This window comes from Bos indicus, chromosome 3 (assembly GCF_029378745.1).
Source record: "Bos indicus isolate NIAB-ARS_2022 breed Sahiwal x Tharparkar chromosome 3, NIAB-ARS_B.indTharparkar_mat_pri_1.0, whole genome shotgun sequence".
Lineage (NCBI taxonomy): Eukaryota > Metazoa > Chordata > Mammalia > Artiodactyla > Bovidae > Bos > Bos indicus.
Window position 1 is genome coordinate 1,288,301 of NC_091762.1, and position 288,358 is coordinate 1,576,658.

Below are 288,358 nucleotides of genomic sequence, written 5' to 3' on the forward strand. Positions count from 1 at the left end.
GGGAAGGGACAAAAAAACATTTTGGGGGTCAGATTCTGCCCCCAAAAGTGACCCTGTCCCCAGCAGTATTTTGTCTTAACTGTAGTGGCTGTTTATAAGGCCCTAACTCAGTAAGCCTTCCCAGATGGCTCAGTGGGGATCTGCCCGCCAGCGCAGGAGACATTGGAAGATGCCGTGGAGAATAAGATGGCAGCCCACTCCATCCAGTGTTCTTGCCTGGGAAATCCCATGGCCAGAGGAGCCTGGTGCGCCGTAGTCCGTGGGGTCTTAAGAGTTGGATGTGACATAGCAACTAAAAGAACTCATGAAGCCAGCAATTAATATTGGGTAGATTTTCAAAGGACATTGAAATGCAAGGCCATGGCTATTAAAAGCCCCTGAGCATTTGGGATTCCGACAGGAGTGACGTGCCTCTCTGCCAGGCAACTCACAGAGGCATTCGGTCTGTACCCTGGCCTCAGAGGGGAATTGAGTTCCACCCACCAGGTATTAACTAGCACCTTCCTCTTCTGTACCTAGCACTTTGCAAGCTACCAAGAAGGCTAGAGAAGCATCATCACAGACTTAGGGACTTAAAATTTTGTCACTGGATTTCGTCCACACCATGTAAAGAACTCTGCATCATGCTAGTGTTGTGATCCACATGGGACCCTCAGGCAGAAGCAGGGATGAGTGGCCGCTGATGAAAGGGTGTAGACAGAGCTCACCAAGGTACAGAAGCTGTGGAAGGGTTTGTGGAAGGCAAAGATCTCTGAGGTGGAACAGAATGGCTGAAAACTCAACCCTAATTCTGTAACCTGGTCATGGGGCAAATAATACCATGTTGTTTTAGCTGTTCATCCACTGACTGCAGTTCATAAAGACAAGTGACAGCTCTTTTTTGGCTGCTGCTGCTTCATCATCTTATCAGGCATCTTAAAAACTGAAGTTAGCTTCCCTCTGTTAGTCAACATGAATAAGCCTCAACCTCATACCTAGTTTTAAGGTCAGCTAAGTTTCATATAGGCTGTGTATGACCCATATGGCTGGCCTGAAAATAAGAATTTGACCTAATTCTGTCAAGATTTTGACTCAAGAAGTAGGAGGAAAGCTGGCTGTAAGCTATGGGTGCAGGAGCTCGCCCAGGGTGGCTGGGGTATAGGACTCACTGGACTTTGTGCAAGACAACTACACGGAGGCCAGTGGGAGAGGATGGGGTGGATGAACTGGCAGGACAAAGCGCCAGATCAAGATGAGAGTGGCCCTAGTCGTCAGAGAAAAGGCTGCAGTAAGAGAACTCACATCCTTTCATGAGGAATTCGCTTGGCAGATAACCCTGGAGTGGCTTAGAACATAAGCTTTTCACAAAGAACCACAGGGAAACAGGTGGAAATCAGTGCTTTATCTTCAGATCTGCATGTGACAAATGGGTTTTGCTTTCTAAAGTCCTTTTCATGCTTCTGAGCCTGCTGCTGTCTCTACCAAATAGCTGACTCATATTAAAATTGTTTTAAGAAAATAACTTTACAAACTGAAAAGCAAGGTATAAATATGAGACAGGGTGGACTGGGAAAGAGTGAGGCATTCTTTAACATAGGGGAGAAAAAAGCCAGTATTTGTCTTCCATTTGGGCTCCTTTCAGGGCAGCAAGCATACCTTGAGGCCATAGTGCGAGCTCTCTTTCAATCTCTGACTCCTCATTTAAGGGGATGCACAGATTCAGTTCATACACACTAGTTAAAGAGGACACCTCCCAAAGCTTGTTAACAGGCTGAAGTTCCCTCTCTCTGGGAAATTCATTTTGAGATTCCAATTTTCCTTTTTAGGCAGTCAACTCATTGCATTAAGACACTAAATGTTGGCTATAAGAAGCCAGAGGGAGCTAAGTTGTGACGCATCACACAGGAGAAGGAGAGGCCAAATTCAGGATTACCGCCCTTCAGAGGACACCAGAGAATGAGTGTTCAGGACCCAGCAAGAAATGCTAGAGGCACGTGGCAGTTTAAACAATCAATTTGGAAGAAGTCAAGTTCAATGCCAGTTCTGAAGTCAAATACACAGTGAGAGGGGAGTTTTGAAGATTTCTCTCACAGGTCAATCAAGGGCTTGTGTGTTTGATCACACAAAGTCCTCAGGCCTGAAGGAGACCACTGCCTCCAGACTCAGGGTCCCGGAAAACCACTAGGGCCTGGGGAGGGAGCACGGTGGTGGCCACAGGGCCCCATGGAGCAGAAGGGGAAGTGTGCAAGAGGCGGGTGAGGGTGGGGGAGGAGCCAGCGTGCTTACAGGGACCCTGGGGCTCCTGAGAGCACCTGCTGGAAAAAAGAAGTTGGAAGGCTTAGGGCAGTAGTGTGGGAATACGTGAAGCATCCAGAATACCAATACGACAACTTCAGAGAAACTCAAACAATATGAAAACACTTGGAAAATGGTTTAATGATGTTTTACAACAGAAATGAACTGTACAGTTACAGTAAGTTTAATATATATAAAAAATTACAGCAGACAAATGCATCTACACAAAATCTACCATTTCATTCTGATTCACTGTCACCTACACAAGCTTTCCCAAGCCTATAGAGCCCCTGCAGGCAGCCTCAGGAAGGGGATCCTATAAAGGGCACTTTTAAAGAGACAGCACCGCTCATGTTCCCCACCACCTCCTCAGGCCTCAGGAGGTACCAGCTAATTCCCCCAAAAGAGAAGTTGCTTGTGTTTCGGGTTTTCAAAACCAAGAAAAAGTGTTTCCCAAGGGCCCAGATAATGAGGTCCTGAACTCCAAGTTATCAGTTGATTCTTATGAAATATTCCTATCAGAGGGGAAATGGCTAACTAGGTATGCTGGGACAGTGAGGCTATACGATAGCCACCCAGACTGTAGTTATCTAAGCAGAAATGTAGAAGGACTCCCAATAAACTACTTATGAATTGTCACTGCCTCATTAAAGTTGCTGGACAATTTTGGAAAAAAATCATTTACACCACATCTTAAGTTTCCACAAAAGAGAACTCAAACTCACATTTTAAAGTTAAGTACATAAAACAAAACGTTTGGGGAGACCAAGGAGTCAATTTCCCCTTGTATTCCTCCCTTGACAACAGTGGAAAAACACCCCTGAATCAATATTAAAAAAAAAAAAAGGCAAGAAAAGAGAAAGGTGGTAAAGTTAAGATATTTAAAGACAGAGAGAAAGAAAACAGCTTTAGAAAAACATGATCACTGTCTTCTTAAAACAAAATGGAATCCCAATTGGGATTGGTAATCAGCAAATATTCAATCCAAATTGAACCCAGTGGAAGTTTATTACTGAATATTATGTACACTCAGAACTTTTTTGTTTTCTTTTTTATTATGAACACCTAGGCAGTGAAAACTGTTATGTTAATACATACAGAGACACACCCCAAACATACAAAAATACTATTATTCAAACTACTAAGAATAGGACAGTTATTTTCATGCTATGACTTTAAGAGCATTACACTGAAACAAGAAATGACTTTTTTTTTTTAATATCCCAGAAATATACCAAAATATACATCTAAGCTTTGGAATTACTGAGGTTAGACTAATGCAAGTGCTGGGTAATCGTACTTAATACACAAGTCTAAGGTTCTGCAGGAAAGAAATTATCTTTGGTATCTGCATCAGGCTAATATTATTAACATTTGGATTTTGCTTTGGGATAGAGCTTGTATGACCCTAAAACCAAATCCCCCCCTTCCCCAATCAACTGAGATTAAAAAGATCCATGTAAAAAGTTCCTTCATTTGCAACCCCCCACCCCCCAAGTTAAAAAGTCACAGGCATCTACCTAGCACAAAAGGTTGTGAAATACACTGCATAGTCGCACAGTGGTGCTGCAAAAGGAAACAAGTTACAATGAGGAGAAATGGAAAGCTCGATAATCGTTCTGCATGTTTTCTCACAAACAGGACAGCCACTTCCAAGCAGTTCCAGTAAAGGAAAAGAGAGAAAAGGCTCAGAAGGGCAACTTGGCGTGTATTCACCCGCCAGCACCGCCCCAGAGGTTAAAGCACCCAGCAGAGCAGCCAATCCTGCACCAGTGTCTTCAATTTCCCCCACTCTGTGGAGTCCATGGGTGCCCAGCAGCACCCCAACCATCCTAGTCCCTCTGCTAAACCCCCGTGGTGACCACGACTGTTGTAGGGGTGGATCACCGTGGTAACTATAGGGTGTGTTATCATGGTGATGGGCTTCAGTCCACTGTTTTGGAAAATCTGAAATGCCAATTTATTCCATGGCATGTTCACAAGCTGGCAAGAGTCAAGGCTACTGAGCATCTGCCTCTGTAAACCTGGAACGTGGAAAACAGACCCCCTGCCCTTCCAATACCGTCAGAGGCCCCACCTCCCCGCCCCGGCCCCCTCCTCTTAAATGCCAGGACGCCACAGACTGGATTGATGCTGAAGACTTCCCTTTTCTTTGGTTTTTTTGTTTGTTTTGAGTTTATACAATCATTAGAAAATCTTTGGTTTTGGCTGGAAATTTTAAAAATGAAGCAAAACAACACAAAGAAACCACCCTCCCCTGGCTTATAGCAGCAGTAGTAAGACCTGGCAAAGCTTTTTTTTTTTCAACATCGGGGGTGGGAATTGAAGGTTGGGAACTACATTCAAAGAAAAGGTGAAGGGCTGGAGATGCAGCTTCTAGACAGCCCAATGGATATAAGATTGTCAAATAATAATAATAATATTAATAATAATAAAAACTTAAATATTTGGATTTTTTTTGGTCATGTCAAAGGAAAAAAGTGAAATGTATATGCAGCAGTCAGGTTAAAGGAGCCTTTGGTGTGTCTTCCCTTCCACCCAAAGTCCTGAAAATAAGCAGAACCCTGAGGCCTCACAGGGGAAGGGGATGACCTCTCCCTACCAGGGAGAAGGCAAGTACAGGAGGTGATGTGTGGCCAGCAGTCAGAGATGTGGTGGGGGCTGGGGGTGTGGGGAGGGCTGGCCAGCCCCTAAGGGCAGGGTGGCGGGGAACAGATGTTAAAGAGTCCTGGGAAGACCCCTTGCAACAAAAAGAAAGAGACGATTGCAATTTGCCCTCAGCTTGCAGTAGCTTTTAAAGCAGCAACGTTCAGAGGCTTTGGGAAGTCCCACCCTAGGCTACAGGTCCCATGATGCTATAGGCCAGAGTTCAACATTACTCAGAAGAGGGAGGGCAGACTTGGCAACTCTGTAGGGGTTAGAGAAAGTTAAAGCATGTTACTCAGTCACGAGTTAGAAATGAGGTATACAATAGCTCCTGGATTTGTGGTGGGCAGAAACCCCCCACACTTACTCACCTCGTTTCTGCTATCACCACAGCTGCAGGGACTGAACTACAGTCTAATGTAGGGGAGGGCATTTCCTTGGAATGAAACCTCCTGTGGACTGAGCAATGCACACAGGCCCCCTCAAGCAAAGGTAAGAAGCTGGAAGAAGTCGGTCTCTCCCTTTTACCCGCACTCAGGGGAGACACACTATTTATGCTCCCAAAAGCCAATGTTACAACAAAGTCTTAGGCTCTCTCCTTCTCCCACTCTGAACTGTTTGCAGTTTTAAACACAACCAGGCTGGTCCACTCTCCTCTCAGAAAGTCTACGCCTTACGGAGAACGTGTAGGATCAGAACCAAAGACGTTCTGATTGTAGGCACCTCCAGCTGCCTACAACCACAGCCTTTCCTAACAGGACTGTCATTCTGCTTCTCAAAGTGCTTTCCCTTCCTGTGCTATTGTTCAGACTTAGAGACCCTTTGGGACCAGGTAGGAGCAGAGAGTCTTCTCTCCCCTTGGCTCTGCCCTTTTCAATTCAAAGGAGATCCCAATTTTAAAGAAGTGTTTGGATGTCTTATCCTGGAAACAACACTGTACCCAACTGTCTGCCTGCAGACTTCTTATATCACGCGAGAGAGCTCGATGTCACTGCCAAGTCACGAAAGAAGCCTTAAGCTGCTTTTGTGAGGTTGTGGCTGGCTCAAAACAATGATGAACAAGTAAACAAACCAAGCTCGGGGGAACTTTGCATCACACTTCAATGTTTTGCTTGCTTTTTTTTATAGAAAATTAGTTTTGGGGTCTGAACCTTCTGACAGTGTCCTGGGTTTGAACTAGAAGGTGACCCTGGGTGGCGCGGTCCTGTACAGAATGGGCTGATTCAGGGTCAGAAAGGATCATTACGGGACCGGCCCTGCCCTGCCCACCCTCGGAGCTTCGCTTCCGCGACAGCGGAGGTCTGTCACGTATGGTCTGTCTTCCCACAACTGTTTCAAGTGATGTTATCTTTAATAGTCCTGTTACCTGCTTCCTGACCTATCTAGTACTTTGAAAAGTCACATAATATTAATATCACTTTTATATAATGCCAGAATAGGATTACTGGTAAAGCTGTCATAAAGTTCTGCAACCTGATCATTTTTTGATAGAATATGAAGAACAATAAATTTCTTTTCCCTCTCCCATTTTCTGTGTCTTATCAATAGTAAACCAAAACAATGAATTACTCAAGTCTCCAGAGCCCATACGTAGAAACATTCTGTAACAATACAGCTCTACGGAAGAATAAAAGAAGGTCTTTCGGGTCTTCATGTACTCTTGCTCTTAAAAATGCTTATTCTTTACGAGTGACAGAACAACTAAATAGCATCTGAACTCACACTGGTGGTACTTGTTCTCACTGTAAGTGTTGGATAAAGGGAAATAAAAGACTCCTACTCCTATCTTTTGCCACACTCTCTCTAAATTTCCCAGCAATTCCAAGAATATCACTGCCACACTGAGCAACTCTATGCATCTTTACAGAACCAGCAGAGTGAAACTAAATAAATCTCTTTCCCAAAGCTAGGACGACCAACAAGACTTCCTTCAAAAGTGGAGATTATAGAGGCGGAAGAAGAGAGGGGAGAGGAAAAGTAGAGAGACAAATGTAAAGCTTTTTCCAAATTTCAGCTTTTTCTCCTTAATTCTGCTGCTTGTGTGGAAAACATAAGAATAAACAATGCAGTGTCTTTGGTATCCAAACGGAACCCCACTTAGGTTCTGAGAGAAGGGTCACCTACTGAAAAATAGCCTTTCTGGATACAGAGTCTATATCTGAACTTGGGAAGCCAAGAAAGTCTGTCCCACAGTCTGGCCAGAAAGGGCTCTTAACTGTTCCTAAACCACATCATTTCTCATTCAAGGCAGCCCACCAAGAACAATACTTTCGGCAGTCTCACTAACCGGTCTCTAAAGGTCACACCATCACACGTGTCGGGTGAGCTGGTTGGCTTTCAACTTCTTGATCTGGTTTTCTTCTGTTTGCATTTTTGGTCAAGACAGAATTCGCCTTGATATGAGAAAAGGAAGTGAGGTTTTAAACTGCTGTGCTACCTGCACAACATTCAATAATGTGACAGAGGGTGACAAAAAAATGTTTTACTTTAATTTCCTAAGATGCATCAACCACTCATTTCTCTTTTCCTCTCCAAATTAAAGGGTGTTGTCTAATTCTGTCTCTATTTCTCAACTACATACCCCAACATTCACACATTAATCCTTCTCTTAAGCTCTTGCTACATGAGAGGTAATGAATCATCAGAAGAGCCTGGCAGGGTCTGGGGGGCCCAGGCAGCCATAGGAAGGGATGGAAATGCCTCGAGGACCCTGAACTGGATAATGAATGTGTAACCTGCAAGCCACCACACACTGCACTGCAGCCCAGACCTTAGAGAGGCCAAACCCCAAACCCAAACACAGGGATGATCAAGTTTCCTTTGGCAAGACAGAGATAAGGAAACACACACACACACACACACACACGCAATGCAATGTTTTCCTTCTAACATAATCACCTTCTTCTCTTCCCCCCACCCCTCCCTAACCCTATAAACTGTAACCTATAAACAGGATCCCAAATACATATAGCATCAGTCATGTTTATCAATCATAATAAACATTAGTTCCACTAAATGCTACAGCTAGAATTATTTCCACTATTTATAAAGTTTTTCCTTTTTATTTATTTGGTTTTTAGTTTAAACCAGCTCTGTAACAATGCTAAGCTATGCTGAGGTATTTTATGAAGGTGCCAGAAGCTAGCTGTTACCCACCAGCATTATCCTCATGGATTAAGGTATCACCATTCAAAGTGAAAAGGAAGAGAGGAAAGGAGATCCAGATTACAGAATAACATAAAATCCACGAATGTTTACTGCTTTAAGCAAAGGCTGAGGGTAGAAGAGCCTACACATGGAACTGCTTCATGAATAAGGATGTTCAGAAGAAAGCAACTTCACAAATCATATGGAAATCTGGGTATAAACTGGAAAACTGAGAAAAGACATATTCCCTGCCTTCTGGCTGGATCCTTTCAAATATCTTACTGAAAATTTCAGGGGTGTCCCATTTAAGTTCTTTAGATTAAGAAAAGTATATGGTAGAACAGGATTAGTATTAGTTTTTAATGGTGAAAGCAATTTATTTATCCTATTTTTGTCCAAGTTCATATTTGTACTGTGTGCATAGATGGCCAGGGCTGCAATTAAACTAAATGCTTTTCACACACACATACAAAAAGGAACTCGCAATGGTTATGATCAACTGAATCCATCAATTCTTGCCCATTTGAGTCAGCTCCCTGTCCATTCTCTCTCGTTTCTTCCTATTGTAATGATTTCACTTTTCTCTTGGTAAAAGTTTTGTGAGGGTGATATGGTTTGGGAACAACTTTAGACTATGAACTACAAAGAGTTTATTTTGTAAGCCAAGTGTTTATTATATACTAATTGCAATGTTTACTATCAGGATCTACAACTTTAAAAATCTACATTAATTTCCTGTATTTGCAAACGTATCCAGCTTTCCCAGCAATTTAAATAGAAAATTTAACGTTAAAGATTGGGCTGAATTTAAATATTGTGTCAAGCAAGTATCTGTGCTTCTGCATAATATATAGACACGGTTCTCTCCCACCTTCTCTCCCACCAAATAAATGAGGGGTAATAGAACAAAATAACGTAAGAGAGAGGTATATGTGCTTTTCTTCCCAACGATGGATGAACTGTGTAGAATAAATTGGCAAGATAATCTCACTAAAAATCTTTTAATTAATCTTATTTTCCCTTTTAGAAAATGCTAATTTCTAATAATGCTACCATGAAGTACAAATCAGTATGGCCCTAAACAAAATCAAAGTTGGATGCCTTTGGTTCCATTTCTCTAGTAATAAGTTGGGCAAACTGGGATGGTATTGATCTTTCTTAACAAACAAATAAAAGAAAGTGTGTTTTATATCAAGTCATAAATGGATAGGAACAATTTTTTTTTTAATTCTAAAAGACTGCCTATATAACTTCAGAAACATTTAAACTAACATAGCACTCAACATATTTCTTAACTCAAGAACAATAATATTGTTCTTCTGAGAAGCCCTTTTCTAGGTCTTTCTCCTCTGTCCTTTAGATTTATACAGGGTACAAAGAAAGTTTATAACCAAACTGCCCTGCCTGTGATAAGCAGGATTGAGGCAATTACATTCATCACTCCCCAGGCAGGGCCCATTACCATGGGCAAATATAGTATCACTATAAATGCATTTGGAATTAGTCTTTGGCTTAATATGTGTTAACCAAATTCAGGAATAAAATAAAACCTGGATAAAGATTAAGGGGAAAACAAAGAAGGACCACAATGAACTGTGATGACCTACCTGGTCTTTTCTCTTAGAAGCGCAGAAACTCTACCAAACATTTCTTTTTGGCCAAATGGACTCCTTAATTTCCAGACTCTCCCATATAAGGTGGCTAAAAGTTAAGTCTGAGTACCTTAGCTTAGGAGATTCAAAGCATTTCTTGAGATGATAAAAAAGATGATACAAAGTAAAAAAGGACTAAAGGCTGAGTCATCAAGCAATATGGTCAGTAGACAATCTAGGGATGATGACGGGGATTCAATTTTAAGTTAAACACCCATCAACAAGCTGTTTTAGTGTTTCATGTATACATTTCACAACTTGTTTCTTAAATAAGAGAATAAAAGAAAAATTCTAAGAGTTACCTTTGTCTAAAGGATATATTTCTTCTTTCGAACACAGGTTTTTATGCTGGTTTTAAGTTTATCCTCACAAAGTGATCCACACTCATACCCACACAAAGGCAGAATCCCTTTATCCCAAACTGATTAGCGACTACAGACAGGGCAGGGAATAGAAGACCATTGTACTGACACTTAAAGCTTAGTATCTTTTTCTTAATATGAAAGTCTATTGGTGATCTTATTTCGGAGAGGGAGTATTTCTGAGCCACACGGGGAAACAAACACACACGGCCTTTCCTTGCTCCTCCTCCTAATCCACTGGGCTTGAGTCCCTTGGGACTCAACACTTCCTTTGGTAGCGATTTGGGAAATGAATGCTACAACCTCTAACCCAGTCTGGTGGGTATCAGCGTTTTCCTCCCTGAATCCTTCCTCCTAACCTACCACTCCCAAGGGAGGGACCATCCCTGTGGGCAGCTACAGTATAACTGACAGCCCTAAAATCATCTGCACAGACTAAAATTAGAGACGTCAACTCAGGAAAAGGTTAAATTCAACTACATCAGAGAAACAGAGGGATGAAGAGGAGAACAATTAGTAACTGACACTGCCATTCTATTTACACACCAAACTAAATAAACTACTTAAAAAATCAAGTTAATGTCTGCCCAGAGGATATTACAATTTACCAACATAAAAGATTAAAACAAGCAGCAACTTTTATATAAAATTAATAAAGACAAATGAAAAAAAGAAATTGTCAGTAGCATCTATCTCCTCAATGTGTCTGAACTGCACGATATAAACTAGTCCATTAGTACAGCAGCTTGCTAAAAATTGACTTTGGTTCAAGCTTAGTTAAAAAAAAAACAACATTAAAAAAACATACCACACATAATAACGGTGGATGGACATTTGTTATCGTTTCCCTGCTTGCAGTTCACTGATTTTAGAGGGATTTTAGGAAGGTGAAGGGTACTTTGTGAAATAAAATGGGAAGACAAAAGAAACAGAAGAAAAATTAACAAGGGAACTAAAACGTTTCTGGCCTTTTAATATTAATATGCCTGTCTCCAACTTGAATGATCACAAACAAAAACACACACTGTGTCTGTATCACTGCCTTTCCCAACACTGAGACAAATACACAGAATTCAAGCTCCCTCGTGGACACAAGCAGAGCAAGAAGAAGAAAAATCACCTGTAAGCTCTCTCTCAGCCCCAAGCTTGGAAGGGGAAAAAAGTGCAGTCATGGAACCACTGGAGATGTACACAAGCACCCACAGATGCCAGGCGGGAACCTTTAATTCCAATAAGAAGGGAGCTCAAATGAGCTGCATTGCAGCGATCCAGTCTTTGGGAATTTTTTTGGATACAGATACTATAATAACAGAACACTGACAAAAAGGGAAATCCAATCTCCAGGTTACCCTTCCTGGAGAAGGGAAACCTTCATTCCTATTCATCTCCTTCCATAAACATTTCCTTTTCATGGGCTCATTGACATCGTCTAGAAACACCCTGAAAACAATTATAGAAGCTAACTGCCTTCTACAATGAATAAAGAGATGTGTATTGCCATTTAGACCTACCTAGCAGGAGCATCACTAACAAACCAAGAAGACACGTGAGGTGTGTACAAAGTTCCTGCTCAAAGTCTTTCAAAGGTTCAACAGATCCCATATCTGGCTAATTAGTGCCTTCTCCAGTCAGAGAACCAAGGAGAGTATCAGGGTTAGAGGAACCGATAAGCCATCTACTGAAAAGGAAGTCTGTGGCTGGAGGAAAACGTGGTAACCTCACACTCCTCTCATCACACCTCTTTGGGTGATCCAAACCAATGAAAAACAGTCTAGTAGAGTTCCTTCAATAAACAAAAGAAGGGAAAAGGTTCCCAGTTTCATTTTCTTCTTTGCCAAGTAAGTTAAAGGAAGTTTGGATGAAAAACTTCCACAAAGTGGAAAAAACAAACAAACACACCGACAGTAGGAGCATTTCAGGAGATAAGAAATCAGGAGAACCACCAAGTCAGGTGTCTGCAGTAGTCTTTGCTCTTTGGAACCAAATCCTGCCCTGCAACATGCACAGCCGTTTCCATTCAAAGTAGCAGAAAGCAGCACTGTCGCACCACAGGATCTGGGCCTCAGGTCAATGATCTGGGGTGAGTGAGAGCTACAGTTCAGCAGGAATTCCTTCCTACACAAAAGTGCTCCAAAGGCACCACCTGATGCGGGGGAGGGGGCGTGTGTGGAGTGGGAGTGTTTGCACACACTGCCTTCAGCTTCTGCACCAAGCCTCTTGCATAAGTGGCAAAAGAAAATAATTTTCTAGCACCTCTGTAAGAGTCATCAAGGATAAGGAAACCGACAAGAACATTCCCCGCAGTTAAGAGCGTAAGTCCCCCCTCACCCTAAAGCCCTCCCACCCCACAGTGTGGGAGCTCGCTGAAACAGGATCCAGGAGCGAGAGATAAACATGTCCAAACTATATATATATATATATATATAAAACAATAACAACAATAACAATAGAGATACAGTAATACAGGCCTGCCTAAATTGTACCAGTTAAGAAAGGAACCCCCAACACAATTGATATGATTATAAACACCTTGTTATGACTTAATGGCCTGTACAACAGACCCATAGAAATGATTTTTTTTAAAGAAAAAGAAATTTAGACAAACAAGAAATCCCCTTCCTATGTCGGAATTGGTAACCCACCTTAACTCGTCATCATGACTGCTGGAAATGATAAGTAGTCCTTTCACTTATTTTTTTGTTTGTTTTTGACTTTTTGTTTCTGCCTTTTTTTTTTTTTTTTTTTTTAAATTTTTGGTTAGAAAGTTCTCCAATCCATGAAGCAATCCTGAAAAGACAGTGTTTTATTAAAAAATTAGGCAAATTTGCTGTCCCATCTCCATCTCTTTTTTCCGCCGTGTGTTTTCTCTCTTCTCTCCCTCCTCTCCCTTGCCCTCGCAACATGGCAACAGGAAGTCCATCACATGTTTCAGTCTCTGCCAGCAGCGCCGCGCGGCCCAGCTCACTGCGCCTTGGAGGCGGTGGTGGTGGTGGAGGCAGCCCCGCTGGCAGAGGCCACAGTGAAGAGAGAGTTCTGGATAGACTCAGCTGAGGTGGAGGTGGCATGAAGGCTGGCTACAGGTCCAGAATTCCCTGCAGAGGTTGCAGCGGCAGAGACCAAGCTAACTGGATTGCTGGTGAGCAGAGAGAGGTTCTGAGGGGTCAGGAAGAGAGGGGCGGTCACGATGTTGGGGGCTCCTCCTGCGTTGGCGAATACCAGGTTCCCAGTCGCGTCCAGTGACGTTATTGGCAGAGAGCCACCAGAAGCAAGAGCTACAGACAAACCCCCGGAACAGGCAGGAAGGAGAGTGTTAGTACCAGCCTGGAGAAGACCAAGAACGCATCAAACGTCCTAAGCGCTCCTACAACCCTGATGAAAAAAGTTTATCCCTTAGCTGAATTTTTCCCCTTAATCACAGTGCTATAATTTACCAACCAAAGATTACTTATAATTTTAAAAGAGCCTAGAGGACTGAAAACTCTAATGAGCATGAACAGGATAGGAGAGAAGAGAATCAGAGTTATATTTTTACCTTGAAATCTCAACTTATTTCATCTACCCAGAAATATTTGTTAAATCCAATAATTTTGATTTAATGAAAATTACTGACTAAAGTAACTCCATTCAAAAGACTATTTTTTCCTGTATCTGAAAACCCCCAACAATCCCCTCACCCATATAATCACACCCTCACATGTATATCTGAGGGTTTTTCCTAGTGGCATTAAAATTTTGATTTCTTACATAATTAAAAAAAGCAAGAGGAACTGAGGGAATGTCCCTGACTTTGGACATGATCACACAATGAGTACAGAACAGTGAGTCCGGGTGCAGCTTGGCATTCTCTGAGACCCCAGGCTTAGGGGCATAGTCCAGTTCGGTACTCAGCTGTGTCTTTTTAGCATCACCACAGACCAGAGACACATTGTAATGCAAGAGAAAAAGTGATTTACCACAAATCTTACTCCAAAAAGAAATCATTTTATAACAAAAGCTTTACAGATCTAACCAGGAAGCAATTTCACATATGATTTAGTCAATGAGAAAGTCAATATAATGTAAGGTAATCTAGGTGGTATTTTGGATTTGTTTGGAACTAACTGCCCACAGTATACTGTAGAGATATCATCCATGAAACACTAATCCTAAATGAAGTTTAGCAGTTTAAAAACTGTTTTTGGCTCCAAGAACTCTCATTTAAGCACGAATTATTTTAAGAAAAAATTCTGAGATTAGTATAGTGATGTCTCAAAGTGTTTCCTTGAGTCACATAACAGCAAGCATCTTCAAACATGAAGCTCAAATACTAAACAAAGCAGCCTCTTCAATATATAGAATGAGTGGACTTAGACTCATTTTAGACTGGATAGCATGCTAAGGCCAAAAGGGACACATCTGGGCTTGGGAAAGAGATGTTAAAATCCAAGAGAATCTAAGCTCTATAATGATGAGGAAATATAGATGGCAGAACCCAACAAGAATTAGAAGTACTCCTGTAGGCTGCATGCTGCCCTCCAACATTAATTTGTTACAGAGCCTTCCAGTACATGGCTCTTGAGGGTGAGGATGGGGACTGGGGAGTTTTACTTGGTTAAGCTTGCCTGGGGATGGTTCTTGGATGACTATTTAGATAAATTTAGGAAGAAATACCTCCAAGCCTATATTGTAAGAAGATAAATAGTAGCATAAAAGTGCCGGTTTCTTTTTCTGGTTTTCTGCCACACTGTGCAGCCGGCAGGATGTTAGTTCCCTGACCAGGGATGGAACCCGCGTCCCCTGTGGTGGAAGCGCAGTTTTATCCGCTGGATCGCCAGGCAAGTACCATCCTGGTTTCTTAATACACCACACTAAGCATATTTCCTATTCTTACAAACTGACACCTATATTTTTCTTACAAAGCTTTTTATAGGAACACATTCCTGGTCCTCAGGGTAGTCAGCATTATCAATTCAACTATCTCTTCATGTCACTTTCATCTCTAGCAAAGCAGACTTCCTCCATCTAAGAAAAGAAAGAGAAAGCTCAAGTAAGGGAAACAATTCTACTGACCTTGAATAGTTGCCAGTGTACTGTTGCTCATCAGAGCTGGGCTGAGAGCACCACCAAGGGTTCCCGGATTGAGACTGAGTAAGGCACCTCTGAAAGACCAGAAGAGCAGAGACATTACTACAACGCAGACACATGTGTCAATCTGACAACATACCCAAGGGGACAAGAAAAAGGAAAATACAGGTGGGAAGTATACGGGAACATGTGTTATTCTTTTTATACTCTTTACATGGTGCTTCCAAGTTACTGCTTTCCTTGATGCTCACTTATACAAAGCAAAGCACGGTTATGGTCCACACAAAATGTAAAACTTACAGTCATTTTGACTCTTTGAGTTACTCTGTTCTCTTTTTTCCAAAGCAAGAGAAAAAAATGACAGAGAATAGAATATATTTACAACTAATTCTTATTTTTTTGATGATATAAACTCTAGTCCAACCTCAATCAATGTCCCTGTGCTACTACAGAGCAACCTATTTCAAAGAGATTATGGCTTTAAAGGTTTTCTGTTTTGCATTTAAGATAGTGTTGAAAAGTATTCCCTATGAGTAACTCTAGGGATGACCTCCGAGTTGTTTCTCAGATGTAAACAGGTAAGAAAGCACCTTACCCAGCTGCAAACTGTGAGGGTGCCATCAGGCCTGGGTTTAGTCCTGCAGCAGCAGCCATGGCAGCGAGACTGGCATTTGCTGGCAACTGGGCAGCTCCTTGGAGGGCGGCAGCTGCTGCTGTTTGCAACCCTGATGCTGTCACCATCACCTGGCTGGTCCCAAGAGGAGAGGACAGAGGAGCAGAGGTGGTCTGTGTGGTGCTGGTCTCGCTGGCGCTGGACGCCTCGGAGGTGGCGGCTGAGGCGGAAGGGGAGGGGCTCAGGGCGGGGGAGGTGACCGCCGAGGGGGCCGCAGGCGCCGTGGAAATCACGGTTGCAGTGTTGTTGGCGGTGGTATCTGTAGTGCCTGAGAGAGAATCACACCGGACAGTGACCTTCTGGAACAGTTTTTGGAAGGATGGTTGCTTTATTCAGCCATACTCTAGATTCAGCTGCATCATCTACCATCCAGTAACATGTCTTTTTCTATTAAACTCGTTCAGTGTTTCTATGGAAATTAACCACAAAAACAAACATTGTAAGAACCAAAGCCATGAATCCTACTTTAAGAGGCGACAGTAATAAAGTAACCCTGAAACAGAGAACATGGCTTTTCAATTCCAATTTCCTATTAAAAAAAAAAAAAAAATCACAGAAGCTCTAACTATAGAACACAACTGCTCTGGAGAAGATAAGTATAAGAAAAAAATCCAAGCTTCCGAAAAGCATTTTCATTTAGAAATCTGCTTAGTCTCTTTAGAAAAATCAAAACAAAGTAATGAAATCAAGAAAAAGATGTATATTTTTCTAAAATAAATATTAATAACATTTACAGAAATAGTACAAAAAGAACTAAAGGCATATGTCTAGAAGTATAAAAGACTTCAGAAATGATATAAGAACTACACAAATCAAAATAAATATTTCAAACCCATAAACATATTAGAAAAAAGATCTATATAAAAACTTTCTCTGTGATAAAATCTGTCACTAAGCTATAGAATACGCTCTTCTCTATTCACAGCTGTATTAAAAATTTAGTCAGTTTTGTTCTTTTAAAACCTATGCTGAAGCCTTTTTCTGACCTGTACTAAGAACACCTAGAATTCAACTCTCATCATTTTACTGTGAAGAAACGTTTCTTTCACATATCACAGTTCAGTTCAGTTCAGTCGCTCAGTCGTGTCCGACTCTTTGCGACCCCATGATTCCCAGCACGCCAGGCCTCCCTGTCCATCACCAACTCCCGGAGTTAACTCAGACTCGCGTCCATCGAGTCAGTATTGCCATCCAGCCATCTCATCCTCTGTCGTCCCCTTCTCCTCCTGCCCCCAATCCCTCCCAGCATCAGAGTCTTTTCCAATGAGTCAACTCTTCGCATGAGGTGGCCAAAGTACTGGAGTTTCAGCTTTAGCATCATTCCCTCCAAAGAAATCCCAGGGCTGATCTCCTTCAGAATGGACTGGTTGGATCTCCTTGCAGTCCAAGGGACTCTCAAGAGTCTTCTCCAACACCACAGTTCAAAAGCATCAGTTCTTCGGTGCTCAGCTTTCTTCACAGTCCAACTCTCACATCCATACACGACCACAGGAAAAACCATAGCCTTGACTAGACAGATCTTTGTTGGCAAAGTAATGTCTCTGCTTTTGAATATGCTATCTAGGTTGGTCATAACTTTCCTTCCAAGGAGTAAGCGTCTTTAATTTCATGGCTGCAGTCACCATCTGTCATGATTTTGGAGCCTCAAAAAATAAAATCTGACACTGTTTCCCCATCTATTTCCCATGAAGTGATGGGACCGGATGCCATGATCTTCATTTTCTGAATGTTGAGCTTTAAGCCAACTTTCTCACTCTCCACTTTCACTTTCATCAAGAGGCTTTTTAGTTCCTCTTCACTTTCTGCCATAAGGGTGGTGTCATCTGCATATCTGAGGTTATTGATATTTCTCCCCGCAATCTTGATTCCAGCTTGTGCTTCTTCCAGCCCAGCGTTTCTCATGATGTACTCTGCGTATAAGTTAAATAAGCAGGGTGACAATATACAGCCTTGACGTACTCCTTTTCCTATTTGGAACCAGTCTGTTGTTCCATGTCCAGTTTTAACTGTTGCTTCCTGACCTGCATACACATTTCTCAAGAGGCAGGTCAGGTGGTCTGGTATTCCCATATCTTTCAGAATTTTCCACAGTTTATTGTGATCCACATAGTCAAAGGCTTTGGCATAGTCAATAAAACAGAAATAGATGTTTTTCTGGAACTCTCTTGCTTTTTCCATGATCCAGCGGATGTTGGCAATTTGATCTCTGGTTCCTCTGCCTTTTCTAAAACCAGCTTGAACATCTGGAAGTTCACGGTTCACGTATTGCTGAAGCCGGCTTGGAGAATTTTGAGCATTACTTTACTAGCGTGTGAGATGAGTGCAATTGTGCGGTAGTTTGAGCATTCTTTGGCATTGCCTTTCTTTGGGATTGGAATGAAAACTGACCTTTTCCAGTCCTGTGGCCACTGCTGAGTTTTCCAAATGTGCTGGCATATTGAGTGCAGCACTTTCACAGCATCATCTTTCAGGATTTGAAATAGCTCAACTGGAATTCCATCACCTCCACTAGCTTTGTTTGTAGTGATGCTTTCTAAGGCCCATTTGACTTCACATTCCAGGATGTCTGGCTCTAGGTCAGTGATCACATCATCGTGATTATCTGGGTCGTGAAGATCTTTTTTGTATAATTCTTCTGTGTATTCTTGCCACTTCTTCTTAATATCTTCTGCTTCTATTAGGTCCATACCATTTCTGTCCTTTATTGAGCCCATCTTTGCATGAAATGTTCCCTTGGTATCTCTAATTTTCTTGAAGAGATCTCTAATCTTTCCCATTCTGCTGTTTTCCTCTATTTCTTTGCATTGATTGCTGAGGAAGGCTTTCTTATCTCTTCTTGCTATTCTTTGGAACTCTGCATTCAGATGCTTTTATCTTTCCTTTTCTCCTTTGCTTTTTGCTTCTCTTCTTTTCACAGCTATTTGTAAGGCCTCCCCAGACAGCCATTTTGCTTTTTTGCAATTCTTTTCCATGGGGATGGTCTTGATCCCTGTCTCCTGTACAATGTCACGAACCTCATTCCATAGTTCATCAGGCACTCTATCTATCAGATCTAGGCCCTTAAATCTATTTCTCACTTCCACTGTATAGTCATAAGGGATTTGATTTAGGTCATACCTGAATGTTCTAGTGGTTTTCCCTATTTTCTTCAATATAAGTCTGAATTTGGTGATAAGGAGGTCATGATCTGAGCCACAGTCAGCTTCCGGTCTTGTTTTTGTTGACTGTATAGAGCTTCTCCATTTTTGGCTGCAAAGAACATAATCAGTCTGATTTCGGTGTTGACCATCTGGTGATGTCCATGTGTAGAGTCTTCTCTTGTGTTGTTGGAAGAGGGTGTTCCCAAGGCAAACTATTCAATATCACAGTAATCCAAGTCTAATCCCCAACCAGTAACACTGAAGAAGCTGAAGTTGAATGGTTCTATGAAGACCTACAAGACCTTTTAGAACTAACACCCAAAACAGATGTCGTTTTCATTATAGGGGACTCAAATGCAAAAGTAGGAAGTCAAGAAACACCTGGAGTTACAGGAAAATTTGGCCTTGAAATACGGAGTGAAGCAGGGCAAAGACTAATAGAGTTTTGCCAAGAAAATGCACTGGTCATAGCAAACATATCACAGAGCTAGGAGGAAATCAGACCCCATCTACTTCAGTACTGACTCTATTGTCCCCATTTCCTATCACGTTACACGAAAGTGCTATGCAGTCTCTGAATGATTCAGGTAAACATACCTTTCTTACTGTTAACTGAAAAGGGAGGATTTACTTACTCTTCTGCCCTTCGCAAAAATATAAGATGATTCCCTCTTCACTCGTGCTGTCCATAAGTACAAATTACATCTTTGTGGATATTATTAATCACAATATCATCATTCAGTTCTAAATCTATCAAATCAGTTTATGTCGCTGGGCTATTGAAGCTATGTTGGCTCTTATGTGTGGCAGATTCATACACTTTTCCACTTTTTGACACTCTTTTCCTAAGATGTGCACACTGTTCTGTAGGAAGGTAAATGTCTTTTCTCATTTTTCTTCTGCTGCTAGTAAATTTCAATCTTTTCTTGACCAATTTCTCACATTATCTAACTTGATTTCACTTATGGGCACTACTTTCTTTTCAAAGTTCTGAGATGAAATCGCCCATATCTTGAGGTCAAAAGCTTAAACTGACGTTTATTTCACTCTTTCTTCACTCTCCAGAGCCATTTTTAGACTACTCAGCATCACTTTCTTAAAATCCCACATGTATACAAAGAAAATCTGAATAATTTCATCAGTGAATTTAAGATAAGCTAAGGGACAAAGGCAGAGGAACCAAAGATCAAATTGCCAACATCTGCTGGATCATGGAAAAAGCAAGAGAGTTCCAGAAAAACATCTATTTCTGCTTTATTGATTATGCCAAAGCCTTTGACTATGTGGATTACAATAAACTGTGGAAAATTCTGAAAGAGATGGGAATACCAGAACACCTGATCTGCTTCTTGAGAAATTTGTATGCAGGTCAGGAAGCAACAGTTAAAACTGGACATGGACAAACAGACTGGTTCCAAATAGGAAAAGGAGTACGTCAAGGCTGTATATTGTCACCCTGCTTATTTAACTTATACGCAGAGTACATCATGAGAAACGCTGGACTGGAAGAAACACAAGCTGGAATCAAGATTGCGGGGAGAAATATCAATAACCTCAGATATGCAGATGACACCACCCTTATGGCAGAAAGTGAAGAGGAACTAAAAAGCCTCTTGATGAAAGTGAAAGTGGAGAGTGAGAAAGTTGGCTTAAAGCTCAACATTCAGAAAATGAAGATCATGGCATCCGGTCCCATCACTTCATGGGAAATAGATGGGGAAACAGTGGAAACAGTGTCAGACTTTATTTTTCTGGGTTCCAAAATCACTGCAGATGGTGACTGCAGCCATGAAATTAAAGACGCTTACTCCTTGGAAGGAAAGTTATGACCAACCTAGATAGCATACTCAAAAGCAGAGACATTACTTTGCCAACAAAGATCTGTCTAGTCAAGGCTATGGTTTTTCCTGTGGTCGTGTATGGATGTGAGAGTTGGACTGTGAAGAAGGCTGAGGGCCGAAGAATTGATGCTTTTGAACTGTGGTGTTGGAGAAGACTCTTGAGAGTCCCTTGGACTTCAAGGAGATCCAACCAGTCCATTCTGAAGGAGATCAGCCCTGGGATTTCTTTCAAAGGAATGATGCTAAAGCTGAAACTCCAGTACTTTGGCCACCTCATGCGAAGAGTTGACTCATTGGAAGAGACTCTGATGCTTGGAGGGACTGGGGGCAGGAGGAGAAGGGGACGACAGAGGATGAGATGGCTGGATGGCATCACTGACTCGATGGACGTGAGTCTGAGTGAACTCTGGGAGTTGGTGATGGAGGCCTGGCGTGCTGCGATTCATGGGGTCGCAAAGAGTTGGACACGACTCAGCGACTGATCTGATCTGAAGAGACAATGACTCCAGAAACCATTCAAAGTAGTTTTTTCTGGTTTTATCTTCAACCACTTCCCAGGTGGCACAATGGTAAAAAATGTGCCTGCCAAAGAGACGCAATCCAATAATGCCAATCTCCAATGAGACATAGGGGACTCAGGTTTGATCCCTGGGTTGAGAAGATCCCCCAGAGGAGGAAACTGCAACCTACTCCAGTATTCTTGCTTGGGAAATTCCATGGACAAAGATGGGCTACAGTCCACAGGGTCTCAAAGACCCAGATAACCGAGCAGCTAACCGTACACTCCTGCGTCCTCCAGTCACATTCTAAGTGTCTTCAACATGAATGTCCCATAAGCACTAGAGTACAATAACTTAGTAAGATCTTCAAATTATTTCTCCCAGTCAGTAAATCACATTTTAATCAACATATATCTTTTATCTATATTCTTAGCAACTCAATTACTTGGGCAATTTTGATCAGGGAATTGATGTTTGCTGAGCTTCAATGTGCTCAACAACAAAATAAGATGCCATCATCCACCTCACAAGGTTAGCAGAAAGTTACCTGCAAGCATACATAGTGTTTGGCATAACCTCTTGCTTCCCATCTCATCTTTTTTAATTAAAAAAAAATTTTTAAAAATGATTTTAGTTGGTTTAAATATTGCTCAGGTGTACAGCAAAGTAATTCAGTTATACATACGTCTGTATCTATACATACATTCCCCTCCATTCTTTTCCATTGCAGGTTACTATAGGATACTGGATATAGTTCCCTGAGCTATACAGTAAATCCCTATTGTTTATTGATTTTATATATAGTAGTTAGTATTTGTTAATCCCTATCTCTGTATTGTTATAATTTTAGTACATGCGCTGCCAAGGCAAGCACCCATCTCATCTTTTAAAAAAAATAGATTTAGAGAGATACAATTTATATGCCATAAAATTGACCCAATTTAAGTATAAAATTCAATGGTTTTTAATATATTGACAGAGTGGTACAGCCATCACCCCCATCTAGTTTATGACTGAAAAAGGTCCCTAGTACCTATCTGCAGTCACGCGTTGTTCCCACCAACAGCCTCCAGTCGTCTGCTTTTTGATCTGTAGATTTACCTTTCCCAGATACGTAATATAAATGAATCACTTGATTTGTAGTCTTTCGCATCTACCTTCCTTCAGTTAGCATGCTGTTTTCAAGGCTTATCCATGTTGTAGTAGGAATCAATACTTCCTTCTGTCTTAAAAGTATTCCACTGCAGGGACAGACCACATGACGTTTAATTCATTCACCAGTTGGTGGGTAATAGCTTGTTTCCAGTTTTTGATTATTACGAATAATGCTGCTATGATCATTGTGTTAAAGTTTTTGTGGAAATGTTTGCTGTTCTCTTGGGGGAACTATTGGGTAGAAGGTAAATTTATGATTAACTTTTAAAGACACTGCCAAAGTATCTTCCAAAGTGGCCATATCATTTTACATTTCCACCAACAATGCATGAAGATTCCAGTTTTTCCATATCTCCAAGACCTATTATTTTTGGTCTTTCTGATTATACCATTTCGTATTAAGAAGTATCTCATTATGATTTTAAACTAGCATTTCTCTGAGTAATAATGTTGAACATCTTTTCATGTGCTTATTAGTCATTCTTATATCTTTGATATAATGTATCAGTTCAGTTCAGTTGCTCAGTCCTGTCCAACTCTTTGTGAGCCCATGGACTTGCAAAGGCTTCCCTGTCTATCACCAATTCTTGGAACTTACTCAAACTCATGTCCAAGTTGGTGATGCCATCCAATCATCTCATCCTCTGTCATCCCCTTCTCTTCCCACCTTCAATCTTTCCCAGTATCAGGATTTTTTCTAAGGAGTCAGTTCTTTGCATCAGGTGGCCAAAGTACTGGAGTTTCAGCTTCAACATCAGTCCTTCCAATGTATATTCAGGACTGATATCCTTTACGATTGACTGGTTGGATCTCCTTGCAGTCCAAGGGACTCTCAAGAGTCTTCTCCAACACCACAGTTCAAAAGCATCAATTCTTCAGTGCTCAGCTTTTTTTTAAATTTTTAGACAGGTTTATTTATTCACTGCTATTAACCACTAATTAAAAGTCTAATTTAGCTCTTGCATGTTTTCAAAATGAAAGAAAAATTTAAAACTGAATACTTCAGTATTTAAAACACATATATTTATTCTTGCAGTTTATAAAATGACAATCTCTTTTTCCATATTCACACTGAAATTCTGGCCCACTGATTTAAAAATTAACATTTTATATGGTGCCAGTATTTCATTAAAATACAAATATATATACACATTTTCCTTTGTTACCTAAGTGCCAATACCGAAACCTAATTTTTACATGAATATACATCTGAAACAGTTAACCCTAACTTTATGTTGCTATTCTAAAACAGTTTGATTTATTGTAACAGTTTTTTAAGTTCTCTAATAGTGTTAAAGCCACTTAGACAAGATTTCAGCAAAATCTTATTTTTCTTTTAAACTGATGACAGAATTGGCTTTATCCTTCTGACATACAGACTAAATTCCCAATTTACAGCTACATAAATCCAAAATCACTGCAGATGGTGACTGCAGCCATGAAATTAAAAGACGCTTACTCCTTGGAAGAAAAATTATGACTAACCTAGATAGCATATTGAAAAGCAGAGACATTACTTTGCCAACAAAGGTCCGTCTAGTCAAGGCTTGGTTTTTCCAGTGGTCATGTATGGATGTGAGAGTTGGACTGTGAAGAAAGCTGAGCACCGAAGAACTGATGCTTTTGAACTGTGGTGTTAGAGAAGACTGTTGAGAGTCCCTTGGACTGCAAGGAGATCCAACCAGTCCATTCTGAAGGAGATCAGCCCTGGGATTTCTTTGGAGGGAATGATGCTAAAGCTGAAACTCCAGTACTTTGGCCACCTCATGCGAAGAGTTGACTCATTGGAAAAGACTGATGCTGGGAGGGATTGGAGGCAGGAGGAGAAGGGGACGACAGAGGATGAGATGGCTGGATGGCATCACTGACTCGATGGACGTGAGTCTGAGTGAACTCTGGGAGTTGGTGATGGACAGGGAGGCCTGGCGTGCTGCGATTCATGGGGTCGCAAAGAGTCGGACAGGACTGAGCGACTGAACTGAACTGGACTACAGGGAGATCCAACCAGTCCATTCTGAAGGAGAACAGCCCTGAGATTTCTTTGGAAGGAATGACGCTAAAGCTGAAACTCCAGCACTTTGGCCACCTCATGTGAAGAGTTGACTCATTGGAAAAGACTCTGATGCTGGGAGGGATTGGGGGCAGGAGGAGAAGGGGACGACAGAGGATGAGATGGCTGGATGGCATCACTGTGCCAATGGACGTGAGTCTGAGTGAACTTCGGGAGCTGGTGATGGACAGGGGGGCCTGGCGTGCTGCGATTCATGGGGTCGCAAAGAGTTGGACACGACTGAGTGACTGAACTGAACTGAATTTAAAGCTCCGTAAGCAAATCCACCATTTCTACTTCCCTTGTAAAAGTGAGGTTCTTACCCTCTGCCCAAGATACCATTAAGGTATACTTTGTGCATAAACAGAAATGTTTCAAATTGGTTTTCTTCATATGTGTACAAGCAGGTTTAAATAACAGAAATATGCACTAGAAAACAAAGGCATACTTAATTTTTAGAGCCAGAAAAATGTTTAAGTTACAATATAAACATTACTGGAAAAGGAAAATAAAACCAGCAGGTGGGCTCATTTCTACATAATCCTTCCTTTGTAAGATAAATAGTCCCTACAAGTACACTTAGTGGGTTTTACTTTTTAATAGATAAAATGAATATCTATACTTTGAAATGCAAAAAAATATAAGAATTAAAATTTAAGGCCAAGTCTGCCCCTATTCATGATTGGCTGCTTGTCTAGTAAGACCTGGGTCCCTAGGTATGTTATCCGCTCTCCAGGAGCTGATTGAAGCAGTGCATGTGAAATTCGGAAGGATCCAGGAGGAACTAAATAGCGTGGAAGACAATAATACGGTATGATGTCAGTCGAGAATTTGTTTTCCTGCATGTATATTCTTCGTAATTTCAGACAGCCCTTAGCTATGACGATCATGGCTTCATCTGAGATCTTGTAACACTGGCCGAAACGATATCTTTGAGTTCTCTGCATTTCGACCCCAGCTGTTTTGAGTCCTTCATCAGTCAGTTTGTCCTGGTTGCTTACATGAACTTTCTGAAGTAAAGGACAGTGAGAGGCAACTGCAATAATAGAGGTGTCAGAAAGCTGTTTACACCTGTAAGCTGTATACCTATGAAGTCCAGGACATTTAAATGCTAGAACACATACGCCAGTATCAGACATACTGCGACAATCAGAAATGCTGATTTCAATTATATTTTGACTTCTTGGTGCAATTTTTTCCAATAATTCATCAGTGACCTGCTGACAACTACTAAGATCCAGCTGCTTCCAAAACTGGAAATCTAAACAAAGGTCACCACGCGAGTACTTGCAAACCAATGATGCAGAAAGGCAACATTCATCCAGAGATAAATTGGAAAATATCTTGAGCAGGATGGAGGGCGGGAGCTGGTTGATATCTGGGGCGTCGGGGGGCAGCTCCCTGTGGCAGTTGCCCAGCAGCTCTGGGCCCTCCGGACAGTGGGCGTCGTCGCCCCCCACTCAGTCCGAGTCCCTGCCAGCCTCCGCGGGGGCCCCTCCTGGGGCGGAGGGGGAGCGCAGGGCTGCTTACAGAGGGTGCAGGCGGGGACCCCGGCCCCCTTCCGCTTGTGCACCATCTCAGGGGGCATGGGGGGCTTGGCCAGCGGTGCCCGGAAGGGCTGAGAGGTGGTGGGCAGCGCAGGCAGGCCCACGGGCTCCGCATGGGCCCACAGGAGGTTCTGGGCCGGCTGCTCCCGGGCAGCGGCAGAGGCTGGCCCCCTCATCTTTCTTTATAGTCCAAATCTCACATTCATACATGACTACTGAAAAAACCATAGCTTTGACTAGACGGACCTTTGTTGACAAAGTAATGACTCTGCTTTTTAATATGCTGTCTAGGTTGGTCATAACTTTTCTTGCAAGGAGCAAGCATCTTTTAATTTCATGGCTGCGGTCACCATCTGCAGTGATTTTGGAGCCCCCCAAAATAAAATCTGTCACTGTTACCACTGTTTCCCCATCTATTTGCCATGAAGTGGCGGGACCAGAAGCCATGATCTTCGTTTTCTGAATATTGAGTTTTAAGCCAACTTTTTCACTCTCTTCTTTCACTTTCATCAAGAGGCTCTTTAGTTCTTCTTTGCTTTCTGCCATAAGTGTGGTGTTATCTGCATATCTGAGGTTATTGATATTTCTCCTGGCAATCTTGATTCCAGCTTGTGCTTCATCTAGTCTAGCATTTCTCATGATGTACTCTGCATTTAAGTTAAATAAGCAGGGTGACAAAGATACAGCTTTGATGTACTCCTTCCCCCATTTGGAACCAGTCTGTTGTTCCATGTCCGGTTCTAACTCTTGCTTCTTGACCTGCATACAGATTTCTCAGGAGGCAGGTCAGGTGGCCTGGTATTCCCATCTTGTGAAGAATTTTCCACAGTTTGTTATGATCCACACAGTCAAAAGCTTTGGTGTAGTCAGTAAAGCAGTAGTAGATGTTTTTCTGGAACTCTCTTGCTTCTTTGATGATCCAGTGGATGTTGGCAATTTGATCTCTGGTTCCTCTGCCTTTTCTAAGCCCAGCTTGAATATCTGGAAGTTCATGGTTCATGTACTGTTGAAGCCTGGCTTGGAGAATTTTGAGCATTACTTTGCTAGCATGTGAGATGAGTGCAATTGTGCAGTTGTTTGAGCATTCTTTGGCACTACCTTTCTTTGGGATTGGAATGAAAACTTTTCCAGTCCTGTGGCCACTGCTGAGTTTTCCAGATTTGCTGGCATATTGAGTGCAGCACTTTCATAGCATCATCTTTTAGGGTTTGAAATAGCTCAACTGGAATTCCATCACCTCCACCAACTTTGTTCAGGGTGATGCTTCCTAAGGCCCACGTGACTTCACATTCTGGATGTCTGGTTCTAGGTCAGTAATCACACCATTGTGGCTATATGGGTCGTAAAGATCTTTTTTGTATAGTTCTTCTGTGTATTCTTACCACCTCTTCTTTATCTCTTCTGCTTCTGTTAGGTCCATACCATTTCTGTCCTTTATAATGTATATTATATATAATGTATATTAGATGTAATGTTATTATATATTAAAATCTTTGGCCCCTTTAAAAAACCAAGTTACTTATATTCTTATTATTGAGTTTTAAAAATTTATTTATCTATGTGTTTAGGCTGCACTGAGTTTTGTTCCTTTGCGTGGGCTTTCTCTAGCTGCAGCAAGTGGATGCTACTGCTCCTTGAGGTGCACAGGCGGCAGGAGCTGCGGCTGAGTTCGGCAGGCTTACTGCGGTGGCCTCTCTCGTTGCAGAGCACAGGCTGTGGTGCACAAGCTTCAGTAGTTGTGGCTCCTGGGCTATTAAGAGTGAGGGCTCTGTAGTTGTGGCACACAGGCTTCGTTGCTCTGAGGCATGTGGGATCTTCCTAGACCAGGGCTTGAACCCATGTCCCTTGCAATGATTCTTATACATTGCACCAGGAAAGATAGTCCCTTACTATTGAGTTCTAGGATTCTTTTTTTTTTTGCTGAGTGAACTCCCTGGGAATTTTATACATATAGGATGATGAAGAAAAAAAGACAGTTTTAACTTCTCCCCTTTCAAACTGGATGTTTAAAATTATTTTCCATTGTTAAGCTGGCTATAACTAGACTCATTAGAAATCTGTCAGAGCAAACATTCTTCCTTTGTTCCCAATGTCAGGGGGGAAAGCATTCAGTCCTTCCCATTTAGTATGCTGTTAGCTGTAGGTTTTTCAGTTGATGCTCTTTATCAGCTTAGGAAGCCTTCTTCTATTCCAGATTTTTTTAATCATGAATGGGTGTTGGATTTTGTCAAATGCTTTTTCTGTATCTGGTAAGATGATCATGAGAATTTGGTCTTCTATTACTATGGTGTGTTACATTAATTTATGTTCAATTATTAAGCCAACTTTTTATTCCTGGGATAACTCCTTGGTCATGTATAATCTATTTTATATGTTGCTAGATTTGACTTGTTAAGATTTTGTTGAGGGCTTCTGTGTACATTTTCATGAGTGATATGGGTTTATAATCTTTTTCTTATGATATCTTTGTTTGGCTTTAATAGCAAGGTAATACTGGCTTCATACAATGAGTTGTTCCACGTCTATCTTCTGGAGGAGACTGCTCAAGAGTAACTCTTACTTCTTGCTCAAATTTCTGATAGAATTCACTGTTACAGCCATCTGAGTTTAGGCATTTCTTTTTGGTTCATTTACTTATTTTAGGTCTTTTAAAGGTTTTCTATTTCTTGTTGAGTCAGTTTTGGTATTTCGTGTCTTCCTCAAAATTTGTCCATTTCATCTGAGTCACCTAATTTTTGGGGCCATAAGTTGTTTATAATATTTTGGTATGCTGCATAATGCAGCAATTCTACTCCTAAATATATACCCTAGAGAAATGAAAACATATAACCAGTAAAACTTGTAAATGCATACTCATATCAACAGTATGGAAAATGGCTCCAAACTGTAAGTAACTCAAATGACCATCAACTCGTATAATAAACAGAATATGGTATATCCATACAATGAAATACCACTCAATCATTAAAAGGAATGAAGTTCCAATATTACTCTGCAACATGGATAAACCTTGGAAATATCCTAAATGGAAGAAGCAAGACGCAGAAGGTCATGTATTATACGACTCCATTTACATTTGTCTGAGACAGGCAGATCCACAGAGACGGAGCAGACGAGTAACCGCCATGGTACTGGAGGAGTGAGCAGGGAGAGACTGATAATAGCTGTGGGGCTGCACGTGGTTTATTATGAAACGTTACTTCGGAATAAGAATTTGAGGCAGAGCATGTTTAGTTGAGATTATTAAGGGCTGTGGAATTTTTACAAGTTCTTAAGACACATAAGAATAGGTATCTTCCTGGAGCAGTACAGTCATGATCATTCATCTTCTATTCTAGAAAAGTTTACCAGAAATGTTGAATTTAACTCAGGAACACAATGAAAAGAAGTTAAATTAACCAATCATGAGGACTCCAAGGAGAAAATCTTTAGAAAGAAAGTAGAGTGTATTAGATAAACTATAAGATATTGAATGACTTTCATAAATAATATGAGTGAAAGAATATGCTACTTTCATCAACAGAAAAAAAGAAAGGCTGTATAAAAATTTCAGAGCAAAAGAGGCTATAATAAGAAAGTTATGGTCCAAACAGGAATAAAACTAAAACAGGACATGACGTTGAGCTGACAAGAGGAAGAAAACAAAATCCATTTGACATCCGACTCTTGTAATCTTCTCTTTCAAGGAGCAGGGTTTAAGTGCTGTAAAATTACATTTTTTTTTTTTTTTACCCTATCATGGTCTGGCCTTGAACAATATTTATGCAAATTTAATACTATTGTGGGCTTCCCTGCTGGCTCAGTTGTAAAGAATCCACCTGCAATGCAGTAGAGGTGGGTTCGATCCCTGGGTTGAGAAGATCTCTTGGAAAGGGAAATGGCAACCCATTCCAGTATTTTTACCTGGGAAATCCCATGGACACAGGTGCCTGGTGGGCTACACAGTCCATAGGATTGCAAATAGCCAGAAAAGATTGAGCGACTAAACCATCCCAATGCTATCATGCTCACTTTCTATTGCTATTTAACAAAGTACTACAAACTTGGCAACATAAAACACACATTTACTATCATAGTTTCTGTGGGTCAGGCGTGCAAGCACAGCCTAGCTGGTCCTCTGCAAGGCCACAATAAAGGTACCAGCCAAACTGTTTCATTCTGTTGGCATAACTGGCAAAGAGTATGTTGCCAAGCTCACCTGGGTTGTTGGAAAAAATCATTTGGCAGAATTTGCTTGCTACTCTAGACTAAATGCCCAGCTTCTTTCTGGCTGTTGGCTGAAGGTCAACCTCAAAGTTAGAGGTCACCCCCAGTTACCTGACTGGTGAGGTGGGTCTCTGAAGTAAGTCTGCTAACAAGACAGAGTCACAGAAGCATGAACACTACAAGACAGACACCGTGGTGGGGGCTCACCTTAGACTTTGTCTGTCAGAGTTATAAATTCTGATTGTTTATTTAATATTTTGCCTTTGACAATAAGAGTAATGATAGCAAACTTACCCTTATACCATAATAAGAAGAGAGAAACATATGAGAAATGTTTTAAATATGAGAAGATAAGCAGCACAGGGCTGTGATCCCTGAAGAAAGAGAAACAAATGATGTGGGCCCTTTATTTGGGAGCACTTCTATCTGTTTCTTTCTGGCAGCACTGGGTCTTCACTGCTTTGCACAGGTTTTCTCCAGCTGTGGTGAGTGGGGGCTACTCTTCGTTGCGGTGCGTGGGCTTCTCATTGTGGTGGTTTCTCTTGCTGTGAGCACAGGCTCTAGGCACAAGGGCTTTAGGAGCTGCAGAATGCAGGCTCAGTAGCTGCTGCACACGGGTTTAGTTGCTCTGCACTGGCAGGTGGATTCTTAACCATTGTGCCACCGGGGAAGTCCCTGGGAAGTGCTTGGGGAGGAAACTAAGTAGAGCACAGAAATTTCACTGATTCAAGGAGACGAAAACTATGGCTGATGCCAAAATGGCTGGAGTTTGCAGGAAAGAGTAGTGGAAAGGAAGAAACTACATAGAAATGTACAACGGGGTTTCCTAGAATCCTTAGTTAAATACAAAATTACACATGCACAGAGAAACACTATGAGTCTAAGCAGGGGTGGCTATAAGCTGAATGACCCTTGGAATTCATGCAAGACAAGGAGATACTCCTTGTCTAACTACACAGAGAGGAGACACTATTGAGTTGGGCATTCATTAGAGACCCCAGAAGGGTCAAAGCTGAAACTACTGAAGGCTGCTTTAGGCCAATCTAGTAAAGCTTAAAAAATAAGTCTTAAAAGGGTCAAGCTAATCTGTAGTAATCTATCTGCCTGCCAAAACCAACTCAGAAACTCTTTAAAAGAAGACATCAAAATCCTGATGTATAATCCCCATCTCTTAAGTACATGTAGATCTGTGAATATGATGCGAGATGCAATAACTATTCCTTTAACTGGATAATATCATATGACAAGGATGAGAGGACTGATTACCTTATATTTATAAGATTCTCTGTATTAGCTGACTGGATAGAGATTTTCATGTTGTTTTTGAAGAAGCTGCCATGTTTAAGGTCATGGAGCTAGGACTTGGGGTTAGCCTGTGGGATTTGACTGATCTAGCTGACAGCCAGCAAAAAAAAAAAAAAAAAAAAAGGGCAGGGTGGGGGGACTTCAGTCCTATAACCATATGGATCGAATTCTGAAAACTAATGAACTTGGAAGATCTTGGTCGTCATACGAGGTCACAGCCCCAGCCAACATCTTGACTTCAGCCTGGTAAATCCCTGAGCAGAGGACTTAGCTCTAATCTATGCCTAAACTTCCAACCTACACGTGGGATAGTAAATGAGTATTGATTTAGGCCACTAAGTTTTAGTAATTGTTATGCACCAACATAAAACTAATATGGTTGGAAAGAAGACAACAATGTCTATTCTTACCACTTCCCTCAGCTGGAATTGATCAACTGATGTGAAACAAAACCAATGTCACTGTTATAAAAGATGAAAAATGACTCTTAAGTATATGAAATGATGTCCAACTTTACATGATTAAAAAACTGAAATTTAAAGTACTCTGAGAGAACTTCCCCAGTGGTCAGCAGTTAAGAATCCACCTGCCAATGTGGTGGATGTGGGTGCTATCCCTGGTCCAAGAAGATCCCACAGGCCACAGGGGCAACCGAGTCCTCGTACCACAACTACTGAGCCTGCGCAGTACAGCACCCTTGAACTGCAACTGCTGAGCCCCAAAGCGGCAACTACTGAAGCCATGCGCTCCAGAGCCTGTGCCTTGCTACAATGAGAAGTCCATATAGCGCAACTAGAGATAGCCCATGCACAGCCACGAAGACCTAGCACAGCCAAAAATAAAAAAAATAAAGGTACACTGAGACAGATATAATTTATCACATATCAGACTGGCAAAAATTAAAAAGTGCATAGGCTATGGGGAAGCTGGCCCTCTCATGTATTATTCAGTTCAGTTCAGTTCAGTCGCTCAGTCGTGTCTGATTCTTTGCGACCCCATGAATCGCAGCACACCAGGCCTCCCTGTCCATCACCAACTCCCGGAGTTCACCCAAACTCATGTGCATCGAGTCGGTGATGCCATCCAGCCTCTCATCCTCTGTTGTCCCCTTCTCCTCCTGCCCCCAATCCCTTCCAGCATCAAGGTCTTCTCCAATGAGTCAACTCTTCGCATGTATTATTAGTGGGAATGAAAATAAGTACACTCCTTTTGGAAGGCAATTTGATAGTATCCAACAAAACTACATAGATACTTTTTGACTCAGCAATTCTACTTTTTGAAATTTACCCTCAAGACACACTTCCAACAGTACAAAAATATTTATCCACAAGGTTACTCCTGCAGCATGGTCAATAATTAAAAAATATTGGAAACAAATTCAATGTCCATACAACAGGAAAGGAGTTAAAATAAAATGTAGTATATCCACATAATGGAGTCAAAGTTAGTTAAAATGAAAGTTAGGTCTCTCAGTAGTGCCCGACTCTCTGTGACCCCATGGACTATAGCCCACCAGGCTCCTCCGTCCATGGGATTCTCTGAGCAAGAATACTGGAGTGGGTTGCCATTTCCTTCTCCAGGGGATCTTCCCGACCCAGGGATTGAACCCAGGTCTCCCGCATTGCAGGCAGATGCTTTAACCTCTGAGCCACCAAGGAAGCTCCACATGAGGGAGTATCCTACAACAATAAAACAAGATAATGAAGATTTCCATGAACTAATGTGGAGTGATTTTCAGAATGTCTGTTAAGCAAAAAAAGGTCACCTAAGTATGCAGGAATGGCACAAGTGGGAATGGGATAGAAAGGATACAGAGAATTATGATAGAAAGGAATGACATTTTTCCAAGGAGAACTTAATATCGCATAGTCTTTAAAAAAATCACAAGGATGGAAGGAAAAACACTAATACTTAATATGAACAAAAAATAAACTAAATGGAATTTCAAATGAATAACGTAAATACACTGAAGGGTATATAAGAAGAACTAACACAGATAACTTTTGAACACAGTATTTGGACATCATGTCTTTAGGCTTAAGACAAGAACTCTAAACTGAACTGAATTAGTCGGTCTTTTCAGAGGCATGGGTTAGCAATTTTGAAATACCTTTCTTTTCACTAAAGGACTGTGCAATTAAGTAATTTGTAATTGTTGATAATGGGAGCCAGGTTACTTGTCACTGAGAAGGGAGTTAAAATATGGAAAGAGATTAGGATAGAAAAGAATGAACGAGAGGATACTGGATTGGAACTGGAGATCTCAGTATGAACTTGGGGATTTTAAGGAGGCTGATTGTAGGCCAGAGGCAGAGAAACTTTAAGATGAGGCTGAACATCATGTGTGCCAAAAAAATCAGGAAGTACTCAAAGAATGCTAGGGACACATCAAAAGGGCACAGAAGCCACTTTGAAGTAGTTCCCTTTGGCTAAATCTGGAAAATCTGAATACTAAAATAAAAAGTGATTGTAACCTATTGAATACAGAAAGAATTTCTGAGTCCACACTGATAAAGATAGATAAATAGGGGAAAAGGAAAAGTTCATCCTTAGAGTTGAAAGCCAACTAATAAATGTAAAAGAAATGATGAAACTATATGAGAGTCAGAATAACATAGATTCAGGCAAAAATCATCAATGGACACTAGTGTATAAACATTTGAGGAGCAGGATATTTGCAGTCTCAAACTCCTCATAAGATACTAACTGTAAAGAGTAAAATAACTCTAGAATGTTACTACATTAACAATATACAATAACTTATACAATGAAAAAATCTGGCAGATATCACCTTAATGAAATTATCAAAGTTAATAACATTGGGACTAACCAACAGCACACGTCTCCGCATAAGGCACAAAACGGACTCAACACCACTTCTGTGGGGTTCCTGGCCGAAGTACATCATCTGAATCTAATCATGATAAAACATTTGCTACTGCTGCTAAGTCGTGTCAGTCGTGTCCGACTCTGTGCGACCCGAGACAGCAGCCCACGAGGCCCCCCCCCGTCCCTGGGATTCTCCAGGCAAGAACACTGGAGTGGGTTGCCATTTCCTTCTCCAATGCATGAAAGTGAAAAGAAAGTGAAGTCGCTCAGTCATGTCCGACTCTTTGCGACCCCATGGACTGCAGCCTTCCAGGCTCCTCTGTCCGTGGGATTTTCCAGGCAAGAGTACTGGAGTGGGGTGCCATCGCCTTCTCCGGATAAAACATTTAGGTAAACCCAAATTAAGGGACATTCTACAAAATAACTAGCTATACTCTTCAAAAATATCAATGCCACAAAACACAAAGATTCAAATTGTCCCAAATTAAACGAAACTAAAAGACACAGCAACTGAATGCAATACATGATCTTAGATTTTCTTTTGCTGTAAGCAACATTACTGATTCAACTGGCAAAATCTGAATGTGAGTTATTTACTAGATAATAGTAATTGAGTCAATGTTAATAACCTGATGTTCTATAACTACTCTGGTTATATATAGAATTTCTTGCTTATTAAAAAGATATATAGTTAAGTGTTAGGGGTAAAGGGGGCATATCTGTAATTTGCTCTTAAAAACAGTTCAGAAAAAAACCACATACACAAACACAGGAAGAGAAACACACAGATCAGGGAAAAGGAAGAGAGGAAGCAAATACGGTAAAATTTTAATATTTGGAAAATGTAAGGAAGAGATTTGGGATTTCTTGAGACGATTCTTTTAACTTTTCTATACCTCTGAAATGGTATTAAAAACATTAAAGAAAAAGCTGTATGCACAAAGGTGTTCATTATAGTATTCATAATAGTGAAAACTTCATTCATTTAATAATTACTGGGCATCTTACACTCTAGGTGGTGTGCTGGACATGAGAAATACAGTAGTGAACAAGCAAGGCTGGTTATGTGGCTTAGAGCCTTGAGGAGTTTCCTGGGATTTAATATTTGCAGGGCTCAAACTGGGAAAGTTGGCTTCCCTCTGTAGAACTTAACCATGATGTCAGCATATAGAAATGTTTATGAAATTACAGTACAATCATTTGATATTACGGCAAATCAAAACTAGAAAAGTAAAGATTATAGAAACAGAGGAAGATGTTAAAAGATATTAAGTTTAAAAAAAGAGCAGCAGACACTGTAAATACTATTAGAATTGTACATCTATGCACACATAAAAAAAGATATAAAAACAGCACTCACAGTGGCTTTGTCTTTCCAATCTGAATTTCCCATGTTAAAAATTTTAATGATTAAAGAAAAATTTCATTCCAAAAGTTACTAACATTTCAGAAAATTGTCATAATTAAATGTACATAAATGGGCCAAGAAATTGAGTTTAAGAGAATTTGATTAGTCAGTTAAGATCACCAAAATTTTTTAAATTTCCAGCTAGTTTTGAGTATGTTTATCTTCTTAAAATTACCTTTTGCTTCAGGTTTGTGCCATTTAATGCGCCATTTTATGAAATCTGCAAAGCTACTTGTTCTTAATGTCTGAACTATTATGATTTTTTTTTTTTAACAATAGAGAGGTATCTTTAAACCTAATGTCATATGACTTATAATTTGTTTGGAAGGTAAACTACACAATTTACCAGTTAATGCAGTTAGGGCAGACAGTAACTGCCGCAGAGGCAGGAATTCCATGTTCCTGGTGACCATCACAACAGCAACCAATCACAACAGTTTGCTTATGAAGCTAAGGTGCTGAATACTATACACTCTGGAACAGAAGCTTTTAATTTACCTCTAAGACATCCAGAAATGGCAAGCCTTAGTAAGGTGAGAGCTGATGAGGTTTGTCATTTATAAACCTCCTTGTATTTTACTAAAAACTGAGTATGTCTATTTTGTGAGAGGAAAAGTTTATAGCTTTCACCAAATTTTCAAAGAGGTCAAAGGCCCAAAAGTTAGCAAAGGTACTGCTCTGAATTAACAATATTATGAAATTTTCTAACTTAGAAATTTAATAACTACATAAAACCATTTAATCCAATTTTGTCACTTAAAATATGAGTGGAAAAAAAAAATCAAATTTCCCAACTCCAGGTTAAATTTAAGCTTGATTATGAAAGATCATAAATCTATCCAATGGTTACTAGCATATATATCAACCTGGTGAATAATTAGAGAATGTCTTCTGCAATATGTATCACTAAAAAAATTCTGATGACAATACTAATTTATTTTAGATGTATCTGGAAAATCTGCCATTTAAACAGAAAATATTTATTCATTTTTACCATGAATGTGTCAAACACTAAGCTAGGCACTGACATTTCAAAAATGACAGACCTTCTGAGATGTACAAAGTCTACTGGAAAAGAAAGAAGTACAAAAATTGTTTATAATATAGGCAGGTGGAAATAATTTCCTGGAGAAGCTAAACAATATATATCCAAGAAGAAATGATATTTAAGCTGGAGTAGTTTCATCTCTAACAGAAAGATGTGAAGGCTGGGATGGACGTTTTACACTGTGGGGATGTTTACAAAAGGTACAGAGGATCTTTTCCTGTGTTTTGAGGATAGGATCGAGAAAAGATGAGTGGAAGATAAGGTCCAGACAGTAAATGGTTTATAAATTCATGGTGAATTTGGATGTTTTCCTGAATGCAAAAAGCTGAAGCTATTAAGCATTTTTAAGGGGAGGAGAAGTTAATTGGAAAAAAAGTAACTCTGGGCCTTCCCTGGTGGCCCAGTGGTTAAGACTTGGCGCTTCCACTGCAGGTTCAATCCCTAGATGGGAAACTAAGATCCTGCTGCGTGGCATGGCCAAAAAAACAAAAAGGTAACGCTGAGGAGCAATGTAAAAGACAAAGTAATGTGGGAAAGAAAAAAAGATAAAATCTTTATGTGAAAGCATTCTTTCTGGAAAAACGTATTATGCCTGATACTTTTTTAGGAGTTCAGGTTTTGACATACAACTTTTTTTTAAAAAAAGCAATATATATTTTTAGTTAAATCCTTAGTTTACAATTTAATGGCAGATTCTCACAGAAACTTATCATGGGCCTCCTATTTGCCTAACAGCTGCACAGCCTGCTTGCTGCTTACCTGTAACAGAGAGATTAGTTACCGCAGCGCTGGTTAAAGGAAGGACTGGATTGACCGTGAGGGTAGTTGCTGCACTGCTTGTCACAAGGCTTGGTGTGGTTGCCACCTAGAGGCCGGAAGTGAAAACATGCAAAAGCATTTAAAAACCAAAATTTAAAAATTTTAAGTCCATACTGTAGATTTATTTTTCCTACAAACATTTTAAAAATTCCAGATACAACAGAATGAAATTAAACTGTCCAAAATGAAATGATTTTATTAATTACTCTCTGACCTTGGAATTGAGAAAGCTGGCTTATGTTGAAAGGCTGCTTTTACTAGATGGTTTTTCACTAATATTACAAATGGCTTTGTCCAAGTTTTAATGAGAAATTAACTTAAAAACTCCCATATTTCAATTATGTTGAATAAGATATACTCTAAAGCATTAAAAAATACTACACCATTATAAGTGATCTAAACAAGAAAACTATTCAAGGGGATCATAGAATTTGGAGTTCTTGTACATTACTTCTATTTTCAGCTATGTGGGGGCAAGACTGTCTTGATTTTGTTTTTAATGAAATCTCATTACGGAAAGAATATAAAACAAATTTCTTAAAATGGACAGTTTCTTTTTTTGAAATTACATATTGATACACTAAAGTAGCAAATATTGCCTTCCTTCTATCCTTCCTCCCTTCCTCCTTCTAGTACCAATAAATTGAAAACACAAAAGTCATGTACATAAAACAAAATTACCTAATACTATCTTTTTCATAACTACTATCTCATGAACTTTATGATTAAAGTCTTACCAGTTAACAATCAAAGCTTTCACTTAAACTAGGAAGTGCTATTAATGATTACTTTAGTTTGAAAAGTCTCCTTGGCATGGAGTAATATTAAATTAGATATAAATTAACAAGAAAATATCAGAAATGCAAACTCAACAATATTCCCATCTTTGGAATCCTGGTTGGAAACATGGCATCACATTCACAATTGTTCTAAAGATCAAGTGAGTCACATGACAACTATATGTCCCTTCAGTCTAGGAATACTATTTTAATGTTAACGGCAGTGGTTACTCAATAAGGTTATAAATAAAAGGGCCACATCAATACGAACTCAGAGCTAAAGGTTATCTGGGAATTTATTGTATTGTATTGTATCACTTAATCATCTAAGTAAAAGTTTAATAAATTGAGCCTTAGAACCCAAAATGAATAAAGAGCAACTAAAGATTTTTTAGATAACTGATATTAGCTGCAAACTGACTCCCAGTTATAGAGTAACCTAAGAAACCATAGCAGAGAAGAGAATAATGAAACTGCAATGAAATAGGAAAGGATTAAAACTGTTGAAAAAAAAAGATCAGTTAAGTTCTTGGGTTAACAACAAGAGATTTCATTACTTCGGTAACATTTAAAATATAAATGTATATACCTTTATTCAACATGAATATATATAATAGATTCCTATAATGATATAAATTCATTTGATAGGTCACTCATAATGTAAACATTAGCCCTCGAGCACGTACCCTTGCATCCCATCCTTACCAGTGAGGCTGGGCTGGGGAAAACTGCTTTGATAGGCGAGCTGCTGGTCCCACCACTGCTGGGGGGGTTGATTCTTTTTTCCTTCTGGCGGCGGTTACAAAACCAAACACGTATTACCTCCTTTTCCATGTTAAGTTGATCAGCAATCATGGTGATTTCTTCCGAGGTAGGCTTTTGATTCTGAAGGGGAAAATAATAAAATCATCTGTTGGAAAAACTTTCTGAACTACAGGCATAACCATGTCATTAAATGAATAAGCAAACGGGAGGAGAAACAAGAGAATGAAGTTGGGCTATACAGGGCCATATTACTCCACTTCTAACAAAAAACTTCTATATTCTAATAAGCATTTATTAAATGTAGTCATATTAACTTAGAATGTTATTCTTATATATATATATTTTTTTTTTTTTAAGGAAAATTAATCATGAATGAAACGAATGCCTTATTTATTAGTGGGAATTTAAGAATTTTTCCAGTGCTTCATACACATAATCTCATTTGGACAATGTGAGGAAGCCAAGAGTTCTGGTTCCAAACACTAGAATTTAGCCAAACCAAACTACTTGTGTTTCCCCTGTACATAACGTTAGTATTACACAGACAATCCCATGTATATGAAAAGTTAAAACCTCACCAACCTCCAAGAAACTCTTCTCTAAGGCCACACGAATGTTGGTCTCTATGCTGGTGCGTTTCTTCCTCCTACGGTTCAAGCCCTCAATCCCCATCCCTGGAGAATTCAGGGCACTTGGGCTGGAGAGAGCTGAATCAGATGAGAGGTTCTCTGTAAGAAAGAAGAAAACACATAAATCAAATTAGCTGGGTATGATTCATGCACATAATATACATATTAACAATAACAATCAACCAAAATACTTTAGGCTAAAAGCAAGTATGAAAGGTTATTATAACTTATATTAAAATATGTTCACTACCATGGATCTTTCCACTGCTCTTACTGGCATTCTCTGTCCCAGGATGGTTCATTATATTGTCACTGCTAGTCTTTGTTTCTGACAAGGCAGTCTACTACTCCTCTCTTTACTCTAAGCTCTACCTCTTCTGCTTTTATGAGAGTTCTGTTCTCCTGTTTTGGTTTTGCTTGCTCTTTTATTTATTAACTCTAAGGATGAAAGGAAGAAAACATGGAAATTATTGACTGTTAAATGTTTATCTTGCAAATGACCTCTCATTTTATTTCACTGGTATTCCTCTCCTTCCCCTCAAACCAAACAATGAAACACTTTTAAACTAATTAAAGTTTAAACAAGATTCGGTCATTTAATAGTTTAATGACCCTGAGCATGTCAGAGACATCTCTGAGTTTCTTTCCACTCTGTGTTCTACGAAGGGAACAGACCACAGGTTCTCTCACCTGTGGGACTCAGTAAGATTACAGATGCTGAGGCCATATGTAGAACAACGAAATCAGACTGTTCAAAGCTGGGAGTTACAGGTTTGTCTTTGCGAAAGACCTGAATTTTGTTCACATCTACAGTGAGAACCACAGTTTAGGGGATCTCTATGATTCCTTACAGCTCTCACAGTTTATGATTCTGTGACTCAAAAGTCAAAACCTCCAAAGGGAAACCGCAGCACAAAGCATGTAAGTTAAAATTAATAGCTCAATTTTTTTAATGTATAAAAAGGTGGTCATTTAAAAAAAATCAAAGTATAATGGATTTACAATATTTTGTTGGTTTCAGGGATATAGCAAAGTGATTCAGTTATAAATACATTTTTTCAGATTGTATTTCACTACAGAGTATTACAAGATGTTGAATATAATTCTCTGTATGATACAGCAGGTCTTTGTTGCTTATCTATGTATAGTAGTAATTTGTATTTTTTGTATTTATTAAACTCATACTCCTAATACGTCCCTCCCTCCCTCTCCCATTTTTGGTAACTATAAGTTTTTTTTTTTTTTTTCTATGTCTGTGTTTCTGTTTCTAAATGAATACAGATTCATTTGTATTATTTTTTGGATTCCACATATAAGTGGTATCATACAGTAGTTGTCTTTGTTTGGCTTATTTACTAAATATAATATTCTCTAGGTCCATCCATGTTGTTGTAAATGGTAATATTTCATTCTTTTTTATGGTTGAGTAATAGTCCATTGTATATGTATATGTATATGTACATATATATGTATATATGTATATGTATATGTATATGTATATGTATATGTATATGTATATTGTATATACATACCAATGTGTGATCACTTTTTTTTTTTTCTACTTTTATTTTATTTTTAAACTTTACATAATTGTATTAGTTTTGCCAAATATCAAAATGAATCCGCCACAGGTATACATGTGTTCCCCATCCCGAACCCTCCTCCCTCCGTGATCACTTTTAATAACAAAGCAGAAATACTATCAGGAACAAATTTATAATAATCCATGGAGGAAGAACCAATAAACTTGTTTTTCAAGTTTATTTAAATACATAGGCCTTCTTATCCTCTTCAACTTCCTTCAACTGTCTCTCATTCTGGGCTCAAATATAAGAAATGTTCCAAAGCTAAAAACTATTGCTGATTATGTACCTTGTAATTACTAGACTATTTAAATGAATTAGCTCTCTAATTTATGTAGTCATAATTTACGTTGATCCTCTCAAGATTAGTGAGCTTCAAGATTCTGTAGTATCAATAATGTAATAAGAAATATAATCCCCATTTATACAACAATCCCTCCTATAAAATTTCAATGATCAACAAGGAAATATATATATTTTTTATATATTTACCCACCTGCATCATTTAGCCACTTCTCCAAAAGTGGCTTTAATTTGCACATGTTCTTAAAGCTGAGGTTCAAGGCTTCAAAACGAGAGATGGTAGTTTGGCTGAAGTCATTTCCATACAGTTTACCCATAGCAAGCCCAACATCGCCCTGTACAATAATACAGAATAGGAAAGGAGAGAGAGAGAAGATTCATGCAATGTTTATGGTCTTCACTCGAGGGTGCTGCTCCAGTAACTGTTCTAGACAAAGAATCAACAATCATTCCATTTACTGGGTTCCACAACAACATCCATCCCTAAGCTGAGCACAGTATTCCAGTGAAGGTTCTTGTTAATTAGGCCTCAATGGTGACAACATTCAAAACTGTCCCATATTCTCTCCATATTGAATCTCTTCTTAATTATTGAAATATCAAGTATTTCTGCTAACTCTCAAAAGGTTGTGCTGATATTCTACCAAGTAAGTGATGCAACCAAAGTGATCTAAGTAATCTTTAAAAATCAGTTAACCCGTATCACCTACAGGGTTAATAGATGTAACTGTCTTGATAACCTTAGATATTTCTGAACTAATCCAACTTCACATAAATCACTTTAAATCTTAGAAATTATGCTTCGTTCTTTAATTTTTTTCCTGTAAAGTTATTTCTGGAAGCTGTGAAAAAAAAAAATCTCCTTTGCACTCTTAGTTTGGATTTCAAAGTTTGTTATAAAAACCAGGTATTCTAAAAAGACTACTTCTGTAACCATTATAGAAATTCACAGTAGAGAGTTTTGACCCATTTAGTCAAAACCTTTATGGGCACTGGAAACTTGGTAGCCTTAGAGCAATAGAACAATGATCCCCTGAATATACTGCAAAAAATATCTTTCTCTATAAGCCTTTGAAATGTATGGAGGGCTTTTCCTCCAGCTGAAACCTCTCTTATTGTATATATATAGGTAATACAAAGTGTCAGTCGCTCAATTGTGTCTGACTCTTTGTGATCCCATGGACTGTAGCCTCTGTCCTTTGGATTCTCCAGGCAAGAATACTGGAGTGGGTAGCATTCCCTTCTCATGGGATCTTTCTGACCCAGGGATCGAACTTGGGTCTCCTGCATCACAGGTGGATTCTTTACTGTCTGAGCCACCAGTTATATAGTAGAAATAATTCACACTCTCATTTTAAATAGTTTAGTGACAAGACAGAAAGGCAATATTTCTGGTCCAAAATACTACACAGCTAATTCTACTAAGACAGTCACCTCCCAAATATCTTGGCAACACTCGTTCTGAATTAGGAACATCTCACTCCTTTGATTCATCTCCCCTATAAACCACCTTTTGGATAGAACATTGTCTATTAACACTTACATAAGGGGTTAGTCAGTGAAAAGAAAGAATATTTCTTTTTAAACTCCATTTTCTCACTGGTGAGCAAATTGTATCAAAAAGTTTAATAGAGGAGAAATGTTAGATAAAGATAAAATGAGACTTTGAGAATACTTGAACTGGGGACAGGAGGAGAGGGGATGACAGAGGATGAGACTGCTGGATGGCATCACCGACTCGATGGACATGAGTTTGAGTGAACTCTGGGAGCTGGTGATGGACAGGGAGGCCTGGCGTGCTGCGATTCATGGGGTCGCAAAGAGTCGGACACGACTGAGCGACTGAACTGAACTGAACTCCAACTGATCTATATTCTAATCTTTCCCATAGAATAGCTACCAGCTGCATGTGTAATTTAAATTAATTCAAAGCAGATAAATTAAAACTTTAGTTCCTTAGCACCACTGCCACCTTCCGAGTACTCAACAGGCACATGTGGACAGTGATTATCCTACTGGACAGCACAGGCACAAACTCATAAAAGGTTTTCCTGACAGCTCCGAATGTACTCTCTTACAGAAGTAGAACAGAAGCAGACCATCACACTTAAATAATTTCATTTTCTAAAAAGCAACAGATGCCTCAGTTAATATACTAATTTTCACTAATTTGATATAAGCTTGGTTTAGTGCTTTTGTAATACACAACCACCTTGGGTTCTCCCTCAGAGTAAATGTTTGAACAGTTAACTCATACATAATCTGAACTAAATAATATCACTTTGATTTTTTTTTTTTTTAAAGCAGAGAAAAAGAGGAATGAAGATTGAGATTAGGAAATAATGAATGTATCACATGTGAGGGATGGTGTTAGAATATGGCATGCCTTATAATTATGTAATAACATCTACAGCAATCCTTTAATAACAAATTATGTAGTTAGAAAATACTGTTTAAAACACCTAATAACGTGTATATTTACTCAGAGAACAGGAATTTGTTTGTTTCAACTAATAACTTGAATGTCTAACTTACCCTCTGAGTGAATGTGTATAAACTGCATACAAAGCAATGTTAAAAAAAACTACAATTGAGGTATCTGACATAAAACGTGTTGATCTTCCCATCCCGCATCAGTAATGTGTGCCTTAATCCACACAGTCAAGGTCTGTGAAATGTTGCCACTGATAAGTCAAAGTCATTTTGAAAAATAAGGAAGCGGTGTGTCAAATAATAGGATAAAACTATAAGCAGAACACCAGATCACAGGGAAGCTCCTTTATCAAAAAAAGAGAGAGGGACTTTGCTGCTAGTGCGGTGGTTAAGAATCCACCTTGCAATACAAGGGATGTGGGTATGACCCCTGACTGGGCAATGAGGTCCCATATACTGCAGAGTAACGAAGCCCATGCACCACAATGAGAGCCCACAGGCCTCTGTGAAAGGTCCTGCATGAGGTGACAAAGGTCTGTGTGCCACAATTAAGACCCCACACAGCTAAATACATAAATAGTAAAAAAAAAAAAAAAAAAAAAAAAAGCAAGAGAGAGAGAGAAAGACAAAAAGAGAGAGAAACAACCCTGCCAGTGTGTTGGGTCAAATGCCACAGAAAGGCAAACCACTATTTGGTATAAAAATTAAAGAAAGGTTTTTAAAAGTCTTAATAGCCTTGCCATATCACTTGGGCAACAATCTCCTAGGAAACAAAGAGTATGCTATGCTAATAGCTTAAGAGCTGAAGCACTGCTAAACATGCCAACCTTATACTTATTTAAGCTTATTAATTTATTTCTACCAATCTAGTTCTATATTATCTTTCTTTTTAAAAGCCAGATGGTTGAGATAGTTCAAAAGTACTAAAATCTTTATGAATTACAATTTGTTTCTTCATAACTGAGACTCTTCACAAATATGCATTTTTTCTAAAATTATTATATGTATTAAAAAACATTTTGTTCTCAATATATAATGTTTCTTTGAGCAAAAATAAATTACCAAAGAAATATAAGGAACAAAACAGGGATGTCATCCTTGATTTTTTATCTACTAGAGTAGGGGTATGTTACAACACTTTCAACATAAAATAATTTGGATAATATTTTAGTGCTGGCTTAAATTTCAAACAGTAATTATATTCTCTGGGGAAAAAGCCATCAGGCTTTTCCTGATTCTATTGAAATACCCAATCTAATCTATACTTCAGTAATTTTATTTCACCTAATGATCTTGCTATGGCCAATGCGTTCTCTTGGCTGAACTCTATTAGCCTTTGCTGTTCTGTATTCCAAGGGCAAATTTGCCTGTTACTACAGGTGTTTCTTGACGTCCTACTTTTGCATTCCAACAACACAAGAGAAGACTCTACACGTGGAATCATCAGATGGTCAACACCAAAATCAGACTGATTATATTCTTTGCAGCCAAAGATGAAGAAGCTCTATACAGTCAGCAAAAACAAAACCAGGAGCTGACTGTAGCTCAGATCATGAACTCCACAGTGCCAAATTCAGATTTAAATTGAAGAAAGTAGAGAAAACTACTAGACCATTCAGGTATGACCTAAATCAAATCCCTTATGACTATACACTGGAAGTGAGAAATAGATTTAAAGGATTCGATCTGATAGACAGAGTGCCTGAAGAACTATGGACAGAGGTTTGTGACATTGTACAGGAGACAGGGATCAAGACCATCCCCATGGAAAAGAAATGCAAAAAAGCAAAATGGCTGTCTGAGGAGGCCTTACAAATAGCTGTGAAAAGGGAAGCAAAAAGCAAAGGAGAAAAGGAAAGATATAAGCATCTGAATGCAGAGTTCCAAAGAACAGTAAGGAGAGACAAGAAAGCCTTCCTCAGTGATCAGTGCAAAGAAATAGAGGAAAACAATAGAATGGGAGAGACTAGGGATCTCTTCAAGAAAATTAGAGATACCAAGGGAACATTTCATGTAAAGATGGGCTCAATAAAGGACAGAAATGGTATGGCCCTAACAGAAGCAGAAGATATTAAGAAGAGGTGGAAAGAATACACAGAAGAACTGTACAAAAAAGATCTTCACAGCCCATATAATCATGATGGTGTGACCACTCACCTAGACCAGACATCCTGGAATGTGAAGTCAAGTGGGCCTGAGAAGCATCACTACAAACAAAGCTAGTGGAGGTGATGGAATTCCAGTTGAAATTCCAGAGCTATTTCAAATCCTAAAAGATGATGCTGTGATAGTGCTGCACTCAATATGTCAGCAAATTTGGAAAACTCAGCAGTGGCCACAGGACTGGAAAAGGTCTGTTTTCATTCCAATCCCAAAGAAAGGCAATGCCAAAGAATGTTCAAACTACCGCACAATTGCACTTATCTCACACACTAGTAAAGTAATGCTTAAAATTCTCCAAGAGGGGCTTCAGCAATACGTGAACCATGAACTTCCAGATGTTCAAGCTGGTTTTAGAAAAGGCAGAGGAACCAGAGATCAAACTGCCAACATCCGCTGGATCATGGAAAAAGCAAGAGAGTTCCAGAAAAACATCTATTTCTGCTTTATTGACTATGCTAAAGCCTTTGACTGTGTGGATCACAATAAACTGTGGGAAATTCTGAAAAAGATGGGAATACCAGACCACCTGAACTGCCTCTTGAGGAACCTGTATGCAGGTCAGGAAGCAACAGTTAGAACTGGACATGGAACAACCGACTGGCTCCAAATAGGAAAAGGAGTACGTCAAGGCTGTATATTGTCACCCTGCTTATTTAACTTATATGCAGAGTACATCATGAGAAACGCTGGACTGGAGGAAGCACAAGCTGGAATCAAGATTGCTGGGAGAAATATCAATAACCTCAAATATGCAGATGACACCACCCTTATGGCAGAAAGTGAAGAGGAACTAAAAAGCCTCTTGATGAAAGTGGAAGAGGAGAGTGAAAGTTGGCTTAAAGCTCAACATTCAGAAAACGAAGATCATGGCATCTGGTCCCATCACTTCATGGCAAATAGATGGGGAAACAGTGGCTGACTTTATTTTTCTGGGCTCCAAAATCACTGCAGATGGTGACTGCAGCCATGAAATTAAAAGATGCTTACTCCTTGGAGGGAAAGTTATGACCAACCTAGACAGCATATTAAAAAGCAGAGACATTACTTTGTCAACAAAGGTCCATCTAGTCAAGGCTATGGTTTTTCCAGTGGTCATGTATGGATGTAAGAGTTGGACTATAAAAAAAGCTGAGCGCTGAAGAATTGATGCTTTTGAACTGTGGTGTTGGAGAAGACTCTTGAGAGTCCCTTGGACTGCAAGGAGATCAACTAGTCCATCCTAAAGGAGATCAGTCCTGGGTGTTCATTGGTAGGACTGCTATTGAAGCTGAAACTCCATTACTTTGGCCACCTGATGCGAAGAGCTGACTTACTGGAAAAGACCCTGATGCTGGTAAAGATTGAGGGCAGGAGAAGGGGATGAAGAGGATGAAATGGTTGGATGGCATCATCGACTCAATGGACATGGGTTTGAGTGGACTGTGGAAGTTGGTGATGGACAGGGAGGCCTGCGTGCTGCGATTTATGGGGTTCCAAAGAGTTGGACATGACTGAGCGACTGAACTGAATGATCTTGCATCACTACATAAATGTCATTCAGCTTAATTATTTTCCTGCTTTATCTGTGACACATTAATCTAAGAGTAAGTCAGCAGGAATGGTTAGAACAACAAGCTATATACCTAGAGCTTTAAACAGGTTTAAACCATTAAATTCATTCCACTTTAAAAACCCTTTGTTAGGTGACATTTTAAAATTTAATTTGGATTTTGATTAATTTGGATTTTTCATCTTCAACAGATTCCTGTTTAGTTAATCAGCCTCAGTTTGGTATTACTGTTTGTGTGTGTATGAGTTTCCATTACTGCTTCCTTTCGCCCACAAACTATTTTAAACAAGTCTTTCAAATATTTCCCCTTTCAGCTACTATAAAAGGAATAAAGTAATCTTTATTCCTCTCATTCTTACTTCTATACAACACGAAGGGCTAGAACCAAATGTTTTTCAAACGACACAGCCCTCAGTATATTATAGTTATTTCATTCCCCAACATAATCTCTTAAGTTCTCACCATTTATGGGTATAATTCTAATTTCAGAGGCCTGTGTTCTGAGAGAAACGTTTACAATTTTAGCATAATAGTAAATTATATATTTATACATGAATAAAAATGATGAAAGTCTAAACTTACAAATGCAGGAAATGGCTAAGAAAAAGCTACAGTCCAAAATTACAAACAAACCTGAAAAATATACTGCTCCTTAGAAGTCTCTTTGGACATGGAATGCAAATATTTGGACCTGGCCAAGGAAGGAAGCTTTAGTTAAAGGTAGGTTCATCCTACCTGAGTGAATCCAAGTTTGATTCGTCTTTGTTTGAAGGTCTTGGCAAACTGCTCAAGCTCCTCAAGGTCACTGGGCTCCTCCAAGCTGGGAGTATCAATCCGCTTTGGTGTTGCCTGGCTCTGTGGAAGTGTCTGAATTGGGGTTGCTGCTATTGTGCGTGTTGGGGTTGCTGGCTGTTAGAGAAGGAACAGAAGAATAAGAACACACATACACTAAGAAATTTAAGTTTATATCTGGAATGCTGCAAGTAAACAATTTACACGAACAGCTATATTCGAGAACTATGAAGACCATGTAACACTGTGGCAGGTACAACGTAACACCCAGTGAGAAAAGCAGAGTGTGGTGCTATATACACTACAATTACAGTTAAGGTCACACACGTACATCTGTGGAAAAGACCTGAATATACAAAAATGAAATCCGTTATCCTTGAGTTTCCGAATGGTCTGAATACACGCATCTCATGTCATTTAAGAAATCAGTCTTTATTTTTAAGAACCTGTATCACAAATATGTCACTTAAACTATAAGCTTCAAAACAGCAGGAACCATCCCTGTCTTATCACTATCATATCTCCTACTTGTAATAGAATATTATAAAAAATAAGATTATTAAAAACTATTTTAAGGGCGAAAAACAAATCACCTATAGTTTAAATAACTTAATAGCTTCATTTCTGACTATTTGTTCAAGTTTTCTTCCATAGAGCTTCATTTTTACGCTGTTAAATTTATCTATAACCTCTAGAAGTTTTCTTCCTCCTGCACATCTACTGATCTATTGTTAACCTTAACTGTAATTATAGTAACAAAATTTTATACTCTGCTCTTCTCCGTTAACATTAGGTTTCAATTTTTTCTACTATGGTGTTTCAGTCATCTTAATTGTCAAAGGTGGGCTGAAAGGTAATTATATCATAATAATAATTTATTTAGCCATTTCTTTATCGTTAAGACATTTTTCATTTGTTTTTACTAACATAGGTGATACCACAATGAAACACTGTGCATACAGTCATTTTTTCCACCTAATTAGTTCTTTGAGATAAATTCACAAAGGATTTTTCTGTAACTGGATAAAGAGTATATACTACACACAATTTCACGGCTTTTGGTATACATCATAATGCTGGTTCTCAGTGTACAATGTTCCCACATGATTTGTGTTAGCAGTTTTAAAAAATGTTTTACTAATTCAGGAATAAACTGTACTTTGCTAATGCCTTAATTCTTATTTCTTATTACTTAAAGCCAAAATTTTCCCATGTGTTAATTATTACCTGTACTTCCTTTCATGTGAATTAACTTTACATCCATAACCCATTTATATATTAATGGTATCCTTATTCTCAAAGATCTCATCAAATGTTATAAATTAAGCCTTTGTCTGTTGTAGTAATACAAATAATTTTCCCACTCTGCTTTTCTCCTTTTATTTTTCAGTGTATGTAAGTGTTGAATTATCATTTGGGTGAACTATTTTTTCTTCCTCAGTTATCTGCTGTTGCTTCAAATCTGAGAAAGCTTTGACTTATTTCTAGCTAAAAATATCCTGCTTCTTCGATGTCTTTAAAAATGTTTAATTATTTAAATCCATCTAAAGTTTATTTGGGACATAAGGGTATACTCTATCTTTTCTGACTCACAAGCTCCGAGTAGAACCCTCCTTCTGAGTACTCACTAGTGACAGGTGCTGCCCTGACTGCATCCTAACTGCTCAGCCAACCCTCCCTGTGAACAGAAGCCCAGGTGAGAGATTACAGGACAGGATTACAGATGGAGCCTCTGGTTGTGCACTTTTTTCCTTATAATTTTAATGCGTCGTATTCCTCTAAATTTTACTTCATTAGTAATATGCTCTCTCCAACTGAACTAACTGCCCCTGAAAACTACATAATAGGAATTGCGCATGCCTACACTTGGGGTAAGCTCCTTTCTACCATCCCTCTTCAATGAAGACAACAAAATTAATTTCTCTGGCGTGCTGACACTGAGAAAATTTTAACCTGACCACCTGGAGGAACCCAAAACTTTACCAACCAAGTTAGAGTCCTATGTGGTTATAACTTCCCACTGAGACTGGTTGATGGTTAGAGATGTGTCTCAACTATTAGACAGTCGCTTTATTTCCAGGCTTGAAGTAGCCCCATTCTCAAATAGTAAAGGACTAAAAATAGCTTGGGTACCTTTTGGTGGAGTGGTTACAGATAAGTTACCCCAACTCCAGAAACCTCAGGCTGGACTGGGCCAGATCTAGAAATAGTAGAGTAAAATTCAGTGAGCAGGAGTCAGGATGAAGCTGTCAGCCCTGCCACTGTTTACAAAGCTTGTAGGTCAGAAAGGAACTGCTGCTATAGGTTTTCTTTTCAACCTCATTTTCATAATTCCGCTTATTCACAATTAAATGCACCATTTAAAAGTGTACAGTTGGATGGGTTTTGACAACTATATGTAGTCATAAAACTCTTATAAGCGATTAAGATGCAGAAAATTTCCATCACCCTCAAAATTTCCTGGGCCCTTTGTTGTCAGTCCTCACCCCTAGCCCCACCCCCTGGCAACCACTGATTTGATTTCTGTCCCTATAGCTTTGTCTGTGTAAAATGCCATGTAAATTGAATCATGCAGTATACAGTTTTTATGTTTGTCTTCTTTCACCTGGCATAATGCTTTTGAAATTCATACATGATGTTGAATGTATCGTAAATACATTTGTTTCTTTGGCTGAGTAGCAATCCATCATATAGATATGTCAAAATTTATGTTATCTATTCAGCAGTTGATGGATATTTAGGCTGTTTATAAAAGCTCTATGAACATTCATATACAGGTCTTTGTGTGAGCAAACGCACTCATTTCTGAGAGTATAGCTGCTGAGTCATAAGTTGTATTTAACTTGAAAAAAAACCCGCCAAGTTCTTCTCTAAAGGGCCTGCATCAATCCACAACCCCAGTGGCAACGTTTAAGAGCTGGGTTTGCTTTATATTCTCACCAACACTTGGTATTATCATAGTCTTTAATTTTGCCCGTTCTGCTGGGTATGTAGTGATATTTCATTTGCATTTTCCTCATGACTAATAATTTTGAGCATCTTTTCATATACTTATTGGGTATTTAATGTGCCTTCTTTGGTATTTAATTTGCCTTCAAATATCTTGAAATATTTTGCACACACCCCCTTAAAAAAAACAAACAGGTTGTCTTATTGTGCTGTATGAGTTCTTTATATAATCTGGATATAAGTCTTTTATTTTTATACGTTTCAAGAATATTTTCTTCCAGTCTGTGGCTTTTCTTTTCATTCTTTCAACAGAAACTTTTAATTTTTATGAAATTAAATTTATTACTTTTTATCTTTTATGGTTAGTGCTTTTTGTGTCCCACTTAAGAAATTACCTTATCCAGGGACCCAAAGACTTTCCCTTAAGTTTTTTTTTTAGAAGTTTAGGTCTGCAACCCATTTCAAATTAATCTTTGTATATCACTGTGAAGGAGAAGAGGGTGACAGAGGATGAGATGGTTGGATGACATCACTGCTTCAGTGAATGTGAACCTGGGCAAACTTTGGGAGATAGTGAGGACCGTGAGGCCTGGAGCGCTGCAATCGACGGGTTCCCAAAGAGTCGAATGTGACTGAGCAACAACAATATTGTGAAATAAGGAGTGAGGTGCTTTTTTTTTCTGCCTATGGATAGTCAGTTGGTTCTTGATGATGCAAGTCTATCGGACTTCTGCTCTATTTCTATTCACATGCCATTATCACACTGTCTTTCTTACCATAGTTGTATAATAATTCTAGACAACGAGTAATCCTTTAACTTTCTCACTTTTCAAAACTGGCTATTCCATGACCTCTTCAATTCTGTACAAGTGTTAGAAACACCACACATATTTCTTCAAAGAAAGCTGTAGATATTAATTGGGATTGTGTTGAATCTATAGATCAATTTGGAGAGATCTTGTTTTACGAATCAAAGTCTTCGTGAACACATTACATCTCTCCATTTACTTAGGTCTTCAATTTCACTCAGCAAGATTTTGTAGTCTTCAATGTATAGGTCTTATAAACATTTTGTTAAACTTATTCTTAATTACTGCAAATATTTTTCTTATTAATTTCAATTTCCAAATGATTTTTATTAATATACAGATTTTTGTCTATTGACTTTGTATCTTGCTTGCTAAGTTACTAAGTAATTTTGTATCATACTTGCTAAGTTCACTTACTAATTCCAGCAACATTTTTGTAGATTCTTCTGAATTTTCTGCATAGATAATCATATTGTCTGCCAAAGGAGACCCTTCCTGTTGGGGGCCAGAGTGAGGCACTCTGCCCGTGGCAAAGGTCATGAGGAAGGAGGCTCGACATACGCAAAGGCGGGATCGAGCCTCAGGAGTCCCCCTGGAAATCCTCAAGCATCTACCCCCATAACCAGAGCCTGCCTACTTTACTACTTTGTGCTCTCACCTACACCTCTGAGTTTACGGGGGACTGTCCCCCACCACCTCTTTCAGAGAAGGAGTTAACTTAGGGCTCCAGTTAATAAAAATTCCTGGGCATGACAAGAGTGTTTTAACCTACAAACTCCTCTGAAGGTTCTCTAGCCTGCCTGATAGGCTGGTCCGGCCACATGTGATTGCTCACAGCCTCCCAACCGTGAGAGGCACGAGATGCTTTAAACCTTCTAAAAACAGGTTCCTTAGAAGAGTTAGAAAACCATTAGTATAAGTATAGTGGGCTGATTAGAAACTGTATTGGTGAAGGGTTTTTCATTTGTTGAGCCAATGTTTGTTGCTAAGTCTCCACATCCCCTGCCCTTACACACATAAATGAATATATAGAAGAAATAAGTATTAACCTTTGATATAAATCACGTTAGACCTTAGGCTAAGTAAATTTTTTCCTTAACTAAAACCCACTACACCCTCACCCTATAGGAATGTAACTTTATTTGGGTGGCGTCTGTTTTAAGAATAATCACCCCTGGAGAAATAAGTGTCCTGGTTGACTGACCGCTGTCACAAGGAGAGGGTCATAAATTGTCAGCAGGCCCCCTGGCCAGAAGATGATGTAATACCCCTAAGACCTCTGTATACATTTATATGAAGCACCTGACTTTGATAAAAGTCAGGACTGCTGACCCCACGTGACTTTAGCATAACATCTCAGTGTATAAAAGCAGACCATGGAAAATAAAGAATTGGGATCAGTTTCTCGAAATACTGGTCTCCCCATGTCGCTCGCTCTCTCAAACTCTGGCTGAGTCTCCATCTGGAGTGCAGAACCCACCATGCTTACTAATTATGCCTGGGCTTCTAAGATCCGACCGGGGAGGCCTCAGTGTCTCCTCTCCTTCGGGAGAACGGAAGGATGCCTGCGGCCTACGAAAGTGGTTGCAAACTTCTTGTCTTGAAGTTTTACTGGTCTCCTGCGTAAACCAAGCTACTCAGCCTCTTTTCTCCACTGAATTTTCCTACTGCGCTATCCTCATTCTATTACTCTTTACATCTTTAATTAATATCTAATTGAAGCTATTGTATCCTGATCCTCGCCGATGCCGTCCCCGCTTTGAACTCCTTGGATCAGCTGGGGCTGGACCCCGGCACCTTCCTTTGTAACCTACATGTTCTTTATTTTTCTTATCTTACTGCATTGCTAGGCTCTTCAGTACAATGCTGAATAAAAGTGGTAACAGTGGATAACTGTTCAGTCTTTATAATGTTTTTTTTTTGGTAGATGCCTTTTAGCAGGTTGAGAAAGTTACTTTCTGTTCTTAGAAGAGTTTTGTTTTTTTTTTTTTAATCATAAACAGTTGTTGAATTTGGTCAAATCTAGTAATTTGTTAGTATCAAGTGATAACTTCCATAGTTATGAACAAAGAGAATCAGAGATGGAAGGGGAACTGAGGATCAGCTAGTTTAATCATCTACTTTACAGATAAGGAAATGGAGGTGCAGAAAGGAGAAATGATATGCTCAAAGTCACAGCTAGGAAAGAAACAGAACTAGGTCTAAAGCCTTAATCTCTAGATGTCTAGACTTGTACTTTTTCTATAGTTAAACTCTGGAAGAAATTAGCTAAAGCAACACAGGAAAGTTGAGATGGGGAATAAACACAGGGATAAGAGTGTCTTCACAGTTTCTGAGCAAGAGCAAAGAACAATGATGGTTTTAACTGAGGTGCTAGGTGTCTAGCTCAAGTGGTAATCTCTCCTGTCATATATCAGGGGAGGGTGGTCCAAGAGCCAGAACGCATTACTCATTCAGTGCTAACATAGTTATTCTTTATGAACATGTAACAAAATAGGGACTCGCTGAAGGTTTTCAAAGACTACATCAATTTGGCAGCATTTTTTTCTATGAAGCTGAAAAACCTAGCTTTGAAATTTTGGTGAGTTTTTTTAAAACTACTCGAATTATTTTTATTAGGGAGTTGAATTAGACAGAGCCCCAAAGCATTTCAAGACAACAGGATAAAAGAAAGCAACCCTCATGGAAGAAAACTGACCTGGGAGGTGAGGGCGATGCTTGGCTGAGACTGTAGGAGGTTGGCTTGGCTTTGCTGAGGTAGTTGTGTTAAAAGATTTTGCGCTTGCAGGAGACCTACAAAACACAAACATGTTATGTCCAACATTAAAGATTACCTTGAACATATGGCATAAGAAAGTGACGTGAAAATTTCAACTGATATCCTGATAGTCCTACTGGTCTTAAAACTCTTAAGGTCTTATTTGCCTACAGTCTTAGTAAATACAATTCAGTCGTATTAAATTCAGTCTTATTAAATACAATTTGGGCAAGAAGATATGGAAAAATGTAAAACTGGTATATGTCTTTGGTGTAACCTAACCTCTCTGGTTGATCAATTTTTTTATTTTAGGAAGGAATAGGTGAAAGTGAAGAAGTAATTTAAATGGAAGCAACTTGAAACTCCAAAAAAAAAAAAACAAAACCCCACAAAGCTCTACTTCTTAACCCAAAAGCAATTAGAAGCTGCTAAGGTGATGATGGCACCCCACTCCAGTACTCTTGCCTGGAAAATCCCATGGACAAAGGAGCCCGGTAGGCTGCAGTCCATGGGGTCGCTCAGAGTCGGATAGGACTGAGCGACTTCACTTTTACTTTTCACCTTCATGCATTGGAGAAGGAAATGGCAACCCACTCCAGTGTTCTTGCCTGGAGAATCCCAGGGACAGGGGAGCCTGGTGGGCTGCCGTCTATGGGGTTGCACAGAGTCGGACACGACTGAAGCGACTTAGCAGCAGCAGCAGCAGCAGCAGTACATGCTAGACCAGAGAACTGTCTAGGTCATGAAAGGGGCAGGCTATCTTATTCGTTTAAAAGTGGAATAGGTGTGTGTACAACAAGAGATTTTTGAATGATTAAGAAAAAAGGCTAAAAAACAAATAATGAGGAAGCAGTAATGCACTAATATTCCTTGGGTTGAAGCCTTGATACTCTAATACTGTCTATATTGATTCCATTAACCAGCCCAACAAACATGATTGCACTTTATACAGAAATAACACAACAACATTTAGCACTAAAAGGCCTTGAAGATTTTTTTTATAACTCCCCAAATTTGTACAGTTTCTAACATGATACCCTCTTTTTCTTAAACTTTAAAAGAAAACCAATGATTGTTAGAAGCATATACTTTCAATGCTCAAATCCTCAGCCCACATTCTTTGAACACATTCCCATGAAAAACTATCAAAACATTAGAAGCAATTTATTCAATATATGTGCAGCAGTTGAATTTAATTGAGACTTTTGGTCTAACTCACAGTACTCCTTACTGAGTAAGCATATGAAAGGCAGGGAATGATGACCTTCAATAATGAGGTGTGCATGACAAAGTTTTTCTCAACATGAATATTGAGCTTAAAGTTAAATTAAATTAAAAAAAAAAAACACTGTTTTAATGGACAGCTTCCGGGCCAAAATATAATAGTTAGCATCTGTGTGGACAAGTGGACAGCCTTGGTGCACCACTAATAAGCTCTAAGGAGGTGCTCACCCTGCTGGCCCTGGGGCGTCTGTGAGATGATAAACTGCGCTGGTTGCAGGTTGGTTGTTGGATGGACCAGTACAAACTGTTGCAGGTTGAGATTCTGCTGTTGAAGTTGTTGCAGTTGTTGCAGATCCTAAAAAAGTAGGATTAAAACATGGATTGGAGATTCTGAAATAAAAGTGTGCTTAATCTTAAGTTTCCCAGATGATGAGTTCTGTCATCCAAATAAAAAGAGTCAATATCTGACATTATTATAAACTCCTAACAAGGATGTGCTCTGAATATGTTCCGAAGTGTGTGAAGGAACTTGGAGCTGCGACAAGGACATGCTGTTTCTATGAGTATATATTGCGTCATGACTTAATGCAAAATCTAATTTTCAATAGTTAAATGCTTATGGTTGTATCTTTAACATGTAGAGACCAACATGAGCTTTAGAAGTCAAGCGAGAAAAGAATATGTTGCTTTTTTAAGTGACGGAATTTCCTCTTGTAGAGCAAAAATTAAGTGTTATGTCTGAACCTGCATCAATAAATTAAAAGACCTATGAAATCTGGCACCAGCCTAATTCAACTGAGAAAACAGTGCATAAATTAAAAAAAAAGCTATCCATATAAAAATCTGATCTATAACATATTAAACTTGCTTATATTGGCTTATTATTTCATAATTTTTAATGTCATTGCATGTATATTATCTTATTAGAATAATGTCAATATAGTCTCACAACTTAGGCATGAAAAACATTTACTTGGTAATAAAAAAATGGGCAAAATAAAAACTATTAAATAATAGTCATAAACATTAGTCTGATATCTATTCTGTACTTATAGTTTATTGGCTTTTTTTTTTAATGTTTAGTGAACTTCTAGCTATAATTTAAGCCCATTTCTGAGTCTTCTCTGGGGGTATAAAACAATTATCTACATTGGACTCATAACAACTCTTCATCATTTCACTGATGTGACTACTTCTACTTTTTTCCTCTCCTTGAGACAAAGGTTTCCATTTACTTTTCCTCCTTGGTAGAACTGTCTATGCCTCTCTAAATAAATTTTTATTATCTCTGGATACTCTGCCCAAAAATGCAAAAATTAAAGCCAAACAACACTCTAATGCAGTTCCGCACAAAGCCAATCACTCTGTAGCAGAGAGATGGTTCTCAGTTCCTCTTACACGCGGGTGGCAACACCCACTGCAGAGCGTGTGAAAGAACGCGGGCCTGTGTAATTAGCTAATTAAATAAATATAGTGATCCTCTGCTCCAGAAATACGCAGCTAATTATTCGAGAGCTGCCACCTAATATAAACAGTTATTCAAATAATTGGTTATGTGTTTATAATACCAACTCAAATAAGCAAACAAATGTATTATTTCTAGTTCAGTAGTAAAGAAGTCTTCATCACTCACCTCGCTGATTTAGAGCTTCTCAGGCCTTTAAGCACCCACACTAACAATCAGAAAGTGAACTTAATACCAAAAAACTGCCATTCTATTCCTCCCTTCCTGCCCCAGCGATAAGTCACTCACTCACCTGTGCGATCTGTATGGGCTGAGACAAGGGGATCTGCGTCATGGGTGTGGCGGCGGAGGCGGAGATGGTGGCCCCGGCAGCGCTGTGCTGTTGGCTGGCGGAATGCTGCTGCACGGCAGCCGCCAGCAGCTGTGCCTGTGCCTGAGCCTGCTGTAGTAGTAACTGCTGCTGGGCTGGTGTCAAAGTCAGCTAAACAAAGTCAGGACAAACAGTCGGAAAGAGTTAAAGGAGATGGGCCCCCAGTACAAGCCAACTGCTTTGAAGTAAGTAACTCAAGTGGTATTAAACCATAGCTACCCAACTTCATATGGCAAGTATGAGGCTAAAATGTTCATCAGTGATCAAGCTACCATTACTTGCAGACCATTTACATTAAAATAGTGGTCCTCACTCTGGACTTAATCATTCAAGCTTGTCCAGGACCAAAGGTTCAGGCAAAAAAGTAATTAACTAGTAAGCAACAAAGAAAAGAATCAATACTGCCAGGAAATGAAAAGATATTTACATCCAACAGAACAGCAAGTGATTAGTGAGATGAATAAGGAACAAGGATGCTGGATCTGACCAGGAAAGAACTGATAAGGCCCAGCTTCTTCTAATTAGCATGAATCCCTGCCATATTCCATCACTTTCATTATGTTCTAAGATATGATTAAAGAATATGAGGTCCATTTGTTTCTTTTCCCAGTCTCCGTACAGCCTCCTCCCCAACCATCTTTCCTGTTACTGAAAGCATGGGGTCTCTGCAACTTTACATCCTCTTTCCAATATATTATTTCTGTGAAACAGGTGGTGACAGCCACTCTCTTTAGAGGCAAATGAAGCCCCAGGCCCAAGTTTGACAGAAGCTCCAGCCACATGAACCTGCATTCCCAAGTGTCTCTTACTCTTGTAAACACTAGGCACTCAAACAAAACCCAAACAAGAAAATAGAAAACGTATTTGAAGATTTTAACTTGCTTTCAAAATGCAGCTTTTTTCAAACACACTTAAAGTGTTAAGTATGTTCTACCTTCTTTTTGGTGACATGTTCTGATCAAAGCAAGAAGGAATATTCTGAAGAGCAAGTATGTCATTTAGTGGCATAATCCTTTTTCAAAAAAGGTCCAATACAATTTGTGTATTAGAGACAGAATCAAAATTAAATCATTCAAAATCCCAATACCCGTCAAGATAGATGTTTATAAATATTTTATACAATATGTAAACATATATTAATTTCTATTGATGGGATTTTGTAAAACAATTTTGCAACTATTCTTAAAAGAGCCTTCTGCTACCAAAACATACTTAACTGAAATGAAGGAAATAAAATATTTTGTAGGTTGATGTGATATGAACTGAATAACAAACAACTTTTCCTTACCACTCCTCTTGACTCCCCCACAAAAGATAATTTAATACACAAATTTTCAACATTGGAAAATATTTTTAATGGGGCCTCAGAGAAAAGACATCTGAAAAGTTAAAAGCTTAATATACTTGCACAGGTCAATTTACTACCAATATTGAAAGAGACACATGTACCCCAGTGTTCATCGCAGCACTGTTTACAATAGCCAGGACATGGAAGCAACCTAGATGTCCACTGGCAGACCAATGGATAAGAAAGCTGTGGTACATATACACAATGGAGTATTACTCAGCTATTAAAAAGAATGCATTTGAATCAGTTCTAATGAGGTGGATGAAACTGGAGCCTATTATACAGAGTGAAGTAAGTCAGAAAGAAAAACACCAATACAGTATACTAACGCATATATATGGAATTTAGAAAGATGGTAATGATGACCCTGTATGTGAGACAGCAAAAGAGACACAGATGTAAAGAACTGACTTTTGGACTCTGTCAGAGAGGGCAAGGGTGGGATGATTTGAGAGAACAGCATTGAAACATGTATATTATCATACGTGAAACAGATTGCCAGTTCAGGTTTGATGCATGAGACAGGGTGCTCAGGGCTGGTGCACTGGATGACCCTGAGGGATGGGATGGGGAGGGAGGTGGGAGACAGGGTCAGGATGGGGAACACATGTACACCCGTGGCTGATTCACATGACTGTATGGCAAAAACCACCACAATAAAGTAATTAGCCTCCAAATAAAATTAAAAAAAAACTTTACTACCAAAAAAACCCAGATGACATTTATTGAACACTATGACATGCCAGACACTGTTCTGTGCGTTTCACCTACACCACTACTCCTAACCTCTAAAACAATTCTGTGAGCTAAGTATTAACCTCTCCGTTTAACTGAAGGAAACCTGAGGCACAGAGAGATGAATTAGCCAACAAAGTAAACTGAAGAGCCAGGACACGACAGCAGAGGTTTCATTTTAGAACACTGTGTGTGTGTGCTCGGTCACTCAGTCATGCCCGACTCTTTGTGACCCCATGGACTGCAGCCTGCCGGGCTCCTCTGTCCACAGAATTTTGCAGGCAAGAGTACTGGAACAAGTTGCAATTTCCTAGTCTAGGGGATCTTCCTGACCCAGAGACCAAACCTGTGTCTCTTGCATCAGCAGGTGGATTCTTTACCACTGAGCCATTTGGGAAGCCCCTTAGAACACTATACAGTAATTTTAAATGTTTTTCTTTTATAGGTACTGATCCATTCTTTAACTTCTACTCTGCAGTGATGTTATAACTCCAAACTGACAACCGCTGATACAATTTCATCACTGTAACTATCTGAACCATGGGAACATGATTCCACTGCAGATGAAGCAACAGTTGGAACACTGGTTTAAAAAAGTTAGTAAGTTTACCCAGAGCCTATCTGCCATAGTAAGAAAAAATACACTGAAAACTCATGACAGAGATAGCTCTTTTTTCAGAGCTGTTTACAATGTAGAAAACTGCTTTAAAGACATATGCCAGGCATAGCCATGTATCTGCTACAGTCAACAGATCTAATCAGATACTGGCCAGTGGCAGTGCTGACACAGAGGAAGTTTATTACAAATCTCTCAGTGAAAACTTACCCCAGTTATCTGTCCTCCAGCCAGCATAAGCTGGGTCTGGGGGATGGCTGCCTGCACTGAAGGCTGCTGGGAAGGCTGGCTCGGCTGCTGTGAATCCCCCGATTCTTCATTAGGTTTAGACTGAGGGGGTAGGGGGAGAAAAAAAGATTTAATAATTGATTTTTTAAAAGTACTAATTTCATATTTTGAGATTTACAACACAGACTTATCTAATCATGAGTTTTCCAACTTCACATTTCCTTTCTTATATCTTTGTATTTTCCTAATTTTATGTATTAAGTTTTCAGACTTTTTATTCCAAAACTAGCAAAGCTGCTTAGTTTTTCTCAATTTTTAAAATTTTTCAATAATTCTTAATTTTTAAGAAGAAAAAGTAATTTGGTCTTCCACTAGTTGACAGAATTTTTCATAAACACAAATCCTTAACTCTGGAAATAAGGAGTAAGGGAAGAACATATTTTCAACCTATGTTTACACTAGACAGACCCTCTATCTCAACATTTTGACATGTCTTTGGTGGTCAGTGTAAAACTTCCCTATATACCATTTCAGAAATTGATTATTTGACCCACTGAACTTTTCAACTAATCTTTTAAAGAACTATAAATTTAGCATTCCCCCATCAAGTAACACACAAGCTTAGAGGGAAATGCTGAAGCCAAGAGGGAAAGAGAATATGATCCTGAAAGGGGCACTGAGAGAAAATTTTATGGTAATTAAAACTGGTTATGCAGAGCATTAAAATTCTGCCTAGATTTGCATATTTCCCACCACCTGTTTTGGGGACTGCAGCAAGGCTAATTAACATAAAGGCTCTGATTAATTCTGCCAGTCATTGAGAGATAATTACAGTGCAAGACTGTAAACATTCCACAGTGGAGATACAGCCTGTTTGCCAACATCTCTCTAAGGGATAACAGTTTGCCATGGCAACCAAGGCAATTTTCCACCTCCTCTCCCTCAAAAAGGAAGGTCACATTATCTCCTTTTCATTTCTCTTCTCGTCTCCATGTGTTACTAGGTCCATATTTCACTTGGTTTCATGGAATGCTCAGTCCAAGGTCTTTAGTCATTAACAACACTGAAATCAACCTTCCAGAATACTGTTTTTCTCTCTTGACTGTTAGTTACCTAAACACTATAATGAAAGGAAGCAGCAGGTTGACTGAAGTATTATGGAGTAATGCAGAAAAACTAAACTTTGCATGTTATGTTGAATGGTTCATAGAAACAAAGCACCCAGATTTCAGTTTTGTCTTTAAATTTGACTGTATGAAGCCCATTAACGTTCAGAAATAGGTTTAATTGCAATTCTCAGATTCATGACATGGCAGAGCAGAGAAGAACCTTGTCAATCTTCTAAACTCGTCCACTTAAATACATGCAGTTGCCCCTTGGTATCTACAGAGAATAAGTCCCAGGACCACCCCCACCCCTCCAACCCCCTGCCCCAGACACCAAAATCTGCAGATGCTGAGGTCCTTCACAGTAAGCTCTCTGTACCTCCAGATGTGGAACCCGGGGATAGGCAGGGCTGACTATAAGAAAAAATGAGCCCCAGGAGGAAAAGTGACTTGCCAAAATTCACACAGCTAGTGAGTGGCAGAATGAGAATTCAAATCTAAGACTTAGGTCTCTCATTTTATTGTTCTTCCCTCTAATGTAATGTTTTCCTAAGATATGAAAAATGATAAATGGCTGTACAACTTAGAAACATTTTTACTGAACTTCCAAATAAAACCTTGAAAGTAGACTTTTCTTGTTCACCTTTGGACATTCACAGTGATGTAATATAAAATGGATTTTTATTAATGGCTTTGATTATCATTTGAATTTTTATGAGATTCAGTAAGAAAAAAAGTAATACTTCTAAGTATTTTCATTATAAAATTATTGCATATTCATTACAGAAAATTAGAAAAATATGGTAAAAATGAATAGAAAAACTGATCCCCAGTCCCATGTCCCAGCTCACCTGTACATTTAGAGACTGAGCAGCAGCCTGTAAACTTGTTCCAGCGAGCTGGACCTATAAAAGTAAAGCAACTGGGGAAATTCTAATCGAATACTGTTGACATCCATCATTAGAGCCTGTCATCAACAAGTCTCTACAAACGTGTGTTCTATTTAGAGCAAAGCATATGAAGAGGTTTACTTTAAGGAGTTGAAACTTTATGGAAAAGCTCACAGTACCTCCACCTCCCAGCAGAAAGTGCTGTTAAAATTTCCTCTCTGAAGATGTTTTCCCACACTAAATCTGCATCAGCAGGCACGCCACACTTGTATTTAACATTCCTTACATTACATCGTTTGTACTCACAGGATACTTAGTTTCTAAAACCTTAACTCATCTTCCATATTGTGTTAAAGAACATAGAAGCAGGCTACTTATAGACATTATTTTTACCCTTAGAAACAATCAGAATTATCTACTCATTCTAATTTCAAAATTTCATGTATATAAAAGTAAAAATCTTATAAACACACACACACATCTACATAGTCAAGTCCTTAAAATATTTATTGTCATAATTCAAAAATCCTGGCTGAAATAAAGAATCTGTCCTATAAACCACATATGAAAGTCTGTCAGAACAGTTAATACTAACACTTCACACATTCAGAAAGTTCAAACCATGGTGATATTAAAATAAGGGTCATTATGTGGCAACCATGATAATAATAACTGATTCAGGCAACTGTCACCAATGGATATTCTAACTAATGGGTGAAATTTAAGGAGTAACATGATATTTACATATGCTCTCCCTATCTCTCCATAGATATTTATTAATTACAAAGGGTAAAATAGTGGGAAAATCAGGAAGACAAGTGATCACAGTTAAAGCCACCAGTAATGATACATGTTCCTCCTACTATGATGCACTTAGAAGAATACAATATTATTTACAGTGTATTTCCCTCTAGTTCTAACCGTGATGAAACATCAGTCAAATCTAAATTGACCAACACTATATAAAACAACTGGACTGTTACATAAACTAGGTTTGAATAAATGGAAACCTACCCTAGAATGGCAGCAGTGGGAATTAAAAGTAGGAAACATGAAAAGTATTGCAAAAGTATTACACAGTATCCTGGAAACTGACTGGATATAAATGAAGAAAAAACAAGTTACGGATTATTCCAGGGTTCAAATTTGGAAGGCTGAAAAAATTTATCATTAACATGATAATTCCATTTTGGATTTAGCACACAGCATCAAGACTTCCTGAACTTAAAGCTTCTTTGTGATTTTATTTCAATCATGATGTTTCTGGGTAAAAATTTGTTGAGGAATACAAGTCTTACAGTATCTCCTTATTAATTATGAGGAAGATAGTTACCTTTATAGTAGACAAATTTGAGATACTACCTTAACCAAATGATCAAATTCAGTACAGAATAATGGGACAAGTTGACATGTATGCTGCTGTGGCTGCTGCTAAGTTGCTTCAGTCACGTCTGACTCTGTGCAACCCCACAGATGGCAGCCAACCAGGCTCCCCTGTCCCTGGGATTCTCCAGGCAAGAATACTGGAATGGGTTGCCATTTCCTTCTCCAGTGCATGCATTCCTGCTAAGTCGCTTCAGTTGTTGTCCGACTCTGTGCGACCCTATGGACAGCAGCCCACCAGGCTCCTCCGCCCACAGAATTCTCTAGGCAAGAATACTGGAGTGTGTTGTCATTTCGTTCTCCAAGTTGACATGTATGCTGCTAAGTCACTTCAGTCGTGTCCGACTCTGTGTGACCCCATAAACGGCAGCCCACCAGGCTCCCCCATCCCTGGGATTCTCCAGGTAAGAACACTGGAGTGGGTTGCCATTTCCTTCTCCAATGTATGAAAGTGAAAAAGTGAAAGTGAAGTCGCTCAGTCGTGTCCGACTCTTGGCGACCCCATGGACTGCAGCCTACCAGGCTCCTCTGTCCATGGGATTTTCCAGGCAAGAGTACTGGAGTGGGGTGCCATTGCCTTCTTCTGACATGTATATACATACACAAAATGTATGTGCACAAACACAGACACATAAAGCTTATATGGTAACATGGTAACAATTAGTGATACCAGATGAAGAGCTTTTGGCTGAAAACTGTTCTATTGTTATTCAATTTTCCATAGATTTTAAAGTTTTCAAAATAGAAAGTTGAAAACAAAAAGTGAGAGCATCCCTTTACAACTCCATTTAGCTAGCTCCCAACATCCTTTGGGCTTCCCTGGTGGCTCAGATGGTAAAGTAACTGCCTGAAATGCTGGAGACCTGAGTTCAATCCCCGGGTTGAGAAGATCCCCTGGGATAGACATGGACCAATGGACTGGTTCAAACTAGGAAAAGGAGCACGTCAAGGCTATATATACTGTCACCCTGCTTATTTAAATTATATGCAGAGTACATCATGTAAAATGCCAGGCTGGATGAAGCACAAGATGGAATCAAGATTGCCGGGAGAAGTATCAACAACCTCAGATATGCAGATGATAGCACTCTAATGGCAGAAAGCAAAGAGGAACTAAAAAAGAACCTCTTGAAGGTGAAAGAGTAGAGTGAAAAACTTGGCTTAAAACTCAACATTCAAAAAATGAAGATCATGGCATCCAGCCCCATCACTTCATGGCAAATAGATGGGGGAAAAGTGTTAACAATGACAGATTTTATTTTCTGGGGCTCCAAAATCACTGTGGATGGTGACTGAAGCCATGCAATTAAAAGATGCTTGCTCCTTGGAATGCTGAAGCTGAAGCTCCAATATTTTGGCCACCTGGAAGAAGAATTTGGTGAAGAGCTGACTCACTGGAAGAGACCCTGATGCTGGGGAAGATGACATCACGGACTCAGTGGACATGAGTTTGAGCAAATTCTAGGAGATAGTGAAGGACAGGGAAGCCTGGTGTGCTGTAGTTCCTGGAGTTACAAAGAGTCAGACATGACTTAGCGACTGAACAACAACATTCTTTAAAACCTGGCTTAAAAATCACCCTATGATAAAAATCTTACAATATGTGAGATGAGCTAATCATTTCTTCCTCTGTACTCATAAGTTTTACCATCCATTCATTCATTTGTTCAACAAATTACTGAACATCTATTATTTTATGTCCATATGTGCTTTTCATTGGAGAAGGCAATGGCACCCCACTCCAGTACTCTTGCCTGGAAAATCCATGGACAGAGGAGCCTGGTAGGCTGCAGTCCATGGGGTCACTATGAGTCGGGAATGACAGCGACTTCACTTTCACTTTTCACTTTCATGCATTGGAGAAGGAAATGGCAACCTACTCCAGTGTTCTTGCCTGGAAAATTCCAGGGATGGGGGAGCCTGGTGGGCTGCTGTCTCTGGGGTTGCACAGAGTCGGACACGACTGAAGTGACTTAGCAGCAGCAGCAGCAGTGCTTTTCATTGAACCTCCACCACTAGTACCATCTGGCACTACCAAAATCACTAATGCTGACCTGCACAATTTGTATACTAAACTGGTTCTAGGGTTTATATGAGGTAAAGACCAACAAGTTGTACTAAGTAAAGCTCTAACACATAACTGTGAACATAAATCAAGCAGTTGAGACACATTCCTAATCTGTCTCCCAAATGTTTTCATTGTTTTATTTACTTTCAATTTTCAAGCAGCTCCCATATCCCTTAACTCCTGGAGAGTCAATATTTGTTTTTATATTCCTTTTCTGTTTACTTTAATGATAACATATGGATGATAGATTTAGAGCCTGCTTTAGACTTAGGAGAAATCATGTAACATAAGAGTAATAAAGTTGAACCACAAACCAGGATGTTCACAGTCAAACAAAGCCTCTAAGTGGTTCAGTTCAGTTCAATCGCTCAGTCGTGTCTGAGTCTTTGCGACCCCATGAATCGCAGCACGCCAGGCCTCCCTGTCCATCACCAACTCCCGGAGTTCACTCAGACTCACGTTCATCGAGTCAGTGATGCCATTCAGCCATCTCATCCTCTGTCATCCCTTTCTCCTCCTGCCCCCAATCCCTCCCATCATCAGAGACTTTTCCAATGAGTCAACTCTTCGCATGAGGTGGCCAAAGTACTGGAGTTTCAGCTTTAGCATCATTCCTTCCAAAGAAATCCCAGGGTTGATCTCCTTCAGAATGGACTGATTGGATCTCCTTGCAGTCCAAGGGATTCTCAAGAGCCCAAATGTAAATGGTTTGAAATTGCTTTAAAGAAGGAATACGAGCTGTGAACTCAAAGTCTTACACAGCAGGTCTCAGGCAATGGGCGTTAAATCATTTTGGATGACTTTGTAATTTACTATTCAATACTTTCAGTGATTCACCACAGACCAGACTCACAAAACAGTAACCCAGTTGTAAATGTATCTGTTCAAACAAGGAACTCTTTTTCACACAGCTGTGGGGTCAACAGCTATAGTCAACTAAGTTAAAGGATTCCCTAGTAACCATTCAGAATGACACGGTTAGATGCTGGTAACACCACGTTTAAATCAGCTTTAAAAGTCCCACATTCTGAAATAACTTTACTAAGCCCTAGCATTCCACGTCTGCATTTTTCACTCTCACTCCTAGCTGAGCAGAACAACATACCTGATGGAGATGTCCAAGGAAAGCCTGGGCCTGGGCTGTTGAGATGGCTCCTCCAACGGGCACAGGCTGCTTCTGAAAGTCCAGACCATTGGTTTGTGTGCCTAGAAGGCAAGCAAAATAATATAATTATTGAAAACACAAAAACTGAAATAAGCAACAGACTTTTCTTAAACAGGTGCATTTATCAGGCACCTATTTTGTACAAGCATTTTTCTAAGTACCTCCAAGGAGGTAAAGAGATTCAAAAGGATGAAGAAATACAGTAAAATGATTTCTCTTCTAAAGATAGAACTGCAAGACATGTACATGAATGCAGATAAAGGTTAAGAAACAAAAATATGAATAATAAATCATAATCATAAAATCATGTTAGTTCAAAAAGTGAAAGCAGCACTTAGAGCAAGTGGGATCACAACAAGCATGAAACCTACGGTGGCCTGAAGAAGAGATTATCATCATTACACTGCTGTAAAGACTGGTAGAGACAGAGCTCTTATGGGAGCACCAAGGCTGTCTTCTAGTCTCTCCTTTCTTGACACATGGCTTGGACAGAAGAAATTAACAGGTGATTTTGCCAAGATTGAGATGAATTTACTCTTAAAATGCTTTAATAAATGACAGTAAAAGCAATCATTTAGATAAACAAAATGATTTTATTAATGTATAGATTGCTGCACACACCTGTTAGCAGGGGCTCTGCTATCACCATCAGTTTCTAACTGTTACGGCAGTCAGTGCCTTTAACTGCTTACATTGCATCTAATGTAGGAATCGGACTAATGTATGGAAAGACACACCACCCCACTACCCAGAAATACTTTCTAAGAGATATACTACATTGTTTTCAAATTACTATGTCTAGATATTATTTAGAAATAACCAGAGCACTCTTTGTAGTGAATAAAATATAATGGACTATGGGAACCTGCAAGAATCATCGAGTCACATGAACACGGTAGTGAGCTTCCACTTTCTACCACTGGAACTTCTCAACGTCTCTTCCTCAGCCTCGTGTATGTTTACAGAGCAGACCAGTTAGAAAAGAACGAGCTAGAAACTTCAGGCAGTATTTCTAAAAGTGAGCTAACTTCTGCCATTATATGTCCTAGCTAACTTTGAGCAAACACATCATTTTAATAGAATTAATTAGGCAGATCACATGACTCACAAGAACTATTTAAGGTTTGAGATAATTATTTAAAAAGCAAACATGTATTTCACCTCCTTGAAAAATCTCATAGTGATTGTTCTCTTATGGTTTTTCCTAAAGTTTCTCATAGACAGGAAATACAGAACTTCTTACATATATATAATTAATGAAACTAAGAGTACATGCTTGCATCAAGTAGTGTGAGACACTAGTTGAAATAAAATTTACTTTAAATTCCATAAGCCACATACAGAAGTTTCACTATTTATTTAAAGTTGCACATTTTTGTCAATGGCTGCTGTCTCCATCTCGATGCAGGAAATCACTACTTATGTCAAGATTGTAAGACTGTGCACTATTAGAGAAACAAGCTCAAGATACATTGAAGTGAAGTCACTCAGTTGTGTCCAACTCTTTGCGACCCCATGGACTGTAGCCTACCAGGCTTCTCTGTCCATGGGATTTTCCAGGCAAGAATACTGGAGTGGATTGCCATTTCCTTCTCCAGGGGATATTCCCGACCCAGGGATCGAACCCGGGTCTCCCGCATTGTAGACAGATGCTTTACCCTCTGAGCCACCAGGGAAGCTTCAAGATACATTAAATAAATCAACAAGGCTAAAAGAAGATAAGATTTTGAAAAACAGAGATAAGCACTTAGAGATTAACACATCACCAGTTGAAGAAGTCTTTCAGAAACAAATATTTCACTCTCATGGAGACCATAAAAATTCCACACACTGGTTCCATTTTCGAGTTCTCATAAAAATAAGAACAACAAGCTTTTTGTAAATCACAAAGAAATATACAACACAAGTTTGACTGATTTCTGGTGTACAAAGCCTATTCCAGTGGCCTACACATAATGCTATTTAAGTACTCTGCTCTCCCTCTTGGGGCTAAGGAGGGGTGGCATAAAGTTATGGTATCCAAAGCATGGTAGGATCAAAACATTGAGATAACAACTCAGACAACCAGAGATCTAAGATGCAAAGGCACAGATTTTTTTTTTTTTTTTTAAGTGCTGAGGCTCCACTGGGATGTGAGAGGTAGAATAAAGTAGATACTGCATAGAAATCATTCTCGTAAAACATATTCTGAGCTAAAGAAAGGAGAAGGGAACAGATACACAGCCATACGCAGGCATATCCTAATCAGACTTCAGTATGAAGACAGCATGGAAAAACAGGGATCAGATCAGAGATCAGTCACTCAGTCATGTCTGACTCTTTGCGGCCCCATGAATCACAGCATGCCAGGCCTCCCTGTCTATCACCAACTCCCGGAGTTCACCGAGACTCACGTCCATTGAGTCAGTGATGCCATCCAGCCATCTCATCCTCTGTTGTCCCCTTCTCCTCCTGCCCCCAATCCCTCCCAGCATCAGAGTCTTTTCCAAAACAGGGACGCTGGGAGCCAAAACCAAATGTGTGCCTGAGAAAATAGCAGCATTCAAAGGAGCAATCAGGGAAACTAAAAGGTTGGGGGAGCAGGCTGAATTACATATGCAGATTAACATACGATACAGCATAGAGTTAACCCAAGTGATCCTGAGGAATTTAGAAATGACAGAGGTCAGAGCTAAAGAACTTGTAAGGTTATCACTAGAACAGTATTACCGAGGTAAACTTCAAAGATCTTGTATACAGCACCTCCTTGTCCCACTGGTGAAGAAACAGAGATTAAGGAATCTTAAGTGAATTGCTCAAGATGTCTGAGCTAGTTGGTGGAAGGGCTAAGACAAGGAATGGGTTCCTGATTCTGCATAAACTCACTCATAGAGAAAGGATAGCTGAAATTAGTAAAGTAAAAAGTCTATTAATTAAGAATGGATATACGTATAGATCTTCCTTAATTAATGATGGGGTTGCTGCTGCTGCTGCTAAGTCACTTCAGTCGTGTCCGACTCTGCGCGACCCCACAGATGGCAGCCCACCAGGCTCCCCCATACCTGGGATTCCCCAGGCAAGAATACTGGAGTGGGTTGCCATTTCCTTCTCCAATGCATGAAAGTGAAAACTGAAAGTGAAGTCGCTCATTCATATCTGACTCTTCGCGACCCCATGGACTGCAGCCCACCAGGCTCCTCCATCCATGGGATTTTCCAGGCAAGAGTACTGGAATGGGGTACCATCACCTTCTCTGAATGATGGGGTTCCGTTCTGATAAAACCCTTCCTAAACTGAAAATACCCTAAGCCAAAAATGCATTTAATACACCTAACCTACAGAATGTCATAGCTTGGCCTGACCTAGCTTAGATGTGCTCAGAACATTTTTATTAGCCTACAGTTGGGTAAAATCATCTAACACAAAGCTTGTTTTATAATAAAATATTGACATTCTCATGTAACTTAATGGAGAAGGAATATGGCAACCTCCTCCAGTGTTCTTGCCTAGAGAATCCCAGGGACAGAGGAGCCTGGTGGGCTGCTGCCTATGGGGTCGCACAGAGTTGGACACGACTGAAGCAACTTAGCATGCATGCATGCATTGGAGAAGGAAATGGCAACCCACTGCAGTATTGCCTGGAGAATCCCAGGGACAGAGAAGCTTGGCCGGCTGCCGTCTATGGGGTTGCACAGAGTAGGACACGACTGACGCAACTCAGCAGCAGCATGTAACTTAATAAATAATATAATGAAAGTGAAAAACAGAATGGGTGCATAGTGCTGAATGGTTGTAAGTGTATCGGTTGTTTCCCCTCCTGCTGCTGCCCAGCACCCAAGACAGTATCCGTCACCAGCCTAGGAAAACATCAAAATTCAAGATTCAAAGTATGGTTTCTACAGAGTCCATACTGCTTTTGCACCACCATGGGCTGGGACTGCGTATAGAGAAAAGGTTGAAGATAAGAGGGGACCTAATTAGGATATGTAAAGACAAAGAATCAGAGGAAGCAGTTAAAAAGTAGGAAAAAGCTCCCTCAAGACTAACATCCTCAGGAGCCAGAGAAGAGAAAGCTGCAAGGATGGGGTACTATGATCAAATGGTACAGAAAATATAAGGACTAAGTACTGAGAAAGAAGAAAGAATGGATCAAGAATTAATGAAATGGGGAAAACACGTAACAGAAATATCAACTTGGTTCTTTCAAAAGAATCATATAACTAACAAACTTCTGGCAAAATAAAATAAAAGGAGCAAATAATTTAAGGATAACCAAATAAACAAAATAAAAAATGTCACAGAAACTAAAAAGAAGATATTGTGAACTGATAAAATAAAACTTAAGAGACAGGTAACTCTCCAGAAACTATCAAGACTGACTCAAGAAAGAAAGAAAGAAAAAAAAAAGGCCCAAGAGTCCATAGCATTTGAAGAAATTGAATTAGTAGATAAAAATATTCCTGAAAAGAAAATGAAAAGTCTAGATTATATTATTCTGCTTGCTTTCAAAAATTCAAGGAAAAAAGAATTCCAATCCTATACAACATTATTAGAGTGTGGTTTAAAAAAAAAGGAAATACTTCATAACTCATTTTTATGAGGTCAGTATAACCTTGATACTAAAACTTGACAACGTATGAAAAACAAAAATCATAAATATATGAAAATATCCTAAATAATAACAAAAATAATCCAGTATGATAAAATATTGTGACTAAGATGGATTTATTCCAGGAATGCAAGGTTGGTTTCGGGCTAAAACAAATTCAAATAATGTAAGGGGGATGGAGAAAAACATTTAGACAAAATTCAATATCCACTTATGATAAAAATTCTAGGTGTAGGAAAAGAAAGAAGCTTCTCTAACTTGACAAAGAGTAACACTAAATGCACTCACTTTAAGATTAAGAACAAGATAAGGGTGCTAGCTATTGGAAGGCTTAGTCAGCAAAATAAGGAAAGAAAACAGTTAGTTGGGGTGAAAAAAACGAACCTCCTTCCTAGATAATTTGAGTATGGATATAGAATATCCTAAGGAATGTAACATATAAGATGTTTACAAAGACACACAGATGGCAGAGCAGAAGGATGTGCGCTCATCTTCTCATGTGGGAACTCAAAATTGCAACTCGCTGTGGAACAACCATTGACAGGAGAATGTGGGATCTCACCAAAAAAAGATATCCCACGTCAAAGGGCAAAGGAGAAGCCCCAACAAGACAGGAAGAGGGGCGAAATCACGGTTAGAATCAAAACCCCATAACCGCCAGAGATGCCTGGAGGGCTCAAAGAAAACCTTGTGCGCAACAGGAGAGCCCACAGACACTGAGGCAGACCTGCCTCTGGGTCTTGAGTGTCTCCTGCGGAGGCACCGGTCAGCCAGTGGCCTGCCGCAGGGGCAGGGGCTCTGCTTGTGGCAGACCTGGGTCACACAGTGTGTGGCACAGGCCGTTTAAGAAGAGGTCGCCATGAACCCCGCCATAGAGCCGCCAAGCAGACGACTGACAAACTGCAGAACAATTATGCCAAAGAAATCCTCGCACTGATAAGAAAGTTCTAGGACCCGCAATAGACTTCCCAACCTGGGGATCGGGCAAAGGGACTGAGAACCCCCAGGCAATATGACTTTGGAGGCCAGTGGGATTTGATTACAGAACTTACACAGGACTGGGGAAATAGACACTTGGAGGGGACAAACAAAACCTTGTGCGCACCAGGACCCAGGAGAAAGGAGCAGTGACCCTGCAAGAGACTGACCCAGACTTGCCTGTGAGGGTCCAGGAGTCTCTGGCGGAGGTGTGGGTGCACACTGGCCTGCTGCAGGGTCAGGGGCACTGAATACAACGGTGCCTGTACGAGACCTTTTGAAGGAGGTCGCCATTATCTTCATCAACCCCACCATAATTTGGTCTCAGGTCAAATAACAGGGAGGAAACACAGCCCTGCCCATCAACAGAAAATTAAAGATTTACTGAGCACGGCCCCGCCTGTCTAGTACAGTTCCCCCCACAGTCAGCCTCTCCCAACAGGAAGCTTCTATAAGCCTTTTATCCTTTATCCATCAGAGGACAAACAGAATGAAAACCACAATCACAGAAAAGTAATCAAATTGATCACATGGACCACAGCCTTGTCTAACTTAATGAAACTATGAGCCATGCCTTGTAAGATCACCCAAGATGGACTGAAGACAGACGGGTCATGGTGGACAGTTCTGACAAAATGTGGTCCACTGGAGAAGGGAATGGCAAACCAGTACTCTAACCTTGAGAACCCCATGAACAGTATGAAAAAGCAAACAGTTAAGACACTGAAACATGAACTCCCCAGGTCAGTAGGTGCCCAATATGCTACTGGAGATCAGTGGAGAAATAACTCCAGAAAGAGTGAAGAGACGGAGCCCAAGGGAAAACAACTGCAAGTCGTGGTTGTGACTGGTGGTGGAGGTCAAGTCCGATGCTGTAAAGAGCAATACTGCATAGGAACCTGGAATGTTAGGTCCGTGAATCAAGGTAAATTGGAAGTGGTCAAACAGGAGATGGCAAGAGGGACCATCAACATTTTAGGAATCAGTGAACCAAAATGGACAGGAATGGGCGAATTTAATTCAGATGGCCATTTTATCCACTACTGTGGGCATTCTGAAACTCTTAGAAGAAATGGAGCAGCCCTCATAGTCAACAAGAGTCTGAAATGCAGTACTTGGGTGCAGTTTCAAAAATGACACAATGATCTCTGTTCATTTCCAAGGCAAACCATTCAATATCACAGTAATCCAAGCCTATGTCCCAACCAGTAATTCTGAAGAAGCTGAAGTTGAACGTTTCTGTGAAGACCTACAAGAACTTCTAGAACTAACACCAAAAAAAGATGTCCTTTGCACCATAGGGTACTGGGATGCAAAAGTACGAAGACAAGAGATACCTGGAGTAACAGGAAAATTTGGCCTTGGAGTACAAAATAAAGCAGGACAAAGGCTAACAGTTTTGCCAAGAGAATGCACTGGTCATAGCAAACATACTCTACAAACAACACAAAAGAAGACTCTACATACAGACATCACCAGCTGGTTAATACCAAAATCAGATGAATTAGATTTTTGCAGCCAAAGATGGAGAAGCTCTATACAGTCAGCAAAAACAAGACCAGGACCTGACTGTGGCTCAGATCATGAACTCCTTATTGCCAAATTCAGACTTAAATTGAAGTAAGTGGGGAAAACCATCAGATCATTCAGGTATGACCTAAATCAAATCCCTTACAGTGAAAGTGTACAAAAAGATTCAGTGGAAGTGACAAAAAGATTCAAGGGATTAGATCTGATAGACAGAGTGCCTGAAGAACTATGGACAGAGATTCATAACATTGTACAAGAGGCAGGGATTAACACCATCCTCAAGAAAGAGAAATGCAAAAAGGCAAAATGGTTGTCTGAGGAGGCCTTACAAATACCTATGAAAAGAAGAGAAGGAAAAGGAAAAGGAGAAAAGGAAAGATATACCTAACTGAATGTAGAGTTCCAAAGAATAGCAAGGAGAGATAAGAAAGCCTTCCTCAGTGATCAATGCAAGAAATGGAGGAAAACAAGAGAATGGGAAAGAATAGAGATCTCTGCAAGAAAATTAAGAGATACCAAGGGAACATTTCCTGCAAAGATGGGCACAATTAAGGACAGAACCGATATGGACATAAAAGAAGCAGAAGATATTAAGAAGAGGCAACAAAAGTACACAGAAGAACTATACAAAAAAGATCTTTGTGACCCAGATAACCACAATGGTGTGATCACTCACCTAGAACCAGACATCCTAGAATGCGAAGTCAAGTCGGCCTTAGGAAGCATCACTATGAACAAAGCTAGTGGAGGTGATGGAATTTCAGTTGAGCTATTTCAAATCCTAAAAGATGATGCTGTAAAAGTGTTGCACTTGATATGACAGCAGATTTGGAAAACTCAGCAGTGGCCACAGGACTGGAAAAGGTCAGTTTTCATTCCAATCCCAAGGGCACTGCCAAAGGGCATTGCCAAAGAAGGGCAATGACAAAGAATGTTCAAACTACCACACAGTTGCACTCATCTCACATGCCAGCAAAGTAATGCTGAAAATTCTCCAAGCCAGGTTTCTACAGTATGTGAACTGTGAACTTCTAGATGTTCAAGCTAGATTTAGAAAAGGTAGAGGAATCAGAAATCAAATTGCCAACATCTGCTGGATTATTGCTTTATTGACTATGCCAAAGCCATTGACTCTGTGGATCACAACAAACTGTGGAAAATTCTTCAAGAGATGGGAACACCAGACCACCTTACCTGCCTCCTGAAAAATCTGTATGCATGTAAAGAAGCAACAGTTAGAATGGGACATGGAACAAAAGAATGGTTCCAAATTGGGAAAGGAGTATGTCAAGGCTGCATTTTGTCACCCTGGTTATTTAACTTATATGCAGACTACATCATGTGAAATACAGGGCTGGATAAAACACAAGCTGGAATAAAGATTGCTGGGAGAAGTATCAGTAAACTCAGATATGCAGATAACACCACCTTATGGCAGAAAGTGAAGAAGAACCTCTTGATAAAGAGCCTTTCATAAAGAGCCTCTTGATGAAAGTGAAAGAGAGAAGTGAAGAAGCTGGCTTAAAACTCAACCTTCAGAAAACTAAGATCATGGCATTAGGTTCTATCACTTCACGGCAAATAGATGGGGAAACAATGGAAACAGTGACAGACTTTATTTTCTTGGGCTCCAAAATCACTACAAACGGTGACTGCAGCCATGAAATTAAAAGACGCTTATTCCTTGGAAGAAAAAGTATGACCAACCTAGCTGCTGCTGCTGCTGCTAAGTCACTTCAATTGTGACTGACTCTGTGAGACTCCATAGACGGCAGCCCACCAGGCTCCTCCATCCCTAGGATTCTCCAGGCAAGAACACTGGAGTAGGTTGCCATTTCCTTCTCCAATGCATGAAAGTGAAAAGTGGAAGTGAAGTTGCTCAGTCGTATCCTACTCTTTGCAACCCCATGGACTGTGGCCTATTAGGGCTTCTCTGTCCGTGGGATGTTCCAGGCAAGAGTACTGGAGTAGGTTTCCATTTCCTTCTCCAACCTAGACAGCATATTAAAAAGCAGAGACATGCCAACAAGGTCCATCTGGTCAAAGTTACAGTTTATCTGGTAGTCATGTATGAATGTGAGAATTGTACCATAAATAAAGCTGACTGCCAAAGAATTGATGCTTTTGAACTGTGGTGTTGGAGAGTCCCTTGGACTGCAAGGAGATCCAACCAGTCAATCTTAAAGGAAATCAGCTCTGAATATTCATTGGAAGGACTGATGCTGCAGCTGAAACTTGGGCCACCTGATGTGAAGAACTGACTCACTGGAAAAGACCCTGATGCTGGGAAAGATTGAAGGCAGGAGGAGAAGGGGACGACAGAGGATGAGATAGTTGGATGGCATCACCAACTCGATGGGCATGAGTTTGAGCAAGCTCCAGGAGTTGGTGATGGACAGGGAAGCCTGGCGTGCTGCAGTCCATGGGGTCGCAAAGAGTTGGACAGGACTGAGCGACTGAACTGAAGTGAATAATCAGAATAAGAGAATTTAATAAGATGCAGCACACAAAATCTGTTAAAAATTGCCTTTGTTATACACAAATGACCTGGGCTTCCTTGGTAAGTCAGCTGATAAAGAATCCATCTGTAACGCAGGACATTCCCATTTGATTTCTGGGTCGTGAAGATCCTCTGAATGGATAGGCTACTCATTCCAGTATTCTTGGACTTCCCTGGTAGCTCAGATGGTAAAGAATCCCCCTGCAGTGCGGAAGATCTGGGTTCAATCCCTGGGTTGGGAAGATCCCCCGGAGGAGGGCACAGCCACCCACTCCAGTATTCTTGCCTGGAGAATCCTCATGGACAGAGAAGCCTGCTGGGATACAGTCCCTGGGTTCACGTAGAGTCAGACACAACTGAGCGACTAACCACATACATACATACTACTTTAAAATTACAAGCATGATTCATCAAAAGACTATGTATGATTAATGAAAAGAAGAAAATAATTACAATACATATAAATAAGAAAGGATGAGTATTTAGAACACACAAAAAACTCCCATGAATCAACTTTAAAAGCCCAAGAGAAAAATTAGATTGGCAAAACAAACGAATTAAGAATTTCACAAAAGAGGAAACATAATGGCCCACAAACACAAGAAAGGATATTTGACTTCCTTGGAAACTAGGGAAATACACTAAAGGGTCCAAAGAGAGAGCATTTTACACCCACTAGATTGGCTAAAATTACAAAGTTGGTTAATAGGAAGTTTTGGCAAGACTAAAATTCTCGTCTGTTGTTGGTACCAGTATTATTCAGTACTACCACTTCAGCTATGGCCAGAGTACTGAGAAACAACGTAACAAGTTCAGCAGTTATGTATCAAGAGATTACAAAATTATAGCAGTCATGTTTGTAATAGCAAAAGCCTAAAAATAATGGAAACGTCTATCAATAATAGAATGGATAGAAAAATTGTGATGCATCCATATACTGGGATTACACATCTAGTGAAAGTGAATTAGAGATATATGTACAAACCTGGATGAATCCCCAAAACAAAATGTTCAGCCAGACAAAGAAGATATATATATATATATATATATATATATATATATATATGAAAAAAAAATATATATGAAAAGAAGAGAAGCGAAAAGCAAAGGAGAAAAGGAAAGATATAAACATCTGAATGCAGAGTTCCAAAGAATAGCAAGAAGAGATAAGAAAGCCTTCTTCAGCGATCAACGCAAAGAAATAGAGGAAAACAACAGAATGGGAAAGACTAGAGATCTCTTCAAGAAAATCAGAGATACCAAAGGAACATTTCATGCAAAAATGGGCTCGATAAAGGACAGAAATGGTATGGACCTAACAGAAGCAGAAGATATTAAGAGATGGCAAGAATACACAGAAGAACTGTACAAAAAAGATCTTCACAACCCAGATAATCATGATGGTGTGATCACTGACCTAGAGCCAGACATCCTGGAATGTGAAGTCAAGTGGGCCTTAGAATGCATCACTACGAACAAAGCTAGTGGAGGTGATGGAATTCCAGTTGAGCTATTCCAAATCCTGAAAGATGATGCTGTGAAAGTGCTGCACTCAATATGCCAGCAAATTTGGAAAACTCAGCAGTGGCCACAGGACTGGAAAAGGTCAGTTTTCATTCCAATCCCAAAGAAAGGCAATGCCAAAGAATGCTCAAACTACCGCACAATTGCACTCATCTTATACTTTAGTAAAGTAATGCTCAAAATTCTCCAAGCCAGGCTTCAGCAATATGTGAACCGTGAACTTCCAAATGTTCAAGCTGGTTTTAGAAAAGGCAGAGGAACCAGAGATCAAATTGCCAACATCCACTGGATCATAGAAAAAGCAAGAGAGTTCCAGAAAAACATCTATTTCTGCTTTATTGACTAGCCAAAGCCTTTGACTGTATGGATCACAATAAACTGTGGGAAATTCTGAAAAAGATGGGAATACCAGACCACCTGATCTGCCTCTTGAGAAATGTGTATGCAGGTCAGGAAGCAACAGTTAGAACTGGACATGGAACAACAGACTGGTTCCACATAGGAAAAGGAGTACGTCAAGGCTGTATATTGTCACCCTGCTTATTTAACGTATATGCAGAGTACATCATGAAAAACGCTGGACTGGAAGAAGCACAAGCTGGAATCAAGATTGCTGGGAGAAATATCAATAACCTCAGATGTGCAGATGACACCACCCTTATGGCAGAAAGTGAAGAGGAACTCAAAAGCCTCTTGATGAAAGTGAAAGTGGAGAGTGAAAAAGTTGGCTTAAAGCTCAACATTCAGAAAACGAAGATCATGGCATCCGGTCCCATCACTTCATGGGAAATAGATGGGGAAACAGCGTCAGACTTTATTTTTCTGGGCTCCAAAATCACTGCAGATGGTGACTGCAGCCATGGAATTAAAAGACGCTTACTCCTTAGAAGGAAAGTTATGACCAACCTAGATAGCATATTCAAAAGCAGAGACATTACTTTGCCAACAAAGGTTCGTCTAGTCAAGGCTATGGTTTTTCCTGTGGTCATGTATGGATGTGAGAGTTGGACCGTGAAGAAGGCTGAGCGCCGAAAAATTGATGCTTTTGAACTGTGGTGTTGGAGAAGACTCTTGAGAGTCCCTTGGACTGCAAGGAGATCCGACGAGTCCATTCTGAAGGAGATCAGCCCTGGGATTTCTTTGGAAGGAATGATGCTAAAGCTGAAACTCCAGTACTTTGGCCACCTCATGCAAAGAGTTGACTCATTGGAAAAGACTCTGATGCTTGGAGGGACTGGGGGCAGGAGGAGAAGGGGACGACAGAGGATGAGATGGCTGGATGGCATCACTGACTCGATGGACGTGAGTCTCAGTGAACTTTGGGAGTTGGTGATGGACAGGGAGGCCTGGTGTGCTGCGATTCATGGGGTCGCAAAGAGTCGGACACGACTGAGCAACTGATCTGATCTGATCTTATCTGATATATATATAGTATGATTCAACTAATACCTAGCTGGAAAAATATGCAAAGAAAAGCATGTGACCGTTAACACCCAATTCAGGTTGATGGTTACCTCTTTGGTAGAAGCACATGATCAGAATGGATCTACAGCGGCCTTCTGGAACATGATAACTGTTTTGTGACCAGAGTGGTAGACACATGAGTGCTTAAAGCACACATATGTGTTTACATACAGGTTTTTACAATTACCACTTTTATATTAAAATAGTAAAAGAAAAACATCAACAATGACCAGAGTTGCAGTAAACTTTTGGGGATACATCCAGATAGCAAGAGGCAAAGAAAAAAGCAGGTGCATTAGAGGTGAATCCAAGGACACTAGTTTCAGTGAAGGCCCAGCTGAAAGTTAGGTGAAATTTACATGGAGTTTAAGAATTTTTGGCTTCCCCAGTGGCTCAGCTTGTAAAGAATCCGCCTGCAATGCGGGAGACCTGGGTTTGATCCCTGGGTTCGATCCCTGGGTTCGGAAGATCCCCCAACATCCCCATTCCAGTGTTCTGGCCTGGAGAATTTCAAGACTGTATGGGGTTGCAAAGAGTCAGACATGACTGAGCGACTTTCACTAAAAATTGGCAAGTTGTCATCTCCCAGGAAGTTGTTTCTTCACAGGTAGTAGTCAAGGACCAAACAGGCAAAGGTCTCCTGTCCTGATGAGTAGTTCACACTTCTGAGATTTGCACAGGTTTCATGCTTTTCAATGCCTCTCAGTGTCCAGACCATGTGCTACCTTCCTTTATGTTTCCAACCTTCCAAACACAAAAGCAATAATTTATCAGTTCAGTGCAGTCGCTCAGTCGTGTCCAACTCTTTGTGACCCCATGAATCGCAGCACGCCAGGCCTCCCTGTCCATCACCAACTCCCGGAGTTTACTCAGACTCACGTCCATCGAGTCAGTGATGCCATCCAGCCATCTCATCCTTTGTCGTCCCCTTCTCCTCCTGCTCCCAATCCCTCCCAGCATCAGAGTCTTTTCCAATGAGTCAACTCTTCGCATGAGGTGGCCAAAGTACTGGAGTTTCAGCTTTAGCATCATTCCTTCCAAAGAAATCCCAGGGCTGATCTCCTTCAGAATGGACTGGTTGGATCTCCTTGCAGTCCAAGGGACTTTCAAGAGTCTTCTCCAACACCACAGTTCAAAAGCATCAATTTTTTGGCGCTCAGCCTTCTTCACAGTCCAACTCTCACATCCATACATGACCACTGGAGAAACCGTAGTCTTATACCTTCTATTACTCCAATGTGATTTGTCTCTTAAAAAAAATTGACTTCTGCTTTTTAAAATTCTGTCCAGGAATGCCTTTATTTTATTATTTTTTGGTAGAGGGAAGACAGTCTTTTCATTATCCTAATCCTATTGTCATTTCTCCATGAATGAGAATAGATATCTATGTCCTTTTTTTGTTGTTTTAGTCGCTAAGTCATGTCCGACTCTTTTGTGACCCCATGGACTGTAGCCTCCAAGGCTCTTTTGTCTGTGGGAATCTCCAGGCAAAAATACTGGAGTGGGTTGCTGGGCCTTCCTCCAGGGGATCTTCCTGATCCAGGGACGGAACCCACGTCTCCCATGTCTCCGGCACTGGCAGGCAGGTTCTGTACTGCTAGTACCACCTGGGACGCCCCCTGTTATGTACAGTAGTTTGTACATATGAATCCCACACATAGTGAATCCATAATGATTAAAGCAACTTAAAAATATACGTACCTTTCTTTTATTTTTACTTTTAAATTAATTTTATTGAAGTATAGTTGATTTACAATGTTGTGTTAGTTTCTGCTGTACAGAAAAGTCAATCAGTTATGCATACACATATACGTCCACTCATATTTAGATTCTATTCCCATACGGGTCATTAAAGAGCACAACCGAGCTGTTAAGTAAAGACACTTAATCCTTATTTAGGAGATAATATTAATATTTTCCAAACAGGTCAACCCTTTGAGGCCTCAAAATGAAAACTTACAATCTAATTATCTCTTCAGAATCTAGTTATATCTAAAGGAAACCATGATACTTAAAAACAAATTTTATTTTTTCTAATCTCAGTGACCTCAGATTTTTTTTCTAAATGCATAGGTTTGAGAGGTAGTAAATAAATAAGAAAAACTGCCACTGCCCTCAAGCCAAGCATGGCAGACTACGTTATTTGTGGTAAGAAAGGTATAAAGTGCTTTGAGAGTTCTAGTGTGGCAGAGAGGGAGAGAGGAGATTTTAAATAGGGTCTAGGATTAGAGTGAGGGCTGAGCCACCAAGGAGAGCAAAGCAAAAATCAAATGGTTCAGATGTAAAAATACTTTATTATTACAACCCATTATTCGTATCTTAAGTCATTCTAACTGTAATACAGAGGAAGATGCCCAAAGACACTGTCAGAAAAAAAAAGTAAAGATTTGGATTCTAACACTATTTCCTGACAAAAATGAATACAGAGAGGTTACTTTAAATGTATATTATTCAACCCATTAGCAGGCTCTAAGACTCTTGAGAGTCCCTTGGACTGCAAGGAGATCCAACCAGTCCATTCTGAAGGAGATCAGCCCTGATCTCCTTTCTTTGGAGGGAATGATGCTGAAGCTGAAACTCCAGTACTTTGGCCACCTCATGCGAAGAGTTGACTCATTGGAAAAGACTCTGATGATGGGAGGGATTGGGGGCAGGAGGAGAAGGGGACAACAGAGGATGAGATGGCTGGATGGCATCACTGACTCGATGGACGTGAGTCTGAGTGAACTCTGGGAGTTGGTGATGGACATGGAGGCCTGGCGTGCTGTGATTCATGGGGTCGCAAAGAGTCGGACACGACTGACCGACTGAACTGAACTGAACAGGAGGGAAAAAAAAGGAAAACAACAAGTGTAACAAGGATGTGGAGAAAATGGGATCCTTGGCCCTCATTATGGAAATGGAAAATGATTGAGCTGCTGTGGAAGAGTTTAGTGGGTCTTCAAAAAGGTTAACTACATGATCCATCAATTCCACTGTAGGTATATACCCCAAAGAACTGAAAACAGATACTCAAATCCTTGCACATGAATGTCCATAGCAGCACTGTTCACAACAACTAAAAAGCAGAAACAACCCAAATGTCCACTAACAGATAACTGGAAAAACAAACTGTGGTATAGTCACACATGGAATATTATTTGGGCACAAAAAGAATGAAGTACTGCTACAACCTAGATGAACCTCAAAAACATCATGCTAAGTGAAGAAGTCAGACAGACATACTGTATGATTCCATTTAAATGAAATCTCCAGAAGGGTTCAGCCAACACAGACAGATCACAGACTGATGACTGCCAGGAGCTGGGGGGAGGGGAAAAGTAGAGTATCCTTTTAATGGCTTCCTTTTGGAATAATGTTAGAACTAGATAAAAGCGATAGCTGCAACAACACTGCGAATGTACTAAATGTCACAGAATTGCTTGCTTTTAATGCTTAATTTTATGTTATATGCACTTCACCTCAATTAAACAGAATCAAAAATGAATTCTCAGCTGTAGAGCAAAACAGACAGTAGAAATCTTACCGCCCTATGAGCTTCCCTGGCTAGAGCAGCCAATCTCACCTCTCTAATCGGCCACTTGACATTCTGCTACAAGGCAAGTAACAAGAGACTCAGCCTCTAGTGGAACTATGTATGTACAAAAATAAACAAACATTTTTTGAATGAGAAATTCTGGAACATGGGGTTCGTGAAAGTAATTTTTCATCACTAAGCAGATATATTCTGGATGATATGTACTATATTTTAATCTGTAATTAGCAGCCACATTATATACTACTACTTCAGTTAAACCTATACAATAAGGAAAAGTTTTTTTTTTTTTCCTTCAGATTCTTAATTTAAGGCAGTAAATTTAATTTCAGTAAATTTAAGGCAATCAAAATTATGGTTAAATTTCAGATGTCCTACAAGAAATAATGATAATATCTGTGCCTGTCACTACATTCCCTTGATAAGCAGCACAAATTCCAAATGAACGTCACAAAAAGTCAGGCAACTGTGGGGCATATCTAATAGAAAAAACAGCCAAAAGATCTTCATGAAAACTTGGCTTCTACTAGTGTGTGTGTCTATGTGAGTGAATAGGTGGTTTCTTCCAAGTGTGTCACCATAAAATAGGAGGAACCTGGGATAATGGAAACCCAGAAAGAGCATCACTTATGGCTATAAAAACGTTCTATGTTACTACAAAGCAAGATGCATCATCAGAACTGAGGCTATAGTTTATCCACGGAATGGATGACTATAACACCTCTGCTAAAAATTTGAAATACGACTGATTACATTCTTTGCAGCCAAAGATGGAGAAGCTCTATACAGTCAACAAAAACAAGACTGGGAACTGACTGTGGCTCAGGTCATGGACTCCTTATTGCCAAATTCAGACTTAAATTGAAGAAAGTGAGGAAAACCACTAGACCATTCAGGTATGACCTAAATCAAATTCCTTACAGTTACACAGTGGAAGTGAGAAATAGATTTAAGGGACTAGATCTGATAGACAGAGTGCCGGATGAACTATGGTCGGAGGTTTGTGACATTGTACAGGAGACAGGGATCAAGAACATCCCAAGGAAAAAGAAATGCAAAAAAGCAAAATGGCTGTCTGAGGAGGCCTTACAAATAGCTGTGAAAAGAAGAGAAGTCAAAACCAAAGGAGAAAAGGAAAGCTATACCCATTTGAATGCAGAGTTCCAAAGAATAGCAAGGAGAGATAAGAAAGCCTTCCTCCGTGATCAATGCAAGAAATAGAGGGAAACAATAGAATGGGAAAGACTAGAGATCTCTTCTAGAAAGTTAGAGATACCAAGGGAACATTTCCTGCAACGATGGGCACAATTAAGTACAGAAATGATATGGACCTAACAGAAGCAGAAGATATTAAGAAGAGGTGGCAAGAATACACAGAAAAACTATACAGAAAAGATCTTCACGACCCAGATAATCACGATGGTGTGATCACCCACCTAGAGCCAGACATCCTGGAGTGTGAAGTCAAGTGGGCCTAAGGAAGCATCACTATGAACAAAGCTAGTGGAGGTGATGGAATTCCAGTTGAGCTATTTCAAATCGTAAAAGATGATGCTGTGAAAGTGCTGCACTCAATATGCCAGCAAATTTGGAAAACACAGCAGTGGCCACAGGACTGGAAAAGGTCTGTTTTCATTTCAATCCCAAAGAACGGCAATGCCAAAGAATGCTCAAACTACCGCACAATTGCACTCATCTCACACGCTAGTAAAGTAATGTTCAGAATTCTCCAAGCCAGGCTTCAACAATACATGAGGCGAAAACTTTCAGATGTTCAAGCTGGTTTCAGAAAAGGCAGAGGAACCAGAGATCACATTGCCAACATCCGCTGGATCATGGAAAAAGCAAGAGAGTTCCAGAAAAACATCTATTTCTGCTTTATTGACTATGCCAAAGCCTTTGATTGTGTGGATCACAATAAACTATGGAAAATTCTGAAAGAGATGGGAATACCAGACCACCTGACAGGCCTCTTGAGAAACCTGTATGCAGGTCAGGAAGCAACAGTTAAAACTGGACATGGAACAACAGACTGGTTCCAAATAGGAAAAGAAGTACGTCAAGGCTGTATATTGTTACCCTGCTTATTTAACTTATATGCAGAGTACATCATGAGAAACACTGGGCTGGAAGAAACACAAGCTGTAATCAAGATTGCCGGAGAAATATCAATAACCTCAGATATGCAGATGACACCACCCTCGTAGCAGAAAGTGAAGAAGAACTAAAAAGCCTCTTGATGAAAGTGAAAGAGGAGAGTAAAAAAGTTGGCTTAAAGCTCAACATTCAGAAAACGAAGATCACGGCATCGGGTCCCATCACTTCATGGGAAATAGATGGGGAAACAGTGGAAACAGTGTCAGACTTTATTTTTTGGGGCTCCAAAATCACTGCAGATGGTGACTGCAGCCATGAAATTAAAAGACGCTTACTCCTTGGAAGGAAAGTTATGACCAACCTAGATAGCATATTGAAAAGCAGAGACATTACTTTGCCAACAAAGGTCCGTCTAGTCAAGGCTATGGTTTTTCCAGTGGTCATGTATGGATGTGAGAGTTGGACTGTAAAGAAAGCTGAGCGCTGAAGAATTGATGCTTTTGAACTGTGGTGTTGGAGAAGACTGTTGAGAGTCCCTTGGACTGCAAGGAGATCCAATCAGCCCATCCTAAAGGAGGTCAGTCCTGGGTGTTCATTGGAAGCACTGATGTTGAAGCTGAGACTCCAGTACTTTGGCCACCTCATGCGAAGAGTTGACTCATTGGAAAAGACTCTGGTGCTGGGAGGGATTGGGGGCAGGAGGAGAAGGGGACAACAGAGGATGAGATGGCTGGATGGCATCACTGACTCGATGGACGTGAGTCTCAGTGAACTCCGGGAGTTGGTGATGGACAGGGAGGCCTGGAGTGCTGCAATTCATGGGGTCACAAAGAATCGGACACAACTGAGCGACTGAACTGGAACTGGAACTGAAAGGAAATTTCTGTGATGATGGAAATGTTTCACTACCATAGTGGATAGTAGTCACTAATGACATATGGCTACTGAGCACAAGAAGGGCAGCTAACATGACTGAATTTTAAATTTAATTTAATTTAAACAGCGATGTGCACCCTGTGGCCACCCTACTACAGGGCAGGGCTTCTTTCTCTGTCCACCCTTTTCATGTTATAGAGCTTTGCCTGTGGTCCTCTTCTCAGCTTATCCATTCTCTTCCCATTAGTATCTCCCTGCTAAGTGCTTCCACACCTATATAAGCAGCCAATTTTTTTTCCCCCTCAACATATCTCTATCTTCAATTACTCACTTTTTCACCTGCAAGTACTGTAAGGCACCCAAATGCAACATCTGCAAAACTGAACGTATCGCTTCAGGCAGTCTGCTCCCAGCGCAGGCCACCCCACTCAGGTAACGGTGCTACGGCTATCGTGGTCCCGAGACAAACACAGGTATTTATTTTAGATTACTCGCTTTCCTTCCTCCCTTTTTTCTAAAAAATCACCTTCTCAATCTCCTCTCCACCTCTCACGAGTGCTCATTAAATCTGACCCCTGGCTTCTACTGCCACTGCTCTAAGCCAAAAATGCTATATAGTGGATCTAATTGAAAGAGCAATGGAGTCTAGTGTTTTGCTTCAAGCAAGATGTAAAATATAAGATAACTGGGAAATCTTTTATATTTGTTAGAAAAAAAGAACACAAAAAAGTGACATGATAGGAAACTAACCTGCCTTGTAAGGAAAAAGGGAGAAAATTACAATCTCATAATCTGTGTTTAAAGCAGCCTTTTAGAAACAAACACAATATATTAATATTCTAAATTCTATTTGTAATGAATAAAAATAAAGTGGATACTGCCTTTAAAAATCTTAATTTTTGTTACTGGGTTACACTTAATGAAAAGATTAATTCCTCATTCACTCTTTTAACAAAAGTGAAATTTTAATTCAAATGTCACTTAGTATCCTCATAGGCTCACTAATCATGCATGGTTCTCTGCTCCATATACCAAAACGACAGCAAAAACTCCCCACAGGCACCAAAGGGCAGGGCCAGGGAAAGTTTCTCCATATGCAATAATCAGAATCTCTTAGAAGCCATGTATTTTGACATCTGTCAAACCAAACACGAGATAGAGGAAAGCCATCTTTCCTATTAAGCGTTTGACTTTTTGCTTCTGGACCACCAAGAACAGAGTAATATATCCTCTACCATGCTCATGAGGCTCTAGAAGTGCTCCAGGCAGTTCAATGACCTCTGGGACTATTTAAAACATCCTATGAAGGAAGACCGAGAAAAATCAGTACCAGTGTTGGTATTTCCACTCTGACGCTTATAAAAGAACTTTGGCCAGTGCATAATGCAGTCCACACAGTAAAATACGTAATAAATTTAAAACAATAATAATAGCAATAAGAATACTAGTAATAATCCTACGATAAACATAAGTTCAAAAGGAAAATGGCCCTGTGGAGTCTAAAATGTGTAATTGTTCCACTATTTTTTCATTTTTTTTGTTGACAAATAATCTTTTCTTTTTCTTTTTTCTCTGCAGTTCTTACCTAGCTGGGCACTACACCGCACGACTGTTGGTTGATGTCATGAAAGTCGCGTCAATCAACGCTGCAGCCCACAGACTGGGCGGTCTCCAGGATTTCCTTAATGGTTGCAGAGAATACTCTAGCTGTTAAAGACTGATGCCACATCTGTCAGGCAATGTTGACAAGCTCATCAAAAGTGTTATTTCCACTGTGCTTAATGTTTTTCTGCTTCTGTCTTTGTACTTGAGGGCTTTGATGATCAGGGCAGAAGCAGAAGGTATCACCTCAATCTGGGGCTGTCTGTTCTGAATGGTCGGTTTCTCTGTAATCCTCAGGCCCTTCCTATCAGTGGTTGCCTTGGTGATGTCACCACCAATCCTTTTTGGAGACAGAGCCAGAGGACCGATCTTGGGAGCCAGGGCATACGCTGCGCCTACTTCCCCACTGGTGCACCTCAGATACACAACTCTGATTTCGCTGGGGTCTAAGTTAGGTGGCATGGTGGGGTCAGCTGGCGTCAGATGAACCTGCATTGGGGACGACTGAAGAAAGGTGCGTCTTTGCCTCCTGCAAGCCGAGAGCTCCACTACGTTCTGATGAGAACTTTACGTGAGGCCTGTCCCTCAGTGAATTTCTGAGGCTTCTTCTAAAACTACTGGTAGTTCATCTGGAAATGTTTTCCCAAACTAGCACTGTTTCAAGACATCAAGATTCTTCAATTATTACAAAAATAGCAGATATATTCACTGGTGCCCTGGTCTTTCAACATCTTTTGTCCTCATTTCAAAGAAAATGATGCCTGATCATGACCTCTTAAGAATATAACTTTCTAATATCAACCATGGCACTAATAAGTCCCACAGAACAGATAAACATTTGTTGCTAAGAATTTCTGATAGTATTTTTGGAATGTCATTTCATAACTGTATTGATTAATAAATTTTGAATTAATAAATTTATTTGGCTTTTTCAGTTGCCAAAAAGATCTTGATATTATCCTGGAGAAAATCATCTGAATGAAAAAATCAAGTGAACATAATTCAGGTAAAAAGAAGATAGTTAAACTGACCACAAACTCAATCAGTCAACAGGTTAAAACCGAATCCTCCTAAAACTGAGTTTTTGTCTGGTTAAAAGATGAGTTGGTTGCTTTAAAATAGAACAACTTTTAATCTTTCAAAACAGTTAAATATTATCAGAAAAATAATATCTTATATTTTAAAAATTTAATCTGATGTCATTTTTCTTTATTAATTATAAAAGTTACAAAAAGGCAACAATAAATTTTCAAAAATAATAAAAATAAGCCAATGTTAATGGAAGTGGCTGCACTAAAGTCTGCAGAACTCTAACGCTAATTCCGAGGAAGACTAAACGATAAGGGATTTAGAAAGCACGTGATGTGATGGGGAAACGCTAGAGAAATTAGAAACCTTCAGTGCAGACTTCTTCCTCCCATCTTAGCTTTCTTTCTTTCTCCATACTGAACATACACTGCCCATTACCATCACATTTAGATCCCACCCAGCTTCCAGGTCCAGTTGAAGTTCCACTTTCTTCAAAGCCTTCCCTGATCTTCCCAGCTAGAAATGATATCTCCCTACACTGAATTTCTATGGACTCTTGTAATACTTATGATTATTCTATTACATTTTCAAATATGTTCTCTATAAGAGAAATTTCTTGAGAACAAGTTAATATCTTATTCAATTTTAGTGATTCTACTGAGTACAGTATAGAGTCTTACACACAGGAGAGAAAACAAAAGGAACATGGTACAGAAGACAGGAGGATGTCTCTGTCACTTCACAGATATTTGTCTACTGATATGCATGACTCTTCTTGTCAAGGAACTAAACATCTAAGCCTCAGTCCCTGATCTACAGAAAGAAAAAATAATGCCTCATATGGTGGTTATAAGGATTAAATGAGGTAATCTACACAAGTGTTTAACATACTTAATGAATGTGATACTTAATGAATGACAATCACTATTACATTACTAGTAATACTTAAGAATGACAGCCACTGTTATATTACTTTATAATAAATTATCATATTTATAATACTTTATAATAAATCTATATAATATATGTACTAATAAATACTTTATAATAGATCAATTAAAAAAAAAAACAAACTATACAGTCCTGGAATTCTCCAGGCCAGAATACTGGAGTGGGTAGCCTATCCTTTCTCTAGTGGATCTTCCCAACCCAGGAATCCAAGTGGGGTCTCCTGCATTGCAGGCAGATTCTTTACCAACTGAGCTATGAGGGAAGTCCTTTATAATAAATCACTTTATAATAAATGTCAAACGATGAAAACTTAGACTAGGGCAATGACTTCTAGGAAAGCTTTCATTTTTAAAAAATGAGAAAAATCATTTTAATCTGTGTTATTGCTAAGGGCAGAATTCAAGAGTATAGACAACACAGTTATAAAACAGCAGAACAGGATGCATTAAAAACTGTTCCCTGTCAAAGGATGAGTCCAAGCTCAGGGTAGATGAACATTTGCCAGAAATACCGATGAAAGAAATCTGCTCTCTGATTAAAAAGTGAGCAAGGCTTAACATTTGTCTAATAATTTTTACATTAAAGAAAATGCCTTGGTTTTTCTTACTGAAGTTTATAAAACGTTATACAACTTCTGGTCTCCAACTGTCATCTAAAATATAGTTAATCAGATTTAATTTAGGATAAAGTACTCTGGCAGGCACATTTTAATCCCAGAAGCTGTGAATAGTTACCTTACATGGTAAAAAAGATTTTGCAGACTGGATCAGGTCAAGGGTCTTTAGATGGGGGTGTTATGCTTAATTATCTGGGTGGACCCAGTGTAACCACAAAATGGTCTTTGTAAGAGACAGAGGAAGGCAGGAGAGTCAGAGAAAATGTGGTTAAGAGGAGCAGCAGTGAGAGAGAGAGGAAGACAGGCAGATGGACCTAAAGACACTTTACTTCTGGCTCTGAAGATGGAGGAAGAGGTCATAAACCAAGGAACATAGGTAGCCTATAGAAGCTATTAGAAGAGAGAAGGAAATAAATTCTCTCCACGGAGCTTCTGGAAGGAATGCAGCTTAGGACTTCTGACCTCCAAAGCCATAATAAAATCATGCTGCTTTACCCAGCAATTTCACAATTAGTTATATATTCCAAAGAACTACGTACACTGGTGCACAATTCACAATGGAAACAACCCAAGCATCCATAAACAGATGAATGGGTAAACAAAATGTGATGTAAACATACAACTATATACTGTACAACACAGAGGAACTTGAAAATATACTAAGTGAGATAAATCAGACACAAAAGAACATATTGCATAATTCCACTTAAGTAAAGTATCTAGAATAGGCAAATTCAGAGACAGAAAACAGATTGGAGGTTACCAAAGGCTTGGAGAAAGAAGTAGTTACTGTTTCCCCTAGGGGAAGCATCCTTTCCAGCATCCTGGTACAGAAAGCTGTGTTATAGGAAATATCATTACTACTCCCTCTTATCCAGATGGGTACTTTATTGAAATGATATTATTTGGAAAAATACAATCTTACATTTTCTTCACTTCTGATCTTGGACTTCTTGAGCTAGGCTATGGAAGGTCATATACTCCTGTTGGCTAGATTAAGCCATACATCTACTCTCTTTAATTTGACCTCAAGAAGCTTATTAATGTTTTTTTAATCAATCCCTTAAAGGTAACTATGTCAAAATTCACTGCTACTGCTGCTAAGTTGCTTCAGTCGTGTCCGACTCTGTGCGACCCCATAGACCGCAGCACACCAGGCTCCCCCGTCCCTGGGATTCTCCAGGCAGGAACACTGGAGTGGGTTGCCATTTCCTTCTCCAAAGCATGAAAGTGAAAAGTGAAAGGGAAGTCGCTCAGTTGTGTCCGACTCTTAGCGACCCCATGGACTGCAGCCCACCAGGCTCCTCCATCCATGGGATTCTCCAGGCGAGAGTACTGGAGCAGGGTGCCCTCAAATCTATCTCATTCAAAATCTTTGAGGCAGTATGAGATAATAAAAGGCTCAAGATCTTTGCAATCAAAAATTACTAAACAGTTCTGAATGTATTTCCCTTATCTGTAAAATAGGCATAATACTACTTACTTTTATTAATTATTATATAAAGTATATACAATAAAGCAGCTAGCCATGCACATATACTAAGAATTCAACCAACGGTAAATGCTGCCATTATTATTACTCTTATCCCTGTCTTCCTCTCAGATGAAAATGAAATTTTTTCATCCTCTCAGATGAAAAATGAGAAAAATGGAGAAATCTAATGTAAATTATTCCTCATTTTCCATCTCCCTTCCACCTCAATATTCCGTCACTGTGTGATTTTACCTTCTTCTCCTCAATATTAAAAGGGTGTATCTTTTTCTATTTTCAAAGTTAACCCGCTATTCTGCACTTCTGATCCTACCTCCTTCTCCTACCTCAGTTCTCTCAGTCGTTTTTCTTTAACTTCTTTCTCTCTGGTGGCTCATTCCACCTGGCCTATGAAATATCACCAAGGCACTTTTCTATACCTCCTCTTGAATTACCATAATCTACCCTGAATCTGTCACCTGCACATCTGTCTCATCTCTAATGGGTTGCTAACTCTTCAAAGACTGAAGCGGTCTCATTTATTTGTACTAACATCTTTTAATAACACCAAGTATAATATTATTATTATACATACAGGATAGGCACATACTTAATAATAAATTAATAAACCTAAACAACAGATTTTCTGTGAACATGTAAGGGCTATTTGACAAAAGTGCATTGTCAGACTTAGCTGCTCAACCTAAATAAATCACTTTGGCTGGAGAAAAGCAAAGAAGTACCGTCTCAACATAATCTTAAATACTCTTATAATACATTCTTTTAAAATGTCACAAATCAAAAACTATTTTTTCCTGACATGTTTAAAATTGTAGTAATCTATACAAAAGTATTCTGAATCCAGAAAATGTGAAACTTCAGTTTTATTATAATGCTGAGTTCTTTTCCACTGAAAATTTTACTTGTTATTCACAAACTAACAAAATCCAAGAATCCATATATTCTTTACAATTAATCTCCAGGCTTGTTTGTTATATTTTTAAACAAAAATCAATTTATAAGCATGTAATTATTGGAATAAACTGTAATTTTATTTTATTATTTTTTGTTTTTTGGCTGTGCCACACAGCATGTAGGATCTTAGTTCTGCAACCAGGGATTGAACCCACACCCCCTACAGTGGAAGCATGCAGTCTTAACCACTGGACACCAGTGAAGTACCAATAAACTGTAATTTTAAACTCAATGTATCAGACATGGTAATTTACTACGCAAACTGGAACTCAAATGTATTTTTATGTTCCTGAGCTAACTACCTGACATCAGTGGGTGACGCTAACGACACAGTGACAGACATTCACCATTGAAAAAACAGACTTTCAAGGTTATCCTCAAGTGAATATATATGCTTCAGTCAACATACAGAAAGTGTGAGTCATCAAGCTTCAGAGTTAAGATCATCTCATGTTTGATCCAGCTTCTATTATTATTGCATTAGCACTAATTCTTGAGAAAAAAGAATACAAATTTCCCCTATTTTGTAAAATCAACCATTACTGCTGGTGATGGAAATAAAAAAAAGTCTAAGAAAGCACCACCCACAAAATCAGTTTTAGAGTCATTAAAAAGTAAAATATCTAAATTCATAATGCTCAGCTCTATGGTAGGAATGAGTCTACCAAGCACTCCATCCATCTTAAAACAGGGCAAGAAATTCATGAGACTGTTTCAGGAAATGTTTCAGCTAGAATTTATCTTACATACCTCTATAAATGGTTTTAGACCTGAAATATATACACAAAGTGTTGCTTAAATTTTCAGTTTTATTTTACTACAATCACAGGAGGAACCATATGCAGGGCATGAAACATATGTCTGGTATAAACCCTGACCCTGCCTTTATTTCCTGGCTGGCTTTATGCCTCAATTTCCTACCCCTTGAAATAATACCTAACTTGCAGGGCTCTCATAAGAACTCAAGTTAAACCGGGTAATGCATATAGTGCTTAAGATTTCTAAAAACATGTCATCAGCGTTTTATTAAATGTGGTACTCAATAAATGGTAGCTACTGAAACTTCTATTACAGTGATGGATTCCCAAGGAATCCCATACAGTGAACATTCGCAGTGTTATCCAATCATTCTGGGTCTGTTTCCCTTCTTTAAGAAATACACGACTCATCTTTGAATCTGTTCTTTCAGCATAGGTGTCCTGCTCATTCTCTTCTAGCATCTTAATGGTATCAACTGCCTTATTTCTCTCTGCAAACAAGTCCCACACCTAAGTGAGGTGGCCAAATACTGGCAGAGGGACTGCAGCTACAAAAAAAAAAAAAAAAAGCAAGATGGAACCCAAACAGGAGATACAAAGGAAACTGGTTGACACTTCAGACAGAGCAGAATGCTGCCCTTCCCTTCTCGGGATGTATTTACCACAGTCTATCTGGTTAGCCTCAGGGTAACTTGAGAAACATGTTAAATACAACAGGAAACCTCACTGCTCAGTTTCATATAAAGAAGCAGGTATGTTTTAAAGATTAAAAGATTAACAAGTATCTCCAGGTACAGAAAAATTTTAAATGAAAGAAATATAGGCAGGAAGCTCCTATACTGGTTCAACTCATCTACTTCACTGCTCAGTTTCATATAAAGAAGCAGGTATGTTTTAAAGATTAAAAGATTAACAAGTATCTCCTGGTATAGAAAAATTTTAAATGAAAGAAATATAGGCAGGAAGCTCCTATACTGGTTCAACTCATCTACTTCAAATTAAAAGGTGCTGTAGCTAGGAGGGGTGGAAAACAAAGACAGTTTCCAAGAGGGACTCTCATTTTTACTGTGTCCTATGTGTGGGTGTGTGCTAAGTTGCTTCAGTCGTGTCTGACTCTGTGAGCCTCTGGACCATAGCCCACCAGGCTTCTCTGTCCACGGGATTCTCCAGGGCAAAATGCTGGAGTGGGTTGTCATGCCCTCCTCCGGGGGATCTTCCTGATCCAGGAATTGAACCTGAGTCTCCTACACTGGCAGGCAGTGGGCTTCTCTGGTGGCTCAGACATTAAGGAGTCTGCCTGCAATGCGGGAGCCCCAGTTCAATCCCTGGGTCAGGAAGATCCCCTGGAGAAGGAAATGGCAACCCACTCCAGTACTCTTGCCTGGAAAATCCAATGGATGAAGAAGCCTGGCAGGCTACAGTCCATGGGGTTGTAAAGAGTTGGACATGACTGAGTGACTTCACGTCACTTCTTAACCACTAATGCCAACTGGGAAGTCCTACTATCTCCCATAGTTAGGCTTTTTTTAAAAAAAATAGGCATTTTAAAAATGACAAGTCAAAGAGGCAACCCTCTGTGCAAGTAAAAAACCTAGTGAAACTATTACTTTCTGGGTATCCCTTCTTAAATGGTTGTATATTTATAATTTATGCCTTTACTAGAAACTAGGGAAGTCCCTGTACCATCTCTGACAGATAAAGATACACAGTCAGATATCAGGAGTCAAGAGTATGGGCTGTGGAGACAATCTATCCTTTACAGTCTCACCTCCTCCCAAGGGGGGGGGGGTCTCAGTTTCCTCATTTTTATGATATTAATTATCTCCGGATAAAGGGTTTAATCAAGTATAAATTTTTTTCTAAAAAATTATCAATTAAAAGGATATATTAAGAACAGATATGTTTTTATCTACTTATATTAATAATATTATTTCAATACAATTTATACTAAATGTGGATAAGATTTCCTATCTTGATTAATACCCATGACAGGAACAACTTTTTACTGAAAGGTTACTGTATAGCTGCCAAAATGTTTAATACATTTCCTGTAGTACTCACAATGACCTGTGAAATTTATTATCCCCATTTTATAGGTGAACAAATTAAGTCTCAAAAAGATTGGGAAACTGCCTAAAGTCACAAAGCTAGTAAGCTACTAATAATTCATACTCAGAACTAACTGACCCACAGGATTATTCTCTCAACTACTCTACAGTTTCTCTGAAAAAGATTAAACAATCTGCAGAAGTTACATAATCTTAAGTAAATACAGTCCCAGTTCCTGCAAATACTAACTTATATTTGACAACTCAATACTCACATGGGTTTTTATTCACCGCTTTTAGCCCTATTACATTTAAGTAAAAGGCTGGATCTGAGAACCATCTCTTACCTGTGTTGCTATCTCCACTCTCCATAGATGGTTTACCGGTTTCTGATGGATTGTTCATTCTTGAGTCTGAAATAAATTAGAGGAGATTTTTTAAAACTTGGGGATGTGGTTAGACAGGCAAAAATTGTGGCAAACAAAAAGGTTAAGAATACTGACTAACGTTACAGCCATAAAGTTCAAGGAGAGATGGTGTCAAAACTAAAACATTGCAAACTATAATAAAATTTCATCTGAAAGAAATTTAAGATTTCCTTAACTCTGAAATGATCCACAGATAAATCATCTTTTAAAGAAATATAAGATTCTTCCAACAGAGATAACAGAAATCTAACCTGAAAAATTATGAGAGTATAATATGAAAAAGAGGAAAATGATTTACAATATGAAGCATAAAGTATATTACAGAAACAAAATTGGGGTGGGAGGGGGAGAAGTATACCTCACAAAGTAAAATGTTATTCCCAAATAGTTTCTTTTTTCATAAGTAAAGATATTCATTAATTATAACCTAAATAAGCTACTGGTAATCTTGATAACAGACTGGACAATAACTCAACAGAATAAAAAGAAAACATGTCTAAGAAAAATAACTCCATATTTACTCTCCATGCCCCCCAAAACAAACTAAACATGCATCAAAGTGAAAATATACCAAATTCACACAATTATACAAGAAGCGGACTACAAGGCATAACAGCTACAGCTAATAATTACAAAATTAAGTCACAGTCATACTCACTTAAAAATGATACTGCTTTGATATCCTAAATGGACACTTTCACAGTAATAAGTTTTCATCAAGCAATATTAATTATCTTAGAAGATATGCAAGAGGGAAAACAAGAACAAGTGCACTTTATTCCTACCTCTAAACTATACTTTTATATATCTTATTCTATTTCTCTTGTGAGCTGAAACTTAGCATATTTATAATCAAATAAGTTTACTATCAAGCAAGTTCTAACTTTTCTGCCCATCAGGTTAAGAACCATTTAACTATCATCATTAGTAGAGAATAATACTTAAACTGTATTTATTCAGATTTTTGACTCAAGAGCCCATTTTGTCATCTGTTTAAATGTTTAACTAGAAAATCAAAATAATCGTTAGTAGTCCCAATCACGTTGCCCTTAGTTATTTTATCCACAGGCATAACTGGTAAGAATCAAGAATCCTCCCATAAATTTCATTTCCAATCTGGAAGCTGTGCAATGGCTTTTCTAAAACAGTTTTTGAAACCAATGCTTGCCTTAGGGCTTAAGCAGTTCTAACATATCTTTGTTTTGTTCTTCTCATGTTCAGAGTTCAAATTTGTTAAGTCTGCAGTCATAAATGAAGGCAGTTCTCTAACTTCCTTCCCAGACCCATCCAGAAAAATGTAAATATCATCTGAAAGCATACCAAGTTTTGAAAGCAACAGGTGTACAACTTAGTAAATATCAGCTTTCTGAATGACTTAACCAAAATCTTATGAACGTCAACAAAAGTCACAATAAATCTAATAGAATATACTAATAAAGCATACATGCTGCTCAATGCTTCCTTTATAATATATTTTAAAACAAAATGGGAAAAAATGAACTAGCTTACATTCATCAGAAGGGTAACAATTTTTTCCCACAAACCATAAAAACAAAGCTGTAGGCACAGTTCTTAACAAGTCATGGTCTTGTATAATTCATATCTTGGTTTCCACATGTATAAATTAAAAATTATCTCACAGATATTCTATGTGAATCTTCTATGCATTTTCTATTAAACTCTAAAGAGTTTAATACACATACACAAAAATAAATAAAACCAAATTCTGACTAACTATACAACTATGAATGTTGTACACTGGAATGAAGTGGAAAAATGTTTAAATGATATTAACTGTGAACTGAAAATAACAGAATTTCTAATTCTAAAATATAATGCCAAAAATATTCAAAAAGGCACTGTCCTTTCTTGAGTTCCCAACTTAGTAGACATAAAAGAGTAAATACAAGTAAGTCTGATTTATGTTTGAAGCTTTTTTTTCTCTCTAGGCACACTAAACTGACTCTGTGAGTCCAAAACACAATCTACTGGTTGCTCTTGGACTCAATTCTTGACATCAGTTTGTTATTTTAGTCATTCACCCTTTTTCATAGTGGTTCTATCAATGTTGTGTAAGTATTACTACTATCTTGGGTTTAGACCATGCCTTCTGCCTAAAAATTCAAACATTTTCAGATCTCTTATTTTATTATGAGCAACTGCAATGGTGTTAGGGACAGCCTCCATTTTTCAAGTGGGAAAAATTACATACAGGAAAAAAAAATAATCCAGGGTTCATAACATCACTTGGAGATGTGACCAGAGTAACCCAAAGAGGTTTCAACAGTTCTTCATATAAACAGAAAAAACTCAGCCCAAAATACGGTCACTATAGTCACAGTACATCTAAAAACCAAAGTGCTTCAGTCTATTTTAAACCTTAATCAAAGACAGTTTATATATTCAAGCCACACATTTCTCTCCCGAAATCTTATTGTTCTTTAGGAAAAAACTACAAACACGCTTTCCAGCACTTAAAAATTGTTTCCTGAAGAACAGAGTTGATTTTTAAAAATAAAAAAGGCTAGTATTAATCAAAATTTGAAAACAGTTAACAGTTTCTAAAATCTGGAAATTGATCAGCAGTCCTACTGCAGTTAACCATTCCCACTACCTTCTGCATTAGGATTTATGGGAACAACTATGTACTACGGCTCCATCTTATTTTTCACCAGGCGGTTTTGGTTTTTAGATAAGATATTCATATTCAGTATGCAAAACATTTTTACTAATATGTACATATTATGGAGGTACACTTTATATCTTGTTTCAGATTTAGACTGTTGTTTTAGAACAATATGAAATGCTCTCAACAGAAATTCCCAAAAAGCAAAAATGTCCTCCATTCAAGTAGAACTCTAAATCCACACTATTTACTGAAAATCTCCTCTGAACCAGAAGAGCTAGTGGTAGGGAGGAACTTACTGTAAATTCAAGCAGGCTTATGCTTTGCAAATGCTCTCCTCCTTCCCAGCTCAGTCCGCTTCTCCCCCCTCCCACAAGTTGGTTGCATATGCGATTAAGTATTGATGCATAGTCAACCCTACACACACTATTTCCATATTAAAGCTTATAAGAAAGAAGTGTGCTGGCACCCACCTAGGACACAGTCACTGCAGTCCAGCATCGCTGTGAAATCTTCGAGAAGTTCAGACAGTCCAAAGCAAGGAAGAAACAGGTAGCGGTTTGGTGTCGGAGAAAGAAGGTACTACTATTTCTAAATCTACACTATATTCTTTAGAGAACAAGGGTGGGAGGTGGAAAGTGGATTAGGGGGAGAAGCAAAATACAACTTCAGTTACACCATAGCAATCTTCAACTGAATAAGGAAACTTCAGTTGCTCAGAGTAGTTTTAGTCTCTCTTACCAGCTAGGACTGACATTGTCAAGGCAACTGAAGCATGAAAAGTTCCCCTTTTTGTAATAAAATAGAAACAAAGATTGCAGCTGGCAGTTTCCATAATGAAGCTTAATCAGTATGCGCGTGATTAGGGCCTTATGCAAATCTCTCCTCGTTAGCACAGCAGCCAGCACTTTGAAGTCCACGAACAATTCATTTACAGAATACACTGAAAGCACCCCCTGCATAATTTAAATCATTGCATAAATATTTATCAGTCTATTTGCATATTAATTGGCAGTGCATGAAGGGAAAAATTATCTCCTGAGTGCCAGCATAATAATTAGGAGGATAAAATGAGATTTCTTCCAATGGTCTGGCTTCTTGGACCTAACTTAAGATAGTACTGAGGGAGAGGGGAGGGACAGGAGACAGTGTTCTGTTAAAATGCCACTGAAATGACACGTACAAATTAGAAACAACTCTACAGACTTAAGCACCTTTAATCTTATTCCTGCTGGCAACAATGACTTCAGTAATAAGAGGATTTGCAAAAAGCTTTCGACACAATCCAAATAATCCCAAGGAAACAATTAGCAAGGTAGAAGCAGAACACAGGGCTGTCAAGATGGTGCTAGCCTGCTGATAGAGAATTTTCCAAATATTAACATACACTGTCAGGGGAAAGTCCTACTTTAAAACAAGGAACCAACAAATATATGGAAGCAATGCAGCATCTATAAAATTATCTTCATGAGTATGAAAACTCATTAGCTACAATTTCTTTTATACTATCAAATTAATCAAATAGATTAATGAATGCCACCTATCACAAAATATCCTTCCTCCATCAAAATCAATCTAAAGTGTATGACAATTTGTTATTTACAATATCATCAAAAAATGTGTCATTAAATTGTGGAATTACTTAGTGTTTTCCAGTAAATTTCACTTAATGGATATGAATCTATAAACTTAAAATACTTACAAAAATATATTTATTCAATTTAAAATGAATTTACAAGGTAAAACATCAATCCCAAATTTTTTAGGCATTACCTTATGACAACATTTTAATGTAATCATTAGACAGTTTGAGAGATTTCTAAAAACCCATGAGATAGGCATTACTACTCCTTTTTAAAAATAAGGAAACTGAGGGACAGCTTTAGAGCTGAAGTATTTTACCTAATGTTACACGAATAATTTGGAGTCAGGATTTAAAACCAGATTTTGCTGACATTAAAACTTGAGCACCTGGCCACTATAATACCTAGGTACAAATTATACATTTAGGGAACTGGTAGACACAGAGGGCCTGAATCAAGCAGCAGACTAAAACAGTTTATTTTCAGCATAGTAAGGAAACCAATAATTGGTGACAATGACTTTGTGTTTAAAAGTCAAGTGTGTGTGGGCACACAGAAGAGTGCACTAGGTTTGAGAGTTCTTAACGGTTATTATTTCATTAATAATTGCTTTTATTCAGAACTCATCTTCAAGCATGCCAAGTGTCTGATTCTTAAAAGTATGTATATACCTTTCCCTAACATTAAGGGTGAAATGAAACAATATGCATATGAGGAAATGAAATATAAGATTTCTCTAAGGGATATTCAAAAGATTTCCCTGCAAGTCAACAACTTTGTTAGGAACAGAACCAAAAAGCTCTCTTACCTTTTAGATCAGCACTCTATTTATATTGCTAGTTTTTCTGTTTTATAGAACCACAAAATCTGTAAGAGAGGGAGTTTGGGGGAGAAATTTAACACTGGCATGTAGTACCTGTGAGACTTTCCCTCTTTGAACCTTCCTTTCCTCATCTGTAAAATACTATCTTTTTCACGAGGCTGCTGTGAGGATAAATGTCCCTGTGCTTCTCAGACTAGACCCTGCACTGGAGCAGGAGGTGGTTGTGCCAGAGAAGACATGAAGACATGGGACAAACATGGTGTATCTTCTAAGATCATCGATTCTATTCAATAATAATTCATAATACTTTGTATTAAAACAATCAAGAATATATTATGGAACAGAAAACGAAACAAATGAATTTTTAAGGTAGAATGTATTGGACTATACAGCTTCTACTTGGCAGGAAAATATGAGAAGTAGCGATGAATGTGATTGGAATTTGGTGGATGTCAGTCAATAAATGTTTTTTTCCTTCTTCTGCCTTCATAAAATTTGACATTTACTGCCTGCATTTATCACAGAACCTCTCTGAACCTCACAATCTACCTTTTTCTACTGTATGCGGTAAATACCACTCAACTATATTTCTGATGCCAACTAGGTCTTTCATCCATCAGCCAAGGATGACTTATAGCTACAGAGAGACAATCACGGGCAACTACGGAGTGTTTACCAGAAGGTACCTGCAGGGCAGTATAACAACCCTCCTCTCCCTCAGGTCAAGAGAGTTCCACAGGGTCTTTCTGCACAGCAGGCCTATACCTCACCAACTCATATAAGTGAAGTCGCTCAGTCGTGTCCGACTCTTTGTGACCCCATGGCCTGTAACCTGCACCAGGCTCCTCTGTCCACGGGATTCTCCAGGCAAGAATACTGGAGTGGGTTGCCATTTCCTTCTCCAGGGGATCTTCTTGACCCAGGGATCGAAGCCAGGTCTCCCACATTGCAGACAGATGCTTTACCCTCTGAGCCACCAGGGAAGCCTCCAACTCACATAGGCTACTATGAAATGTGAGACCTCCTTCCCCTTACTCCACAACTCACCATCTTCACCCCAGGATGAGGCAGAGAGAGGCAGCATGAGACGCAACTATCCAGGATGACATGAAGCCTCACCTTACCCAGGCTACTGACTCTGTCACAGTGGTAAGGGTGAAGAAAACTCTCTCTCTGTCACTCTTGATCTAGGTACTTTGTGCATTCTAGACGGAAGGCTTAAATATTGGAAGGTTGTTCAGGCCTTTCATAGATGGATCGGGGGAGGGATGGCCACCATTTCTCCATTAGAGTCCCCTATCCATGGAATACTTAGATATGAAAGAGGGGAACAGACAGAGAGCTTTTTCCACAAAGTCTCAAATGTTCCTGGTGGCTCAGCTGGTAAAGAATCCGTCTGCAGTGCGGGAGACCTAGGTTCGATCCCTAGGTTGGGAAGATCCCCTGGAGAACGGAAAGGCTACCCACTCCACTATTCTGGCCTGGAGAAGTCCATGGACTGTATAGTCCATGGGGTCACAAAGAGTCGGACACGACTGAGCTACTTCCACTTCAAATGTTCACTTGGTCCTCTGTCTGAAATAGCACATTAAGGCTTAACCTAAAAAGAATATCCTTTTTAAAAAGAAGAACCATTTCTGGGAGGTTTGTGGGATTGCTATTCACACTTCAGCATGAATTAAATCAATATAAATTGCTTTCTTTTTAAGACCTAGTTTGGCTTCCCTGGTGGCTCAGTCAGTAAAGAATCTGCCTGCAATGAAGGAGACCTGGTTTGATTCTTGAGTTGAGAAGATTCCCCTGGAGAAGGAAATGGCAACCCACTCCAGTATTCATGCCTGGGAAATCCCATGGACAAAGGAGCCTGGCAGGCTGCAGTTCATGGTATCCCAAAGAGTCGGATACAACTTCTTGATCAAACCACCACCAAGACATAGTTTAGGAGTTGATTAGTAAGGTAACAATTGTTTCCACTGGAAGAGGTCAATAAATACTCTTTTTTAAAATAAATACTTTTATTAAGTATAGTTGATTTATAGTGATTCAGATGTACAGAAAAGTGATTCAGAGACATATTTTCAGATTCTTTTCCATTGAGTTCAGTTCAGTTCAGTCTCTCAGTTGTGTCTGACTCTTTGTGACCCCATGAACCACAGCACACCAGGCCTCCCTGTCCATCAACAACTCCCGGAGTCCATCCAAACCCATGTCCATTGTGTCAGTGATGCCATCCAACCATCCTATCCTCTGTCATCCCCTTCTCCTGCCCTCAATCTTTCCCAGCATCAGGGTCTTTCAAATGAGTCAGCTCTCCACATCAGGTGGCCAAAGTATTGGAGTTTCAGCTTCAACATCAGTCCCTCCAATGAACACCCAAGACTGATCTTCTTTAGGGTGGACTGGATGGATCTCCTTGCAGTCCAAGGGACTTTCAACAGTCTTCTCCAACACCACAGTTCAAAAGCAGCAATTCTTCGGTGCTCAGCTTTCTTCACAGTCCAACTCTCACATCCATACATGACTACTGGAAAAACCCTAGCCTTGACTAGATGGACCTTTGTTGGCAAAGTAATGTCTCTGCTTTTGAATATGCTGTCTAGGCTGGTCATAACTTTTCTTCCAAGGAGCAACTGTCTTTTAATTTCATGGTTGCAGTCACCATCTGCAGTGATTTTGGAGCTCCCCAAAATAAAGTCAGGCAGTTTCCACTGTTTCCCCATCTATTTGCCATGAAGTGGCGGGACCAGATGCCATGATCTTAGTTTTCTGAATGTTGAGCTTTAAGATGACTTTTTCACTCTCCTCTTTCACTTTCATCAAGAGGCTCTTTAGTTCTTCTTCACTTTCTGCCATAAGGGTGGTGTCATCTGCATATCTGAGGTTATTGATATTTCTCCCGGCAATCTTGATTCCAGCTTGTGCTTCCTCCAGCCCAGCATTTCTCATGGTGTACTCTGCATAGAAGTTAAATAAGTAGGGTGACAATATACAGCCTTGACGTACTTCTTTTCCTATTTGGAACCAGTCTGTTGTTCCATGTCCAGTTTTAACTGTTGCTTCCTGACCTGCATACAGGTTTCTCAAGAGGCTGGTCAGGTGGTCTGGTATTCCCATCTCTTTCAGAATTGTCCACAGTTTATTGTGATCCACACAATCAAAGGCTTTGGCATAGTCAATAAAGCAGAAATAGATGTTTTTCTGGAACTCTCTTGCTTTTTCAAGGATCCAGTGGATGTTGGCAATGTGATCTCTGGTTCCTCTGCCTTTTCAAAGACCAGCTTGAACATCTGGAAGTTCATGGTTCACGTATTGCTGAAGCCTGACTTGGAGAATTTTAAGCATTACTTTACTAGCGTGTGAGATGAGTGCAATTGTGTGATAGTTTGAGCATTCTTTGGCATTACCTTTCCTAGGGATTAGAATGAAAACTGACCTTTTCCAGTCCTGTGGCCACTGCTGAGTTTTCCAAATTTGCTGACGTATTAAGTGCAGCACTTTCACAGCATCATCTTTTAGGGTTTGAAACAGCTCAAAGATGGAGAAGCTCTACACAGTCATCAAAAACAAGACCGGGAGCAGACTGTGGCTCAGATCATGAACATGAAGTCTTTTCCACTAAAGGCTATTAAAAGATATTGAATATAGTTCCCTGTATTATATAGTAGGTCCCTGTTGTAATCTGCTTTATATAGTAGTAGTGTGTATATGTTAACCCCAAATTTCCAATTTATCTCTTCCTTACCATCTCCCTTAGTAACCATAAGTTTGTTTTCTATGTCTGTGAGTCTATTTCTGTTTTGTAAATAAGTTCATCTATAGAATTTCAGTTTCCACATATACGTGATATCATATTTGTCTTTCTCTGACGTATTTTACTTAAATATGATAATATCTAGGCCCATCCATGCTGCTACAAATGGCGTTATTTCACTCTTCTATGGCTGAGTAATATTCCATTGTGTGTGTGTGTGTGTGTGTGTGTGTGTGTGTGTGTGTGTGTATATATGTCACATCTTATCTATTCATCTGTCTTGGCTTCTTAGGTTGCTTCCATGTCCTGGCTACTGTAAACAGTGCTGATACGAATACTGAGGTGCATGTATCTTTTTGAGTTCAAGTTTTCAGATATATGCCCAGGAATGGGATTGCAGGATCATATGGTAACCCTATTTTTAGTTTTTAAAGGAATCGTCCTACTTTTCTTCATAGTGGCTGCACCAATTTACATTCCTACCAACAGTGTAGGAGGGTTCCTTTTTCTCCCCATCCTCTCCAGCATTTATTATTTGTGGATTATTAACAGTAGCCATTTTGACTGGCATATGTGAATGATGCCTCCTAAGGTTGCAGGACAGGGATTTGAGTACACACACCAAAAAAGAAAAAAATACAATAAACCCCCAAACCCCAAATGGAATGTCTACCATTTACTAAAAATTTAGATGACCAAATACCAAAGAGTATTTATTTTTAGTAATTACCTTTTATCAAATCTTTACAAAGCATTCAACTTGGGTTTTCACAGGAAACTTAAGTTTTTCCAGAAACCTAACTTTTTCCTTGATTTATTTAATAATTATTTAAATTGTCTAATTAAATAAGAAGATGAAACCAGTATGAAAAGGCCTGACAGCACAAACCAGTACATGAACCCCGATACCCAACCACCTCCCGCACCAGCAGCAGATATGCACAGGCACACTAAGGAGCAAGCACTCAGCAGGCTGAGGGCGTCATCAGGATGCTTCAAGCAGGGATTCTGAGGGCCTCAGTTAAACACATCTGTCATAGGTGGTGGTTTGTTAAGAAGCTGCCACACCAGAAAGCAGCCAGTATTGAAGAGGCTCACGCTCTGGTCTCTTCCTTAACCTGTGCTACCTTCTACAACCACGCCACAGCTCATTCACTGCTCAATCCAAAACTCTGGCATTCTTCGGTAAACACAGCATCATTACAAAACCCAACCCTGAACTGCTTAGCTATAAAAGCTTAAATCTTTTACCATTACACTAAACTTTTCTATTTTACCATTCTGGTTTTTATTTCTATAACTGTCTTTTGTTTTAAACAGTTTTGCAGTCATTTATCTCATGTAAAAACACGTTCAATAAGTATTTACTAAGTGCTGTCAGACACTAGAATAGGAATTGGGACTACAATGCTGAGTCACAGAATACTTACAATTCCACAGTAGACAAAATATTAAACAATCATCTAAATACAGAATATGGCTCGGTGGTAAAGAATCTACCTACCAATCTCTGATCCAGGAAGATCCCCTGAAGAAAGAAATGGCAACCCACTCCAGTATTCTTGCCTAGTCAGATGCTTAGCAATTGAACAGCAGAAACAGCAGTAAATACATAACTATAAGTGTGAAAATCCCATGGAGGAAAAGAACAGGTAACAACACAGATCTGTAATTTATTTTGACATCCTTGGCTAATCTTAGAGTTCTCCAACCGTAAGAATAGGAATGTGACTTTTTCTCTGATTACATTTCTTAAATCCATGAAAAACAGACTTTGTTTAAAACCACGTGCTACTTTGGTTGTTCCTATCCATCCTTTGAACTAGGCTTCCCAGGTGGCTCTTGATGAAGGTGAAAGAGGAGAGTGAAAAGGCTGGGTTAAAATTCCACATTCAAAAAACAAAGATCATGGCATCTGGTCTCATTACTTCATGGCAAATAGATGAGGAAACAATGGAAATAGTGAGAGACTTTATTTTTGGGCTCTAAAATCACTGCAGATGGTGACTGCTGCCATGAAATTAAAAGACGCTTGTTTCTTAGAAGAAAAGCTAAGACAGACCTAGATAGAGTATTAAAAAGCAGAGACATCACTTTGCCAACAAAGGTGTGTCTAGTCAAAGCTATGGTTTTTCCAGTGGTCATGTATGGATGTGAGAGTTGGATAATAAAGAAGGCTAAGTGCTGAAGAATTGATGTTTTCGAACTGTGGTGTTGGAGAAGACTCTTGAAAGTCCCTTGGACAGCAAGGAGATTAAACCAGTCAATCCTAAAGGAAATCAACTCTGAGTATTCACTGGAAGGACTGATACAGAAGCTGAAGCTCCAATACTTTGGCCACCTGATGCGAAGAGCTGACTCACTCATGCATTTTGCATACAAGTTAAATAAGCAGGGTGACAATATACAGCCTTGACGTGCTTCTTTGTTATTTTGCTCTATACCAATTTTACTGTCACACATGTAGATTCATGCAATCACCACTGCAATCAAAATACAGGACCATTTCGTCACAAAGAATTTCCCCGCTGCCACCCACTATGGCTAAGTTAAATATGAAAGTTAAATAAGTAGGATGACAATATACAGCCTTGTTGTGCTCCTTTCCAAATTTTTAACCAGTCCGTTCCATGTCCAGCTCTGACTGCTGCCTCTTGACCTGCATAAAAGCTTCTCAGGAGACAGGTAAGGAGGTCTGGTATTCCCATCTCTGAGCAATTTTTGTTGTGATCCATATAGTTTATTGTGACCCCCAGTCCCGTCTGTCTTGGGTGGCTCTGCATAGCATGGCTCATAGCTTCACTGAGTTATGTAACCCCTTCATCACAACAATGTGAAGGGTGATCTATGAAGTGAAAAAAGTGGAAGTAAAGTCGCTCAGTCGTGTTCGACTTTTTGCGACCCCATGGACCATAACCTACCAGGCTCCTCTGTCCATGGGATTTTCCAGGCAAGAGTACTAGAGTGGGTTGCCATTTCCTTCTCCAGGGGATCTTCCCGACCCAGCAATCAAACCCGGGTCTCCCACATTGCAGGCAGAGGCTTTACCGTCTGAGCCACAAGGGAAGCCCATGAAGGGTGTATCTGAAGGGAATATGCTTATTTGCCTTCATACCACCTTCAGTGACATGTCCATTGTTTTCCTAGATTTTTTCTAAAAATGCAAAAATCTGTTGCTTTGTTTCTTTTGGCCATTTCCCACAACTTGTGGGATCTTAGTTCCCCAACAAGGGATTGAACGGGGACTCTTGGCAATGACAGCATGGAGATCTAACCATCGACCAGGGAATTTCCTCCAAATCTCTTTTTTTCTAATGGATTTGTTTTTCTCTGGTTCAGTTCTGAGAATTCTTTATACATTGTAGATAACAATCCTTTATCAGGCATGTGCTTTGCCACTATTCTTCCTCACTGTGGAGTCTGACTTTCCATCCATTTAACAGAGCTTTGCACACAGAAAAACTGTTTAATTTTGATAAAGTCCAGGTTATCAATTTTTTTCTTTTACGGACTGTGTTTTGGTGTCATAATTAAGCATTTTTTACTGAGGTCTATGTCTTAAAAATTTTGTTTTTAATCCTAGTGTGAGGTTTAGGGTAAAAGTTTTTTTCCCCCTCATTTGTTGAAAAGACACTTCCTTCACTGTTTTTGTACTTTAGTCACAAATTCACTGGCTGTACTTGTATAGATATTTCTGAGTTTTCTATTTTGTTCCACTAATCAATGTGTCAATGTCCCTAATACCGAGCCTTGATTCTTATAAAAACTCTTGAAATTAAAGATGGATTCTTCACATTTTCTTCTTTTCAAAATTTTATTAACTTTTCTAATTCTTTTGCATTTCTGTATTAATTTTAGGATAACAATACCTATTAAAAATCTTAACAGAGTTAATGGATACACACTACTAAGTAAAATAGATAAGTACAAGGACCTACTGAGTAGCACAAGGAATTATACTATTTTATAATGAACTATAAAGGAAAAGAGGGCTTCCCAAGTGGCTCTGTGGTAAAGAACCCTTCTGTCAAGCAGAAGTCATGGGTGTGATCCCTGGGTCAGGAAGATGCACTGGATAAAGGAATGGCTACCCACTCCATTATTCTTGCCTGCAGAATCCCATGGGCAGAGGTCGCAAACAGTTGGACAAGACAAAGTGACTGAGTAGCACAGCATCAATGGAAAAGAATCTGATCTCATATATCACTTTGCTGTATATCAGAAGCTAACAACATTGTAAATCAACCATACTTCAACAAAAAAGCAAAAACAAAAAAAAAAAATCTTAAAGGAATTTTAATAGGAATTACATTAAACCTGTTTATCAATTGGGGAAGAATTCATCTTTCCTATGTTGAATCTTCTAATCCATGAACACAGCACATCTCTCCATTTCCCTTAACTTCTCCCATTAGTATTTTTAAGTTTTCAGCAAAGAAGTCCTGAATATGTCCTGCTGGATTTTAAATTAAAAATTCTTTTTGGATAGGGCTGCTAGAAACAAATTCTATTTGTTTTCCTCCATCTAAGAATATCTTGATTTCTTCCTTCATTCCTGAAGGATATTTTTCCTGAATATAGAATTTTTGAGCTCTTTCTGTACTTTAAAAATATTTTGCAAATGCCTCATAGTCTCCATGGTTTCCGATGATTAATCCACTGTTATTGGAACTGTTTCTCCCCATACATACGCTGCCACTTCTCTCCTTGTATTTTCAAGATTTTTCCTGTCTTTAATTTTACGTAAGTTTTATTATGATGTGTCTTGCACATTTCTTTGGGTCTATCTTGTTTGGAATTTGCTCAGTTTCTTGGAGGTGCAGGTTTATGTCTTCTGCCAAGTATGGCAAGTTTGTGTCCATTATTTCTTTAATTACTTCTCAACCCTGCATTCTTTCCACTCTTCTCCTTCTCTTGCTGGAGTCTTTTTTGGTCACAATCCTACAGGTACCTAAAGCTCTGTTCATTTATTTGTTCTAGTAATGTCTACTGTTTTATCTTCAGGATCCCTTTGTCCCCTCCATTCTACTATAAGCCTACCCAGTGAGTTTTTTCTTTCAGTTATTATGGGTTTCAATGCTAAAATGTCCATTTAGCTCTTATATTCACTATTTCTTTATTGAGGTTTTCTGTTTTTTCACTGAGCCTTGATTTTTTACTTCTTTTACTGTTTTGGTGAAGAAATTACTAGTGGAAATGCTTTAAAAAATTATGGCAATATGTAAAAAAGAAATAGAAGCCAGCTTGAAATGTCTCCCATTGATCAACTTTTGGACAATTTGGACAAAGTGAAAAACAATGATGAATTATAACCATTACTCACAGAAAGTCATGAGTCCATGCTTATATAAAAATAAATGAAGAGAGAGAAGAATAAGTTCTTCCTTACAGCAGAATGTCAGGAAAAGCAACATTTGGGAACCATTATATTAGGTTGATACAAAAGCAGTCACGGTTTAGGGCTGTGAATTTTAAATCATTAAAACTTGGCTCAAACACATCTTTATTAACAAAATAGGAACCATTTCAATCGACACATTTTTGCCAATGAGAAATAAGTTTGTTTACTCCTGTAGCATAAAAACCCTTTCTTCAGAATTCATGAACTCTTGGCAAGCATTTTCTGTCTCCTACTGGTTGTGGAAGTGTTCTGCCTGCAAAAAGTTGTCGAGATGCTTGAAGAAGCCGAGGTTGGTTGGTGAGAGGGCAGGTGGGGCAAAATTTCATAGTCCAATTTGTTCAACTTTTGAAGTGTTGCTGGTGCAATGTGTGGTAGGATGCTGTCATGGAGAAGAACTGGGCCCATTCTGCTGACCAATGCTGGCTGGAGGCCTTGCAGTTTTTGGTGCATCTCACCAATTTGCTGAGCCTACTTCTCAGATGTAATGGTTTCGCCAGGATTCAGAAAGATCACACTGGCCGAAAGACCACTAAACAGTGACCGTGACCTTTTTTTGGTACAAGTTTGGTTTGGGGAAGTGCTTTGGAGCTTTTCTCGGCCCAACCACTGAGCTGGTCGTCACCAATTTGGTATAAGATCCACTTTTCGTCACACATCACAATCCAATTGAGAAATGGTTCGCTGTTGTTGCATAAAATAAGAGAAGACACTTCAAAATGACAATTTTTAAAAATTTTCAGTCAGCTCATGAGATATCCACGTATCAAACTTTTTCACCTTTCCAATTTGCTTGAAATACCAAATGACTGTAAAATGGTTGACATGGAATCTTCAGCAGTTTCTGTAGTCATAAGAGGATCAGCTTCGACAACTGCTCTCAGCTGTCCTTTGTCCACTTTTGATGCCCGGCCACTATGCTCCTTATCTTCAAGCCTCTTGTCTCCTTTGCAAAACTTCTTGAAGAACCATTGCACTGTATGTTTGTTAGCAGTTCTTGAGCCAAATGCATTGTTGATGTTGCGAGTTGTCTCTATTGCTTTATGACCCATTTTGAACTCAAATTAAAAAATCACTCAAATTTACCTTTTGTCTAACATCATTTCTATAGTCTAACATAAATATAAAATAAACAGCAAGTAATAAGTTATAGGAGTAAAAAAACAAAGCAGGAAATGTGCATTAAAATAATGTATAACATAATCTCATTTACTTAAGAATGCATTCCAATATGAAGTGGCAAAGTTCAACAATGTAAGACCAAAATTACTTTTGCACCAACCTAATAGTAGTAAATTCAGTCAAGAAACAACCAATTCTAAATACAGTGGGTGAAAATTTGATGACAAAAATTTATAGTTTGCACACAAAATATAAGACTTCCCAGGTAGCGCTGGTGGTAAGGAACCTTCCCGTCAATGCAAGAGACTTAAGAGACAGGTTGGATCACTGCGTTTGGAAGACCCCCTGCAGGAGGGCATGGCAACCCACTCCAGTATTCTTGCCTGGAGAATCCCATGGATGAGGACCTGGTGGGCTACAGTCCATGAGGCTGCAAAGAGCCCACAAAATATGTATTAATTACAAAGGGAAGAAGTGTACCTTACAGTAAAGAAGCTTGGTAAACACCACCTTTAATTGAGTGATCAAAGTGAGTATCACTAGTCAAGAGACAAATCAAACCTCTAGCCCTCTAAAAAATGAGAACACTTCACCACTGTGAGATTCCAGCCATAGACACCTAAACCTGAATCTAACCATGAGAAGGCAATGGCACCCCACTCCAGTACTCTTGCCTGGAAAATCCCATGGACGGAGAGCCTGGTAGGCTGCAGTCAATGGGGTCGCTAGGAGTGGACACGACTGAGCAACTTCACTTTCACTTTCATGCATTGAAGAAGGAAATGGCAACCCACTCTAGTGTTCTTGCCTGGAGAATCCCAGGGACGGGGGAGCCTGGTGGGCTGCCATCTCTGGGGTCGCACAGAGTTGGACACAACTGAAGCGACTTAGCAGCAACAGCAGCAACCATGAGGAACTATCAGACAAGCTCTAAATCAAACACATTCCACAAAACATATTCTTCCAAAGTGTCACAGTGCTGAGAAATCAAGGAAAGACTAAGGAACTACTCCAGATGGAAGAACACTAAAGAGACATGACAACTAAATGCAAAGCATGATCTTGGATTGAATTCTTTTGCTATGAAGAGGATATCTAAGAGAACTAAAAAAATTTGAATATGGTCTACGGATTAGTTGGTAGCAATGAATTATTGTGAATTTCCTGAGTTTTATGTTTGTATCGAAGCTATGCAGCAGAATGTCCTTATCTGCAGCAATTATATATACTGAAGTATCTGGGAGTGACAGAGCATCAAGTCAGCAGCTTATTCTCCAAAGGTTCAGGGAAAAAGTTATCTGTACTATTTTTCAACATTTCTGTAGTCTAAAATCATTTTACAAGAAAAAGGAAGATATAGCAAAGATTTGGGGGGGAGGGGAGGAAGAGATCAACAAACTATCGAACACTGTTTTATTACCGTACTGGATTCTTGTTCTCTCCAATCTTCAGAAATCTCTGATCACAAGATACATATTAACACAGATTAAACTATAATTCTTCCAGAGCGTGAAACCTACAGATAATCTAGTATCAGAGTGCACTTGAAATAAATTAAACAGTATTCTGATGGGCATCTCAAAATATGGTGGAGGAGTTGACATTTTAAAGCTTTACATTGAATTAATGGTAGTTCAGGTTAAAACTCAGATCTAAGCACTGAGTATTGGACAACTTTCCATAGCTTGTGTCGTATCACTTACTTATATCCAAAGAAAGAAAAAGAATTTGAAATCCAGTACAACCAAAAATGCTATTAAATATTTTAGAAACTGGACTGCAAGGAGATCCAACCAGTCCATTCTGAAGGAGATCAGTCCTGGGATTTCTTTGGAAGAAATGATGCTAAAGCTGAAAACTCCAGTACTTTGGGCACCTCATGCGAAGAGTTGACTCATTGGAAAAGACTCTGATGATGGGAGGGATTGGGGACAAGAGGAGAAGGGGACGACAGAGGATGAGATGGTGGATGGCATCACTGACTCGATGGATGTGAGTCTGAGTGAACTCTGGGAGTTGCTGATGGACAGGGAGGCCTGGCGTGCTGCGATTCATGGGGTCGCAAAGAGTTGGACACGACTGAGCGACTGATCTGATCTGATCTGACAACCAAAAATGCTATTAAATATTTTAGAAACTCAGTTAATTTTAAATAAAATCTACCCAGGCATAAGAAAATATGATAAAGTGAATTTTACTTTATTAAAATTGAAGTATAGTTGAATTTTCAAAGTGGTATTATAGATATATTTCATTTTTTTAAAAATTACTTTCAGTGGTTGTACAATGCACTATGTCCAACTTTTCCTACTTAAGAGACCCTAATCAAATGACTTCGTATCCTTTATGGGTTGAACTGTGTCTTCCCCAAAGATGCCAAAGGCCTAATCCCAGGATATGTGAATGTGACCTTATGTGGAAATAGGGTCGTTGGAGATGATCAAGTTAAGATGATGTCATCAGGGTGAGCTCCAGTCCAATACTATTGCTGTCTTCACAAAAGAGGAAAATTTAAATACAGAGACAGACACACACAAAGGGAAGACAAGAAGAAGGCATGGAACAGATTCTCGCTCACAACCTTCAGGAGGAACAACAGTGGCAACACCTTAATCCTGAATTTTTAGCCTCCATGACTATGATAAGATAAATTGCTGTTGTTTGAGGCACCTGATGTATGGTACTTTGTTACAGCATCTATAGGAAACTTAACATTTGAATCTTACACTGTCTCATCTGAAAAATGGGAATAATCATGCTGTCTCCCAAGGCTGTTCTTAAAATTAAAATGAGAATGTTAGTTATTTTGACAATAATCAGGAATTATAAAAATAACAGGATTATTTTAATATTCTAATAAATATTCAATATATACTACTCAAGATTTTTTCTATTTTAACCTTTAATGCTGCTAAGTTGCTTCAGTCGGGTCCTACTCTGTGAGACCCCAGAGACAGCACCCCACCAGGCTCCGCCATCCCTGGGATTCTCCAGGCAAGAACACTGGAGTGGGTTGCCATTTCCTTCTCCAATGCATGAAAGTGAAAAGTGAAAGTGAAGTCGTTCAGTCGTGTCCGACTCTTAGCGACCCCATGGACTGCAGCCCACCAGGCTCCACCGTCCATGGGATTTTCCAGGCAAGAGTACTGGAGTGGGGTGCCATTGCCTTCTCCAATCTTTAAATAACATTTCTTAAAAGTATAAATTTTCCCTTTAAAAAGTTTTTTAAAAACCACTTTACTGAGATACGACTGACATACAAAAGGCTGTATATATTTAATGTATACACACTCAGTAAGTTTGGAGATAATATGCATCTGTGAGGCCACCATTAAAGCCATAAACTTATTCACCACCTATAAAAGTTTCCTTTTGTGTCTCCCACCCCACTTTGTTTTTAATTAAAAACGTTTTTGTGGCAAGAGCACGTAACTAAGATCTACCCTCGTGGCAAAATTTAAAGTATATAATAATACACAACTGTTAACTATTGTCTGAGAACTTAAAATTTAATTTCCCAACATATCCCCCGCTGCCCCCCTCCCTGGGCAAAAAAACCCCAAACCCACTAAATGGCTGTCTATACAGCAATCCCAGGTAGCTGTGACTCAGAGAGCTGGAAACAATCAAAGGATTTGGTTGGCCAAAAGTAGATGACAAAAGAAAATAAAAAGTTTAAAAAGCTGACCATCTATACAAAAAAAGAGATATATTTGTAAATACTGTTTCTTGTCTTTGCTCTACTTCCTGTACTATTACAGTTACCCACAGTTTATAAGTGAAAGCATACATGTAGATTCCAGCTTGTGTTTCTTCCAGTCCAGCGTTTCTCATGATGTACTCTGCATACAAGTTAAATAAACAGGGTGACAATATACAGCCTTGACGTACTCCTTTTCCTATTTGGAACCAGTCTGTTGTTCCATGTCCAGTTCTAATTGTTGCTTCCTGACCTGCATACACATTTCTCAAGAGGCAGATCAGTGGTCTGGTATTCCCATCTCTTTCAGAATTTCCCACAGTTTATTGTGATCCACACAGTCAAAGGCTTTGGCTAGTCAATAAAGCAGAAATAGATGTTTTTCTGGAACTCTCTTGCTTTTTCCATGATCCAGCGGATGTTGGCAATTTGATCTCTGGTTCCTCTGCCTTTTCTAAAACCAGCTTGAACATCTGGAAGTTCACAGTTCACATATTCCTGAAGCCTGGCTTGGAGAATTTTGAGCATTATTTTACTAGCGTGTGAGATGAGTACAATTGTGTGGTAGTTTGAGCATTCTTTGGCATTGCCTTTCTTTGGGATTGGAATGAAAACTGACCTTTTCCAGTCCTGTGGCCACTGCTGAGTTTTCCAAATGTGCTGGCATATTGAGTGCAGCACTTTCACAGCATCATCTTTCAGGATGTGGAATAGCTCAACTGGAATTCCATCACTTCCACTAGCTTTGTTCATAGTGATGCTTTCTAAGGCCCACTTGACTTCACACTCCAGGATGTCTGGCTCTAGGTCAGTGATCACACCATCGTGATTATCTGGGTAGTGAAGATCTTTTTTGTACAGTTCTTCTGTGTATTCTTGCCATCTCTTCTTAATATCTTCTGCTTCTGTTAGGTCCATACCATTTCTGTCCTTTATCGAGCCCATCTTTGCATGAAATGTTCCTTTGGTATCTCTGATTTTCTTGAAGAGATCCCTAGTCTTTCCCATTCTGTTGTTTTCCTCTATTTCTTTGCATTGATCGCTGAGGAAGGCTTTCTTATCTCTTCTTGCTATTCTTTGGAACTCTGCATTCAGATGTTTATATCTTTCCTTTTCTCCTTTGCTTTTCGCTTCTCTTCTTTTCACAGCTATTTGTAAGGCCTCCTCAGACAGCCATTTTGCTTTTTTGCGTTTCTTTTCTATGGGAATGGTCTTGATCCCTGTCTCCTATACAATGTCACGAACCTCAGTCCATAGTTCGTCATGCACTCTATCTATCAGATCTAGGCCCTTAAATCTATTTCTCACTTCCACTGTATAATCATAAGGAGTTTTATTTAGGTCATACCTGAATGGTCTAGTGGTTTTCCCTACTTTCTTCAATTTAAGTCTGAATTTGGCAACAAGGAGTTCATGGTCTGAGCCACAGTCAGCTCCTGGTCTTGTTTTTGCTGACTTTATAGAGCTTCTCCATCTTTGGCTGCAAAGAATATAATCAATCTGATTTTGGTGTTGACCATCTGGTGATGTCCATGTATAGAGTCTTCTCTTGTGTTGTTGGAAGAGGGTGTTTGTTATGACCAGTGCATTTTCTTGGCAAAACTCTATTAGTCTTTGCCCTGCTTCATTCCATATTCCAAGGCCAAATTTGCCTATTACTCCAGGTGTTTCGTGACTTCCTATTTTTGCATTCCAGTCCCCTATAATGGAAGGGACATCATTTTTGGGTGTTAGTTCTAAAAGGTCTTGTAGGTCTTCATAGAACTGTTCAACTTCAGCTACTTCAGCGTTCCTGGTTGGGGCATATGGCAGAAAGTGAAGAGGAACTCAAAAGCCTCTTGATAAAAGTGAAAGTGGAGAGTGAAAAAGTTGGCTTAAAGCTCAACATTCAGAAAACGAAGATCATGGCATCCGGTCCCATCACTTCATGGGAAATAGATGGGGAAACAGTGGAAACAGTGTCAGACTTTATTTTTCTGGGCTCCAAAATCACTACAGATGGTGACTGCAGCCATGAAATTAAAAGACGCTTACTCCTTGGAAGGAAAGTTATGACCAACCTAGATAGCATATTCAAAAGCAGAGACATTACTTTGCCAAAAAAGGTTCGTCTAGTCAAGGCTATGGTTTTTCCTTTGGTCATGTATGGATGTGAGAGTTGGACTGTGAAGAGGGCTCAGCGCCGAAGAATTGATGCTTTTGAACTGTGGTGTTGGAGAAGACTCTTGAGAGTCCCTTGGACTGCAAGGAGATCCAACCAGTCCATTCTGAAGGAGATCAGTCCTGGGATTTCTTTGGAAGGACTGATGCTAAAGCTGAAACTCCAGTACTTTGGCCACCTCATGCGAAGAGTTGACTCACGGGAAAAAGACTCTGATGCTGGGAGGGATTGGGGGCAGGAGGAGAAGGGGACGACAGAGGATGAGATGGCTGGATGGCATCACTGACTCGATGGACGTGAGTCTCAGTGAACTCTGGGAGTTGGTTATGGACAGGGAGGCCTGGCGTGCTGCAATCCATGGGGTCGCAAAGAGTCGGACACGACTGAGTGACTGATCTGATCTGATACATGTAGATGTGTCTAGCACATGCCCAACACAGTAGGAAGTTAATAAATGTCAGCTGCCCCAGCCCTACCTCACCTCCTTCCCCTTTACTCAGTGGATGATAAGTAGCTGCAATTAATATTTAGGATAATTACATAACTTTGTAATCTCATCATAATGTCACTGTATCAATAAATTTCTTCCACCTTCACAAGTTCCAGTTAGAACAGAAAGGTACCAATCTAATTTATGTTATTTCTCATTTTGAATAGTAGAGATTAGAATGCACATAAATTACAATTCTATGCCATAAAATCTCCACACTGCCAGGAATAAAACAGTTATGTGTGCCTGTGTGCTCAGTCACTCCATTGTGCTGATTCTTTTTGACCCCATGGACTGCAGCCCGCCAGCCTCCTCTGTCCATGAAATTCTGCAGGCAAGAATACTGGAATGGGTTGCCCTTTCCTGTTCCAGGGGATATTCCCAATCCAGTGACAGAACCCATGTCTCCTGCATTGGCAGGTGAATTCTTTACCACTGAGCCACCTGGGAAGCTCCAGTTATGTGACATGGGCTACCAAAAAAAAGAGTATTTCTTTATATCTCATCGTCTACATTGTGCACCCCACTCTCTCTCGGCCAGGCAGGTTGTGGCAGTAATTTAGTGAAAGATTCCTGAGGACAAGTGAATTTGAAAGGATAAGTCAGATAAGATAAGACAAAGACTCTCCTAGTTTGAGAAACTCAGGCATTCTAGGTATTTTACTAAAGAAGAAAATATTAAAGTATTTTCTTTAAACTTTTATCATTACAGTTTCATTTAGGATAATAAGCTTTTGTTTATTCCAAAGCCAGTCAGACACCTGAAATGTCTTAATTTCTGACTAATACTCTTTGCTATAATATCGATATTTTTTCATTAATGGTATCAGCTTTATTTTTAGGTTGAGTAATATTCTAATTTGTTTTTTAATTGAAAGATAATTGCTTTACAGAATTTTCTGTTTTCTGTCAAACCTCAACATAAATCAGCCATAGATATACATATATCCCCTCCCCTGTGAACCTCTCTCCCATCTCCCACCCCATTCCACCCCTCTAGGTTGATACAGAGCCCTGCTTTGAGTTTCCTGAGCCATACAGCAAATTCCCGATGGCTGTCTATTTTACATATGGTAATGTAAGTTTCCATGTAAGTTTCCATACATCTCACCCTCTCCTCCCCTCTCCCCATGTCCATAAGTCTATTCTCTCTGTCTGTTTCTCTACTGCTGCCCTGTAAATAAATTCTTCAGTAACATTATTCTAGATTCCGTATATATGCATTAGAATACGGTACTTATCTTTCTCTTTCTGACTCACTTCACTCTGTATAATAGGTTCTAGGTTCATCTACCTGATTAGAACTGACTCAAATATGTTTGTCTTTATGGCTGAGTAATATTCCACTGTGCATATGTACCAAAACTTCTTTATCATCTGTCGATGGACATCTAGGTGGCTTCCATGCTCTAGCTATTGTAAATAGTGCTGCAATGAACAACGGGATACATGTATCTCTTACAATTTTGGTTTCCTCAGGGTATATGCCTAGGAGTGGGATTGCTGTGTTATATGGTGGTTTTATTCCTAGGTTTTTAAGGAATCTCCATACTGTCTTCCATAATGGCTGTATCAATTTACATTCCCACCAAAAGTGCCAGAGCGCTCCCTTTTCTCCACACCCTTTCCAGCATTTATTGTTTGTACACTTTTTGATGGCCATCCTGACCAGTGTGAGGTGATATCTCATTGTAGTTTTGATTTGCATTTCTCTAATAATGAGTGATGTTGAGCATCTTTTCATGTATTTGTTGCTGCTGCTGCTGCTGCTGCTAAGTCGCTTCAGTCGTGTCTGACTCTGTGCAACACCATAGACCTCAGCCCACCAGGCTCCCCCGTCCCTGGGATTCTCCAGGCAAGAATACTGGAGTGGGTTGCCATTTCCTTCTCCAATGCATGAAAGTGAAAAAATAAAGTCAAGCCACTCAGTTGTGTCCAACTCCTAGCGACCCCATGGACTGCAACCCACCAGGCCGCTCCATCCATGGGATTTTCCAGGCAAGAGTACTGGACTGGGTTGCCACTGCCTTCTCCCATGTATTTGTTAGCCATCTGTATATCTTCTTTGGAGAAATGTCTGTTTAGTTCTTTTTCCCACTTTTTGATTGGGTTGTTTGTTTTTCTGGTATTGAGTTGTATGAGCTGCTTGTATATTTTGGAAATTAATCCTTTGTCAGTTGTTTCATTTGCTATTATTTTCTCTCATTCTGAGGGCTGTCTTTTCACTTTGCTTATAGGTTCCTTTGCTGTGCAAAAGCCTTTAGGTTTAATCAGGTCCAACTTGTTTTCTTTTGTTTTTATTTCCATTACTCTAGTAGGTGGGTCATAGAGGATCTTGCTTTGATTTATGTCATCAAATGTTCTGCCTATGTTTTTCTCTAAGTATTTTATAGTTTCTGGTCTTATATTTAGGTCTTTAATCCATTTTGAGTGTATCTTTGTGTATGCTGTTAGGAAGTGTTCTAATTCCATTCTTTTACATGTAATTGTCCACTTTCCCCAGCACCATTTATTGAAGAGGGTGTCTTTGCCTGATTGTATATTCCTGCTTCCTTTATCAAAAATAAGGTACCCATAGGCACATGGGTTTATTTCTGGGCTTTCTATCTTGTTCCATTGGTCTATATTTCTGTTTTGGTGCCAGTACCATACTGTCTTGATGACTGTAGCTTTGTACTACAATTTGAAGTCAGGAAGGTTGATTCCTCCAGCTCCATTCTTTATTCTCAAGACTGCTTTGGCTATTCGGGGTCTTTTCACTTTCCAGAAGAACTGTGAAATTTTTTGTTCTAATTCTGTGAAAAATGCCATTGGTAATTTGATAGGGATCCCATTGAATCTGTAGATTGCATTTGGTAGTATAGTCATTTTCACAATATTGATTCTTCCTACCCAGGAACATGGAATATCTCTCCATCTGTTTATGTCATCTTTGATTTCTTTCATTAGTGTCTTATAATTTTTCTTTGTACAGTTCTTTTGTCTCCTTAGGTAAGTTTACTCCTAAATATTTAATTATTTTTGTCGCAATGGTGAATGGGATTGATTCCTTAATTTGTCTGATTTTTCATTGTTAATATATAGAAATGCAAGAGATTTCTGTGTATTGATTTTGGATCCTGCAACTCTGCTAAATTCACTGATTAGCTCTAGTAATTTTCTGATACTATCTTCAGGGTTTTCTATGAACAGTATCATGTCATCTGCAAACAGTGAGAGCTTACTTCTTCTTTTCCATTCTGGATTCTTTTCATTTCTTTTTCTTCTCTCATTGCTATAGGTAGGACTTTTCAGAACTATGTTGAAGAACAGTGGTGAAAGTGGACACCCTTGTCTTGTTTCTGATCTTAGGGGGAATGCTTTCAGTTTTTCACCATTGAGGATAATGTTTGCCATAGGCTTATCATATATGGCCTTTACTATGTTGAGGTAGATTCCTTTTATGCCCATTTTTTTGAAGAGTTTTAATCACAAATAGTTGCTGAATTTTGTTAAAGGCTTTTCCCGCATCTATTGAGAAGATCATATGGTTTTTATCTTTCAATTTGTTAATATGGTGTATCACATTGATTGATTTGCATATACTGAAGAATCCTTGCATGCCTGGAATAAACCCAACTTGATCCTAGTTTATGAGCTTTCTGATGTGTTGCTGCACTCTGTTTGCTAAAATTTTGCTGAGGATTTTTGCATCTCTGTGCATCAGTGATATTGGCCTGTCGTTTTCTTTTTTTGTGTTCTCTTTTTCTGGTTTTGGTATCAGGGTGATGGTGGCCTTGTAGAATGAGTTTGGAAGTGTTCCTTCCTCTGCAATTTTTTGAAAGATTCTTAGGATAGGCATTAGCTCCTCTCTAAATGCTTGACAGAATTCTCCTGTGAAGCCATCTGGTCCTGGGCTCTTGTTTTTTGGGAGATTTTTGATCACAGCTTCAATTTCAGTGCTTGTAATTAGGTTGTCTATAATTTCTATTTCTTCCTGGTTCAGTCTTGGAAGATTGAACTTTTCTAAGAATCTGTCCATTTCTTCCAGATTTTAGATTTTATTGCCATCTAGTTGTTCATAATAGTTTCCTATAAACATGTGTATTTCTGCATTGTCTGTTGTAACCTCTCCTTTTTCATTTCTGGTTTGTTGGTTTGATTCTTCTCTCTTTTGTTCTTGATGAGTCTGGCTAAAGGTCTGTCAGTTTTGTTTACATTTTCAAAGAATCAGCTTTTAGTTTTATTGATCTTTACTATTGTTTCTTTCATTTCTTTTTCATTTATTACTGCTTGGATCATTATGATTTCTTTCCTTCTACTAATTGTGGGTTTTTGTTGTTCTTTTTCCAGTTGTTTTAGATGTAAAGTTAGGTGGTTTATTTGATGTTTTTCTAGCTTCTTGAGGTAGGACTGTATTGCTATAAACTTCCTCTTAGAACTGCTTTTGCTGCATCCCATAGGTTTTGATTTGTCGTGTTTTCATTGTCATTTGTTTCTAGAAATTTTTTGATTTCCCTTTTGATTTCTTCAGTAACCTGCTGGTTATTTAGAAACGTGTTGCTTAATCTCCATGTGTTTGCGTTTCTAACAGTTTTTTTTTTTTTTTTTTGTAATTCATATCTAGTCTCATAGCATTGTGGTCAGAGAAGTTGCAAGATACAATTTCAATTTTCTTAAATTTACTGAAGTTTGATTTGTGACTCAGGATGTGGTCTATCCTGAAGAATGTTCCATGTGCACTTGAGAAGAAGGTGTATTCTTCTGCCTTTGGATGGAATGTCCTGAAGGTATCCATGAGATCCATTTCATCTAATGTATCATGTAAGACTTGTGTTTCCTTATTAATTTTCTGTTTTGATGATCTGTCCATTGGTGTGAGTTGGGTGTTAAAGTTTCCTACTACTATTTTGTTACTGTCAATTTCTCCTTTTATGTCTGTTAGTGTTTGTCTTATGTGTTGAGGTGCTCCTATGTTCGGTGCATGGATATTTACAATTGTTACGTCTTCCTCTTGGATTGATCCCTTGATCATTATGTAGTGTCCTTCCTTGTATCTTGTAATACTCTTTATGTTAAAGTCTATTTTGTCTGATATGAGGATTGCTACTCCAGCTTTCTTTTGCTTCCTATTTACATGGAACATATTTTTCCATCCTCTTTCAGTTTATATGTGTCTTGAGGTCTGAAGTGGGTTTCTTGTAGACAGCATATATAAGGGTCTTGTTTTTGTATCCATTCAGCCAGTCTGTGTCTTTTGGTTGGACCATTTAATCCATTTACATTTAAGTAATTATTGGCATATATGTTCCTATTGCCATTTTCTTAATTGTTTGGGGTTGATTTTGTAGATCATTTTGCTTCTCTTGTATTTCTTGACTATATAAGTCCCTTTAACATTTGTCATAAAGCTGATTTTGTGGTCCTGAATTCTCTTAACTTTTGCTTGTCTGAAAAGCTTTTTATTTCTCCATCAATTTTGAATGAGATCCTTGCCGGGTACAGTAATCTTGATTGTAGATTTTTCCCTTTCAGTACTTTAAGTATTTCCTGACATTCCCTTCTGGCCTACAGAGTTTCTGCTGAAACATCAGCCGTTAAAGTGTATGGGGTTTCCCTTGTATGTTACTTGTTGCTTCTCCCTTGCTGCTTTTAATGTTCTTTCTTTGTGTTTAGTCTTTAATAGTTTGATTAGTATGTATCGTGGCATGTTTCTCCATGGGTTTATCCTGTATGGGACTCTTTGTGCCTCTTGCACTTGATTGACTATTTCCTTTTCCATGTTGAGGAAATTTTCAACTCTAATCTCTTCAGAAATTTTCTCATACCCTTTCTTTTTCTCTTCTTCTAGGACCCCTATAATTCGAAAGTTGGCACCTTTGATATGGTCCCAGAGGTCTCTGAGACTGTCCTCAGTTCTTTTCATTCTTTTTACTTTATCCTCCTCTTCAGAAGTTATTTCCACCATTTTATCTTCCAGCTCATTGATTCATTCTTCTGCTTCAGATATTCTGCTATTGATTCCTTCTAGAGTATATTTAATTTCAGTAACTGTGTTGTCTCTGTATGTTTATTCTTTAATTCTTCTGTGTCTTTGTTAATCGATTCTTGCATTTTCTCCATTTTCAAGGTATCATCTTTACTATCATTATTCTGAATTCTTTTTCAGGTAGTTTGCCTATTTCCTCTTCATTTATTTGGACTTCTGTGTTTCTAGTTTGTTCCTTCATTTGTTTAGCATTTCTCCGTCTCTTTATTATTTTTTTTTTTTAACAGTTTTTGTGTTTGAGGTCTCCTTTTCCCAAGCTTCAAGGAAAGTTGAATTCTCCAGTGGTTTGTGTGAGCTTCATATAAAGATGAGATTTGTGCTGGTTTTTGCTTGTTTTTCCTCTGATGGGCAAGGGTGAGTGAGGTGTTAATCCTGTCTGCTGATGACTGGGTTTGTATTTTTGTTTTGTTTGTTGTTTAGATGAGGCATCCTGCAGAGGGTGCTACTGGTGGTTGGTGATGCTGGGTCTTGTATTCAAGTGGTTTGCTTTGTGTGAGTTCTCACTATCTGATACTCCCTAGGGTCAGTTCTCTGGTAATCTAGGGTCTTGGAGTTAGTGCTCCCACTCCAAAGACTCAGGGCTTGACCCACAAGTGGGTTTGTTATGGCATGAAGGGAGATCAAAACAAATATCCAAAAATGGTAAACCAAAGATGAACCCCAAATGGCAGTTACAAAATCAGGCAAATCATAATTAAAATAGTGGAATATACACATATACATATACACACATGAGCAAAGTGAAAACAGTCTAACAAAAATAAAGTACAGTAGATTGACCTGGTGAACAAAGCAAATCAAAAATTATATTTATCAGTTAAGAACAAAACTAACTAAAGCACAAACTGGAAAACAAAACTAAAACAAGGTGCCAAGTGGGGAATAAAACAATGAAAATAAAACTAACAAATATGTTGAGAGGAAAGGAGAGAAAGAAACAAAGAATAGATATGCAAAGTTAAATAGAGGTAGATAAAGATTTATATATGTTACAGATAACTGCAACGGGGAAAGAACAGTAGGAAAAGCAAACAAAGGAGTTAAGTGTAGAAAAAATAACAACAGGTTTAAAATTTTTTTTAAAAAAGAAAAAAAAAAAAGAGGAAAACTCTGCTGAACTGCAAAAGCCCAATGTAGAGGCAGAGGTATACAACAACAATAAAAAATGTGACTGAGGGGAAGGAAAAAAAGCTCAAAAGCTTAATTGGATTTCTTAGTGCCTGGCAGCTCAAAGTGTGCAGGGACACGACTGTCTCTGCTGCAGGAGTTATGGCCCTATCAGAGTCTTTTTTCCGAGCCTGTTGTAGCTGGCAATCAGAAGGCCTCTTTGGCCAGTCTTTCTCTGTAGCTCCACCCATTCAGGCACATAGAGGGCTGCCGTGCCTGGGGTCCTACTCTGTAGATCGGCACTTCAGGCACCTAAAGGGGCCCCCTGGGTGGGGTCCTATCTGTAGTTCAGTGTGTCAGGCGTTTGATGGGCCAGCCTCTATTCTTCAGCTGCAGATGCTGGCATGTTGGGGGAGACAGGCTACGGTGACAGTGACGGCTTCACCCCCTACGACACTCAGCTGTATTGCCTTGCTTCCATGGCTTCCTGGCTTTCCTCCACAGGCATTTCCCACCACAGTCTCCTCCCTCACATCCCCTCCATCTGTCTCTCTGCAGTCAACAGCAGCCCTTGCCCTGGGATTGCTCCACACTCCCCAAACTCCAGCTTCCAGCCACTGCGCCTTCCAGAGGACCAGCTCCTGTCCGGGGCATGTATGGCTGCAGCAAGGACTGTCTGATTCTCATTCCATTCACGCTGTCACAGATCAGCTGTTTCCCTCTCAGCCTTAAATGTTTCTCCTCTGACTCGGACAACTGCCCCGATGTGTTCCCCCACCCGCTGAGAGCAGGTCCACTCCTACTAACACTCCTGTTTTTCCCCCTAGTTCCTTCATCCTACCGAGTTTTGTGTGGTTCTGTGTATTCTTTTCCTCTGGTCAGGTACTCCTGTCTGCTCTCGCTGGTGTCCTGCACGCACTCCTGTGTCTGAAGGTGTATCCTGATGTATCCGTGGAGAGAGACGTACTCCACGTCCACCTACTCCTCCGCCATCTCCTTCTCCTCTTAACTAATTTTGAAAGGTCCACTTTAAAAATATTTTAGGAAAATAATCATTACTTGATGATCAACTATAATAAGTAGAAACATGGAGACAAAACTTTCATATGTATATTTAGACACACTAAATATACATATGGACTTGCTCAAATTAGTTTAAACATACAAATATTATATAAAGTGGAGAAGAAAATGGCTACCCACTCCAGTTTCTTGCCTGGAGAATACCATTGACAGAGGAGCCTGGCCGGCTACAGTCCAAGGGGTTGCAAAGAGTCGGACATGACTGAGCGACTGAGCACATTATATATTTTTTGAGGGGGTATAAAGCCTACAGAAACAATTTTATGGTTTCTCCACACTACTTCAACATGTCTTTAAAGTGGTCAAATTTTGGGATGGATGAGTTAAGAGGAAATAATTCCATAATCAGTATCAATTAATAAGGAATGGGTTGGATCATTAAATTTTAATTTAAAAAATAAACAGGTTTCACAGTTTAGTAATGTGCTTTGAAAGCAGAGGAAAAGTGTGTTTAAACTCCAGTTCTAGAAGTGTAAAAATTCTAAACTATTACTCTTTCTAAGCCTCAGTTCCCTCATCTGTAAAACAGGTACAATAATACTCCCAAGGGTTCTCCTCAGATTTGAACAAAACATATCTAAAAGCTTCAGTGGCACCTAGTAGTTAATTAATTGTTCTAATATTGCTATTAATAGACAAAATATTTAATGTAGAATAAATAAAACTATTTTGTCTTCTCTGTTGCTGTATTAAGTTACACAAGAGGGAAATTCACATGAAATGTCATTATGGTTTTTTATTCCCTTAAGTAAGTTAATTTATATTTAAGGTACTTTAAGAATTTTTAAAAGGCACTAGACTAGGCATCTAGATTCTAATAGTAGCTCTACACTGGCTAACTGAACTTCCTTAAACAAGTTACTTCATCAATCTAATATTCACTTCAGTTCAGTTCAGTTCAGTCACTCAGTCATGTCCGACTCTTTGCGACCCCATGAATCGCAGCACGCCAGGCCTCCCTGTCCCATCACCATCTCCCGGAGTTCACTCAGACTCACATCCATCGAGTCAGTGATGCCATCTAGCCATCTCATCCTCTGTCGTCCCCTTCTCCTCCTGCCCCCATCCCTCCAAGCATCAGAGTCTTTTCCAATGAGTCAACTCTTCGCAAGAGGTGGCCAAAGTACTGGAGTTTCAGCTTTAGCATCATTCCTTCCAAAGAAATCCCAGGGCTGATCTCCTTCAGAATGGACTGGATGGATCTCCTTGCAGTCCAAGGGACTCTCAAGAGTCTTCTCCACACCACAGTTTAAAAGCATCAATTCTTCAGTGCTCAGCCTTCTTCACAGTCCAACTCTCACATCCATACATAACCACAGGAAAAACCATAGCCTTGACTAGATGGACCTTTGTTGGCAAAGTAATGTCTCTGCTTTTCAATATGGTATCTAGGTTGGTCATAACTTTCCTTCCAAGGAGTAAGTGTCTTTTAATTTCATGGCTGCAGTCACCATCTGCAGTGATTTTGGAGCCCAGAAAAATAAAGTCTGACACTGTTTCCAGTTTCCCCATCTATTTCCCATGAAGTGATGGAATATTCACTTAGGTCATTTGTAAAATGGTAAAATCCAGGTTATAATATTTTGATTAATAGATTAATTTTATAAAACTACAAAGCACTTCTATTAAACTACCACATAGGGATTATTACTGTTATATTATCTCAATAAAAATGAGACTTAACATGTACCTATTTACATTAATTTCACAACTTTTCCAAAAGAAATCAGAGCCAAATCTAAGTAGTAGGGCCAATCCTAAACTGTTTTCCATTGCTGGGTAGGACACAGGCATTCTAAGCATAACTATCATATCAATACATATCAAACAAATTTCAGAGTTAGAATGAACTATAATATACTGAGTCATTTTTATAATCATTCCACAAACTCAAAGGTAATCATCATAACACCTGGATTTTATCAGAGGCCACTAAATTAATAGCTTTTATTAGCATAAGATATTTACCAGGTATAGAAAGACTGCATTCTTTCTCTGAACTGATTCACTGAAACCTGAGAGTAGTTTGGTAATTAAAAGGCAGGGAAGCTCTTCTTACTTTTCCAGTCTATGAACAAAAAAAGAAAAAGGCAAGACTGAGTAAGGTGTATGAAGTAACCTAAGACTCTAAGGGGGGACAATCACAAACAGTGGGCAGCACTAGAATGGTTAGCTGCCTAAACATAAAGTGACTGGAAACAGGTATCTCTCTTGTGCCTACTTCCTCATCCACAGAACAGGGACACTAGCACCTGCAGCTACCTCAGAAACATGGAGGCAAATCAGAAACTTCTTGGACTGTGTATTATAAGGGGGTGCTCCGTCATGAAGCTCGATAGCCTACTTCATATTTTCTTTTAAGGGTGTATTTCATTAACTTTAAAAAAGACCCCCAAATCTGACATTAACCTCCTTCCAAATTTATAAGCAACTACTTCAGTTGGCTGAGAACACTCACACAGATGACAGGCATACATCAATATAGATTGTTATCACTGAATTCTGGGAAAAGGTGCAAGATTACATTTTGTCTTCAGAAAATGAGAAAGGTCACTATTTGGTACACATGGGTGTGTACATTTACTGTCACTGACTGACCATTACATTCTTTGCCACAAGGGCTCAGAACCCTGAACAGTAGGTTCAAGCAGCCTTAATGGATGAAGAGCTGGTACCCACACTGACTCTTACTTGCCACATACCTCTACTTCGTAGCTTTGTCTGAATTAGTATGACGTGACTAATTAGTGTAGTTGGTATAAATTAGTACAACTGAGTAGGACATTAATGAGAATCGTCTGAGTTTTATATAACTGTGCTCAGTGCTCATGTAATAGACAATCGACTTTTTTCTATATATTCTATGATGTTCTTAACTACTTCATGAAACACTGAACCAAGAGCTTAAGTTCAAAGTGCAAACAAAATCAAATACGTAAACAGTTCAAACTATCTTCTTAAAAAGGAGTTATTTTTGTGAGAGAAGAGGCTCATATTAGCTCATAATATTGAAAATAGAGATCATCACTAAAATTCTGTCACAATTCTCCAATAATGATTAAAAATTTATTACGACATTTTACTATTGTTTCACAACTGAAAAAAAAAAAAAATTTTTCCCTCTCTTAAAAAGTATGATCTATATTTAACTATGTATCTATATTTTTTAAAATGTTAAGCTGTAAGAGGATATACCTAAAACAAAAAGCAAAATGAAACAGAACATACTAATACGAAACAGAAACTAAATACACAAAATAAACAGACTTTTCAGTTCAGTTCAGTCGCTCAGTTGTGTCCGACTCTTTGCGACGCCATGAATCTCAGCACGCCAGGCCTCCCTGTCCATCACCAACTCCCAGAGTTCACTCAAACTCACGTCCATCGAGTCGGTGATGCCATCCAGCCATCTCATCTGCTGTCGTCCCCTTCTCCTGCCCCCAATTCCTCCCAGCATCAGAGTCTTTTCCAATGAGTCAACTCTTCGCATGAGGTGGCCAAAGTACTGGAGTTTCAGCTTTAGCATCATTCCTTCCAAAGAACACCCAGGACTGATCTCCTTTAGGATGGACTAGTTGGATCTCCTGGCAGTCCAAGGGACTCTCAAGAGTCTTCTCCAACACCATAGTTCAAAAGCATCAATTCTCTGGTGCTCAACCTTCTTCACAGTCCAACTCTCACATCCATACATGACCACAGGAAAAACCATAGCCTTAACTAGATGGACCTTTGTTGGCAAAGTAATGTCTCTGCGTTTGAATATGCTATCTAGGTTGAGCACACCCATCAAAATCATCTAGAGCAGGAACTGTAACAAATAAGGAAAACCTACTCACCCTTCCTCTTTTAGACCAGTGTGATGGTTACAAAGTGACAAGCTCTTACTGCTGTCCGCTGGCGTATCTACAGACCTCTTATTCTTTTGAAATTTCCCCAACTTAAAATGGATGCAAATAAGCCAGCTGTGATTCCAACAAAAGCGATCCTGCTGGTCCCTACTGAGTTTCCACAGAAACGTGCACAGTTGGCAATGGCAAAGAAGTTGTGTACTGGCCTCAAACTAGCTTAAAGTTTTAATATTCAAAAGGTCCGTCTAGTCAAGGCTGTGGTTTTTCCAGTGGTCATGTATGGATGTGACAGTTGTACTGTGAAGAAAGCTGAGCGCCGAAGCATTGATGCTTTTGAACTGTGGTGTTGGAGAAGACTCTTGAGAGTCCCTTGGACTGCAAGGAGATCCAACCAGTCCATTCTAAAGGAGATCAGTCTTGGGTGTTCTTTGGAAGGAATGATGCTAAAGCTGAAACTCCAGTACTTTGGCCACCTCATGCAAAGAGTTGACTCATTGGAAAAGACTCTGATGCTCGGAGGGATTGGGGGCGGGAGAAGAAGGGGAGGACAGAGGATGAGATGGCTGGATGGCATCACTGACTCGATGGATGAAGTTTGGGTGAACTCCAGGAGATGGTGATGGACAGGGAGGCCTGGCGTGCTGCGTTGTTGATAGACAGGGAGGCCTGGTGTGCTGCGATTTATGGGGTTGCAAAGAGTCGGACACAACTGAGGGACTGAACTGAACTGTGTGAAATAACAATCATAGTACTTAGTAAAAACCCAATACCAAAAGAAAAAGTGTCTGTGAAAAGTTACAATTACCAATGGCAACCATTCTTTTACTAAAGAAACACAGTTTATGAGAGTATTCCCAGTAGGTCACTTAAAATGTAATAACCAACATCCAGAGAAAAACAATATCAAGTTTAATCTAAATACTAGTAAATATTGTGTGTATCTTTCTTTCCCTTAAATAAATTCAGTATGACTCCTCATTGGTTTTACTTAAAAGTAAATGTTTTTACATCAGTGATTCTCAAAGGGCAGTACCTAGATCAGCATCCTCAGGAAAATGATTGGAAATGTACATTCTTGTTCCCACACCCCAGACTTACTGAAACAGAAACTTTGGGGGTGAAGTCCAGCAATATATGTTTTCACAAACCCTCCAGGAGATTCTGATGCAAGCTAAAGTTTGAGAACTTTATATAGTGTCAAATTTCAGAGGAGGCTGAATATGAAACAGAAACTGCAAAGCTTTATTTAACCCGTTGGAACTAAGTAAGACAAGGTAATAAAATACAATGCAAAGGAGAACTCACTGGCCTCCTGTATTAAGTCTGTTGGTTAGTAGATCACTGTCTCACAACACATTTCCAACCACTGAGGTCTTCAGACACACAAGGCAACAACCTAACCATTTATTACTTTATAGTAAGAGAATAATCTTTTTTCCAATACATCAATCATGTACGTAGGGATGAGCCTGAAAGTTTGAGTCATAAATTTTAACATTCTTCACTAAAATTGGCCCTCCATATCTATGGGATCTGCATCCAAGGATTTAATCAACCCAGGTAAATAAAAAATAACTTAAAAAAAAACAAAACCCAGAAAGTTTCAAAAAGTAAAACCTGAATTTGCCACATGCTAGCAACTATTTACAGGGCATCTGCATTATATTCACAACTATTTATGCAGCCTTTATATTGTATTAGATATTATAAGTAGTCAAAAGGTGATTTAAAGTACTATATAGGATATATACAAATTCTATGCCATCCTATACAAGGGACTTCAGCACCCTTGGGTTTTGGTGTCCATGAGGGTCATGAAACTGATTTCCCCAGTGCTAAGGGATGGCTGTACTTGTTAAAAAAAAGAAAAAAAAAAAAAAAGAAGAAGAAAATTCTTTTAAGAAACATACATGGAGAGACATCCATGTGTATATCCACTGGTGCTATGTATGCACTGGTGGTCCAGTGGTTAAGAATCTGCCTGCCAATACAGGGGACAAGCCACCTCAAGGAGAAGTCCAACGAGAGAGTAGCCCCACTCGCTGCAACTAGAGAAAGTCCCAACACAGCAATGAAGACCCCGCACAGCCAAAAAAAAAAAAAAGGAACATACATGGGTGCAGTTCTTCCTTAGTATCTAACACATTAGAGTTTATACACTACAAAATACTCATTTTCCATTAACTTCTGTATATATATTTGTAATTCCTTCTCTATTTCCTTTAAGACAACAGACAGTGCTAAAAAAAAAAACAAAAAACAAAACCGAGGTAGTTTTTAAAGTAACCAGAGAGATATAATGGCGAAAAACTACTGGGTAAATCAAATATGCCATATACCATTTAAATCAATGAATTCAAGCCAGCTGAAGTTTTCTGAAGGTTGTAATTTAAAATAATTTGCTAAATGCCTTCAGTATTTTTTGAATAGTTTTATTTTTGGCTGTGCCGGGCCTTTGCTGCTGGGAATGAGTTTTCTCTAGTTGTGGAGAGCAGGGGCTACTCATGTGTGGCTTCTCGTGGTGGCGGCTTCTCTTGCTGCAGAGCATGGTCTCTAGGGTGTGAAGGCTTCGTGAGCCACAGCACAGGGCTCAGCGGTTGTGGTGCACTGGCTTAACTGCTCCAAGGCATGTGGGATCTTCCCAGACCAGGGACTGAACCAGTGTCTCCCACATTGTATGGAGGATTCTTAACCACTGGACCACCAGGGGAGCCCAATACCTTCAGTATTACACCTGCAAAATGTACTTTTAAAAATCACGTTTTAAGTGAGTTGACGATCAGTCACAATTTACAAAGAAAAAACCTAAGAAATTCAAAGCAGAATATTTACCTACACCAAAAATTATTTTATAATCTGTTTTATGATAAGAAGCATGATGCAATTTACTCAAAGGTCAGATTCTTGACTTTACAAACAAGGCAGGAAGCAGAAAAGAATATACATTTGACTTGTTTTCTCCTGCTTGTTATTTTCGTTTCTCAAATTAGGAAACACTTGAATTATAAGAACATTTTTACCCAAATATTCAAGGGAAAAGTTTTACTTAAGGGATAAATTCAAATCTCAGTTTCTAAGCTTACCATATTTCCAGCAATCCATTGTCTTGGAAAAAGAAATATAAAGAAAACATACCCTAAGGTCATCATTATTGTCTTAAATTTGTAAAACAATTCTCCATCAAAGCAGCAATACAGAATAAACTTAAGTAGCAAACTGATTCACAGACTCCTCTTCTCCTCTGTTAAATATTGGTGCTCCTTAGGGCCCATCCTTGGTCCACTTTGGACTATACCAGTGACTGCCAAAGGGCCCCTAGTGGGCCAGAGCTGATCCAGTAATATCGATTTCATTGACTTTGATGTCTGACAGCAGGCTACACACTAATGGTCCATGCTGGTTGCCATTCCTACTCTCCCACTTGGATAAGGGCAAGATCTGAAAGATTAACTAATCCCCCAAGCTGATGACTTGTTCAGGAATGAACTGTACGTATACAAGAACTTTACTCAAATCTGGCCGACGAAATCAAGGAAAGAGCTCCTGAACTTTTATGGGATAGTCATTCTCACTTTGAGTACAGACAGTAAGTGGTGACTCTCCCTTCTTTGGACATGAACAAGGAAGCATATTTTCCTGGTTGCTGCTGGAAGTTGTTTTGCAACCATAAATAAAAGAACCCGAGGGCACAGCAACCCAGAGTCCAGTTCTACCATCTCTAAAGCGTCTAATCTCTTAATTATGTGAGCCAAGTCACACGAGATATTTGGGAGTGTGTGTGTGCAGGTGTGTGTATACACGCACACGATTCTCTAACATGAATGTGAGAGAAAACAAGCAGGACTGTGGAAAAGGCATGCCGGATCTCAGGAGCTCCAGGCCAGCAGCACTGCCACAGGGTAGCCGGGCTTCATTCTGCCCAACGTGAAGGGGAAAGAGCCCCTGAAGTAATGTCACTCAGATAATCTTCTACTATCCGAGACCATCTGGGAGACAAATGAGGCTATTAAAACTTTCCATTCTAAGCTTGAACTTACCATTAAACAGATTTCATTTTTACTTTGGAAAAACTCCCCAATAATAAGCTAATATGCAATGGAATATGCTCAATGTAAAAGAGAGACGCCCCGAGCACCTCCTCTCACCCTGAAAAAAATGAAACTTGGAAAAAAAAAAAACAGAAACAGTATTATATTGTAGACCACTTCATAAAATCTCCTTACACTTGAAGAGGCCATAAACCTCCGAACATGCCACCATTTGCGTTGAGCCCCTTATAAACATATCATTCTTTTGTAGTAAAATCTTAATACTTAGAGAAAAATTAGGAATATAAAAAGTACAGGCCATTAAAGAAAATAAAAGTGGCACAACTGATCTTAACATAATCAGCTTGTACATACTACCACTGAACATTTTCAAGGTTTTCCTTTAGGTTTTCCTTTATCATTTAACAACAGTAGTAAGTACTACTATCCTCTATCACTAGATACAGAATTGAATCTAACATAAAGGTAACCTTTATCTCTCCTGGTTCTTACAAACAACAAAGGATGAAAACTGCAGAGTTTTAGAACAAGAGAAATGTTAACAGTAATCAATTGAATGCCTTCATTTTGCATACTAGGACACTGCACGGCTGCGTGATTTATTCTGGAACACTCTTGCAAATGATGGCACAGCTGAAATTCAGACCCATATGCTGATGTTTGGTACATCTAAGTGTTCTGCACATTGACCACCTTCTCTTTTAGAAATGCAAAAATATTTTCTAACAAGAATTTTACAAAATCACTTTTTAAAAAGTAATCAATGTCATGTTAATCATTTTAAGTATACTAACTACTGATCACTATTCTCTAAAGATCACTTTAAAATAAGGTTTACACATATTCATCTAATTTGTCCACTCAAAAAAAAAAACTTTAAGAAATTATGGGCTTACTTGGTGGCGCAGTGGGTAAGAATCCATCTGCCAATGCAGGGGACACTAGTTTGACCCCTAGTCCAGGAAGATTCCACAAGACTCGGAGTAACTAAGTCTGTGCACCTCACTTACTGAGCAAGGGCGCTTCAACTACCAACCCTGTGAAGCCTGAAAACCTACAAGCCTGTACTCCAAAACAAGACAAGCCATCACAATGACAAAGTCTGCACTACACAACTAGAGAACAGCCTCCATTTGCCTAACAAGAGAAAAGCCTGAGCAAAGCAACAAAAACCCAGCACAGTCAAAAATAATAATAAAAAAAGTAATCATTATGTACAGGGTTCTCTGCTCCAGGAAGCCAGAAATATCAGACCTGAAAAGCTACCAGACTGAAAGCAATCAGAATGAAAAGCTGCTGCTGCTGCTAAGTCGCTTCAGTCGTGTCCAACTCTGTGCGACCCCATAGACGGCAGCCCATCAGGCTGCACAGTCCCTGGGATTCTGGGACATTAGAAATCTATAATTTAAGTAAAGGCTAAGACATGTTTTTACTTTTAAAAGGGAGCAAACACGTATTTTAATACAAAGAGAAAAGGTAGTTTTCATAAAATTTTAAGATTCTTTACTAATATTGAAAACCTATAAATAACTAGATATTTATGTAATAATTTATTCTAAAAAATAGATAAAATGTTTAAATTCTGTAACGTCATTTGGGGTTCTTAATATTACCTTTCAGGTTTCATATCTGAGACGCTATGATCCTTTGCCATTATGTCTTGCCTCCTGCTTATTTAACTTATACACACAGTACATTATGCAAAATCCCAAGCTGGATGAAGCACAAGCCAGAATCAAGATTGCCAGGAGAAATATCAATACTTCAGATATGCTGATGACACCACCCTTATGGCAGAAAGCAAAGAGGAACCGCAGAGCCTCTTGAAGGTGAAAGTGGAAAGTGAAAAAGCTGGCTTAAAACTCAACACTCAAAAAACTAAGATAATGGCATCTGGTCCCATCACTTCTTGGCAAATAGATGAAGAAAAAGCATAAAAAGTGACAGACTGTATTTTCTTGGGCTTCAAAATCACTGCTGATGGTGACTGCAGCCATGAAATTAAATGATGCTTGCTCCTTGGAAGGAAAGTTATGACAAACCTAGAGAGTGTATTAAAAAGCAGAGACATCACTTTGCCAACCAAGATCCATATAGTCAAAGCTATGGTTTTTCCAGTAGTCATGTATGGATGTGAGAGTTGGACTATAAAGAAAGCTGAGCGCCGAAGAATGGATGCTTCTGAACTGTGGTGTTGAAGAAGATTCTTGAGAGTCTCTTGGACTACAAGGAGATGAGACCAGTCAATCCTAAAGGAAATCAACCCTGAATATTCATTGGAAGGACTGATAATGAAGCTAAAACTCCATTACTTTGGCCACGTGATGCAAAGAGCTTACTCATTACAAAAGACCCTGATGCTGGGAAAGATAGAAGGCAGGAGGAGAAGGGGACGACAGAGGATGAAATGGTTAGATGGCATCACCAACTCAATGGATGTTGAGTTTGAGTAAACTCCATGAGTTAGTGATGGACAGGGAGGCCTGGCGTGTTGCAGTCCATGGGGTCACAAAGAGTCAAACACAACTGAGCGACAGAACAATAACAACCAATCACTTGTCTCCTATATGAAAAACCTATATTTATAACAGTGTTTAGTTTCACAGGCTGAATACAGGACAGGGCAAAAATCAGGGTAATTTACCCAAGTCAGTAAAAGAAACTGAAGTTATGATAATCTGGTGTGCTTTTCACACCATCATAACATTAAAATAAATTTCCACAAAATGTAAGGCCATGTTAAGCCACCACATAAATATACTCTCTATATGCATGCCTCTGCAGTTTGTGGGTCATCTGCTCCGCAGCTCTATGGTGGGGTTAATGGCGACCTGCTCCAACAGGGCTTATGCCACAGGCTGTATGACCAGGGAACTGCACCCAGAGCCCCTGCCCCTGCGGCAGACCACTCGTACCTCTGCAGGAGACTCAAACGTAGGTCTGGCTCAGTATTCTTCAGTATTCAGTAATACTTCAGTATTCTTGCCTGGAGAACCCTATGAACAGTATGAAAAGGCAAAAAGATAGGACACTGAAAGATGAACTCTCCAGGTCAGTAGATGCCCAATATGCTCCTGGGGAAGAGTGGAGAAATAATTCCAGAAAGAATGACGAGACAGAGCCAAAGCGAACACAACACCCAGTTGTGGATGTGATTAGTGATGGAAGTAAAGTCTGATGCTGTAAAGAGTGATACTGCATAGGAACCTGGAATGTTAGGTCTGTGAATCAAGGTAAATTGGAAGTGGTCAAACAGAAGATGGCAAGAGTAAACTGATATTTTAGGAATCAGTGAACTAAAATGGACTGGAATCAGTGAATTTAATTCAAATGACCATTATATCTACTGTGGGCAAGAATCCCTTAGAAGAAATGGGAGTAGCCCTCACAGTCAACAAAACAGTCTGATATGCAGTACCTGGGTGCAATCTCAAAAATGACAGAATGATCTATGTTTGTTTCCAAGGCAAACCATTCAATATCACAGTAATCCATGTCTACGCCCCAACCAGTAAAGCTGAAGACGCTGAAACTGAACGGCTCTATGAAGACCTAGAAGACTTTCTAGAACTAACACCCAAAAAAGATGTCTTTTCATCATAGGAGACTGGAATGCAAAAGTAGGAAGTCAAGAGCTACCTGGAGTAACAGGCAAGTTTGGCATTGGAGTACAAAATGAAGCAGGGCATAGGCTAACAGAGTTTTGCCAAGAGAATGCACTGGTCATAGCAAACACCCTTTTCCAACAACACAAGAGACTATTCTACATATGGACATCACCAGATGGTCAATACCGAAATCAGACTGTTTCTATTCTTTGCAGCTAAAGATGCAGAACCTCTATAAAGTCAGCAAAAATAAGACCAGAAACTTACTGTGGCTCAGATCATGAACTCTGTATTGCCAAATCCAGACTAAAATTGAAGAAAGTAAGGAAAACCACTAGACCATTCAGGTATGACCTAAATCAAACCCCTTATGATTATACAGTGGAAGCGACAAACAGATTCAAGGGATGAGGTCTGATAGACAGAGTGCCTGAAGAACTATGGACAGAGGTTTGTAACATAACACAGGAGGCAGTGATCTAAACCATCCCCAAGAAAAAGAAATGCAAAAAGGCAAACTGGTTGTCTGAGGAGGGCTTACAAATATTTGAGAAAAGGAGAGAAGCAAAAGGCAAAGGAGAAAAGGAAAGATATACCCATTTGAATGCAGAGTTCCAAAGAATAGCAAGGAGAGATAAGAAAGCCTTCCTCAGTGACCAATGCAAAGAAATAGAAGAAAACAACAGAATGGAAAAGACTAGAGATCTCTTCAAGAAAATTATAGTGATACTAAGGGAATATTTCATGCAAAGATGGTCACAATAAATGGCAGAATGGTATGGACCTAACAGAAGCAGAAGTTATTAAGAGGTGGCAAGAATACACAGAAGAACGACACAAAAAAGATCTTCACGACCCAGATAACCACAATGGTGTGATCACTCACCTAAAGCCAGACATCCTGGAATGTGAAGTCAAGTGGGCCTCAGAAAGCATCACTACGAACAAAGCTAGTGGAGGTGATGGAATTTCAGTTGGGCTATTTCAAATCCTAAAAGATGATGCTGTCAAAGTGCTGCACCAAGTATGTCAGCAAATTTGGAAAACTCAGCAGCGTCCAGAGGACTGGAAAAGGTCCGTGTTCATTCCAATCCCAAAGAAAGGCAATGCCAAGGAATGCTCAAACTACCACATAATTGCACTCATCTCACACGCTAGTAAAGTAATGCTCAAAATTCTCCAAGCTTCAATAGTACGTGAACCGTGAACTTCCAGACGTTCAAGCTGAATTTAGAAAAGGCAGAGGAACCAGAGATCAAATTGCCAATATCCAGTGGATCATAGAAAAAAAAGAGAGTTCCAGAAAAACATCTACTTCTGCTTTATTGACTACGCCAAAGCCTTTGACTATGTAGATCACAACAAACTGGAAAATTCTTCAAGACATAGGAATAGGAGACAGCCTTACTTGCCTCCTGAGAAATCTGTATGCAGGTCAAGAAGCAACAGTTAGAACCAGACATGGAACAACAGACTGGTTCCCAATTGGGAAAGGAGTACATCAAAGATGTATAACATCACCCTGCTTATGTAACTTACATGAAGGCTACATCATGCGAACTGCCTGGCTGTATGAAGCACAAGCTGGACTGAAGACTGCCGGGACAAATATCAATAACCTCAGATATGCAGATGACACCACCCTTAGTGAAGAGGAACTAAAGAGCAGAAAGTGAAGAGGAACTAAAGAGCCTCTTGATGAAAGTGAAAGAGAAGAGTGAAAAGGCTGCCGTAAAACTCAACATTCAAAAAACAAAGATGGTGGCATCCAGTGCCATCACTTCATGGCAAATAGATGGGGAAACAATGGAAACAGTGAGGGACTTTATTTTCTTGGACTCCAAAATCACTGCAGATGGTGACTCAGCCATGAAATTAAAAGATGCTTGCTCCTTGAAGGGAAACTTATGACCAATCTAGACAGCTTATTAAAAAGCCGAGACATTACTTTGCCTACAAAGGTCCGCCTAATCAAAGCTAGGGTTTTTCCAGGAGTCATATATGGATGTGAGAGTTGGACTATAAAGAAAGCTGAGTGCTGAAGAATTGATGCATTTGAACTTTGAAAGTCCTTGGGACTGTAAGATCAAACCAGTCACTTGTAAAGGAAATCAGTCCTGAATGTTCATTGGAAGGACTGATGTTGAAGCTGAAACTCCAATACTTTGGCCAACTGATGCGAAGAACTGACCCACTGGAAAAGACCCTGATGCTGGGAAAGATTGAGGGCAGGAGGAGAAGGGGATGACAGAGGATGAGATGGTTGGATGGCATCACTGACTTGATGGACATGAGTTTGAGCAAGCTCTGGGAGTTGGTGATGGACAGGGAAGCCTGGTGTGCTGCAGTCCTTGGGGTCACAAAGAGTTGAACACTGCTGAATGACTGAACTGAAGTGCGTAGACCGTGAATTCACTGACAGTCTCATGGTTAGGAGTTGGCACATTCATAACTGAGGAAGTGTATATACTGGGAATCCCATGACAGTCTAATGGTTAGGACTTGGCACTTTCGCAACCGAGAGCGTAGGTTCAAGCCCTGATAGGAATTAAGATCTTGCAATGTGTCATGGCTATAAGAAAATTAAAATTAAAAAAGTGCACATACCACCACAGGGATACATACCAAGGTCATCATCCTTACAGTCTTTGTGATTTCTTTTCCTTCAATCTAGGATGCTTCTGCCCAGGTAGCTTCCTTTTCTTTGCTATTCCAGTCTTGGGACTGAAAGTCATCTTGTCAAAGAAGGTTTCCCTGACCATGCAATCTAAAGAATATTTCTCCCTCCCTGTACCAATCCATGACTATCATGTCATGCCATTTTGTTCTATGTTCTCATAATTTTAACTCACTCCATTAAAAGACAAGGGCATGTTTCATGCAAAGACGGGCACAATAAAGGGCAGAAATGGTAAGGACCTAACAGAAACAGAAGTCATTAAGAAGAGATGGCAAGAATACACAGAAGAACTAAACAGAAAAGGTCTTAATGAACTGGATAACCACAATGGTGTGATCACTCAACTGAGAGCCAGACATCCTGGAGTGTGAAGCCAAGGAAGCATTAGTAGAAACAAAGCTTGTGGGGGTGATGGAATTCCAGATGAGCTATTTAAAATTCGAAAATAGGATGATGCTGTTAAAGTGCTGCAATCGAATGCCAACAAATTTGGAAAACTCAGTAGTTGCCAAAGGCTCCGAAGAAGGGCAATGTCAAAGAATGTGCAATCTACCATACAATTGCACTCATTTCACATGCTAGAAAGGTAATACTCAGAATCCTTCCAGCTAGGCTTCAGCAATACGTGAACCAAGAACTTCCAGATGTACAGGCTGGTTGAGAAAAGGGAGAGGAACCAGAGACCAAACTGCAAACATTTGTTAGATCATAGAGACAGTAAGGGAATTCCCAAAAAAACATGTACTTCTGTTTCACTGACTATGCTAAAGCCTTTGACTTGTAGGGATAACAACAAACTGTGGAAAATACTTAAAGAGATGGGAATACCAGACCACTTTATCTATCTCCTGGGAAACTTGCACGTAGGTCAGGAAGCAACAGTTAGAACTGGGCATGGAACAACGGACTGGTTCCAAATCGGGAAAGGAGCACAACAAGGCCGCACATTGTCACCTTGCTTATGTAACTTACATGCAGAGCACATCATGCGAAATGTGGACTGGGTAAATCAAAAGCTGAAATCAAGATTCCTCAGATGTGCAGATGATACCACTCTAATGGCATAAAGTGAAGAGGGACTAAAAGCTGGCTTAAAAATCAACATTCAAAAAATGAAGATCATGGCGTCCAGTCCCATCACTTCATGGCAAATGGATGGAGGAGAAGTGGAAACAGTGGCAGATTTTATTTTCCTGGGTTTCAAAATCACTGTGGACAGTGACTGCCGGAATGAAATTAAAAGGTACCTGCTCCTTGGAAGAAAAGCTATGACAAACCTAGAATGTATTAAAAAGCAGAGACCTCACTTTGCTGACCAAAGTCAGTATAGTCAAAGCTATGGTTTTTCCAGTAGTCATGTACAGATGTGAGAGTTGGACCACAAAGAAGGCTGAGTGGTGAAGAATTGGTGCTTTCAAATCAGGGTGCTGGTGAAGACTCTTGAGAGTCCTGTGGGCTGCAAGGAGATCAAACCAATCAACCCCAAAAGAAGTCAACCCTGAACAGTCCTTTCAAAAGGACTGATGCTGAAGCTCCAATACTTTGGCCACCTGATGTGAAGAGGTGACTCATCAGAAAACACCCCAATGCTGGGAAAGTTTGAAAGCAAAAGGAGCAGGGGGCAACAGAGGATGAGACTGTTAGAGAGCATCACCGACTCGATGGACATGAGTCTCAACAAGTTCGGGGAGTTGGTGATGGACAGGGAAGCTCGGCGTGCTGCAGTCCATGGGTTGACAAAGAGCTGGACACAACTGAGCGACTGAACAAAACAAAAAAAGGCAAGCTTTCTGGGCACAGGTATTTTTTCAGTCTGTCTTATTCACAACAGCAACCTTAGCGCATAGTAGAGTGTGAACGGTACTCAGAAGTATTTAAGTGAATGAAAGGAAACTAGGAAGTCAGTATCTATCAGATCAGGGATAGCAGCTTAAGCCCATGATAAAGCAGACTCCTTGAAAGAAATTATTTCCGAAAAAGACAGAAATATGTGTTCAGAGAAGTCCTTTACTGATTTTGAATAAAAGCAGCCCTCCTAACAAAACCCTACTAAAAGTACACTCCTGATAGCATATCTGAAATACAACAGTTAAATATTTTGTTTACCAAATATTTTTTTTTAAAAGTCAGGGCCATAGAGGAGACTCAGTTCAATTCAGTTCAGTTGCTCAGTCATGTCTGACTCTGCGACCCCATGGACTGCAACACGCCAGGCCTCCCTTGTCCATCAGCACTCCTGGAGTTTACCCAAACTCATGTGCATTGAGTCAGTGATGCCATCCAACCATCTCATCCTCTGTCGTCCCCTTCTCTTCGCACTTTCAATCTTTCCCACCATCAGGGTCTTTTCCAATGAGTCAGCTCTTCACATCAGGTGGCCAAAGTATTGGAGTTTCAACTTCAACATCAGTCCTTCCATTGAACACCCAGGAATGATGTCCTTTAGGATGGACTGGTTGGATCTTCTTACAGTCCAAGGGACTCTCAAGAGTCTTCTCCAACACCACAGTTCAAAAGCATCAATTCTTTAGCACTCAGCTTTCTTATAGTCTAACTCTCACATCCATACGTGACCACTGGAAAAACCATAGCCTTGACTAGATGGACCTTTGTTGAAAAGTAATGTCTCTGGTTCTTAATATGCTGTCCAGGTTGGTCATCTCCAGTACTCTTGCCTGGAAAATCCCATGGATGGAGGAGCCTGGTGGGTACAGTCCATGGGGTTGCTAAGTCGGACACAACTGAGCGACTTCACTTTCACTTTTCACTTTCATGCACTGGAGAAGGAAATTGCAACCCACTCCAGTGTTCTTGCCTGGAAAATCTCAGGGACGGGGGAGCCTGGTGGGGTGCCGTCTATGGGGTCACACAGAGTCGGACATGACTGAAGTGACTTAGTGGCAGCAGCAGGTTGGTCATAACTTTCCTTCCAAGGAGTAAGTGTCTTTTAATTTCATGGCTGCAGTCACCATCTACAGCGATTTTGGAGCCCCGCCAAAATAAAGTCAGCCACTGTTTCCCTATCTATTTGACATGAAGTGATGGAACTGGATGCCATGATCTAAGTTTTCTGAATGTTGAGCTTTAAGCCAACTTTTTCACTCTCCTCTTTCACTTTCATCAAGAGGATCTTTAGTTCTTCTTCACTTTCTGCCATAAGGGTGGTGTCATCTGCATATCTGAGGTTATTGTATTTCTCCTGGCAATCTTGATTCCAGCTTGTGCTTCTTACAGCCCAGCGCTTCTCATGATGTAACTCTGCATAGAAGTTAAATAAGCAGGGTGACAATATACAGCCTTGATGTACTCCTTTTCCTATTTGGAACCAGCCTCTTGTTCCATGTCCAGTTCTAAGTGTTGCTTCCTGACTACAATTAGATTCAATTTAAACTTTCTCATTTTATTCTCCATATCTCTTAACTTCTCTTTCATATCTTTCACTACTTCAGCTGCTTAATTTCTTTACATCTGTCATTAACTCACTCTTCAAAAAGTACCTTATCTACTATTTAATTTGTTCATTGCATTTCTTATTTTTTTCTTTCTAGCGATTATCTCTTTGCCAAATCTGCTTAGTGATTTTCACAGCTGGTTATCTGCTCATGATTTCAATCCCCTTTTATTACTAAAACATTTAAAAACTAATTTAAATAGCACACCTGAGTTTAACCAGTCAACTTCCTTCAAGTCTGTGGGAGGCAGCAGGGCATCTACTCCTATTGCTGATTGTTTTGCCTCAGCTCTGACGTTGTCTTGTCTCTTCCTACATTCTGTAATTTTGGGGTATACACTCATATTAAGAAAACTAATGGAGAAGTCTCGAACGCATGGGTTGAATGTACATTCCTTCAGAAAGGTCATACATTTGCTTCTGCCTAACCTGAGGCATTTATACCTGGGGAGCACTTTTATTTCTTGGCTTTGGGTTTCCCAGATCACACAAGTAGTATAAATTTGAACTTCAAATTGTATTTAAAAAGAGCTAAGGTTATAAATTCTCAGGAAGATTTGTACATAGATGTAAAGTGAGACAAGCCTTCACTGCAGGACTCTGCTGGTGGGTGAAATTTTCCTGGCCTACCCTTCTGCCATGTGTGGGTTGTTATTGCTGTTGCTGCTGTTGTTCAGTCGCTAAGTCGTGTCTGACATTTTGTGACCTCTTGTACTGTAGCATGCCAGACTCCTCTGTCCTCCACTATCTCCCGGAGTTTGCTCAAACTCATATTCATTTAGTCGGTGATGTGATCTAACCATCTCCTTCTCTGCAGTCCCGTTCTCCTTTTGTCTTTAATCTTTCCCAGCATCAGGGTCTTTTCCAATGAGTCAGCTATTCGCATCAGGTGGCCTAAGTATTGGATCTTCACCTTTCAATGAATACTCAGGGTTGATTTCCTTTAGGATTGATTGATTGGCTTGATTTCCATGCAGTTCAAGGGACTCTCAAGAGTCTTCTCCAGCACCACAATTTGAAAGCATTGATTTTTCAGTGCTCAGCCTTTTTTATGATCCAATTCTCACATCTGTACATGAGTACTGAGAAAATCATAGCTTTGACTATACAGACCTTTGTCAGCAAATTAAGGTCTGTGCTTTTTAATACACTGTCTAGGCACCCCACTCCAGTACTCTTGCCTGGCAAATCCCATGGACAGAGGAGCCTGGTAGGCTGCAGTCCATGGGGTTGCTAGGAGTCAGACACGACTAGGCGACTTCACTTTCACTTTTCACTTTCATGCATGGGGGAAGGCAATGGCAACCCACTCCAGTGTTCTTGCCTGGAGAATCCCAGGGAAGGGGTAGCCTGGTGGGCTGCCGTCTATGGGGTCACACAGAGTCAGACACGACTGAAGCGACTTAGCAGCAGCAGCAGCAGGTTTGTTATAACTTTCCTTCCCAGGAGCAAGTGTCTTTTAATTTCAAGGCTGCCGTCACTGTCTGCAGTGATTTGCGAGCCCAGAAAATAAAGTCTGTCCCTGCCTCCACCTTTCCCCTTCTATTTTCCCTGAAGAGATGGGACCAGATGCCATGGTCTCAGGTGTTTGAATGTTGCTTAGGATGTAGGCCTTTTGTAAGAGTTCCAAGCTTTATGCAGGGATCTCAGCTCCATTTCTCCACCCTGAAAAGTCTAGTCTTCTGCTAGAATAGACATTAAATCACAAGGGTCTGGAGGATGGTTTGGACAAAGGCCCTTAAGGTAGCGCCAGGGTGAGCTTGGTGACTATACATTTTCTTCTTCATGGATTCTGTGGAAATGCCTCACATATCCTTCGGCTTGCACAGAAAACATATAAAGGAATGTTATAGGCATTTGTAGGATTTTTGTAGAATTTCTCTGAATAATCCATTATAGTGTCAGAAGTCTTTGAGAGTAAGTTTTAAAATAAACAATTTCAATCCTCAAAAACAAGGTCTAGGACTTCTTTGGTGGTACAGTGGATAAGAACTCCACCTGCCAATGCAGAGGACACGGATTCAATTTCTGGTCCAGCAAGAATTCCACATGCCACAGAGCACCTAAGCCCATGAGCCACAACTACTGAGGCTGTGTTTGAGAGTCCATGAGCTGCAACTACCGAAGCCCAAGTACCGAGTCTGTGCTCCACAACAGGAGAAGCCACCAAAGGTAGTCCGCCACAAAGAAGAATAGCCCCACCTGCTGCAACTAGAGAAAGCCCGTGTGCAGCAACGAAGCCCCGCACAGCCAAAACATAATACATTTAAATTAGAAAAAAAAAATCCACAATGCTCTAAGTTGATTTGCTTAGAGCAACTGCTGCTCTGTGTTGCCATAGCACAGTGTATCCTCTATCATAGCTCTTCCTTTACTCCACACTCTTGTCAATGTGGTTTAAAGTCTCCTCCTCTGCCCTAATTTTAACAGACATTTCTAGTGCTCACTACCTCAAGGTAATGCATCAACAATGACATTACCTGAGTGATTCTTGCCTTGGCTAGAACAGGAAAGTAAGAATCAGCAGACTCTTTCCTTAGCTTCACTAAGATGATAAGGGTCAAGGACAGTGACATGGTTTACAAGATACTATCTGTATTTTTTAAGAATAAGATCTGCGAAAGGTTTTGAAGAATACTCTTAACAGGACAGCAAGAATGGAAACTTATTGGCTGATTCTGAGCCACGTGTCACAGTAACCTAGGTAGCGGTAGCTGAAACTCAGATAGAAAATACAGGGATAAATTCAACATGTTTTTTAGAGGTAAAACTGACAGGTGTCTGATTTGATGTGAGGGAAAAGAAAGGGATTGCCTCTATTAGGCTACAGAAAATGAACTAGAAGAGAGATAAAAGTTATAACAAGGAGACATATTTCAAGTTAATATTAAGAACTATTTTAAAATTATTATATACTTAAAAAAAAAAAGGAATGATTCCAATTACAGCATTCACAGTTAAAGCCTTTGCATTATATCCCATCTGATATGTACCAGCAAGTCAACTGCAGCAATGCATCCAGGACTCCTACTGTCTGGCTGTGACTTTCCCTTCCAACCTGACCTTTACCTATACCTTTCCTTAACTCCAGTAAAATGGAATTTTAAAACACTCCTGACTTTCTGTGGCGGCTCTGTATTTTCTCTCCTTTGTTCCACTTGCTCCTGCAGTCAGGAACTCCGGTACGTCTTCACATTCTGCTCGTCCTTCACGATCTAGCCCCACTGCCGCCTCTTCAGTGCAGCCTGCCATAAACAGCCTTCTTGAGAAGAGTGCTGTTGCTGTTGAGTCACCCAGTTGTGTCCGACTCTACAACCCCACGGACTGCGGCACGCCAGGACTCCTGTTCCTCCCTTGAGAAGGGCGTCTGTGCCTTGCTCAACTCCGGAACTTTCTTAAAATCCACCAAGTGCCTTATCCGTAGGCACGGAGAAATGAATACTTGATGGGGATGCTAGACAAAAAATTAAATTCCTAAAGGGAGGCTGAGCTTGAACTCTGACTTCCCCTCTAATTTTTATGATTTTGTGATTCTATAAGGCCTCTATTAAAATAGCCTTCAGACACACCTAAGCACTATTTGTGTTTAGTACGTTGAACACTTACTGAACAGTTTTCTTGTATCAGATACCATGTTAGGTAGGCTTCAACGTGATCTGATTTAAACCTAACAAAATTCTCTGAAGCAGTTATTTTTTGCTTTATTTTATAGATGAGAAAAAGGAAATTTAAGCAAACTATCATAATTCAGATGCTATAAAAACGGCAGAATAAAGGCACAAACTAAGTTTAAGCCTACTGCCCTTAAACCAATGTCACAGATGCCAATCGATTTAGAATTCAATTTCCACTTCTAAATAAAGCAAAACAAAGCAACTCATCTACTCAGTGGGTTCAATTCGACAATCATTTATTTATTGTGAAAGGCATTAACAAAATTCTGAAAGTAATATGCGAAGAGTAACATTAGAGCCTATCATTGTACGTATTAGAGTTCATGGTAGCATGGAAGAAGATTCTATAGTTTAATGCTAAAGATGAAACATCACATTATTTCCCATTTTTTTCATTAAAATGTTTAAGAGAGAAAAATAAGCTTATATTGACAGATGCTCTTCTTCACAAGCAATGTTCTATAGAAGCAGGGTTTCCCACTTTTGCCTCCAGATCAGAATATGGAGAGGTAAGGACTGCCTCCAGGACAATGTGTAAGATCTTAGTCTCATGAAGAAGTTTTTAAAGTTTTGGACAGTGGGAATACCAAAGTGAGTATTACCATGGTATTTTCAAATACCTGAAAAATAAACAAGACATATATTTTAAATCCTGATCATTATTATTCTGTCAAATAACAATGGAAAGCCAGAGATACAACATGGTCTAACAGAAAGCAAAACAGTGGAAGAGGGATTAAGTAGTGCTTCAGTACCTGATACTGTGTGCTATGAATGAGGAGCACATTACCATAATAACAGGTTAATGCTCAGTAAGTGTTAACATGTGCCAAGGACTATTCCAAGTATTTGACATATACTATTCTCACAAGAGCAAGCCTATTAGGTAAGTTCTATTATTACTCCCATTTAACATATGAGAAAATTGAGTGATATAAAGACATTAACTGTTGCCCAAGGAGACCTAGCCAGCAGAATGGAGCTTAAGTTTTACTATCTAGTTTATCTCTGGAGCAAGTCCTGCATTTAAACTCTTACCTGAGATGCTAAAGGCGCCAAGAAGAGCTACAACTTATAAATCAGACAAGGAAGTCAGAGCAGGATTCGCTGAGTAGAACAAGTGAAACAAGGAGTACTGGGGTGGAAAAGTATAGAAAAAGTAGAACATGAGAAGGGAAAGTGGTGTGATAGTCACAAGTTCAGGAAACAGCAAATGGTATGTGTGAGGCGGTAAGGAAGTGCTCGGAAGTAAAGTTAAGAGAGGTAAGCAAGGACATAAAATTCCTCATATTTAAATTTCAGCTTCAATTTAAAATAACTTAAAAGTTTAAATTTTGACCTTAAAGTTTTAAGGATTTTAAGCAAGAGTAACATAATTATTTTTTTAACTATTTTTTGATAGTTTTTTGGAAGCTATATGACTACAAGTTAATAGGGTGTCCAGTCTGAAAACTGAACCATGCATGAACTCAAGGCATGAATGGGGTTAGAACTGAAGCGGTCGGCTGAGAATGGAGAAGACACAGCGTGAACACTAAGGGGCAGCCTTGGCGCCAGTTTACACGCTCAGCTCAGTGAAGGAGACGAGCAGGAGGGCTGCCAGCTTCTGGGCCCAGTGACGGAGTGTGTAGGTGATGGCATTAAGGAGGAGGGAAGCATGAGTACAAGAAGGGACAATGTGGGCGTGAAGAGGGAATGGGTTTGGGTGTATTTAATTTGACATGCCTATGGCATCCAAGAGGTTCAGCAAGGAGCTGAATTTATAGGTCTGAAACAAAAAGGAAAGGTCCCTATCTTATCCAGATCACAGTATTCTTCAACACACTGCCTCACTCCAAAAGGACGACACACGCCAGGCAGCCCTCCACGCCACTTGCACACCGTCACTGCTATCCCTCTTTCTCACCACATCACATTCTGTAAAACCCCATAGTGATGACAGAAACTGTCCTACCAACAAATGCCATGATCGCTACATCTTCAAGCTTCAACTTTTCTTTATTCAACCAGCAAAATAAACCTTATTTGCTGTTTTGTTAACCTATCACCTTGCCTGGTGTACACAAGTGCACCTGCAGGGGTGGGAGTATGACAACAAAAAAGATACCTAGAAAAGAAGATTCTTGCTAACAGTTCTCATCACAATTTCTAATCTAAGCAAATATGCACTGCATTTGTTCCCTAAAGGATAGGGGAGTAAGACGCACAGTGTGGCTGTTACAGCAAAGATGGCATCATTTTAGGCTCCTGATCACACAGTACAAGGTGACTTTGCACAAGCAGTGTGGTCTTTAAAGACATCTGTATGCATTATGGTGAGCTAGATTAACCTGAGCTATATCTGTATTCATATTTGCTTCTTGCGGGCTGGGGTGGAGATAACGTTAAAAATGCAGGCTTCTGTTCCCCAGCGGCACTTCATTACACCTCATACTAGACCCTTGTTTCTTAACTCCAGCACTACTGACCTTTGGGACTGGGTAATGCTTGCTGTGGACACTGCACTGTGCAGTATGGGATGTTGAGCAGCGCCCCAAGTCTGTAACAAGGTGTCAGTAGCACCCTTCTCCCAGACGCAGTCAAATGCCTCTTGAGAGGCAAAATCGCCCTCATTTGAGAACACCTGCTTCAGAGCCACACAAATTTACTCAAAACTCTTTTTTTTGTGAACTGTCCTCTGGAACTAATCCCGATTCCTGGAATGCTCTTCCACATTCAGCAGGCCAATCTTTTGTTATTCAAACAACTCTTAAAATCCCTCTTTTATAAGCTTCAAGCACAATTATGTCCCAGAATTCTAAAAATCATGAATATTTACAGGCTACTAAAAGGCATTCTCCACTGGATCTGATTTTTAGTTCGCCAGGAATTTGCCCAACGACAGGCTGGTCAATTGTGGGGGTGCTTTAATATTTTTCATTTGTCCAATATCTAGTTCTCTATGTTTTTACAAAGTTCTAGTATTCTTCAACTTAATAGCTACCATTTATTAAGCCTTTGCTGTGGCTAAATACTGTTCTAACCACTTTGATATATTATGCTCAAAACAGCCCAGGACTCAAACACAGGCAGTCTGGCTTTAGAACCCCACCATCATCCCCTGAGGCCCAGCCTCCCAAATGTTCATCAGTAACTGCATCTACTCTACCTATTCAAGGTTTTATGATCTCAGACCGTATACAATCTCAAGGTTTTTTTTAAAATTTCCTGTTCTTTTGTTTTTCCTATTAGAGCAGTAAGAAAAACAAACCAGAGAGACATACAGTTTGCACTGACCAGTCTGACGGAAGTATCAAAGAGCATTCTATGAGCCTAGTACATGGCCTAGAATATACTGGTTTCTCAGTAACTACCTGGTTGAATGGATGCCTAAAACATCCTAAATTTTTATAATAACCCAGATTGAAGTGCTCTGATTATTTTGTCTTTTTGGTTTTTAAATGCCTCTTCTGGAACTTTCTTCTTTCCTAAAGCAACATGTCCAAACCTATATACAATATATACAGATATTTTGGCACAAGAGTAGAAAAATATTTTCTATGTTTCTAACAATCCTTCTTGTAAAAGTCAGAACTAGTCTTTTGGGTGCAGCACATCAGTCTGCTATCTTCAAATAATAAAAAACAGTAATTTTAAAATTCTCTCTCCTAGTAATAGCTTGACAGCAATAGCTTGCTGTACTACATATAAGAATTGGAATATTTTCTCCAAAATACATTATTTTAAACTTATATAGTTTTCTTTATGTAGACAATCAGAGTCTTAGGCATTCTGCTACCGGGACAACACTCCCAAATACAATACTTAACATACATTTTGAATACGACCAGTCTATAAATGGACCTCTGAAGAACTGTATAATTTATATTTCTTCATCTAAACCAGACCCAGATGAAAACTAGACCACCCTCCCCCTCTGGGGATGCTATCTTAAAGTATTTAGGGCACTTAGCTTGGTAGGGTGGAGTAGGGACACTATTTATATGAATACTTTCAGTAGTATGATTTGCATTCGTGTTACCTGGCGCTTTAAAAGCACTCAACAGCTGGCAGTCCCATATGCTCCTATTTTATTACTGTAACACTTCGCATAGTAGCAAGCACGTGCCTTTGGCATGAGGACTGCTTGAAATCTAAGAAGCTAATATTTTAGCACAATTAATTTCTGGAAAAGGGTTAGAAAGAAGGAAGATTTTCCCTTTCATGCTTATTTAGGACTGGAAAGAACAAGCAAAGGAAACCATCTCAATGTAAAGGGAACACAAAAGCCTAAAAGAAAAGCAAAATTGGTTGGTGGCCCACCTTGCCCCTCACGTTTAAAACAGAGTGGGGGTCATGTAAAAACCTAACGTCAACTAGCTTTTTTAAAAGTGACTGTTACAGTACCATCCATGCCTCTAGGCAATCTGGGCTGACACGGGCACAAAGACAACTGACAGGAGAAACTGTTTTGAAACATAACAACATGTCTGCTAAATAGAAAGTGTTCAGAGTTATTTTTCTAAATTCTCTGGATGAAGACTACTTAGAAACCTTAAAAAACAGCTGTAAGTAACAAAATTAAGCCATTAAAAAAAAAATAAAGCTCTAACGCCATCATCTTTGCTACCTATAGCATCGGCTTTTACTTTCACAATACCAGAGCAAACTTTTATTTTTTCTCACATTATAAACTTTATTCTATATTTTAAAATACAAATCATCTTATCAAGTCAAAATTCTTAGCTTATATTTCCAAACATAGTTTCCACTAATCACCACCTTTTCGTCACTCTAGACAAGTAAGCCTGCAAGCTAAATCTTCCACTTAATCCCATTCATCATCCCCTGACTCTCAGCAACATCTGTCTCCTTAGGAACATTTATGCTATAGTTCCCTCTACCAAGAACCACATTTCTCCCCTACCCCCCTGTTTAGCTCTTTAATAATCCAATATTTCTATTTCAAATAATCCAATAAACCAATATCTGGTTTGCAAGGGTAGGCCACAAGTTACTCCCTTAACTCTGATACATAATCTATCATGGTGGGAAAGATCTCTAAGGGGGGAAAAAAAGGCTCAGCATAAACCTAAATTTGAAAATGATAACAGTTCTTGGTCTACATGCTGGGGCAGAAATTAATTGTATTTTTAAAACAACTGAATTTCTTTTTAAAAATCCTATTTATAAGTCTTATCCATGAATGACATTTGTTACATACCACAACCCTCTACCAAATATCTGGGAAAGTATTCTACTGATATTGTCAGGAAGAAACAGAACTTAGGGGAACAAATCTATTTCCAATGGCATTTGAATAACTTTAACAGGCATAATTATGTAAAAATTAGAGTTTGCCTAACTAATCACAGTCAATTGAAGAGATATCTTTCACATGAACACTTCATTTATAAAGTGATTTGTTTAAAGAAAGGCTCAAAGACACAAATATGTACCCATGTGCAACAGAGGTCATGGAAAGCAAATCTAGGTTTAAAATTACTTTAACTTCCATTATCACAGAAAGATAAATGCAGGGGGCAGTAGTCAATTAAAGTCTACAAAGTGTCTGGCATATTATACGCCCTCGAATGTTCACTGAATTAAAGCAAAACACCTAAGTCAGCATGTCTTCTTTGAGGAAACACATTCAGGGACAGGTAAAAATGGTGTTTCCAGACAATCTGAAAAGACTCATTTCCATTTCAGAAAATAGCTGATTTTTACTGCATCTTTTATTTCTATACTGTGTTGAATGATAAACATTATAGAAAACACGATTACCCTCATCTTTGAGTCCTAAACAGATTACACAATGTCCTAAGATTTCTTGAAAGTAGAATGTATGGACCAGTGATGCATACCTTGAGTCCACAGAAAAGAGAGACTCAAGGCATTTAACCCCCAGGTGCTGAGGATTCTGGGCGTTCAGCGGGGACAGAAACAGACAAGGTTTCATCCCTCTTGGGATTTTTCTGTCTCATCACAGAGATACATAATGACAAATTACGATAAATGTGAGAAAAGAAAAGAACAAACTACTGTAAGAACATATATCAGGAAGCAATTTTTCTATGGAAACTGTCTTTGTGTTGATATCTGAAGAATGAACTGGGAATTGACCAGGCAAAGGGAAATGTGGAAGGTCAGAGTTGATACCTGAGAGAATCTGAACAAAGGGGCTGGGTGGCTCATGTGCAGAGGAGGAGGAAAGAGGAAAGGCTGGAGAAGTGGGCATGTGGGATGTCAGTCCTTATTCTAAAAGCAGTGGGAAAGAATTGTTAGCAGAATGACTGCACTTATATTTTCAAAAGATCATCTTAGCTTCAGTGTAGAGAATAAATTAAAGGAAGATTATGGGAGACTACTATTATGCTGTAAGACAGAGATGATGACTACAAGACTAGGGCAGCTGAGAACATGGACTGAGAAACAGGCAGGCGTGGGAGTCCTTAAATAACGTAAAACAGGCTGTGGTAGTAAGGATTTGGGATGTGAGGCTGAGGGGGGGTGTTGGGAATGACTCCTAAGTCTCTGTCCTGGACATCTAAATGAGTAAGGTAATGCTATTCACTGATAGGCAGGACACTAGAGAACGACATGTAGCATCAGTTAGTGGTAACTGAAGCCACAGGGATGGATACATTTGCTAGGCTGTAGAAAACACATATAGGTGTGTCTAGGACTGAGCCTTCATGAACTTCAGTGTCTAAGGACAAAAATGTAAGAAAACAGAAGCTACTAGAGAAATGAGAGGAAAATCAAATAATGATTTCACAGCTTCCAGAGGGGTTAGAGAGAGAGAGTGGACAAGAATGTCAAATGCTGTTGAGAGCTCAATTAAATGGTCTGGAAAAATGCCCACTGGATTTCATAACCTAGAGATTACTGATGATCAAATAAGAATATTTCAAAGTCTGGTGAATTATTCCAAGGCTCTTAGCAGCAGAACATGACAAGTAGATTTTCTGCTCACCCCTTTAATAAAACCTCTCTTGTTTTCCCTTATTTCTAACCATTCTTTCTTGCTTTGTACTGTCTCCCTGCCATCAAGATAGCTTTCTTTTTCATTTCTTTTTTTTCTATACTGTGTTACCTCCTTCACTTGATTACAATATGGAACTGAAAATATTTCACTTTTTAATTGAACACTTTCTATTCTTCCTGTCCTTTTAAAAAACACTTCACAGTTCAGACTCATGTGGGCAGGGAGGCTGATGGTAAAACGTAGCTGCTTTTAATTACGAAAACTTCAGAACAATTTTTCTCACAAGGGACATCAATGGCTTCAATAGGAAAAGATTTCGTAAAAAAAGAAAAAAAGAAATGAGTTCTTCCTATGTAAGAATAGTCTTCTAATGAAAGTTAAATATTTTGCTCCTGTATTACTTATTTTGGGGCACAATGCAGTCAAACCGCCATCTCTGTTAAAAATTTTAAGATAAGTAAATGATTAAGTAGGATTCATTAAAGTAGTTTTTCCTGAACACTTCCAGGACACAAAGGTATTCTTATACAGGAACTCTGAATGGAAAGTAGTTAAGGCATAAATGCTATTTCACAGAACCATCAATCAGTCATTACCAGGGTTTCACATTTTTCATTTATTGTTTAATCAAGCATCACCATTGGGGATGGGGGGATGAAGAATGACAGAATCTAAAATTCACCATTACTAGGACAGAGTGCCACTAAGCTGGTATTTTAAAATGTCTTTGCTTCTTAACCTAAACTCTTCCAAGCCATCTTCAAATGTCAAGATTCTGTAACTCTGCCTGCAGAGTTCAGTGTGTTCGGTCATGTTTGACTCTTTGTGGCCCCATGGACTGTAGCCCCCTAGGATACTCTGTCCAAGGGATTTCCCAGGCAGGAATACTGGAGTGGGCTGCCGTTTCCTTCTCCAGGGTAGCTCAAACATATACTAACACTTTAAAAAATGAGAATGGAGAACCTGAACAGCTGAATCAGAACATTTAGTCCCATCTTCCAATTTTAGAAAGAATGAGTAGAGAGATTTCACGGCCACTGGAGCCCACTGTAATATTACGGCAGAATGATGTACCCTTACTTCTATGATAGAGTTTTAAAATAAGCTGCAAAGTAAGTATCTGATGTAAGAAAACACTCTTGGTAAGAGATGGTCTGTCCTCACCAAGCTGCTCCCTGTTTGCCAGGGAAGAACAGCCGCAGTTGAGGTTGCTGGGGGCTGCTGGTAAAAACAATAATAACACCCCTACTCACAATATCTCATCCAGTCCTCATAGGGGCAAACAGGGTTTAGGATGCTAAGGTCATGAGGCTGAAAGACGAGAAGCAGACTCCCCCGCAGGCCTGGCCCCCAGACCACTGTCTGTCCGTCTGTGACGCTGGCTTCCTCAGGGGCCTCTCCCCGCGACCTGAACACCGTTCAAGGGGCCAGTCCGTTTCCCTGAGCTTAATGCACCCTATGTGCCAGTTTCCTCTGCACCATGATTTACAGTTTCAGTTTTACTGGCTAATATTTAATAATCTTTCCTCACACAATTCACTTGTCCAATATCCTATCCCGCTCCTTTGCTTCTTTCATAATGTCTATCTGCTGTTAAGAGCATGTCAGTGGAACACATGCATTCTTTAGTAGAGTTACAAGTTTAGGTGGGTCTATTCTACTTATTTTTGGATGAAGATTTTTGAGATGATCTGAAATGAGGTCCAAGACAAAGGCACAACTAACCCCAATGACTTCTGATGTGTACACACAGTTATATATGTGAAAACATTTACTCACCACGTTTCTGAGCTCCGGCTATGTGCTCTGCTCACTATTCGGGTGGTGGGATACAAAGAGAACAAGTCAACATCTGCGCCCTTGTGCAGCTACACTCCAATGGGGAAAACCATAATGCTTTTAATACACATAAAAATAAATGCTAAAGAGAAAAATTAATCAGACTATAAGAAACAGAAGCTTTAAAACAACGAGACCGGATTTTTTGTGTGATTTAATCTGTCCAACTATTACAGACATCTCAAGGAAAGTTACTCAACAGTGAAATTTAGTCTCTAATTTGTGGGGAAAAAAACAAGACAATCATTGAGAGAACGACAAAATAAAATATCATTAAATCATCCCTCTATGCTCACTACAAAAATAATTTCACCTCTCTGTTAGATAGATTCCACCTTACTTGCCTTTTAGAATATGTACAAGTACAAGAAAAGAAAAGGAGAGGGAAGGGGAGGAAAGTGAAGGAGAGGGGCGGGGGCGAGTGCGGAGAGGAGACGAAGGGAGAGGCAAGGGAGGGGGACGGAGGGATAGGGGAGGGGAGGGGAAGGAGAATACACTATTGATCTCATCATATAATTCTTCCACCATCAAAAATCATTATATTCTTTTGGCTAAGGTTAGCCCTGGAATTTATCAGTTGCAAATCTCGGGACTAAAAACAGCACGTTCCAGAAAAACAGTATCTTCTAAAAGGCAAAGAAAAAGATGGAAAACAAGAAAGAATGGTAAAGGAAAGTGACAAGATTGTTAATATTCTTCTTAGATGAAGATGTTAGCAACTAATGAAAACTAACATGACTTCAGAGACATAACTCTGCCAACAAAGGTCCGTCTAGTCAAGGCTATGGTTTTTCCAGTGGTCATGTATGGATGTGAGAGTTGGACTATAAAGAAAGCTGAGCACCGAAGAATTGATGCTTTTGAACTGTGGTGTTGGAGAAGACTCATGAGAGTCCCTTGGACTGCAAGGAGATCCAACCAGTCCATCCTAAAGGAGATCAGCCTTGAATATTCATTGGAAGGACTGATGCTGAAGCTGAAACTCCAATACTTTGGCCAGCTGATGGGAAGAACTGACTCATTTGAAAAGATCCTGATGCTGGGAAAGATTGAAGGTGGGAGGAGAAGGGGACAACAGAGGATGAGATGGCTGGATGGCATCACCAACTCAAAGGACATGAGTCTGAGTAAACTCTGGGAGTTGGTGATGGACAGGGAGGCCTGGCATGCTGTAGTCCATGGGATCGCAAAGAATCGGACATGACTGAGTGACTGAACTGAACATGACTTCTTGCAAGAAAATAATTTATAAGAAAGCATAATTTTACCAAATTCATAGTTTAGACTGAACTATGAACAATTAAGAACCTAATTAATTTCCTAACTGTTTTGGTAACACATTTGAGTCCACAGAGAAGTAAGCCTAGTAATTAGCAAATACATTAAATTATGTTATAGGGCTTCCCAGGCGGCACAGTGGTAAAGAATCCGCCTGCCAGGGCAGGAGACACAAAAGACGTGGGTTCCATCCTTGGTTGGGAGGATCCCCTGGAGTAGGAAATGACAACCCACTCCAGTATTCTTGCCTGGAAAATCCCATGGACAGAGAAACGTGGCAGGATACAGTCCATGAGGTTGCAAAGAGTTGGCTACAACTGAGTGACAGAGCAGCAGCAGTGGGTAGACAAGTGGCTTCTAAGGCAGAGTGTATGGCACCAAATAGCAACTTATCTAAATGCAGAGTCGGCCACGACTGAGCGACTGAACTGAACTGAGTAAAACAACAGGAATAGGTAACTTCTTATTTAAAACCAAAACTGCTTCTTTACTATCCCTGCAACTCCTACAGAAATTAACCAAAAAGGGTAAATTTAGGCAATATGCAAAGATCTAAATGGAAAGCAAAGAAACTAAGCAAAGAAATTATCGAAAATAATCAATCTGAGTATTACCATTATATTATATTACCATTACAGCCACATGGATTTTTGATAGCTTCATTCTCTACCCAAGCATGTTTAAAAAAATCCTGAATGAGGAATTTCCTTGTGGTCCAGTGGTTAGAACTCAGCACTTTCCCTGTGGAGGCCCAGGTTGGATCCCTTATCTGGCTGGAGAACTAAGATCCCACAAGCCTGCATGACTTGAAAAAAAAAAAAAAATCTGCATAGACTAATATAATGTGAATAATGAAATAAAGGAAAATATCAACTTTTATTACTGCTCGGCTATGACTAGGAACAAGAAATCCTAGCTAGAGTGAAAAATCATTCTTAGTTTGCAGCTGGTGGTCATTCAGAATAAATCAGGAGTTTGATTTATGATTACTACCTTCCTCATTTTATATAGAGATAAGTAAGTCATGAACAATCTGCTTCTGATTCTGTTAAGAGATGTTAGGAAGACAAAAAACTAAATACCTATTTTTAACTATGACTTTTATACCTTTGTCAAACCCATTAATGTATTCTATGATGATATTTCTAAGTCCCTAATTTTACTGTCCTAAGCATGTGATTGACAGGAGAGAGAAAAGCAGGAAGAATCACAGAATACAGTCTACAAATTCAAATTCTCCACCCAGGCAAATCTCCATCCAGTAAACTATAATACGGGTCACCCTAGCTTTTCCTATGAAGCCTAAGAGGGCTCCCAATTACTTTCCCAACAACTGCCACACTTCATTGGATAGAAGGGAAGGACAGAAGCTACCAACCTTGAAGCCAAGAGAAGTAAAAATCAATATTTTAAAGAACAAGTCTAAAATGCAATCCTCTTAATGCAGCTTAAAATGACTGATTTACAAATTTTGGAAGGTCTAATGCTTTTTTGTTTTTTAATTTAATTTTATTTTTTAACTTTACAATATTGTATTGGTTTTGCCATATATCAACATGAATCCGCCACAGGTATACACGTGTTCCCCATCCTGAACCCTCCTCCTCCTCCCTCCCCATACCATCCCTCTGGGTTGTCCCAGATGCCTCAAGCATCCAGTATCGTGCATGGAACCTGGACTGGCGACTCGTTTCATACATGATATTTTACATGTTTCAATGCCATTCTCCCAAATCTTCCCACTCTCTCCCTCCCTCACAGTGTCCAAAAAACTGTTCTATACATCAGTGTCTCTTTTGTTGTCTCGTACACAGAGTTATTGTTGTCATCTTTCTAAATTCCATATATATGCATTAGTATACTGTATTGGTGTTTTTCCTTCTGGCTTACTTCACTCTGTATAATAGGCTCCAGTTTCATCCACCTCATTAGAACTGATTCAAATGTATTCTTTTTAATGGCTGAGTAAATACTCCATTGTGTATATGTACCACAGTTTTCTTATCCATTCATCTGCTGATGGACATCTAGGTTGCTTCCATGTCCTGGCTATTATAAACAGTGCTGCGATGAACATTGGGATACACGTGTCTCTTTCAATTCTAGTTTCCTCGGTGTGTATGCCCAGCAGTGGGATTCCTGGGTCATATAGCAGTTCTATTTCCAGTTTTTTAAGGAATCTCCACACTGTTCTCCATAGTGGCTGTACTAGTTTGCATTCCCACCAACAGTGTAAGAGGGTTCCCTTTTCTCCACACCCTCTCCAGCATTTATTGCTTGTAGATTTTTGGAGCACAGCCATTCTGACTGGCATGAATTGGTACCTCATAGTGGTTTTGATTTGCATTTCTCTGATAATGAGTGATGTTGAGAATCTTTACATGTGTTTGTTAGCCATCTGTATGTCTTCTTTGGAGAAATGTCTATTTAGTTCTTTGGCCCATTTTTTTATTGGGTCATTTATTTTTCTGGAATTGAGCTGTAGGAGTTGCTTGTATATTTTTGAGATTAGTTGTTTGTCAGTTGCTTCATTTGCTAATATTTTCTCCCATTCCGAAGGCTGTCTTTTCACCTTGCAAGATTAACTGCCCATTTCAGTGTCTGGCTAAAATGGGGCAATATTTGCTTGTGTGAATCTAAGTTCTCAAATTTTCCTCAACAACAGTATATAGCTCTCTGATGGTCAAGCAATGTACTCTCCCATGCTTTAAAGAAGAAAAAGCAACACAGCTCTCAGCAGACTTGGAAATTAGACTGAGTTCTGAACACAGTTTGATTTTTTCGAAATCTTAGTGAGTAGAAAATATACTTAAGGAGCCAGAGTAAAAGCATCTCCCCCCAGCCCTCCTCCACCCCCTAAAAAGAGCAATCTCAAACAAACAAAAAAAGAGAAGAGGAGGAGGAGGAGGAAAGAAAAACCGAGAAAGGATTGGAAAAAGTCTTCCTGATGAACAAATACAAGAACACAGAACACAAAGATATTAATGGCAAACATGTCTAGTCTCAGAAAAACTCTATACTGCTCATTCTAAAATACTGCAGGCAATCCTTTACTACAAGCTTGCTCTGTAAAGGGCCAGAAGGTAAACATTTTCATCTTTATGAAAATGTTTTCATTCAGTCCCGTCACAGCCACTCAACTGACTGTTGCAGCGCAAGTGCAGCCACAGATTCTACACAGAGAATATAAAAACAAATGGGGGTGGTGGTGTCCCAGCAGAACTTTCTTTACGGATACAGAAATTCCCATTTAATTTTCATGTGTCATGAAATATTATGCTTTTAGTGTTTTTCTATTTAAAAATAAAAAATTTCATCTTAGCTCATGGGCCATACAAAAACTGAAAGCATGCTGGATTTGGCCAGAGGACAACCTGTGCTGTGCTGTGCTTAGTCGCTCAGTCGTGTCCGACTCTTTGACCCCATGGACTGTAGCCCGCCAGGCTCCATGGGGATTCTCCAGATAAGAATACTGGAGTGGGTTGCCATGCCCTCCTCTAGGGGATCTTTCCAACCCAAGGATCGAACTCAGGTCTCCCGCATTACAGGTGAATTCTTTACTGTCTGAGCCACCAGGGAAGCCCAACCTTATGCCTATCCCTGTTTCCATCAATGTAGAAATAAAAACTGCCACAGTTCAGTAGTTTGTATTTGACTGTGAAGTGATTTTTCCTGAAGACAGATGCCACCCCGAGGAACAAAAGCAGAAAAACAATCCAGTGTATGACCAGAGGCAAAAGCAAGAAAAGATCAGAACTGCAAGCCTCTTCCCTCCCCCTCTCCCGCAAATTCCTTTGCTACATCTTTAGAACATCCTGCACAGACAGCCGAAATGGTAATTTCCTACACAATACAAAGCAAGAAGCTCTTTGCCTTTTCTTTTGCTGCCAAATATATAAACCAAAGGATTTCCTGCAAACTCCTGTAACCCTAAAAAATAAGAAACCAAGCAATATGGTTCCTGAAAAGCAATAACAAGGGTCCACTAAAGGTCAAAACATTTCCTCACATAGTTAACACATTTATTTTTTATTTCAAGTGCACTAGCCAGGTTTTAGTATTAAATGCTTAGGATCAAAAAGGGGGGTACACTATGGACTTTTATTTGAGTGTTGTATGGGAGAAAGAAATACTAAAAGTCTCATGAAATTTTCAAAATAAAATGTTACTACTGTTCCTACAAAGGATATATTTTTTTTTAATTCTTACAAAGGTTCTTTTTAACCCCACTGAATCACTTCTGTAAACCTAAAACGGTAGATTCACTCTCTATACGTCAAGTCACAAATTGTCCACCAGATTCTTCCTTCGTCCATCTCTTTCACCACGTCCCCAAACCCTACCACAAATCAGAGTGACTTGCCAATTTCTTCAAAAGAATAAATAAAACCATAGTTCAAACCTCCAATTATCAGATATTGCATCTTTGTAGTGAACTAAGGAGGTCTCTGGCTATTTCACTAGACTTGTTAATCTGATGTTTTTCTCAGTGATGAACAAGTAGGCAAATATCTTGAATTAATCATACATTCCTCTGCAAAAGCAACTGACCTTTGTCAGCAACAGTAAAGCAAGCTAAATTTCAAGCTAAGTTTCAAGTGCGTAAAATCTGAAATTTCAATATTTTTTCTCTGAAATTTTAAGTCTGTCTGTACATAAGTAATTCCCTTTATTATTTGCCACTGTAAGCTGTTTGTTGTCATCATTCCTCTGAGAAGACAACAAGCCTATCTAAGCTATCCAAAAAGCAAATATCCAAGGAAAACCAGCAGCAACTTAGTAAGTTTCTCAGGACTACAAGATCTGTTCTCAGCAATTAAATGTATTCCTATTTGCCTGTTTTGTTATGTCAGCCAAAGAGAGGAGAAACTAGCTCCGCAGCCTAGACTGAATGTGAATCACAGTTATTTTTACAATGCAGGGCATGCAAAGGCACAGAGTGGAAGCACAGCAGAGATTTCCGCTCCTGCCACCCGCCCTGGATTCTGGAGTTGCAGCTTCTCTAACAGGCAAGCTTCTCCCCTTGTGGGGTTTTGATGTCATCTCTCTCCACTTCCTTTTCTACCCATGTAGTTTTTTAAAAGGAGATAAAGCAACTGTATAAGAATGCTTAAAGGCCTCAAAGACCTACAGCCTCCCTGGCTGCGTGTGGCACTGGCGGAAGAGAAGGAAAGCGTGAGGTAACGAGGATCTACTGCATTTACCTTATGTGCAGGGCATGTGGACAACAATAGGAACTATGTAGGGTGCGCGTTTTGTCAAAAAAGAACATGGCAGCCTAATGGGAGGCCTTTGTTCTTCAAAAGGGTCTCCTTTCCCCCTTTTGTGCTTCATTTAATTCATGGCATCTGAGCTGCTCTTGAACTTGACTGAGAGAAAGAAAGCGAAAAGAGAGGGGGAGTCAGACACACAAAGAGAGGGGGGAAAGGGAGGACTTCAAAGAGAATTCATTTGAAAAAATTAGTTCTACTGCCAGTTTTCATGAAGTTTTGGAACTTTAAAGGTGTTAGAGAGTATCACCAGTATTAAAATAAACAATTTTCCCAGAGATTGTCATGAGTAATAAAGTAGATACAGAACAAAATGAATTATGTCTAAAGAACTTCAGCTACACTGTATTCCTTGAAATGATAGTTTGAAAAACATCTGATTTTCAACAGTTACATGAAAGACAGCATTCCTCAAACAGGACTAGTAATTAAAGATTTTGAAGTTTAGGTGAATTACACTTGAGTAATCAACACTACGAAAGAACACAAAGCCACCAGCGCCGCCTGCAGGATAAATACAGATGAGACTTGTATAATATATTTTAAAGCCTAAGATTTCTTAAAACAAACCATTCCATAACTAATCTTTTGACATTTTCACTTTCAAGTAAATAATTTAAAAATTTTTAAAAAGCAGTGAATAACTTCAGATGAAGAGCAAGACCCTAGGAACCTTTAGCCAATTTTAGGTATTCGTGAATATAAATACAAAACTACTAAAAAGTTTCATATTAAAACAAAAGGCTACTTCAAAACAATAAAAGATCTGGCTATAAAGTATGATGACTGTTTCTTCACTTTAAAATATTTGCTATTTTTCTTCCCAACTGTAAAACATATATTCATTATAAAACTATCAAACATGTCTGAAATTCAGAAAGCTATCCGATCAGGGCTTCCCTGGTGGCTCAGCTGGTAAAGAGTCCACCTGCAATGCAGGAAATCCCAGTTCGATTCCTGGGTTGGGAAGATCCCCCGGAGAACGGATAGGCTACCCACTCCAGTATTCTTGGGCTTCGCTGCTGGCTCAAGTCAGTAAAGAATTCACCTGCAATGCAGGAGACCTGGGTTCAATTCCTGGGTTGGAAAGATCCCCTGGAGAAGAGAACGGCTACTCACTTCAGTATTCAAGCCTGGAGAATTCCATGGACAGAGGAGCCTGGCGGGCTAAAGTCCATGGGGTCACAAAGAGTTGGATATGACTGAGCGACTTTCACTTACCTAGTCCCAACTGTTAGATTTAGTATTTTTTCCTCCAGCTCCTACACGTATAATTTTCTATAGTACGCCATATGTGCTTATTTGGGTTTTGCTTTGTTTTTACAGTTCCCTCTCCAATTGAATATATTTTACATCTCCTTTCAGTCCACATATAAATTCTTTTTGGTGGTGTACAATAACCCACCATAGAGATGTACTGAAGATTAGTGACCGAGATGCTGTTGATAGGTATATGGATTGTTCCCTTTTTTCCACTTTACAGACAATGCTTTAAGAAACAGCTTATATGTATACAGACTATGAAATAGGGAATTTATATGTGCCTTTGCTTACTGGTATAAATGTTTCTGTAAATTAATGACGAGGTAGAATTTCAAATATTTAAAATTTTAATATTACCAAATTGCTCTCCAAAAGTTGTGCCAAAGTTTCCCCAAATTATTTGAGAGTGCCTATTTCCCCTGATCCTAGACAACAACCATCTTTTTACTATTTTGACATTCTGAGAAACACTGCATTTCTTTTAAATCATTTTAGAACTTTCACACATAAACATGCTCCTTCAAGTTGAGAATTCAGTAATTTATTCCCAATATTTACTGATGAAAATATCTGCATAAGAAGCATTACTCTTTTTAACTATCTTCAGAGCCAATTATTACTTTATAAGTCATATCTCAATTTCACCTTTCAACAGAATTACTCCCCAACCTCGTTACTCATCACAGTACCTTCAGAAAGCACTGGATATTTCCTAACTCATCCTCAGAAGAAAATGTGGTACCAATACGAAGATTTCAAGAATTTGCTGCAGGCTCAAAGGCAACTGTAAAAAAGGGCAGGATCACAGAAACCAGTAAGGCAGGATCACATAAACGAATAATCTTGCCAACGGAACTACTTTGAAGATAGAGCTTTCAACTGGATTCATGTACCTGAGCATATATATATGTTGCTTACTGTATATCTGTTTAAAAGTAAGAACCACTCTAGTCACACCTTGCATAGACAAGACATTATACAGGTCTGTGGATGTTACAGTTTAACTGCAGACTGACCACTAAACTAGGTGAAATCTGAGCTTCAATCCCTGAGGCGGGGTTCTCATCCCCAGCACTACTGGCTTCTTGGACCAAAGTCCATGGGGGAGGAGGGCTGCGTGGGTCCTGCAGAGAGTTAAGCAGCAAAACCTGGCCTCTGGTAACTAGCGCTACTACCAATATCCTACAAGTTGCTAGTGGCACCTACAACCAAACATGTCTCCAGACATTGCCAAATGTTCCCTGGGGAGCAAAATCATCCCAAGTTAGGAACCACCACCCTAGGCTAACTAAAAGACCTATCCCATATACACCACTTCTGCATGCATTGTCCCACCAGTTTGATCTTAAAAGTCTAAAGATATTTAAAATAACTAAGAATTAATGTTTTAAATATTTAAAATACTTATCAAATTCAATTACTCTTCACCACACTCTGCTACTAGCAGTGAATATGGCAGCACCAGTAGACAGAGATTTAAAAAAAAAAAATCTAATTACTAATATATTACTAGATAACAATTATGTTTCATGGTGATTTAATGAAAAAAAAAAAAAACCATTAAATTTGCAAGGTAATGGCTTGAGTTATTTTAGTCATGTGAACTATCCTGTTGATTCTTATCTCCAAGATATAGCTTTAAAAAAATAATAATTATTTATTCGGCTGCACTGGGTCTTAGCTGTGGCATGAGGGAGTCTAGTTCCCCGACCAAGGACTGAACCCAGGCCCCCTGCTTTGGGAGTAGAGAGTCACAGCCACTGAACCACCAGGGAAGTCTCCTCCAAAACATCTCTTAAATCCATCATTTTTTGCATCTTCCACAATCTTCAACTAGGCCGACATCATCTCTCACCTAGACAAAGAACCTTTAACTGTTCCCTCAGCTTCTACTCTAGACTCCTCCAATTCAATCTCCATCCATTCATCCTTCAGCTAATAATTACTAAATGTCTGCTATCTGCCAGGCAGACTAAGTAATGAGTATTGAGTACCATGCACAAAATTCTCCTACAAAATCCTTTATCTAAGAAACTTAAATTCTAGAATAAAACCCATCTGAAGGCAGTTAAGTGCTCTGGAGAAAAAGAAAGGAGGAAAGGACAGACAGGGTGCGGTCTAGTGTTAAACATATGTGGCCAGGGATGGACTCACCAACCGTACAAAGACCTAAAGGTTAGGAAGTGAACCACAGGCTACATCTGGAAAAGCACCCAGGCAAAGAGAACAAAGATAAAGGCTCTGAGGTGGGAGCTTGCCTCTGCCTTTTACTCTGTATGAAATAGGAACACACTAGAGGAGCTGGAGCAGAGGAGAGCCATGCTGTAACATTTTAGAGGAAAACACTAGCAACTATGTCAAGAATAGGCTGTAGGACTGCAAGAGTGGAAGCAGAGACCAGCTAATTCATATGAGTTTTAGGCCAGGGCAGGGTAGGTAGAGAAAAGAAGAGGCTAGATTTAGGATATATTACTAATTACAGTGATTTGTAAAACCAAAAACTGAACTGTATCATTCTTCAAAAGCCTTTCAATGACTACCTTCTTCCCATTGTATTGGATATAAAACGACAAATCCTAAATATGGCCCCAAAGGCTCTACATGATCTCTCTGGCCTCACCTTACTCCTCAGTAACCAAAATGCCTGGCCACACTGACCTTTCAGCTCCTCTGTGACCCCAAATTCCTCTCCACTCGGTGGGGGTGGAAGATTGGGCAGGCTGTTCTCTCTGCTTGGAAGGAATGCCCTTCTCACCTTTTGCTTTGCCTCTTCACTCTCACCCTCACATTTCAGTTCTTAGCTTAAAATTCACTTCCTTAAAGAGACCTTCCCTGACAGGCCACTCTGAATTAGCTTCATGGCCTTCCCTCATTATATTCTCTCAAAGTACCCCAAAAAAGTACTTGTCCTCGATAGGACTCACCTCAACCAGTGGTCATAATATTGGCTTAATTGTACCTAACACTTAATGTTTGTCTCTTGAGACTGCAGGCTATAAAGAGCAGGAACACTTCTGCTCCACTCACCATCGTGTCCTCAGGGTACGGCACAGTACCGGGCACCTGACAAGTACAAAGGACACTTTTTGAACAAATGATAGAGCCTTCACCCCAGCTCTGCCAGATATGATCTAGTCACTTACGTTCTCGGGACCGCAATGTCCTTTCCCCTTTCTTAATGTTATGACTCTTAGAGGATCAGAGAAACTAGAGTAACTGAGACAAAGAAACAGGAAATCACAAGTAGTCTTAAGAACACTTTTTCTGAAGCAGTCAGGGAATGCTGGGAGTGGGAGAGAGAAAGGAGGGAGGGTCTTGATTACTGGGTTTGACTTTCAGACTCTCCTCAGCAGCCAAGTGGTGAAGGCTTCTTGAGGAGTACAATGGTACAATCAGAACAATATATTGGAAGGTTAATCTATCTGTGGTATGTAACTACCTGAAGAAGAGTTTAAATGCAAAAATGTAATCAGAATCCATCAGGTGAATAAGGCCTCAACTAGTTTTAAAAGGTAGTTGAATATGAAAACACAAATATATGTATTACTAAAGATTCTTAGCATTATTATTTAATAACTAAGCTCATGCTTGGTTTTAGTTATGTTTAGATAGAAAGGAAAAAGAAGTGAGCGAACAATGGAAAATACCTTCATTTCCCCATTCATTCATTAGTCACAATTAATCTTTCAAAACCATGGCCCAGATTATATTACTCAAAAAACTTTAGTGGCTCCTCACTGTCTACTGAATTAAGTCCAAACACCTTAGCCTGATATTTAAGACCCTACACAAACTGGCAAGCTTATTTACTTTTACTTCTCTGTATTCTAGCCAAATTGAACTACTTTTGCTCCAAACATGAGTTTTTTTCTGTCTCCACCAGATTTTGGTTCACACAGTTCTGTCTTTCTGAAATGCAATCCCACCCTCCGCTCCTAATCCACCTGTTACAATCCTGCCTTCCTTGTTCAGGACCCGGCTCACGTTAGCGCCACTCTCGGTCTCCAGCATACCTCAAGTACAAAACTATTTCCTCCACTTCTACAGCCACCCGTACTTCCAGGGCTTTGTAACTTACCCTATACTATCTCGATGACTTTCTCCTTGTGTGTTTCATCTGCCCAGTTAAATTATAAACAACTTCTACCCCCTCCTTTCGTGAAGTTAAGATGGATACATTTGCACATAAAAACAACTGTATTTATAATTCGTAAAAACTGTTCTAAGAGCCTTTTGAGGGCAGGAACTGTTTCTGATTCATGTTTTGTTTCCTGTAATTCTTTGAGCAAAGGTTGTACTTAAAAAAACTTTGCTGAATAAAATATTCTTATAAATTTTAGGTTGAATATAAAATTTGTCCTTATACTCAGGTCTTATTCACTGAGGCCACACTGAAAGAAAGAAGCATGCATAAGCCCCTGTACTGCAGTTAGCCGGGCTTCCAGGTGGTGCCGTGGTGGAGAATGTGTCTGCCAATGCAGGAGACTGGGGTTCGATCCCTGGGTCAGAATGATTGGCTAAAGATAACCCATTAGGTGAAACTAATCCCATCACCATAAAACCCAAGACTGTGAGCCACATGGCAGAGAAGTTCTCCTAGGTTCCCTTACCCTACTGCTCTCTACCCGGGTGCCCTTTCCCAGTAAGATCTCTTGCTTTGTCAGCATATGCATCTCCTTGGACAATTCATTTCCGAGTTTTAGACAAGAGCCCAGTTTCGGACCCTGGAAGGGGTCCCCCTTCCTGCAACACACATCCAGACAGTGAAAAGGGACTGCCACATTCAAATAGGATTTTATTGCTGTATAGGGATCTCTCTGCCTAAGAACTCAAATTTATGACTGCCTTAAAATAAAGATTCCTGTAGCTATAACCAGCATACCCAAACCCTATTTATCAATAGATATGCACTGAGGGTCTTCAGGAAGGAGTCACTGTACTGTTCTATCCCAAAGAGTTCTTCAAATACAACAAAAAGATAGATAAAAATCATCTTTCTTTTTATCCACAGGCAGCTCAACCAAGAGGGCTTCCCTCGTGGCTCAGTGGTAAAGAATCCATATGCCAATGCAGGAGACGCAAGAGACATAGGTTTGATCCCTGAGTCAGGAAGATCCCCTGGAGAAGTAAATAACAACCTACTTCTTGCCTGGGAAATCCCATGAAGAGAGGAGCCTGGCGAGCTGCAGTCCATAGGGTCGCAGAGTCAGACATGACTGAGTGACTGAACAACAGGTCAACCAGAGAGGATCATTTCTTTTCTGTCCACGTAAGTCAGATGATATGGTATTAAAAGTGCTGAGCTAGAAGTACACTACTGAAATTTTAATCTCAGCTCTCACTTATCAGTAAGTCACTTAATTCTGCTGTTTTCAACTCAGTTAGGAACTCAATGCAGAGTACATCATGAGAAATGCCAGGCTGGATGAATTACAAAATGGAATCAAGACTGCCAGAGAAATAACAACTTCAGATATGCAGATGTTACCATTTTAATGATAGAAAGTCAAGAGGAACTAAAGAGCCTCTTGATGAGGGTGAAAGAGGAGAGTGAAAAAGCTGGCTGAAAACTCAACATTGAAAAATCTAGGAACATGGAATCCAGTCAGATCACAGTATGGCAAACAGGAGAGGAAAAAGTGAGAGCAGTGACAGATTTTATTTTCTCGGGCTCCAAAATCACTGTGGACAGTGACCGAAGCCATGAAATTAGAAGACACTTGCTCCCTGGAAGGAAAGCTAAGACAAACCTAGCTATGTGTGGTAGTTGCTCAGTTGTGTTCAACTCTTAGGGACCCATGGTCTGTAGCCCACAGGCTCCTCTGTCCATGGAATTCTTCAGGCAAGAATACTAGAGTGGGTTGCCATCTTCTTCTCCAGGGGATCTTCCCATCCCAGGGATGGAACATAGGTCTCTAGCACTGTAGGCAGACATTTTACCATTTGAGCCACCAAAGCAGAGACATCACTTTGCCAAAAGGTCCATATAGTCAAAGCTGTGGTTTTTCCAGTAGTTATGTACAGATGTGAGAGTTGGACCAAAAAGAAGGCTGAGCACCAAAGAATTGATGCATTCTAACTGTGGTGCTGGAGAAGACTCTTGAGAGTCCCTTGGACTGCAAGGAGATCCAACCAGTCCATCCTAAAGGAGATCAGTTCTGAATATTCATTGGAAGGACTGATGCTGAAGTTGAAGCTCCAATACTTTGGCCACCTGTTGCGAAGAACAGACTCACTGGCAAAGACCTTGATGCTAGGAAAGACTGAGGCAAAAGGAGATGGGGCAACAGAGGATGAGATGGTTAGATAGCATCACTGACTCAATGGACATGAATCTGAGCAAACTCTGGGAGACTGTGAAGGACGTGGGGGCCTGGCATACTGCAGTCTATGGGGTCGCAAAGAGTTGGACACGACTTAGTGACTGAACAACAACAACAAAGGAACTCAAGGTCATTTGGGTGAATATCCTGACCAATTCTTCATCTAAAAATTCATATTCTGTCTGCCATCTATTCTCCTGACTCATCAAAAAAAAAAAAAAAAGTTTTGTTTTGTTTTAAAATTTCCCTTTCAAGACTACATCTATTCTGAGGGACAGGAAACCTAATACAAATTGATATAAATTAAAAGAAAAGTGGTGGTGGGGGGTGTATTTAATGGGCTCAAATAACTGGAACAGCCGAAGTAGAACACATTACAGACGCTTAACCAAAATCTTCAAGACCTGACTCTTCTCTCTTCTCTGTCTCTCTGACATCCCTCTGAGGCTTCACTTGATGGGCCAAGAAGTACAGCCACTCCTGCATTTCATTAGCCTGGGTTTAAGTGGCAGGAGGACTCCTCCTAGCTCTAAGGCAAAAGCTGCGATTGGCTTCACCCAAGAAACTGCCCACCTTGAACAAACCACTCAACTGGGGAATGTCAGAGCAATCACTCATTACGCATGGTCTCAGAGTGGCGAAGGAGTGAGCCCCCAACAAAAACACAGATGTTCTTTACTCCTTCTCATCCAAAGTAAAGTCTTCCACTGACGCTCACTCCCATTTCCCTCTCCCATCAGCTATAACCTCCACCCCCATTATCTTCTTCAAAAACCAAATTATGTCCTGAAAACCTTTACCTTGATGTTTGGCACATTTTCCAAACTCTTAATACAAATGAGGTTTCATTTTCTCTTCTTCATTTTCGAAACCCAATCAGTCACCAATTCTCAAAGATTTCACCTCCTTAACATTTTCCTAATCCTCTTCCCTCCCCAGCTGTGTTTAATTCCCTTAGGCTCGGCCTTCTCATCACTCCTGCTGGATTACTGTGACTGTATCGAACTGGCCTCCCTGCATCCAGTCTCATACCAGTCCAATCCATATTCCATACTGTCACCTATGATCTTGCTAAAGTTCAAGTCTAATCTTATTTTTCTTTCATCATACTTTTTAATATCTCCTTGTTTCCTACAGCATAAAAGCCATCTTAATTCTGACCATCTTCACCACATAATTACGCTCTTACAATTTCCAAAATGTAGTAAGCTGTTTTTCATTTGTCCTTTGTTCACATTGGGATTCCCTGGTGGCTCAGCTGGTAAAGAATCCACCTGCAATGCAGGAGACCTGGGTTCAATCCCTGGGTTGGGTAGATCCCCTGGAGAAGGGAAAGGCTACCCACTCTAGTACCCTGGTCTAGAGACTTCCATGGACTAGTGCATGGGGTCGCAAGGAGTTGGACACGACTGAGCGACTTTCACTTGTTCACACCGCTCTCAGCTAGAATTTTCCTGTGCTACGCCATGGATTCAAGGGGTTTCCCTCCTCTAAAACACCTGGGTGAACAAGATTCAGCTGAGGTGTTTGTTCTAGCATGAAACCTTTCTTTTAGGTACCCATTAGGACTTTGAGCTGGAGAAGGCAATGGCACCCCACTCCAGTACTCTTGCCTGGAGAATCCCATGGATGGAGGAGCCTGGTGGGCTGCAGTCCATGGGGTCGCTAAGAGTCGGACACGACTGAGCGACTTCCCTTTCACTTTTCACTTTCCTGCATTGGAGAAGGAAATGGCAACCCACTCCAGTGTTCTTGCCTGGAGAATACCAGGGACTGGGGAGCCTGGTGGGCTGCCATTTATGGGGTCGCACAGAGTCGGACACGACTGAAGTGACTTAGCAGTAGGACTTTGAGCCCTCAACATACCAAATACAGGTCTCTCTCACAATACCTACAACATTTCATTGCACTTACCTATTCACAGACTTGTCTCATTCCTATAGATTTTAAAAGCAAACATGGTTTAGGAGCCTTTGAAAGGCTTTGTAAAAACAAAGATGCCTGAACCTACTAAACCTATTAATAAATTAGGGCCCAGCCATGCATACTGTGAAAAAGCTTCAAGGTGAATAATGTTACCTGCCCCTACCTCTAGAGTTAAAAAAACCACTGACTGCTGAAAATCTGCTTAAGGAAAACAATTCTTATTAAATATATCCAGTTCTTCAAATTGCTGGCAGTAGGGAAGCAGTAAATGCTATGGAATGTAAGTTCAGTCTTACACTTTGCTGTGAATTAGTCACCAAAAATCACCCAATGGAAGAAAATGCATCATAATATCATTTTGGAGCATTCCAATTAAATAATGCTTTACACACTGGGTGGGTGTGGGGTGGGGGGGAATGGGGAAAGAAACAGATGAAGATATTACCCAAACCAACATCTTCTCTGATAATCAAGAATGAAACGTATCCCATACATTCAATTGCTGAATTGAAGGATAAATGCTTCTGATTTTAGGTTCAAGGTTCTCTACAGTTGTGAGACTCTAAATAGTACTTGCTGCTTTTTAACAATGAATAAAACTAATACTGCCTTCTTCATAGCTTCCTATGCAGCAAGAAACAATATACACGTGGAACATAGCTCTGGTATGAATTAAAGTTAGGCAATAGAAAAAGAATTACCCCTGCATCAAATCCCACTTAGAAAATAGTTTCTACCTCCTTGCAGGGCCACACGCTAGTTCATTTGTACTAGTGAGGTGAAAAAGAGGCACAGTGGTTGCTCTCACTTAAAGAACATTAGTAATATTGCTCAAATTCACATTAAATAAAATTGAGGCTGCCAAATGTTTATTTGTATGTCATCATAACCTTTAAGTCAGACCAATACTCTTTTAAGATTTTACAAAAAAGAATACCAAGACGTCTTCTAGATTTGTGCAGCATTATCAAAAAGGTTTCCTGTTCAAAACCTGAACAATGTGTGAATCAGATCAGATCAGATCAGTCGCTCAGTCGTGTCCGACTCTTTGCAACCCCATGAATCGCAGCACGCCAGGCCTCCCTGTCCATCACCAACTCCCGGAGTTCACTGAGACTCACGTCTTGTTAAAAAAACTGGAAATCCCACTGAAGCAATTTAACTCATCATATTATATAGGAATCTGAAATATTTTGCCACAGGACTCAACCAAGCAAGAATAGAGTCCATTCATTCTCATCAAAACTCAAACTAATAAAACTTACTATATGCCAACCATAGTATAAGTGTCACTGAAGTTGTCTTTTTTTTCCCACTTGTATTATAAAAGGAGCAAGCAGAAAAAATTAAATAATACAGAAAAGACAAAAACTTTCCCTCAGTGAAGATTTTCTATTCTTTTTCGTACTGAGACAGACAAACCTAGCACAAACTTTAAAAGGAATAAAAAAATCTAAGAGAAAGAACTCTATTTATTTAAAATTTTAAAAATCCTTAACCAAATCTAGTTCCAAGTTTCACTCTTAAGAAGAAAACTCTAGAAAAATAAAAGATGAAACACAGTGATGGAAAAAATGACATCTTATTGTACAACAGAGTTAGCAGATTATCATAGAATTCGCAGAGGATAAAAGTTTTGTTTCTGACCTTTAAGTACAACCTCTTGGGCTGAAAAGAGACAGAAAAACAATAACTCAAACTGCTTAAGACTGTGGGCTTTTCTTTGAAGTCAAGCTCTTTTGGCCTCATTAACTGAACTTGTCCCTTGATAACATAGTCTGTTCAAGTTTCAGAAGTATTTCATTAATAAATTCATCATAATATGCACTTTGGGCCATCCTATTTTAAAATATGCATTGTAAAGAATACTGTAATAAAACAAGGCCATTTTTACAAACCCAAAGGCTCAAAAAGATTATATAAATATGAATTAAATGTATACATAAACCAGCCAATACCCAAAGATCCCAGCAAAATGCCAGCCAGCACAGTTTGGGCTGTGAAATATTAGAAATAACATTCTTGACAGATACATAATGTATCACATGAAAAGCTACAAACTAATCATCCATGTTAACTCTGCTATAAGCAAAAAAAAAAACTATCAAATATGGTTATATTTTAGAAGAATTTTTTAAAGCTTTTCTAATAGGCAGAAACATTTTAATTAATTTTGCCACTTGTGGCTCACTTATGAACGTCTTTTGGTTTGGAATTTGTGAAAAAGTAAAAACCCACATTTATTAAAAGCTGTAACTTAGTTACACAATTATACAGAATATAGATAATAATCTGGTTTGTGCTCTCAAATTATCAACTATGGATTTCATTATGGTGCTGATTTCCCTTCACAGCAAAAATTAATTAACACTGCAAACAGACTTTGGAACCTTATGGCCCCCTAAACACTTCATATTAGTGATTTTTGCATGAGCTCCTACACAGAAAACTATGCAGGAATAAGTTAAAACAGCACTTTAGAAAAGCACACTTGAATTCCCCAAACAAACCTCTCAAGGGGAATTAGTGAGGACTGTTGATTTGCTTCCCTGGTGGCTCAGTGGTAAAGAATCCACCTCCTATGTAGGAGACTCCAGTTCGATCCCTGGGTGGGGAAGATTCTCTGGAAAGGATACTGGCAAGTCACTCCCATATTCTTGCCCAGGAAATCCCATGGATATAAGAGCCTGGCAGGCTACAGTCCATGGAGCCGCAAAGAGTCAGACATGACTCAGCAACTGAACACGTATGCATAAAGATACAGGACATGAATCCTAGACTGTTGGTTCTAAATATACTCTCTACAGAGATCTCTTCAGATCACCCTAATAGTAAACAGGATGGCGTTCATTTGGAGAAGCATCATATCCTATGAGATGAAAGATAAGGAAGCATTCAAAAACACAGAGAAAACTGCCAACCCTAAGATAAGAAATACATTTGATTCAAATAATTAATACATAAAAAAAAAAAAGAAGAAACAGAAAAAAAAGGATAGAATGGGAAAGACTAGACATCTGCTCAAGAAAATTAGAGATATCAAGGGAACATTTCATGCAAAGATGGGCTCAATAAAGGACAGAAATGGTCTTAATGACCTGGACAACCACGATGGTGTGATCTCTCACCTAGAGCCAGACATCCTGGAATGCGAAGTCAAGTGGGCCTTAGGAAGCATCACTATGAACAAAGCTTGTAGAGGTGATAGAATTCCAGTTGAGCTATTTCAAATCCTAAAAGATGATGCTGTGAAAATGCTGTACTCAATATGGCAGGAAATTTGGAAAACTCAGCAGTGGCCACAGAACTGGAAAAGGTCAGTTTTCATTCCAATCCCAAAGAAGGGCAATGCCAAAGAATGTTCAAAGTACCACACAATTGCACTCATTTCACACATGCTTGCAAGGTAATATTCAAATCCTTCAAGCTAGGATTCAACAGTACGTGAACCGAGAACTTCCAGATGTACAAGCTGGATTTAGAAAATTTACAAAGGTTGGTGGCTCAGAGGTTACAGTGTCTGCCTGGAATGAGGGAGACCCGGGTTCAATCCCTGGGTTGGGAAGATCCCCTGGAGAAGGAAATGGCAACCCACTCCAGTACTCTTGCCTGGAGAATCTCATGTAGGGAGGAGCCTGGTAGGCTACAGTCCATGGGGTCGCAAAGAGTTGGACAAGACTGAGCGACTTCACTCACTTTCAAGATGTACAAGAGCTTCCAGATGTACAAGGATTTAGAAAAGGCAGAGGAACTAGAGATCAAATTGTGAACATCCGTTGGATCATCAAAAAAGCAAGAGAGTTCAGAAAAACATTTACTTCTGTTTTACTGACTCCATCAGACCACCTTACCTGCCTCCTGAGAAATCTGTATGCAGGTCAAGAAGTAACAGTTAGAACTGGGCATGGAATAATGGACTGGTTCCAAATTGGGAAAGGAGCACACCAAGGCTGTATGTTGTCACCCTGCTTATTTAACTTATATGCAGAGTACATCAGGTGAAATACTGGGCTAGATGAATCACAAGCTGGAATTGAGACTGACGGGAGAAATATCAATAACCTCAGATATGCAGATGACACCACCGTAACAGAAGAAAGCAAAGAGGAACTAAAGAGGCTCTTGATGAAGGTGAAACATTCAAAGAACAAAGATCATGGCACCCTGTCCCAACACTTCATGGCAAACAGGGAGAAACAATGGAAACAGTGACACACTTTATTTTCTTAGGCTCCAAAATCACTGCAGATGGTGACTGTAGCTATGAAAATAAAAGACAGTTGCTTCTTGAAAGAAAAGCTATGACAAACCTAGCCAACAAAAGTCTGTGTAGTCAAAGCTCTGGTTTTCCCAGTAGTCACTTATAGATGTGAGAGCTGAACCATAAAGAAGGCTGAGCGCCAAGAACTTATGCTTTCGAACCGTGGTGCCGGAGAAGACTCTCGCGAGTCCCTTGGATACCAAGGAAATCAAACCAGTCGATTCTAAAGGAAACCCATCCTGAATATTCACTGGAAGGACTGATGTTGAAACTGAAGTTCCAATACTTTGTCAACCTGATGCGAAGAGCTGACTTACTGGAAAAGACTCTGATGCTGGGAAAAATTGAGGGTAAGAGGAGAAGGGGACGACAGAGGATGAGATGGCTGGATGGCATCTGTGACTCAATGGACAAGAGTTTGAGCAAGCTCCAGGAGGTGGTGAAGGACAAGGAAACCTGGCATGCTGCAGTGCATGGGGTCCCAAAGAGTCAGACATGACTAAGCGACTGAACAACAAATACCGTATCTATTTTCTCATAATTCCTAATAAAATAGATAATTTAGTTTACATTATCCACTGTTAAGTCTACAACACCAGTATACTGACTAAGGATAAAAATGATGTGGTGTTTTTATCCATCTTGCAAAACCTACTGTGTCAGGCAGGAAATATACCCTAAGGTTTGATCAATAAGCTCTGGATGTCAAACCAGGAGAATTTCCAAGAAGTACAAACTTTGAGTGGAAAAATACCATTTTCCTAATATCCAATATAGAGAAAACATGAAAGCAAATCAAAACAAGAATTCTCTACTAATATATTGTAAACTATGTCTCCAAACTCTGTTTCTCTCCATACTTAGCCAAATATTGATAAATACTTGCCCCAATTTACTTAGGTACAAATGAACTCAAGATTAGTTTTTTGTTTTTATCAAGATTAGTTTTAAAACTAAAAACCTCATAGTTTGCTCAAGAGATTTTCTTATAATACCTCTAAAATATGCACAAACACAAACCTATTATTACCTGAAATGTTGTTAAATTTTCACTGATTTCTTGAAGAACACAATCCTGAAATTACTAAAATAACAGAATAATTTGCTTTTAGAATCTTAGCAAAATAAAGTTTGTGTATGTGTATTCATTTTCAACCTAGCCTAAACTGAACATAATCAGGAAAATTTGAAGAAATAAAATAACTTACAATAAAGACACAGTGATATTATGACATATTTTAAAAACAATGCACTACTGTATATACCACAATACTGAGTTATGCAATACATAAATCTAGGCCCTTAAATTTCCCCTGTTGATGAGATTTGTTGTTGTTGTTTACTGGCAAAGTCATGTCAGACTATTTGCGACCCCATGGACTGTAGCCCTCCAGGCCCCTCTATCCATGGGATTTCCCAGGCAAAAAATACTGGAATGGTTTCCTTCTCCAGAGTATCTTCCCGACCCAGGTATCGAATCCATGTCTCTGGTGTCTCCTGCACTGGCAGGCGGGTTCTTTACCACTGGGTCACCTGGGAAGCACACAGATGAGATCTGTGAAGTCGCTCAGTCATGTCCGACTCTGTGCGACCCCATGGACTATAGCCTACCAGGCTCCTCCCTCCATGGGATTCTTCAGGCAAGAGTACTGGAGTGGGGTGCCATTTCCTTCTTCAGGGAATCTTCCCAACCCAGGGATTGAACCCGGGTCTCCCGCATTCCAGGCAGACGCTTTAACCTCTGAGCCACCAGGGAAGCCCACAGATGGGATTACTGGAAACCAATTTTTAGAGCCACTCTATTGATACAAAGAAGGCTTTCAGAGTCCACTAAGTAAATAGCTATGTCTAAATTCATAGAAAACCAACAGACTGTACCTTTGTTACTTGTATGCATCAATGTTAAGCCCCAAAGTAGCATCCTCTCAGGGCAATGCTAACAAAAACTAATTCTCTCAAATAAGATTGCATTACATTTTTCCCCCTTACGTTCCTGTGGTAACAGCCTCAAGTATAAAATACTGAGTAATATCCCATTGTGTGTATGTACCATAGCTTCCTTATCCATTCATCTGCCGATGGACAAAAAGAGGACACATACAAGAATCTGATCATACAAACAATGCTTCTTTTCACTGAAGCCTTCGCATTATTCTACGCAAACAAGAATAATATGTCAATTACCAGGGTAAACATACCCTCCCAGTGCTTAATGAATATTTGGCAGCGAGGGGCAGAGACGATGACAAAGAGCAACCTTACAAATTATGCTTTCATTCTTTTTCGCAGCTCATCACATTGCTCCACTGAATACACAGGCCCATCCTCACCCTGAGTCAATTATACCTCACCCTGGATTAATCAGCTTCCTCAACATTAACAAAATGATCCTTGTTTCAGGAAGCCTGGTGGTCTACAGCCCATGGGGTCGCAAAGAGTTGGACACAACTGAGAGACTAACACTTTTCTTTTCAGTCGCTCACACCAAAGGTCAGATCTGGAATCCCATCATCACCCAGAACTACTCCTCCTCTAACACTTCAACCTTTCTCAACACAACCCCACTCTTTCGGGATTGCTCACTCCCTTACTCTCACTAAAGACCTATTTTCTCCAACTCATTCAGACCCCTTCAGTTCAATTCACTCGCTCAGTCCTGTCTGAGTCTTTGCAACCCCATGGACTGCAGCACACCAAGCCTCCCTGTCCATCACCAACTCCCGGAGCTAGCTCAAACTCATGTCCATCAAGTCGGTGATGCCTTCCACCATCTCGTCCTCTCTTATTCCCTTATTCTCCTGCCTTCAGTCTTTCCCAGCATCAGGGTCTTTTCCAGTGAGTCAGCTCTTTGCATCAGGCTGACAAAGTACTGGGAGTTTCAGCTTCAGTATCAGTCCTTCCAATGAATATTCGGGGTTGATTTCCTTCAGGATTGATTGATTTGATCTCCTTACTAACCTCAGGGGACTCTCAGGAGTCTTCTCCAACACCACAGTTCAAAAGCATCGATTCTTCCGCATTCAGCTTTCTTTATAGGCCAACTCTCACATCCATACGTGACTACTGGAAAAACCATAGCTTTGACTAGACGGACCTCTGTCAGAAAAATAATGTCTTTGCTTTTTAATATGCTGTCTAGGTTGGTCACAGCTTTTCTTCCAAGGAGCAGGCGTCTTTTAATTTCATGGCTGCATCCATCATCTGCAGTGATTTTGGAGCCCCCCCAAAATAAAAGTCTCTCACTGTTTCCATTATTTCCCCATCTATTTGCCATGAATTGATGGGACTGGATGCCATGATCTTAATTTTCTGAATGCTGAGTTTTAAGCCAACTTTTTCACTCTCCTCTTTCACTTTCATCAAGAGGCTCTTTAGTTCTTCTTCACTTTCTGCCATAATGGCGGTGTCATCTGCATATCTGAGGTTATTAATATTTTTCCTGGCAATCTTGATTCCAGCTTTTGCTTCATCCAGCCTGGCATTTTGCATGACGTACTCTGTATGTAAGTTAAATAAGCAGGGTGACAATATACAGCCTTGACGCACTCCTTTCCCAATTTGGAACCAGTTTGTTGTTCCATGCCCGGTTCTAACTGTTGCTTCTTGACCTGCATCCAGATTTCTCAGAAGACAGGTAAGGTGGTCTGGTATTCCCATCTCGTGAAGAATTTTCCAGTCTGTTGTGATCCACACAGTCAAAGGCTTTGGTATAGTCAATAAAGCAGAAAGGGTTGTTTTTCTGAACTCTCTTGCTTTTTCGATGATCCAGCGGATGTTGACAACTTGATCTCTGGTTCCTCAGCCTTTTCTAAATCCAGATTGAACATCTGGAAGTTCTCAGTTTACGTACTGTTGAAGCCTGGCTTGGAGAATTTTGAGCATTACTTTGCTAACTTGTGAGATGAGTGCAATTGTGCGGTAGTTTGAACAGTCTTTGGCATTGCCCTTCTTTGGGATTGGAATGAAAACTGACCTTTTCTAGTCCTGTGGTCACTGCTGAGTTTTCCAAATTTGCTGGCATATTGAGTGTAGCACTTTTACAGCATCATCTTTTAGGATCTGAAATAGCTCAACTGGGCTTCTATCACCTCCACTAGCTTTGTTTATAATGATGCTTCCTAAGGCCCGTTTGACTTCACATTCCAGGATGTCTGGCTCTAGGTGACATTATCTGGGTCGTGAAGACTTTTTTGTACAGTTCTTCTGTGTATTCTTGCCACCTCTTCTTAAAATCTTCTGCTTCCATTAGGTCCATACCATTTCTGTCCTTTATTGAGCCCATCTTTACATGAAATGTTCCCCTTGGTATCTCTAATTTTCTTGAAGAGATCTCTAGTCTTTCCCATTCTGTTGTTTTCCTCTATTTCTTTGCATTGATCGCTGAGGAAGGCTTTCTTATCTCAACTTGCTGTTCTTTGGAACTCTGTATTCAGATGGGTATATCTTTCCTTTTCTCCTTTGCCTTTAGCTTCTCTTCTTTTCTCAGCTATTTTAAGGCCTCCTCAGACAACTATTTTGTCTTTTTGCATTTCTTTTTCTTGGTGATGGTCTTGACCACTGCCTTCTGTGCAAAGTCACAAACTTCTATCCATAGTTCTTCAGGCACTCTGCCTGACCCCTTATGTGTCCATTTTCCCCTAGGCCATCAATTCACTCAATTCTCTCAATTCCACTGAGACCATGGGGTCCATTACTGACTTTTTTGTCAATACTCTCCACTGCCTTGCTTCCTTGTTTCTCCACTGTACATCCCCACAAAGCCCCCAATCCTGGAGGATTACATCTGACTGCCTTCTCCGCTCATATACCTTGGGCTGCCAAGCACTATTGGAAAAATTAAAACAATAGGAAGCACAACCCTACAGGCCAGTCCTCCACAACCCAGTAAGTTTCCTTATAAGTATCTCTTTAGAACCCAGATTTCAATGGGTTGAGGAGGAAGTTAAAGGTGCCTAGCAAAGGAAGAGAGTTCAGCAGTTTACATCATGTTCAAAGAAGCCTGGGGCAAGGTGAAAGAAAAGGCTGATATGTGAAAAGGGTTTACCTCCAAAGCAACCCAGAGTTTAACTTCTTGTACTAATAAAAGCCCAAACTCTGAAGTTAGTCAGCCTGGGTTTATATTCAAGCTCTTCCACTTCCTAGTTATGATATTTTCCAGGTAGGTTATTTCATCTTCCTATGCCTCATCTGTAAAATGGGAATAATCACAGTACCTACATAATAGCATTGTGAGAATTAAAGGACTTAATACACAGAACACACAAAGCTCTTGGAGTGACTGGCACATATACAAGCATGTATCAGCTATTATTCTGGCTAAAAACTTAAAATGCTACTTAGATGCTCTTGTGTTCATGCTAAACTCCCCTTGCCCACCCCCATATCCTCAGCTTAACTCCTTATCTTTCAGCTCTGGTCTTCTTTTGGTCGTCTTCCCTGACTTTCTCTCCCTCTCCCCAGTGGCTCAGACAGTAAAGAATCTGTTGCAATGCAAGAGACCAGGGTTCAATCCCTGGCGGGAAGATCCCCTGGAGAAGGGAATGGCAACCCATTCCAGTATTCTTGCCTGGAGAATTTCTTGGACAGAGGAGCCTGGTGGGCTACAGTTCATGGGGTCGCAAAGAGTTGGACACGACTGAGCGACGAACACACACGCACTCTCCCTAAACAATGCATTTAAGTGAATCTCTTCTCTACTGCATACCAGGTGGTTTACATCCTTCACAGATTTATCACAGGATATTACAAGTTTCAAGTGATTCATCTATCCCCATACTACCCTCCCTCCATAACCTCCACTGAACTGTGAATTCTTGCAGGATGGTGGCTATCTTTTCTGACTGAAGTTCAGAGTAAAGAATAAGCGATATATGTAAATCAGTAAGACATGGTGCCTGATGTATATTAGACAATAAATATTAAATAACATTTAACATTAGCCTTCAATGACTGTTTCATACAAGTTCATCTACTAAAAGTCTATTATTTATAAATTTGCTTCAGTTAAATACTTAAGTTAAAAAACCTAACTATCCTACCCTGAGTTCTTAAAAAGCACTGCACACAAAGGAATTACCACACATCAACGAAATTATCACACACAATTTCTTGCAATGTTTTCTAAATTCAGTATATACACACATTATACAACTATGCCTTTCCAAAAAAACACCTGATAATGGGTTAAAAGAAGTAAAACTGTTTGTTATACACTCTGTAAAGCAAAATATGTGACTCAACTACAGGTCTTTCCATAAACCACAGGTCATTCCATTACCAGAAATTGATACTTCCTCCTTACTGGTGATTATTCTACCTGTATTTTTTGTTTAAGCTAACTTTTTGAAGCACATCTTTTGAACTATATGTATATAAAACGTGTATCAAAGCCAAAAAAAGAACTTATAAACAATTTAATGTTCCAACTGCTAAGAAGTTAGAAGCTAATATGTATTAGATAGCTCAAAATTGAAATTCAACTGGAGATGAAAGATTTTCAGAAATTTTTAAACAAAAAGGAAAAAGGAAGAGATATGGTAAAGAGGAAAGTTGGCAGTGGGGGGGGGCGAAGAGGAAATTTGGGTAAAGATTAAAATACATGCACTGTTTTAAACAGTCCCTTACCAATTCAAACTCGTCTTAAAATTGGGGAAAAATTAAAAGAAACCATACACAAAATGAAGACAACCCTCAGAATGGGAGAAAATATCTGCAAACTGACAAGGGATTAACCTCAAAAATAATACAAACAGCTCATACAGCTCAAATAAAAAGAAACAAACAACCCAATCAAAATATGGGTGGGAGATCTAAACAGACATTTCTCCAACAATATACAGATGGCAAAAAGCACGTGAAAAGGTTCTCTACATCACTGATTATTAGAGAAATGCAAATCAAAAACTACAATGAGATATCACCTTACTATGGCCAGAATGGCCATCATCAAAAAAATCTACAAACAAATGCTAGAGAGGATGTGGAGAAAAGAGAACCCTCCTACACTGTTGGTGGGAATGTAAATTGGTCCAGCACTATGGAGAAGAGTAAGGAGGTTCCTTAAAAAAGCTGAAAATAGAGCCGCCATATGATCCAGAAATGCCACTCCTGGGCATATATCTGGATAAACCATAATTCAACAAGATACACACACCCCAATGTTCACTGTAGCACTCTTTACAACAGCCAGGACATGGAAGCAACCTAAATGTCCATCAACAGAAGAATGGATAAGGATATGCTAAAAATACACAATGGAATGTTACTTGGCCCCCCAAAATAAAATAATGCCATTTGCAGCAACACAAATGAACCTAGAGATTGTCATACTGAGTGAAGTAAATCAGATAGAAGAAGACAAATACATGCTATGGCTTATATGTGGAATCTTAAAAAAAAAAAAAAGTCTATAAATTATCTACAAAACAGAAATACAATTACAGATGGTAAAAAAATAAACTCATGGTTACCGGCAGGTAAGGGGGGGAGATAAATTGGAAGACTGGGATGGACACATATATAAGAAACTAATAAGGACCTACTATATAGCACAGGGAACTCTACTCAATACTCTGTAATGACCTATATGAAAAAAGACATCAAAAAAGAAAGGACAGGTGTATAACAGATTCATTTTGTTGTATACCTGAAACTGACACAACACTGTAAATCAATTATACCTCAATAATTTATTTTTAATTGGGAGAAATTTTTTTATGAACTGGGAGAAATAAAAATTGAATGTTTATAACCTGATTTACTTACAAAATTACATTTAGCATTAAACTGAGGTATCATTTGCTCACACGGTCATCATTTCCTTATATAGCTATAAACTAATTAAATCTACAACACCTCCTTTTTGTGAGCCTATGAGAAACAGAAAAAAATCTAACAGAAGAAATTATCAACAAAAAAGCAAAGGAAAAATTAAAGATATGGTCTTCCTGTCTTCCATATACTGCCAGGAGATACAGAAATCATTACATTTTAATTTTTAAAAAACAAAAGCAAACACAATTTACTTGGAAATCTAAAGTATGGAGTCTTTCTCAATTGTAAGACCTTGGGTCAAGTAACTTAACTCCGCTTTAAGTTATTGAAGGAGAGTCTTTAGGATTTTAAATCCCTTCCAGATCTTAACAATCATAGAAATTATCTTCTATGCTTATTTCACTGTTTATCAAACACATTTTACGTTTTCAGTAAACCAAGATACATGCACCCCAATGTTTCCCCACAACTTTTCTCATTAAAGAGGTAGCACAGGAAGTGGTTCTAAGTACCAGGTTACAAAAGTCAAACTAGGGTTTGTACCCAAGTTCTACCACTTAGTTAGGAGTTGGATGATTTCAAGCAAGTTATTTCAGCTCCCCACGCCTGTTTCCTTGTCTATAAAGCAGTAGTTAATACACACATCTACCCTCATAAAGTTGTTGTGAAGATTAAAAGAGAAAGTGCTTAGTACAGTCCTGGCACATAGTTAAGACATTCAATTAAAGCTAGCTACATTTTTATTTTATTTTGAAGACTTTTAGAAATGTTATCACTCCTTCCATCACATGGACAGATACACAACAGTTTGCGTGCTCACTCAAACAACCCATTTAGGTTGTTTTTAAATTTCACCTTTTTTAAAATAGGGGATATAAACATCTTGGGCATTAAGCTTTTTCCAAATTTAGGCAATCTCCTTTAGGAGATATTCAAGAATTTAAATCATTAGATCAAAAGCTATGGACGTCTTAGGGCTCTCCAGAAAGGTAGTATAGATTTATACTTCCACCAGTAGAGTCCATCATGAGACACACTGGGCTGGAGGAAGCACAGCTGGAATCAAGATTGCTCGGAGAAATATCAATAACCTCAGATATGTAGATGACACCACACTTATGGCAGAAAGTGAAGAAGAACTAAAGAGCCTCTTGATGAAAGTGAAAGAGGAGAGTGAAAAAGTTGGCTTAAAACTCAACATTCAGAAAACTAAGGTAATGGCATCCGATCCCATCACTTCACAGCAAACAGATGGGGAAACAATGGCAGACTGCATTTTTCTGGGCTCTAAAATCACTGTAGATAGTGATTGCATCCATGAAATTAAAAGACGCCTGCTCTTTGGAAGAAAAGTTATGACCTAGACAGCATATTAAATAGCAGAGACATTACTTTGCCAACAAAGGTCCATCTACTCAAAGCTATGGTTTTTCCAGTAGTCACATATGCATGTGAGAGTTGGACTATAAAGAAAGCTGAGCACCCAAGAATTGATGCTTTTGAACTGTGGTGTTGAAGAAGACTCTTGAGAGTCCCTTGGACTGCAAGGAGATCCAACCAGTCCATCCTAAAGGAGATCAGCCCTGGGTGTTCATTGAAAGGACTGATGGTGAAGCTGAAACTCCAATACTTTGGCCACCTGATGCTAAGAGCTGACTCACTGGAAAAGACCCGGATGCTGGGAAAGACTGAGGGCAGGAGGAGAAGGGGACGACAGAGGACGAGATGGTTGGATGGCATCACCAACTCAATGGACGTGAGTTTGAGTAAACTCCGGGAGTTGGTGATGGACAGGGAGGCCTGGCGTGCTGCAGGCCTCCCTGCAGCACACAACGGGGCTGCAAGGAGTCAGACATGACTGAACTGAACTGAACTGAACTGAATAGATATGATAGTGTCCTATTCACTGTATCCATGTCAACCAGTGGGCTTCCAGGTGGCACAGTGGTAAAGAATTCTCCAATGCAGGAGACTGAAGAGACATGGGTTCAATCCCTAGGTCAGGAAGATCCCCTGGAGAAGGAAATGACAACCTACTCCAGCATCTTTGCCTGGGAAATCTACAGAGGAGCCTGGTGGGTCCCAAAAGAGTCAGATATGACTCAACAACAATGTCAATCAGCACTGAAAACCATATTTTCATTTCTTATAGCTTGATTTAAAATACTTCTCAATGTTGCTATAATTTGCATTTCTTTGATAACTAGTAAAGCTGAGAATTTTTTCAGTTTATTATTATTAAAAATTTCATAAGAACAATCTCATAAGTTCTTTCTGAGGAAGAAAAAAGTACAAGACACATAGAAAAAAAGGAAATTAAGAAGAAAAGAATAAAACAAGCATAAATTTAGAATGTAAATATATAAAGTTCTTAAACTGAGGAATAATTTGGCACTAAAATTCTTAGCAGCTAAAAGCAAAGGAGAAAATGTTCTGAACTTTGCTTTGGGAGGGTTGAGGTAAGGGGACAGCAGCATTCAATTCCTCAATAAAAGCGAAACTTTTTCAAACATTTAATATCTAAAAGTTATTTCTTAGATGGATCTTCATAAAAAGGATACAAATTGACTGATGGACAACAATCTCATCAACAATAAATCTGATAGAAGGACTTCTTTGCTGCAATTGTGTTTCTTACCTTAAATTTCAAAAATATAAGCAAATAGAATAATTCACTAAACACAGTTTTGGCACATGACACTTAGTATTACGGTCATTTCCCAAGTTACTACTATACTGCTATCTGCAATTTCTGCTGCTTCTAGCCATCCATTTTCATCTTGACAAATTTCTAGCACTGAAGGCTTGATCAAACTGAGACAAGCTTATCTGCAATTTTTCAGCTCCTTTATATTTATATGTGAATCTTGGGATATTAACAATATTCAGGCTAGTCTGATATCAATAATGGCTTATCTGACATCAACATTCTTCTCAGTCACCTTGTATGCTTTTATACTTGCAAGAAGAAATAAAATTAGACTCACAAAAATTATTTTGTCTTGCCCTAAATGAGTTTGAAAAGAAAACTTTTTGTTTGGATCAAATGATGTGATATAAACAATTTTACAATAAAATCATCATTTTTTAAGAAAATATTTGGGTCATTCAATGGCCTTTAAGCAATATTGGAATTGATCTGAAACATTTTAACAACCATTTAAAAAAAAATTATCACTGCAAATTCTTTCACTTTTACAGTCAAGTTCTGAGAGCTTCCTAAAGGGTAACATATATACAAAGATTCCCCAAAGAAAAGTTCTGCTTTGTAAGAATATGTTCCTATTTTTCTTCTTTCCCAGACTTCTCTATAGACATTAAAGCTAAAGATATTTGGACACAAGGACCTGTGATCAACATCTGATAATCCTATGTTATAATATAAAATGCTTAAATAAATACTGTAGTAAAGTTAATAACCTCAGTATCTTCATATGAGCGCGTTCTTCATAAGAGGAAAGAGAAGCAAGTGGGGAAAGATAAAGGGATGGTAGAAAAGACATTAAGAAACCTCATATACTTACTTCTGAAATTCTGCCTATAAGTCATCACTAATCACAGATCTGGTCATTCATTTTCTTCTCACCCCAACCCAGACCACTTCAAAAACTGTGAAAACAAATAGAACCTTCACCTAATCCATGGCTCCACTCTACAGATGAAGAAATTTTAGCTCCAAAGGAGTAACATCACAGAAGTGGACAGTGGCAAAAGTGTAGTGGAAACTTCAAAATTCTCACCAAGAAATCAAGCTTCTCATATCATAAAGAACAGTGCAAATATTTAGTTAGATGCTACTCTTACATCTCTCAATCAACCAAGCACCCTACGTATCTGACGTCAAGTGCATTCTCTCTTTCTACTCATGGAGCTGCAATTACCATGACAAAACAGTGCTTTGTGTTCTCATGACAGCTATGATATGCTTCAGAGACTTTAATTTTTCTAACATCTGCTATTTCATTCTATCATGTTTGTGCTACTTCCTAAAAGATGTTGCTAAAAAAAAAACAAACAGCTATGTAATAAATAATATTAAGACCCTCTTCTTCAGAAAATGAGGTCCACGGAAAGGAGAAGCTCTTCCTCATCTCACTTTCACTTCCCAGGCCCAAGGTATTACTCTAAAGAAAGCCTTTTTAAAGGATGCTATTACTTCCCACACGCATATGCCACCGATTTAACAGGTGTGTAGATTAGGAGTTCTCTCTCTCTCTTTTTTTTAAGTCTCAGGGCCCCTTTATACACTTAAAAATTACTGAAGATCCTGTGGTCAAATTTTTAAGATGGCCCCCAAGAATTCCCAACTCTTGGTATCCATGCCTGGGTAGACTCCTCCTCTTGTGTGTGGGCTGAACCAAGTGACTTGCTTGTAACAAACAGAATATTACAAAAGGACGAGATTGCTTCTGTGATTAGATTACAAAGGCCGTGAGTTCTAACAACTCCTGTCCTGCTAGCACTCTCTAGCTCTTCTTGTGTTTTTGAGCCGATGAAGCAAGCGGAGAAGCTCACAGGGTAAGAACTGAGGGTAGCCTCCAGCCAACAGCCTAGATGGAACCAAGGCCCTCAACTCATCCGTCTGACAGTAAGGACCTGAGTCTAGCCAACCGCCATGTGTGTGACTGTGGAAGCGGCTCATCCCCCCACTGGGCCCTTCGGATGAGATCCCAGCTCTGGCCAACACCTTGACTTTTTGAGAGACTGAAGCAGAGGATCTAGCTAAGCCACACTCAAATTTCTGACTCTCAAAAATTCTTCCTTTTCCTTTACATGCTATCGTCTAACCTAAAATGTATTTCCAATCCCAAATCTCCAGAGCCCATATTCTCACACTGGCCCAGCCCTTCAATTCAGCAAGCCTCACAGTGTCCAGTGCTTAGGATTCTCAGAGCCAGGATAAGCAGAACATGGGCAGACACAGAAAGACTCTACTCTGGGTCAGTTATTAAGGACACATACAGCAGAGAGCAAAAGAAGAAATGTTTCTACGTGACAGCTCCTCAGATCTTTATCTTTTATTAGGCCTACTAGTCAGAGAAGGCAGTGGTACCCCACTCCAGTACTCTTGCCTGGAAAATCCCATGGATGGAGGAGCCTGGTGGGCTGCAGTCCATGGGGTCGCTAAGAGTTAGACACGACTGAGCGACTTCACTTTCACTTTCATGCATTGGAGAAGGAAATGGCAACCCACTCCAGTGCTCTTGCCTGGAGAATCCCAGGAACAGGGGAGCCTGGTGGGCTGCCGTCTATGGGGTCGCACAGAGTCGGACACGACTGAAGTGACTTAGCATTAGCACAGGCCTACTAGTGTGCCTGTGGTAGCGAGCAAGATGCTAATTACATGGGACACATTAAAATGAAAACTGCCAATCCTGAATTAAATTTACGAAAACACTTCAATAAATATATATTTAGTATCTGCTACGAGCTAAATACTGTGCTAAAATCAGGTACTAAAATTAACAAAACTTGGAATCTTTCAAAACCCTCAAGGAATCCAAAGTCTAAGGATTACCAAGAGAAAAATTAAGCAAAAATCTACTTTGCAAAGAATAAAAATTACATGTAACAGTAAACATCATGTTCACTTTACTGTTTTCTTTAATATGAATAAATTATTTAGTCTCCCACAATTTATGGCATATCTAATGACAATATTTTAAAAATCAAAGGAGTCTTAAAATGTGGATAATCAATTCGCTTTCTGTATTTGTAATTTTGCATGACACATTAGAAATGTTAGCACTCGTTCATACTTGCTTTTCTACTATGAGAGTTCAAAGTCATCAAAAGATTTAAATAACATATAAATTTTTACAGATCCCAGGATAAGAAAAAAAATTATGAATTTCATTTTCCAGGCAAAGCGCTCAGCAATCTATGTACATTATCTCATTTAATTCTAAACACAGCTATGTGAGGAAGAATATTTACAGATAATTTCTCAGAATCTAGGTTTTCTTCAGTGCCTAAAATAATGCCTCATATATAGTTAAGAAATGAAATCTGCAGAAGGAAGAAAGTTATTGGTCATGTATTCAAACCAATTTGCCAGATTTCTGGGCTATTATTCTTAATTACCATGTGATAGCGATGCAGTTAAAATGTAAAACAGAGCTGGACATAGATATAGGCGAACATCAGTTACACAGTGGCACTAAAGAACAGAGATCCGGCTTCAACTAAGTGACACTTCCTCAAAATTCTGAGTCAAATAAACATAGAATTCATTTTGAGAGTCTAAGGAGAAAGAGAAAAAAAGAGAATATGCCCATATATTTGCATATAAATATGTGTAATGGATACAGTTTTCTGAATCTTATCTATAATGTACAGATATAATATTTATCCTATGCAAAAGCAGGCACCATAAATATATTACTATATGTGAAGTACTGTTTTACAGCAAAACAATTATAGTTGGCACAAACTCCCAAAAGTTTTGAACTTTTTGTTACTGGATTGGCCAAAAAGTTCATTCGAGTTTTTCATACTTATCTTACAGAAAAACTCAAAAATAAAAATAAATAATTTCATTTACTGTATTTATTTTTGGCTGTGCTGGGTCTCTGCTGTTGCACAGGCTTTCCCTAGTTGAGGTGGCTTCTCTTGCTGTGGAGCCTGGGCTCTAAGTGCTCGGGCTGCAGTGGCCGCGGCACGTGGGCTCAGTACTTGAGACTCTCCACCTCCAGAGCACAGGCTCAATAGTCGTGGTGCCCGGGCTTAGCTGCTCCGAGGCATGTGAGATCTTCCCAGATCAGGGATCAAACCTGTGTCTCCTGCATTGGCAGGTGGATTCTTTACCACTGAGCCCCTAGAGAAGCTCCTCAAACAAACTTTTTAGCCAACCCAATACTTTGCTAATAAAAACAAGTAACAATTGCAAATATGAAAACTTGGGTCCATATAAATTGATTAAGTTGTGGCTTCTGGTTTGGGTTGATTTTACATACAGGGTAACTAAATAACTAAGTAAAAGTTAAGCTATGGAAAAAAGTATAGATTTGCTTCTCTATCTCAAGACAAAACCTAGCAAATTCTATAGCTAGACCATCTTCAGAGACTTGCTCATCTTCTGCTTCAACATGTCACCATTGTAAGAAAGCTGGTCTTGGGAGTCTTCTGTGATTTGAGTTCTTAAACCAGCAACTTTTCATCTCTTTTGCAAATACCAGCTTTAACAGTCTTTCAGCACCATCAAAAGGGCAAGCAGCTCTTTCGTGAGGTCCAGAACAGAAAACTGGCCACAGACAGGCAGACAGACGTACACACACACACACCTTCCAAAGGTCTCCACATTCTATTTTTCTTTTATATCACTGTTCATAGTGCTGGAAGTTTCATCCATGGAATTTATGTTGACTGCTGCTAGAAGCCTGGACAACTCAAAACTGATACCTCAACTTCAAAAAGCATTAAATTATGCTTCTCAATTGATCCAAAATTAATATCTATAATACTATATGACAGAAGCAAGCAACACTTAAACGCATAATTATCTCTAAAGTTACTTTGCCACCCAACAGATAACTTGTTTCCAAAAATATGAAAAAAAAAGTGACTGACAATAATAAAGAATTTCTGCTAAAACATACCATCCTTAATCAGTCAAATAGAGAAGTCAACTAACGTTAGCTAAAACCTGGAATCAATGCCTTCAACTTACTATAAGCTAAGTCTACCATTTTCTAGTTGGTAACTTTGGAAAATCATATGACTTTCTTATACCTCAGTCTCCACATCTACAAAACAGAGTTGTAACAGAATCTATATATCATAGTATCATAGCTGATGTGAGGATTAAATGAGATAATTCATCTAGAACACTTAGCACAGTGCCTGGCAGATGGGCCAAAAACAAACTTGATAACTTGTTATCTTATACTACCCAGACCATTCCATCTTAAGCTAATACTGACGACTGAGGTTGCCTGTTAATTAATTTTTCAGCTCACACCAAAAAAATTAGCCGTCAACTTATTTATCCCTGCTTTCAAATTCTTGTAACAGTATCACTTCATATCTGAGCTGACCTCATTATGGCCACCCACTCCAGTACTCTTTCCTAGAGAATTCTGTGGACGGAGGAGCCTGGTGGGCTGCTGTCCATGGGGTCGCACAGAGTCGGACACGACTTAGCGACTTCACTTTCACTTTTCACTTTCATGCATTGGAGAAGGAACTGGCAACCCACTCCAGTGTTCTTGCCTGGAGAATCCCAGGGACGGCTGGGCCTGGTGGGCTGCCGTCTACGGGGTTGCACAGAGTTGGACACGACTGAAGCGACTTAGCGGTGGCGGCAGCACTATGTCTACTGCCCAGCAGTAGCTGGATTTCCGATTCCTTCTTTTTAAGTAAAATAATTATTTCACTTGGCACTAGAAGGAGTTGTCTGTAGACCACTTGGAGACACACCTATAAGAAAAGTGAGTTATAGTGGAAGAGACAGTTCTGCTAAGGTTATTGCTTTACAGTGGCCAACGAGGTAAATGATTAAAACAGGAAAGGACGAGGAGAGATTAACTGGTATCTCCTGGATGACAATTTCATTACAAAACAAGGAACCCCTAATGCAAAAGTTCCAGAAGTTGAGTTCTGAATCAGAATGGATATCCCCATAAATGTAATGCTGAAGAATTCTGGGGGAAGGGCTTCAAACTATTGCAAAAAGGACCTTCATCAGGATGGTGGGAGCATGTATTAAAGATGTTTGTGCAGGAGTACAAGAAAAAGTGAGTTAATAGTTGACTTTCAATTATCTATGAGACATTTATCTAGGAACAAATTAACAATCACTGCAGTTCACAGGGTTGCAAAGAGTTGGACACAACTGCGCATCTACGCACACACGTGAACACAAGATCCGGCAAGGCATGAACAAATCATTTACCTGCTGCCTTGTGTATCAAATCAGGAATGGCAGGAGTCCCTTCTCTACTTAACCATTTCAGATTTTAAATATATTTTCCTCCTTTATGTATGTTTAGTCACTCAGTCATATCTAACTCTTTATGGCCCCACGGAGTGTAGCCCGCCAGGACCCTCTCTCTGTCTGTGGGGATTCTCCAGGGAAAAATACGAGTGGGTGGCAGTGCCCTCCTCCACTGGATCTTCCCAACCCAGAGATCGAACCCAGGTCTCCCACAGTGCAGGTGTATTCTTTACCATCTGAGCTACCAGAGAAGCCCTTTCCTCCTTTAAAGCAACAGAATTACCAAATAGCATGTATATTGGAAACAATACACACATAAACATATATATTGGGTTGACAAGAAAAGTTCATTCAGGGTTTTTATTACAGTTTTCAAAAATCCAAACAAACTTTTTGGCCAACCCAATATATACCAAATGGTAATTTTATTGTTTTAAAGGAGGAAATGGCATATATATATTTTGGGTTGGCCAAAAAATTCATTTGGGTTTTTCGAACGACGTAATGAAAAAACCTGAATGAATTTTTCGGCCAACCCAATATACATATGTGTGTGTACTGTTTTTGTTCAGTCACTGCGTCTGACTCTTCACAACCCACGGACTGTAGCACACAAGGCTTCCCTGTCCTTCGCCATCTCCCAAAGTTTGCTCAAACTTGTATCTGTTGAGTCGGTGATGCCATCCAACCATCTCACCCTATCACCCCCTTTTCCTCCTGCCCTCAATCTTCCTCAGCATCAGGGTCTTTCCAGTGAGTCAGCTCTTCACATCAGGTGGCCAAAGTATTGGAGCTTCAGCATCAGTCATTTCAAAGAATATTCAGGGTTGATTTTCTTTTAGGGTTGATTGGTTTGATTTCCTTGCAGCCCAGGGACTCTCAAGAGTCTTCACCACACCCCGATTTGAAGGCATCAATTCTGGTCCAACTCTCACATCTGTACATTTACTGGCAAAACCATAGCTTTGACTATGTGGACCCTGGTTGGCAAAGTGATGTCTCTGCTTTTTAATACACTGTCTAGGTTTGTCATAGCTTTCCTTCCAAGGAGCAAGCGTCTTTTAATTTCACAGCTGCAGTCGTTGTCCGCAGTGATTCTGGAGCCCCCCAAAATAAAATCTGCTTACGGTTTCCATTGTCTCCCCATCTATTTGCCATGAAGTGATGGGATTGCATGTAGTTTTTTGAATGTTGAATTTTAAGCTGGCTTTTTCACTCTCCTCTTTCACCTTCATCAAGAAGCTCTTTAGTATATACATATACAAACACTCGTATGTTACTTCTAAACCATGGCCAGTATTCAACTCTACCCCTTTCCCTAACACATTTCTCCACTATTCTACCTAAAGCACAACTTTTCTAATTCATCCTTGCATGTTTTGTATTTCCACCTTGAAGAATGTTCTGTCTTTATAGCTGAGGCTCTTAATCAGGGTTCATATGTTTATACTCTTATTGTCAAGCCAACTGCCTGTTCGTAGTGTTTGACCACTTTTCTATTTGGGATGTCTGCCGTTTATTGTTGACACCTAACAATACTCAATGGGCCCCCTGGGGGCTCAGCTGGTAAAGCATCTGCCTGCAGTGTGGGAGACCTGGGTTCCATCCCTGGGTTGGGAAGATCCCCTGGAGAAGGGAAAGGCTACCCACTCCAGTATTCTGACCTGGAGAATTCCAGGGACTGTATAGTCCATGGTGTCACAGAGTCGGATACGACTGAGCGACTTTCACTTTCACTTTTCACAAATACTTAATACATTAAGAAAAATCAACTGTCATTCCTATATGCTACAATATTTGTATATTAAGTTATATAACTTTTTACAGAGTCTTTTGGCAGGAAGAAACTTAAAATATTTTACATAGTCAAACCTATCAATCTTTTCCTTGTATGGCACCTGAGTTGTGTCATGTCAAAAACCTTTTCCATGCCTAAAATTAAATAAACTGACAGGAAGCTTTCATATCTGCATTAAAGTGATCACTTTTCAAAGCTTATTGCTGTTCAAGGGGCTATGTATTCTGCTTTGAGCATTCCCAGCACCTGCTAGAATTAAAAAAAAGGGGGTATGCAGAGATGAGAGTCTCAACCGTGCCAACACCACCAATGTATCGCCATTAGGTCACCTCACTTCCTCTGCCTATGCACAACTGTAGTGCACACACACATTACACCTGAGTTGCTGTCTATGCACAGCACTTTATTAGATCGTCTCTTTTAGTCTGGCTTCCCAGGTGGCTCAGTGGTAAAGAATCCGCCTACCAATGCAGGAGATGTGGGTTCAATCCCTGGGTGAGAAAGATCCCCTGGAGGAGGAAATGCCAACCCACTCCAGTATTCCTGCCAGGAAAACCCCATGGACAGAGCAGCCTGGCAGGCTACAGACCGTGAGGTCGCACAGTGGGACAAAACTGAGTGACTGAACATGCATGCATTTATTCTGTCAAAGCAATGGAAACTATTTAAGATAAACATCATTTATCGTACCTGAGAGTTAACTGTGCCTTAACAGCATGGTAAACAAGAATACCACAGGGAGTTGAAATCCACAAACAATACAAATATCAAACTTCAACTTTCTCCCTTATTTAAAAACAGCTTTTAAATAGACTATTTAACCTAGTGCTTCTTTTCATCAGTGGCAAACAATTAAAAACAGGAAAAATTTTCAGGATGTGCCCAGCACTGTTCAAGGCAAAATACATCCTAACCAGCAGAGAAAGTACGTCCTAACTATTAGCCTAATTATTTCCTTAGCCTTGACCAAAAAAAAAGTCATTAGGCAACTCTTCTGACTGCAATTTGGCTTCTGGTAAAATGAGGCAATGTACTGCTGAATGATCAAGAGTTCTGGTACACTCTGCAACTGTATTTCTCATAACAGGTTCATAGGTTAACACAAACAGGCATTGTTTCTATTTTTGTCTATCCTGTATTTGCTCATCAAGAATCAGTTCTTTTGAACTCAATTACCCATAAGAATGGTAACGAAATCAAGTTTCTGAGAACCAGGCCTCCAATGAGCCTGCCATATGGTATTAACCTTTGAGGTGCTGCCTGAGCAGCCAAGGTCTCCCTGAACAAAACTCTACCTTCAATTTCAAACTCAGTGCATATGTATTCTGAAAAGACTCAGTAACCGACACTGTGCAGGTAACTCTGTACTAATGTGAACAAAACAGACCTGCTATCCTCACAGAGCTTATAATCTATACAAAACTGAGAGAAAGAATACTTGTAGGAGACTGCCTAAATGATATGCAACATTTCCATCCTTCTAATCATTATAAACTCTCTGCCACACCGTTCTGAATCATCCTCATCTGCCCAATGATCACACATCTTGGCCTATAGCGGGGCCTTGGGAAGTTCCTTGGTGCATGCACAGTAGGACTGCTGTGAGGCCACTGCTCATTTTATTACATGGGGTCCTATCTACAAGGCCTGTGAGGAGCAACTTCCTTCTGATCTTAATTGTCAGAAACTCCACTTTTTTAAACCACAAGTTTGTTTGCTTTCAAATATTATGAACATAGATTGAGGTTTTTTCTGCACCGTCTACAATGAAGCTTAGAGAAATATGTGAAAGCAAATATTAGATTTTTATATTAGAATTTTTATTTTATATTTTTATTTTACATTTCTTGCTACAGTTCATAAACCTCTACAAACCACCTTAAATTTTGCGGTGAACAAAAAAGCAACAAATGGATGAAGTTTGCAGTAATGCATCATATGGAAAATGTTTTTAAATTTAGTGCAACAGAAAACAAAATCACATGAGAAGTCAAGGGAGTGGAAGGATTTCAAGAGTATGATACACAGATTTAAAAAAATAAAAACCAGACAATGCTCAGTTAACTGGGGAAATCAGAAAAGGGAAATTAAGAAGGGGAGCAGAAGAAAGATCAGAGAATATCGCCAATAATTTTTTTAATTTTTTTTATTTATACAAATTAGAACAATGGTAGTTAAAAATGGCTTTGTGTAAACTTGAACTTATTGTAAATCTAAAGTTACTTATAATATTTAGAAATATTATTTCACAGGTATGGCTCAAAATAGTAAAAACAAAAGTCATAATTGACAAAGAAAACATAAAAATTATTCAATAAAAATGACCAAAAGGGAAAAACAAACGGACTGTTATTATAACCCGTGTCTTATCTGAGCTCTTCTCCCTACCCCCAAATACGAGGAAAAACCCTATGCATTGCAACAATCTGAGTCTACTGACCCCTCAGCTTTCCAATTACTTGGCATAATGTAGGCAGGTGTTTAAACTCCACAAGATGCATGATCGTGAGTTTGCTAGGCAGCCTCCTTCTTCAAGGTCACTGTCATCTTTCCTAGCCACCAAGTGACTCTACAATGATATCACTGCTGTATGTCAATCAGGGTTCACACATAATATTGTTGAGCCATTTCCATTCAGAAGTTAAATTACCCTCCTCCCATCATCAGCTTCCTGAAATTCCCTGTTCCTCACACCCAGAAAACACCAAGCTTGCTGGGAGGTTAGATCCCAGCTCAGTCTAGCACTGGAATGATTTTAGGTCCTGTCAGTACCAAGTTCATGCTGTGTGCTAAGTTGCTTCAGTTGTGTCTGACTTTGTGCAACCCCATGGACTGTAGCCCATCAGGCTCCTCCCTCCATGGGATTCTCCAGGCAACAGTACTGGAGTGGATTGCCATTTGTTTCTCCGGGGGATCTTCCCCACCCAGGGATCGAACCAGCGTCTCTTACATATAACCTGCATTCGCAGGCAGGTTCTTTACCACTAGCACCACGTGGGACAAGTTCATAGGGAGTAAATAAATTCCTAGACTTTCCAACTTGAACTTCTTTTCAATTCTTCTTCATCCTAAACATCTGATTAAAAATCAAAATTTCTTCAGAATAGGCAGAGTAAAAAATTAGGCTCACCCTAATTCCCCTCTACTAAAAGAAACGTTTTTGTGCAGTGCAAGGCATGGCCCTGCTCTCCAGGACCACAGTGCCACAGCTGACCTGCAACTATCCCCTCTTTATGAATGAACAGCTAACAGATGGTTGCCAATAAAGGATATGACTACCAAGCGGGTACATACATGTAGAACTTAAGGTTACCAGGCAGGGGTCAATGAGAGAGCACACAGAATATATGCAGATGCTTTTGCTGGTCATTTCGTATTCTTTCAAAAATGCACTGTTTCTTTTAAACCATAGTTAGTCTGCACACCAGTTGATTCCACATAAATAAGACTTGGTTGTTGCTGAATCACTCCTAAGTGGACGAGAAATTAGCAACAGATCCAGGGGAAGGAGGGTCAACAGTCACAAGGAAGAGAACCTAGACACACCTGATGCTCCATGAAGGCAAACACATGATTATTATGATTACAAACCTGGCAAACAGCACAATGCCACAAACTGCAGGCATTCAAATATCTGCTGTGAATAAACTTGTTAAACAGATAAATCTATAAAGTACTACAAGGAGGCTGAATAACTAGCCCACCAGCCCACTGACCCACAGCCAGGAGGTGGCAAAGCCAGAATTCAAACCCACATCTGTTTGGTTCCAGAATTGAAGCTCTTTTCACTTCATACTCTTCCTTGGTAAGGAGACTGATTTGGCAAGGATCTCAGGCAGAGTACTCAAAACCATAGATATGCTTCTCTTCCTAGAAAGTAAATTTTACTCAAAAATTGAATAATTTAAAATATTTGATATATAAAACATATTATCAACATATTATGAAAGAAAATATTCATAGATGAAAATTTTAAACTATTAGAGGCCACCACAGTTTTTTCCTTTGTGTGATATAGCCCCAGGCCCTCTCAGGATACAAGTTCATTCTCTTCTGCTATCAGAGATACATTGCTAGATGAAAATCTGAGAATCAAAAAAAAAAAAAGTTTATTCAATAAATATTTGTTGAGCACCAAATACATAGCAAACATGTGTTAAAACAGTCGATCCTAAAGGAAATTGACCCTGAATATTCATTGGAAGGACTGATGCTGAAGCTCCAATACTTTGGCCACCTGACTCATTGGAAAAGACCCTGATGATGGGAAAGATTGAGGGCAAAAGGAGAAGGCGGTGGCAGAGGATGAGATGGGAGTAAATTCCTAGACTTTCCAACTTGAATTTCTTTCCAATTCTTCTTCATCCTAAACAGTTGATTAAAAATCAAAATTTCTTCAGAACAGGCAGAGTAAAAAATTAGGCTCACTCTAATTCCCCTCTACTAAAAGAAACATTTTTGTGCAGCACAAGGCATGGCTCAATCGAAACACTGATTCACATGAACTGAAGCAAATGCCAGGAGACAGTGAACAGCAGAGGAGCCGAGCATGCTGCACTCCATGGGGTCACAAGGAGTCAGACAAACTGAACAGCAACAACGCACCTGCTACATGCCTGGGGTAAAAAGCCCCTAAGAGTACAGAGTTAAGTTATTACAAAACAGAGGAACAAGTTAACCGATAATTAAAGGTGGCAACTAAGATGCCAGGATAGGATCTATAGAAACAGGGAAATATACTAACTCATGTCATGGGGGATACTAGGGAGGCTGAGGAAGAAAGCTTAAGTCTTGCCAAGGCATGACCCCCGCTCTCCTCTCATCCCTAAACTTATGCTATTCAAAAGAGGTACAGGAGTTCATTGTGTGTGTAGTGAGGGGGGTACTCATGAGAAGAAAATATTTAAGAAGTTATAAATCTTCATGAAAGGGTCAGAACTACAGCAACAAGAGTAACAACTCACTGTTTTACATTATATTTGAAAAATATACAGAAAAAGAAGTTAAAATGTAATAAAATGTTTGACTTACAGCAAAAATATGAAAATTAAAACAATGTTTCATCTATCAGTACATCCAAAAGTTTAAAAAGACACTGTGGGGAAACTGATACTATTAAATACTATAGATAAAATATGTACTATAGATAAAAACACAGAATGGTACCTCTCTCAAGAGCAATCTGACAACACACACAAAAATTTTTAACATATTTTTAAAGGCTATAATTCTATTCCTAAGAATTTATCTTAAAAAAAAAAAAGCACTGTAGATGGATGCTTATAATTACGGAAAAAATTTAACATACATCCAAAAGAAACAAGTAAATAAGCTGATGCATCAATACAATAAAATACAACCATTAAAAAGGATTAGGTAAGGTGTGGAAGGATATTTGTAAAAAAAAAAATTACTAGGTAAAAGGGCAGGTTAGGTGAGTTTTTGAAGAACTGAAAGCTGCAGACATGTCAATATTTTCCAGTCTCATAAGACAAGGTGAAAATTGCCCCGCTACTGACTTCACTGGGTCTCTCTGATTAACCTAAGATCACTCACCCTTGATCAGTTACAGCTACCCTGAATAACAATTCAACAATCAGTTTATTGTTTGTTATTTATGCCACTAGAAGTTATTTAACTAAATGAAATTCAAAGATCTTTAAAAAAAAAAAGGGTGGGGGGAGTTAGCCTCGAACTTACCCTGTGCTTAGCTGCTCAGTTCAGTTCAGTCACTCGGTTGTGTCCAACTCTTTGTGACCCCATGAACTACAACCTATCAGACTTTTCTGTCCATGGGATTCTCCAGGCAAGAATACTGGAGTAGGTTGCCATTTCCTTCTCCAGGGGAACTTCCCAACCCAGGGATCAAACCCAGGTCTCCCGCATGGCAGGCGGATTCTTTACCATCTGAGATATCAGAGAAGCCCTGAAATTACCCAGAGGTTGTACTTAACAAATAAAAAGGTTTATTTACCTGGGTAAACCTAAAATATGATGACATGTTTACAAGAAAAAAAAAAAAGCAGGATGTACACCGACTTTTTGAATTATGTACACACATATAAGTAGGGAAGGAAACGGCAAACCACTCCTATATTCTTAAGTGGCAAATCCCTCGGACAGAGGACCCTGGCGGGCTACAGTCCCCAGGACTGCAAAAGAATTGGATTCAACTTAGCAACTAAACAGCAGCCACACATACACGAGGGGGGCTGGCACACCTGAGGTATGCGAGTGGAGGCGCGCACACATGAGAACATTCCAGGGAAGGGCTCAGGCGCTGACCCAGCACCACCTGGGTCTTACAGCAGGACAGCACTATTCAGACGTGATTCCGGTACCAAGAACTGGCGATGGTGCTGACACTACACTCTAATTCTCTGAAGTCACACCATGATTTCTTCCAGTAACCCTCATAAAATTGTTAATTTGTCTTCTCAGGCTTTAGTGATGTTTACTATGTCTCTCGTGACACCAGAGGATTTTCACCAATTCTTTTCTAGGTAACAGTGATTGACATATGAATTAATATATACTACAGTCTGCTAAAACAGCCTTCCTGGCTGACTGCACGAAGCAGCACATAGAGGGCAATGACTATGCAGTGTGAAGAAAAAATGTTTCACACACAAACACTGTAACAATGAACAGGGTGATATGGGGAAGGATTAAACATGCTATACATGATAGGGAATATCAATACCATTAAATGACTGACTTCTCATCAGAAAAAATAAGCAACTGTCATGTTTCTTCAACTGAAAGCTGGCTCAGTTACAGCTTGCTGGGGGAAGGGGAGTGATAAACAAATTCCCGGCACTTGCCAGCATATCAATTTTAAGTCACAACTCACTGGCGAAACACTCAAATATTTTAAATACATGTCCTGATTTCCTAATCTAGCCAACAGAAGAATATAAATGATGCCCCAAATGAAAATTATCTGGATGTTAACATCTGCAAGTAGCTTCAGTTTTAAAGTATAATTTCAAAGTGTTCAAGCTTTATGGATCACCAGAATCAACAATCTACATACAGCCAGCTTCAGAATATTTTTATAATCAACAACTGGAGATGCCTGAAAGCTAGGTTAACATTAGATCTGCTGATCAACTGTCCATCTCCCCAAACTGCAAGATAGAGATAAATGCACCACTGATTCTAGACCACACAATCTGGAACCGGGAACTGCATAAGAGCACTAAGGATAAACTCAAAAATAATAACTGCTAAACAGTTCATCATTCAATTTGACTGGAAGCAGAAATTAATGGTTAAGAGCATAATAATGCTCTTAATTACATCCAAAAGGTCAGAGACCTAGGTGTACCACTTAGCCTCTTTGCAGCTTTCTTAGCTGAAAGATGACGAGGATGAATGACGAAAAACACGCTTCGTGGGGTCACTGTGAAGACTAACGGGAAAATGCACGTGAAGCTTAGTAACCAGCACTGGTTTCAAAAATCACATATATATTGCTTCCTTTGCTTATAACATTTTCAACCCCACTTCCTACTCCCAGACTTGAACTGATAACTTGCAGTCACCCTTCAGGTCTCAAGTGTAAACACTGCTTCCTCAGGAAGCCCTTCCTAAATCCTCTCATTCTGATTAGGTGTCCTTATCTTATTCAGAGTATTCTGAATCTCCCGTATTTTACTCAATTAACTATAAACCGTGTTATTTAATGTATGACTTGCCCAACAGACTATAAGATTTCAGAGGACAGGGGCAGTCTGTGTCTTATTCACTACTCTTTCTCCAGTGTGGTGTGCATGGCAAGGAACAGAAGAAAACTCTATATTTACTGAATTAAATGAATGCAGAAGGACCAGTCTGATTGGTTAATTATAATCCACTTTATGTTCACAAGAATTATTACAGTTCCTGATAAGCTTACTGTCCTTATTCATTCATTCACATTCTAGAAAGAGGTTTCAAGTTTAAAATCTAAATATTACATTTTCAGACTCCCCATATATTTTAGCTCTACTGCCGAGATAGGATCGAACCTACCATGTTCTATATTCTTTGTATGTTTATTAAAATGGTATTCAGATGAAAGCCAAAGTATCTGTTGTGTCTACTGGTCTTCACCAAAAAAGATGCTTTTGAAGAATTCCACAGCTTAAAAAGAAAAACAAAATATGAAAATAAAACACAATTCGTCAATTTAGAACCCTATGGGCCAGAAAAGTTAAGAGATTTGTTCAATAGCATAAAGCCGGATAGTGCTACAAACAGAGGAAGGATCCAAGCTTCCTAGTTCTCTGTCTTTTCACTATGAAGACTTCACGGTCCACTGAGAACCACAATTCAAAATATTCTAAGCAATAATCTTGAAATGCAACAAATTCAAAGTAACTGAATTATTTTTTACAAACTTTTAAAAACTATGACTTGCCAGACCTCTACTTTATTAGAAACTTGGAAGGTAAGGTCTGGGCCTCTGCATGCTGAAAAAGTTCCACGGGCAAGTCTTATCCCAGCAAAGACTCAGTTCAGTCACTCAGTCGTGTCTGACTCTTTTCGACCCCAGGGACTGCAGCACACCAGGCTTTCCTGTCTATCACCAACTCCTGGAGCTTGCTCAAACTGCTATCCATCCAGTCAGTGATGCCATCCAACCATCTTATCCTCTCTCATCCCCTTCTCCTCCTGCCTTCAATCTTTCCCAGCATCGGGGTTCTTCACATCAGGTGATCAAAGTATTGCAAAATATTGAGAACCTCTAATTTAATCAATCAAGCATCATTTGCTAACTGTCGACTCTATCTCTAGCAGCGTGTTCCCTCTCTCAAGGCTCTTAGGAAGAGACAAGATTTACTTATAAAACTCAATTAGTGAAGAAAATAAGACTGTGTATAATGAAGTGCTAAATTAGCTAAATGAATACAAATAAAGTGCTGAGTTCAGACAAAGTAGGACAGAAGCACAGACGTAGAGACAGAATAACAAATAGACAGGCCTGTATGATAAATAAGGGTAACCAGTTTCAAACAGTGCACCAGCAGGTTCTAAGAGCCTATGAAGGGGTCTACAGGGTCACTGTGGGGAGCAAAGGGAGATGTTTTCCCTGCCCCTGCGCCTTCCTCAATCAGAAGAGCTCCACTCTTACTTTTTAACATTAAGCTTCTGTCTAAAATTCATTTTGAAAATGATTCCAATGGCCTTTTGTTTGAAAACGTTTACACACGCAAATAAAGAAAAAAAAAAAAAAAAACCAGTGGTGAAGTAACTTGTCCCAGTCACAAAGCTAGTTAGAGATGGAGAGCCCAGGTCTCCCAACCTTCCATGCTGCTTTCACTGTACCACGAACACACCACAACATTCCGAGGGAGGGGGCGCTGTGAGCCCGTGAGCAAAAGTTCTCAAGAGTATCCCAGATACAAGACTGACCAAGACAGCGGGCCTACTTTCAGGACATGTGACGGAACTGTGACGGCGAGAGGAGAGTCCACACTTCAAAATAAATAAAGCCACCTTCCCAGAATAGCTCTTCAAGACAAAGTTTTAAGGTGATTTTTTAAAAAATTAAAACCTGTTAAAAGAAACACTGTTTGTGGTGGGCCTATAAAGAGACATAGAGGGCGATGGGCATGAGTTTGAGCAAGCTCTAGGAGTTGGTGATGGACAGGGAAGCCTGGCGTGCTGCAGTCCATGCGGTTGCAAAGAGTCAGACAGGACTGAGCGACTGAACTGACTATAAAGGGTACTTTCTATTGGAATTATTGAGTCATGCTCTTTAAGGAAGTAGTAAAAGATAAGAATGTATAGGCAGGGGTAGGGGCGAGATAACAGAATGCCTTGAAATCAAGGACAAGTTTATGTTTGCTACAATGCAATAATACCTCACTATATAGCTTCTGAAAGAGTATTAGGGGAGTACCTCCTTCTTCCAAGATGCAGGTTACACATGGGAATGTACAACCTGAAGTATGGTGTCCCACAGAATCAATTTAAAAGCTCCCTCTCTACAGCAGCACAAATAATAATAACTGCTAAATTTACTCTTGTGCTCATGGAAGAAAAACTATTACAGAACTTTAAAAATGCTTCTGCTACCAATTTGTAATTCCCCACAGCATCCCTGTAACACTGGTATTATCACCATCTTATTATTGAAACCACTACAGAAGCCAGTGGCAAAGGCAAAATGAGATGCCTAGAATTTACCGTGTTGAGATGTAATACTCAGTCCACACACAGTGGCATGAACATAAACCTCACATCCTATTATTAGTATGAGTTCCCTGGTGGCTCAGATAGTAAAGAGTCTGCCTGAAATGTGGGAGACGAGGGTTCGATCCTTTGATCAGGAAGATATCCCTGGAGAAGAAAATGACAACCCACTCCAGTCTTCTTCCCTGGAAATCCCACGGACAGAGGAGCCCCAGTTCATGGGGTCACAAGGGTTGGACACGATTGGGCAAGACACACACACACACACACACACAATTTAACTCTGTAACACTTTGTTGATTTTCACAATAAACGTGTAACCCCATGAAAACCACCCAATCATGTCTCAAATAACATGTCTAAAATTGAATTCATTGCCTAGTCCCCCAAATGGCTCTCTCTTCCAACTTCCCTACTTCTGTTCACAGCACTGCTTTTGATACTCTAAGCTCAAAACCCTGGTATCCCTTTGACTCTAATTACCTGCTTTTAAACACTTTAAATTAAGAACTTTGATTATGGCTCAGTACAGAACAAAAAAATTCAATGACTCCTACTGCCAAGCAAGTGGAATCCAAACTCCTACACCATCAACGCCTGACACGCAGAGCTCTCCAGAAAAGAATCCCAGCCTGCCTTCTACCACTTTGCAGTGTGCGGCCTCAGTAACAGCCAACCTAGAAGTCCCGCCAGCCCCCAAACACACTGAGTGCTGATTAAGCACATGACCTCGGGAGAGTCATTTAAACTAAGTTTTATTTTACTCAACTGTAAAATGGGTGTAATAATTTTTGCCTGAAAGGAGCAAACAAGTTAACGAAAATAAGAGTACCACCATAAATGTTAAGGTACTATAAAAATACAGACAGAATCATTATGCTATGATTACTGGTAATTTTATCTATACCTGCTTTGCTCCACAAAGGATATAAGATAGACCACATAAAACACAAAATAACAAGAGTTTAAAGGTGGAAGCAATAAAAGAAATGCAAAACAAAAGGTAAGGACCTAACATGGATCTGGGAATGAGGCTAAGAAAAATGGATGCTATAATTGCTTATCTAAGTTTTCAGGTTGATAACGTGGTCTAAACAGTGTAGTTTGATTTGAAAAGGAAATAAAGTCAATTAGTTCAGTGTCCCAAAGACTAAAAACAAAATCATTGGTCAGAAATAAAAAAGTTCTTACTGTAGAGACCGGCAAGAATTTCTCCCAAAGGTCCTTATTCTGTGCACAGTAACTGAACATTCTCAACATCCTATGAATTATCTATTTTCATTACATCACTATTAGACTGAAAGCCTTTTGACGTACGGTAATTGTCTTATTATATAATGTTTGTATCTCCCTGGTGGCTCAGCAGTAAACAATCTGCCTGCCAATGCAGGAGACCCAGGTTCAATCCCTGGGTGGGGAGGATCTCCTGGAGAAGGAAATGGCAACCCACTCCAGTATTCTTGCCTGGGAAACCCCATGAACAGAGAAGCTTGGTGAGCTATAGTCCATGGGGTCGCAGAAGAGTCAGACACGACTTAGCAACTACACAACAATCTCCATAGCTTAATTAGTCAAAACCCACATACCCTGACTTTTATATACTGGTTTCCATGGACCCAAATCCCTCCCTTCCTATTTCAAAAGGTCCTGCACACCACCATGTTAATCCCAGAATGCTGCTTTTATCACAGAATTCCTTACTTCAAAAACCTCTAACAGCCTCCCTGCACACAGAGTAACCTTATGCTTTACATCTTGAACACAATCTCCCCTGCAGTATCTTCCCTGTCTTCCCATTCCTCTAAATTCTTTTCACCCTTTTAAATGTGGCTTAAAAATCTAACCTCCTACTAAAAGTCTTCTCTGACTAGCAGCAATGTGGTAGAGGGAGAGATGGGGCAGGGGGAGGAGAAGACTAAAAGTCTTCTTTACTCAATAGTTAAGAGACTGTGGGCAAGTCACTAAACCACCACCCTCAGTGAGAATACTGTCTCACTGGTAAAGGTTTTAAGATAGACTGTACCTAAATTACCTTCCAGCTTTAACCATTCTAGGATGTTTTGGTTCCTACAAACTTGGACAGACCTGATCTCTACTCTGATCATTATTATCTATTATATATTTTAATATGTAACTACAACCATCCCCTGCTATCCACAGGTGATTGGTTCCAGAATCTCCACAGATACCAAAACCCAGGGGTGCGCAACATTTGCATGTAACTTATGCACATCCTCATATACTTTAAATCATCTTTAGCTTACTTACAGTACCTAATACAATGTAAATGCTAAGTAAATAGTTGCCAGGATGCAACAAATTTAAGTTCTGCTTTTTGGAACTTGCTGGAATATTTTCCATTATTTTCAATCTGTAGTTGGCTGAATTAACAGATAACAAACTCACCAATATAGAGGGTTGACGGTCGACACACTGCTTTAAAATATTCCATGCTAAGTATAAACTCCACAGCAGAGTCTTATATTCCCTTGTTAGCCTCAAAGACAAGTGGCATAGGGACCAGGTAAAAAGCAGCATATATATTTTTGTAAGCTTAGAAATGTTTAAATAATTATTTTTAAAAGATTGATTAAAATATACTTGCCTACTGCAGCATTAATCAGCAAAAAAAAAAAAAAAAGCATTTTTAACACTAAGCAGACTATTTTAAAAATATACTAAAGCAAGAAAATAGTTAAGTCACTTTTCTCTAAAATATATATTCATTCTGCAGATTACAAAGCTAGTCAGTACAACTTGAGGTGACCACATGTTAAAAATAATTGAGCTGTTTAACATACACAACATAATGTTCACTTCCTAGCCATTCCTGTTTGCATCTTCTGTTGTAAACAAAGGCTCACCAGTCCAAAAAAAAAAAAGGTCTATCATAATTTTTATTATTTTACTGATTTAATGATTAACTTTACATGCTAGAGCTATGATTCCAACATAAAAACCAATAAAATTACACAGAGAATTATGAAACAGAACAAGTGACAAATTAAACTGTACTTGCAATGACTTTCAATATCACAGGCTGAGTAAAGCTACTACCAACACTCACAGTGAGCCAAGTTTTGTGCTTCACACTGTCACTCTAAAAATTAATTATTACGTATCCTCTTCTGGATGAGTATCTAGTTTCCTGTATAGTACTTAAAAAAAAAAAAAAAGAATCTGATAAACCTAGAGGTTTGCTGATTCTTCTTTTGCTGATTGCTACGTCTGTCTATAAAATCTAGACAGCACTGAAAACTTGAGTACTTGCTTAACTGGGAAAAAAAATTTAAAAACAAAAGCATTTTATCAGTCACTAAATACAAATAAGATATCTTATCAATGCTCAGTAAATTAATATCCCACAGTAAAAACTACGTGTATTATACATAAAGAACTTCCTCAAATCAGAGGTTCTGAAACTCAAGACAGTTCTCATATTCCAAATTCTAAACATACTGTACATGGATCAGTAAGTCAAGCACTGGCTCCACTCACGCTATTTTTGTTTCCATTGCTATTACTGCTAAAAGAGTTTATAAGGGCTCATTGCCAGTTTAGAGCACAGTTAGAAGTATTTCAGTACAAAATAAAATCAATTAATTCCTAAGAAGAAATATAAATCTAAGGTATCCAACTATCTATACAAAACACCAACAATGTGCAAAACTATTTGGCAAAAGAAGATGGATAAGTAATCTGTGAACCATAAGTATTACACCTTTCAATATTGATTCCACTCAAAAAGACATTTTTAAGCAACACAATCAAGATAAGAATTAAGCAAAATTCTGGTCCGAAGAGTTTCCTATAAAGAGGAAAACGAGGAAAGAACTCATTCAGGAGGGATACAGAAACTCAGATAAGGCAAATGTGTAACAATCAAATCTACACTCTCATGCCTAATATTAGATTTCCTTGAAGAAATAAGTAATAAACATGTTTGCTCAGGCATTTAACATTAAAGGAGACAACAGAAACACGGGTGACAGAAAAGGGACATGTTTTGCCTGTGATTTGCTCTGTTCTGTAAACAATAATTGTTTGAATATTCCCAAACAAAATCATTTCCACTAGGAAAACACATTCCTGCTTAAAATTAGGCTTCCTAGTAAGTCTTTACTAATTACAAAAACTGTAACTGAACCAACACTGACAGTCACATACCAGTATTTTAAAAGAAAATTAATTTTAATAGGGCTTGAAAGAAGACTAAAGCTGTCAGCTTTCAACGTTAAAAAAATAACTGATAACATTAAGGGAATCACTACTACATTATAGTCTTCCTAGTACAAAGGGACAGACGTTCATGAAAGTGAGAGACCAATTTTAAAAACACAACTTAAACATACAAACCCACACACCTAAACTCAAGATCAAGCAATACAAATTCAAGAAACTGTTTCATTCTTAATGGAAAATACTTGTGAAAGGCAACATTCAAATTTCCAGTTATGTCATTTTAGAACCACCTGCTTAAGATATACAAGGCTCCTTTAAACATCTCTGGTGACTTTATAAGAGCAATTTAACATTCTGAACCGTAAACTTATTCCAAGATCCACTGAGCACATGAATAACAGATTAACAATTACTTCAACCTATGCAGTAATGAGACACATTTTATTTCTTCTTTATATTGCTTATCAAAGCAGAGAGTAATAAATCTAAAATATGCCAGAATACTGTACCACTCAACCTGGAATAATAGTCACTGTTTCTTCCTTGACGACTGGGATTTTTGACAATGTCAAAATGAAAGGAACTGGAAATTAGTTTGGGGGTCAAGGTTAAAAATGACTTGAACAGTAATGCCTTGGAAGAACAGTCCTCTTAGAAATTAAAATATTTGGTCAGCTGTCACATAAGTTTTCAAGACCTAAGTTCAAAAGTACCATTATAATTACTAGACGGGGCAAGAAAGAAGGAAGTCACAATGGCTTTTCCGAAAACTTGTGGGAAGCCACCTGACAGATGCAAAAGGAGAGAAGCAGGCCATAAACTCATGCAGGCCTCACCCTAACCCTAACCCTAAAATACTCGATGACTCTCCTCTCACACCGACAGAGGAATCAATCACAACAACTCCACTACATTCCCAGGATATTTTAATCATCACTTTAAGATAAACTAGTTAAAAATAAGATGGAAAATGTCTGACAGGAAAATTTAATAGGTCAAAAATCATTTGTGCATTCATACCTCACAGTGAAACAATTTTAAAAATCACTAATCAATCAAAATAAAATGCACAAACTTGTCCAGACTAAATTAAGACAATCCAAAAAGAATTCTGAAATTAAAAAAAAAAAAAACTGTTTGCAAAGCACATGCTTTCCTGTTAAGTATTTTACCTTAAACACTATAATTTCAACCTAACAATATACAACCCTCATCCTCTTCAAGTTCACTCTACTCACTTTAACAGGTTCTAAGCCAAATATGATATCTCCTTTATCCTGAGCGATGCTCTGAAGAAATTATATCAAGAAATATAGCTTCTTACTAGAGTTTGGGGGATTATAAAAAACCTATCTAAAACAGGCATACTTATAGATCATTTCTATGATTATACTTATTTAAAACCACGGTCCCCAATTGAGAATTTTAGGAAATGAATTTTTACAACAGCATGGGAAGCCAACCAAAATATAAGGCCAGTTAACAATACTCACCCTTTCCTGTATCACAATAATTGTAAGAAAGAAATTTTGTTTGTAAAACGCAATGTGCATTTTATCATCTTGGATAAAATATTTGCAGCCTCGGTAGTGGTTAAATTGCAGCTATAAAGGAAATTGTCCTGAGATAAATGGTTTCCCTATGAGGAGGTTTCATTGCTACACTTCACCTCAGGACAATAAATCAAATTAACTGCACCTTGTCCTTTGTCCAATGACATCATCAGTTTGACCACATCTTCAGAATCGTGTGCAAAAACATACGCTATTTAAGGCATGAAATCATGTTACTGTTTTCTGTCCATCCAACCTCATGCTTCAGGTCTCTGAAGCAGTTATTCACCTGAACATTCTCATGAAAGCGGCAGATTCTTTTTTCCTGCTGCATTCAGGCCCTGCCTATTGGCAGTAAAAGAAAAAAAAAAAAAGTGAGAACTGGTATTTGAAATTGGCTTGTTTTTAGCCCATCAAATCCAGAATTTTATTTCCATTTAAACTGAAGACTAATGTCTCACAAAATATGTATCTTGCAACTGACCATCAAGTGCATTAACATAATTTCAAAGGTTAAACAAGTCGCTGTTCAACAACTCTTCTCCGATACTACTAGCAGGGGTTTAAAAAACACCAAGGAGAAGCCACACCATGCTTTTAAAAAACAGGTAAGAACTATACAAAATTAAAAAGACAACTCTACTAAGGGAAAGCCCCCAAATCAAAATTATTTCTTTTAAATAGCAAAAGTTAATCTGCCTTTCACAGACCAAATGTTCTAAGCCTACACAAAATATAAAATCAATTCTGACAACTTAAAGATGAGGGGTGGGTGTGCTTGGGAAGGGAATAAGTTTCAAGATCAGAGTAGACACAATGCCTCAGTTTATTCTTCCATTTTCACTCATTTAACCTTGACACAAACACTCAAAGAAAATATAACCCCATATCTGTTTTCAGGAGTGCTACAATTAAAATAAGTAAGTCTATAACAGTGGTAGCACAAAATTAATATCAGCTCCATTTTAAATTAGAATGAAGAGGCTGAAAGGGGAATACAGCATGCTGTTAATTGGAACTTCTAAAATAACTAGCTATTCTACAACTCCTAGAAAAAAACTACTGCTTTTTTTTTTTTTTAAAACAAATACCGAAGATCTTTACAAAGCCTGAAAGTGTTTAACTTGGGGGTAGAAGTCAAGGGGCAGGGGTGAACTAGCCCGAAAACAAAGTGATTTATTTTATTAAACCAAAATAGGTTTCATTCGCCTCTGAAAATAAGAAAGCATAGATTTTTTTCCTTAGGCCCAATATTATGGCAAACCATAAGAAAGTCTTTTTTAAGATAAAACAGAACACGACAGAGTTGATGCTTAGCTAGAAGCTGTTTGAAAGTTGCTAACGCCCAAGAGGGTTTCTTCTGCCCGTGGAGTAGAGGTAAGCGTACGGAAGTTATTTGGGGGGGGTAGGGGGAGTCATTTTGGTTATTAGTAAATAAATCAAGCGGCAGAGAACATGAGGCCTAGGCCACTGCTACATAGGGGCCAAGGCCTAGCTCTCTCCCTCTCCTCCCAGCCCAGTCTGGGTTTGATCTCAGAGCCCTGTGGATTGCCAAGGAAAAAAAAAAAAAGAATCATATCGAACCACAAAAGCACATGGGGCGAATGTAAAATATAAACACGGCGTTGGGCTGTGAGTGGCTGTTATTAAAGGTCTGAATTACTAAACATGAGAGGCGGGGAAAGCCAGGCGGCCATTTCAATAATATAAACCTCCCCGAATTAGACATTATTCAAATGAGAGAGGTTCAGCTAACCAGAGCATAAGAGGACCCAGCACCCAACAAGAAAACAGGGGCAGAGACCCAGGAAGGGGGATCCCCGCCCCTACCCAACTCCCAACCGGTGGGGGGTAAACCGAGAATATTATCAACTTGTCAGCCAGCCGGTTCTGGGGCCGGGCAGGAGGGCAGCGCTTCACGTCCGAGTTCCCGGGAGGCCTCCGGGCGCCGCTGGGGCCTGAGGGGGAGCGAGGCCCCCGAGGGCCCCCGGCCCCGCGGGTCTGGGTCAAGCGCAGAGGCGGGGGGCAGACAGGGTGGGGCAGGGGACCCGGAGCTCAGACCGCGCCAGGCACCTTCATTCGGCTCAACTCTCCCGAGAATCCACGGCCGCCGGGGAACAAGGGGCTTCCCCAGGACTCGCTGGGACCCCTGACCGGTGGCCCGGAGCACATGGGACGGCCTCAGAGGACCTGCTCCTTGGAGAGGAACTTTCCCCGAGGGCCGCTTTCAACCCAGTCCGCCCCCAAGGGGGCGAAGCGCGTGCCGGCGCGGACTCCCTAGTCCCTCCGCCCGGAGGCCCCCTCGCAGCGCCCAGGACCGCTCACCCCTACCCATCTACAGCGCAGGCCCGCCTCCGGTCAGGCCACCGTTCGGGGGATGAGCGGGGCGCGGCCGGGGCGCCCGGGGCCGTGACCCGCGGGCTTGGCCCCGCTCGGACCCTGGTGCGGCGGCGGGGCGCGGGCGCGGGCCGGGCGCTGTCCGCGGGCGCACCCGGGCCGCCCCCCGCGGCCAGCAGCGCGGGGGAGGGGGCGCCCCGGCCCGCGCCGGGGGCAGGACACGTGCGGCGGTCCGGCCGCCGGGGTCCACTCCGGCCCCGCCGCCTCCCCGGCATTGTGCTCGCCGCCACCTCCATCTCGCCCTCCACGCCCCCCCACCCCGCGCCCGCCCGGCCCGGGTCGCCCGCCCGCGCCCCGCCGCGCCCCGCCGGCCCAGCAGCTATGAATATGTAAAACGTCTTTATTGTCCTCTCCCTCTGCCCCGGCCCCGCGGCCCCGCCGCGGACCCGCTCGGGTTGGGGCTCGGCGGCGAGGAGGCGGAGGCGGCGGGCGGCCGGCGGCCGGCGGAGGAGGAGGGCCGGTGCCGGCGGGCGGGCGGGCGAGCCCGCGGCGGGGTGGGCTAGGGGCAGGAGGAGAGCGGCGGATAGCAGCCCCCTTTGCCCCTCGTCTTCCCCCTCCGCCTGGGCGCTCCGAGCCTCTTTCCCCCTCCGCTCGGCGCCCGGCGGGGGCTCCGTGCTCCCTGGCCCCCCATCTCCCCGCCGTTAATTATAATAATCCTGAGTACTAATAAATTATGCTAAGTCGCGGGGGGGGGGGCAGCGGGAGCCGGGGTTGAGTATGAATATGAATATGTAAAATGCTGTAATGATTACCTGCTGCTGCTGCCGCCGCGGCTGAACTCTCATCTTGACTCGCTGCTCCTCCGTCCGCCATTTTGAATATTTTAACCAAAATCGCCCGGTCGATAAACCCTCCCTCGCTCCGGCTCCCCTCCCCCCGCCCGCCCTCCAGACCTCCTCCCTGCTCTCCGCCCCCTCCAGCTCCCGCCTCTCCTCGGGCGCGCGCCAGGGGGCGCGCGAGGCTGTCCCCCTGGAAGAGGCCCACCTCCACCGGGCTCTCTGCGCACGCGCCCCCTGGCAGCTGTGGCTCCTCAGTAGCTAAAGCGCCCTCAACCTGCGAGTCACTCCTTCGCTCCATTTCTTCTCGTCTGGGCTCTGCACATGCGCGAATTTCCCCAAGCGCCTAAAAGGCGGTCTGCGCTTGCGCCATTTCCCCTTGGCTCCGTCCTGATATGTGAAGTGTAAAGTGTTGTACGGAGCGCGATTGTGGCATCTTAATATCCTCCCTTCTCTTCCCGCTTTACTCTCCTCCCGATTTTACTCTGGCTTCCCCCAGTGGCATGCTACAAGAAGGACAGGGGACACGGTGGCCGAAAGGGTGGAGATGCGTGAAGTGTCGGTGAGCGGACTGGCCCGCGCCCTCTTCGGTGCGCACTTTTTAAGGCTTTCCGCACTGTTTAAACACCGACAACAAAGGACGGGCCGCTCCCCTGCTAGGTAATTTCCGGCCCTGCGGGCAGGTAGGGACGGAAACCAGCCTCGGGGAACCGGGCTGGAGGCACCTGCTGAGCCTGGCGCGGGCCTCCCGCTTTAAGTTTGAATCCGAATTAGTCCCCGCCCTCAACCTTGCGAATGCTAGAGTCCTGACCCGGGCCAATGCGAAGCGGAGGGTCCTGTGATTCTTTTAGTTAGCCCCAGATCTTCTCTACTTGTTTCCAACACCCGGCTGGCTTCCACGTTAGCTGGGAGTTAATTATTAAGTCGCTAATTCCCGCCCCTGCCCTTTCAGGTGCCTCGATCGCCGCTCACCGGATGGAAACAAATAGCCGACCTCTGGTCTACACATAGGCATTCTTCTCTTCCTTTTGGTTAGGAACATCTTTTGAAACCTAACATAAACTGAAAACCCACGACCTAGTAAATAAAAAAAAATGTCGAAATCAGCGGTAGCTTCATCAAGAATTTTATTTTGTTGCTTCTCAAGGTAAATATGAAGAGTATGCTTTTTCCGATGTAGATATCTTTGCTTGTAACTAGTCACAATATTCTAAGATTTCTTTAGTAAGTGTAATAGATTTTCCTGAACAAGACTCAGGTCTAATTATTTTACGAATTTTTAAGCTCTACGGTTTTTCCAGTTTTTTGTTTTTTGTTTTTTTTTTCTTAAGAGAAGTCTACTATATTTCATGGTTACCAAAGAAAAGTTTTTTAAAAAAATCAGTTTTAGGTAGTCTTGAGAAGAAAAAAATGAGTGTAAGATTTATATTGAGTAGGATTACAAATTCTGGTCTTCCCAGAATGGCTCAGGTGAAGAATCCGCTGGCCAGTGCAGGAACTGAAGGAGACTGGGGCTCCATCTCTGGGTGGTGAAGATACCCGTGAGGAGGAAATGGCAACCCGCTCGGGTGTTCCTGCCATTCCTGCCGGGATAACCCGATGGACAGAGGAGCCAGTTGGGCTGCAGTCCAGGGAGTCGCAAAGAGTAGGACACGACTGAGCACGCAGGCACAATTTCTTCACTGAGGAAAAAAACTGATCTCTAGGAGATAGCCAGCCATTGTTTAATACCTAAAGTTTTAATCATTGTTCTTAGCCTGCTCATTGAATTTCTTACACTGTGCAAGTACAGTTAAAGCTATTGTCAATGTCAGCCAATGAATTCCAGGTGGTATTGATTTATTCATGGCAATTAATGCCTAGGGTGTACGCATGACTGTTTAAGCCAAATAATCGGGCTGCCCTGTAATCTAATTATTTCAGACAATGGCCAACCAACACACAGTTAAGGAAATGCAAAATTCAATCATGTTACAATTAATCTGTAAATATAGCATATTCACCAGCATTGCTATTAATAGGAAGTCTCAGAATCTTCAATCTATGTGAAACTGAAACTTGCTCATCAGTCAGACTCTTTGAGACCCGGTAGACTGTACAGTCCGTGGAATTCTCTGGGCCAGGATACTGGAGTGGGTAGCCTTTCACTTCAGGGGATCTTCCCAAACCAGGGATCGAACCCAGGTCTCCCACGTTGCAAGTGGATTGTTTATCAGCTGAGCCACAAGGGACAAAGTTAAGTACATGACTCTGCTTTAAGGGCAACAAATTTGAAGTCATCTCCACTAAGAAAAAGAAATCAAATACCCTTATTTAAATTCTTATCTTCTATTTAATCTTTGTTTTGCTCTTTGTTTTAAAAAGTAAATTAATATGACTTTCAGGAAGGAACTGAAGCCAGTGCATCTGCTATTCATTATTATTTTATTTATATAAAAGGAAATTTTTATGGAATGAACTTTTATGTAAAGAAAAATACTCTGTGAGGAAAAGAAAGCTTAAAATACTGTGTATTAATGATTCATCTTCCTCTTGATGGTAATATTTATGTTTGCAAATGTGTGCCCAGTTCAGTTCAGTCACTCAGTCATGTCCGACTCTTTGCAACCCCATAGACTGCAGCATGCCAGGCTTCCCTGTTCATCACCAATTCCTGGAGCTTACTCAAACTCATGTCCATTGAGTCGGTGATGCCATCCAGCCATCTCATCCTCGGTTGTCCCCTTCTCTTCTGGCCCTCAATCTTTCCCCAAATCAGGGTCTTTTCCAGTAAGTCAGTTCTTCACATCAGGTGGCCAAAGTACTGGAGTTTCAGCTTCAGTGTCAGTCCTTCCATTGAATATTCAGGACTGATTTCCTTTAGGATGGACTGGTTGCATCTCCTTGAAGTCCAAGGGATTCTCAAGAGTCTTCTCCAACACTGCAGTTCAAAAGCATCAATTTTTCAGCACTCAGCTTTCTTTATAATCCAACTCTCACATCCATACATGACTACTGGAAAAACCATAGCTTTCACGAGACAGACTTTTTTGTTGGCAAAGTAATATCTCTGCTTTTTAAGATGCTGTCTAGGTTGGTCATAACTTTTCTTCCAAGGAGCAAGTGTCTTAATTTCATGGCTACAGTCACCATCTTCAGTGATATTGGAGCCAAAAAAAACCAAAGTCTGTCACTGTTTGCATTATTTCCCCATCTATTTGCCATGATGCCATGATCTTAGTTTCCTGAATGTTGAGTTTTAAACCAACTTTTTTCATTCTCCTCTTTCACTTTCATCAAGAGGCTCTTTAGTTTTTCTTCACTTTCTGCCATAAGGGTGGTGTCATCTGCATATCTGAGGTTATTGATATTTCTCCCAGCAATCTTGATTCCAGCTTGTGCTTCATCCAGCCTGGCATTGTGCATGATGTACTCTGCATATAAGTTAAATAAGCAGGGTGACAGTATACAGCCTTGATGTACTCCTTTCCCGATTTGGAACTAGTCCTGATTTGTTCCATGTCCAGTTCTAACTGTTGCTTCTTATCCTGTATACAGATTTCTCAGGAGTCAAGTCAGGTAGTCTGGTATTCCCATCTCTTGAAGAATTTTCCAGTTTGTTGAGATCTACACAGTCAAAGGCTTTGGCATACTTAATAAAGCAGAAGTAGATGTTTTTTTGGAACTCTTGTGCTTTTTTGATGATCCACTGGATGTTGGCAATTTGATCTCTGATTCCTCTGCCTTTTCTAAATCCAGCTTGAACATCTGGAAGTTCACGGTTCATGTACTGATGAAGTCTGGCTTGGAGAATTTTAAGCATTACTTTGCTAGCGTGTGCTGTTGCTGCTGCTAAGTCGATTCAGTCGTGTCCGACTCTGTGCGACCCCATAGACGGCAGCCCACTAGGCTCCTCTGTCCCTGGGATTCTCCAGGCAAGAATACTGGAGTGGGTTGCCATTTCCTTCTCCAATGCATGAAAGTGAAATTGAAATTGCTCAATCGTGCCTGACTCTTCTCGACCCCATGGACTGCAGCCCATCAGGCTCCTCTGCCCATGGGATTTTCCAGGCAAGAGTACTGGAGTGGGGTGCCATTGCCTTCTCCTTGCTAGCATGTGGGATGAGTGCAATTGTGTGGTAGTTTGAACATTCTTTGGCATTGCCTTGCTTTGGGATTGGAATGAAAACTGACCTTTTCCAGTCCTGTGGCCACTGCAGAGTTTTCCAAATTTGCTAGCATATTGAGTGCCACACTTTCACGGCATCATCTTTCAGGATTTGAAATAGGTCAACATGAATTCCATCACCTCCACTGGCTTTGTTTGTAGTGATGCTTCCTAAGGCCCACTTGACTTCACATTCCAGGATGTCTGGCTCTAGGTGAGTAATCACACCATCATGGTTATCTGGGTCATGAAGATCTTTTTTGTATAGTTTTCCTGTGTATTCTTGCCACCTCTTCTTAGCATCTTCTGCTTCTGTTAGGTCCATACCATTTCTGTCCTTAATTGTGCCTATCTTTGCATGAAACGTTCCCTTGGTATCTCTAATTTTCTTAGAGATCTCTAGTCTTTCCTGTTCTATTATTTTCCTCTATTTCTTTGTATTGATTACTGAGGAAGGCTTTCTTATCTCTCCGTGCTATTCTTTGAAACTGTGCATTCACAACCTGACTGAACTCAGGCTCTACTACAAAGCCACAGTCATCAAGACAGTATGGTACTGGCACAAAGACAGAAATATAGATCAATGGAACAAAATAGAAAGCCCACAGATAAACCCACGCACCTATGGACACCTTATCTTTGACAAAGGAGGCAAGAATATACAATGGAGAAAAGACAATCTCTTTAACAAGTGGTGCTGGGAAAACTGGTCAACCACTTGCAAAAGAATGAAACTAGAACACTTTCTAACACCATACACAAAAATAAACTCAAAATGGATTAAAGATCTAAACATAAGACCAGAAACTATAAAACTCTTAGAGGAGAACATAGGCAAAACACTCTCCGACATACATCACAGCAGGATCCTCTATGACCCACCTCCCAGAATACTGGAAATAAAGGCAAAAATAAATAAATGGGATCTAATTAAAATTAAAAGCTTCTGCAGAACAAAAGAAAATATAAGCAAGGTGAAAAGACAGTCTTCAGAATGGGAGAAAATAATGGCAAATGAAGCAACTGACAAACAACTAATCTCAAAAATATACAAGCAACTCCTGCAGCTCAATTCTAGAAAAATAAACGACCCAATCAAAAAATGGGCCAAAGAACTAAATAGACATTTCTCCAAAGAAGACATACAGATGGCTAACAAACACATGAAAAGATGTTCAAGATCACTCAGTATCAGAGAAATGCAAATCAAAACCACAATGAGGTACCATTTCCCGCCAGTCAGAATGGCTGCTATCCAAAAGTCTACAAGCAATAAATGCTGGAGAGGGTGTGGAGAAAAGGGAACCCTCTTACACTGTTGGTGGGAATGCAAACTAGTACAGCCACTGTGGAGAACAGTGTGGAGATTTCTTAAAAAACTGGAAATAGAACTGCTATATGACCCAGGAATCCCACTGCTGGGCATACATACCAAGGAAACCAGAATTGAAAGAGACACGTGTACCCCAATGTTCATCGCAGCACTGTTTATAATAGCCAGGACATGGAAGAAACCTACATGCCCATCTGCAGACACATGGATAAGAAAGCTGTGGTACATATACACAATGGACTATTACTCAGCCATTAAAAAGAATACATTTGAATCAGTTCTAATGAGGTGGATGAAACTGGAGCCTATTATACAGAGTGAAGTAAGCCAGAAAGAAAAACACCAATACAGTATACTAACGCATATATATGGAATTTAGAAAGATGGTAACAACAACCCTGTATGCAAGACAGCAAAAGAGACACTGATGTATAGAACAGTCTTTTGGACTCTGTGGGAGAGGGAGGGGGGGATGATTTGGGAGAATGGCATTAAAACATGTGTAATAACATATAAGAAATGAATTGCCAGTCCAGGTTTGATGCAGGATACAGGAAGCTTGGGGCTGGTGCACTGGGATGACCCAGAGGGATGGTATGGGGAGGGAGGTGGGAGGGGGGTTTAGGGTGGGGAACACGTATACACCCATGGCGGATGCATGCTGATGTATGGCAAAACCAATACAATATTGTAAAGTAAAAAATAATAATAATAAAAAAGAAACTGTGCATTCAAATGGGTATATCTTTCCTTTTCTTCTTTGCCTTTAGCATCTCTTCTTTTCTCAGCTATTTGTAAAGCCTCCTCAAACAACCATTTTGCCTTTTTTCATTTCTTTTTCTTGGGGATGGTCTTTATCACTGCCTCCTGTACAATGTCAGGAACCTCTGTCCATAGTTCTTCAGGGACTCCGTCTATCAAGTCTAATCCCTTGAATCTATTTGTTACTTTCACTGTATAATCATAAGGGATTTTGTTTAGGTCATACCTGAATGGTCTAGTGGTTTTCCCTACTTTCTTTAAGTCTGAATTTGGCAATAAGGAGTTCATGATCTGAGTCTAAGGCCTAGTACAATAACTGAACATAGTAGATAGTCATAAATATTTGTTGAGTAAAAAATAATAAATGATACAGTTATATATGTTAGGATTATTTTAAAAATTGATAAATCATCTATTTGACAAATAGTTTTGAAATCTTCATTTTGCCATAAACTTTACTAGGTGTTAAGGATATGAAAATGTGTAAGATACTGCTTTGACCCCAGCAAACTTTGTGTATCAACGTTTTAAAATCCTTAAAACTCTGGAAGATAGAACTCTGATTATCCCAGTTTTCCAGGATGGGGAAATTGAGTCATATAGATATTATGTAACTTGCTTGTATTAGTGTTCTGCAAAGAAACAAAACCAATCGGAGATACATATATATAAATTTATGTATATGAAAGATATGTTTTATAAAGAATGAGTTTATATAATTACAGAGGCTGAAAAGTCTCCAGATCTGCAGTTTGAAGGCCCAAGAAGCACTGTCATGTTCCAGTCCAAGTACAAAGGCCTGATTCAACTTCGTATTCTTTCCATCATTATCCTAATATCCATTTCCATACTTGTTCCCAAGATTTCTGTCTGTGACAATTAGAAGACTCAAGGAGTTCTTTTGAAGTGCTGTGCACCTCCTCATAAATCAGGTAATTTCCAGTTCGTGATGGGTAGTTCAAGTCTCGTGGTAATTTGGTGGCCCTTCGGTAAGCATCCAGTCTCTATTGAGGTCCAGTGGCAGGCCAAGAGCTATTTCCCAAAAGGAGAGTAGTAATCTATAGAAGATGTCAGGGCTTTGCTCTAAAATCCTGAGGGTTTGAGCTGTGGTTCAGTCGGAGCCCAGTGCATCCCCACCTGTGACTGACATGTCGAGCATCTCTGGATCTGCCGGACCCTGAGGCCTGTGTGGTGGAGTAGCTCACACAGCTGTCTGGACTTGCCGCGCAGCTTTCCCGTATGCTGGGTCTCATTCAAAACTAATGGCTTTTTGAGTCACTTGGTAAGTAGGTTGAAATAACCCAAATGTGGGCTGTTTCCTCCAAAATCCACAGCCCACTAGGCACTGTGCCTCTTTTTTTTAGTTGTAGGAGGAGCCAGATGCAACGATTTATCCTTCACCTTAGAAGGGATATCTTAATATGCACCACACCACTGAGTCCCTAGAAATTTCACTGAGGTAGAAAGCCCCTGAATTTGCGTCAGACTTATTTATCACACTTGGACACATAAATGCCTTACAAGTTTAAGTATGAAGTAGTTCCTACTTCTTGCTTACTAGGTCCAATCAGCATGATGTCATCAATGTAATGAACTAGTGTAATAGCTTCTGAAAGAGAAAAGAGAGCAAGATCCTGCAAACTCAACTGTGATTCCCAGCTGGTGAATTGACATACTTCTGAGGTGGGATAGTGAAGGTGTATTTGCTTCTTGTGGGTCTTATTAACAGGGATAGAGGAAAAAGCATTTGCTAGATTAATAGCTGTATACCAGAGGATGTGTTAATTTGCTCAAGCATTGAAATCACATCTGGTACAGCAGCTGTCAGTGAGGTCACCACCCAGTTAAGCTTATTGTAATCCTCTGTCATTTTCCAAGATCCATCTGTCTTCTGTATAGGCCAGATAGGAGAGTTAAATGGGGATGTGGTAGGAATAACCACCCCTACATGTTTCAGATCCTTGATGGTGGAACTAATCTCTACAATCCCTCCAGTAATGCAGCATTCCTTTTGGTTTACTATTTTCCTGGATAGAAGTAGGTCTAGTGGCTTCCACTTGGCCTTTCCCATGTAATAGCCTGACTCCCCAGGTCAAGGAACCAATGTGAAGGTTATGACAGCTGCTTCCATTTTCCAGGGTGGGGGACATTGAGGCATAGAGGTAGTAAGTAACTTGCCCCGTGTCACCCCACTATTAAACAGTAGAGCTGAGATTCAAACACAGGTCAGGGATTGTACTCTCGTAACACTGTGATGCTTGCTTTGGATCAGGAAAAATCCTGGGGGTGCCTAAAGTTCATGTGGTAAGAGAACATATTAACACATAACATCCTTGTATGTAATCTCATAATTAAAATACAGACATGGATACAAATTTATGTTCACTCAAAAACATACATACAAATAGCAGCTCTGTTATATTTGCCAAATCTAGAAATAATTCAAAGGCTCTTAAACAAGTGAATGGAAAAAAACAAACTGGAGTACATTCATAATGTGGAATACTATTTTTCAGTTTAAAAAATGAATTATTGACAAATGCAACAACTTCAGTGAATCTCAGAGGCATTACACTAAGTGAAAGCAGAAAATCTCAAATCATGCTGTATGATTCTGTTTGCATGACATCCTTGAAATAAAACTGATTAGTAGTTGCCTGGAGGTAATGGTGGAAGAAGGTGAATATGTGTGTGTATATATATATTCACACACCATATACATATAAGGCACAGAAGTAGTACAAAGGTATGGTGAATTGGCCTAGAAGTTACTGTTACTGGATGTTCTTTCGCTGACAGCAGTAATGTGTGGATGTGAATGTATAAATCTATCCTACTAAAGGGTAAGACACAAGCCTTTGTAACTAGGTGTGGCCACATGATTAAATTAAATTTTGGCTTTTGGGTTTTAAGGAATTGTTGGGTTGGCTTTCTAAGAAGCTCTAAAAGAAGAGTTACTTTTCATTGGAAAAGCCTCTGATGCTGGGAGGGATTGAGGGCAGGAGGAGAAGGGGATGACAGAGGATAAGATGGCTGGATGCATCACCGACTTGATGGACGTGAGTTTGAGTGAACTAAGGGAGTTGGTGATGGACAAGGAGGCCTGGCGTGCTGCGATTCATGGGGTCACAAAGAGTCGAACACAACTGAGCAACTGAACTGAACTGGGTTGGCTTTCTAGGAAGCTTCTAAAAGAAGAGTTACTCTGTTCTTCCTTCTTCCCTTCCTGCTGCCTGGAATGTAGATGTGAAGACTGAAATTCCTGCAGCTTTCCTGGACCATGGCGTATCATTCTCAAGAGAGAACATGTTAGAAATAGCAAACCAATCAGCTGAAGGGAAGCCTGGGACTGGGACTGGTCCGGACACAGAATTCCTTGTACTGAAGTTAACTCTCCATGCTGCTACATAGTTTTTTTAAAGACTGAGGAATCCAGATTCTGGGAAATGTATTTTAATTATTGTAATTACCTTAGTTGAATAAATTAAAAACAATTGTATTTTTATAAACATCTCCAACATTTTAGCTATTCATAAAGATTATCATTATAATTAGCAAATTAATTTCTCTAGTGACCTAAGGTGTATTTCATAACTAGTTACTCTTATAGCAGGGCTTTCAAGCCATGTTTCTTGAAGATCTTAGGCCTGGCCTTAAGAAAGGGTGAGCTCCAGAAAGCTCAACCCCTCCACCTCCTCTTTAGCTGAAATGATTTTACTTTACCTATATTGGAAATCAAGATAAAATTTATTTGAAAACATGGTATCACTATTTTAAAACATTATATATAATTCATATACATGTATGTGTGTGCTAAATTTTTTCAGTTGTGTCCGAATCTTTGCAACCCTATGGACTGTAGCCCACCAGGCTCCCCTGTCTATGGGATTCTCTAGGCAAGAATACTGGAGAGGGTTGCCATGCCCTCCTCCAGGGGATCTTCCCAACCCAGGGATTGAACCCACATCTCCTGCATTGGTAGGTGGATTCTATATCACTAGCACCACCTGGGAAGCCCCCATATGTGTACAAATACATACATATATATATATGAAATTTACATATATATATATATATGAAATTCATATATATGAAATTTACTATCCTGGAAGATTCAGCCAAGATGTGTCATTGCTTAAAGGTACATATACTATGAGTACTTCTTTGGAGTGGAGCAAGATTAGCACCAGTGACTTTAAAAAGTTTTCATGACAAAATGATCATGACCTTTGTATAAGTAGCATTGGGACCTTGATCTCCTTTTTCTCCATGTCTTACAGTGTGCCCAGAATTTTTCCCAAGGAAGATTTTGATTTTGCCTCAGATATTTCCATGATCCTCCTCTATGAGCAGGTGGAGATGGCCTCTATTAAACTAGTAACTGTATCCTGATCACATATCTTAACTTTCATAAAGGGATGTCAAACCTACTTACTGTAGCTATCTGCTGCAATTTATGTTTCTACCTTTAATGTACAATGTAGAGTATGTGTACTTCTTAGAGAATGTATACTGAAATCTTTAAAAGTCAATGCTTATCAGAAAGCTCAATATCATTGATGGAGAACTGATAGATATATAGCCTATGGTCCCCTCTGGTTCAGGGTCAGCAAATTTGTGTCACTACTCTTATATTGATATAATATTATAATATTTTATACTGATATTAAGAAGAGGTGGCAAGAATACACAGAAGAACTATACAAAAAAGATCTTTATGACCCAGATAATCATGATGGTGTGATCACTCACCTAGAGCCAGACATCTTGGAATGCGAAGTCAAGTGAGCCTTAGGAAGCATCACTACGAACAAAGCTAGAGGATGTGATGGAATTCCAGTTGAGCTATTTTAAATCCTGAGAGATGATGCCGTGAAAGTGCAGCACTCAATATGCTAGCAAAATTGGAAAACTCAGCAGTGGCCACAGGACTGGAAAAGGTCAGTTTTCATTCCAATCTCAAAGAAAGGCAATGCCAAAGAATGCTCAAACTACCGCACAATTGCACTCATCTCACACCCTAGCAAAGTAATGCTTAAAATTCTCCAAGCCAGCCCCAAGCATCCTGTATCCTGCATCAAACCTGGACTGGCAATTCGTTTCTTATGAGGGATGGTATGGGGAGGGAGGTGGGAGGGGGGCTCAGGATTGGGAACACGTGTCACCCATGGCGGATTCATGTTGATGTATGGCAAAACCAATACAATATTGTAAAGTAATTAGCCTCTAATTTAAATAAATTTAAATTAAAAAAAATTCTCCAAGCCAGACTTCAACAGTACATGAACCGTGAACTTCCAGATGTTCAAGCTGGATTTAGAAAAGGCAGAGGAACCAGAGATCAAATTGCCAACATCCACTGGATCATTGAAAAAGCACCAAAAAAAAAAATCTACTTCTGCTTTATTGAGTACGCCAAAGCCTTTGACTGTGTGGATCACAACAAACTGGAAAATTCTTCAAGAGATGAGAATACCAGACCACGTGACCTGACTCCTGAGAAATCTGTATGCAGGGTAAGAAACAGCAGTTAGAAATGGACATGGAACAACAGACTGGTTCCAAATAGGAAAAGGAGTATGTCAAGGCTGTATATTGTCACCCTGCTTATTTAACTTATATACAGAGTACATCATGTGCAATGCTGGACTGGATGAAACACAAGCTGGAATCAAGATTGCTGGGAGAAATATCAATAACCTCAGATATGCAGATGACACCACACTTATGGCAGAAAGCAAAGAACTAAAGAGCCTCTTGGTGAAAATGAAAGAGGAGAGTGAAAAAGTTGGCTTAAAACTCAACATTCGGAAAACTAAGATCATGGCATCTGGTCCCATCACTTCATGGCAAATAGATGGGGAAACAATGGAGACAGTGACAGACTTTATTTTCTTGGGCTCCAAAATCACTGCAAATGGTGACTGCAGCTATGAAATTAAAAGACACTTGCTCCTTGGAAGAGAAGTTATGACCAACCTAGACAGCTTTTTGAAAGGCAGAGACATGAAACTTTGCCAACAAAGGTCCATCTAGTCAAAGCTATGGTTTTTCCAGTAGTCATGTATGGATGTGAGAGTTGGACTATGAAGAAAGCTGAGCGCTGAAGAATTGATGCTTTTGAACTGTGGTGTTGGAGAAGACTCTTGAGAGTCCCTTGGACTGCAAGGAGATCCAACCAGTCCATCCTAAAGGAAATCAGTCCTGAATATTCATTGGAAGGACTGATGTTGAAGCTGAAACTCCAGTACTTTGACCACCTGATGTGAAGAATTGACTCATTGGAAAAGACCCTCATGCTGGGAAAGATCGAAGGCAGGAGGAGAAGGGGATGACCAAGGATGAGATGGTTGGATGACATCATTGACTCAGTGGACATGAGTTTGAGTAAACTCTGGGACTTGGTAACAGACAGGGAGGCTTGGCATGCTGCAGTCCATGGGGTCGCAAAGAGTCGGACACGACTGAGTGACTGAACTGAACTGAACTCTTGTACTGTCTATTCCAAGCCCCTAGACACCTTCTTTAATCCCTTCTTAAGCCAAGCCTTGACTGTTTTTTCCAACCTGTGCCTCAGGCAGTCATTGGTATTTCATCAGTCTTGGCATTCAGAATGAAATCCACTTCTAATTCCATCTCTAGGTATTCTTAAAAGCCAAACTGTCAGAGAGCAATGCACTTAAAAACAGTCATTTTGTTCCCTTATAAGATTCTTTCCTAGAATTATGCTTGGATTTGTGTCATCAGCCTACATTAAAATTATAAGGAGGAAAACAACCAAGCAATGTACCATATTTACTGTTAAGAGTGTTTTTGGCATGTCTGTTTCCTTTCTGAGGATTTTTTCTTGGTATCTGAAGGGCCAAGGTGAAGTAACTTGCCCAGGTTCATACAGTAAGGAACTAGGAGTTGAATGAAAGACTGCCTGATTCCATACCGTCTCTAGGACATCAGATCTGCTCTGTGCCTCGGCTGCCCTCTGCCTCCCCAAGGGTGCCTTCTACTGCATCTAGACATCCATGCCCTTGCTTTGTTTCCATGTTTCTCTCTCTATTTCCCCTCCTGCATTCATTGATTCCATTTCTGCCCTTTCTATTTTTTCCCTGTCTCTTCCTATCCTTCCTCATAAGCTATTTCTAAATAAACTCTTGCATTTACTCCTCTACTTATTATAGTCTGATATCTGCTCCAATCATTTTCCTGAAATTACTTTATTAGAAGTTACTGATGACCTCCCAACTGCCAAATTTGGTAACACTTCCAGTTTTCATCTTGTTCATCTCTCAGCAGTTGGGTAACAGTGATGGTTCCTTCCTTCTTAAAGCCATCCGTCTAAATCTAGCTTCAATGACAAATTTGCTTTCCATTGTTTCCTCTTATCTCTCTAAACACATCTTGGTTTTCCTTGCTGGATCCCTCCAGTCCTGACCTCGCTCTAACGTCAAACTTTGTTTGTTATATTTCTTTCTTTCATCAGAGAATAAAATATTCAAGGGCTGGACTATATCGTCCTCATTATTTTTTGTTCTCTTTTTATGCTTTATGCTATAGCACAAGCCTAGATATAGTCTATGCTTAGCAATTTAAAAAAAACAATTTTTACATACTTCCTCTTATATTTTAGTGGCCATCCAATGCAGCTAAGAAGACTTTATTCTCTCACAAGCATTCATCAAGTACCTACCATGCACTCGGCATTACTCTAGGCAAATATTTCCTTTAGTTTCTTGGAACGCCTTCGGGAGTACACATTTAATTCAGTTTTTCAACACCCAAGTCTACATCTATAACTCTATATCTTATCTACTCCAAGATGCACATTGTTTTTCACATTTTAAGATCTTTTAAATCAAGATGCATCTTACAAAGTATATAAGAAAATGTGTCATATTTTAATTGGCAGCACTTCTTAATGGTATATTAAATTATAGTGCATTTTACAAGCAATGACATATTAAATCAACGAAATATGATACTGTGTATAGAAAACAAAGGTTTAGAAACTTCGTTCTAATGTTTAATCATCCAAGAAATATTTAATTATCCTGAGTATGCTAGAGTTTCTAAGGAAGGAAAATAAGGTTTTAAAGGAGTTTTCAACAATAAGGATTCAAACAAAAGGAAAGAGAACCAAAAAGGAACGGGCCCCAAAGCAGTTACTCTTTCCCTGAATGAGGAATAGCACATAAGTGGGTCTGCCGCTGTGGGCCTGTTGGGCTGCAAGCCGGGAGGAAGGCAGTGGTGCTGGGATTTTAGCACCACAAACAGAAAGAACTAGAACTAGGTCCATGGCTTGAAGTATCTTTGCCCTCCCCCCACCACCACACACACACTGTTTGTAATTGGTGGTGTTTGGTTACAATTTTATCTTCCATAAATCTAAGTCATTTTATGTAGACAGATTTTACATAAATAAAAAATCAAAACTAAGCATTTTATGATATAATACAAGGAGTTCTTATGTTTACACCATTTCCCACTTCCTCTCCTCTTTAGGAAATCATGTTTATTTGTTGCTTATCCCTCTAAATCTCTTCTTACAACCACATAAATTCTTATTTCCCTTTCTTTCTTATACAAAATACAGATACCACGTGTACTGTTCCGTACCTTGCTTTTTTCATATATGTATGTATCCAGAAAATTGTGTCCTATCAGTATTTGGAGATTTTACTTCCCATTTTTGTGGCTGTGTGTACTTCATTGTGTGCACAAACTGTGGTTTACTCACCCTTTCCTCTCTTGCTGAACACAAGCTATTTACAAACACTTCATGTTACTCACAACCTTCTACCTATGGCATTTTATACTCCTTTTTATACTCTATTTTATACTCACACACCTTTATAGATGGAAGCTGAGTAAAAGTGCTGCTTGACTGCTGCCTGGAACTACAGCTTTATAGGAAGTTGAGAAGTTAGTCAGCTAGGAAGACCAAGGCACAGCCTTGCTGCCCAGAAGTAAGTAGAATTGCTCCCTGGATTGTTCTAGTGTTGCAGGAGGCTCTAAGCACCATCAGTACGTTTAGTTATGGACCAAAATTTTAGGAGGTGGTGTGGTGTTAACTACAAAACCATTAAACAGCCAAAGAAAGAGACTTCAAAACAAATACACACATATGTATGCATATAAATGTATATATTAAAAAACCAAAACATGTGTCTATTAATATATATAATATTTCAAATTGTTAATATTAAATAAAATTAAAATTATGTGTTAATTTATTTAAAATTACATTTAGCTTATATTAAAGCAATTTATCCACTTTTTAAAACTGGATCTATATCTCAATGGGCTTCCCTAGTGACTCAGATGCTAAAGAATCTGCCTGCAATGCAGGAGACCCGGGTCAGGAAGATTCCATGGAGAAGGAAATGGCAATTCACTCCAGTACTTTTACCTGGAGGATTCCATGGACAGAGGAGCCCGGCAAGCTGCAGTCTATGGCGTCACACAGAGACAGACATGACTTGAGTGACTAACACTTTCACTTTCAATAGCTCTGGAAGTAGAAGTGATAGTCAAAATATTAAACACTTGGTATGGTGCAAGCATGGATGGAACAGAACAGGCAACCAGCCCATCAGAATAGATGCCAGCTATGCCTTACCTAATGAGTTTCAGCCCTGTCTGTAAAGGCCATCTCATGAAACTTTTTATCGGACACTGAGGTATAAGGAGATTTAATACTCCTCTGATAGAGTTTAATGCACAAAAGAAAGAGAGATCTCTGCCCCGTTTGGCAAATCACGGACCTCAGTGCTTTGGAAACGGGACCAGCAGCACCAATCAAATGCAATAGCAGTGTCTAGAGAGGGAAGCTTATAGACAAAAGGGCATAAGATGGGGGCTCCCTCCGGTAACTGATCAGATGTATTTGAGAAGGGAATAGAATGTAATCCTTAGGTGACTTCTGGCATCAGCCAGATCTGAGATCAATCCCATTCTCATTCTCACTCACTGTTTAACCTCATGGCAGAGACCTGAATGCCTTTTACTTTAGGGTCTCCTCTGGAAAATAAGGGTTGCAGTACTCTCTCCACGGTCCCTGTTGTTGCAGGTGGTGGGAAGATCATGGAACACACCCACCAGGTCCCACCACTCAAGGGGACTAGTCCTCCATGAGTTGACAAGATAAGAGCCAGCAGCATGCAAGCCACACAAGTCAGCATCTTGGTCATAGCCAGGAATAGGGAGAGAACAAGCTGGGATTTATTGAGCTCTTGTGCTTCTCTTTTGTTTCACTTCAGATCCGTGGATATCCTGCCAGAGATAAAAGTACAATTCCTTTCCTCAAGAGAACTTTAGGTTATTGGGCATTCACCAGTGTGGGTTAGTATACAGTGTGAAATCCACATAAATCAGGGGATCTCAGAGTAGATGCATCTGACAACTCAGACACGTGTAGAAGCCAGTGGTAGGAGGGAAAGGGGGACTCTTGAACAACCACTGGCTTCCCGGCTGGGAGTTGGAAGGGCCCTATAAAGACATACAAGAAGGGGCCTGGGGCTGCAGGTAAGGACCAGCACCCTATCGGTATAGGCCTACAGTTTCTAAATAAATAGAGGGCTCGTGGGATGGAGAAAAGTGCTAAAAATACATTGTCTCATTTAAATAGGATGCCACCCTTGAGAACGAAGCAATATTTTCATTACGTGTTCAGAGGAACCAGGGTTTACTCATTTGGGAAAAGTATATGTATAAATATGAACACTCACAGAAAACATACATATGTACATACATAGAAATTCCCATGACAACCAAAGGAAAAGAAGGAGTTGAGGTTCAGAAAGGTTTAGTAACTTGCTCAGAGTGACGCAGGCACTTAGAATTGAACCCAGGACCACCTTATATCTGCTTTTCTCACTAAGCCAGGCTGCCCCAGCTCAGGAGAGAAAACCTAGTGTTTCTCTTTGCCAGATAGTTCTGATTGCTATTTACTTTCTAATCTATTTCATATTATGATAATGTTTTCCTGGAATTGGATGATATAGTACTAGGAATTGAAGATGTTTATTCACTACGAAGATTGCATATGTAGACTTCCTGTCATAATCAAGGGAAGTTGCTCACATCATCTATGATTTCCAGTCTTCTCTGTATATGATAATGCTTATTTTAGGAAATCTGTTTTTACGAAGCCTTTTGATCCTCAAAAGGAAAATAAGCAGAGGTGGGACAATGATATAGCCTTTTGTATTTATTGAGTCTGAGTCAATCTAAAATTAGTTTACTAGGAAGCTGTGCATATGATGAATGGTATAGTATTTAAATGAAGCTGTGAATGTTCTCCCTTGTAATAAAGCAAATTACTCAAGCAAAATTGTTTTGTTTCATTTCTTCATGCAAAATTCATGTTTGAACTTCATCTAGGTCTTAAAATTTTAAATTTCCATAACAAGTTTTATGCATTATTATATTTTATACACTACTGCGTTATGCTTTTGAAACTGATTGTACAATCTAATTAATTCAGAATATTAACTACAGTTTCCATAAAATAAATAGGGTAATGTTGATCAGGGTGAGATGGAGGTCTAAAATCAACTCTTCCCCTCTCCTCAGGATGTCAATTACATGTTCACTAAAACCCAGTTCTCTGAAGTCCTTCATCCAGTAACTTCAATTTGGAGGAATACAGCCAAGACCCAAGGTTCATCTAAAATGCCTCAAATAAATTAATTTCTTAAAGACTTGCACTTCATTCATAGGCAAACCTTTCTGACCCTCTGTCAGAAATGAGAACCCAATTTTGTATGCTTTTTTAGTTTTTAGAAGAGTCACGTAACTTCTAGATCCAAAGCAGACTAAATATCAAATTAAAATGATGGGGGTAAAGAAGATTCTTAGAAACTGTCTCCCTGAGAAAAGCAGCAAGTGTCTGTTGACAGCCTAATAACAGTGGAAGAGAAAAAGACTACCAAAAGTGGATACAAGAGTTCAGAAAACATGGCAGTCCAGGTGCGGTGTATTTTAGGGAAGTATGGCCCTGCATAGCTCAGGACCTTATCCTGTGTGTGTGTGCTCAGTTTTGTCCAGCTCTTTGAGACCCTATGGGCTGGGCCCGCCAGCTTCCTCTGCCCATGGAATTTTCCAGGCAAGAATAATGGAGTGGGTTGCCATTTCCTACTCCAGGGGTTCTTCTCAACCCAGGGATTGAACTTGAGTCTCTTACATCTCCTGCATTGTCAGGTGAATTCTTTATACTGTGCTACCTGGGAAGCCCCAAGACCTTAAAATACTATGTGCAAAATGTCATTAATGTTCATCATGACCCAGAGATACCAAGAAATGGTTAAATTATTCTTTGTTTCTGCTTCAGAGAGTAGCAAAGTGTACAGTATATTTTGGCAGGCTTTCCATCAGAAAGATTAAAATGTTACAAATCTTAAAGAGCTGTGTCAATCATTTGGAAAAAAATTGGCTCACTTGGAATATCATGTTCCCTAACAAGTGAAATAAATGAGCATCTTATTATATATTATAATTGAATCCTCTTTCATTTGTTTAAAGAAAAGTACATAAACCGTGTTGATATATAACTTTAGGTGCCTCAGGACCCTACTGTCCTGTGGGCATAAAGGAAGTTAAATTATGCACAATAATCCCGAAGTTCCTATTCACATCACCAATTCCCATTACTGTGAGACAGCACGTGCCATTCGAAGTTGGCCTTTCGTGTTCCTCTCTGTGCCGAGTCCCCCTGCCATTCTTGCTAGTGAGGAGCAGGCAGCTGCCCAGGGCTGTCACAGCCCCAAGCCTCTGGGCACACCAAACAGCTTCTGGACCCCCTGTGATCTCGATTGCTAGTGTGCATTGTCCGTTGTCTTGAAATCTGTCAACCAGCCCAGAAGCGTCCCTGCTTGTGCTCCAAGTCCTACTGAATGACTTAAGAAAACTGCTCTTTCAGCTTGAATTATTCCTTCTCTGTCTTGAGCCCTGGCTGGGGAACAGGCACCATTCTTAATTCACTTTCCCCTCTCTTCTCTAGCACAGTATCTACCCTAAACGTCCTCGAAAGCTTCTCCCCAACACTCATAGTAATGAACACAGGTTCCTGGGACTGCCAGCTGATGGGTTCGACAGACACACTGTGGAAGCTGGCTTTGGGATTCCGTTTGAAAATTTTTAATTCTGTTTTTTTAAAGGGCATTAAATGAAACAATATTTTTTAAAAATCATAAAAACTTTCCCTGAAGCCAAATCTTATTCAAAAATGCAGTTCCCATCCCCGCTTTCCCCTTTTCTGGGAGCTGCTGTATTTGTTCAAGCCACATAGTAGCCTCCTCAGGCTGAGGGCTGTGCTTTGGTAAAATCTGACCTCCTCCCCCATTGTTATTTCATTCGCCAATTGGATTCTCAATTCATTCTTCACTGTTTCACTATTCATCATTTCACGGAAATATTTTAAACCACTATTAAAAAATAGTTACATTTTTAAAAAGAGCACACCCTTGGGCGCCAACCTTTCCCACCATTGCTGGCAGTCCACATTTTATCTCCACCCAACAGGACTCCAAACTAGTTCAGGAGTGCATGCAACTCAGGAATGCAGAACTTGGACATGATTTGGTGACGGGAACTCACTCCCCATGTGCTCACTGGGCATGGAAATACTGACTCTATATTTGGAGAATCCATCCTATGCAGGAATCTTTCTCTAAAAACCCTCATGTTGACTTCTTTTATATCAGGACTTGATGAAGACAGCCAGACAGATTAATTGAGAAGAACAAAACTTGCATCATGACATAAACTCTAGATAGTTTTCTAAGTAACTTTTGCATAATTATTTATACTGATTAGAGATACAGTTGAATTAGTATAAAATGACTCCATTGTTAACTCTTTGGAAACTCCTCATGATGTGTAATATGTAAAAGGAGAAGCATATATTAATATTAATATCCTGATTCTATCTGGATCCTCCTTATAGTCTGACAGATCCACGTTTGATCTCCTGGAGAGCATGTATTAATCATAACCATGTAACTCAGGACTTAAATATTTGAGTAACTTTCAATCTCTTTGTTGGTTATTCTGAGAAGTGCTTTTTCAAGATATGCTCGTTTTACTGTTATATTGTCTTATTGATCTGTGCATGTGGGCTCAATTGCTCAGCTGTGTCTGACTCTTTGCCACCACATGGGCTGCAGCCTGCTAGGCTCCTCTGTCCATGGAATTTTCCAGGCAAGAATTCTGTCATGGGTTGCCATTTCCACCTCCAGCGGATCTGCTTGACCCAGGGATCAAACCCGCTTCCCCTGCATCTCCTGCATTGCCAGGCAGATTCTTTAATTTTAAAAATATTAAAAACATTTTAAATTATGAAAGTATAATAATACATTTACAGGAGACTTGGAAAATACAGAATGAAGTTACATATAGTTCCCCTATATATTACAATTATTTTTTAAGTGGATAAATTAAGATTTTTTTAGGTGGAGTTTCAATATCAAACACTCAAAAATTAATAGCATGGATATACATAGAAAAGTAGAAGGATATAGTAAACCTGAAAAGCACCATGAACCAATTTAACGTAATTAAGGTTTATGCTTTGGTAAAATCTGGCCATATGTGACAATTTTCACACAACAGTAGGATACAAATTCTATTCAAGTACACATAGACTCTAAACTAGGAGAAACTGGAACATATCCAGGGACATAAAACAAGGTGTAAAAATTTCATGGTCTAGAGGTATTGAAATCATACAGAGTCTGTTCTCTTATCTCTGTGGAATTAAGTTAGAAATCCATATCAAAAGATATTTGAAAATAACCCACATATTTTCAAGTGCAATGTGACATTTACCAAGAGAGATTTTTCACTTGGCCATTGAAAGGCTCAACAAAGACTAAAAAAGCACAGAAGGTAACTGCAGAGAAGAAAGCATTTAAATAATAAATTAATATCAAAGATACTGTAAAAGCCTACGTTTTGGAAATTGAATGTCCACTTTTAAATGATGGGTGTATCTAAGAAACCTAACAAGGGAAATTAGAGAATATTTGTAATAGAATAAAAATGAAAAGAGAATTTATCAGAATTTTTTGCATGCAGCTGAAGCTACTCAATGCAACTAAACGCAGTGTGAAATCTTGAATAAGGTACTTTAATAATAACTGTATCACATGTTAATTTCCTGTTTTTTTTTACAACATAGTATTTCTTTATATTCTCAGAATTGGATTAGCAGAGTCAAGCCTCATTCAAAAATTTTAAAATCATTAGGATAATAAACTTTCTAGGCTTTAAGCAGTAATACTGGATACCAAAATTCCTGGAAATACATCAATTTTTGAGTGATATAAATTAAAAATCTAGCATTCTTCTAAGTCAGACAAGTAGACTCAAAATGTTATAAATGTTTTAGCTAGGCAAAGATTTGTAAGTTTTCTAAAATATGTCTATTATGTCACACATACTACTTATATATATGTATACACAAGCTTTTCTGCTATGCTTGAGAAAGGCTTGAGAAAGAACAGCAAAAAAGAGAGATACTGGAAAACATAGCTAAATGAAATGAGAGCACTGAATGTGAAATAGAAAAAGGGACACAAGCTAGATAAAAGTTAGAGATCCTCATGTGGTCTACTCGTTTTTATGGCAGGTGGATTCTTGACCCCTGAGTCACCTGGGAAACCTCTCTTACTGATCTGTGGGGCGGGCATTATATATGAACTTTTTGTCGGCTAGATGTAGTGTAAATATCTCCTTCCATCCTTGTATTTGCCTTTTCACTCTCTCAGTGATATCTTTGATGAACAGAAGAAGTTGTAAGTTTTGACATAGTCCACTTTGTCAATCTTTTTCTTTCCTTATGAGTGACCAACCATCCCAGTTTGGCTGGAACTAAGGGGTTTGCCAGGACATGGGATGTCAATGCTAAAACAGGAGAAGTCCAAGACAAGCCAGAATGCTTGGTTACCCTAGGCTGGGTGGTTCATATTGTTTTGAGGCAGGGAGGGATCCTGTCAGGTCACAACTGTATTTTCCAATGTTACCTTCCAGAAAGTTTATTGTTTTATCTTTCACATTTAAGTCAATCTTCAATCTAGAATTGACTTTTTGTGTGTGGTATAAGGCAGAGGTCAACCTTCCTTTAATCCCTATGGATACATACCGATCAACCCAGCACTATTTATGGAAAAAACCCACTTTTTCCATTGTTTTGTGATGATACCTTTGTTGTAAGTCACACGTCGTAAATCAGTTGTGTGGCTTTGTTTCTGGACACCTTACTGTGTTCCATTTCTCTATTTATGTCTCTGTGATATTGTTAATATTAATATTAATATCATGGTATTTGACAGCATAAAGGTCCTCTATCTTCTTTTTCATTAAGATTGGCTTGGCTGTTCTTGGTGCTTTGCATTTTCGTATAAATTTAAGCACCAGACCATTGACCTCCTGAAAAAAATGTGTCAAGATTTTGACTGAGGTTACATCAGATCTCTCAATAACTTTGAGAGACATCTTCATAAAACTCACATTTCAGTGAGTGAAAATAATATATACCAATATATATTTAGGTCTTTTATTTCTCTCATCAATGCTTGGTACTTTTCCTGAATAACCTTTTAAATAAACACATTTGGGGCCCCCATTCCAAGCCTAACAAATTAAAATCTCTAGGAATGAGTTGTTGTTATGACCATGAATAGCTTGGTACATATTCTCCAGACTTGATTCATGAGACTCATATAAATGGGTATGTATTCCCTTGAGATTGAAGTGCAATTGCCTTAATGCTCCTAACTCACAGTTGGTGCTAACTGCAACGCCTGTTGTCCTGCTTCCCTCAATACAGTATTACAGATTCCTGGGACCTTCTGTTCTCATGGTCTCTTCTGACACTTGATCTCTGGATCTCACTTTTATCCCACTGTTACTGTCTCTTCTTCTCTTCTTCACAATGTAAACAATTCATGGACCCCATGGGGGAACTGAACCCCTTTGCCTACTCGCTTTCTTTATCATGTATTTTGAATAGCTACACTCCGTACCCTCTGCATATCTCTGACCCATCTTTGCACATCCAAAGATACACTTACAAGCTCTGATAAAACAAAAGCCATCTATTCTGTGTCTCACATTTTAGCAACAAAGAGTAGCGAGGATTTAAAGTTTCTGTTTTTCTTTTACCACTCCTGCTTCCATAAGTCTAAGTAGAAGGGACTAATTGGAAATGACTATTTCCCTATGTATAAAAATTATTTTAGAATTATCCCAACTTTCAGAGGTAAGCTTCTTATATACATATTTACACAACACATACATATAGATCAATGTGTTTACATTAGTGTGTATATGCATATATATGTATATGTGTGTATGTATATACACACACATTTAAATATATTTTTAAACTAGTCTTCATATTGAATTCAGTTGCAATCATTTTAAAAGTGATTCTCCTATGACTCTCAGGTATACAATCATGTTATTGGCCCACCATAATAATTTAGAAGAGACAACATTAAAAGAAAAAACTATATACCCTTAGAAAAGTGATGAGCTCTTTCTAACTTAAAGCCGCATGCCTTGCACTTTTATTTAATTTAATAAAAAGACTGAAAAAGATCCCTACTTGGCTGCTTCTTTAATGGGTCTAGATATTCATAGTTATTGACTACAAAGCGGTCCTAATTTTTTCTGAGTTTATACCATTTTTTTGAGGAAAGAGGAAAAAAGACATTTTCATGTAGAAAAAATAAGAAGTGGGGGCTGTAAACTTTTTATGTTTTTATAATGGTTCTTCCCCTGGAGAAGGGAACGGCTACCCACTCCAGTATTCTGACCTGCAGAATTCTATGGACTGTATGGTGTTGCAGAATCAGACACTGGAGAGTGACTTTCATTTTCACTTATATTGGTTCTTCCACAAAAAGATTGCTTACCACAGGCTTAGAATTCAGGGATTGATTATATCCATTTAGAGGCATTTTTTAAAATGTACTCAACAAAATGCTCAAGAATGTTTTCCCTTAATCCTTAGGAAACCCCACAAATTGAACAGATACTTCTGGACCTTAAGACTCTTCATCAGTGTTGATCTACAGCAGACCATTGCTTTTGGAGAAGGTAAGTTTTGCTCCCAAATGGGCTACCACAAAAGCAAGAATTGTGAAACAAGCTACTCTAAATAAACAGATTTTTAGCTAAGTTATATATTAACAATCTTAACCTGCTGTGTACAGCTTGTACTCTCAGATTTTCCTTCTAGGATAATTAAATGTCTTTGCACTCCAAATAGGAGGGGGAATATGTCCTGACAATGAACTTGGCAAAGCGTCAGGTGGAAGGAAGAGGCATAGTGGTGGAGGCAAAAGAAAGGTGCTTAGGTTACAGTTTCAAAAGAAATCTAATCTTTCTGGTGGAAATAGGAGACTTACCTGGATTTTGAGCATTAGAAGCCTTCTATATGGGGTGCTTGGAACTCTGACACAGATCATTCTGAAAAGTGTCACATATACATTCCCAGAGGGCTTTGCATTATTCTCATGTACATCATCAAGCATGCTTCAAATCTTAGCACAGAGTTAGAAGTATGTTATTTTGAGTCATCACATTTTCCCCTTATTGAATGTCATCCACAAAGCATTAGTAGCTATTGAGTTATAATTCCTCGAACATTTCTAATTGTTTTATGTAAAAAAGAAATTGTAACATCTCATTGGTAAAGGAGGAAAATCTTAAAGAGGGAGGGCTTATATTCCAGCTCTTTCCTTTGTTTCAAAGGAAGATGGTGATCCAAGGGAGTACATCTTGCCCTAAAATAATAATGTTTCTGACTGAAAATGTTTTCTGACTCTTAAAGATTACAAAACTTTTGCTAAAATAGAAAGTGAGTCAAAAGTCCCAAAGTACTCATTATAAACCAGTTTTCCACCCTTAGGAACTAACATTTACAGAGTACAACTTATGAATCATGGTTTTTAGTTTTTATTTCATACGTGTTAAACTCATTTAAATTTTCCACAACCTTGAGAGGAGATTGATGGAGCCCACATCGTAGATGAGGAAACTGAGGCTCAGAGATGTTGAATGGCAAAACCAGTATTTACACCTTGAATGATGAAGCCAGTCTGCAAACCCAGGTCAGTATGTCTCCGCAGTAGTTCCCCAGGCAGTCCAAGGTGATCCTTGCTCTGCATTTTGAAACCGCTTTCATTGTCTACTCTCACTTTAAAAATGCCAAGAGCATTTGGTGTATATCATTAGAACAATAGTATAGGCCTTGTTGGCAACATACAAACTTGTCAGCACCTCCTATATCCTGAACGAAATCTTCACAAATTTTCTGTAACAAGAGTAATGAACAGTGATAACAATAATAGCACCTTAAATTTGTACAACATAGAAGAGTTTACAAAGCACTTCCGTTTGGGGAAATACACTGAAACCTCCCGCCCTGGCCAGCCACCGCAGTAACCATTTGAGTGGGTTATTTTACTACAGGAGGTATTAGTAAGGAACATGGAACTAACAAACCACCACTAACCTGAAGAGTTCAGGAAAGGTCAAAAGGAGAAGCAGGTGTCCTACCACCTCCCAGAATCCTTCTCACTGGCATCCGTCTTGGTTGAGCAATGCACGCACCACCAGGAAGGACGCTGAGTCAGGATGATTGGCCAAAGACAGCCAGAAATGAATCCTATCACCATAAAACTGGAGACTGTGAGCCATGAAGCAGAGCAGTTCTCCGTGGGTTCCCTTACCCCTTCTGAATAAAGTCTCTTGCTTTATCAGCATGTGTGCCTCCTCAGACATTTATTTCTGAGTGTTAGACAAGACAAGAACCCACTCTCAGGGCCTGGAAGGGGTCCCCATTCTTACAACACTGTCACATGTTGTCTCCACATATTGTAGATTGTCTGGACCTAGACTTTCACAACGATTTCAGCTTGTGTCAGTCCTAATGACTGGTAGTATCTGCCTTGAATTCTGCGTTGGAAAGGATCCTGAGGATCATTCTAGGATCTGTGGGAATCAGGGCCACCATTGAGTAGCCTTGTTAAATTGTTAAAGGCACATTAGGCATATGTTTGCTGTCTCTTGTCTGTTCTAGTCCACTGTTTTTACACAGGATTAAGTGACTTCTTTATGGTCACATAATAAATGGTAGTGCTGTGCTTAGTCTCTCAGTTGTGTCCGACTCTTTGCGACCCCATGGACTGTATGTAGCCTGCCAGGCACCTCTGTCCATGGGGGATTTTTCAAGCAAGAATACTGGAGTGGGTTGCCATGCCCTCCTCCAGGGGGTCTTCCCAACCCAGGGATCGTACCCAGGTCTCCTTCATTGCAGGCAGATTCTTTACCATCTGAGCCACCAGGGAAGCCCGAATAAGTGGTAAAGCTGAAACCAAAGTTCAGGTTCCCCTCAATCTGTTGTCATTGCAATTAAACCATACTGTATGTGAAGACAATATATAGTTTTGAGCTCAATAATGTTTAATCTAGATGCTTTCTCTAGCAAAATACAAAAAAAAAATGATATCACTTGTAAATAGTCAAGGAATGGCCTCAAGTATGCAAATACTGTGGAGGGTACATACTACACAGGAGAGGCTACAGACATACTGAACTGTTGTCAGCTGTGTGCTGTTACCTAACTGATAATATCTGGAAAGTCTAGGAGCTCAAAATTCTATTTCAAAGGCCAAGGACCTCTTGATAGTGCCAATAGCATCAATATGACATTGGAAATCAAGCGAAGTCTCCAAGCTGGCACAGCAATAAGTGTGACCAATCTTTTAATTAATTTAACATCTCCATGTTCATGTAGCACTGTTTACAATAGCTAGGATATGGAAGCAACCTAGATGTCCACTGACAGATGAATGGATAAGGAAGATGTGGTACATATACACAACGGAATATATCTCAGCTATAAAAAAGAACGCATTTGAGTCAGTTCTAATGAGGTAGAAGAAACTGGAGCCTCTTATACAGACTGAAGTAAGTCAGAAAGAGAAACACCAATACAGTATATTAATGCATACATATGGAATTTAGAAAGTAATGGCAATCTTATATGCAAGGCAGCAAAAGAGACACAGATGTAAAGAATAGACTTTTGGACTATGTAGGAGAAGGTGGGGGTGGGATGATTTGAGAGAATAACATGAAGCATATATATTACCATACGTAAAATAGATGACCAGTGCAAGTTCGATGCATGAAGCAGGGCCCTCAAAGCCGGTGCTCTGGGACAACGTAGAGGGATGGGGTGGGGAGGGAGGTTGGTGGGGTGTTCAGGACTGGGGGACACATGTGGCTGATTCAGGTCGATGTATGGCAAAAACCACCACAATGTTGTAAAGTAATCATCTTCCAATTAAAATAAACAAATTAATTCAAAAAAAACCAGAAAGCTCTACATTCAAGACAATCAGATGTTTGAAGAAGTCGAACAGTCACATAGAAGACGCTCTAGTAAATGCTGTTGATAATGATAATAATTTTTAAAATTCAATTAGTGTGTGACTATGGAAGTAAAAGCAGAAACCAACTGTGTTCTTCAATAAAAAAAAATTTAACATCTCCCTCTGGGTTATGACAAAAGCACTTCCAGCTTCTTGAAGAATTTTACTAATGCAGTATTAACACAATTTAGCATAAAAAGAGAAGAGAAAGTTAGTAATTATACATATGCAAGCAGGAACACATATATAACCTTTGAGAATCCTTGCAAAATTTCCCAGGTTATTATGGCTTCTTCAGAGTAAAAGTGGCACAGGCTGGAAAATCATTGACTGCAACAAGACTTGTGAAGAATAGCTGTAGAGCAGAGAGACTGAACTGTCCCTAGAGTAGGTCACAGGTTCAGACGCTACGGCTGCACTCTCCTGTCAGCACTGATATCTTGGAATACAGAAGACAAGGAGGCACATGTGTAGTCAGCTCTGGCCATCAAAGGCCAAACAGCTTTTCCTTCCAGCTGGGGTTACCTGCCTGACTATGCAATACCCAAGACTCAGGGCAGTTGAGTAGCAGAATACCCCACCCCACCACTTAGCCCCAGCCACCTCTGAGAGAGCCGACAGGGATTTCTTATAGCTTTACACACTGCCTTTGTTGGTGGTTTCCAAGGTGACAAAGTGTTCTGTCCTTTGCTGTAAATAAAGACAGGAGCAAAGGGATCCAACCCATTCTTCCTCCTCTGTTAGCTTCTGTCGAGTTCAGCTGAACGTTTCTTAAGAGGGGGATGTAAAAGCCCTGTTTCCTAGAGTCAGGCATTCCTGGGGCTTTGTCGTTGTTACTGCTGTCTCTTTGTTTTATGTCCATGTGGAACTTTGCTGTCAGACATGAAGCCTTGTAGCTGTCATCCAAAGCTCTCAGATTCTCACTCCTACTTCATTCCAAAATATCTCAGTAGGGGAGGAATACAATCAAATACTGTTGAGGATTGCTATCATACATTTCCAGTCAGTCACTGAACCAACCTCCCTGTGGGATGACACTTTCCCAAACCACTGACCCAGGCTTGGTTTGTGACATTCTTTGGCCAAATGTGCTCTCAGAGGAAGTGATGTATGCTGTGACTGAGTAAAGTTTTAAGAGCCATCTCATAACTCTTCCATTGCTGTTTTTTCTCCTCTGCCTTGGGAAAGGTACTGTGGTATCCAGGTGGGGGCTGCTCCTTCAGCCTAGATCCCAGAATAAAGGAGATACACAGAGCACTGCCACAACTAATCACAGCTTACGTGTAATAAGAGTGAGAAGTAAAATGTTGTATTTGTGAACCCCTAAGATTTTTGAACTGTGGTGTTGGAGAAGACTCTTGAGAGTCCCTTGGATTGCAAGGAGATCCAACCAGTCCATCCTAAAGGAGATCGGTCCTGGGTGTTCCTTGGAAGGAGGGATGCTGAAGCTGAAACTCCAATACTTTGGCCACCTCATGCGTTGACTCATTGGAAAAGACCCTGATGCTGGGAGGGATTGGGGGCAGGAGGAGAAGGGGACGACAGAGGATGAGATGGTTGGATGGCATCACCGACTTGATGCACATGAGTTTGGGTAAACTCCAGGAGTTGTTGATGGACAGGGAGGCCTAGCATGCTGCGATTCATGGGGCGGCAAAGAGTTGGATGAGACTGAGTGACTGAACTGAACTGGACTGAAGATTTTGAGAAATGTTTGTTACTACAGCATAACCTAGGACAAACTGACTAATTAACTAGTGGTAAATTCTGAAAGAGATGGGAATACCAGACCACCTGACTTGCCTCTTGAGAAACCTATATGCAGGTCAGGAAACAACAGTTAGAACTGGACATGGAACAACAGACTGGTTCCAAATACGAAAAGGAGTACGTCAAGGCTGTATATTGTCACCCTGCTTATTTAACTTCTATGCAGAGTACATCATGAGAAACGCTGGGCTGGAAGAAGCACAAGCTGGAATCAAGATTGCCAGGAGAAGTATCAATAACCTCAGATATGCAGATGACACCACCTGTATGGCAGAAAGTGAAGAGGAACTACAGAGCCTCTTGATGAAAGTGAAAGAGGAGAGTGAAAAAGTTGGCTTAAAGCTCAACATTCAGAAAACGAAGATCATGGCATCTGGTCCCATCGCTTCATGGGAAATAGATGAGGAAACAGTGGAAACAGTGTCAGACTTTATTTTTTTGGGCTCCAAAATCACTACAGTTGGTGACTGCAGCCATGAAATTAAAAGATGCTTACTCCTTGGAAGGAAAGTTATGACCAACCTAGACAGCATATTGAAAAGCAGAGACATTACTTTGCCAACAAAGGTCCGTCTAGTCAAGGCTATGGTTTTTCCTGTGTCATGTATGGATGTGAGAGTTGGACTGTGAAGAAGGCTGAGCACCAAAGAATTGATGCTTTTGAACTGTGGTGTTGGAGAAGACTCTTGAGAGTCCCTTGGACTGCAAGGAGATCCAACCAGTCCATTCTGAAGATCAGCCCTGGGATTTCTTTGGAAGGAATGATGCTAAAGCTGAAACTCCAGTACTTTGGCCACCTCATGCGAAGAGTTGACTCATTGGAAAAGACTCTGATGCTGGGAGGGATTGGGGGCAGGAGGAGAACGGGGCAACAGAGGATGAGATGGCTGGATGGCATCACTGACTTGATGGATGTGAGTCTGAGTGAACTCCAGTAGTTGGTGATAGACAGGGAGGCCTGGTGTGCTGCGATTCATGGGGTCGCAAAGAGTTGGACATGACTGAGCTGAGTTGGAACTGAACTGAACTGAGGGATTGAATATCAGCATTAATCCAATTCATCTGGGATCAGGTTACACTTTATGGTGACTGTCTTGTAAGACCCCTCGTGTATCTCATGCCTCAGTGACCAAAGTAAGTTATGACATTTGTTGAGTTCTGAAAGAAGGTAATGACTTTTCAATCTGCTGGCACATCCTTTCAAGTGCTTTTTCAGGAGTCCTGCTGTATGCCATAGCTACTGCAGTGTTTTTCATGAGCTTCAAAATAAGCTTGCTGAAACGAACAAGTGAATTAAGGAAATGCTTTAATACTGCAGGTGCTATTTCTCCAGCATAGGAAGATTAAGTTCCCACCACTATACCCTATTCTTTCATAATCCAAATTGGTTTAACCCCTGTAATTTTCACTGCTTTTGAAGTAATTCTGTACTAATCATCCTCCTAATTTCCCTGAGAACCTAAAGACTAGAAGAATCTAGTTCTTTAATTAGCAAGTACTTGTAACAAGTGTTTTCTTATATTTCAACATTGAGTTGTTCGGTGCATATGTGAAAAGGGGCCAAATAACACCCAAAGGTATTACACCAATTACTAGAAGATAAACTACCAGATCTGTGCTAGGAAATTAATACCAGAGTCAGAACAAATCACTTGGAAATGAGTCACTTCCCTTTGGCAACTGAAATTGATTGAAGCAACGTCCCCCCACATCCAGTTACTCGCCCCGCCCCACTGCCCTGTACCATGCTTTTTTCTAACATTTCTTTCAAATGCCATTGAACACCTCATTTTGTCAAATTAGATAAATCCAAGCTGCCAGGATCATGTGACTTTGAAGCCATATGGTCGTATGTCTAGGACATTCTAGGACACTCCAATTTCATGTAACTTAAATCTTTTTAATAAAGACAATTTGTTAAATATGTAACTAAATATAAAGATATTTTATATAGCTTTAAGACTTCAAAATAGTTAAATTCACAAGTAAGAAAAGACTCTCAATTACCATTCAATTCAATTCAACCAATGTATACTGACTACCCCATGCTATGCCAGTCCTCAAGTTAGGTCAAAGGGAACTAGAGGTAAATCTGACATAATCCTCGCCATTATAGGATCTTATAAAGAAAACAATAAATTACCATTTGTTGATTTGTGTATAACAATCAAAAAATATTCCAATCACAAGGAAACATACAACTTTATTTAGTCTGAAGGTAGGCAGTGTCAGGGGAGGCCTCCTGAAAGAGGTGACTCCTTGGCTGGATTTTGAAGGATAAATAGGAATTCATTATGGATCAGGGGATGAGGCCTGCCATTCCAAGCAGAAGAATAGCCTATGTATACCCTTGTTTAGGAAATTAGGATCATCCTGTAGCAATAAAAGAACCAAAAGACTAAAAGAGAGCTATTGCTGCTGCTAAGTCACTTCAGTCGTGTCCGACTCTGTGCGACCCCACAGACAGCAGCCCACCAGGCTCCCCCGTCCCTGGGATTCTCCAGGCAAGAACACTGGAGTGAGTTGCCATTTCCTTCTCCAATGAATGAAAGTGAAAAATGAAAGTGAAGTCGCTCAGTCGTGTCAGACTCTGCGACCCGGTGAACTGCAGCCTACCAGGCTCCTCGGTCCATGGGATTTTCCAGGCAAGAGTACTGGAGTGGGGCGCCATTGCCTTAGCCTAATGATATTTATTGTACTTCAGAAATATTTCTGGGTTTTAATTTTGGCTTAAAATATTCTCTAGTTAGTGTCAGTTGGGAAGAAAATTTATTATTTATTATTACATTTGTTTTAAAACTATGTAAAAACCACGTTTTGGATGTTTGTTTGCTGGTGATGAACAAGAAAGATCATATTTTCTAATTCTTAAAAGAAACCATACATCCTGGAAAATAATCACATTTAACCATTCAAAGGAGAAGACATCTCTCAGGCATCTTCAGTTATTCATATAGCACGCATACACTGTATGGCCACCATGAGCAAAATGCTTGTTGGGCTTTTTTTGGGGGGTCAAATGCTACGTTTTATGTGACGTTTATGCTACATTTTCTTGTCCTTGAGGAATTTCTTATCCAGAAGCAAGGAGGGATGCCCTGGGAGAGATGATCTGGGTCTCTAGATTGGCGTAAAGACCTTCCACATTTCATGAGATAAACAGAGAAACATTTGTAGGCAGCTGTTTGGAGATCTCCAAAGGTCTTGAAAAGCTTCTCAGCTCTGTTCCTTCTGACACGACGGAGAGGAAAAGGCAGATTCAGCACCAGCAGGTGCTCACTCACTCTGCAGGAAGGACAACAAACTCCTGTCTCTCTGTGAGAGCCTCCTAGAAAGCTGCCCCAATGCAACACTGGCTACAAAAGAACTCAAGAAAAAATTGTCAAATTATTGGCCACATTTCCTTTTCCCCCCGCTTCCATCTTCTGGAAGCCCAAGTCTCCTTTAGCCCATTTCACTCCCTGCTACCTTTCACTTCATTTCACCTCTTAGCTGGGATATTTTTAGAGCCTGAACACAAGCCAAACATAGCCTGCTTTCATGCCACACAATGAATGCCATGAGTGGCTTCCGAACTGAACTGAAAACTACCTGCTGGCACGGTCAAGACAAACCTAAAAGGGACAGCTTGGCTGGATGGAAATCACTGGCTTGTAAAATCACACGCACATTTTCTCTTACAGGACACTTGATGCACCCGCTATTTACTCTTAAACTTTTTCTGAAAAGGAAAAAAAAAAAAAGTTTGCCCACAATGTTAAAAGGGTCATGGGGAGAGGGAATAATTAGAACGTAATTTGGAGTTTGCAGGAATCCCATAGTCCACTAGCTGGTTGTGATCTGAAATGTAAAAGACAGTCTGAAAGTTTGGAGAAAGTTTCTTCTGGGTGGGAAGCATACAACAAGGCCTCCTGATCAAAAAGACAGTCTTCTGCTGTATAAACCCAAGAGAAAGTGAAAGTGTTAGTTGCTCAGTTGTGTCCAACTCTTTGTGACCCTATGGACTACAGCTGGCCAGGCTCCTCTGTCCATGGAAATCTCCAGGCAAGACAACTGGAGTGGATTGCATTCCCTTCTCCAGGGGATCTTCCTGACCCAGGGATCAAATCCAGGTCTTCTGCATTGCAGGCAGATTCTTTACCTTCTGAGTCACCATAAGGACCTCTATGCAAAGAAAATGTGCCAAAATAATACCTTCATGGAATGTCTTTGAGAACAGGAAAAGAAACGAAATGTCTCTCATTGAAGAGGGGAGTTAGGATGATCTGGTTATTTTAAACAGGCTTTTAAACTTTAATATATGCTTTCCCCCTACTCCTGTATAGTGGATTCCTAAAAATCTGCCTGGAAAATTAGACATGTACTACAGAATAAATGGACTTATGTGTAAAATGAGAGTTATACACACATTTTCAGAGTATTAAATGCATCCTAAAGACCATCATTTTACATGCCCCACCCCCCGCTTTTTAGATTGAATCTTAACAATCTATTTTAAGCATTTTATTCTGCTGTTTTTTTCTCTTTCTTTATAATTCAGTATATTTGTTTACATTGACTACATTAAATAAGTCTAATTGACATCTGCCTTAGGCCAAAGATTGACCACATAATGATTTTTATCTTCGTCTCAAGTCTATTAAATTAATGAGAGCCTTGCTTCCTATCGCAAATAAAAGCACTTTCATTCTGTTCTCCAGTCATTGAAAAGCTTTTCTTGTGTATTGAAGTAAAACATGTGTGTATGTATATTCAATACTACTGTAAATTTGAGAAGTTAAAAGTATATCCATAAGCCTCATTCTTCCCATTCCAATGCCCGTTCCTAGAACCTTTTAGCTGTTTCTTCTGATTTTTACTTTCTAAATATGCTTACACTGCCAATTTTTTTCAAAATTTTTTATCTTGGACATTATTTATTTACTTCTAATTGTAGATGTAGATAGGATTTAATTTGGATTGATGAGGATTTTAGTTTCCTTTATCCTTATACCACCTCACTTAGAGCTATGACAGTGTTATTTTTTTTTATTAAATCAACATTCATAATTATAGTAAAAAATATAAAATCAGAATTGACATTTTTATTGCTAGGTTGGCTTCTCTTCATCCGCCTGCAATAAAGATCCCCTGGAGAAGGGCATGACAACCCACTCCAGTGTTCTTGCCTGGATAAACCCATGGACAGAGGAGCATGGTGGGCTGCAGTCCATGGGGTCGCAAAGGGTCAGATACGACTGAATGACTAAGCACAGCAGACTGAGTGACTAACCTCAGCACAGCACAGACCCAGGGCACAGTTAAACCACTCAGTCTACTTTGATTATATTTATTATCAAGTACTACTTTCCTTTTTCTCCTAAAGTAAATAATTATCTTGTTGTTTGCTTAGTTTTCCACGTAATTATTACTAACTAATCCCTAAACTTTCTAAGAGGAATATGGTACTCTTCTCAGTATGATCAGCATCAGTAAACTTAACGGTTTCGTGAGGCCGTCACCATCCTGTCTGACCCGCACTGGGTGCTCCCGAAGCTCACTTATTCTTGGGCTTGTCTTTGCCAGCAGCCCCAAAATCCCTCTCACTCCACTCCTGTGAAATATCCCCTCCTTCCTTGAGCCCCCATTTTCCTCTTCCTTGGCTTATCCCCTCAATTTGGGCAGGGGAGGGGGGAGTAGCTTCCTGAGAAAGAGTACATTCAAAATACTTTTACGTTTTTGAGACCTCAGTCAGTCTTATTCCACCCTCTAACTTAATTGAATATTTAGCTGGGAATATTTAGTGGAAATAATGTTCTCTCAGAATTTTGAAAGGATTGTCCTAATGTCTTCTAGCGTCCGTTATTGCTTTTGAGAAGTACAATTCCCAATTCTTTGAACCTTTCTTTTCTTTCACCCTGGAAACGTCAGTCTTTCTTTCTGTAGTATAGGAAGTGTATTTTTGCTTTTTGTGTGTATGTGTGTGTGGTTTTTCTTTGATAGGTAAGAAGTGGATTTATCAATATTTAGAGAGAAACATATTCCACAGAGTGTGGACCAGGACATTTTATTTTATTATTCTGTTGATGATTTCCTCCCCTTCGTTTCTTCTTCTTTCTCTTTTTAAATTTTTTGTGCATTGCAGATTAATCTAAATTCTTGACTTTTCTCTTCTATTTTCTATTTGTTTCTCTTTTTTGTTCCATTTCCTGAATATTTTCTCGACTTGATCTTCCAGCTTTTCTACTGGACTCTTGATGTTTGATATATCAGTTGTTTTATTATTAAGAGACCTTTCCTGTTTTCTAAATGCTCTTTTTCTCTAACATCATATTCTTCCTTAATATATACAATATCTTTTAATTTGTTAGAACATACTGCTCATACTTTAAAAAAAATTTACTTCTGCTTTCTGCATTGTCTTTCTTGTTAGATTTTTTTTTTTTTCCTGCCTTTGTTGTTGTTTTGGCTTTCAAGTTATAGGATTTCCTTGACTCTCGGTTGGTCTATTCATATTTAAGAATGAGGCACTAAAAATCTGATTGGAAGTTCTACGTGCATCGGCAGAGATTGTTAATTATTGAGTTAACCATGGTTGGTTAGTTGCTAAGTTGTGTCTGACTCATCACAGCCCCATGGACTGTAGCCCACCAGGCTCTTCTGTCTGTGGGATTTCCCAGGGAAGAATACTGGAGTGGGCTGCCATTTCCTTCTGCAGAGGATCTTTCTAACCCAGGGATCAAACCTGAATCTCCTCCATTGTAAGCAGTCTCCTGCATTGCAAGAGGATTCTTTACCAACTGAGCCACCAGGGAAGCCCACAGGAGACCCCAAATGCCAGTGTCTATAGGTTTGTTTTCTTGGGATGGTCAACTAACTCAGAAGAGAATCTTCTCAACTTCTGGGAGTGGTGGGAAGGGCCAAGATGTATGTTTAGCTGTCAACACCCTGGAATTCAAGTAAAGAATATGGGGGTCCTTATCATTTAGTAGGCTGACCTTCAGTTAATTCCTCTGTTTTCAGTTTGGTGCCTTCATCCCACCTTTAGTGGTGCCCAGTGTCCCTAAGCTCATAATCTCTCTGCTTCTACCTGTAAGCATTTCTCTGCTGTTGGGGTTGGGGAGGGTTGCCTCATAACTATTAGGTTGAAGGAAGAGACCTGGGGATCTAACTACTCTTTATACAGACTTTTAACGAATACTCTAGTTGAGAGTTCCGTCTCATATTTCAGTCTTTAGAATGACCTGTTGTCTTGAATAAATACACTCTTTTAATAGATTCTCCTGCTAAATCAGAAATGACTCATTCATTCAGTGTCCCTCTTCCTAAAGTTTGTTGATATTGCTAAACTGTTGCTTTCTCTCCTATTTTCTTTCTCTTCGTTTACACCTTTTTGTTTTTTTACAATAACAGTAAAGGAATAACAATCATAGTTGGGTTTTAGAAGGAAAGAGAGATGAAAATATATGTTCAAACAATCATAGTGTTAATGTTAGTTGCTCAGTGGTGTCTGATTTTGTGATCCCATGAACTATAGCCCGCCAGGCTGCCCTGTCCATGGAATTCTCCAGGCAAGAATACTGGAGTGGGTAGCCATTCCCATCTCCAGGGGATCTTCTCAACCCAGGGATTGACCTGGGTCTCCTGCATTGCTGGCAAATTCTTTACAGTCTGGAAGTCTCTAATATTCTATTTTAAAATAAAATATAAAAATTAAATAATTGCACAATCAAAACTCTTTTCCCAATTTTGAACCAGGCTGTTGTTCCATGACCGGTTCTCATTGTTGCTTCTTGGCCTGGTTCAAAATTGGGAAATGAGTATATCAAGGCTGTATATTGTCACCCTGCTTATTTAACTTCTATGCAGAATAAATCACACAAAATGCCAAGCTGGATGAAGCACATGCTGGAATCAAGACTGCCAGGAGAAATATCAATAACCTCAGATATGCAGATGATACCACCCTAATGGCAGAAAATGTAGAGGAACTAAAGAGCCTCTTGATGAAGGTGAAAGAGCAGAGTGAAAAAGCTGGCTTAAAGCTCAACGTTAGAAAAATGAAGATACTGACATCCAGTTGCATCACTTCATGGCAAATAGATGGGCAAAAAATGGAAACAGTGACATGGCAGACTTTATTTTCTTGAGCTCCAGTATCACTGTGGTTGAGGACTGCAGCCATGAAAATAAAAGACTTGCTCCTTGGAAGGAAAGCAATGACAAACCTAGACAGTGTATTAAAAAACAGAGACATCACGTTGCCAACAAAGGTCTGTAGAGTCAAAGCTATGGTTTTTCTAGTAGTCATGTATGGATATGAGAGTTGGACCATAGAGAAGGCTAAGCACTGAAGAATTAGTGCTTTTGAACTGTGGTGTTGGAGAAGACTCTTGAGAGTCCCTTGGACTTCAAGGAGATCCAACCAGTCAATCCTAAAGGAAATCAGTCCTGAATATTCATTGGCAGGACTGATGCTGAAGTTGAAGCTCCAATACTTTGGCCACCTGATTCAAAGAGCTGACTCATTGGAAAAGACCTTGATGCTGGGAAAGACTGAAGGTGGGAGGAGAAGGGGACAACAGAGGATGAGATGGTTGGATGGCATCACCGACTCAATGGACATGGGTTTGAGCAAACTCTGGGAGAGTTGAAGGACAGGGAAGCCTGGCGTGCTTCAGCCCATGGGGCTGCTAAGAGTCAGACATGACTGAGTGACTGAACAATAAGACAAACAACAGCCAAAACAATTGCTGAACCAAAAATACTGCTGTTGAAACTGAACAAATTGGCTGGCAGATACCAAAATCATGTGAGAATTCAAAACATCCTCCTGTTAGCAGAGTACATGAATTTGAATTCTACATATGAAAGGCTGAATGTGTAGCATATTAACTGTATGAAAGTGAAAGTGAAAGTGAAGTGAAAGTGAAGTCGCTCAGTTGTGTCCAACTCTTTGTGACCTGTGGACTGTAGCCCACCAAACTCCTCCGTCCATGGGATTCTCCAGGCAAGAATACTGGAGTGGGTTGCCATTTCCTTCTCCAGGGGATCTTCCCGACCCAGGGATCGAACCCAGGTCTCCCACAAAATTATGCCAAAGAACCTGAGTTATTTCCATGACTGAGTAATGGGTCATGTAGACAAAGGATAATGAAGATTGGAATTTTATTAATTTTTCTTATAGTCAGACTAGGAAGATGTAGTCTATCCAAATCATACTCAGTATTTTAATATGTACAAACCTTTACAAAGTTTTCTTACTTTTGAAAAACTATATTCTTATATTTAAATAATTCTACAAACACTAAAGAAGTAAAACAAAAGCAATATTTCACCACCCAGAAATATGTTTAATATTTTTCATGTAAATAAATATAATTACCTTAATAGTTGAAGGTTATACCACTGTACTGGGGCTTCCCTGATGGCTCAGTGGTAAAGAATCTGCCTGACAATGCAGGAGACACTGGTTCAATTCCTGGGTAGGGAAGATCTCCAGGAGATGGAAATGGCAACTTATTCCAGTACTATTGCCTGGGAAATCCCATACACAGCGGGGCCTGGCAGGCTACAGTCCATTTGGGGTCACAAATGACTGAGTTGGACACCACTCAGAAAATAAACAACAACAATAATTCTTCAGGGCTTCCTTGGTGGCTTAGTGGTAAAGAATCCACCTGCCAATGTAGGAGATGGGCGTTCAATCCCTAGGTCAGGAGAAGGAGATGGCAACCCACTCCAGTATTCTTGGCTGGGAAATCCTATGGACAGAGGGGCCTGATGGGCCATGGGGTGGCAAAAGAGTTGGACATGACTTAGTGACTAAATAACAACAACAGATACCCAAAGTAGCAGACTTCTATCAGCCTGCATAGTTTTGGGCTTCCCTGGTAGCTCAGCTGGTAAAGAATCCGCCCGCAGTGCAGGAGATCCCGGTTTTAGAGTAAGAGCTTCAGTTAAATTTCAAGTTCATTCCACCCTGTGGAAGATCAGCGTCTAGCCCTTACAGGAGTGTGTGGGTGCAGACCACTGGTCCCAGAAGCTACCTTAGCATAGCATAGCCTAACCTGAAGTATCCAGCAGTCCCTGGTCGCTCTGATAAATTTCTGGGAACTGGAGCAGCTGGTGCAATACTTACCCTGCCCTGTCCTGCTCAAGCTGAGAGGTAAGACTGACTACTAGACAGGGAGGCTGGCGTGGGGTCGGGTACATGTCTGGTCCTAGGCAATATGTAAGTGAAGGAACTCGGTCTAGCCTCTGCACTGCGGGTCGTTCCCTCTGGGATATTGATTATGCCATTCCACCTTTCTGAACCTCAGTTCTTCTGTCAGTGCAGATGATGCAACATTCTCCTTGAAGTAAAGTTTTTTGAGGATGAAATTAATGATGATGATAGCTGGCATCACCCGAGCACTTATTGCTGCATGTTTTTGCGTCTTTCTCTAATTCTAACAGGCTTCCCAGGTGGTGCTAGAGTAAAGAACCTACTTGCCAATGCAGAAGACACAAGAGATTTGGGTTGGATCCCTGGCTGGGGAAGATCTCCTGGGGTAGGAAATGGCAACCTGCTCCAGTATTCTTGCCTAGAAAATTCCATGGGCAGAGGAGCCTGGTGGGCTACAGTTCATGGGGTCACAAAAAGATATGACTGAGCATACATATGACTGAACATACGCTAATTCTGCCATCTGTGTCCATTCTGGATTGGGCCAGTCAACTTCAATGGATTAATTCTCCTCAATCTGCATCACATTTTCCTGCCTCTTTGGCTGCCTTCAGATACCAGGTGTTGTGAATTATATGTTGCAGCGTGTTAGATATTTGTGTATGAGCTTTGTTCTGGGTTGCAGTTACTTAGAAATGCTAGCTTGATCCTTCTGGGCCTTGCTTTTATGATTTGTGAGGTGGTCCAGAGCAGTGCTCAGTCTAGCACTGAATGTTGTCCCTTCTGTGATGAGAACTTCTGGAGGACTCTACCCAGTGTGTCATGAGTTATGAATTCTTTCAACCAGGTGTAGGGCCTGGTCCTCTGAGCCTGGTGCTCCTTCCCCATGTCCAGTGTTCTGACATGCCTCCTTCATCTGCAGAGCCTGCGATGCTCTTTCTGCTCTCCCCTCTCATATTCTGTCCTCTGCGTCCTGGCTGCTTCAGTGTCTCCAGACTCTCAGTTTTGTCTCCTCCACTCAGTGAGACTGCTGGGCTTCGCCTCAGTGTCCCCTCCTTGTGTCCCAGTTTGGCAACTATCTAAGGCAGGGAGTGAGGGTCATCGCAGAGCTCATTAAGTTTATTTCCCATTTCCCCAGAATCATTATCTATTGTTACCTCATCTCCATTGCCTTCAAACTGTCATTTCATATATTTGATCTCTTTTGTTGTTTCAGACTGGAGGATGAAATCCAGTCTCTGTTACTTCATCTCAGCCAGACACAGAAGTCAGGATTTCTTGTTTGAAGTCCCCTAAATCTGGGTTAAATTGCTGACTTTATTCCTAAAGTCTCGTGTGACTTTGGTCAAGTTACATAAACTGTGTTTTCTGTTGCATGGAACAAACTTGCTCCATTTGCTGCCACAAGCATGCAGTGAGAAAGTGTGTCTCGCACGTCGTCTGTGTTGAGAAAAGAGAAGGTGAGCAGTCGAGGAGGGAGAAGTCTTGGAAGAGAGACTGAGAGGTGAGAAGGGCAAGTGAGAGGATGAGGAGGGAGCCAGGCAGGGACCCCTCAGATAAAAGAGACAGGGAGGAGCCTGGGCAGGTGACTACCCAGGTGACGGGGGAGGAGGCAGTCCTGGGGGGCCTCATGGAGAAGTGGGGGAGAGCGGAGGAATTCTGTAGCCACCCAGCTTGTGTGGTATCAGTCCTGCACAGGGTGCCAGCCCAGAGGTGAACGGAGGTTCAAATCTAATGCAAGTTCAGCAATCCAGGTGTCTCCTCAGGACATACCTCGACCCTCCTACAGAGGCTTCGTCTGGCACCAAGCTGTGCCCCGTGGAACTGCGTCTACCCAGAGGAGTACGTTTTCATAATTTGAACAAAGGTGCTGTGTAGGCCGTGAGGCCCTTTCTGCAAACACCGGGCGGTGTCAGGAGACTTGTCAAGCGTGGAGGAAAACAGTTCTCTCTTTTGCGGGGGAGCTTTGGACAGAAAGGGCTTCCCTTGTGGCTCAGTCGGTAAAGAATCTGCCTGCAGTGCAGGAGACCTGAGTTCGATCCCTGGGTTGGGAAGATCCCCTGGAGAAGGAAATGGCAACCCACTCCAGTATCCTTGCCTGGAAATCCCATGGACTGAGGAGCCTGGTGGACTGCAGTCCATGGGGTCACAAAGAGTCGTGCACGACTGAGCGACTAACACTTACTTACTTTGGACAGTAAAGCACTTAATGCCATTTACTCATTGATCAATATTCACTTGTCCATTTGTTTAATGAGGGCCACTTTGAGCCAAGCACTGTGGCGGGGACTGGGGATGAAACGATGACCAGGCCAGAGTCTCTGCCTTCTGGGGAGAGGCTGTCACAGGCTGCGAGGCATGGTGTCTGAGGTGGGGCCAGAGGACAGGAGCAGGGGCCAGGTGAGGATGAGACTAGCTGGCTGCAGAGCCGGCCCCTGGAGCTTGGCCAGCCAGCCAGGCTACAACCGCCAAAGGGACTGGCCAAGCACTGACCTGTCTTCCCAAAGCCTCTCACTCTTTCCCCTACCAAATCCGGGAGAGACGATGATACTGGTGTTAGGTTACAGGGGAGCAGGACCAGTCTGAGGAGCCCAAGAAAGCTGTGTGCCCCCAACCCTCAGTATCGGGAGTTTTCTTTATAATGTGCTTGGCACCAATCTGGAGTTCCAGTCAACATCCTGGGCTTTGGGTACAGAGCAGAACTACCACAAAAACTGTTGGATAGATAAAATATCCATGTGATACAATATGCAAAGTCACAGTAGGGGATCAGTTCAGTTCAGTCACAGTCGTGTCCGACTCCGCAACCCCATGAATTGCAGCATGCCAGGCCTCCCTGTCCATCACCAACTCCCAGAGTTCACTCAGACTCACGTCCATCAAGTCAGTGATGCCATCCAGCCATCTCATCCTCTGTCGTCCCCTTCTCCTCCTGCCCCCAATCCCTCCCAGCATCAGAGTCTTTTCCAATGAGTCAACTCTTCGCACGAGGTGGCCAAAGTACTGGAGTTTCAGCTTTAGCATCATTCCTTCCAAAGAAATCCCAGGGCTGATCTCCTTCAGAATAGACTGGTTGGATCTCCTTGCAGTATACTGGAAAGTAAATCTCCCAGCTACCCAGTTCTCTTCCCCCGAAGCAGCTATTATCATCTGATGGTATATGTTTCTGGAGATTATGCATAAAGAAGCAAACATGAACATATATAGATGTCAATGATTTTTTTTACACAAAGTCTGGATGTAAGGTTCTGGCCAGCTCATACTTAAATACAATGATGTGAGAAAAGAAGAAGATGAGTTAAATTCCTGAATTCCTGGGCCACTTTTCCTGATCCTTTAGAAAGGCCTGTCCCCCTTCCATTTCCCTAACTTGCTTCTGCTGGCAGGTTCCTGCTCAAAACCTCTAGGTTTGACTCAGGGAGCTTTGCCACCCAGATTCCAGTTCTCAGTATCTCCTGAGTTTCCTGTCTACACCCCAGCTCACCGACCTTTTGGGATGTGGGAGTGATTTTACCCCAAGGGAGGCGAAGCCCTACAAATGATCAGCACCCATTGCCCTTGTGCACTTGTTGTAATGAGGTGAAACCTTGCAGGTCTGTGCTGGGAGTGTAGAGCTCCCTTTTTAATTGCTGCCTGAAAATGCCAGTGACCTTTCCATAGTCCTGTTCTGAGGCTGGTATGATCAGTTTGTGTTTCACTGTGGATTCGGCAGCATCACTGGAAAACACTGCCCTGAGAACCTCACCACTGACACTGTACAACCTTTTAGGCTTCTGTATAAATCTCAGAAGACCGACTTACTGCTGCTGCTGCTGCCAAGTCGCTTCAGTCGTGGCCAACTCTGTGCGACCCCATAGACGGCAGCCCACCAGGCTCCATCGTCCCTGGGATTCTCCAGGCAAGAATACTGGAGTGGGTTGCCATTTCCTTCTCCAAGGTGTGAAAGTGAAAAGTGAAAGTGAAGTCGCTCAGTCGTGACCGACTTAGGGCAGGTTTATTTTAAAGGGTACTGTGCTGTGCTGTGCTTAGTCACTCAGTGATGTCTGACTCCTTGTAACCCTATGGACTGTAGCCCACCAGGGTCCCCTGTCAATGGAATTCTCCAGGCAAGAATACTGGATGGCGAATATCGCCATGCCCTCCTCCAGGGGATCCAGACCAGGGATAGAATCCAGGTCTCCTGCATTGCAGGTGGATTCTTTATCGGCTGAGCTAACAGGGAACCCCTTAAGCATAGTATCTATTCATAATATTTAAAGTTTCATACTCTCCATACAGATTTTGTTCAAGATAAAATTCAACTCATGTTGACCAATTAGACATTCTTAGACAATTGTTAGAAGAAAGCACTTACTTGACAGTGAAATTTTTATAACTTGTAGAATGGCTGCTAGATTTCTCAAAATATAAATAGTAGAATTGTTCTCAGAAATATTTAATATCCAACTTGTGTTCATTTGGGCTTCCCTCATAGCTCAGTTGGTAAAGAATCCACCTGCAATGCAGGAGACCCTGGTTCGATTCCTGGGTCAAAAAGATCCCCTGGAGATGGGATAGGTACCCACTCCAGTATTCTTGGGCTTCCCTGGTGGCGCGGCTGGTAAAGAATCCGCCTGCAGTGCAGGAGACCTGGGCTGATCCCTGGGTTGGGAAGACCCCCTGGAGAAGGGAAAGGCTACCCACTCCAGTATTCTGGCCTGGAGAATTCCATGGACTGTATAGTCTGTGGGGTCACAAAGAGTTGGACACGACTGAGTTTCACTTTGTGTTCATTTAACTTGCATTAAGTAAACAATGTTAGATAGAAAAACCTCAGAATTTATTTTTCTCTATTTCCTTTGTTCTAATTTTTCTATTTATCCCTATTTCCTCTACTTATCTTCCTTCCTCTGCTTCTTTATTTTACAGAATTTTAGAAAATAATTTGAGACCTTGGAAAATATTTTACAGGTTTTTTTGTTTGCTTGTTTATTTGGTTTGATTAGTTTTTTTAAAATAACCCCTGATCATCAGAATCCCCTGGGATGCTTTTTCAAAAACATAGATTCCTTGACCCTCCCTATCTCTGGAAAGTTTATTTCAGGAGGTCTAAGATGTGGAGTCTGTATTTTTAAAAGCTTTCCAAGTAATTCCAAGGGAACTCCCAGCAAGGAAGACAGCTCTGCAGTCTGTGACAGGGTTCATCTCATTGAGTGCCGTGTGCGCCTGTGCCCAGGTCACGTGTGTGGGTCAGGCACTGTAATAGGTGCTTGGAAAAAACCAGAAAACCAAGAGGACAAGATCCCTGCTCTTGTGGAGCTTATACTATAGCATTAACTAAAACAAAACAAACCCACGCAGACCTCTGCACTAGTCTTCCAACCTCGATTGCATACATGAACTGTCAGCCCCCTTGCAAGTGTCTGTGCCTTGGTCGTAAGGGAAGCCAGATAAAACATGGCAGGATAAGAGTATGAATCCTACATACAAGAGCCGTTAATATTTCCTCCCACTTCATACTGTCTTGGAGAACTTGCCCTTAACCCCTTCTCAGAATTTCTTTTCCCATATGTCCTATTGAGTGGTTCTGGAGTCATATAACTCCTGCTGTGGCCAAGCTGCTTGGACCAGGGGCAGACATGATCACAGCTGGGCCAGTCTAATTCTTCTTCTGGGAGCTTAGCATGTGCACTAAGAAAACTGAGTAGGATTGCTAATGTAAATCCCTGTAAGGGCCAAGCAGGTAACACAATGAGTGATGCCTGTCAGGTTTAAGGAAATCAACAGCACAGTTTCTATGGTTGACAGCACATGACCCATGATCTTGGGGTCAGGGATCTTGCTATGGATTGAATGTTTCTGTCTCTAATTTTATATGTTGAAACCCCAATCCCTAATATGATGGCATTTGGTAATGGGACCTTTGGGAGGGTCATGAAGGTGGAGCTCCTATAAATGGAATTGTGCATGCGTGTTCAGTTGTATCTGAATATTTTGCGAGTCCACGACTGTGGCCTGCCAGGCTTCTCTGTAAATGGGATTTTCCAGGCAAGAATACCAGAGTGGGTTGCCATTTCCTTCTCCAGGGGAATCTTCCCAACTCAGAGATTGAACCTGCATTTCTGCATCTCCTGCCAATGCAGACAGTCTTTACCACTGAGCCACCCCTTAGTGACCTTATAAGAAAAGACGAGAGAAATTGCCCGCCTCCCCTCCGTCACATGAGGAAACCTGGGAGAGGACTCTCACCAGAGCTCACCTGTGTCACAGTTGGACTTCCCAGCCTCCAGAACTGTGAGAAACAGGTTTGTTGTTGAAGCCACCCAGTCCATAGTATTCTTATTAGAGCAGCTCCAACTAATGAAGACAGATACAGTAGTGAGAGGTGAGAACTGCTGCGTGTAAACCCAGTGTGCCAGGTTGTCTGATGTTTACAAAAGAAGCCCAACATTCAGGTTTTTATATGAAATTTGATAATCTAATAATGTTGAGATTATTTTACATTAAAAAAAATTGTGTTGTCCAAAGCATACCCAGTCATGGGCCGTGTCTGCTGTAGAACCCCAGAGTGCAAGCTGTCTGCTTGTTGTAGACAGACTGGTGGAAGCAAGGACAGAGAAGCGTGAGGGAGCAGGGGTCAAGGCCGCTAGGTTCTGTGCATTTGTCTGGAGAAGCAGAGTGGCAGGGAAAATAAGGTGCTAATGACAGAAACAGTGTTTTTTTGTTTAGTGTGCTGGAAAGGCACCCTGATTCTCAATAGTCTTCTAGTTTTTCATTCCAGCCCATTGCTTCTGAAGCTTGGGTTCTGTAAGACACCCTTTTTCTTTATAATAAACTACTGTTTTTCTTAAGCATCTGTTAAATACAGTCAGTGGTAAAGAGTGCCAGGGTGGACAGTAGTTGCTTAAGTATTTAAAAAGGATCTCTTGGGGCTGGTGCGCTGGGACGGCCCAGGGGGATGGTATGGGGAGGGGGGAGGGAGGAGGGTTCAGGATGGGGAGCACGTGTATACCTGAAATTTTTTTAATTTTAAAAATAAAAAAAAATAAAAAAAAAGAAAAACAAATAATGTATATTAATGCAAAAAAAAAAATTAAAAAAAAAAATAAAAAGGATCTCAAGAAGATGCCAGCTTCCAAGTTATCTTAATGTTAAAGTGCCAAACTTTTCCATCTTGCCTTCTTATCCTTTCTTGAGTTGGGGAGTAGGTTAAGAGGGGAAGATCCTGGAACATCTTGGTTAAATCCCATGTGGGAATTACACTCAACTGGCCTGCAACAGGCTCCTCTAATTTCCTTCAATTACACAGGGCTAAATAGGTGAACATTACTGCTGAAACAACTTTCCAGGCACCTTCTTTATAAATGGGACAGAAGTGGCCAAATCTGTGGGTGGACCCTCATATCTTGGGACTAAAAATAGTAAGGATACTTTGTAATTGCCTCTCATTTAAAGCACTGAGTGCTTCATAAATGGTTAAGCGCTTGATATGCTAATAAGATTTCCAGTACAAGAGCATGTGTTTTCTCATGCACATACTTGGAATCTATGAGCTCAGTCAAGGCAGGGTCCTTCAGATGTTTATTTCTTTGAAGCTATTATTATGTATGCAGGAAGACACTTCCCACCCCCATATTTTTCCTTGCTTCTTTATATCACTTTTGAAAGGAGATAGTGAAATGGAAATACAAACTAAGTTTATTCATGTGTAGGAGGTTTCATAAGGAACCTCAGCTCTGCAGCTTGAAATCAGGAAACTTTTGGTAAAATGATCTTTTAGCTTTCAGTCTCAAACCAAGTTTTCTGGGGATCTACTGCTGTGTAACAAGTAACCCTTAAAGTTAGAAAAACTACTGAAGCACTGATACAAGCTACATGAATGAACCTCGAAAACATGTTAAGTGAAAGAAGTCAGGCACAAAAGGAGTATTGCATGAAATAGCCAGAATAGGTAAATCCACAGAGAGAGAAAGCAGATTGGTGATTAACAAGGGCTGGGGGCAGGGAGGAATGGAAGGTAATTGCTTAATGCACACAGGGTTTCCTTTTGGAGTGATGGAAATGTTTTGGAACTGGATCAAGATGATTGTCGCACAATATGATGAATATAGTAAATGCTATGGAATAATACACGTTAAAATGGTTAATTTCATGTTATGTGAATTTTACTTCACTAAAAAAAAAAAAAAAAACGGACACTGTTCGATTATATCTCGATTTTGTAGACCAGGGACTCTAGGAGGATTCAGGTGATATGTTCCATGTGATTAAAAGAGGTCACTTGATAGGATTCTGGTATCAGCTAGGATGTTCAATGGGATCCAGGACAGCTTGGTCACTGCCCTGGCAGCTTGGTGGGAACAGTTAGAAGAGGAGGCTCAGCTGGGCCTCTTCCCCTCCATGTCTTCTCAGACCTCTCCATGTGGTCTCTCCAGTAGGCTAAGCAGACATGGCAGCTTAGGGCTCCCAGAGACCATGTAGAAGCTGTCAATCCTTTTAATGGCTGGCCCCAAACTGACATAGTGTTACTTCAACTGTATCCTATTGATCAAAGCAGCCATGATTTAGAGAGAGGAGTAAATAAACCCCATTTCTCAATAGGAGTGCAAAAAATTTGCAGAAATCTCTTGTCTGCCTCCCCAAGTTTCCTTTCACTGATGAGATAATTAATATTGGTTGCCAAGGGAAACTCAAAACTCAGGGCCTAGATTCCCGATAATGCTGAACAGCTACATTTTCCAGTATATTTAGTTTTGAAAACTGATGGCAACAGTTAACAGTCAGTAAGAATTTACTGAGCACCCATGATAGATACAGCCTTGTATTATAATAAAAATTACATACATCAATATTATAAAGCTGTAGAAATCACAATCTTGGTTTTGTTAAATATGATTGGGCCATACTGAATATGAATGTCTAGAAGGTAAAGTCAAGGACAATACTATTCTAAGATCTGAGACAGGAGTTTATCTTGAACTGAAGTCTCTTTGGTGCTGTGAATCTGGTCCTTGGTCCCTTTGACTCCTGATTTCCTGCCATTACACACAATAATTGCACTTACCATGGCCTTTAAGGCTGTGCATACTCCTGGTTCCACTCTTCTATTTATCTTATTAACCATTTTGTGTCTGTTTTTTTGCTTTTTCCTGCTCTGAATCCTGAGTGCCTTGCCTTGCTTCTCCTATGCATTGTATGTGAGTATGACTTACTTCTAGCTCCTCAAGCTCTACCTGGAGACTCTACTGACATTTCCCAACTGTTCTATAGAGATCTAGCTAGCCTTAGCATACCTTCTCAAAGCTTAGGCTTAAAGGAAGAGACTTAAGAGTCATTACACCAGTAATCTCTAGGCTTCATTCCACTGAAGACTTTTGTTGGTTTTACATTTACTTGACTCTCCTGGAAGTGGTGCCTAAGTCCATTAAGGAAAATCTGGCAGGGTTTGGCTATGTTTGTAGAGGCAAGAACTCTGCAAATCAGCATCAGGAAAAACACAGTTCACTGGGTTAGTGATGAGTTAGAGAGAAAGAGAAACTTAGCCTATGACACCACTGCTGCTGCTGACAAGTGCTCAGTTGTGTCCAGCTTTGCAACCCCATGGACTATAGCCCACCAGGTTCCTCTGTGCATGGGGTTTTTCCAGCAAGAATTCTGGAATGAGTTGCCATTTCCTTCTTTAGGCGATCTTCCCAACCCAGGGATCCAACCTGGATCTTGGCATCTGTTGCATCGGCAGGTGGATTCTTTACTACTAGTGCCACCTGGGAAGCCCCTATGACACCACAGTAGATGGTATTTCAGCTTGTTAAATATTTCAGTTCTCTCCCCATAGAAAGGGCTTCCCTGCTGGCTCAGTGGTAAAGAATGCCTGCCAATTAAAGAGACATGGGTTTGATCCCCAGGTGGGGAAGATCCCCTGGAGAAGGAAATGGCAACCGACTCGAGTATTCTTGCCTGGAAAATCCCATGAACAAAGTAGTCTGGCAGGGTCACAAAAGAGTTATACACAACTTACAACAGCAAACAACCCCACAGGAAGGTTATGCATTATCATCCCACTGATGTTAGACTTGGCCACAAGACTTAATTTGGCCAAAGAAATGTGAGGGAGGTAGCCAAAGGACCCCTAGTGATCATTGCTTCTGATATCCATGCCCTTGTGTAATCTCCTTCTACAATGAGTCAGGGCTGGTTTTTGTGACCAATAGCACAGGCAGAAGTGATGATGTATGAATGATGTATGGCCGCTTCTGCCTTCCTCTATGGGATCCCTTGGTCTGGGAAAGATCATCCACTGCACTGTGAGGACACCAAAGCAGATCATGAAGAGGCGCATGTGGAGAAGACAGAGGCCCCAGACAATAGCCAGCACCAACTTGCCAGTCTTGTGAGTGAGTCACCTTGGAAGTGGATCCTCCAACCCCAGACAAGCCTTCAGATGATGCTGCTTCTGCTGCAATCTTATGAGAAATTCACACAGCCTGAATTCTTGACCCATAGAAACTGTGAGATAATAAATGGTTATTGTTTTAAGCCAGTGTGTTTTGAAATGGTTTGTTGTACAACAATAAGTAGCTAATACAATGAGTATAACTAACGTGGGTTGTTTCCCACAATGTGGAAACATTAAGAGCCAGTTTGTGATTGCCAAATTTTCTCTTCTGTCGATCAGGGCACTAGCTATGTTCCAGAAGAATATTGCTTCCTCAGCTTGGATCCTAGTGCAAAGGCAACATAGACCTCAACCACAGATTGTCTGCGTGCATGTGCTTAGTCACTCAGTCGTGTCTGACTCTTGCGACCCCATAGGCTGTAGCCCGCCAGGCTTCTCTGTCCATGGGATTCTCCAGGCAAGAATACTGGAGTGGGTTGCCATTTCCTTCTCCAGGGGATCTTCCCAACCTACGAATCGAACCCAGGTCTTCTGCTTACACCTTATCTGAGATGGATGGAATAATGCTTGAGCAAGAAATAAATCTTTGTAGCTATACGCCCTTGAGATTGCAAAGATATTTGTTATCACAGCATAATCCAGCCTATCCTGGCTGATACAGCCAAAGATTGTCCATATTCCAAGTTAAATTCAAACTACTTTTTTTTAAGACATATATTAATGGAAGCTTCCTAGAGGTAGAAGAGAGAGTTGATGTATATTTGGGATAGGAAGTGCAGGGGGGAGAGAGAGAGAGAGAGAGAGAGAAAGAGAGAGAGAGAGAGAGATTCTCTTTCTACCCCTGCCCCAGGCTCTCCAGACACTTTGATTGAGAAGCTTTGAGCATCCCAGCCCTGCCCTCCCTTTTGGCAAGCCCCTGTATCTGAGATTGGCTGCCTGTGTGGTCCATGAAAGTAGGTGGCTTGTGCCTAGTGGTTCTGCCTTTAAACTAGTCCATAACTGGCTACCAATAGTCATCCTTCCTGGGCTGCTGCGATGAGAAAATCAAGGAGCCTGCCTAACTGTGACTGTGAGTGTGAGTGTGAGTGAGTAAGTGCTAAGAGCTGTTTAACACTGTTAGGTAACAATTTATGGATGAGTTTGCAAAAAATCCAAATTTTATTGACTTCACTGCTAATTACATCCTTTCAGGAAAGGAACCAGCTAGAGGAAGCAGGGGAAAAAAGAGTTCAAATTAATGCGCAGAGTTGTATGAATTTTCCCAGTATAGGATTCATTGCTTACATAATCTCCAGAGAGGTTATCTTAGAACACCATATGTGTGTCAGCTTCCTAACTGAGACATACCAAATGGGAGAAGGGGAACCTCTACTATGTGAGCATGATTGCAGTGTTTGTCTCAAACTGATTTGTAAGAGTGCATTGGGCACTGCCAGATCTGTCCAGGCTCCCAAAGTTATGGTACCTTGAGAAAGGACCAGAAAATAATGCTGTGAGGGACAGAGGGAAAAGTGGGAAGCTGTTCAACCATTGATATAATGAATCCTTGGAAATTGTAGGAGGAGTTCCCTGAAGAGAAGAACAAAGAATCAGCTGGTGTCTCCCTAGCCTCCCTATCTCCAGAGGTGACTCATTCTATCTCACCCAATGCAGAGCACCCCGTTCTGAAGACTTCTATGACCACTTTGGTGCTCATCACCAATTATCCCCTACAGCAGACCTCTTTTGAATTTCAGGCCTGCATTTCTCACTTCCTCCAGACCTCTCCCTCTGTGTGACTGTCTCTCTTCTATGCATCTCAAACTTCTCTATTCACCAAACCAGCTTGCTCCTTACCTTAGGCTCTCCACTGCTCCTCGTTCACTCTTGTAGTGAACCAGGCTAGAAACTCTGTAGTCCTCACTGAGAATTTCTATGAAGGCTAAGCCTCAAAAACCTTACACACCCACAGCCTTTTTCCAAGACAATTCTAAACTGTGCCCTGCTGGTACCATGTGACCTGGCCTCCTTGGCCACAGCTGATTAGACTAGAGGCCTTGGCAGCCAGACCACAGAGAACGCTGCCTCTTAGAGACATGGATATAACTGAAGTATTAGACCTCCTTCTCAAAATGTGAACTAAAGATTCAGAAAGTGAAAATGAAAGTGAAGTCGCTCAGTTGTGTCCGACTCTTTGCGACCCCATGGATAGTAGCCTGCACCAAGCTCCTCCGTCCATGGGGTTTTCTAGGCAAGAGTACTGGAGTGGGTTGCCATTTCCTTCTCCAGGGAATCTTCCCGACCCAGGGATGGAACCCAGGTCTCCCGCATTGTAGATAGGCACTTTACCATCTGAGCCACAAAGATTCAGAGAGCAAGTCAATTAGTCAGTAGGGAGGAGAAATTAAAAGACACAGAGGAGGGATTTCCCTGGCAGTCAAGTGGTTAAGACTCCACGCTTCCAATTCAGGGGACATGAGATTGATCCCTGGTAGAGGAACTAGGATCCTGTATGCTACAGGAGTGCCACCAAAACAACAACAAAAAAGACACAGAGGAACAATCATAGGCAACTCTCATGAGGTCGTGTGTGTCAGAGGCTGTGAGAGCTAAGAGGAAGCGCAAACACAAGAACAGAGGAGTCCTGTGCAGTGAGCTCTGAGCAGTAGACCACCGGTGGCTGGCTGCTGCTGACCACACAGCATTAGGAGCTGGGGCTGCCAGGAGGTGACGAGGTCAGGAGAGTGGAGCCCTCATGAATGGGATCAGTGCTTTCATAAGAAGAGTTACGAGAAAGCTTTTTCTCTGTTCTCCGCTATCTGAGGATACAAGCCCGTCATCAGCAAACCACATGGTAGGTCTGCCAGCACCTTTATCCTTGGACTTCCCAGCCTTCCAGTGTGACATAAATATCTGCTGCTTATACCACCTAGTCTCTGGTACAGTAAGTCCCCTACATACAAATGAGTTCCATTCTGAGAGGACGTTCATAAGACCGATTTGTTCCTAACTCCAGCAAACTTAGCCTACCTCTCCAGAGTGCATGCGTGCTCAGTCATGTGCGACTCTTGGTGACCCTATGGCCAGGTTCCTCTGCCCATGGAATTTTCCAGGCAAGAATACTGAGTGGGTTGCCATTTCCTACTCCAGGGGATCTTCCTGATCCAGGGATCAAATCCTGGTCTCTTGCATCTCCTGCATTGGCAGGCAGGTTCTTTACCACTGCTGGCAGTGCCTGGGAAGCCTAATAGTACTATACTGCAATAGGTTTATAATAGTTTTCAAAAAATAACATGTACATTAAAAAAGCAAACACAAAAGATAAAGAAAACATTTTTAATCTTACAGATTAAAAGGTACAGATGGTACCTTGAAAAGTATAGTACAACAGCTGGCATACAAGCATGTGAATAGTTGGCACGCCCACTCACATCTGTGAAATTTCACAACTTGAAGTTTTGTATGTAGGGGACTTACTGTAATTTGCTACAGTGGCCTGAACTGACTAAGACAGTTCCTCTTGCTCTCTGTCGGGACTCCAGGATGTGCTGTGCTGGGTGGTGGATGTTCTTCCTGGGGCATTTCATCAATTCTGAGGTCTCATCTTCCACCATGTATCGAAGGCCTCAGATCTGTATCACAGGGAGACCACTCCTTATCAAGTTGTAAGACCTATAATAGCTCTCCTCACCTTACCTGTTACTGGCTTTAACTGCTATATTAGTCATAACATTAGTCATAGCAGGAGGCTCCTGGCAGGAGAATTCAGTGCAGACTCTGGAGCTGACTTCCCAGGTCCTGGCCTGACCCTCCCACTAACTAGCTGGTATCCGGGGATAAAGTGCTTCCTCTTCAGGGCCTCAGCCTTCTCATTTTGAACACAGAGGTTCATGATAGTACCTATCTCATAAGTTGATCTGAGAATTAGATGAGCTTAACGGGTGGAACAGAGAAGGCAATGGCATCCCACTCCAGTACTGTTGCCTGGAAAATCCCATGGGTGGAGGAGCCAGGTGGGCTGCAGTCCATGGGGTTGCGAAGAGTCGGATATGACTGAGCAAATTCCCTTTCGCTTTTCACTTTCATGCATTGGAGAAGGAAATGGCAACCCGCTCCAGTGTTCTTGCCTGGAGAATCCCGGGGACGGGGGAGCCTGGTGGGCTGCTGTCTATGGGGTTGCACAGAGTCAGACATGACTGAAGCGACTAAGCAGCAGCAGCAGCAGCAACAGGTGGAAAGTACCTACAACAGCCCATGGCACATAATAAACCTTCAATATATCAGAAACCAGCTTATTCTGTGCTTGTCACTTTGTTAATTTAATTTTTAAAGTAACCCTATGAGATCTTAAGGGATTTATCCAACTCCAGAGCTTAAATTCTTAAGCCAAGATATATGTATTGTTAGTCTTTGACTAACCCCTTGCAGAGCTGGGTGTTCCCTCTTTGGGTGGCCACCATACTCACACCGGGCTCAACTCACCCCACTCACTGTCTCACAGCTCACAGTGGGCATCAGCTCTCCACTAAGCCACCAGCTTCTTCTTGCCTGTGAAGACTGGGCTTTGTTTCCCCAGTAGAATGCCTGGTTCACAAGTGCTCATGCTTAACATGTGTTGCTAAATAAATGAACTCAGGAAAGTGTTCATAGAAATAGCTACTCTGCATCCTTTCTTCTTCCATATAGTCTATAATATGCAATTTATATTAAATTACTTTTTAATTGATCACAGGTTTTTATAGAAAACTTATATTTACACACAGAATAATTTGGACATGGAACAACAGACTGGTTCCAAGTAGGAAAAGGAGTACGTCAAGGCTGTATATTGTCACCCTGCTTATTTAACTTATATGCAGTGTACATCATGAGAAATGCTGGGCTGGAGGAAGCACAAGCTGGAATCAAGATTGCTGGGAGAAATATCAATAACCTCAGATATGCAGATGACACACCCTTATGGCAGAAAGTGAAGAAGAACCTCTTAATGAAAGTGAGAGGAGAGTGAAAAAGTTGGCTTAAAGCTCAACATTCAGAAAACTAAGATGGCATCCAGTCCCATCACTTCATGGCAAATAGATGGGGAAACAGTGGAAACAGTGGCTGACTTTATTTTGGGGGGCTCCAAAATCACTGCAGATGGTGACTGCAGCCATGAAATTAAAAGACACTTACTCCTTAGAAGGAAAGTTATGACCAACCTAGACAGCATATTGAAAAGCAGAGACATTACTTTGCCAACAAAGGTCTGTCTAGTCAAGGATATGGTTTTTTTCAATAGACACATATGGATGTGAGAGTTGGACTATAAAGAAAGCTGAGCACCAAAGAACTGATGCTTTTGAACTGTGGTGGAGAAGACTCTTGAGAGTCCCTTGGACTGCAAGGAGATCCAACCAGTCCATTCTAAAGGAGATTCGTCCTGGGTGTTCATTGGAAGGACTGATGCTGAAACTCCAATACTTTGGTCACCTGATGTGAAGAGCTGACTCATTGGAAAAGACCCTGATGCTGGAAAGATTGAGGGCAGGAGGAGATGGGGACGACAGAGGATGAGGTGGTTGGATGGCATCACTGATGGCATCACTGCCTCAATGGACATGGGTTTGGGTAAACTCCGGGAGTTGTTGATGGACATGGAGGCCTGGCGTGCTGTGGTTCATGGAGTTGCAAAGAGTTGGACATGACTGAGTGACTGAACTGAACTGAAAGTGTGTCTTAAACATGACCTTTCCAGAGGCAATGTTCCCATCTTTGAGTCCATACATTTTAATGTGACTCACACATTAAAAAACTATTTAATTTTAGAATTGTTTTAGATTTACAGAAAAATTACAAAGATACTATAGAGATTTTCCACATACTCCACACCCAGTTTTCCCTATTATTGATGTCTTATGGTACATTTGTTTCAAGTAACAAGACCATATTGATACATTATTATTAACTAAAGTTCACAATTCATTCCAATTTCCTCAAATGTTTTTTTCCTGTTCCAGCATTCCACACTACATTTAGTCCTCATGTCTTCTCAGTCTCCTCTTGGCTCTGGCTATTCCTGTCTTTTTAGACCCGGAAAATACCTAGTTACCACAGAGTTCAGGTCATCCTCTCCACCACAGTTCTGGTTGGATGTGCTTCCCCTGGAAAGGATTTTTACATCCAATCTTGGGGCGTTAAGGGGAAACCACAGAATTTGTTTGTGCAAGAGCCTGATACCCGACCACCTTGGGGGAGTTGGGGTCCAGGGTGGGGGGGGACACAGCACAACTTAGAGCCCCCACACAGCAATGGTATAATAATGCCAGTTTCCTGGGGGTTTCTTCTCCCAAATCCGTCCTTTAGACGTCTCAGAGCCAGGGACCTTGTTCTTTCTGGTGAATTTTACCCTGCTCTCACCTGGCCAGCTCTCAGGGGAGAGAAACAGGAGCCCCTGCCTCACAGTCCTGCATTTTCACAGCAGCCATAAATCTAGGGAGATCAAAATTAATACCCCACCTTGCCCCTAGAGCACTGTTAGTCACATCAGCCACATGCCTTAACGCCTCCCATACTCCTTTTTAAAAAGATTCTCTCTCTCCTTCCTCCTTCTCTGCACCTCCTTCATCCTAGTTCCTTTCCCCACTCCTGACCAGGCCAAGATTAGAAACCAACAAACAAAAGAATGTCTAATCTTGTCATCTCTGCTCTGTTTCTTTTCATTTCCTAAGCTAAATTCCAAATTGGTAATTACATTAGTCATCCCCAAATCCAGCCTTCCCTGTGGGGTCGGCCCCCTGAGCTCTTTTCCTCACTCTTTCATGAGGCTGGAACATGGTTTGTAAAAAGCTTCTTTCCCTAAATTACCAATTTGTATTCTCTCTAGAACCTTGTCCCTTTGCAGAAACGGGTCATCTTAGTTAAACCTGAAGCTGCAAAAACATCCAGAATATAACCTCTCTTCTTGTTACATCTTCTACCTTGTAGCCAGTTAATGATACAGAAAGCTAGCTGCTGTGCCTGCTGCTCAGAGGAAGATGAATTAAGAAAAGGCTGGTGCGAGGCCCTGCTGAGAATGGGGCCAGGCCCTGGGCTAAGATGGGATGGAATGTGCAAAGGGCTTTATGAAAGCTTGGGTTGGATGTGAAACTGTACAGCCATACTGACCTGCAAGGCTGCTGATGAAAAACTAAAAATAGGGTGTGTCAATTTTCCCTATGAATTTGCCACTTTCTCAGAGTAGCTCTGACTTTATCCTGTGGACAGGGCAGGGGCAGTTTTCCTCAAATTGCAAACTGTACCTCCTTACCTGGCTCTGCCCCAAATAACACTCTGATGCATTCCACCTGAGAAGTTTCTTTCTACAAACAGATTGGCACCTCCTCTTTGCACTTAGGACCGAAACCCATGGGGTTACTGTCCGTTTTTTGAGAAGGGGTTTTTTGTTGTTGAGGCTAATGGTCAGAAATGAGAAATTTGGTATGTGTAACTTTTTAAGAATTTTTTAATGTGGACCATTTTTTAAAAAAGTCTATCGAATTTTGTTACAATACTGCTTCTGTTGTATATTTTGGAATTTTTTGGCTGCAAGGCATGTGGGATCTTAGTTCCCCAACTGGTGACTGAACTGGTGACCCCTCTCACTGGAAGGTGAAGTCTTAACTCTGGACTGCCACGAAGTCCCAACTTTTGTTATTTAAAAATCAATCGATAGTTTTTTCAAGTGAAGTTATAAGAATTCATGCTCTTTCATTAGTTATCCATTCTGGGCTGAGGACTCTCAAAAATTAAGTATTCATGACCCATTTGCTCTGCTAACATTCACTGAGCCTGTGTGCAGGCGTGGTGCTACATGCTGGGGATACAGAGGGACAGTGCACAGGCCTGCTCTGCGAAGCCTAGATGGGAGACGGACAGAGACTTCTTACAGAAAAATTATGTGTGTGCAAAAGTATGGTGTGTGGTGTGATAGAAGCCTCAGCATATTGCTATGAAAGAACAGGGAGGGAGCACCTAACTTGGGGGAAGTCAAAAAAGTTTTCACCAAAATACTGACATTTCTGCTAAGTTGAATTAGTATTCTGACACCGGGTTGTTGTTATTTAGCTGCTTAGTCCTCTCTGACTCTTTTTTGACCGCATGGACCGTAGCCCACAAGGCTCCTCTGTCCTTTGGATTTCCCAGGCAAGAAACTGAAGTGGGTTATCATTTCCTTCTCCAGGGGATCCTCCTGACCCAGGGATCGAACTCGCGTCTCTTGCATTGGCAGAAAGATTCTTTACCACAGAGCCACAGGAAGCCCTTGACACCCTGTGTTGTATTGCAATTCAGTTATACCAGAGTTAGCATAGGCCCCCAGAATTAGGGGTATAGTCACCTACGAGACTGCCCCCACTACAGATACCAGCACAAATTTAAGGGGTCCTCAGCCACCTGTACTTCTGGCTGATTGGCTGTAAACTCAGGAGTTCTTGTGATGCCTGCAGGTTCCATAATTTGCTGGAATGTCTGACAGAACTCAGGAAAGTGCTACATTCCAAGTTCAGTTTTATTATAAATGATACAGACCAGAAACAGCCAAATGAAGAGAAACACAGGCTGAGGTCTGGGAAGATCCATGTACTCTCCTTATGGAAAGAGGGTGCATCACTCTCTGTGTATATCAAAGTGTTCACCAACCTGGAAGCTCCCCTCAGCTTTGGTGTCCAAAGTTCCATCATACGTGCATAGCTGGTTAAATCATTGGCCCCATGATTAAACTCAATCTCCTGTCCCCCTTCCCTCTCTGGAGGTTGAGTTGGCTCAAATACCTAACCCTCTAATCACAGTCGTCCCAGTGACCATCTCCCACTCAGAAGTTATTTAGGGGCCAGGATGAGTCACCTCATTAACATAATGACAGCACAATGATCCATGGGGCTCATGAATAACAAAGATACTTCTATCACTCTGGAAATCCCAAGGGTATGAAAAGCCCCATGCCAAGAACCTGGGGAAAAATTTAGACAAATCCTTTATAAAACAAATTTTTTATACTAACATATGGTATGCTGGGAAGAAATTCCATCAAGTGATTGAAGGTGGCTGCAAGGGTCAACTTGAAGATCACTGGCCTAAGCTGACCAAAACTAAGCTGAAGATACCCCTTGGCCCCTGTAGACAGGGCAGCAGGTGAGCTTAGCTTGCATTAAAGATAAAATGAGTTACCTTTGTTTCTCTTCTCCTTCATTCTCAGTTTTGTATCTCTCTCCACTCTTCTTTTTTCTGCAGTTTCTTTTCATCAGTTTCTCCAACTTTTCCTGCCTAAATTGCTTAAAGTTGTGGCCCAAAGCCACCCCAAAGCCTACTGAAACCCCATTACATCAGATAGTCCTCCTTTCTAACTGCCCCCCTCCCCAAGACTCCGAGTCAAATGTAGATCCGTGGAGCCCCTCCATTGTGTCTCATACCAGTAGCCAGAGTGAAATCCTGTGGAAGTCATAGTAACTCAGGGTTTCTATTCTTTAAAGCTGTCCCAACTCCAAAACAAAATCCTGGAGATTTTACAGAAGCTTTGGGAAGAAGAGAGGAAATGACATCCCCTAGAGTCTCTTTGATGTGAGCTCTGCCTTACATCATGGTCTTCCCTTTATCACTGAATTCATCCTTGTCCACTTCTGGGAGGTAGGAAAGAAATCATCATTGTCCTTGCTTGGCAGACTTAAGGTTTGTCCCAAAATGATGGCCATGAAAGAGAGAGGGGTTCCTTTGATGGCACATACACTCTGTGAATTCTCTCTCTCTCTCCTTTGTAAGGGTTGGGGCGCTGGTAGGAAAAAGTTATGTAAAAGAGGATAAGGATCAAATTGTAAACAAATAAAAACAATTTATTTCCAGGAGATAAAGATTTTAAATAAAACTTCTCGTTTTTCTCAGAAACGTTGAGATTGGGTGAAAGGGGAAGATTTTTTTATTTTCTTAAAGAGTCCCTAGACATCTCCCATTCATTCATTCAACAAATATTTATTGAACATCAATAATGTGCCAGGTACTGTTCTAGATGCTTGGAAAATATCAAGAGCAAGGAATGAAATTGAAAAACGTCCCTATGCAAATAATCTCTTCAATAAATGGTGTTAGGAAAACTGGATAGCCACATGTAAAAGATAGCAACTGGACCATTATCTCATACTATACATGAAAATTAAAATGAATTAAAACTTGAGTGTAAGATCTGAAACCATAAAACACCTAGAAGAAAATGTGGGCAATAAGATCTATGACATCAATCTTGAAGATGATTTTTTTTGAATCTGATACCACAAGCAAAAATAAATAACTGGGATAATATCAAACTTAAAGGCTTCTGCACAGCAAAGGAAATCTCAACAAAATGAAAAGACAACCTAGTGAATGGGAGAAAATATTTGCAAATCAGATAAGGGGTTGATATGCAAAATAGTTTTAAAATTAGACAATTCAAAAGCATAAAAATCAAACACTTTAAAAAATGGTCAGAAGTTCTGAATGGATATTTTCCCAAAGAAGGCATATAGATGGTCAATAGGTGCATAAAAGGTGCTTAACATCACTAATTATCAGGGAAATGCAAATCAAAACCACAGTGAGATATCACCTCACATCCATTAGAATGGTTATTATCAAAAAGTCAAAAAATAACGACTGTTGCAAGGATGTGGAGAAAAGGGAAACTGTGCTCTTTGGTGGGAATGTAAATTGGTACAGTCACTATGGAGAACAGCGTGGACACGCCTCAAAAAACAAAAAATAGAACCACTATATGATCCAGTCATTTTACTTCTGGATATTTATTCAAAGAAAATAAAAACACTAGCTCAAAAAGATACACATCTCCATGTTTATTGTAGCATTATTTACAATAGCCAGGATATGGAAAAACCTGTGTCCATTGGTTAGATGAATGGATCAAGAAGATGTGGAATGTATATACAATAGAATGTTTTTCAGCCAGTGAACAGGACAAAATCACGCCATTTGCAACAACATGGGTGGGCTTTGAGGGCATTAGGCTAAGTGAAATAAGTCAGAGAAAGACAGATACTGTATGATCTCACTTACATGCAGAATCTTAACAAATAAACAAACAAAAACCTGAATTCATCAGAGCTGCAGAGAATAGACTGGAGGTTGCCCAAGGCAGAGTATAATGGGGTAGGCAAAATAGATGAAGGGGGTCAAAGGTACAAACTTACAGTTATAAAATATTAAGTCATGGAAATGTACAGCATGGTGACTATAGTTAATAATATTGTGCTGAATATTTGAAAGTTGCTAAGACAGCAAAGAGTCGGACACAACTGAGCGACAGAACTGAACTGAACTGAACTGAAGAGAGTAAAAGTTTCATCACAAGTAAAAAAAAATTTGTAACTATGTGTGGTGAGGGCTGTGAACTATTTATTGTGGTGATCATTTCACAATTATACAATATTGAATCATTGTTGTACACATGAAACTAATATAATATTGCATGCCAGTTATGTCTTAATGAAAAAAGTAAAAAGGCAGGCAATATACTTCAATAATTTCCAAGATCTTTGTTATATAAATGCCCTAGGCAGAGCTGAGTTAATCACAGATGAGTTTAAAAAAAACGTAGAACAAAGAGTTTCAGACGTTTCTATTAGTTAAGTGAAATAATCTTATGAAAAATGTTGTTTCTCATAAAATATTGCTCTTACTCTGCAATAATTAGTTTTGGAAATACTTAAGCTTCCTTTGTTTTTGAAGTTGAGATGTGATAAAAATTTATAGCAATTTAAAAAAAAGAAGAAGAAAAGAAGAAGTCCTTGTGCTGGGGAAATTTACAGTTCTTTTGAGGAAAGGAAAACAAACCAATAAATAAATAATATGGCAGATGGTAATAATTGCTGGTTAAGCAATTAGAGAGTAAGATAAGGGAGGGGACTTTATATAAGGACATCAAGAACAGTCCTGCTGTGAGGTGATCTTTGAAATGAAATGAGAAATTAAGAACACTGAGGAGAGAGTTTTTGGTAGAGGCAACAAGTGAAAAGACCTTTAGGAACAGTCTTTACTTCTCACATCAGGAACTTGCTGGAGGTCAAGTGGTTAAGACTCCATGCTTTCACTGCAGCGGGTACAGGTCCAATCCCTGGTCTGGGAACTAAGATCCTGCCTGCCTCAAGGTGCAGCCAAAAAATAAAAAATAAAAATAATAATAAAATAAAAATAAATAAATGAAAGAAAGGAGATGAAACTAGAAAGCTAGGTTGGGGTAATATTTTTAATTCTCACAACCTTAAAAGTCAGTACTATAGTTATCCCTTTTTTAAAAACTCTTTGCTTTACCAATTTCTTCAGCCTTTTCCTCTTCCCCTCTCTCTAATCTTTCCTCCAACTTTTCCTCCTTTTCCATCCCTGATTTTCTCCCTCTTGACAGTCTTATCTAGCATACTTCCTGGAGTATGCCCAATCTTACCCAGAAAATCATTTTTTTAATTCTTTTTTATGGTGGGGGAGAAGTGTACAAAGTCACTCACTCACTCTGCCTCAGTGAGTGACACTCAGGCCACATGTAGCGGCCATGTGACCAGGGCACACTGCTGAGAAAGCCCTTCCCCAGTTCTGGGCCACCAGTGGAACAAACCTCAGCTCTTCAAACCATGGGGTGAAGACTTTCTGTCAGTGTCTCCTGCCAACTTTGAGGAATATGGGCAGCAGGACATGGGATGGAGAGAGAGGGATTGTAAAAACACATTTCTCTGTCTGTCAGCAGTCAAGCTGAAAACTCACCAGGATCTGCCAGGTAAGACTTCCTAGTTCATGAATTAAAATCAGAATGCTTAACTCTCTACTTCTGTGATAGACGAAATAGAAATTGTTCAGCTTGTATTAGTTTTCAGGACATGCATTATGTTTTTTAAAACAAAGTAAAAAAAATCTCTCTTAACAGTAGCATGATTTCCACATACTCTTCTCTTTAACCTATGTCAAAAGATAGGCAATGACTGAACCTCTTGACCTTTAAAGAAAATTCTCATTCATATGTACAAAGATAAACATTGCCATGAATATGAAGTTTAAGACTCTTAAGATGAGAAATGCCTGGTGGAGGTAGTATCTGCCTTAGACAGAGACTGAAGATGGATTGAAACAGTCTCTCTAATTTGTTTCCTCTTTTCCATCCTCATATTCCTAAGTTCCTCTCCTCTCTCCTGTCTCCACTGCCACTATGGAAAACAGTAGGGAGGTTCCTCAAAGAACTAGAGTAGCCATATAATCCTGCCATCCTACTCCTGGGTGTATATCCAGAGAAAATTAGAATTCAAAAAGATACATGCACTTTAATGTTCACTGTAGCACTATCTACAACAGCCAAGACATGAAAACCACCTGAAAACAATTGTCCGTCAATGGAGGAATGGATAAAGATGTGGTACATGCACACAGTGGACTATTACTCAGCCCCAAAAAAGAATGGAATACTGGCACTTGCAGCAAAGCAACTTTTGTGGACCTAGAGATTATCATACTAAGTCAGTCAAAGACAAATATTATGTGATATCACTTATACATAGAATGTAAAATATGATATAAGTGAGTCTATCTATGAAACAAAAACAGACTCACAGATATAGAGAAAAGACTTGTGGCTGCCAAGTGGGAGGGCGGTGGGGGAGTTTGGAATTAGCAGATGGAAACTATTATGGATATACAACAAGGTCCTACTGTATAGCACAGGGAACAATATTCAATATTCTGCAATGGAAGAGAATATGAAAAAGTATATATATATATATATATATATCTGAATCACTTTGCTGTGTAATAGAAATTAGTGCATTATAAAGCAATGATACTTCAAAAATAAAAACCCACACTGAGTCATGCCATTCCCATCTCTCTACCACCACCTTTGTATCATCTGCAGTTTATGTCTCTGCTGTTGTTCTCACCACATTGTAGGGTGAAAAATTCATTTCCACATGGCCTCCACGATTAGCAGGCAAACTTCTAACTTCATTCATCTCTGCATGGTCCAGGCCACTTTTCAAGTACAGGAATGGTACATGAACAGCTAAGTGAATGAAGGGGCTAATTTCTGAGTAGAATTTGGAGCCCTGCCTGGGCTTTACCATTCATATTGCAGCCACTGCAACAGCTTTTCTTGAGGCTCTTCTCAACTTTGAAGACTATTCTTTGTGCTTGTGTTCATTTACATCCTGGCTATATTATAAGCTTCTCCTTGTCTTTGTGTTTTGTCTGATTGAGATGAAGAGGTCACTGGTTTTCTCTCATAGAGTGTTTGATGCACTTCAGATGGCAAAACCCAATGCTGAATGTATGTAGTCAGTGGTGAGCTGTTAATTCCCAGTACATGCCAGAATCATCTGCCAGAGTCAGAATGGTGCCCTGAGAGTCTTAGATAAACAGACTCCCCTGGTGGTCCAGCGGTTAAGAATCCACAGGAGATGTGGGTTGGATCCCTACGCTGGGAAGATCCCACATGCTTCAGGGCAACTCAGCCCGTGCATCACAACTACTGAACCTCTCCTGCCCTAGAGCCAGGCTCCACAACAAGAGAAGTTCTGGTAATGAGAAGCCCATGCACAAGAACTAGAGCGTAGCCCCCACTCACCACAACTAGAGAAACCCCCACAGCAACAAAGATGCAGTGCAGCCAAAGGTACAAAAGTAAATTAAAAAAGAAAACAGCTAGAAAATGACTTCATTTGTTCATTCACTCATTCATGTATTAGTTGAATAAGAAAATTTATTCAATAAATGTGTGAACTATTAACAGAGCCCCCGTTATCCCAGGTGGGCTTCCGTGGTGGCTCAGTGGTAAGTATCTGTCTACTAAAGCAGAAGACATGGATTCAACCTCTGGGTCAGGAAGATCCCCTCGAGAAGGAAATGGCAACCCACTCTAGTATTCTTTCCTGGAAAACCAAATGGACAGAGGAGCCTGGTGGGATACATTCCATGGCGTCCCAAAGAATCAGACACAGCTTAGCGACTGAGTAACAAATCTTAGGTATAAAAAGTATAAGAAGAAACATGGTATGTGTAGTTATAGGCCTCATTGTGTTTATAGTCCAGAACCCCTTGGGAGCCTGGGGAAATGTGTGGCCTAGATTATAGAGCTGGAATACTTTGTAGTTTCCCATAGTTGCCATGAAGACCTCAGACAGAAGAGGAAGGAGGGGACCTCTGGTATCATCTAGCAGTTTCTGATATTCTTCCATCTTAGCCTGAGCTGTGGTCCTTTCCCCAGCTGCAAATACCACCCACAGGACTTCCGATTCCAGATGGTGGAGTAGAAGGGCCTGTGCTCATTTCCTCCTCCGAGAGCACCAAAATAGCACCTAGCTGTTGAACAACCATCAACAGGAGGATGCTGGAAGCCACCAAAAACAACAACAAAAAACCCACATCCAAAGACAAAGAAGAATACACAGCGAGACAGTAGGAGGGGCACAATCACAATAAAATCAAATCCCATACCCCCTGGGTGGGTGACCCACAAACTGGAGAACAATACCAAAGAGGTTCGCCCACTGTGGTGAAGGTTCTGATGCGACAAAGGGATTGGGAATCCCCAGGGAATCTGGCCTGCAGGCCAGCAGGATTTGATTATAGGACTTCCAGAGTACTGGGGGAAACTAAGATTCTGGTCTTGGAGGGCACAAACAAAATTTTGTGTGCACCAAGACCCAGAGAAGAGGAGCAGTGACCCCATAGGCAACTGAACCAAAAATGCCTTCTAGTGTTGGAGGGCTTTCTGTGGAGGTGTGGGTTGGCAGGGGCTCACTACAGGTATGGGGGCACTGGAAGGTCCCTCTTAGTGTAAACCCTCTTGAAGTTCACCATTAACCCTACCATAGAGCCCATAGACCCCAGGACTTGGTCACCTCAGGCCAAACAACTACCAGGGAGGGAGTACAACCCCATCCATCAGCGGATAATTGGATTGAAGCTACACTGAGCAAGGCCCTCCCCACCAGAGCAAGACCCAGTTTTTCCCACCACCAGTCCCTCCCATCAGGAAGCTTAAAAACCTCTTGGCCACATCCATCAGAGGTCAGACAGAAGAAGCAAGAAGAACCACAATCCCACAGCAACTATAACAAAAACCATATTACAGAAAGCTAATCATGATGAAAAAGCAGAAAATTATGTCCCTGATGAAGGGACAAGGTAAAACCCCAGAAAAACAAGTAAAGGAAGTAGAGATTGGCAACATTTCAGAAAAAGAATTCAGAATAATAATAGTAAAGATGATCCAAGATCTCAGGAAAAGAATGGAGGCAAAGATTGAGAAGATGCAAGAAATGTTTACCAAAGACCTGCAAGAACTAAAGAACAAATAGAGAGCAATAATATACTAGAAGGAATCCAAAGCAGAATAACCGAGGCAGAAGAACAGATAAATGACCTGGAGGACAGAATGGTGGAAATCACTGCCACACAACAGAAAATTGGGGGAAAAAATGAGAAGAAATGAAGACACCCTGAGAGATCTCTGGGACAATACTAAATGCACCAACATTCACATTGTAACAGTACCAGGAAGAGAAGACAGAGAGAAAGGACCTAAGAAAATATTTGAAGAGATAATAGCTGAAAACTTACAGAACATGGGAGAGGAAATAGTCAACCAAGTTCAGGAATCACAGAGTCCCAGGCAGGCTAAACCAAAGGAGGAAAATACCGAGACATAGCAATCAAACTGACAAAAATGAAAGACAGAGATAAAATATTAAAAGCAAGAAGGATAAAGAGACAAATAACATATAAGAGAATGGCCATCAGGCTATCAGCTGATTTCTCAACAGAAACTCTACAAGTCAGAAGGGAATGGCATGACATATTTAAAGTGATGAAAGGGAAGAAACTACAACCAAGAATACTCTACCCAGCAAGACTCGCCTTCAGATTTGATGGAGAAATCAAAAGCTTTCCAGACAAGCAAAAGTTAATTCAGCACCACCAAACCAGTTTTACAACAAATGCTAAAGGAACTTCTCTAGGCAGGAAACACAAGAGAAGGAAAAGCCCTACCTACAGAAAATAAACCCCAAACAATTAAGAAAACAGTAATAGGATCATACATATCGATAATTACCTTAAATATAAATGGTTTAACTGCACCAACCAAAAGACATAGAATGAATGGCTGGGTGGATGAAAATATGTGCATGCATGCACTTCCACTTACCACATCACTCTGCTTGACCCCCAAGCCGTATGTAATTATTTTATATTGTTAAGTTAATCATGTTCCTATTATGGCTTGCAATTTTAATTGTGTGTTATTTTTTGTTTGGCTATTGATTGTGAAAACTGATAAACATTTTTTACTATTGTGATTATGTAACTACTACTCAACTTGATACCACTGTATCATGATTGGTCAACAGAAAAATAATATAACTCTATATCACCAAAATTAGGATCAAATAGAAAAACCTGTAATCACTTTTTAAATCTAGATGCATATCAGAATTCTCTTGAAAGTTTTGGAAAAATATAAATATTCAGTATAGCTTTTTTGCTCCAGAGCTCCAGATATGTTTCTGATGAGCAGCCACTGTATGATGATCCTTTACTTTTATCTAGTTTGCTTCACTTTTTCTATTTCATATTCAGTGCTCCCATTTCATTTTAGTTTATGTTTTCCAATTTCTCCATCTCTTCTCTTCTTTGATGTTCTTTCTCAAGCTTTTATCAAGTGTAATAGAAAAGCTTTTGTATTGCTGCTGTTCAGTTGCTCAGTTGTGTCTGACTGTGACCCCATGGACTGCAGGGCATCAGGCCTCCCTGTCCTTCACTGTCTCCCAGAGCTTGCTCAAACTCATGTCCACTGAGTCAGTGATGTCATTCAAAAATCTTGTCCTCTGTTATCCCCTTCTCCTCCTGCCTTCAATCTTTATTAACATCAGGATCTTTTCCAGTGAGTCGGCTCTTTGCATCAGGTGGCATAAGTATTGGAGCTTCAGCTTCAGCATCGGTCCTTCCAATGAATATTCAGGGTTGATTTCCTTTAGGATTGACTGGTTTGATCTCCTTGCAGTCCAAGGGACTCTCGAGTTTTCTCCAACACCACATTTCAAAAGCATTAATTCTTCAATGCTCAGCCTGCTTTATGGTCCAACCCTCACATCCATACATGACTACTGGAAAAACCATAGCATTGAATGTACGGACCTTTTCGGTAAAGTAATGTCTCTGCTTTTTAATGCACTGGGTTTGTCAAAGCTTATCTTCCAAGGAGCAAGTGTCTTTTAATTTCATGGTTGCAGTCACCATCAGCAGTGATTTTGGAGCTGAAGAAAATAAAGTCTGTCACTGTTTCCATTGTTTCCCAATCTATTTGCCATAGATATAATATGCATACTATATATATTTATATATGTGTATAAGCAGCAGCAGCATAATATATATATTTTGGAAAACTTATGAATTTTTGCCTAACTAAAAGAACTGTGGCATTTTGATTCCACTTGTTTGACTTAGTATGAATAAAATGTTAGATTTCTAATTAAAAAATATGCACAAGATATGCAACAAGCAACAAAGGTTTGCTGTATTCTGTAGCAAACTATAGTCAATATCTTGTAATAAAATATGTGGAAAATAATTTCAAAAATAATATATGTGTATTTGTATAACTGAATCACCTTGTTGTGTACCTGAAACATTGTAAGTCAACTATATTTCAATAAAATATATGTATTAAAAAAAATACCACCCACATGGGACTCTGGGTGAGGGAAAAGGGGCGGCTGACCTCTGGGAGCTTCAGGCTGCAGGTGATATATGCCATGGAGGGTGAAATAGTTGGCTCTGCCTCAAGGCTGGCCAAGGAGAGCTGCCATGAAGAAAATAATGAGGTGAATTAAAATCTAATTTGATTTTTATTTGGCTTCAGCAGCCAATAAAGGGACAGCAATTTTCCAAGTCCTGTCACTGGTTGGAGGAATTCTTTGAGAACATCTGTTTTACTAATAGCAGTGACAATAAAAGCTTATCCTATATTGGCCGATAGGCTGTCTTCCAAGCTCCTCTGAGCACTTTCACTGATCTTAACTGCACTTCCTTCCCACAGCAATCCCAAAGAAATGATGTTGACTTGTAATTAAGCTTCACTGCTGACCTCTTCTGCAGCCCTCTCCACTGCTGCCTACTCAGCCACTTGAATCGTACAGAGGAAGACCAGGATGGCCCAGGGGGGAGCCGGTCAAGTTAGAGAGCCAGAAAGCAGAGGGAAAGAACAAGGGGGTGACCTTCATTTATTCATTGTCCTTTGTTCAACACTGGCCATATGTGTGCTGAGTTTTCAGGGCTTATGAAAGTATTCAGATCTAGATGTGTGGGCACAGGAAAAGTGGGGAGAAGCATTTCTGGTTGGCAGAGAATTCTAGTTTTCTGAAACAGTACAAAAATACAGAAATTTCCTATTCTCTACCAAATCTTTTCTCTCCTTTTCCCCTTTCTCTTGCTGAGATGCTCAATTTTTTTTTTAAGGCTTTATTGAATTTGTTACAATAACCCATATTACCTCATGAGTTTTTAACCATGAGGCATGTGGGACCTTACTTAGCTCCCCATCAGGAATGGAACTGTCACTCCCTGCACTGGAAGGTGATTCTTAGCCATTGTACCACCATGGAAGTCCTTTTTAAAAATTTTTATTGATGTATAGTTGATTTACAATATTGTGTTAGTTTCAGGTGTACTGTAAAGTGAATCAGTTATGTGTATACATATTCCTACTCTTTTTTAGATTCTTTTCCTATAGGCCGTTACAGAGTATTGAGTTCCCTGTACTATATAGTAGGTCTGGTGTTTCTTTGGAGTGATGAAGGTGTTCTGGATTAGATAGTGGTGATTGAAGATCCTATTGTATAGCACAGGGAACTATATTCAATACCCTGTGATAGACCTTAATGAAAAAGAATATGAAAAAGGATGTATACATGTATAACTGAATCACTTTGCTGTATAGCAGAATTAACACAACATTGTAAGTCAACTGTACCTCAATAAAATATGTATTTTTTAAAGATGTGTTTAATAATGGGATAAATCTTCAAAACACAGTATTGGATGCGCAAATTAAGAGACTGCATAGCACAGAATTGCAGTGGAAGCACATTTACACAGAGATCAGCACTGTATATGCAGCATATGGGTATACACACATATTCCTAGACATGTGGCAAATATGGGTATCTGGGAGCTGGGTTGGAATGACACTCAGGTATAAGGAGACAGGTCTTCAATGGATCTTAAATGGGTTGATGATGATAACGTACCACAATTGAAGAACTTAATGACCTTCAAAGGTTATTCAAATATTGCAGAAAAGATACTTGTAAAAGAAGATGAGGAGATAAACCATCTAAAGAACAATGTAAGGCAAAACATAAAACTATGAGTAAATATTGTTCAAGTTATAAGTCAATTGGGAAATTGACTCTCTTAAAAATAAAACAAAATTATTTTCTCTATTAAAGAATAGTATATAAATTACAAATATGAATAGACATATATATTTCTATTGGTTTTAGCTAGTCTTTGGGGGGCTATTTTTGAAGTTATTCTCACACTGAAACTCAATATTGTAATTCTCTTTTTTTCTGTCCATGTCATCAGAAGCACTTACTCATATCATTACACATTTACACATTATACATCATGTAATAATTACACATTACACATCGTATAAGTCAGACAACTTTCTGACTATGTTGTTAGAAGATAACAGATTCAAAATGACTAACAGTCTAAAGGAGGGTGGGGGGAAGGATAAATTAGGAATTTGGGACCAAAATATATACACTACTAAACATAAAATAGATAACCCAAAAGGACCTGCTTCATAGCACTAGGAACTGTACTCAGTATATTGTAATAACCTGCAATGGAGGAGAATCTGAAAAAAAAAATACATATATATGTGTGTGTATAATGGAATCACTTTGCTGTATACCTGAAACTAACACAACATTGTTAATCAACTATAGATCAATGAAAATTTTTGAAAATGACTAACAGTTAAAAATGCTAGGCAAATTTTGATTAATCTGAATACTCAGAGAATGAATTCTCATTTATAGAGTATTTACTTTAAAACTCATGGGGAAGAGAGGAAATACAGTTAAAAAGTTCAACAGCCCAAGTTAGAAAAATTAGCTTTTTCCCAGCAGTCTCTCAGCAATGATTTTTAAAAAGCTATTCTCAGGATGAGGGCAGATACAGAATGGAACAAAGACATCAATTGGATGGTTGAATGGGGTTGTTTTAAACTCATAGCTGAAATAATAATCTTGAAAGACTAGGTTCCAGAGAGTGGAAAGTTTTTTAAATTCCAAAAGCTGGCTTTGAACATCAAAAGCCAACTCCGGAAGGAAACTGGGCATAACATTTATCCACAAATCACAGAATAGGGAGGAATGCACAGCAAAATAGACTGCCTCCTGAGAACCGTTTATTACTGAGATAAGGAGCTCATAACAGAATGTAAATCAACTTTATTACAATGAACACTGTTTAGTTCAGTTGGCACTTTTGGTAGCCAAACTGTCTTGACGAAGGAAGCAACGTGTGGATTTATGAGCTGGCACAATGTCCTTTCTTATTGCAAATCAGCACTCTGAATAGCACTGACGGAAGAGATAGTTTTCCATCCCAAAGGAAGAGGGACAAGAGAATTGGGAAAGGAGAGCAAGAGAGGGCAATGTTGATGAGCTTCCTTGTGGGAAGGTTCAGAGCTCTGACCACTAACCCCACTTCCCTCTCCTTGGGTTTAATCTCAGAAGCTGGGTGTAGAACAAGACTGATGGAAACCTCAGAGAGTTGAGGGGGATAGGGCCTGAGAGACGTAGGCACTTGTACCTTGCTCAGGAAGATGTAGCCTAGGGGGATGGCCTGACTCTTATGAAACAACCTCCCTGCCCCTGCCATGAGGCATGATGCCAGCAGTGGTCCCTGTAAATGAATGAATTACTTGGGGACTACTTCACAGCATCTTCAAGGTCTTGAGGACCAAAGATTTGTGTGGAGGGACAAGAAATATTATAAGAGGGTTAGTAGACCCCAGAGGTCTTTGGTTGGGATGCTGCTGCTGCTAAGTCACTTCAGTCGTGTCCAACTCTGTGTGCCCCCATAGACGGCAGCCCACCAGGCTCCCCTGTCCCTGGGATTCTCCCGGCAAGAACACTGGAGTGGGTTGCCATTTCCTTCTCCAATGCATGAAAGTGAAAAGTGAAAGTGAAGTCGCTCAGTTGCATCTGACTCTTTGCGACCCCATGGACTGCAGCCTACTGGGCTCCTCCACCCATGGGATTTTCCAGGCAAGAGTACTGGAGTGGGTTGCCATTGCCTTCTCCATTGGTTGGGATGAGGAGGGGGCAAAGTGGTCTATCTAGCATTCAGCAGTCATGACAGTGCTTGACATCTACCACAAAGGTCGAGAGGAAGCTTACACAGCTGTGATGGCCCGCAGATAAGAAGATAGCCTTAGGGCAAAGGTCTCATCCTGTACCTCTTGCTGTGGGACCTGTAACTATACTTCTTACTCTCTCCATTATTCAAAACTTAGATTTACTCCCTCCAGTCCCCATTGGGAAATGAAGACAATGGACAGAAGCTAGAGCTGACCAAGTGGTTCTTCCTTGAAACACAGCTGAGCATGACATTGAAAAATGGATTGAATGGACAAGACTTGATTATTTTTTTTACATTGGTAGAAGTAAGGACTTACTGAGTTCAGTTAAAGGGAAATAAAGATACATCTTTGTACTCCCTAGGTTGTGACTGTATCAGTCAGGGTAGGCTAGATTATGCTGCAGCATCAAATGACCTCCAAACTTCAGGCACACCCAACACATTGACTTTGGGGCAGCTAGGTCTTCACTTCAGGACCCGCGCTGTTGGAGCTGGAACGTGGCCATTCATGGAAGGGAAGAGAGCTCTAGGAGGTCTCCCGTCAATGATTAAGTGCCTTCATCCACAGGTGACACACATCACTTCTATTTCTCCCTCTCACAACTCAATGGCCTAAATCAGTCACAGGGCCCCACCCAAACAGGAGGTGCCAGGAAAGAAAAGAAATTGAAGTAACTCAGTTGTGTCCGACTCTTTGCGACCCCATGGACTGTAGCTTGCCAGGCTCCTCTGTCCACTGAATTCTCCAGGCAAGAATACTGGAGTGGGTTGCCATTTCCTTCTCCAGAGGATCTTTCCGACCCAGGGCTAGAACCTGGATCTCCAGAACTGCAGGCAAACTCTTTACCGTCTGAGCTACCAAGTGTTTTCCTTTTCTGTGTCTCAAAGGTGGAAATCTGAAAATGTTTGGTGAACAGCACTAATGATTACCCTAGCAAGTGTAAAATTCTTACCTACAACATGACTTAGGACTTAAAAAAAAAATAACAAAACTGAGATAAATACAGCATAGCAGGGAAGAGCATAAAACCTGGGGTTGAATTTTGATTCTGCCATTGCTAATGGTGGTTTGATCTTGACTAGGTTACTTACCTCTTTAATACTTAGAGTTTCCCCAGGGTTGGTGTATGTATTATAGAAAAATAACTTACTGGCACATAGAAGTGACACAATAAATAGCTATTATTTTCATCTTTAAAAAATCCTTTTGCTTCTTTCTTTTCTTTATAGCTTGCAATGCTAAGAGTTCTAGTTAGTTGAATTCCAACTAATTGAAGGGTTTTTTTTTGTTTGTTTTTTTGTTTTTTAAGTTCATTTGTTTTTAAAAAGACA

At 40.0% G+C, this 288,358-nt stretch overlaps 1 protein-coding gene, 1 non-coding gene and 2 pseudogenes across 11 annotated transcripts; all 4 read right to left on the bottom strand.

Moving 5' to 3' along the window:
- Positions 1 to 2,391: 2,391 nt before the first annotated feature.
- Positions 2,392 to 215,482, bottom strand: POU2F1 (POU class 2 homeobox 1). Of its 10 annotated transcripts, none has more exons than XM_070782370.1 (18): positions 214,631 to 214,658; positions 101,764 to 101,822; positions 99,846 to 100,728; positions 96,666 to 96,731; positions 67,717 to 67,817; positions 63,122 to 63,175; positions 61,147 to 61,266; positions 58,160 to 58,348; positions 56,631 to 56,757; positions 55,119 to 55,213; positions 48,606 to 48,779; positions 41,919 to 42,060; positions 39,793 to 39,938; positions 39,151 to 39,330; positions 37,607 to 37,712; positions 15,741 to 16,086; positions 15,131 to 15,219; positions 2,392 to 13,353 (listed from the first exon to the last, which is right to left on the bottom strand). In XM_070782370.1, exons 3-18 carry the CDS (start codon positions 99,871 to 99,873, stop codon positions 13,043 to 13,045), a joined length of 2,274 nt encoding a protein of 757 aa, XP_070638471.1. In that variant the 5' UTR covers positions 99,874 to 100,728; positions 101,764 to 101,822; positions 214,631 to 214,658; the 3' UTR covers positions 2,392 to 13,042. The 10 variants fall into 10 exon arrangements, 9 of the variants coding, with proteins under 9 accessions (XP_070638471.1, XP_070638467.1, XP_070638466.1 ...); XM_070782366.1 differs by lacking the exon at positions 214,631 to 214,658 and adding an exon at positions 128,587 to 130,886 and having other exon boundaries at positions 99,846 to 99,884; XM_070782365.1 differs by lacking the exon at positions 214,631 to 214,658 and adding an exon at positions 128,587 to 130,885.
- Positions 16,093 to 37,596, bottom strand: LOC139180555 (F-box/LRR-repeat protein 17 pseudogene; annotated as a pseudogene).
- Positions 79,067 to 96,658, bottom strand: LOC139180575 (large ribosomal subunit protein uL11-like; annotated as a pseudogene).
- On the bottom strand, positions 178,743 to 178,814 carry TRNAS-GGA (transfer RNA serine (anticodon GGA)). The gene has a single exon. It is a non-coding gene; the product is annotated as a tRNA-Ser (tRNA).
- Positions 215,483 to 288,358: the final 72,876 nt, after the last annotated feature.

Excerpts from the sequence above, each read along its gene's own strand:
- POU2F1 (XM_070782363.1), bottom strand. The coding sequence starts at position 214,955 with ATGGAGCGAAGGAGTGACTCGCAGGTTGAGGGCGCTTTAGCTACTGAG. Across the intron at positions 39,331-39,792 it reads TAGAGAAGAGTTTCTTGGAG|AATCAAAAGCCTACCTCGGA; the intron begins GTTGGTGAGGTT and ends TTTCCCCTTCAG. Across the intron at positions 13,354-15,130 it reads TACACTGGCAACTATTCAAG|CTCTTGCTTCTGGTGGCTCT; the intron begins GTCAGTAGAATT and ends GTTTGTCTGTAG.